Source organism: Callithrix jacchus, chromosome 7 (genome assembly GCF_049354715.1).
Source record: "Callithrix jacchus isolate 240 chromosome 7, calJac240_pri, whole genome shotgun sequence".
NCBI lineage: Eukaryota > Metazoa > Chordata > Mammalia > Primates > Cebidae > Callithrix > Callithrix jacchus.
Genome location: NC_133508.1, coordinates 42,437,165 through 42,725,522, shown reverse-complemented (window position 1 = coordinate 42,725,522; position 288,358 = coordinate 42,437,165). Strand labels below are relative to the sequence as shown.

The window sequence follows — 288,358 nt, the reverse complement described above, 5'->3', positions numbered from 1 at the left end:
CCACTGCAAAGGCTGGGTTAATCACACCAGTGTAAACAAAAGCCAAAGAAAGCCTATATAGCAGCCAGGCTGGGCCCTATGCAACTGAGCAGTGCCTCAGCAGGCAAACAAGGGACAGACTACATCCTCAGGCAGCTCCTTGACCCCTGGAAAACCAAAAAGATGCCTCATACAAGAGAGTTCAGGCTATACCAGATGGGTACCCTTCTGGGATGAAGCTACCAGAGGAAAGATCAGACAACAATCCTCGCTGCTCTGCAACCCCCATGGGTGACTCACAGGCAACCAAGGCCTGGAATAGACCTCCAGGAGTCCTACAGCAGAAGGGCCTGTTAGAAGGAAAAGTAAAAAACAAAAAGAAATAGCCTCAACATCAACAGAAAGTACATCCACTCAGAGACCCCATCTGAAATCACCAACCTCAAAGATCAAAGGTAGACAAATCCATGAAGATGAGAAGAAACCAGCACGAAAAGGATGAAATCATCAAAGACCAGAACTCCTCTCCTCCTCCAAGGGATCACAACTCCTCACCAATAAGGAAACAAAATAGGATGGGGAATGAGTTTGATGAGTTGAGAGAAGCAGGCTTCAGAATATGGGTAATAACTAACTTATCTGAGCTAAAGGAACATGTTCTAACACAGTGCAAAGAAACTAAAAACCTTCAAAAAAGGTTAGATGAGATACTAAATAGAATAACCAGCTTAGAGAAGAACATAAACAACTTGATGGGGCTGAAAAACACAGCACCAGAACTTCACAAAGCATATACAAGTTTCAATAGCCAAACCAATCAAGCAGAAGAAAGGATATCAGAGATAGAAGATCAACTCAATGAAATTAAATGAGAAGGCAAGATTAGAGAAAAAAGAGTGAAAATAAATGAACAAAGCCTCCAAGAAATATGGGATAATGTGAAAAGACCCAATCTATGCTTAATCAGTGTACCTGAATGTGATGAGGAGAGTGAATCCAAGCTGCAAAACATGCTCCAAGATACTATCCAGGAGAACTCCCCCAACCTAGCAGGCTGGCCAACATTCAAATCCAAGAAATACAGAAAATACTACAATGATACTCCTCAAGACATATAATCGTCAGATTTACCAGGGTTGAAATGAAGGAAAAAAGACTAAGGGCAGCCAGAAAGAAAGGTCAGGTCACCAACAAAGGGAAGGTTATTATATTCACAGCAGATCTTTCAGCAGAAACCCTACAGGCCAGAAGAGAGTGGGGGCCAATATTCAACATCCTTAAAGAAAAGAAATTTCAACTCAGAATTTCACATCCAACCAAACTAAGCTTCATAAGTGAAGGAGAAATAAAATCCTTTATGGACAAGCAATTGCTGAGAGATTTTGTCACCACAAGACCAGCCTTACAAGTGCTCCTGAAGGAAGTACTAAATATGGAAAGGAACAACCAGTATTAGACACTGCAAAATCATACCAAATGGTAAAGACCAATGATTCAGTGAAGAAACACCATCAACTAATGGGCAAAACAACCAGCCAGTAACAAAATGGCAGGATCAAATTCACATATAACAAAATTAACGTTAAATGTTAATGGCCTAAATGCCCCAATCAAAGACAAAGACTAGCAAATTGGATAAAAAGTCATGACCCAATGGTGTGCTCTATCCAGGAGACCCATCTCACGTGCAAAGACACACATAGACTCAAAATAAAGGAATGGAAGAAGATATACCAAGCAAATGGAGAGGAAAAAAAAGCAGGGGTTGCAATCCTAATCTCTAATAAAATGGACTTTAAACCAAGAAAGATAAAAAGAGACAAAGAAGGGCATTACATAATAGTAAAAGGATCAATGCAACAAGAAGAGCTAACTATCCTAAATATATATGGACCCAATACAGGAGCACCAAGATACATAGAGCAAATTCTTAACAACCTACAAAGAGACTTAGACTCCTGCACAGTAATAGTGGGAACCTTTAATACTCCACTGTCAATGCTAGACATATCAACAAGACAGAAAATCAACAAGGATATCCAAGACTTGAATGCAGATCTGGACCAAGCAGACCTAATAGACATCTACAGAACTCCCCACCCCAAATCCACAGAATATACATTCTTCTGAGCACCACATCACACTTACTCTAAAATAGACCACATAATTGGAAGTAAATCACTCCTTAGCAAATGCAAAGGAATGGAAATCATAACAGTCTCTCAGACCATAGCACAATCAAATTAGAACTCAGGATTAAGAAACTCACTCAAAAATGCACAACTGCATGGAAATTAAACAACTTGCTCCTGAATGATGACTGGATAAACAATGAAATGAAGGCAGAAATAAAGATGTTCTTTGAAACCAATGATAATGAAGACACAACATACCAGAATATCTGGGACACATTTAAAGCAATGCCTAGAGGGAAATTTATAGCAAAAAATGCCTACATAAGAAACAAGGAAAGATCTAAAATCGACACCCTATTGTCAAAATTGAAAGAGCTAGAGAAGCAAAATCAAAAAACTCAAAAGCTAGCAGGAGACAAGAAATAACTAAGATCAGAGCAGAACTGAAGGAGACAGAGACACAAAATACCATTAAAAAAATCAATAAATCAAGGAATTGGTGTTTTGAAAAGATCAACAAAATAGACTGCTAGCCAGACTAATAAAAGTGAAAAGAGAGAAGCATCAAATAGATGCAATAAAAAACAATAAGGGGGACATCACCACCAATTCCACAGAAATACAAACTACCATCAGAGATTACTAAAAACAACTCAGTGCACATAAATCAGAAAATCTGGAAGAAATGGATAAATTCCTGAATACTTGCACCCTCCCAAGACTAAACCAGAAGGAAGCTGAAACCCTTGAGAGACCAATAACAAGGACCGAAGTTGAGGCAGCAATTAATAGCTTACCAACCATAAAAAGTCCGGGTCCAGACAGGTTCACAGCTGAATTCTAGCACATGTACAAAGAGGAACTTGTATCATTCCTTCTGAAACTATTCCAAACAATACAGTACAAAAAGGGGGAATCCTCCCTAACTCATTTTATGAGACCATCATGGCAGAGACACACTAAAAAAGAAAACTTTAGGCCAATATCCATGATGAACATCAATGCAAAAATCTTCAATAAAATACTGGCAAACTGAATGCAACAGGACATCAAAAAGCTTATCCATCATGATCAAGTAGGCTTCATCCTGGGGATGCAAGACTGGTTCAACATACACAAATCTATAAATGTAATCTATCACATAAACGGAATCAAAGACAAAAACCACATGATTGTCTCAATAGATGCAGAGGCCTTTGACAAAATTCAACAGCCCTTTACGCTAAAAACCCTCAATAAACTAGGTATTGATGGAACATATCTCAAAATAATAAAAGCTATTTATGACAAAACCACAGCCAATTTCATACTGAACAGGCAAAAACTAGAAATATTCCCTTTGAAATCTAGCACTAGACAAGGATGCCCTCTCTCACCACTCCTGTTCAATATAGTATTGGAAGTTCTAGCCAGAGCAATCAGGCAAGAAAAAGAAATAAAGGGTATTCAATTAGGAAAGGAGGAAGCCAAATTGTCTTTATTTGCAGACAACATGACTGTATATTTAGAAGACCCATTGTCTCAGCCCAAAATCTCTTTAAGCTGATAAGCAACTTCAGCAAAATCTGAGGTGCAAAATCCATGTGTAGAAATCACAAGCATTCCTATACACCAAACAGACAAACTGAGAGCCAAATCATGAGCAAACTCTCACTCACAATTGCTACAAAGAGAATAAAATACCTAGGAATACAACTAACAAAGGATGTAAAGAACCTCTTCAAGGAGAACTACAAACCACTGCTCAAGGAAATCAGAGAGGACATGAACAGATGGAAAAACATTCTATGCTCATGGTTAGGAAGAATAAACATTGAAAATGGCCATACTGCCCAAAGTAATAAATGGGACTTAATTAAACCCAAAGCTATCCCCATCAAGCTACCATTGACCTTCTTCACAGAACTGGAAAAAGAAAACTACTTTAAACTTCATATGGAACAAAAAGAGAGCCCATATAGATAGCCAAGGCAATCCTAAGCAAAAAGAACAAAGCTGGAGGCATCATGCTACCTGACTTCAAACTATACTGCAAGTCTACAGTAATCAAAACAGCATGGTACTGGTACCCAAAAAGAGATATAGACCAATGGAACAGAACAGAAGCCTCAGAAACAACACCACACATCTACAACCAACCAATCTTTGACAAACCTGACAAAAACAGGCAATGGGGAAAGGATTCCCTGTTCAATAAATGGTGTTGGAGAAACTGGCTAGCCATGTGCAGAAAGCAGAAACTGGACCCCTTCCTTACACCTTATGCTAAAATTAACTCCAAATGGATTAAAGATTTAAACATAAGACCTAACACCATAAAAACCCTAGAAGAAAAACTAGGCAATACCATTCAGGACATAGGTACAGGTAAGGACTTCATGACTAAAACACCAAAAGAGATGGCAACAAAAGCCAAATAGACAAATGGGACCTAATTAAACTTAAGAGCTTCCACACAGCAAAAGAAAAAATCATTAAAGTGAACCAGCAATCAACAGAATGGAAAAATTTTTTCAATCTACCCATCTGACAAAGGTCCGATATCCAGAATCTACAAAGAACTAAAGCAGATTTACAAGAATAAACCCAACAAACCCATTCAAAAGTGGGCGAAGGATATGAGCAGACACTTTTCCAAAAAAATACATTTATGAGGCCAACAAATGTGAAAAAATGTTTATCATCACTGGTCATTAGAAAAATGCACATCAAAACCACCTTGAGATACCATTTCACTCTAGTTAAAATGGTGATCATTAAAAAATCTGGAGACAATAGTTGCTGGAGAGGATGTGGAGAAATAGGAACACTCTTACACTGTTGGTGGGAGTGTAAATTAGTTCAACCATTGTGGAAGACAGTGTGATGATTCCTCAAGGACCTAGAAATAGAAATTCCATTTGACCCAGCAATCCCATTACTATGGGTATATATCCAAAGGACTATAAATCTTTCTACTATAAAGACACATGAACATGTTTGTTCATTGTGGCACCGTTTACAATAGCAAAGACCTGGAACCAACCCAAATGCCCATCAATGAAAGACTGGATAAAGAAGATGTGGCACATATACACCATGGAATACTACGCAGCCATAAAAAACAATGCATTTGTGTCCTTTGAAGGAACATGGATTAATCTGGAAACCATCATTCTCAGCAAAGTGACACAAGAACAGAAAACCAAACACTGCATGTTCTCACTGATAGGCGGGTGTTGAACAATAAGAACACATGGACCCAGGGAGGGGGACATCACACACAGGGGTATGGCAGGAGGCAGGAGGCCAGGGGAGGAAGAGCGCGGGTGCGGAGATTGGGGTGGGATAACACTGGGAGAAAAGGCTGATGGAGGTGATGGGGGAGGGAGACAGCAAGCACCATGGCATGTGTGTACCTATGCAACAATCTTGCAAGATCTGCACATGTACCCCAGAACTTATACTACAATTAAAAAAAAAAAAAAGAAAAGAATTGGATCTAGGACTACAAATAATTAATAAATAAATAAAGCACTTTGCTTTTGCATAGCAAGTGATTTCTACTTCAATTCCCAAGAAGTTTCCCATCACCATTGAGACCACCTCGTCCTGGACTTTGTCATTCATATCACGATCAGCATTTTGGTCAAAGCCCTTCAACAAGTCTTTAGGAAGCTTTCAACTCTCCCACATCTTCCTGTCTTCTGAGACCTCCAAGTCTCTAGGAAGTTCCAAACCTTCCCACGTCTTCCTGTCTTCTTCTGAGCCTTCCAAATGGTCCAACCTCTGCCTGTTTTTAACATTGCTTCCACATTTCTTCATATCTTTACAGCAGCATCCTACTACCTGGAACCAATTTATTGTATTAGTCTGTTCTCATGTTCCTAACAAAGACATAGCAGACACTGGGTAATTTATAAAGAAAAAGAGGTTTAACGGACTCACAGTTCCGTGAGGCTGGGAGGCCTTACAATCATGGCAGAAGTTGGAGGAGGAGCAAAGCTATGTTTTACATGGTGGGAGGCAAGAGAGCATGTGTAAGGGAACTCCCTTTATTAAACCATCAGATCTCATGAGACTTACTATCATGAGAACAGCATGGAAAAAACCCACCCCCATGATTCAATTACTTCCCACGGGGTCTCCCCCATGACATATGAAGATTATGGGAGCTACAATGCAAGATGAGATTTGGGTGGAGACACAGCCAAACCATATCATCCTTCTAGAGTCGTATGGCAGTTCAGTAATTCAGCCTGCAGAATGGTTCTCCAGGTGGCCATGGACTGACCCAGGTCTCCTCCTTTACTCACTTGTAGTTCTCAAGAAGAACCATAGAACCTGCTGATAATACAATATCTTGAGGTAAGGATGTACTGGCCAGAATAACCTGGGCTCCATTTTTGTCCCTCCTAGAACAGAATGTCCTACAAGTCATGTTTCACCTAGAATACAAAACAGAGGGTGGACTGTGTTCCAGAGTCCCTCAGCTATGGAGAAATTAAGGAGAAAAGGTCCATGCTCTCTGAACAGCTTACATGAGCCATAGGCTTCTGTTGTTTCTTGCTGTGAGTAGCATGCTTCGTGTGTCTTGTGTGCGAGCGTTCTGCCTCGCTGGACTCAGACATGTGATAGAAATTGTTCCAGCTCATGATGCAGTGGACAAGGTGTTGAGAGTTCTCCCCTGGGATTGACACCAGTGCAGCCTGAACCTGCTTCAAATAGCCACGCAGGGTGGAGCAGCATCGGTGCATGCATGAGCTAGCCCATGAATTGTTGCAAGAGTGGTAAGGACATATTTACGGCTGACTGATATTTGGTGACACATCCACGGTACACTCAACAATTTAAAGAGTTGATGGAAAATCTTCCTCCAAATTATTTTTCCATATTTAACTTCTCAGCACTCCTACTATCCTCTCAAACCTAGTAAGAATTCTCACATTCACTTTCTGTGATGGGTGCTTCTATGTGTCAACATGGCTAAGCTGCTGTAGCTGACTCAACCAGACGTTAACCTACATGCTTCAGTAAAGGTATTTGGCAGATGTGGTTGGCATCTACAGGCAGTTGGCTTTCAGAGAGGGAGATTATCCTTAATCGCCTGGGTGGGCCTTATGCAATCAGTTAAAAGCCTTAAGAGCAAAACTGAGGTTTCCCCAAGGAAGAAGAAACTCTGCCTAGGGATTGCAGTGTCAGCTCCTGCAGGAGTTTCCTGCCTGCCCTCCTGCTTTCCCACTGGACAGCTTCCCCAATCACGTAAGCCAATTCCTTATAGTAGATCTCTTAAATGTGTGTCTCTATATATCTATGTCTCTATATCCACATGTCCCTATGTCTATATTCATATCCATCATTCTATATATAGTTATATAGATACAGAGATAGAGATCTATCTATAAATACCTCTGTGTAGATAGATTTACATAAATATATATGGTTATAGAGATAGATTAGCGACTCCTCTATTCTATTTCCCTGTATGGAGAGAGCTTAGCGATCTCTCTCTTTCTCTTTATCCTGCTCCCTTTTCACACACACACACACACACAAACACACACACACTTCCTTAGTCTGTTTTGTGCTGCTATAACACAATACCATAGACTGAGTAATTTATAATGAATTGAAATGCATTTGGCTCATAATTCTGGAGACTGGGAAGTTCAAGACTGAGCAGCCACATCAGGTGAGGGCCTTCTCACTGCCTCATCCCGTGGTGGAAGGCAGAAAGAGAAAAGAGCTCATGTGAGACACAGCAAGAGATCAAGCTGGCAACCTCAAATCCTTTTTTAATCAGCATTTATCTGTTCATGAGAACAAAGCCCTCATAGCCTAATCACCTCTCAAATGTCCCACCTGTCAACACTGTCTCATTGGGGATTAAATTCCCAGCACAGGCTTTCTGCGGGGCACATGAAAATTGTAGCATGTATAGATACAGATATAAAGATAAATGCATATAGAGATATACACATGTAAATATAGGTTTCTGTCTACACAGGGAAATAGACATAGAGATGATGTATAGATGGCGATGTGTCTATATCCATATCAATATATCTATCATGGATATAGAGATATATTTATCTATGTGTCTATTAAGTTTGGTGCAGAAGTAATTGTGGTTTTTCCATTACTTTCAATGAAAAAAACCAAAAGCAGTTTTACAGCAACCTAATATATCCATATTCATATCTCTACATCTGTATCATATAAATATCGACATACAGGTGAGATACAGTCACAGATGTAGATGTAGAGCTGTAGACATAGAAGCAGAAGTAGATATATGTCTCCTAGTTGTTCCTTTTCTCTGGTAGAACCCTAAGAGATACATTTCTTAAATGAGCAAACATTGCCAATAAGCGTTCCCAATGCAGAAAGTTAAGAGGGAAGAGAGACCCCTTCAGATCCTCAAGATTCTTCAGTATCGTGCTGCAGATACCTTTCTCTTGCTGATGGTGAAAAAGTGTCCTGGATAAAACTCTTAGACTTCTGTGACTCAGCAGCCAAGCATTGCACACCCAGGCAGTACTCAAAATTGAGGCCTGTGTTTGTCTCAGTCTTGCCATTGCTGATCAGGCAGCCCCCACCACAGACCCCCGGCGCCTGAGAAGAGAGGCGAGCCTTCTCTCAGATGCCTGGCTTTGATACTCCGTCCGGGCCTTGCATCAGAACCACGCTCTGTCTCCTGCGTTGTACCGCGGGGTGGCAGGCACTTCACACATGTTTATAAACACATTAATCAGGGGCAGAGGGATTCCTAACTGTCATCACTCTCTATAAAACCCCATGATAAGCACAGTCTCCCCGTATAATATTTTACATTTGAAAGGCCTTGTTAAGGCTCCGTGTTTCTCAGTAACATACACAGCCAGGAAGAATAAAAACGCACGGCAGTTGCTATGAACGCTAATCTCTCATTGCATTGTCCTGCAAAATATGTAATAACAAGAAGACAGGTGAGTGCCTCCAGATACCTAGGTGGTGAATGAATTATCATCAAGGATGATAATGCCTGCTTGATTAACAATTACAGAATTTACTCCAATGCAGCAGCATGGTACTGAAGCTCTTCATCAGCACTTTCTGCGTGTACCATTGCTCCGATGAGGCGTCTGGCTGGATGTGGGCTGTGGCTTCCTTAGACTCCTCAGGGAGGTGTTTGCTCCCATAATGTTTTATGTGGCTGGTTTAATGAGCTGTGAATTTATGCCACTGTTGCATAACTCCGTCAACTGGCTCACCAGGAAACAAATACACACTCAGAGCCTGCTTCTAAAGCATGGGTATGTTCAGTATATTTTCAAAATGTTGGAGTGAGGTTCTGGGACTTTTTAATGAAAAAAAATTAAAAATTGGAAGACAACAGCTCTGTGGTTCTGTGTCATTCTTAATAGAAGAATGAATGAATGAAAAATCAAATGGACAAATCAAGATTATTCCTAATTTAAGTTTAGAGCAGTGATGAAATCCTGCATATTAAAAATGTACCAGGGCCTGTCGTTCACAGAACACTTGTATGCACCGCCTCATTCAGTCCTGACATCAATTCAGTGAGGCACGGATTATTTTCCTCTTTCTTAGACAAGGAAACTGAGGTTCAGGGATGTCATGAGACTTCCCTCCAAGAAGTCCTGGTTTTCAGGAGAAGAGCCTGTGCCCACATTCCCAGCCCCATCTCCTTCCTTCCGTCCTGACTTCCCCACTGAGCCAGTCACAGAACCAGAGGAATCCTTAATAGTCCACAGAAGCCACTTCAGTCAAAGCAGGGGGCTGGCTGTCAGCTTCCCACTGGGGAAATGGTTTCCCCTTCTAGTGCCCTCATTTTGAATTGCTGTGGTGGCTCTCATTCACAATAGATGGAGGCCTGCTTCCCAACAATGGGAGCAGGCTCAGTAAAAGCCAAGTGCTATTGAGGCTCTTGAGCTTGAAGAGTTTGGAGCATAAAGCTGTGTTTGTAGCTCGGTAATGCAGTGGTGAGAGTGCCCTTCAAGCACCCCTGGACAGTTCTCACACATGGATGAGTCTGCATCTTCATCGAGCATGAGTGCCAGGGGAAGCAAAGTAACCAAGCCGCTGAGATCAGCAGAATTCCAGGGCGGAGGGAGCTGGTGCTCACTGCAGCACGCACAGCTCCAGCGCAGCTGAGGAGCAGAAGGAGAGGTGAGACCACTCCCATGTCATAACACGTCTCACCCACATTATAACATGGGTTTGTCTCCCCTGGGGATTACGTAAATTTAGTGTGAAGGTCTGTGCTTTCTCTTCTCTGCCTGGGTGGTCTGCTTAGGCACAGAATCTCAGATCATTGCCCAAGCAATCAGATGAGATCATTCCTCTGGTTCTGTGACTGGCTCAGTGGGCAAGGGTATGATGATGGCAGCTAACCTTCACTGGGCTGTTGCAGTGTGCCCTCCGCAGTGCCAAAGCTCAAAGAGGGTTGCTAAGTTCCTCCAGGTTGCAGGGCTGGGCGCAAACCAGGAAATTACTTAGAGCTTGAACTCTTGACTACTGCACTGTGGGGTGTACTGCCCAGGTCAGTTGAACTAGTAAAGACAGGATTCTGGGGTCCACAGAAAAGATTGTCATGTGCTTCCTGCTCATCTTAATTGAAAGACTGTGGGGCTTGAGATGCCTCATCCCGCTGTCACCATGATGAGAGAGTTAGAGCTCCCTGGCTAGAGTGTATGGAGGGAAAGCAGAGCTTGGCAATGAAAATCCTGAGAGCTTTGTTTGCATCTTGGTTTTAATTCTGCCTTTAGCTGACTACATCCCAAGATTTTTGCTTGCATAAGCCAATAAATTCCCATTTTTGCTCTAGACAGTTTGTGTCAAGTTTTATCACTTTCAATAAAAAGAATCACAACTGATTCAATATTCTCTCATTTTTCACAACTTAAATAGAATGTGAAATCTAAAGTTGGCATTTCTTTTTTTTATCACGACAGAAGCTGAAAACAAAGAAAAGCTATGTTCAGCATCTCAAGGCTACCTCTACAACTACGGAGTCAGATTGTGCTGTCCTGACTCCAACTCTTGGATTTGTGCTATGCCTTTGCCTCTGTTGTTAGCTTTGGGCCACCCCAACTTACAATATGCAGGAAGAAGGTTGCTATTCCACATGCTCTCATCCCCAGTTCCTATGGCTTCCTTTATCACTGCACAATCAAATTTGGAGGAAAATGTACTTTGGTAAGTTTTAAACTTTCAGACATAGATGTCAGCAGGAGCCTGAAATGAGAAAGGAGGTGGGATGAGTGGAAAATAGGCAGCAAAAGTAAGTGTCAAGCTGTGTTCCTTACAGACAGTGGGTACTTTGCTTGAAGGCTATGCTTTTCAACTGTTTAAGTGAGATAAAATGAGATGATAGTGATGAGGAATTTCTACTGGCAGGAGACCAAAAAGGCCAAGTGCTGCTTGTTCTTCAACCATCACTGCTTGTTTATGCTCTTAACAGCGTGGTACTGTCTCCGAGCTGTTTCATCCACAGCTGATTAATGTGTTTCAAAATTTTCCCCTATCAACATGGGTGAGTTGATTAGCACATTAAAATTTTTTTCCCTCTCTTCCCAGCAACCACTAAATTACATTTGTCTTAATTCAGTGATTTAAATTATAGCTGGTTGCCCTCCAACAAGTCTCAATTTCACAGGGAAAAATAATTTAAAAAGTTATTTATCTTAATGTCAATTAAGACTAGCTAATTAGACATAACTTCGGTGGTTTGGACTTACTGAACTATAGTCACTTGAGTCCTGTGACGATGTTCATGAGTCTGGAAGAACTTCGGGGAATAAGAAAAAATAACAGATAGGAAATTTGGGTCCAAGGAGACCCTGCTTCCCACCCAGGTTCATCCGTTTATGAGGATATCACTTTCCTCCTCTCCTCCTGCTACTGAAGTTGTGACATTCTTACCACGGGGTAGTATTAGCAGTGGTTACAATAATAACAGTGCTAATCAGAATAAACAGTCACCATAAACTGTCATGTTATACTAGGCAAGATTCTGAGCACTTTCTATGTAGCATCACATTTAATCCTTACAACAAACCTCTCCTTCTTATCGTGGAGGAAACCGAGGCACAAGAAGATGCAATCACTCAGCACAAATCCCACCATGAAGCCAGCCTCCAAACTTGTATTTGTTTTCTCACATCAGCGCTTCTCCCCTACTTGGAAGGGTTGGCACACAAAGTCACAAATGTGGAATCTGATTCTGCTACCACTCGGCAAGTCACTTAAACTTGAGTGCCTATGACTGTCTATAAGTCAAGGGCAATGACGTCTAGCTCAAAAAGCCATTAGAAACACAGGGGAACCAATATGTTTGGAAGAATCTGGTGTAGGGAAAGCACACAAGCTTTGTGAATATGAACAGCAATGAGATGGGGGATTGCTCTATAATTAGGTCACATTAGGTGGCAAAGGTGAAGGAATGTGCAGTGCAATTAAGGTCTCTAGTCACTCAGCTTTAGATAATCAAAAGGGAGGTTATTCTGGGTGAGTCTGGGAGATAGATAAATGGACAGTGGATGGATAGATGGACAGACGGATGGACAGACAGATGGAGACAGAGAGAGAGAGAGATGAATAGATATAGTGTTGAGGCTCAGAATATGATACACCAAAATATGGTGTTTTGACATGCTGGGCGAAAGAAGCAGTCTCAATGTCTCTCTAACCTTCTCCCCACCTTCCTGTATCTCAATCCTCTTTCTTTCCCAAAGCACAGGAGGAAGCTGTTTGCTAAAGTTCCCTTATCTGCCTAGAGGCCCGACCTGCCGAAAAAAACACAATCACCTCTGGTTTCTTCCTTGAGTTTTCATTAACTTAACTCCTATCAAAGAAGAAAGATGGAAGTCTGTCAGCACGCCTGCACAGACTTTTGTCCCAGTCATTGTCCTCTATTTTGGTCCCATTCAGAGTTCCAAAGAGAACTGTTTACCAGCCACTGCCTGCTCTGTGGACCTAGCAGATTTCATCCCAGGCCAATGCCTGTTCCCCTCGTGCATTCATTTCCCCCTCAAAACCACTTACTATCCTCAAATTGCCACATTTCTCCCATGTCCCCTCTCCCTGTGAAGAATATGTAAATGCCTGCATCCCACTGGGTGACTGGCCGATCGATCGTTTTCATGCTAAGTGCATTAAAATAAATGTTGTATGCCTTTTATCCTATTAGTCTGCCTTGTTTTCTGTCTTTTCGCAGCAGACCTTCTGAAAGCAAAGAGAAACATTTTCTTTGGCCCCTGTGGTCATGGTTCTATCAGCAGGATAACAAAACCACTGTGCTCTTCTGAAAGCCACAGTCAAGGAGGAAGAAATTCTTACCAGAGTCCTGGTCTCTCTCTTTGGAATCCAGTCAAGCAGAGGGCAAAAATCACTCTCTTTTTCCCATCGAAACTTAAGATTAATAGGAGAAAAGTATTTGTATCAGTAGGACTTCGGTTTAGAGACCCTGATATATTTTTTTTCGGTATAAATTAATACTCATATCACATGATTCCTTCTTTCCCCAGAAATGGTCTGGGTTTCTTTTGCTTCATCTTTCTGTGCTGTTTGACCCTGGTGCCTTGTTTTATGACCATAAGATCTTGATCTGTGACCAAGAGGGAGCACTGTCTCTTGGTCTCCACCATCCAGAGGGTGTGATCATCAGGCAATATCTGGTGGCCAGACTGAAAGGACTGGGACCCCCAAGACACATACAATATTAAGCAGCACTGTGTTCCGAGTGTGCTGAGTTCTCAGTGGAGTTTGTCTTATTAAGGAGTCCAGCTGTAAGGAACTTTTCTTGACACAGCTCTTGTTACCTGGTTAATTTTGGACAAGTCCAATTTCAGGAGGGCCTGCCTGGTGTCACCGACTGATGAGCCTGGGTCTAGCAACCCCCACAAATCTGTGGGATGCTGGAGGCACCACCTGTACCCACCTGTGGCAACAAAGTCCTTTTGCTTTCTCTACTCCTGAGAATGAAGTTTTGGGGAAGATCATGGGGTCTTGCATCTTCTGCAGCCATTTAAAAGGTGCCATGTACGTCCATGGTGTTCTAAACCTGGAAAGTTGCCTCTGGGACTACCCATGAGAAAGCCTTGTTGGCTTGAGTCATACATGGAATAAATAAATTCTCAATATTTAAAATAAAACTTTTTATACAACTGTTGCCTTAAATGGCTATCTTACTGGTACCTATGAGAAGACACAAAAGAAACACAGCCTTGCAAACTCCACTGGCAAGATTTTTTTAAAGGCAGAAATCAGCTTTTATTTTCTTCTTTTTTTTCTTTATATATATATATATCGTCACTCATATCTGGCATTTCTCCCCATGTTATCCCTCCCCAACCTCCCTACCCCACTGTCCCTCCCCTAGTCCCCCCCAACAGACCCCAGTGTGTGATGCTCCCCTCCCTGTGTCCATGTGTTCTCATTGTTCAACATCCGCCTATGAGTGAGAACATGTGATGTTGAAATCAGCTTTAAAGCAAAGTTAAAATCCTTTGTACGTGCAAACTGCCTGCTTTGGATTCCCTGCAGAATTTACAAAAGGCCACCCCAACCAGTGGTCTAATGGCTAGGATTTCACGTTTCATCATCCTGGCCCTGGAGTGATTTCTGATCAGGGGATCTGTCCCTTGGACATGTAAACCCTTTAACTCATGAGAAAAATGGAACATGTATAAGAACCGGTTAGGATCCTTATTTGTTTTGAATTCATGTTTGTGTGACTCTTGACTTTCTGGAGTACCTATTTGTCATTGCTGCTTGTCTCTCCGTGAACAGCTTTGCTTTCCTGGTTGTTTCTAAGTCTCGTTTTCTTCTTCCCGCTGTCTTTGGGGATGGCTTTGCATCCTGTGAGGACCGTTTCTTTGAACTTCTACGGCCACATGTTGTGTGTACGTAGTTCATTGATAAAAGGTGCGCTTTGGTTTAGTTCTGAGTCACTGGTAGATACATTTTTCTTTCAGCTTTGTTGTTGTTTGTTTTGTTTTGTTTGTTTTTTTAAAACCAGGAATATTTTCTGTTTGTCCTGGCTGAACTATAATAAGAAGAAATTTAAAAGGATTTTTTTAAGAGCTCTATGGTCGAAAGTCAGCTTAGTTAGAAGCTGATATTCAGACTATTTTTTAAACCTCTCAGTTTTTGGGTTGGTTTTTTTTTTTTAGATGAAGTCTCGCTTTTGTTGCCAAGGCTGAAGTGCAATGGTGCGATCTCGGCTCATTGCAACCTCCACCTCCTGGGTTCAAGCAATTTTCCTGCCTCAGCCTCCTGAGTAGCTGGGACTACAGGTGCATGCCACCATGCCCAGATAATTTTTGTATTTCTAGTAGAGATGGGGTTTCACCATGTCAGTCAGACTGGTCTGGTACTCCTGATCTTGTGATCTGTCCACCTCGGCCTCCCAAAATGCTGGGATTACAGGCGTGGGCCGCCACACCCAACCAAAGCTCTCTGTTCTTTTTTAGATTCTATTTCTCCCATGGGAACTTCTTAGTTGACTAGACCTACTTTTTCTCGAACTCCTGCTAACTGAAACTTCATTGGTCTTTCCAGGAAGCTTAAAATCTCCCCAAACTGGCTCTTCTAAAACATGTTCTTCCACATACTTCCACCTCCCTTTCCTTTTGCTACCTACAATACCACATGAAAGAATGTAGAAGGGGCTTCTGGCAGCCCTGAAACTTCCTGAGAAGCACAAAAAAGGCACCACCCCAATAAGGGATTGGGGTTTCCGTCTTTCTCACCGAGCCCCAAGGGTCTTTGGCTGGTTCCTCTCGGGTGAAAGTTCTGGTGTCTTTTACATTAAGCTCCCTTTTATTTTTCACTTTGGGATACTCACATGTGTGCTATATGTCATGTCTACATGTATGTATATGCCTGCACATGCATTTGTATATAATCTACATGGTACCAAGTTGACTTATAAATAAATGAGTACTCATAAATTAAACAAATTAGCCCAAATGCTCTTCTTTTTCTTACCTTTTCTTTTCTTTTTTTTTCTTTTTTTTGACAGAGGCTTGCTCTGTTGCCCAGGCTGGAGTGCAGAGACATGATCTTGGCTCACTGCAACCTCTGCTTCCCAGGTTCAAGCGACTCTCCTGCCTCAGCCTCCCAAGCAGCTGAGATTACAGGTGCCCACCACTGCACCCTGCTAATTTTTGTATTTTTAGTAGAGACAGGGTTTTACCATGTTGGCCAGGTTGGTCTCAAACTCCTGACCTCAGGGAATTCGCCTGCTTGAATCAGTTGTGCACTCTCTATCAAAGAGTAAAAGTTTTGCTCTTTGATTATTTGAATTACCATTTGAATGACTATCATTTTGCAGTAACCTGTGACCCTATTTTAATCAAGTGTTTTAAACCTTTGACATATTTGACAGGCTTCCCAGAATCAAAATTTTAAATCTCAAATTAATCTCTCAAATCTCAAACTAACTCAGGGATGTTCCAAAGGGCCCCTGAAGCATCCAAAAGACTGAGGCTAAACAACCTGATCTCCGATGTTAAATTATACAGAAAACATTGTCAAATAAGAAATAATGTGTAATCTCTTTCTGAGTTATTATCATATTGTTATTTACGTATTTGTATGAATATTTATGAATATGTATGTCCAAATCGTATGAGATGTTAAAACATCTGTTAAGTTTCGGTATATGTTGGCTGTCATAATTATGTTCGATTGTCGTAGGCCACAAGCAAATGACCGAATTTCTTTGTCAGTTGTGCCTTTCACCATGGCCATTTTAACTCTTGTTGTTCACAGTTAATTGCTTGTTGCTAATTCTTTTTTCCTCAAAGATTTTCAAATTATGAAATGCTGTGCCTTCAAGGAGGTTTACAAAGAAACGACTACAACAAGTTCTCTGAAATGCAGGTGTCCGACAGCTTTGAGATCAGAAAATTGAACTGGATATGAATTTTGTAAACTTCTATTAAAAAAGAAATAGACTCATGAAATTACTAATGTTACATCAAGTAGAATAAGAATTAATTACATGGTACTGAACTGATGAAGGACTGAAATAATTTTTATGACTTTTTTTATTTAAAATATTGCTGATTCTTTTTATGTTTTATTTTCTAGAGTTGAGAAAATTCTTCTAAGGCAATTTAGAGCTTTACAACAATTTGGTAAACTATACTTAGGTAAGCAAAATTGAAGCATTTTCCTTTCTCTCCACCTGATCCCTCCAAAATCTGAAAACTATTCATTAGTATTCTTATTTGATGATAACATAGTAATTTGCATAAATTTGATGAATATCTGTTTCCTTTTGTAATAGGACACAATTGGAGACACTGGTTATTTTATCAAGCCTCTGGATAGAATGTCATATTTTCATATATAAACAGACAGCTTTGAGGAACTGAAGTTGAGATTACAAAACCAACAGAAATCCTTGGAAAACCTGGCCAGATATGTCAAATAATGGTTCACGTGGATGCTTGTGGAGTGAAGAATGCCGCTTTCTGACAGATCCAGGAATTTCAAGATATTTGGGGAACTTGAAAAGAGAGGAATTCACCCAATTTGTATGAGTATTACAGACAAAATCACAGGGCAAGTCACATTTTTTGGCTTGGCTTCCTGGCTTCTGGAGACTTTTAAAGTCCAGTAAGACCAGGCGTGGTGGCTCATGCCTATAATCCCAGCACTTTGGGAGGCCGAGGCAGGTGGATCACAAGGTCAAGAGATCGAGACCATCCTGGTCAACATGGTGAAACCCTGTCTCTACTAAAAATACAAAAATTAGCTGGGCATGGTGGTGCATGCCTGTAATCCCAGCTACTCAGGAGGCTGAGGCAGGAGAATTGCCTGAACCCAGGAGGCGGAGGTTGCGGTTAGCAAGATTGCACCATTGCACTCCAGCCTGGTTAACAAGAGCGAAACTCCGTCTCAAAAAAAAAAAAAAGTCCAGTAAAAGATTCCTTATGAAAAGTTCAAGTAAAGCCAACTTACAAGAGATTATATGATAAATATATTCTTGCTCAACTTTATGCAAGTAATCAGGCCAAGTTAATGAAACAAAATTTATTTTACAAACAAATCAGTTTTGTCATAAATATCTTTGGTAACAATGGATCACCAAAGAGGTAGAAAAACCTTTCTCAGAAATAAAAGCAGCAATAACATACTGGTTATTAGATTCTGGGCCTGCCCACTGTTTCTGAGGTTTCTCTTTTTTTAATTATCTGGGCTGATTTTCAGTTTCCTCCAATATATGTCTGTGACTCTCTAGAAAAGCATTTTTAATTTTTCTCTCACCCTTCTGACTTGAAATCACTAAAAATTAAAAACGCCCCTTTCCTAAGGCCCTAGAAGCTGTAGCTCATCAACTTGGCTTTGAAGAAAAATCACTGAAGCAGTTTCGACAAACTTCACACACAAACTACAATCCAGGAAAACCCATCAGAGAGCCACTGGGCTTCTCAGCTCACTGCCCTTCAGACTCCAGAAGAAACTAGTTTATAGACTATTCTAGACATTACCCATTGTTTTTCTTCTGTTTCCATAGAGATGCCTTTTGCTAGAAATCTGTTTGCCTGCATCATATATAGAGGCCTAGCTTTACAGCCCATCTACCACGCCATCTCCTGAAATGCAGTGCAGTTTCTTTAGTTGGACTGGCCTATTCCCAGAAATGACAGACTGTTTCAACGGGAGCCTTGCCACCCTTCCACTAACTTGATTTTTCTCTCCGCAGTCACCAACTCAGCTTTTAACATGTGAGGTTTCTAGGGAAGTTTCAGACAGGGGAATACTGGGGCTCAGAAATGAGTACCCCAGAATATGGTGCTTTGACATGTGGCACTAAAGAAGCAGGTTGGAGGTCTCTCAGGCCTTCCCTTCCTTCTGTCCCTTGGTCCTCTTTTTTCTTCCCAACGCACAGGGCGAAGCTGTTCTCTCAAGTTCCCTTATTCGCCTAAAGTCCAGATCTGCCGAAGAACATAATGTTCCCTGACTTTTTGTGAACTTGACTCATATCGCAGGAAGAAAGACTGAGGTCTGTTGACATACCTGGACAAATTTTCGTAGCAAACCATTGTCTTCTATTTTGATCTCACTCAGAATTTCAAAGAGAATCACTTATAAGCCATTGTCTGCTCTGTGGGCCCAACAGACTGTCCCAGGCCATTGTAAGTTCTCCAAGTCAGTTCCTTTCCCCCTAAACATCATTTACTGTCCCTCAAATTGCCACACTTTCCCATCTTCCCTTTGCCTGTAAAGAAGAGGAGATAAACACCTGTGCCCCACTGGGTTAGTGAATAATCATGCTCGTGCTATTCCCCTGTGCATGTTAAAATACACTTTGTATGCATTTTCTCCTATTACTCTGCCTTTTGTCAGCTGCCTTTGAGTGAAGCATTAAAGCATTAAGGGAAGTTTTCCTTTGGCCCCTGCAATAGATAGGTTGATTATGCCGGGGCAGATTGTTTTTTTGAGATAAAGTCTTGCTCTGTCACCCAGGTTGGAGTACAGTGGCATGATCTCAGCTCACAGTAACCTCCACCTCCTGGGTTTGAGTGATTCTCCTGCATCAGCTTCCTGTGTAGCTGCAATTACAGGGACATGCTACCACATCAGGCTAAGTTTTGTATTTTTAGTAGAGACAGGGTTTCACCATGTTGGCCAAGCTGGCCTCAAACTCCTGACCTCAGGGGATTTGCCTGCTTGAATCAGTTTTGCACTCTCTATCAAAGAGTGAAAGTTTTGCTTTTTGAATATTTGAATTATCATTTGAATGACTATTATTTTGCAGTAAGCTGTGACCCTATTTTAATCAAGTGTTTTAAACCTGTAACATATTTGACAGGCTTCCCAGAATCAAAATTTTAAATCTCTCTTCATGTCTTTTTTAAGGGTTCACCAGATGACATTGAGAGCAAACTCCCTTTGATAAACTCAAGATCAACCAGTTTGGACCTCAACTACCTCTACAAAGTTCCCTGACTTTTGCCATATGCTGTTGTCTAACCACAACAGTGACATCTCATCATATTCATAAATTTTGTCACACTCAAGGGGCAGAGATGCACAGGCCATGTACACCAGCAATTGTGGAGGTCATCTTAGAATTCTTCCCACCACCCATTAGGAAAAATTCCACCTCACTTCTACACTCTTGATTATTTCCATCTCTAGTTGTTTCTGATATGGTTTCGCTGTGTCCCCACCCAAATCTCATCTGAACTGTAACTCCCACAATTCCCAAGTGTTGCTGGAAGGATACAGTGAGGGAGAATTGAATCATGGGGGCGGTTCCCCTACACTGTTCTCATGAGAGTGAATATGTCTTATGAGATCTGATGGTTTTATGAGGGATTTCCCCTTTTTACTTGGCTCGAATTCTCTCTTATCTGCTGTCATGTGAGACGTGCCCTTCACCTTCTGCCATGATTGTGAGGCCTCTCCAGTCACATGGAACTGTGAGTCCATTAAACCTGTTTTTCTTTGTAACTTGCCCAGGCTCAGGTGTGTCTTTATCAACAGCATGAAAATGGGCTAATACTGTAAATTGGTACTGGAAGAGTGGGTGCTGCTATAAAGATACCCGAAAATGTGGAAGCAACATTGAAACTGGGTAACAGGCAGAGGTTGGAACAGTTTGGAGGGCTCACAAGAAGATGGGACAACGTGGGAAAGTTTGGAACTTCCTAGAGACTTGCTGAATAGCTTTGACCAAAATACTGATAATGATATGGACAATGAAATCCAGGCTGAGGTGGTCTCAGATGGAGATGAGGAACTTGTTGGAAACTGGAGTAAAGGTGACTCTTGCTATGTTTTAGCAAAGAACTGGTGGCATTTGGCTGCTGCCCTAGAGATTTGTGGAACTTTGAACTTGAGGGAGATGATTTAGGGTAGCTGGCAAAAGAAGTTTCTAAGCAGGAAAGTATTTAAGAGGTGACTTGGGTGCCGTTAAAGCATTCGGTTTTAAAAGGGAAACAGAGCATAAAAGTTTAACTGATTTCCAGCCTGACTATGCAATAGAAAAAAAAATACATTTTTTTAAGAAGGAATTCAAGCTAACTGCAGAAATTTGCATAAGTAACAAGCAGCCAAATGTTAATCCCCAAGACAATGGGGAAAATGTCACTAGGGCATGACAGAGATATTTATGGTAGCCCCTCCCATTACAGGCCCATTGGCCAAGGAGAAAAAGTTGGTTTGTGGCTGGGCCCAGGGCCTCTCTGCGGTGTGCAGCCTAGGGACTTTGTGCCCTGCATCCCAGTCACTCCAGCCATGGCTAAAACGGTCCAAGGTACAGCTTGGACTGTGGCTTCAGAGAGTACAAGCACTGAGTTTTGGCAGTTTCCATGTTGTGTTGAGCCTGCAGGTACACAGAAGTCAAGAATTGAGGTTAGGGAACCTCCACCTAAATTTCAGAAGATGTATGGAAATGCCTGGATGTCCAGGCAGAAGTTTGCTGCAGGGGAAGGGCCCTCATAGAGAACCTTTGCTAGGGCAGTGCAGAAGGGAAACAGGATTTCCCACACAGAGTTCCCCACTGAGGCACTGCCTAGTGGATCTATGAGAAGAGGGCCACTATCCTTCAGACTCCAGAATAGTAGATCAATCAACAGCTCACAACATGTGCCTAGAAAAGACACAGACACTCAACACCAGCCCTTAAAAGCAGCTGGGAGGGAGGATATACCCTGCAAAGCCACGGGGGTGAAGCGTCCTCTTGCATCAGCATGACCTAGATGTGAGACATGGAGTCAAAGAATATCATTTTGGAGCTTTAATATTTGACTGCCCCATTGGATTTTGGACTTGCATGGGGCCTGTAGCCCCTTTGTTTTGGCCATTTTCTCTCATTTAGAATGGCTGTATTTACCCAATGCCTGTACCTCCATTGTATCTAGAAAGAACTAACTTGTTTTTGATTTTACAGGCTCATAGGTGAAAGGGACATGCCTTGTCTCAGAGGAGATGTTGGACTGTGGACATTTGAGTTAATACTGAAATGAATTAAGACTTTGGTGGACTGTTGGGAAGGCATGATTGGTTTTGAAATGTGAGGACATAAGATTTATGAGGAGCCAGGGTTGGAATGATGTGGTTTGGCTGTGCCCCCCCATAAATCTCATCTTGAATTATAGTTCCCATAATTTCTGTGTGTTGTGGGAGGGACCCAGTGGAAGGTAATCAAATCATGGGGGCAGTTTCCCTCATGTCATACTCATGGTAGTGAATAAGTCTCCTGAAACCTGGTGATTTTATAAGGGATTTCCCTTTTAGCTCGGCTCACATTCTTTTTTGTCATGATGTGAGGCATGTGTTTTACCTTCTGCCGTGATTGTGAGGCCTCCCCAGCCACTTGGAACCATGAGTTCATTGAACCTCTTTTTCTTTGTAAATTATCCAGTCTCAGGTATGTCTTTATCAGCAGCATGAAAATGGACTGATATTATTTGGTTAAGAATTTGAAATTATCATGCTCATCTTTTAAAAGGGAATGAATATCTGCCCTTCCTGCACAGTTCATTTGGGGGTGCTTTGCATTACGGGGAACAAAAACCCCATCTCTGGTAGTATAACAATAAGAATAATCTGAAAGTAAATGGTTTTTACTTATGGGTTGGTCGAGGGACCAGCTCTACTTCTCTGTGACTCTGTTTTGTGATTGTCCCCTCTCCATACAAAGGCTGGCTTCTCTTATGGTGGGCAAGTAACTGCAGGGGTGTGTGCACATCAGCTGTCCTCAGTGCAGGCAGATGCTCCTCCTTCTCGAAACATGAAGCCACAGGATACCCCATCACTCCGGGAGACTCCCTGCGTAGATTAGCCTCTGGCTGGGTTTTTGCCTGTCCCTGAGCTCATCTCCGTGGCAAAGTGAGCAGGATCAGAGCCAACTCCCGACCCTGAATCGGAATCAACTCCACCCAAACTGAAGTTGCTACAAATTAGGGAGAGTGCACTGGCTGCTTGGAAGGTTCCCCTCCCGCCTCTCCTCCAGGTCCCTATGATGCCTACCACAATGTTGCTGAAATATAAACTCATCCAGTCTTAAGGTACTTACCAAGCTTCCAGACACGAGACTGGGTGCAGGGTTGGAAAGGGCAGACACGGCCCCACCCACCTCCTGCACACAGTACCCTGGGCAGAAAAGCCCAGCTGAAAAATGCTAACAGGAAAGCATGAGCTTGTGCAGACATCCACCACAGGAAGCCTGTCTCGGAACTGTCACACACTACACGGATGTGGAGATAGTGGGTGGGTGGCACCACAGAGGAATGTGGGTGTGTGGTGCACACCTCGCCCACCCTCCCTGCTGAGCCAGCCATGCACTCACTCACTCCTGTTTAAAGCACATGTTGGCTGGCCAGGTATGGTGGCTCATGCCTGTAATCCCAGGCAGATAGCTTGAGCCCAGGGGTCCAAGACCAGCCTGGCTAACATGGTGGATAAAACCACATCTCTACAAAAAATATAAAAAATTAGCAGGACGTGGTAATGCATGTGGGTAGTCCCAGCTACTGGGAGGCTGAAGTGGGAAAGATTGCTTGAGCCCTGGAGTCCAAGGCTGCAGTGAGCTGTGATTGCATTACTGCACTCCAGTCTGGGAAACAAAAAAGACCCTCTCAAAAAAAAAAAAGTACACATTGGCTATCTGTGGGACATAACAAATGGCCACATCCCAGCACAGGCTCAACACACCGTCTGTTTATCTCCCTGGTTCCCTAGGTCAGGGGTCTGGGTGTGGCTTTGACTGCATTCTCCCCTTGGGGTCTCACAAGGCTGCAGTCAAGGCATTGGCCTTGCCTCATTCCTTTCTGGAGCCTGGGATCCTCTTCCAAGTTCATGTCATTGTGGACACACTTCAGCTCCTTGCAGTGTGGGCCTGAGGTTCTGGCTTCCTTGACGGCTGGCAGCTGGGGCACTCTCAGCTCCTAGGGGCATCTGCTGTTCCTTGCCACTGTGGTGCTCACAACAGTGCAGTTTGTTTTGCTGAGGCCAGCAGGAGGGGGTCTCTGCAACTTTGGATCTCTCAGCCTTTTTCTGTTTCTATTCCCTAGAATCTCTTTTCAAAGGGCTCACCTGATAAGGCCTGGCCCACCTGCACTTGGGATATACAGGGCATGCAGGCCAGGGGCTGGGAATCTCAAAGGCCATCTTCCAATTCTGCCTGTCACAAAGTTCCACCCCTCCTCCCCCATGCAAAGAAAAGTTTCTTGAGTGAATGGAGGCTTACAATTAACTGTTTCTCTTTAAACGTGCTACATTTCCGAAGGTCACTGGGTAGGTAGTGAAAGTGGCTGACATTTGGAGCCAGAATTATTGCCGGAGGGCATAGTTCTACCACCACAGTGGCCTCAGCTGTGACTGCAGCATTGGACAGCTTTTGCGGTTCTCTAGGATAGATGTGCAAGGTCAGCTCTGTGCACACTCCACACCCCCAAGCTTTACTCCTGCAAAATTCACAAAGAACTTTTTTTTTTAATTTTTTATTGCATTTTAGGTTTTGGGGTACATGAGCAGAGCATGCAAGACAGTTGCGTAGGTACACACATGGCAGTGTGTTTTGCTTCCTTTCTCCCCTTCACCCACATTTGGCATTTCTCCCCAGGTTATCCCTCCCCACCTCCCCCTCCCACTGGCCCTCCCCTTTTCCCCCCAATAGACCCCAGTGTTTAGTACTCCCCTCCCTGTGTCCATGTGTTCTCATTTTTCATCACCCGCCTATGAGTGGGAATATGCGGTGTTTCATTTTCTGTTCTTGTGTCAGTTTGCTGAGGATGATGTTCTCCAGATTCATCCATGTCCCTACAAACGACACAAACTCATCATTTCTGATTGCTGCATAATATTCCATGGTGTATATGTGCCACATTTTTCCAATCCAGTCTATTATCAATGGGCATTTGGGTTGATTCCAGGTCTTTGCCATTGTAAACAGTGCTGCAATGAACATTCGTGTACATGTGTCCTTATAGTAGAACGATTTTTAGTCTTTTGGATATATACCCAGTAATGGAATTGTTACACCAGAAAGTGCCTGGGGTCCACCTGCCATTTTCCCACCCCATGTTCCTTGGGGGAGGCTCAGCTTGTCCTGCAGTTTTGCTGCCTATATAAAGGGACAGAGCCTGGTGATGGAGTAGCTCAGCAGACCCTCAATGCTTCCTGAAAATCCTGCTGAGGTCAGGAGCTGCTGCCGCCTGTGGAATCAATGTCCAACCTGCTGCTGTCCCACAGAGGCTTAAGTTCAGGAGACAATCAGCTGACAAATTTGGAAAGACTAATTAGCCCCACTCAAGCCTTCCTGGCTAACGTATTTTTTCTCCTCTGCAGCTTGCAGAGAGGATTCCTAACTTGCGGGAGGGAGAGGGAGTGTGGAGAGGGGATTAAAGGCATCCTTTTCCTCCCTTCATTAAAAATGACACCTCTCATTTATTTTGAAGAAAATGGGAGCTGTCTTGAGGTTTCCTGTCCTGCCACCTCGAGGTTTTTCTGTTAAGAACTTGCAAAATATGCAAATGTCCTGCACAGAATAAGGCACCCATATTTTAAAATTGATTCGTTCTGATGAAGACTGACGTTGGTCAAAATTCGCTTGTTTTCTTGAGCTCTGGGTCTGTTATCATTCTTCTGCCTTAAGTGAGATTCCGCCAGGCTTTTAACCTCTGCTTAGGGAGATCACAGGTGAGAAAGACGTGGTGCAACAAATCACCTTGGCACCAGCTCTTGTGAGGGTGTATCTGTCCTCATGATCACATGGCATTCTGTGTGCATGCCTGCATGCACGCCTCTGTGTCCAAATTTCCCCTTCTAGGGAGTTAAGATGTTTATATACCTTTGGCGGATATAATTCAACCTATGACATCTCCCACCTCCAAAGCTCTCCACTGGTATGAGCCATACCTTGCCCTCATTATTGGAATAAAAAGATAAAAACAACATCAGTCCTGATGCTTGGAGCCTAAGGAAACACATATGTAACCAAATATTTATCTGTGATCTGTGAGAATCCCAATCTTTGATCTGTGACTGATGTGCTTTGGCTGTGTCCCCACCCAAATCTCACCTTGAATAGTAATAATCTGCACGTGTCAAGAGTGGGGCCAGGTGGAGATCACTGAATCATGGGAGCTGGTTTTTCCTGTGCTGTTCTCATGGTTGTGGATAAGTGTCATGAGATCTGATGGTTTTATAAAGGGCAGTTCCCCTGCACAAGCCCTTCTTGTCTACTGCCGTGTAAGGCGTGCCTTTGCATGTAAGCCGTCACCTTCCACCACTGTGAGCCCCCACCCCCAGCCACATGGAGCTGTGAGTCAATTAAACGTCTTTCTTTTATAAACTACCCATTCTCAGGCATGTCTATGTTAGCAGCATGAGAACAGACTAACACAGTGACCTGCTGAGGCGGAGAGCAGATTCTTTGGTAAGGGTGCATCCCTTGGTCAGAGATGTTGGACAAGAAGCCTGGGGCTGCACAGCTGCTGTAGCCTGAAGTCTGTGTCCCCTCACAGTTTCTGTGTGGAAATTCTGACCCTCAAGGTGATGGTATTAGGAGGCAGGATCTTTGGGAGGTGACCACGCTATGAGGGTGGAGCCCTCAAAAGCAGGATTAGTGCCATTATAAAAAGGTCCCATGGCCAGGTGTGGTGGCTCATGCCTATAACCCCAGCACTTTGGGAGGCCAAGACCGGCAGATCATCTAAGGTCAGGAGTTTGAGACCAGCGTGGCCAACATGGTAAAACCCTCTCTCTACTACAAATATAAAAATTAGCCAGGCATGTTGGTGCACGCCTATAATCCCAGCTACTTGGGAGGGTGAGACAGGAGAATCACTTGAACCCAGGAGGCGGAGGTTGCAGTGAGCTGAGATTGCACCACTGTATTCTAGCCTGGGCCACAGAGTGAGATTCCATCTCAAAAAATATAATATAATATAATATAATATAATATAATATAATATAATATAATATAATAAGAGGCCCCAGAGAGTACCCTCACCATGCGAGGACACTGTGACAGGACTGCCACATGTGAACCCAGCAGTGGGCCCTCACCGGACACCGAGTCTGCTGGGTTTTTGATCTTGGACTTTCCAGTCTTAGAACTCTGAGGAATGATTCTCTGTTATTTATAACCCCCAGTCCGTGGTCTTCTGTTCTAGCAGCCCACATGGCCTGAGGTGCAACTTTGGGCCTGGGGAGATATCACTGAAATGTTTCCTGATTCTTTAAGATTCCTGAAAAACAATATACCCAGCTTGCATGCAGACATACATCCCTGTGGGGACAAAGGGCTGTGTCATCACTCAGCGCTTCCTAGGCTGGGTCACAGGGCAGCCTTATGCAGAACTGAAGAACACTCTGCATGTCTCCAGGCATCCAGCTGGAGGCAACTTCTTTCTTGGTTCACCTACTCACAGCACTCAAATAAACACTGATTGAGTACTTATCAGGCACTGTTCTAGGTGCTGGGAAAATATTTCAGTACTTCCCCATTAAAAGTCATGAAAAAACCACACTTACTTCTGCACCAACCTAGTAGCAGTGAACACAACAGATATACGTTCCTGTTCTCATGAGCTTAACAAGGAGTGAGACATGGGGTATGTTCTGGAGTACTTGGCTATGGCCCGGGGTCCTGCGAATTCGAGTGATTTGAGGGAAGGCGTGGATTCACTTTGTGTAGAAGGTTAGCAACTCCACCAGCACCAGCACCCTCATCTTCAGGGTGCACCCCTGGCAGACATTAACAGACAATTGCAGCATGACAGACATTAGCAGATGACGGCAGCACTCTCTCAATTTCATGATTGCTGACATGGGAACAACTCAGGAAGCCCTTCCTTCTGTTTACTTTTCACCCTAAAGCCACCCTAGAGTTACAGCCACTATAGAGCAGAGCCATCACTCTGGATGTAAAGATTGCTAATATGCCAGGCACAGCTTTGAAAGCACTGCTTTGCCAACTCATCCAATCCTCTCTACGGCCTCATGAGGCATAATTTTCTCTGTTCTCCAGGTGGGGAAATTGAGGCCACCTGAGTCACAAACGGCTAATAAGCAGCAAGAATGGGATGTGCAGCCTGGATCTAAAGACTGTGCTGTGAACAGCCAAGGCAGATCCAGGCCCTGGGTCCAGCTGGATGAGGGGGTGCTTGCCACTCATCTTCCATAGCACAGCTTGGGAGAGCCATGTCCGGTTCTGCAGAGAATCCGACTCCTTAAGTCTCAGGAGAGAAGGGTTTTGGAGACACGTCCCCTCAGGAAATCTCTCAGTTTTCCAGGTCCTTACATTTCCTTACCTGTAAACTATGGATAAAAATACCTACCCTTTGGGATTCTTAAGAGAGTAAGAATAAAATCAAACCTAGAGAGGCTTGTCATGAGCAGGGCGGGTGACAAGTGACAGGCACACCCTTTTCCCTGGTGATGGCTTCACAGATAAGTGACCTACACGTGGTCTTAGGGCCCTGTGCCTAGAAAGGCTTATGCTACCTTTAATATCTTGCTGTGGCCGTTTTGAAATTCTTAATAATTTATGGATAGAGAGAACCGACATTTTCCTTTGCTTTGGACCCTGAAAATGATGCAGTCAGCCCCGCTTCCCCACCGGAAAGCAGGCTTCTTCCCGGGGAGGAGTGTCTTCTTGCACTTGTGCTGGTCATCATCACTGGTGTCTTCTAATTTCTTTTCCTGTGCAAGGTGGGCTGTGGGGTTGGGAGGAAGGAAGCACCCACGTACCCAAAGGATGCCCTGGCCCCATGGGTTGCCCTTTGCTGGCGTGGAGTAAGGGAGGCTGCTGGCAACGCAGTGGGAGAAGGGGGTACTCTTTCTTGCAGAGGGTGCAGGAGAGCTTGTGCTGACCACTGGCCGGGCTGCAGTCTGTGCCTGGCTTTGCTTCAGGAGCTTTCTCTCCCGACCACATTTACTCCTCAGGACAGCCCCACGGGTTGGTGTTATGCTCCCCAAGTTATAAACGAAGAAACCCAAACCCAGCAATTACTCCCCAGCCCCCAAGGTCGAGCAGCTGGCAGCTGGATTGCAGCAGCCTCCTTTTTTCTCGGGGCCAAGATGCCAATTTTCTTGAGACCTTAGCGAGCTGTTAATAAAGCATTCATGAGAAAGAGCCCCAGCTTCCCATCATGTGGAACGGAGGTGCTCTTAGAAGTCACTTAGCAGGATATTTTCAAGTCAATAAAATAATGGAAAAAATTAGGAGAAGGAATGGAAGATTCCAGAATTTTGCACGGTGGTAAGAGAGGGGACTAGAGAAACAATCCCGCCCAGCTTTCACACTTGCGTGCTTCCTCTCAGCCAGATTTCCAGAGAGAGATATTTACATACAGTGTGGTCTGTCTGTTCAGACTCATAAAATGTTTGATACCAGCTGGGAGCGGTGGCTCAAGCCTGTAATCCCAGCACCCTGGGGGCCGAGGCAGGCAGATCACCTGAGGTCGGGAGTTTGAGACCAGTCTGACCAACATGGAGAAACCCCATCTCTACTAAAAATACAAAAATTAGCCGGGCATGGTGGCGCATGCCTGTAATCCCAGCTATTCCAGAGGCTGAGGCAAGAGAATCACTTGAACCCGGGAGGTGGAGGTTGTGGTGAGCTGAGATTGCACCATTGCACTCCAGCCTGGGCAACAACAGTGAAACTCCATGTTAAAAAAAAGAACAAGTTTGAGAGCATCTCATGGAATTTTTACAGGCAGAATTAATTAAATTGGTGGGGATCAGAACACTGTCACAAGAATGGAAGGCTCTATCATTGCTTGCAAATACAAGGTCATCATGAACAGCAAGGGGAGAGCACTGGAAGACTCTGGGGTCTGTGGAAGTCCTGTATTTTAATTAACCTCCCTGTCAGTAATTAAAATAAGGAAATGTGGTTATCTGGGACAGGGGGCCGTCGTGGATGTGCTTGGAAACACAAGTATTGCCTAAACCTGAGCAGCAGTTACAGTGGTGATAATGTTAATACTAACGCCGCCTTGGTGGCCTCACCGTGATATCAACCAAGGAGTCCTGGCTGGCAAAGCAGGAAGGGGCACACTCAGACATAGCCATGACTGTGGCATGTTAGCGTGTTATGTCTTTGAACCGGGCTCCAAAAGAGTGGACTCCAGGCCATGACTGGTAAGAAGGTCTGGTCTAGTCTTGTCCCACCTACTTCCATGTTTACTTCCACGACTAAAATACAAGTGTCGTGAAAGCAAAGACTTCACCAGCCTCTCATCTCTGCTGTGCCCACGAACAATACAGGAATGGTGAGGGAGTTTGCCAAAGGAAAGACCCCAACAGCCAACCCCTTGGTGTCAAGGTCATCTTCAGGGTTGATCTGTGGTCATTGGAAAAGTCTCTGCAAAGGCTGAGCTCCACCTTTCTCCCCAAACACGCCAATATCAGTGACAGCTCGGTTCCCTAGAACATGGCAGAATTCACCTTCTAAAATGTTCTGTGGTCTGATCTTCATGACAGCCAAAGAAGGTACACAGAGCTGACATTCTTACTGCCTTGTTTTACTTGCCAGGAGACAGAGACAGAAGAAGGGTGCAGACTCACCTAGGACTTAGGAGTGGGGACAAGGTGGGGCTCCAGCCTACATCTCCTGACCCAAAATCACACTCATCCCCGTCATCGCCTCTGAGAGCCCACGTCGCCAGGAGATCAAGCCCCGAACGATCTCGACCACTTCTCCAATATTTTCTGACTCTTCTAATTCTCCTTTACTTAAATAATCATAGTTCCATGACGGTTGCATTGCACCATGTTTTCATAAAATCCACAGATGATATTGTAACTGCGAGTGTTAAACCACATCTTTTTCCAGGCCAATGTGACAATCCTGAAGAATGTTTATCCCCCAGATGAATGCATGCATCCCCTTCTGTTTCTGCTCTGGGGAAGGTGGGAGGAGCTCGCTGTCCGCAGTCCATGGCCTCCAGCTTTTCCCTCTTAGGTGTACCCTGCTTTGTGTATCTGAGGGAGGTATTGCAGCATCCCCTTAAGTGCTAAAGTTTTGGGGAGACAGGGTTTACTTCCAGACGCTTCTCAGTCTAAGAATTTGCAGGCGAAGGTTGTATTCTATTTGTCACATGAGTTCTCCCAAACTCTCACGGGTTTCCAGTATGTTCCATGCCCAAGAATCACATGCACGTGAATCACCTCTTTCATGTTCAGGCCTCTGTGCGGGGCTCATCCCCTTCTGAATGACAGCTTCTTTGAGACCTTTGGAAACAACAGGCACGGGTGGGGAGTTACCAGGTTCTCATCTGCCCTTTTCCCTTTATCCTGGCTCTACACTTGGACCAGGAAGTATTAATAGGGACGCATGTTCAATGCCCGCTTTCTATCCCGTAGTGTGTCATGAAAAGTTGATGCTCTCAAGCCAAGGCCCAGATTTCTGAATGCTCCACCCACCAGGCAGGTGGGCACCAGAAGAGAGGCCTTCCCTGAGCAGAGCTGTCTTTCTCTCTCCCTGCGGGCAAAGCAGTTGGCTCTTGTCTCTTGGAGTTTACTAAAATCAACAGGAAGCGGCCTACCCATTCTCTGACTCTTTCCACCCAGTTCTTCCCCAGCTTGTGGCTGGCTGTGGCTGGTGTTCCAGGAATCCTAAGACTGGGTGGAGGATGATCTGAAGCACACCAGCTTCCAGCCTGCCAGGCCCGGGTCCTCACTGCCTGCTGCCTCACAGACAAGTCCTGCTTCTTCTTAGTTTATGTGTGGCAGCTCCATTTCTGGTACCCATTGCTGTATTAACGAGAGAGCAGTCTGCATAGGACCCAGACGAACAGCAGTGGAGCTTCTCTCCCACCGTGCAGCTCAGATGGAAGCAGACATGGCCAGAAGGGACGCTGTGACTGCTCAGCTCACAACTTCCTCCTAGGGTCACTGGAATGCACCAGCTCTGGGTATCGCCCAGCCCAAGGAGGAGGAAAAAGGACCAGGGAGGGCACAGCTGCACCCTGAAGGGAAGATGCACATGTCATTTTCACCTGTGCCCATGACCTGGACTGAGGTCACATGACTTCAACAGGCACGAGGATGTATAGAAAACGCAGGCTTCATATGGACAGCCACAGCCACCTGCCCAGCTGGCATGGAAGATGCCAGCACTGACAGAAGCGAAGACTGGACCAGAAGTTTTTCCCAAGTGGCCCAGGGGGAGTTCTGTCACCTGTGCCTCAGTGAGGAAAACAGCGGCACTGCTTGTGTTGTCGTGCAGAGTGAAGGAGACCATCCTCACGGAACACGCATACGATCCCTGCGCACGCCAGCACGCACAAATGACTGCTGTCCTCACCCCACCAGCACCATTTGCTAGTAACATCGGTTTGGGGAAGATGCTGCTGAAGGCTGTCAGCACCTGAATCCAAGGACCAGAGCTCAGAGGAGGGCAGTGTGCTCTCACAGAGCCCCGGCTATGGTCCCCACAGCACGATGTCCCAGAGAAGGTAGATGAGGGGGTTTCTTCTACCTCCCTGCAGACTTTTCCCTGTGGAATGGTAGAGCTTTGCTTTCCTGCATGTCTGAGAGTGGGCAAGGGTGTGTGTGTGTGTGTGTGTGCACACGCGTGTTAGTCGAGACTCACTGTTCCCTCTCTAGGTGAGAATACGAAGCTTCCCACTGGTCTGCAGGTGAAGGCATCCACACTGCCCAGCCCTTTGATCCTGCTTCAAGTCTCGCTTCTGGCAGGAAGAGGCTCCTACCCTCTCCGGCTGGGAGAGAGTTCAAGTTTAAGAAGGAGCCTTCACGTGGAAATGAAGAGACACCCTCCCAACATCCCACACTGGAGCGGTGACAACCCCACACACCGCCCGTGAGCACCCCTGCCAGGTGAACACAAACCCTCACAGGGCCACCCCTGCACATTCACACCCTTAGTGATGGAGACACCAACATTCCGTGGCCCTAGTAACATGCTCCTGACACGTGGCCACCGGCGGTAGTCACAGCCACACTCCCCACACGTAGATCCGCACACACTCCTGTACTTCCATGTCAGTGGCACTGGGGTGCATGTACCCACCCTGTGTACACACCTCATCCACACACACCAAATGCAAACGCTTGGCAGCATGCCCTGCCAGCTCGGGGTAGGTGGGATATGCTTCTGCAACATCCCCATGCATTCCTCCAGAAACCACACTCCAGACGAAAACTTGGTCATCCTCAATCCATGGGAAGCAATCTCAGCCCATCAACCTGTCTGTGCACTGACATTTATTGCCAGTAGGTGTCAGGCAGATATTATCTGCTCCTGCCTGGCAAGCCGCCCCTTCGGAGTCGAGTCTCCTATAGGAGAAAGATGTAATCACCGAAGGAACAGAAATGGGGAAAAGGCGAGGGCCTTAGGGCTCTCAGCTCCAAGGTGAGGGCAGGGCCTGTGTGGACCTGGGCATTTCAGGCCCCTGAGTTAATACTGAGTGCACCTGTGGTAAAGTGTCAGGGACTGGGCCTGGGTGGGATGGGGAGTTGTGTGTTGCTGGAAGTGCAAAGTGAACGGGATGGGTGTGGCGGGGAGACGGCATTCCGGTGAACCTACAAAGCCCTGTTGAGTTTGTCTGTCAAAGGGTCTGAACTGGGGTTCAGCCTGGGAGGCCATGTGGGTTCTTCCTTTCCCACGCAAGAGCCAGCCAACACTGTTCACTTTTCAGCAGAGCAAAGTGAAAGCAAGTTTCTCAAGAAAGTAAAGGAATAAAAGTTGCCAGAGCAGCTGCGAGGGCTGCAGGGCGGCTGTTTTTATGGTTATTTCTTGATCGTAGGCTAAATAAGGGGTGGATTATTCATGAGTTTTCTGGGACAAGGGTGGAGAATTCTCAGAATTGAGGGCTTCTCCCCTCTTTAGACCATGCAGGGTAGCTTCCTAACAGTGCCCTGGCATCTGTAAACTGTCCTGGCCCTGGTAGGTGTGTCTTTTAGCTTGCTAATATATTACAATTAGCATGTAATAAGCAAGGAGGATGACCAGAGACCGCTTTTGCAGCCATCTTTGTTTTGGTGTGTTTTGGCAGTTTCTGGCTGGCTTCTTTACCACATTGTTTTATCAGTAGGGTCTTTGTGACCTGCGCCTTGCAAACCAGGCCTGAGGATTTCTATCTCACCTGTTCCAGACAGAATCGCTGTGCTGCAAAGGCCTCTGACATCCGTGTGTGTGGGCGTAGGTAATTGTACAACAGCTTGCAGGGTGCCCGTGTGCAGAACCTGGCCAGCAAGGCCGCAGTTTCCTGTGGCCCCAGAGGTCAGAGCATGTGGCAAGCAGCCTGCAGGTGGGCTGGGGTGAGGGCAAGGAGAGGGCTCACTCAGGCATGGCATGGTGTTGTGCTTCCCACACAGGGAAGACGTGCAGCCAGCCTTGGGTCTGAATCAAAGGCAGTGGAGGCCCCAAAGCAGGGGCCAGAGGCTGCTTAGGAAAGACGCTGCTCGTCTACGGCCATACCACCCGGAACGCGCCCGATCTCATCAGGAAGACGCTGTTCGTCTACGGCCATACCACCCTGAAGGCCCGATCTCGTCAGGACAGACGCTGCTATGTCCTGCTGGGCCCTGCAACCTGTGGCTTCTGCATTCTGCTTTCCGCTTCTCAAAATGATATGTTGACTGCCACTTAAAATATCCCAGACGTTCCTCCCTGCTTTAATAACAATCGTTAGACTCAGACAATGGCTGCTGAGGAGGGACTGTTGTTGTTTGAGGTTTCTTACTCTTTAGCCGGCTTTTATAATAAGCCAGCTGTCCTCTAGCCCCCAGGAATTATGGCCAGCCTCCTTCCTGGCGGAAACCAAACCTAAAATTCCAAGCCCCGCAACCGACTGAACAGACACCCCTTCTTGGCCAAGAGGATCCCACAGAAACCTGAAAACTCAGCTCAGGCTGTGACCAGAAGGGAGCAGGGCACACCTCCTTACATCCCCTCCCTTTGAAGTTCAGGCACAACTGGCCAAAACTAATAATCCCTATTTTAATAGAGATCATAGACCGACAAAACAGACTTCGTGGCAATAAGATTCCAAATTCCAACCCGACTCTGGTACAGGATCACTTGACAGAGAGCAGACCCTGGAGAAAATCAAAGTATTTTACCCAAAAATATATTTCTTTGACATATTTTGAAATGGCCCTGCAAAGCTCTCTCTTGTGGGGAACATTTACATTCAATAGAGATTTCTTTTTCCTTTTCTAGGATTTTTCCTGATCCAGGAGAGATTTAACCACAGTCTAACACCTTTTAAGTTCCCCAAGGAGACATTTACCATCCCTTCTCTCTGAAGCCTGCTACTTAGACGCTTCATCTACATAACTAGTACCTTGGCTTCCACAGCCCCCTTTATCTTAACTCCAGCATTTCTTTCTGCTGACTTCTGCTCTTAAGGCAAAGCTTAACTCTTTCAACCAACTGGCAATCAGAAGATCTTTGAATCCACCCATGACCTAAAGCCTTCCTCACCTCCTACCCTTGACCCAGATCAAGATGTCCTACCTTTCCAGGCTGAATGAATGTATACCTTACATATACTGGTTATGTCTTTGCCTGTAACTTCTGTATCCTTAAAATGTATTGGCTGGACGTGGTAGCTCATGCCTGTTATCCCAACACTTTGGGAGGCCAAGGCAGGTGGATCACTTGAGGTCAGGAGTTCGAAACCAGCCTGACATGGAGAAACCTCACCTCTACTAAAAGTACAAAAATTACCTGGGTGTGGTGGCAGGCACCTATAATCCCAGCTACTCGGGAGGCTGAGGCAGGAGACTCACTTGAGCCCGGGAGGTAGAGGTTGCAGTGAGTAGAGATTGCGTCATTGCACTCCAGCCTGGCAACAAGAGTGAAACTCTGTCTCAGAAAACAAAACAACAACAACAATAACAAAAATGAACAAAAATTAGCCAGGCGTGGTGGCACGTGCCTGCAATCCCAACTACTCAGGAGGCAGAGGCCAGAGAACGTATTGAACCTGAGGCAGAGGTTGCAGTCAGCTGCAATCGCACCATTGCACCACAGCCTAGACAACAAGAGCAAAACTCTATCTCAAAAATAAAAAATCATAGTAATTATATGTGTGTAATTACACAGTAATTATATGTAAGCTGTAACCTGACATTCTCAGGCTCATGTACACAGCATCTCTTGGGACTGTGTCCAGGCCATGGTCACTCATATTGGACTCAGAATAAACCTCTTTAAATACCGTTAAAAGAAAAACATCAGACATATTAAATTTAACAGAGTTCAGGTGAGCAAAGAAAAAAAAAAAAAGAACACCTCATCAACTGGGTAGCCTCCAGAATCACAGTAGGTTAGGAGAGACTCCAGGGATGCCTCTTGGTCAGAGTGAATTTGTAGACAAAGAAAGGAAAGTGACGTACAGAAAAAGGAAGTGAGGTTCAGAAGCAGCCAGATTGGTTACAACTTGGCATTTGCCTTATTTGAACACAGTTTGAATAGTCTAGACTGGTGGAAGTCTGGCTGCTGGGATTGGCCGACACTCAGCTATTGCCACAGAGGCATCCTCCTAAATCAGGTTTCCAGTCTTGTCTGCTCACTTAGTTAGATTACCGTTCATCCACAGGACCCAAGCATAGAAGTATGGAGGCTTTCTCAGCCCCTATTTAGTTCTATTTAACAACATTTTACAGACTTTGGCGTTTTTCATCAACACTGGCCTGAAGACTGTGAACATGTTATGCCCCAGTCTCTGCTCAGGGGAGCCCTCGGAGGCTTCTAATTGCAAACCCCAAGTTGTGATTTTTTTTCCTGCTGTGTACTTCAAATAGTGCCCAGCTCCCAGTGAGCACCAAGAAAAGGTCAGCTGTTACGTGTATCATTGTTAGGAGTGGTGAATCCGCACAGGTCTGCAGCAACCTCAATACTTGCCTCCTCGGAAGAAAGAATTCAGCTGAGAGGCATAAGGCAGACAGATAACTGAAACAAGTTTTAGAACATTTATGACAAAGTTTAAGAGCAGGAATGAAAGGAAGTAAAGTACACTTGGAAGAAAGCCAAGACTTGAGAGATTCAAGTGCATAGCTTGAACTTGGACTTGAGGTTTATATGTCGGCATACTTCCGGGATCTTGTGTGCCTTCTCTCCTGATTCTTCCCTTGGGGTGGGCTGTCTGCAGGTGCTGTGGCCTGCCAGCACTTGCAGGGGAGGGGGCACCACACGTGCAGTGTGTTTACTGGAGTCGTGCACATCCTCACTGGAAGCACTCTTCCCTTACCATGAGGAAGGAGACCCTTAATCACCCTTAAGCACCTAAGACCGCCTCCCCCTTGACTTCCATGTTGCATTTCAACAGGAGAAGTAAAGCCTGGCAGACTTGGCACCACCTTTAATCCACTCCTGTAGGTCGCAGGCGTGGTATGGAGGAATCTTCCCAGAAGGCACTGTTTTTCTTTAAAGAAGATCACACCCCCACCTAAGTCACGTACCCCAGGCCTACTTCATGGACCAAGACCCATTCACATGTAATTTCTGGAGCTGTAAGGCTTTACAAGGGCAGGGAGGAATAAATCACCACTTCCTTCCCATTTCGGTGTTTGAGAGGTTTGATTTGCGGCCTTTCCTGCTTCAACTGGATGTCACTGGGAGGGGTCAGAGACTAGTTGAATTTCACTATTTTGCCTCTTGGTGTGCATTTTGCCTCTGGAACCCACGTGCCCGGCTCCTGAGATCTTACCGGGAAGCTGCTGATCACCAGTTTCAGGTGTTTCTACCTGTTGGGAAACTGAGTCTCCCAGACACTGGCTGTGACCAATTATTATTTTGGAGAGCCATTTTAACCACTGCTTGGCCAGCACGACTGTCGCCTGATATTTCTGGCTGGGGTTGGCGGGGGACTTCTCCAGCCCTGCTCATGTCTGACTGACTACCTTCTGTCACATTATTATTAATGAATTACAGAAAAGAATCCCTCTCTCAATATCTCCTTCTCTTTCTCACCAACCCCCATCAAATGACGGGGTGCCTTGTCACACAGTCATCAGGGCTAAAGTCAGGGGGAGAGTCTGGCTTCCCTCATGGTATTAGTCTGGATCTCAGATGGGTTGGTAGGGTGGAGGGGGCCTGTGCATCCCCTCAAAGGGTGCAGTTTTGGGCTCACGTCACCTCTGCAGAGGGATCCATGACTTTTCTCAAATAAGCAAAAGGTATAAAACTCCCCAAGAGTGGCCAATTCCTGCTCTACTGGCCTTCCCTGGGGCGTGAGTTTCCCCTATTAAGGCACTGAAGTTCCTATTATTATGCAAATATGTTAATAGAATAACATTTCTACCCATCAGGAATCATTAACATGAGTTAATCTACAAATTTAGAATAAGAAATGAAGAGGACAGGAATCCTAGGGGAACAGCCTGACTTCAATGTGAGAAGCACGTTGAAGGGCTTCCTCCTAGCCTTGACATTAACTCTCTCTTGACCAAGAGGAGGCCACGGCACGTGTGTCTCTGGGCCTCCAGGTTTCACATCCACAGAAGGAGAGGGCCAGTACAGAAGACCCTCTTGTGGTTACATCTTCAGTTTAGTGTCGTTTTTATGAAAAAGCCTCTGGTGTCCACTATAAATCCTTTGCTCTCTCTCCCTGGGAGGGGCTCTGGAGCATGAACTCCCTGCGGCTTTGATTCTAGCTGCAAGGGAAATCCAGGAAGTGTGCTTGGGAGAGCTATGGGACCTGGCCAGGGGACCACAGGGAGGAGGGGCTGTTCTCTGGGAGCTGCTTTTCAGGGTCTCTTATGGGCTCTGCACTTCCCTGGTTGGCTGTCTGCCTTTGGAATCATTGGTGTCCCTGGCATTGTGCAGTGCGCACCCCACGCCACTGTGCACTGGTGGCCTTGTGTGTCCAAAGCTTTCAGTGACCACCCCTGTTTTGCTGACCTTGTTGAAATTTTAAAGTCACGAAATATAATATGTATAGTGTAGCAAAAAATGACTTCACTCTACCCTTCTAGGTTCCTTGGCTGGGCTACAAATTAAATTGGCATAAGACAGATTAGCAGGAGAAAAATTATATTTCATTGTGTATTCCTGTATGCACAGGAATCTCACAAAACATTAGACTTCTAAAAGGGTCAGATGACTGAAACTTATACAGCTACTGAGCTACAAAAAAAAAAAGTAAAATAACCGAAATAGGAGCTTGGCATTCTGGAGGGTGGTGGGAACCACAGGGTATGGCAAGGCCAGAGGAGAAGATGCATGGCAAAGAAAGGTGGTCTCGGGCCGAGTGCGGTGGCTCACGCCTGTAATCCCAGCACTTTGGGAGGCCAAGGCGGGTGGATCATGAGGTCAAGAGATCGAGACCATCCTGGTCAACATGGTGAAACCCCATCTCTACTAAAAAAAATACAAAAAAAATTAGCTGGGCATGGTGGCATGTGCCTGTAATCCCAGCTACTCAGGAGGCTGAGGCAGGAGAATTGCCTGAACCCAGGAGGCAGAGGTTGCAGTGAGCCGAGATCGCACCATTGCACTCCAGCCTAGGTAATAAGAGCGAAACTCCGTCTCAAAAAAAAAAAAAAAAGAGAAAAAGGCAGTCTCGTGCAGAAAAGGGTCCCTCAGGTAGTGATAGTCTGGGCATGGTATCAACTTCCCTTTTACTCCCTTGTGATCAGAGTTAATCTTCTCTGGTTGATAAAATTTCTGGAGAAATGATTCATTACAAGGGAGCTCCTTTTTGGAGAATCCAGTCTTCAGGCAGATCAAGGAAGCTCAGAGAAAGCCGCTGCTGTATTTGCTGCTTCCCAAGTGCCTTCAGTTTGAAGTAATCAGCACACAGAGCAGCATGTTTGGGTAGTGTTTTCTGAATACCTTCATTTGTGTAAAGAACAGTGCATGAAACATCACCACTCAAACTAACACATAGTTCTAAAGTACACGACCACGTAACCATCATTTGAATCAAGGCATGGAATATTACTAGCACCCCAGAAAGACCTTAGGCTTCCTGCAATAGGGGTGGCCAATGTAAGAGGAAATAAAATTTCAGGACTCCTTAAATTTATTATGCCAAGGCAGATGCTAATTCCTGGAGACTGAATCAGTGGCATGTCTCCAATCATGCTTCTTAGATTATAGTGTAACTGTCTTCCTCATTGCTCTTATTCTGTAGATGATTAGGAGACATAGAGGCTAGCTCTCCCCTCTTTCAATCACTGATCTTTGTTACAGATTAACTGCCTCTTGTTGTCCTGTATCTCATTCAGACCAGATGGTCACCGAGACCCCATGATTGTTACATCTTCAATTTGGAAGGTTAATACACCTTTCCCATAAGAAACAGAGCACCTTGACAAATCAGATCATTGTAACTATCCCTTAAGCCTTACACAGAAAGATGTTGACGTTCTGTTAAGCTTCCCCAAACTTTGTCTGAATACACCATCCCAAGGATCTGCACTTCAGAAGACTGAATGGAAGCCAATGGAAGACAACGGAAGACTGACTTTCAACTCTGTCATCTGTGCTTTCCTGAGCAGCCTGTCTTCAAACTTTGGGGTTGAATAAACCCTCTTTAAACTAGACTCTTACCCTTTTGATAATTTTAGGTTGACACCATCATCTTGACTTTTTTTTTTGAGACAGAGTCTCACTTTGTTGCCAGGCACCAGGCTGGAATGCAGTGGCACAATCTCAGCTCACTGCAACCTCTACCCCCCGGGTTCAAGTAATTCTCCTGCCTCAGCTTCCTGAGTAGCTGGGACTACAGGCGCACGCCACCACACCCAGCTAATTTTTGTATTTTTAGTAGGATTTCATCATATTGACCAGGATGGTCTCAATCTCTTGACCTCATGATCTGCCCGCCCTGGCCTCCCCAAGTGCTGGGATTACAGGCTTGAGCTACCGCACCCGGCCCATCTTGACTTTGACGCTGACGGTTTTCTTGCTTTTCTTGTTGTTGCAATAGTCATGCTACCTAAGTGTGTATCCCTAAATATCAGACATCAACTTTGCCTGTTGTGGAACTGAATAGAACTTGAATTATACCACATGTCTTCTTTTGCATCTGACTTCTTTCATTCAAAATTACTTTTGCGAGACTCAGCCGTGCTTGTAGATGTAGTTCCTTCATTTTACTGCTGCTTAAGTATTTTATCATAAGCATATACCATGATTCATGTATCTGTTCTACCAGTGATGGATATCTGGCTTGTTTCAGTGTGGGCTGTAAAACTAATTCAAACACAAAGCTGTTGAAACTTTAAATTACTTTGAGCCTTGAGAGGAAAGTGGCTATGTGGACTGAGTCACATAGCATGCAGCCTCAACTCCTGCTTTTTCCTGTAAATGATTAGGAAAGGCTTTGTGGCATCAGAAATAAGACCCCACAGATCATCACCCCTCTTCATGTAGTGTTAAAGTGATCTTCCTTGGAATAAAGTGAGGTGTAACCAACCAAATCACTATGACGTGTGTACTGACCTTATGTGGAAAATGTTGCAACTCTGTCAATAGCCTATATAAGGGAAACCTTAACCTCCCCACTTGGGAATGCTGATCTATTCTTTAGGAGTCTGCATTTTCGGGGAGGCTGTTCTCAAGCTTCGAGCTCAAATAAACTCTATGCTTCCTCATATTTCCTGCATCTCATTATTTCAGGTTAACAGGGCTATTGTAATCAGTGTTGCTACGGACAATCTGGTATATATATCCAGGGGCATTTAGGTGCCAGGGCATATACTTGGGAGTAAAATCAGCACGTCATAGGAAATGTGTATATTTGACTTTGGTAGATAACGCTCCACTGCGTTGTAAAACGGCTGTAACAGTCAGTACACGTTTCTGTTGCTCTGTATCCCCACCCAGCATTTGATGATTTCAGACTGTAACTTCTGCCAATCACATGGTACAAAGTGATATATTCTAGTGGATTTCATTTGCAATCCCCTAATCATTTTCTATGTGTTTTTTTGGCCATAGGTTGATACTGAGAAAGATGCTTTCCTTGACCAAACTTGAGTCAGGCTCCTGAACCTTCTCCTTGGCCCATCTGTGCACTTCCTTGCAAAATTATGCTTTAGCAAAGAATCCTGCAAAGTAGAACACTCCATGCTGATCACCCTCAGTGATATCTGATCAGTTTCCTCATCCTCCACCTTCCCCCAAGTGAGTTCTGATCATCCTGGCCTGCCTTCAGCAAGTATCCTGTGAGGTGATTCTGTTAGCAGAATGCCCCCCACCCCTGTTATTTCTTTCCTCTTACTCATTTTCCATGCACTGACTCCTCCCTGTTATTTGGCTACAAATGTCCACTGCCTGTGTTGTATCTGGAGCCAAGCCCAATCTCTCTCTTCTACCTCGAGACCTCTTTGCAGTGGTCCCTATGCCCATCCCGGTGGTCCTGAACAGAGACTTCTTTTCTGTGCTTTAACAAATGTCATTGAATAAGTTTTCTTTAACAAGACTTCTGAGGTTTCCACTCAAGGCGTTTGGCCCTTTTTAATGGGGCTATTTCACCTTAATTTTTTTTATTTGTACATTTGCTTGTTTAACGGTGTATTAGTCAGGACTCTCTAGAGGTACAGGACTAATAGGATATAGGAAACGTAACTTATTAAGGAGAGTTAATTCACATGATCACAAGGTGAAGTCCCATTATAAGCTGTCTGCAAGCTGAGGAGCAAGGAAGCCAGTCCAAGTCCCAAAACCTCCGCTGTAGGGAAGCTGACAGCGCAGCCTTCAGTCTGTGGTCAAAAGCCTGAGAGCCCCTGGCAAACCACTGGTGTAAGTCTAAGAGTCTAAAAGCTGAGGAACTCGGGGTCCAATGTTCCAGAACAGGAAGCATCCAGCATGGGAGAAAGATGGAGGCCAGACGACTCACTCTATTTCTTCCAACGCTGGCAGCTATTCAGATGGTGCCCACCTAGGTTGAGGGTGGGTCTGCGTCTCCCAGTCCACTGACTCAAATATTAATCTCCTTTGCCAACACCCTCACAGACATACCCAGGAATAATGCCTTTCATCCTTCAGTCCAATCAAGTGGACACTCAGGATTAACCATCACAAATGGCTTGTCTGACCCTCACCCCTTGAGCAAATCAACTTCCAAATCCATTCACTTTTCCATCTCTAAGTGTTTTTCCTCAGCTGTGCTCATTTTCCCCTGCTTCCTACATGTCTAACTTCATCTCTAAGTCTCCCATCTGACCTCTTGCAACTGCCCAAGAGGTTCACCTTGCCCACTACCTAGACAGAGCCCATTCACCAAGACAGGGAATTGCAAAAGAGAAAGAGTAATTCATGCAGAGCCAGCTGTGTGGGAGACCGGAGTTTTATTATTACTCAGGGAGTTTTATTAGTACTCCAATCAGTCTCCCTGAAGCATCTGGGGAGCAGAATTTTTAAGGACAACTTGGTGGGTGGGCGGAAGCCAGTGAGCCAGGAGTGCTGACTGGTCAGAAAGAAGTCGCAGGGAGTCAAAGCTGTCCTCTTAAAGCTGAGTCAGTTCCTGGGTGGGGGGGGCGGGGCACAAGATCAGATGAGCCAGTTAATCAATCTGGGTGGTGCAGTGGATCCATCAAGGGCAGAGTCTGCAAATATCTCAAACACTGAACTTAGGAGCAGTTTAGGGAGAGTCAGAATCTTGTGGCCTCCAGCTGCATGACTCCTAACCCAAAATTTCTAATCTTGTGGTTTTCAGTCCTACAAAGGCAGTCTAGTCCGCAGGCAAGAAGGAGGTCTGCCTTGGGAAAGGATTGTTATTGCCTTTGTTTTAAACTATAAAAATTTCTCCTAAAGTTAGTTCAGCCTATGCCCATAAATTAATAAGGACAGCTTGGAGGTTTAGAAGCAGGATGGAGTTGATTAAGTCAGATCTCTTTCACTGTCTCAGTCACAATTTTGCAACGGCAGTTTTAATCTTATGACTTATTATCCACACGAGTGCCAGATGTGAGTACGGAAAACAAATCTCAGTACATTAGTCCCCTGACTGAAACCCTTCACTAGTCAACATACAGGAGACATATCTAATTCTTAGTCCACTGCTTGAGGGTCATAGGTCGTGGCCTCGCTCCCCACATCAGCAGCTCTGCTGGGTCTCCCTTTTCATGTTGTAGAATCGTAATCGTAATGCTGGATGGGTTGCAGGCGTCCCTGCAGGCTTCTGTGTTGCTGCATCTAGTTCTCCATGCTTGCTTCTGAAATACCCTTTGTACTTAAAAAAAAAAAAAAAAAAAATCAGCTTTAGGCAGGGTATAGTGGCTCACACGTGTAATGTCAGCACTTTGGGAGGCCAAGGCAGGAGGATGGATGACTCGAGCCCAGCAGTTCAAGTCCAGCCTGGGCAACATAGCAAGACCCTGCCTCTAAAAAAAGAAAATTAGCCAAGAGTAGCAGCACATGCCTGCAGTCCCAGCTACCTAGGAGGTTAATTGCTTGAGCCCCAGAATTCAAGGCTGCAGGGAATTGTGATTGTACCATTGCACTCAGCTTGGGTGACAGAGCGAGACCCTGTGTCAGAAAAAAAAAAAAAAACAAGAACTTTACAGATGTGTAGGCTAAAAACCATAAAAATTATTCATTTTAAGTGTAGACTTTTGATGCATTTCGGTAAATGTGTAGTCATGACTGCCAAATATAAACTATTTTTACCACTCCCAAAAGTTGCCTGATGTTACTCAGCAAACAACCTCCTCACCCCCGACCCTTGCCCCCAGGCAAACTCTGATAGGCTTTGTGCCATCAAAGGCAAGTTTCATCTGTTTTAGAATTTCATGTAAGTAAAACCACACAGTGTGTTTTATTTGCCTTGTTTCACTCCTCATACTGTCACGTCTACCCATGTTCTGATCTCTTGTGTTGCTGACTTGTATTTCTCTGTGTGCATCCATCTTCTTATCTTTTCACCTGTAGATGGACATCTGGCTCTTTCCCATTTTGTGCTATTATAAAGAAAGCGGCATTGAGCATCTGTGAGCATGTCTCTGTGGACATGCATTTTCATTTCTCTAAGGCAGATGACCAGCAGTGCATTGCTAGGTTGCATGCTGTGTGTATGTTTAACGTATAAGAAGTTATCAACACCATTTTCCCCAGTGGTTGCTCATGACCAGCAAGGCACATGTATTCCAGGTGATGTACCACCTTGGAACATTTGGTATTCTCACCTAGATTTTAGGCATTTCAGAAGTACAAAGGGGTATCTCTCTCTTTTTTTTTTAACCGACGTATTTGGGTGCAGGCTTGCATTTATTTATTTTCTTATCTATCTGTATAATTTTTGAGAGGAAGGCTTGCATTTATTTACTTAGATGCAGGCTTGCATTCATTTATTTATTTATCTATTTATTTCCTTAGAGGCAGGCAGATGGGCTTGCATTTATTTATTTACTTATTCATTTTCTTATTATTTTTTAAGTGCCTTGGATGATCTTTTTTTTTTGCATTTTAGGTTTGGGGTATATGTGAAGAACATGCAAGATTGTTGCATAAGTACACACATGGCACTGTGATTTGCTGCCTTCCTCCCCATCACCTATATCTGGCATTTCTCCCCATGCTATCTCTCCACAACTCCCCACCCTCCACTGTCCCTCCCCTATTTCCCCCCGACAGACCCCAGTGTGTGATACTCCCCTCCCTGTGTCCAGGTGTTCTCATTGGGTATCTCTTTTTACACACTTGAAGTTGTGTGCTCTGATGACTAAGGACGCTGAGTGGCTTTTCATGTTTATTCATCACTCGTCTTTGTGATGCGTCCAATCGCTCTGCACATTTAAAAAATTGAGTTGTCTTGTTTCATTGGGTTCCTTAAATATTCTGAATACATGTTCTTTGTCAGGAATGTATATGTGGATATTTTCCCCTAGTCAATGACTTGGCTTTATTTTCTTATTTATATGGTTTTTTTTTTTTTTGAAAAGTCAAAGTTTCTAACATTGAATGAAGTCCAATTTATAATTTTTTTTCTTTTATGCTTTCATCTTTTCATATCACCTAAAAGCTTTGCTTACCTCAAGGTCATGAGGCTGTCTCCTGTATTTTATTCTGAAGGCTTATAGTTTTCGCTTTACCTTTAAATCTAAGATCTATTTCAAGTTAATTTTTACATATGGTGTAAGATAAAAATCAAAGTTCTTTTTTTTCTTTGTACATGGGTGTTCATTGCCTCCAGACCATTTTTGAAAGGACTATCATTTCCCCATTAAATTACCTTGACACCTTTATTGAGCATTAATTGACCATTGAAGTGTGAACTTACTTCTTAGATCTCTCTGCTGTTCCATTGACTTTTATGTCTGCTGGGGATACTCTGAACCCCTCTGTGGTGACCGAGCAACCCCACTCTTTTGGAAGAATTGGCAAAACCAAAGCTATCTGAAATAACAAGAAGAAATTGTTGTTGATTTTTAACCTGTAAATTGTCTTAGAATTCGGTTTCTCCAAAATGAGTTATTTGCTTTGTGATGCTTGTTACTTACTGTATCGATTATGTCTGAGAAAATGAAGGAAAATGTGAAATGATGAGGTGCGACTTGTAACTTTGTCTCCACTGAACTGTTCTGATAGAAATAGAAACTCTGTGAAAGGGACTAACCACACAGCTTGACTGCCGGAGAGAGATGACAGCGCGAAATGGGCTTCTCATTGCAGAGAACCTATTCACAGACAGACGTGTAATGGAGAGGCTCATTACCCAGTTTCTTTCCAGGAAAGGCATAGTGATTAAGGCCCTGGAAAGGGAAGGCAACCCTTATGGAGAGCCTATAAACGGATGCATGAGGGGTGTGTGTCTCTGTGGTTGAGATAAGGATGTAAAAGTCTTTCTTCTCCCACCACTCCTCCAGGCCTGCATGGAGGCCCCTCCTCCTGCAGTTTTTGTGGTGAGGCTGGTTGTTCTGTGTCAGATCCTGCTCCCCCTGCAGCTGTGAGCCCAATATGTTCTTGCTGATAATCTTAAGTTCATGTTTAACCTCTGTTCTTGCTGAATTGTATGATTTCTGTGCTGACACACAGAAAGTTATCTTTACATGTTCTGCTTTTATAATACCACGTTGTGATTTTTGTGCACCAGTTTTTGCAAATGTATTCTTTTTGTGTAATTATCACTGAAACTTTGCGTAACCTTGCTCCCCCTCCTCTATTGAAAGAGCATAATCAAAAACTGAGGTTTTCAGGGAAATGTCAGACATCCACGGAGCAGCATTATGTGGTGTCTCCCCTGGGATCAGCTTTAAGGAAAACTTTTTATTGGTCTCTCTTTCTTTTTTACTGACCACTCCATCACTTTGAGAGATCTTAAACCTACTTTGATGTATTGGGGGCTGGTCTCACCAATATATGTCTGTCTTTACGCCCATACCTCACTGTCCTGATTACTGTGGTTTTATACATGTTGAAATCCAGAAGCAGCATGTCTCCTATGTTGCTATACTTTTTTTAAAAAATTACTTTGTTTATTCTATGTTTCTTTGCATTTCCAGGTAAATTTTAGAATCAATTTGCTATTTTTTTAAAAAGTGTGCTTGGATTTTGAATGGAGTTATGTCAAATTTTTTTTTTTATCAATTTGGGAGGAATTAACGTCTTGAGTCCCTCAATTTTTGAACAACATATTTCTCTCCATGTATGTAGATCTTTAGTTTCTTTTATCAATGTTCAGTAATTTTTAGTATACACTTATTATACATATCTATGTGCACATATATCACCAAATATTTACATATTTTATTTATTTGATATAATATGTTATACATTGTATAATTACACAACTATATTGAATATATATACTTACATATTTCACTTTTTGATGCTATTGTAAATGATGCTGCTTATGTCTCATTGTTCATGCCTCATTGCCATTATATACAGATAAATTTGATTTTTACATTTGACTGTGTTTATAGAGAACTTATTGAATTTGGTTGTCTATTCTAGTAATGTTTTTAAACACTCCTCCGCATTTTCCACATTCGTGATCATGTCATGTGTGAATAAAGAAAATGCTACTGCTTCCTGTTCAATTCATATGCCTTTCATACATTTTCCTTGTATTAGCTTCCTGTTCAATTCGTATGCCTTTCATACATTTTCCTTGTAGTATGACACTGTGTAGGACCTCCAGTAACATAGCGAATAGAAATAACGAGAATAAACATCTTGTTATGTCTGTATAAATGGTCAGGTTTTCACCATTCAGCGTGATTTTAGTGACACGCTTTTGTTTATGCTTTGAATTCCCTTTGTCAATTGATAATGTTTCATCTGACTTCTACCTTGATAAGAGTTTTCAACATTATATGTGTGAATTTTGCCAAATGCCTCTTCTTGATTGAAATGACCTCATGGGTTTTTTTTCTGTTAATGTGATGAAATATATTTATAGATTGAATATTAGGCCTACCTAATTCCTGAATAAGCCCTAGTTGATATGCCCTTTTTATGTTTACCTGGATTTGGTATGTTTTTTTTTCTTTTCTTTCTTTTTTTTTTTAATTATCCTTAAGTTCTGGGGTACAGGTTCAGAATGTGCAGGTTTGTTACATAGGTATACACATGCCATGGCGATTAGCTGCCTCCATCATCCCATCATCTACCTTAGGTATGTCTCCTAATGCTATCCCTCCCCTAGCCACCCACCCCCTACAGGCCCCAGTATGTGATACTCCCCTCCCTGTGTCCATGTGTTCTTATTGTTCAGCTCCTGCTTATGAGTGAGAACATGTAATGTTTGGTTTTCTGTTCTTGTGTCAGTTTGCTGACACTGATGGTTTCCAGCTTCATACATGTCCCTGCAAAGGACATGAACTCGTTCTTTTTTATGGCTGCATAGTATTCCGTAGTGTATATGTGCCACATTTACTTTATCCAGTCTATCATTGATGGGCATTTGGGTTGGTTCCAAGTCTTTGCTATTGTGAACAGTGCCACAGTAAACATATATGTGCATGTGTCTTTGTAACAGAATGATTTAAAATCCTTTGGGCATACACCCACTAATGGGATTGCTGGGTCAAATGGTATTTCTATGTCTAGATCCTTGAGGAATCACCACACTGTCTTCCACAATGGTTGAACTAATTTACACTCCCACCAACAGTGTAAAAGCATTCCTATATCTCCATATCCTCTCCAGCATCTGCTATCTCCTGACTTTTTAATGATCGTAATTCTAACTGGCGTGAGATGGTATCTCAATGGTTTTGATTTGCATTTCTCTAATGACCAGTGATGATTAGCTTTTTTTCATACGTTTGTTGGCTATATTAAAGATTTTTGCATCTATGTTAATGAGGGATATTGGTCTGCTGTGTGTGTGTATGTGTATGTGTGTATGTGTATCTGTGTGTATATATGTGTACGTTATGTGTATGTGTGTATGTGTATGTGTGTGTATGTGTGTATGCATATGTTTGTATGTGTATGTGTATGCATATCTGTGTATGTGTATGTGTGTATGTATGTGTATTGTGTGTATGTGTGTATGTGCATGTGTTTGTATGTGTATATATGTGTGTATATATGTGCATGTGTGTGTATGTGTATGTGTAACTGTGTGTATGAGTGTGTATATCTGTGTATGTGTGTATGTGTATATGTGTGTATATATGTGTATGTGTGTGTATGTGTATGCATATGTGTGTGTGTATGTGTAACTGTGTGTATGAGTGTGTATGTATGTGTATATCTGTGTATGTGTGTATGTGTATATATGTGTGTGTATGTGTGTATGTGTATGCATATATGTGTATGCATATGTATGTGTATCTGTGTATGTGTATGTGTGTGTATGTGTATATGTGTGTGTGTGTGTTCCTTAGTAAACTGTTGTTTGGCTCCAACTCATAGAAAAGGAGGTGAGAATATATTCTTTTGTTTTGTGAAAAGGTTACGTGGAATCGGTATTATTTTTTCCGGTCTGGCATTATTATTATTTACCAGTGTGAAACCATCTGGATTTGACCTCATCACCGTAGAAAGTTTTTAGCTTTGAATTGACTTAACAGGTATAGAGCTATCCAATTTTTCTTATTGTGTGAAGTTTGGTAACTTGTATCTATTGATGAATTTGTTCGTTTCATCTACATTGTGGATCTTCTTGGCCTAAGGATGTCCCTAACACCCCCTTATTACCTTTTTCATGTTTGGAGGGTCTGTGTCCCTTCTTTATTCTGATGTTGTCTTATCTGTTCTTATTCATAATTTGTTTAGCTAGAGTTGCTGGTTTCTATAAATATTTTCAAAGAACTCATTTTTGTCTCATTGATTTCTATTGGTTATTATAATTTATCTTCTTGATTTTCAGTCTTATTTTTATTACTTTTTATACTACGTTTGAGTTAATTTCTTGTTTTTTCTAGATTCCTTTTTTCTTTTATTGGGTGGAGTCTCACTCTGTTACCCTGGCTGGAGCGCAGTGGCATGATCCCGGCTCACTGAAACCTCTGCCTCCTGAGTAGCAGTTCTCCTGCCTCAGCCTCCTGAGTAGCTGAGATTACAGGCGCATGCCACCATGCCTGGCTAATTTCTGCATGTTTTTAGTAAAGACAGGGTTTCACCGTGTTGGTCAGGTTGTTCTCAAACTATTGACCTCGTGATCCACCCACTTTGGCCTCTCAAAGTGCTGGAATTACAGACATGAACCCCCTTACCTGGCCATTTTTTCTAGATTCTTAAAGTGAAAAATTAGATCATTGTTCTCAGAACTTGATTATTTTCTAATATAAATACTCAAAATTATAAATTTTCCTCTAAGCACTATTTTAGTTGCATCACTCAGATTTTCATATGTTGCATTTTTATCTTCATTCAGCTCCAGACGTGTTCTAATTCTCCTTGTAACTTTCTCTTTATATTTTCGTTGCAGTCTACTTAAAATATTTTCTAACGTCTCTTCTAATTTTTGAGAGTATTAATTTCTAAATGTTTAGATGTAATCAAAACATGTTATTGTTTTTCATTTTGAATAAAACTTTATTGTGATCAGAGTTCATATTCTGTATGACTTAAAATATTTTAAATTTATTGAAACTTGTGTTATGGCCCAATACATGGCTTATATTAGTGAATGCTGCATGTGCACTTGATAGGTACACACATTATTTTGTTGTTTGATATACTTTTCAAAAAACGTCAAAAAGGTCAAAGTTATGGATAGTCTTGTTTAAATGTTTTTATCCTCCCTGATTGCCTGTCAAATTGTCCTATCGATACTAAGGAGTGTATCAATATAATTCTGAATCTATCTATCAGTTTGTCGGTTTTTCCTTAGTGACCTTTGAAGTTCTGTCATTAGTTGCATAACTGTTTAGAACTATAATGTCTTCTAGGTAAGTAGATCCCTTTGTTAGTGTAAAATACCCTTTTTACCAAAATTTGACATGTCAGAAATGAATGTAACTACTCGTTACATTATGATGATTGTTAGTAACACGGTACATCTTTTATCATTTTTATAGTTGTAACATATCAGTGTCTTTATATTGATGATGGGTTTCCTGTAAACAGTGTATAGATGGGTTTGTAACCAGTGATGTGCTGGGGCCATCACATACTGGCTCACAAGAGCTAATTGTTACATCTTCAGGAATTTTGCAAGCTGTTAGATGTCACCTTGTACATTTACATTGACCATAGTGAAAGTCTATACCACAAACCCACAATTGATACAAATTAGTACATTTATTCCTCTGGGGAGCTGGTTGTTAAACATTTACCAGCAGACCACTGGTTTTGTTTTTTTTTCTCAGTTCTATGATCTCTGCCTTTAAATAGAATATCACAACTATTTACATTCAATATAATTATCAACATGGTGAAGTTTAAGTCTATTATCCTTCTGTTTGTTTTCCATATGTTTCATCTTTTCTTTTTTAAAGAGACTTTATTTTTAGAGCACTTTTGGGTTCACAGAAAAACTGAGCAGTAAGTGCAAAGATTTCCCAAATAGCCCCTGCCCCCTACACATGTGTAGCCTCCACCATTATCAATATCATCCACCAGAATGGTACATTTGTTAGAACTGATGAACCTACATTGAAACATTGTTATCACACAAAGTCTATAGTTTACATGGGGTTGATTTTTGGTAGGGTACATTATACAAATTTGGATAAACTTACAATGATGGGTATCCACCATTGCAGTATATATAGAATAGTTTCACTGCCCCCTAAATCCTCTGCCTATCTCTCCCTTTCTCCCCTCAACCCCTGGAAATCACTGATGATTGTACTGTCTCCACAGACATGTCTTTTGGAATGTCACATAGTTGGAATTATATAGCATGTATGTAACATTTTCATATTGGCTTCTTTCACTTAGTAATATGCATTTAAAATTCATCCATGTCTTTTTGTGGCTTGATAGTTCATTTATTTCTAGTGCTAATAATACTCCATTGTCTGAATGTGCTACAGAATGGTTACACATTAGCCTACTAGAAGATTATCTTGGTTGTTTCCAAGTTATGGCAATTATGAATACAGCTGCTATAAATGTCTGTTTGCAGGTTTTTGTGAAAACATAAGCTTTCAACTTCTTTGGGTAAATACTGAGGAGCACAATTGCTGACTCTATGTTAGGAATGTGTTCAGCATGAAACCACGGAACTGTCCTCCAAAGTTACTGTGCTATTTTACATTCTTACCACAGTCAATGAGAGTCTCTGTTGCTTCACCTCCTCATCAGCATTTGGTGCTGTCAGTGTTCTGAATTTCGGACATCCTAATAGATGTGTAATGGTGTCTCACTGTTTTAGTTTGCACTCCCTGATACTTATGATGCGGAGAATATTTTCATATTCTATTTGCCATCTATGTATCTTCTCTTGGGAGATGTTTGCTAAAGTCTTTGGCCCATTTTTCAAGTGAGTTGTTTATTTTCTTATTGTCAAGTTTCAAGAGTTCTTCGTATATTTTAAATAACCGTCCTTTATCAGATGTGTCTTTTGCAAATATTTTCATCCAGCTTGTGGCTTATCTTTTTATTCTCTTTACAGTATCTTTCGCATAGCAGGAATTTTTAATTTCGGTGGAGATTCAGGTTATGAGTTCTTTCATTCATGTATCATGCCTGTGGTATTGTATCTAAAAAGTCATTTCCGAACTCTAGGCAATATAAATTTCCTTCTATGTTGTTTTCCAGCAGTTTTATAGTTTTGCATCCTATATGTTGAGTGATTCTTTGTAAAAGTGTGAGGTCTGTGTCTAGATTTGTCTTTTTTTTTTTTTTTTTTTTTTTGCCTGTGAATGTCTAGTTGTTCCAACATCATTTGTTAAAAAGGCATTTTTTTCTTCACTGTATTTTTTTTGTGCCTCTGACAAAGATCACCTGACTATATTTATGTGGGTCAACATCTGGGCTCTCTATGTGTTCCATGGATCTTTTTGTCAGTTCTTCCACCAATGCCACATTGTCTTGATTATTGTAGTTTTACAGTAAGTCTTGAAGTTGGGTGGTATCATACTTTCAATTTTGTTCTTCAATAATGTAGAGGCTCTTTGTGGCCTTTTTCCTTTCCATATAGACTTTGGAATCGATTTGTCAATGCACTCAAAAAAACTTCCTGGAATTTTGATCAGAGTTGCATTGAATCTGTAGATCAAGTTGGGGAGAACTGACACTTGACAACATTGAGCTTTTCTATCCATGAACATGGACTTGTTCTCCATTATTTAGGTTTTTAACTTCTTTCATCAGAGTTCTGTAGTTTTCTTCATACAGATTTTGTATATATTTTGTTAGGTTTCTATCTAAGTATTTTATTTTGGGGGGTGCTAATGCAAGATATTGTATTTTTAATTTCAAATTGCAGTTGTTCATTGCTGGTATATAGAAAAATGATTAAATTTTGTATGTTAATCTTACATTCTATAACCCTGCTATAATCACTTATTATGTTAGCAGTGTTTGTGTGTGTGTGTGTGTGTGTGTGTGTGATTCTTTTGGATTTTCTACATAAACACATTATCTGTGAACAAAGACAATTTTATTTTCTCCTTCCCAATATGTGTCTTTTCTTTTCTTGCCTTATTGCATTAGCTAGAACTTTCTGTCCAGGTGCTGAAATTCACAAAAGTCTGGGAGGGCCCAATGAAAACCTCAGATTTAAAAAAAAAAAATCTTTCAGACTTGTCGACTCTAAGGCCTTAGCTGGTGATCAATGGCTCTGCCTTGGCCCTGGCTTCTGCAGAGTTTTGTGCTCTCTCGTGTTGTGATTTTCTGTCTCTAGCATCTGTCTCTCCAATATTGGGAGCAATGGTTTGCTTGTGATGTCACTTCTTTTATGGATCTAACAAGAGTTGCTGATTTTTTCCATTGTTCAGTTTTTCACTTGTTAATAGGCTAAACTGGAAACAGCTTTTATAATTTTTATTTTCCATCTTTTTCTGCCATACTTTGGATTAACTGAGTAGCTTTTAGTATTCCATTTTATTCCCATCTCTGCTATACCTCTTTATTTTAATTTTTTCATTATTTACGTAGGGCTTACCAAACACGTTTCAACTATTCCTTGTCTGAATTCAATTATTATACCATTTCATGTGTAACATGAAAACGTGACAAAAACAAACTTCTATTTCTCCCTACCATTCTTTATGTTAATATTCTCATATATTTTACTTCTATATTTGTTCAGTCTCTGCAAAAACTATATTTTTTGCTTTAAATAGTAAATTATCTTTTAAAATTTCACAATAAAAATGTTTTATATTTACTCATTGTACTAGTCTGTTCTCACAGTGCTGTAAGGAAATACCTGAGACTGGGGCTGGGCATGGTGGCTCGAGCCTGTAATCCCAGCACTTTGGGAGGCCAAGATGGGTGGATCATGATGTCAAGAGATTGAGGCCATTCTGTTCAACATGATGAAACCCCATCTCTACTAAAAATACAAAAAATTAGCTGGGCATGGTGATGTGTGCCTGTAATCCCAGCTACACAGGAGGCTGAGGCAGGATAATTGCCTGAACCCAGGAGGCAGAGGTTGCAGTGAGCCGAGATCATGCCATTGCACTCCAGCCTGGGTAACAAGAGTGAAACTCTGTCTCAAAAAAAAAAAAAAGAAATACCTGAGACTGGGTAATTTACAAAAAGAAAGAGGTTTAATTGGCCCACAGTTCTGCAGGCTATACAGGAAGCATGGTTGGCTTCTGGGGTGGCCTCAGGAAACTCACAATCACTACAGAAAGCAAAGGGAAAGCAGGCCCATTTTACATGGGTAGAGCAGCAGTGAGGGTCCAGAGGTACCACATACTTTTAAACATCCAGAGCTTGTGAGAACCTACTCAAGATATAGTATCAAGGAGAGATGGTGCTAAACCATTCATGAGAATTCTGTCCCCTGATCCAGTCACCTCCCACTAGGCTCACCTCTAACACTGGCGATTACAGATTACAACTGAACATGACATTGGGGCAGGGACACAGACCCAAACCACATCACTCACGTATTTACCGTTTCTAAGTTTTGTTTTTTTGTGTGAATTTTGAGCAACCCCAAAGCACATAATCATTAGATTCACCAGGGTTGAAATGAAGGAGAAAATACTAAGGGCAGCCAGAAAGAAAGGTCGGGTCACCCACAAAGGGAAGCCCATGAGACTTACAGCAGATCTCTCAGCAGAAACCCTACAAGCCAGAAGAGAGTGGGCACCAATATTCAACATCCTTAAAGAAAAGAACTTTCAACCCAGAATTTCACAGCCAGCCAAACTAAGCTTCACAACTGAAGGAAAAATAAAATCTTTAATGAACAAGCAAGTACTCAGAGATTTTATTACCACCAGGCCTGCTTTGCAAGAGCTTCTGAAAGAAGCATTACACATAGAAAGAAACAACCAGTATTAGCCTTTCTAAAAATATACCGAAAAGTAAAGAGCATCAACATAAAGAAGAATTTACATCAATGAATGGACAAAACAGCCAGTTAACATCAAATGGCAGTAATCCTAAATTTAAATCGACTAAATCCACCAATCAAAAGATACAGCCAAAACCCAAAGGTATGCTACATCTAGACCCATTTCACATGCAAGGATACACAAAGACTCAAAACAAAAGGAAGGAGAAAGACTTACCAACCAAATGGAGAGCAAAAATAAATAAATAAATAAAAAGCAGGAGTTGCAATTCTCACATCTGATAAAATAGATTTTTTTTTTTGAGACAGAGTTTCACTCTTGTTACCCAGTTTGGAGTGCAATGGCGCGATCTCGGCTCACCACAACCTCCGCCTCCTGGGTTCAGGCAATTCTCCTGCCTCAGCCTCCTGAGTAGCTGGGATTACAGGCACATGCCACCGAGCCCAGCTAATTTTTTGTATTTTTAGTAGAGACGGGGTTTCACCATGTTGACAAGGATGGTCTCGATCTCTTGACCTTGTGATCCACCCGCCTCAGCCTCCCAAAGTGCTGGGATTACAGACTTGAGCCACCACGCCCGGCAAAATAGACTTTAAAGCAACAAAGATATAGTGGTAAAAGGATCAATGCAACAAGAAGAGCTAACGATCCTAACACCCAGATACATAAGACCTATAAAGAGACTTAGACTTCCTAGACTCCCACACAATAATAGTGGGAGACTTCAACATCAATATTAGATAGATCAATGAGACAGAAAATTAATAAGGATATCCAGAACTTGAACTCAGATTCGAAACAAGTAAACTTGATAGGCATTTATAGAGCTCTCCACTTTAAATACACAAAATATACATTCTTGTCAGTACCACATCGCACCTACTCATAGGTTTAAATGAAATATTGATTGGCCATTATTAAGCATAATTATTGGCATAAAAGAGGTTTTCAATACTCATTTTTAGAATAAAGCAACATTCCTGTTCTGTCTCCCTCTTTTTCATCCTCTCCTTCACTCCTTTTTTTCTTTCTTTCCTTCTCTCCTTTCTTAAAAAAAAAAAAAAAAAAAAAAAAAGAAGTACTGTGACTCACCCCTGTAAAGTTAAAAAAAAAAAAAAGAATTTGAGTTTCCTTTGGTGTCATTTTCTTTTAGCCGCAAAAGTTTGAATATGTCTTCATGCAGGTCTGCAGATCGTGAATTTTTTCAGCTTCTGTTGTCTCTAAAAGTTTTTATTGCCCCTTTCTTTTGAATGTTTTTTCTGAGTACAGAATTTCTGTTAATGTTTTCTTTTATTTAAATTCAGAACTTCAGAGATATCATTTCCTTGTCTTCTGTCTTGAATTGTTTTCAATGAGATGTCTGTAATAAGTATTATCTTTGTTGCCCTATATGAAAGATGTCTTCTTACCCTGAATATTTTAAAGATTTTCTCTTTATCTGTGTTTTTTTAAGCATTTTGGTGATGATATGTCTTTGTGTGGTTTTCTTTATGTTAATCCTGATGGATCTATGTGTCTTCTCAGATCTTTGGGTTTTATTTTCAACAAATTGAAAAAAATTTTCACTCATTATTCATTCAAATAGTTATCTGACCCCTTTGCATCCTTTCTTTCTGGGCTTTCAATTACACATATGTGACACTGCTTGACTTTGCCCTACAGATCACTAAGGCTTTGTTCTTTTTTTTTTTTTATCTTTTTTCTTTCTGTGTCTCAAATGGGTAATTTATAGTTTTGTATCTTCAAGTTCACTAATCTTTTCTTTTTACTCATAATCTGCTGTTAAGTTAATCTAGGGAATTTTTCATTTCAGATACTTTATATTTTAAGGTCTGGAAATTCCACTGGGTGATTTTAAATATCTTCTATTTTTCTCACTATTTTCATATTTGTCTTTAAATCCTTGAGCATGTTTATAGTTACTGCTGTTTTGTTTTTTTTTTTTTTGAGATGGAGTTTCACTCTTCTTGCCCAGGCTGGAGTGCAATGGCATGATCTTGGCTCACTGCCACTTCTGCCTCCCAGGTTCAAGTAATTCTCCTGCCTCAGCCTCCCGAGTAGCTGAGATTACAGGCATGTGCCACCACACCTGGCTAATTTTTGTATTTTTTTTAGTAGAGACGGGGTTTCTCCATGCTGATGAGGCTGGTCTCAAACTCCCGACCTCAGTGGTCCACCCACTTTGGCCTCCCAAAGTGTTGGGATTACAGGCATGAGCCACCGTGCCTGGCCTTATAGTTACTGTTTTAAAGACCATGTCGGTTAATTCCATCATTTTTGTGATTTCTGGGTATGCTTCTGTTAAATTAGTTTTTTTTTTTTTTTTGCATAACTGGTCACATTATCTTTCTTCTTCTCATGTCTACTAATTTTTTATTTAATGGTAGGCATTTTGATTATTATGTTTTTAAGTGTCTGTATTTTTTTAATCCTTCAGATACATTGAGTTTTGCTCTGGCCAGAGTTAGGTCACTTGTGGATCCTTCTGACATCTGTGTTTTTGTTTTGTTTTCCTTTTTGAGAGTGTCTTTCTCTGTGGCACATGTTGGAGAGCAGTGGCATCAGCACAACTCACTGCAGCCTCAACCTCCTGGGCTCAAGTGATTCTTCCACTTCAGCCTCCCAAGTAACTGAGGCTATAAGCGTACGTTATCACACTCAGCTAATTTTTGTATTTTTTGTAAAGACAGGGCTCCACTAAGTTGCCCAGGCTGGTCTTGAACTCCTGAGCTCAAGTGACCAACTCCCCTTGGCCTCGCAAAGTGCTGGAATTACAGGCATGAGCCACTGTGCCCAGCCTCTGAGATCTATTTTTAATATCTTTTAAGACAAGTCCATAGCAGTCTTTAATCTGCAGTCCTATTAATAAGGCATAACTCTGTGGTGTCCTCTGACTGGCACAAGTGTTAAATAAAATGTCTCTATTCTGGCTGATCAGAACTCAGGATTCCAGGAACTGTCCATCCTGAAGCTCCTCGGTATTCTTTACAAAGTCTTCTGGAGTTGTACATTTGCGGTCTAGCATTCTGCAGTAGAGTCCTGAGAATCTCCATGCAGATTTCCAAAGATCTTTATTTCAACATGATCCTCTTTGCTCCAGTGTCCGACCCCAGATCTTCCAGTCTCAGTTTTCCCAAACTCCAAGCTCTCTTTCCCTCAGTGACACTGTTGTTGTCCACTTGGGTTCCCCTTCTCTATGCCACACTATGAAAACTGTGACCAGGCAGAAAGGATTTGCCTCACTTGTTTCCCTTTTCTTAGGGATGACAGTATTACGCCGCCAGTTGTCCAGTGTTTCATTTTGTTAAAAATCCGGATTTCTAGTTGTTTATAATGGGAGTACAAGTCTGATTTTATCTGGCATGTTGGAAACACAGCTTTATATTCCCACTGACTCGAGTCAGTAAATACAGACTGGTCTGTCACTCAGTGTCTGGCTTCTCATTTGTAATTCCTTAGAGGACATTTCCTGCCCTGCCATTATCTCTGAGTCACCATGTTCTAAAGTGAATTCCTTCTCTTTCATTTCTCATCAGCTCTTCTTTCCAGCTCCCCTGTGTCTGTCAAGCTCAAAATCTTGGTCATCTTTAAACATTAACTTAATTGCCCAGCTCCTATTTTTAATCAATTCCAGTTTCAAGGCATGCCAATTCTTCTTTGCAGATCTTTTAAATCTACTATCTTCTCTCCATTTCCATTGCAACCCCCTTACTAGGACAAGCCCCATCAATGCAATAATAAATTTCTAAATGGAAACTATAGGGGGAGGCTGGATGAAAGCATATATACCAAAGGCACAAGAACACCTCTCAATAATCAATAGGGTGCTTCAAACATGCCCTGCCCACCTCACATCCTGTGTCCTGAGCACATAAAGTACAATACTCATCCCCTTCACCATGATCTCTTATCTCTGAATCTTTCCATATAACATTCCCTCTTCTAGGTTCATTCTTTTTCCAACACCTCCTCCTCACTCCCGACCACAATTTGTCTCCAAAGGTCTACTTATTCTTCAGTTCTGAAATTAATACAGTTGGCCCTTGAACAATGTCAGAGTTAGGGGTGCCCCTCCACACACACACAGTTGAAAATCTGCATAACTTATGACTCTCCAAGAACTTAACTGCTAGGAACCTACTCTTGACTGGAAGTCTTACTGAAAACATAACCAGATGATTAACACATACTTTGCATGTTATATATATTACGAACAGTATTTACAATAATGTAAGCTAGAAAAAGAAAAATGTTATTAGAAAAATCATAAGGAAGAAACATATATTTACTCTTCATTAGGTGCAAGTTGATTATCTTAACAGTCTTTATCCTTGTCATCTTCACGTCGAGTAGGCTAAGGAGGAGGAAGAGAAGAGGTTGCTCATGCTATCTCAGAGGTGACAGAAATGGAAGAAAATTCACGTATAAATGCACCTGCACAGTTCAAACCCAAGTCATTTAAGGATCAACTGTAGACCAGGCGCGGTGGCTCAGGCCTATAATCCCAGCACTTTGGGAAGCCAAGGCGGGTGGATCACGAGGCCAAGAGATCGAGTCCATCCTGGTCAACACGGTGAAACCCCGTCTCTACTAAAAATACAAAAATTAGCTGGGCATTGTGGCGCGCGCCTGTAGTCCCAGCTACTCAGGAGGCTGAGGCAGGAGAATTGCCTGAACCCAGGAGGCGGAGGTTGCAGTGAGCTGAGATGGCGCCATTGCACTCCAGTCTGGGTAACAACAGCGAAACTCCATCTCAAAGCAAAAAAAAAAAAAAGATCAACTGTATACCTTCTTTTAGAAATACTTCCCTTTTCACAGTTGGGATTGGGTAGGCCCTGGGTTTCTTTCCCAGTGGACCATTTCTCTCACTGCACAGTTTTGAAATTGAATCCTCCACTAGATTTTAGGATGAGGTTCCTGCAGTCGGTATATTCATGGTGTTGCTACAATCACTACCCTATCAGCAGTGAACCTGCTGTATTACTACCCTGCCACACAGAACCTGGCACAGGATGGATCATCACAAGATGATCAAGAAATAGTTTTTGAATAAATGAATACCTGGATGAAGAAACAGAGTGATGTTTACAGTGTATGTTCTCGATTCCATCAGTGCATTTAGAACAGACTCAGAGACTTAGGGGAAGTCAGAGTTAGAAAAATACCTACAGGTAACTTAGGCTAATCGTCCATTCAGAGTGGACACCCCCTTTGCCGCTCCCTAAGCAATGGTCAGCCAGACTGTGTTGAATCCACTCAGTAACCGGGAACTTGTTTCTGGTCATGGCAGCCTGTTCCATCTCGGAGCTGTTTTATTGTTAGAGATTGCACCAGAATCTTCCATATAAGCTCTATCCACTGGTCTCCGTCTTCCCTGAACCACTGTAGACAAGCGTTGTTCTTTATGTCCACGGTGGCTCTTCAGTATCGGAAAACGTTCTGTATCATCCAAGTTTTCTTGACAATGATAACAATTGTCATTGTATCAGCTGATATTTTCAAGTGTTTACTTGCTCACTTGAATTTTACAGCAATCTGCTGAGATACTTTATATTTTCATTAATATTTTAGAGATGAGCAAACTTAAGCTCACAAGGGACCACAGGGAGATAGAGAGACATGCCAGAGGAGCTCCCACTGTTTGAATCTCCCCAACCCAAGCTCTACACATGAGTGTGGGAGTGGCCAGAGGATTCCAGCCTGAGCCACCGTCCACTGCAACCACAGGAGAGACACTGAGAGAGAACCAGCTAGCTGAAGCCAGTCACGCTGGACGTGAAACTAAAATGACTTGTTTTTGTTTTAAGCAACAAAGTTTTGAGTGGCTTATCCCACAGCAACAGATAACCAGACCGCTAACCTCACTTGTGCTGCCCCTTCAGACTCTGCACTAGGTAAGCACAGGGTAAATGCTCAGTAGATGGTACTGTTGTTGCTGCTCCACTGTCGCCGATTCTGCTGTGACAGCAATGGGCACTGTATGACCGGCACAGCCAAATATTGTGGGAGGATAGGGCAGGGGTTGAGTGAACCCAAGTTACAGTTAGGAGTGTTCTGGAAGAAGGAAAAGTGCCAGTTGAGTTGTATCTTAGAGAGTATGAAATGCTTTGGGAGTAAAAAAGCATTTTTTTACTCCCGAAAGCAAGAGTAAAAGATAAATAAATAAATCCCCTTTTAGTGGTGGGTTTCACTCTGGTAAGCTCCTCAAAGACACCCAGAGGATGGCTTTGGGATGGAACCACTGTCTGACCGTAACTGAAGTGGACCTAGAAAGCCTGGATGAAACAAAAGTGGGAATCCCTCACAAATTTCCTGGGAGGAAAATCTATGCTGAGCCAACAGCTCAAGCATGGGCCCTGAAGAGTAAGTTATATTGGGGGACAATGGCTTTAGTCCCTGGATTGAAGTGTAGGATGTGTGGGGAAGGGGGCCAAAAAGACTGGAAAGGTGGGGAGAAAGCCGTCTAATCTGACGGCTTTTGAGAAAAGAAAGCAGCTTCTCATTGGCAGAAAAGAGCCAGGCTCTGGAGTCTCCTTATTTTTGGCTCTTCTCTGATGTCCCAGACTGTGTGAGTTATCTTACTTGGGTGTCGAAAGCAAGAGTAATGGCCCTCCCACTTTATCTCAGGAGTGAACAGAGGATTTATTAGATGCTAACAGAAGGGCTACATCCATAAAAGATATCATCCAGATTTGGCCACTGCTCCACCATAGTTTTAGAAGTTGAGATTGGAAGGTCTTCCTGGTCAATCTCTTTCTTGTGTGCTCAGCTCAGCATCCCCAGCTGCAGGCAGGAACCCCCAGCTCAGGCAAGATGCTGTGGAATGCTTGCCAGTGCTTCCAGAACGCAGCAGGAAAGGGCAGAGCAGAAGGCAGACAGGCTGCCCCTCCCGGGTGTCCAGCAAAGGGCCCACAATGCCTCCGTGGACTGATGTGTATGCTTTCTGTGATGTTTGATATTCTGGTACCCATCACCAGCCAGAGCCAAACCATAATAAAAGATAAATAAGGAAATCCCCTTTTAGTGGTGGGTTTCACTCTGGTAAGTTCCTCAAAGACACCCAGAGGATGGCTTTGGGATGGAACCACTGTCTGACCATAACTGAAGAGGGCCTAAAAAGCCTGGATGAAACAAAAGTGGGAATCCCTCACAAATGGGAAGATGGAAATCCTCCTGAAATAATTGGCTTTATCACTGATTGAATAAAATACCCTCCCATCCCCACCAGTTGTCAGTTTCCAATGGATTGTTTTTCTGTTTTGTTTTGTTTTGTGGTTTTTTTTTTTTTTTTTTGGCAAAAAGTGATTTCAACAGTGTCTATTTCCTGGGTGAGTGGATGAAATGAACCGCAGCCCTTCCTCAGGACTGTCACAAAGAAAGAAGATGAATGGGTTTAGAGCTCTGTTAAGGCATTTGGACCAATAGGGAGCCATGGGAAGTTTTGTGCAGAGAATATTATAGGTCATATTTGAGATGGCAGTCTGAAGAAGAGATGAGGAGGTGAGCACCCCAATAAGGCCATGGTGTAGATGGACCAGGTACAGGTTAGTGAGACTTGATCAGAACAGCATGTGAGTTCGTCCATTTGTGCTGTTAACAAGCAAATATCACAGGCTATGTATTTTACAAAATCCAGAACATTTATTTCTCATGGTTCTGGAGGCTGGGAAGTCCAAGATCAAAGTGCCAGCATCTGGTACCTGGTTAAGCCTCCTTGCTGTGTCCTCACACAGTCAGTGGGAGGGAAATTGGGGATGAACATTGTGCCCTCACATAGCAGAAGAGCAAAAAGAGAGAATTCCCACCCACCCTGCAAGCTGTTGTTAGAGAACCGTAAATCTGTTCATGAGGGAAGATCCTCATGGCCCAAACCCTCCCAAGAGGCTGTATCTCCTAACAGCGTTGCACTGGGGATTCAGTTTCAGCAAAACTTTTTGCAGAGGACAAAGGCATTCAAACCATAGCAATGTGGGAGAGATGGAGACAGTGGAGGGTTCAGAGCCATTTCTGATGGGGGATCCCTGACCTGTGTGGAGTGCTGGCCTCCTCAGTGCTGATGTCTTCATGCCTGGGTGGTCCCCCTTGCCTTCTATAGGACTGGGAAGCTCCCACGCTCTGTTCCGACTCCTGTCTTCACTCACCGGCACGTGCGTCTCTTCCTGTCTGGTTGCCTTCTTGCCAGCTTGAGGCAGAGATGACTGCTGTGTTGAGTCCAGTGGATGGTGGGCAAGAGGTGAGCCACCCTGGAGGAGAGTGTGGGGTAATGGGATTGTCTTGACCTGGCCAGGATCCAGGTGTCTGTTTCCTCCCGAGATCACACCATAAGACCTTCTGTGCCTGCCCGGCCCCACTGTCTTTGGGACTTGTATACACACCGCCAGGCCCTGGCTTGGGTTCCGAGCAGCCGTGTGTGGACATTTTCCAGCACAGACATCTGGCTTCCTGGTGAATACCCCGGCTGGCTGTGGAAACAGCCATGTGTTTTGCTCCTCCCACATGTCCTCCCCCTTGGCCACGGGTCTTCCTCAAGTGGCCTGTTGGTCTGGCTGCCTGTTCTCAAGGTTCCTCTCCGGACTGCTGGCTCTGGTCTAGCATCACACTCAACCCACTGCCTGCATCTCTTTCTTCAAATTCAGCCCCGTACACAGTACTGCCTTGCTTAAAAGCACAAAGGGCCCCTCTACTCCTGAAGATGTGATTTTGCCCAAGTGAGTCACATGTGGGCCATCTGGGACACCCTCTAACATGAGAACCATCTAATCTGAAGCAAGCCTCTCATCCAGTTGACCCGACTGTATCATACCCTGACCTTGCAGCTAGCCACATGCGTAAGGGCCAAGCAGGTCTTAGGGCATCTCACACAGCCTAGGTGACAAGGAGGGTGGAAGATGGGAGGTGGGGGTATCGAATGAAGCCTCGTCTACAGAATGTACCCGCTGGTCTACAGAATGAAGTTGAAGTGTCCGAGCTCAACATCAAGACCTTCCATTCACAGCCTTGACCCATCCCAGTAGCCTCTTAGAAACAGACTTCTGTGGCAGACTGGTCTCCTTCCAGTTTCCTAACATCACGACCCTCCACGATGTCCCTGGATACCTTCCCGTCCTAGTGTGAATATGAGGCCCTGCAGGACTTACATGTTGATGCTTTATTGCGGGGAGTGTAACTCTAGGAGTGAACCCATTTGGAGGAAAGGGAGTAGGGGTGGAGGAAAACAGATGCAAGGCAGTGGTTAGTTGTGCTGGCCACAGCCTCCCTGTGACCTTGGCTTGGTCAGGCTAGAATTCTCCAGAGAAACCACCTAGCAATGCCTCTTTGGAGAAATCCATTAGGGAGAGGAAAGGAGAATAATTTATCCACAGCTCCTTCTTTCTTCCCTTCTCTCAAAGTTTGCCCCTCAGTTTCAATGACCTGGCATAGTGTGGCACCCTCTGGGGAAGCTGAGCCCTGTGCTTCCAGAGGGAGCTTCCAGACACAACGTGCAGGGTGAGCCACAGGCCCGGGCCATTCACTGTCTGCTCACAGCCGGCGACTGTATCACACCCTGACCTTGCAGCCAGCCATGTGTGTAAGGGCCAAGCAGGTCTTGGGGCATCTCACACAGCCTAGGTGACAAGGAGGGTGGAAGATGGGAGGTGGGGGTATCGAATGAAGCCTCGTCCAGATGCAGTGGGTAGACACAGTGGCTTGAGCCGCCCAGTAAACAGCTTGTTCAGGGGCCTGACCTCCACCACGGGGGCTGTGATGAAGCTCACAGAGGATTTCTCCACCAGAGCCCAGCCTCTTCTCTGGTCTTTAGGGACAAGTCTGGTGCCTGGGGACCTTCCTGGAGGGGCATCAACTGTTCCAGTCAATCGTCTGCATGGCGTGTCCTACAAAGGCAAATACAGAAGGGAAGGTGCAGCATCCTCCCCTCCCATGGGGCCCCTGGTCACTTGGCCTATAGGTTCCATCCCCTTGGGGCTCCCAGGCTCTCTCCTCTGTAACTTTTATGTGCATGAGTCACATGCTGTATTGTATTGTTTACGTATGTGACTCTGTTTCCCTCCTTCTCCCGATGATACTCTTCCCAGAACTTGCAAGTTCTCAAAGAATGCTGGTGGAAGATGACCCCTCTTCTAGAGGACTAGGCCAGAAGCCACCCAGCCACCACGGCACCTGTCATTTTAGGGTGGGCCTTTGGCTTGGAGTTAGCAGAGAGGGGATGCGTGTGGGCGCTGAGGAGGCCAGGCTGTGTGACCCAGGGCAGTTCCTCAACCTCTCTCTGACTCAGGTTCTTTGTTTGTAGAGCTGGATGATAGTAATGCCTGCTTCACAGCATGGTGAATAAATGAGGCAATGCAAGCCATCCACTTGGTGCTGGGTCTGTGGTCTGGAAGGGCTTGCACCCTTGTGATGCCACCATGGAGGAGGAGGAGGAAACTCACATCTCCCTACAAAGCTGCAGGCTCTCTGGCTTCAAGGTGTTCACTCTTCCCCTCCTCACCTCCAGCAGCTCGCCCAGCAGGTACACTGTGTTTTCCTAGCAAAGCCCAGAGGGGAAGCAGAAAGGTTCCATTCAAGGAGGCGTTGGGGCTTCCCTTTTTTTTTTTTTTTGAGACTGAGTTTCGCTCTCGTTACCCAGACTGGGGTGCAATGGAGTGATCTCGGCTCACCGCAACCTCCGCCTCCTGGGATCAGGCATTTCTCCTGCCTCAGCCTCCTGAGTAGCTGGGATTACAGGCACACACCACCATACCCGGCTAATTTTTTGTATTTTTAGTAGAGACAGGGTTTCACCATGTTGACCAGGATGGTCTTGATCTCTTGACCTCGTGATCCACCCGCCTCGGCCTCCCAAAGTGCTGGGATTACAGGCACGAGCCACTGCACCCAGCCAGGGCTTCCCTTTTTAAGCTCTAAAAGGCAGGCCCCATTCAAACCAGGGAAGGTAAGATTCCAGTAGGTGGGGGAGAGGGAGAAGGGAGGAGCGAACGTAGAGAAAAGGTGGCATGTGGAAAGAGGGTGAGGAAAAGAGGAGACATACCAGCCCCCGGGTTTTGGATACAAATGCATCATGGAGGACATCAGCCCTTATCTTCCTCCTGCTCCTCCCAGTGGCCCTGCACTGGTAGAAAACCAGGTCCCTCCCATGACACATGGGGATTATAATTCCAGGCGAGATTTGGGTGAGCACCCAGAGCCAAACCATATCAAACTGAAAGGCCATCATCTTTTACCTCCTTTTTAGTAGCACTAGTGAAGATTCTGATTTGAACAGTGGAGGTTCTGCCACCTGGGACTGGACAGGCAGGAAGAGGAGGGGAAGGAGTGATTCACACCGTGTGGTCTGGGCCCCACCCGGGGAAGGGGGCATTGAGTTGGGCTGGTGTCTCCCACATTTCCCTGGGTGTCTCACCCTTGCTCCTCCACCTCTGGCCTATATCCACCACACACTGACCACAGAAGACGAGTCTAATGCCCATGAACACTAGAGAAAAAGCCTTAGGTGTCACCCCTCCCCACCGAGACCTGAGGGTCTCCCTCCTCCGTGTGTCCCTCCAGCCTGCATTGAACTGGAGCTTAAAAACAGAAGAACCCAGCCTTGCTTCCTGTCTCCCCCAGTACCAGATCCTCCGGAGACAGTTTCCTGTGTCTTGATTCCAGAATGAGATGTTCATTTGCTTTTGAAAATAACATTCAGAACCATTCAAATGAGCCTCCTCGGTTCTGATAGATCACAGAGGATGGGACGGGAGCTCAGGGTTGTATTTCATTTAGAGGAGCCTTGCTCTCCTGGAGAGTACCTACCATTTCCCAGTTGAAATACAGCTTCCTCCTTAATTTCATTCCACAAGCCCCCTGCCCACTGTCAGTTTGATTTAGGTGGCAATTCAGTCCCAAAGTGAGCAACATCTTTCAACAGTTCTCATTATTTTCCTGCATAATGTTATATATGAGATCTTGGGCTGAGAGACACTCACTCCCCAGCCATGACTCAGCCACAGGGCACAGCGTCCAAGCCAGCAAGGGTCTGGTCCAGGAAATCAGGTGTCTGCCTCATCTTTGGGGCGATTGTGGTATGGCTTCCTTTCTCAAAGGAAGAAGGAAGCTCAGCCAGATGCCCAAAATACGGCTTTATTATTGTTTTTCCTCCCTGATCCAAAGCAACCCAGCATAATGTGGGGTCCCCTGCCGACTTGGGGAGGATATGAGGTAACCCGGGTCTCAGGCGGAACCGGCTCAATGCACAGCTTTAACGAAATCAACACCACGTGTTCTCAAGCCTGAGGACGCTTGCCCCACTCAGCTGCCTTTGGTGATGACACGAGACCCATGGATATTAATGGGATCCATCAATGGGAGGTAGTTTGTGGTCCCAGGAAGGTCTAGTCTGTGTCCACGGCTCATTCAGTGTCATTATCAAAAGCTCATTATTTTGTAGCTTTGCAGAAGCGATGGTTTGCTCAGAGTTGCTCTCAACGACCACACTCTGGGTGATTGTCTATAAAACTATCAGCAGGAGGTCCACACATTCCAAAGAGCTCCAAAGAGAACAAGTGAACTGAGCCTGCTGTCTCCAGCAGCAAGGACACTCTGGGGACCTACAGGCTTCTGGACCTGACTGTGGGCGGAGGTGCCAGCACCAGAGCAGGACAACCAGACTCTGCCCCCCGCTGCTGAGGCTGACTCCTCTCCATCCCACCCTGCCTCCCGCATTAGTGCCTACAGCCTCACTCCTAGGAATGCTGCCAGTCTAGAGAACCACAGCCTTGGGGCGGTGGGGGAGGGGCACAGCCTTGGGGGTGGGGGAGGGGCGCAGCCTTGGGGCGGTGGGGGAGGGGGCAGAGATTTTGCTGCATCACTTCTGCCAAGTTCAAGGCTGAAGAGTTAGAAAACATGGGGAGAACTTTGGAGAAGAGGGCACAGAGAGTACGAAGTCTGGGTAGATAAGAGGCTTCCTCTGCAAACCCAGACTCTTTTGCTAAAGATGAGCAGGTGAAGGAATGCTCTTAGCCCACTGGGTCACAGGCAAGGGGCCAAGTGTCTCTCCAGCGGTGCGGCCTCCTTCCCTCTGACAGTGCGGCAGATCCTGACTGGGGGGGCAGTCCTCATGCTGCCAGATGAAGTGCGCCAGAGCCAGATTGGAAGCTCAGAAATTCAGGGAAGAAGTGAAACAGAAATAAGAAATCACAGATGCAAATAAAGAAGAAAAAAAAGAGGCAAAGCTCTGCATTTGCAGCTGTTCTCTATGCAAAGAGTTATGTCTTCTGCTTCCCTTTTTTCTAAGTTTTATGACGGCATATGACCGCGGCAGCCGCTTCACCTTTATCTGGCAACCTGAAACCAAAATGCAAACACTGTTCTGGGGACAGTCACTTTAGGAAGAAGCTGCTTCGCCTTTTGAAGAGCAGCTGCCTTGGTTTTAAAGGATGAGGCCACCACCATCCCCAGTTTCCTGGACAAGCCCCCCTAGCTTCAGTCTGGGGAGGAGAAGGAATATGAACCTCCTTTCTGAGCACTCTGCACCCCTCGCTGCCTGAGGTCCTTCACATTTTCTCAGGATAGATGCAGAACAAAGAAAAGTGGGGCAGGTTTCAATACAAGTGATGGGATCTCTGATTCCCCAGTGTCGTGGGTTGAATTGTGTCAACCCCCCCCGCCCCGCCACTGCCAAACCAAATGCACATGCTGCAGTCCTCACCCCCAGCAGCTCTGAATGTGACCTTATTTAGAAATAGGGACATTGCAGGTGCCGTTCGTTAAGATGGAGAGAACTTTGGAGAAGAGGACACACAGAGAACAGTCTGGACAGTCTGAACACATAAGATGAGGTCCTGCCGGAGAAAGCTGGGCCCCAGTCCCGTATGACTGGTGTCCTTATTAAAAGGGGAAATGTGGACAGAGACACACACACTGGGAAAGTGTCATGTGGAGGTTGGAGTGAGGCTGCCACATGCCAAGTAACCACCGAAAGCAGGAGAGAGGCCTGGAGCAGACCTTTCCCCAGTGCCTTCAGAGGGTGCCTGGCTCTGTCCCTCTGGGTCTCCGCCTGCTGGCTGACAGAACTGTGAACGGTGATGCAACAAATTCCCACGGTTTTGTCATCAGCTTGTGCTGTTTTGTTACAGGAGCCATAGAAAACCAGTACACCCAGGCTTAAAACCAAACCAAACAAAACGAAACCAAAACCTGGGGAAGGAGAGCTCACACTTTGCCTCCTGAGATAACCCTCTGAGCCCTAAGGAAGCTGCTGGCCTGGGGAAGACCCGATGAGCGGTGCTGATTCCCAATGGCCCTCTGCATGAAGCAGGTCAACTTCAGTGTCTCCGAGAACGCTGTTCTCAACGTCAGCACCGTTGACATTTGTGGCGGGATTGTTTTTGTGGTGGGACTGTCCTGTGAAAAACAGGGTGTGTGATGACATCCCTGGCTTCTAAATTCTAGATGTCAGTGCCCTTCTTACTACTTAGTTATGACAATCCAAATGTCTCCAGACGGCGCTCAATCTCTCTGGGCAGGAAGTCCTCCCCTGAGAACCGCTGCCCCGAAGGAACCTGTCCTCACACCTTAGAACTCCATTTCTCAGCTCCGAAGTTAACGCCCATGAATAAAGCACAGGAGATGTGTCAGTTTGAACAAGCACTTATTACCCGTCATGACGAACGCAGACGGGTAATAAGTCTGCAGACTAACAGGATCCAGAGTCCCAGGGTCCCTTCCAGCTTGGCACCAGCCTGGGTCATTGTTTCCAGTTGGTTTTTGGACAAGACCCAATGTGTAACTTTGACTCTTAGCCTATTGAATGGTCTTCTCTTGAGGGATGTGGGGAGCCCCTAGCTCCCCAGAATCATATTTCTTGCCTTCTGTGCCTCACCTACAGTTGGTAGGGACAGTTGCTGGGGAGAACCTGTAGTTGGCTTCACCATGCTGGAGGGAAGTCTCCACAGCCTCGTTCCGTGCACGGGTTTCTGTTCTGCGTGTGTGTTCTGAAGCCCACCGCACGCAGCTCTGCCAAACTTAGTCACACTGGGACCCTGTATTTATTGTATTGGCTTCAGTTCAAAGGCAAGCACTCTAAGCACCAGCAAATGGATACTAGAATTCCAATTTCCCCTCTCACTGGTGAGTAAATTGAGTTTATTTTAATGGTAACCATGCTGTTGATTTGTCTAAATCAGTTAAATGACCAAAGTGGTATTGTTTGTTTCTGCTTGTTAGAGACAGTTATGTATCCCATTCTTCAGTGTGGCTGAGGACATTAGGGCCCTCACTGACTCAGGAGGGGGTGTGCCCTGGGGAGCCAGCGGTCACCTCAGCCCTCTGCCAGCCCTTGGCCTCACGGACAAGCAGAAGCTCCCAGGATGGGGATCCGGAGGATGACAAAGGCACCGCAGGATGCCCAGGAGGTTGGAACGAAGTGCTCTTGTCACCAGTGCCCTGCGCCTGGTGCTGGATGAGGCACTGGGTACACTGTCCATCAATTCTGTGGCAGGTGAAGGATGGGGGCTGGGGAGGAGCGTCGCCTGCTCTCTGGAGCTAATTAAGGGGAAATGCTGCTTTTTCCAGGCTTGTAAGGAAGGCGCTTCACTCTGGGTTCAGGCCTCGGCACTTCTGTGTCTCGGAGGCGGCCGAGGCTGCGCATCTCCAGCTCTGCCAGCCTTCGGGGTGCCTGGTCTCCTACCTGCAGATCAGCTCTTGGTGTTGACCAAAACCATGACAGTGGCTTTGACTCACCTCTCCCCCTCATCTTTCTGCGACTAGTCCTTGCCGTTGACAATGGCTTTAAAAAAGAAGAGGGGCCAGACCAGATGTGGTGGCTCATGCCTGAAACCCAGTGCTTTGAGAGGCTGAGGGAGGAGGATTGCTTCAGGTCTGGCATTCAAGACTAGCCCGGGCAACAGAATGAGAACTTGTTCCTATAAAAAAGTTTAAAAATTAGATGGGTGTGGTGCCTACACCTGTATTTCCAGCTATTCAGGAGGCTGAGGAAGGAGGATTGCTTGAGCCCTTGAGGAGTTTGAGGCTGTGGTGAGCTATGATTGTGCCACTGCACTCCAGCCTGGGTGGTACAGCAGGACCTTGTCTCAAAAGAAAAGAAAAGAAAGGAAAAGAAAAGAGAATAAAGAGGAGAGAGAGAGACAGAAAGAGAAAGAGAGAGAAAAGAAAGAGAAAGAAGAAAGAGAAAGAAAGAAGAAAGAAGAAAAAGAAAGAATGAAGAAAGAAGAAAGAAAGAAAAAGAAAAGAGAGAGAGGAGTTAAGCATGTGCTGGGGATGTCTCTGGAGGTGTGTGAGGCTGTGGCTGCAGCCAAGGTGGGTTAGGTGAGGTCTGGGTCCCCTGGGACCCCCTTCCTGGCCTAGGGACCCTTAACCAGCCATGACCCTGTGTTGCTTGGTCTGCCCTTTTTGGCAAATGAGGCAAAGTCACACATGGATTATGCATATGACCTTGGTGATATGTTCAGGTAATTTCAAATATGTGACAAGACATTGACAGGCTAAAAGGTGCTTAGCAGGTGTAGAGTAGACCTGGGGCCAAGAGCAGGGTTCACTAGAACACAAGGCTACCCTGCAGCCTTGCTCTCATATCCTGAGGTTTAGCTCCAGCTGGCTCAGAGACAGCTGGTGTGAAGGCTCCACCTTTACATCCACATCAGGGCAAAAGACATCCTACTTCCACGAGGGGCAAAGCCAAGTGCAACATCCCACCCCGTCTAAGGGGAGAGTTTCTCAACCTCAGCCTCTGGGGCTGCATGGCTGTGTTTGGGTGCTGTTGTGTGCTGTGTGGGGTGCTTAGCAGCATGATAGCCTCTTCACACTGATGCCAGTAGCATCCCTGTCCCCACTGTGACAACCAGAAATGTCTCCAGGCATCGCCGAATGCTGGGGGGCAGTGAGGATCACCCCACATGAACAACTGCTGGCCTAGAAGCAGGAGCCTTGCTCCCGCTTCCTCTGCCTGATCTCAGCCTGTCTGAAGTGGACAGAGCTCTCTTTTGCACTCTGCAAATATTGTGAGTGTGTGAGGAGTCTCCTGGCTCCAATCCTGGAGGCCCTTTGGAATGTCCTGCCTTGGCACCAGCACACAATTGCAAACCTTGGGCCCACCTTTGCCCCAGGGCACTGCTTCCTCTGCAGGAAATCTTTGCAAGACATTTGCTGGAACCCCCCAGCCCTGAGCTTCTGGGCCTGAGTGGTCTCAGATCCAATGTGGTAGACCTTGCCTGGTTAACTCCGACTCTGTTAAAACCAACCCCAGGGCCCAGACACTGAGACCCCAAAGTGTTTTTGGAGTTGTTTAACTGGGCAAAGCACTGGTGTGGAAGTCATGAAGATTCAGGGAGGAAATCTTGGACTCTGAACCACAGGCATGGAAACAATGCCCATGTTCTAAGAGGGGGTCTCAGGTAATACTGTTGAAAAAATAAATAACATAAAAATAAGTCCTTATGAGGTCATGGCCTGCACTCATGGTCATTGTTTTTTCTCTTCTTTTTTTTTATATTATGTTTTTTTAATAGCAACATCAGAGTAGTAAATATACACAGAAAGTTAATATAGGTGTTTCATTCACAACGTTTCCCAGATACATAGCTTTGAAATACAGAAACAACTTAAAAAAATCTGGAATAAAAGTTCACCTGTACGGAAATCACACCCAGCCACCTGCCCCGCCCCCCACCCACATATATTGTGTCATTTTTTTGTTTATTAACATGATTATGATATGCATCTAAAGAAAAGAACCACAACATTAAGCTACAGGAGGTCAGCCCTCTCAGGAAGATGATACATACACGTGTCTATACAGACGGTGTGGTGGAGATACACGGAGAACATGGAAACGGAGAGGCTTTTGCTTTCCTTTTGAAAAATAACAAGTGCTCCTTGTAAAAGTATAAATAAACAGTTAACAGTTTATTGTATCAGAAAATAATTTAGGAAAATGGAAATAAACCCAGTTTTGGTTTACATGAGTGAGGGGCTGCAGGGACAAGGTTCTAAAGCCTGTGAAGAAACAGGCCGTGTGGCCGTTGCTGTTCAATTTCTTGTCTTGTGGTCCAGCTTCCGGTTCATGAATTTCTAGTTCCATAGGCGAGCTGAGAAGGAGGAGGAGGAGGGGACAATGGGCTCCATCTTTAAATAAACGCAATGAGACCCAATAAACGCAATGAGTGAATTCAAGAGTTATTTGAACACACTAGGAGCATCAACTTGTACCTGGGTCCGTCTGTTTCTCAGATCTGTCACTCTTAGATAGATGCCCCGTGGGAAAACCCCAGTCAATAATTTGGATGTTTCTCTGAGTATCCTGTGTATTCCACATCAAGGCCCAGATGTGCCCAATGGCCAAGGCTTGTTGTTGAGAGAAGTGAAACATCCAAATGGTTGACCGCCTTTCCCACGGAACACGGACACTCTAAAGATCAATGGGAAGTTCATGCATGACAAGTTCAGCTGGCAAAGATGCAGTTGAAAGCTAATCAGACTTCATGGAACACACATTGGAGCCAGACTTGTCCCTGGTGCTAAGCATGGTGAGATCTCTGTGACTTGTCCCCATGCATTCGGTCTTTGGTCAATTTCCACAGAATTAAACAGTTGGAAGGTTTCAGACATTTCCCTTCTGTTTGGTTATTGGCATTTTGTAAATGGTTTGCAGTAAATGTGGCTCTTTTGAAAAAATAATGTAAAAGACTCTAAAAGTTTTATCAATGCATGGCCTCACGCTTCCTTCAACGCCCAGTGCAATTGGGTCTAACGCACATTCCCAGAACTCCTGCTCTGCAAATGCGTGCAGCAACCTGACCCTGGCTTTTAGTCCCACTCGTCTCTGATCAATCCAGGTACCAATGGTAAGTCAGTAAAGGTCATCGATAAGGCCATTAAAGTTCACGTGGGGCTTTGCTGTCATTCTCCTTACCGTTTAAATCATTTTAGCTGGAGGGTGGCCCTGCTTTGGGCTCCAGCACCTGCCATCTTGTTTTTCCAGGAAAGAAAGAGAGGGAATGATCCAAATGGGGCTGCCAGAAGGGGAAATTTTTTTAAAAATGAAAGAAAAAAAAACTCTGAGAAGACCATTATTTGGTGCTGCAAACTAGGCACATGTTTCTGCCAGCTCCCAATGTTTCCTATCAACACGCTGTTTGAAGAAGCAGAAACTGACATGGACTTTGTTCTTCCGTCTTCACACCAACAACATGACATATGACAGATCCTGAGACATTCGCAGAGCCTCTGTGTGTCACCTAAGGCTAGGAATTCACCTTTAAGGACCACAGTTATCATCAGTTGACTGATAACTAACTTTGCCAGGGCCTTTCACCCTCTGGCTTCAGAGGGAGCAACGCAACCACAAGCAAAAGACAAGAAATGGAATGAAAAACGTCTGCAGACAGATTGTGGCAGTTAAATTAAAGGAGGATGTGACCAGACACCCTGTCTGGCACGCCCACGGGCTTTTCAAAACCAGTTGCCCCCGCTGTCTTCCAGTCCCTTAACTGGGAGAATTGTGCTTGTATGTGGAAGTGACACCATATCTAAGAGCACCTTAGAGAATCCTGCTCCCCACAGCTTCCAGGGTCAAGTTCATGTTGACGTGCTGCACACTCAGGAAAGAGACTCCCATATTGCTTCATAGACCGTAAGTGGTCTAGGCAGTCACAGAACTTGGTATTAGAAATCCACAAGTATGCGAGAGAAACAATAGAGAATGGCGTTTCCACCCCAGAATAGACTGTGGAGGCAAAAGGAGAGGGTTCCTCTGGGAGCAGCAGCTGCTGTTCCCCCGAAGACCTTGTCAAGAGCCATGCCGGGGCTTGCTCCTATACATAGTTCTCAGCAGCCTGAGACTTCAACAAAGCCCTTTCTCCCTCATGCCCCAGGTGAGCCCTCCAAAGGCTGGAAATTAGGGTTGGGGTGTCACAGTGGGTTTCAAATTTTCCCTTTTGGCTTGGGACAACTGAAGAGTGAAGAGGAATGGGATCATTCTATCAGGAAATGAAACACTGGCCCCTGGATTTGTTCAGTGGGGTTTGTCCCTGCAGTTCCCTGTATGATGATTTCAAACGATTATGCTGGGGGTCCTCAAAGTGTCTCCTATGCTGCATTAGTAGTGGCTGTGAGTCTTCACGGTACTCAATGATGCCAAAAAGAAAAAAATAGCGCTTAGGACTGCATAGTGTTCTTGTTCCTCCCATGGCCAAACCTATCCCTAATTTTCTGGGTACAAGAACTTGCCAAGTTCAGTAAGACTAGAGTGAACTGCCAGTTTGCCAACCCAGAAGCTATCAACATCAACACTAAGAAATTCTGTTGCAGAAATGATGAACTCTGACCAAAGCTAACCAGTGTGAGCTGCTTGTACCCATGCAAGACTGAAGTCTCTGGGGAGCTGTTGTTTCATGTCGCAAATATTTGGGTGTGGAATTACAACCTGAAAACCTGGGTCTCCGGGGGATTCCGTTTGAAGAGAGAGCCACCAGAGACAACACTAATTATCCTGTATAAAGGAGTTTCCTACAGTCCAGTGCTCCCTGCATCCTCTCCTGCCAAACATAACTCAACAGATGTTTTACTGTGGAATCCAAGATATCGACAAGAATTAATCCAGTCCCATGCACATGTCTTAAGAACTCTCTTGGCTTAGCACATTAACCCATTTAATCGACTGTTTTCTATGGCATACGTAGGTTCTGGTTCCAGCCTACATGAGAAGACATGTAGATCATTTATATGGCCATTAATACAGACAGTCACTGTTCCCTTCCCCCACTCGTGACTAGTGTTTAAACTCTATAAACATGTGTGTCCCGGATGGGGAAGCTTGGCCCAATTTATGTTATGCCCCTTACATTTGACTTAGATTTATGGCTCATTCAAAATGGCTCTCTTGATTCTATGTATAGTAACTCTTAGAACATTTAGCAGGGAATCCATTAAGAAGAAAAGGCTATGGAGCTACAGGGAGGACTCATTTCATGCTTTTAGCTCCAAGACAGGCCCGTCACCACGGAGTTGACCATTCTCTTCAGTCACCTTTACAACGGGGCATCGGCTATGCGTTTACAGGTGTGGGGTGGGGACTCATGGCTGGTGTGTTTGGGAATCGATGGAGAGAACCGCCCTCCTCACACTCTACTGCCTTAGGGACCCCAAGACTAACATTACCTGTCTTGCTCCTGGATATTCTGGGGGCCACAGTCAGCTGTGGCCTATGTATTTAACCCCCTACGACCAAAGTGAAGATGGAAGATGGGACGTTTGAGGGCTTCTGCACGAGGCTGGAAGTTCTGGGGGAAGGTGGGTGGGGCCACTCCTCAGACAAAGCGCAAGTGTTCCCACGGTCCTGCGGGTCCTTCAGTATAAAGGGAGGTAGTGCAAAGAGTTAAGTTTCCTAGCTAGGGATGGCTTGGCCACATGGCAACCAACATGAACTCTGGAGACTGGCTATCGTGCTCACTAGCTGAGACCTTTCTAGAATGATTTGAGTCAGAAGAAGCTCATTCTTTCTGTTTGACTGATGGCTGGGTGATTTAAAAGACAGAGGTTCTCTGCCTAGACCTGTTTTAGTCACACCTTACATCCAAATACAAGCTCTAAACCCAGGAACACAAAAACGCAGCTCTATGCTTCATGCTTTTTGGAAGGAAGGGTTGGTGGCATGTTTCGAAACCCCAAACAATCATTTAAGACCTTTCTGGAACCCTTAGATAAGGCTGAGTATAACTAACACAGAGAACTCAGCTCAGAGTGAGCAAAGAAGAGGGAGTTTATCTTCCTAGCAGGCAGCACGTCGATGTGAAATAAGTGGGGAAGAATAATCAAAGATCCTCAGATGATGAGTTTGGCTCATTTATGTGGGCTGTGCTATTTACACTGGAAAACAAACAAACAATCAAAAAACAGTATGGCAGAGCAAATTGACAAACTGCACCAAAGTAACCACTCAAAAATTACATGAATCACGGCGTGTGTAGGAATCGCTGCTTACTTAAAAGCAGATGCTCAGTGCTGGGGGAGCTTCTGGAGAGGCAGCTGCCTTCTGGCATCAAGAGGAATGGCACCCCCAAGGTGCCCGTGCCCTGAGGGCCAAGGCTCTGTCCTCAAACCCCCTTATCCTCCTTGAGATTTGGCTGACTTAAGACCTGGTTGGCTTGGTGAGCCGACAGATGAGACCAGTAAGGGGAGGGGCTGGTGCAGAGCCAGCCAGTGCCCAGGAATGGACAAGCTCATCACCAGGGCAGCAGCCCTCATCCTGCCCCTGCCCCTCTGCTTCCACTGTTGCTGGAATGGCTGAGGAATTTGGTGCAGAACCAGGCATTGTAACAACTGCAATGTCTTATCCTCAGCACTGCACTGCGTGTTCATCCAAGAGCTAAGACTAAGGCCTTCTTGCTCCATCCCACACCAGACCATCCTCAGGCAGCAAGTGGTAATTCCCCAGTAGGTGATGTGTGGCAGGAGGAGGAGATGCAGACAACCCTTCCTCTCTTTCTTCCCCCTCAGTCCCCCCACTCTCTCCCCATTCCCCTCCCTCCTTCTCTGCCCCGACCCCGTCGCTTTGCTGTTTTTCTCCCTACTGCTTTTTCTCTCTGGGAATTATTTTTGTTTGCTTTCACATTAACCATCTGCTTCCTCCCACTGTAGAACGTGAAACCCACAAGGGCATAACTGTGCCCACCTTGCCTCTGACTGTATTGCCAGTGTGGTAGAAGTTGCACAAATAATTTTGTTGAATTAGAGGATGACTGACTGATCCGTGCATTACGGTGATCCAGAACAGGCTGTTTCTCTCCAATGGCGTATGTGAGTCGTGTCTTAAAGAACTCACATACTGAAACAAGAATGGCACGTCTTGGCATCTTTTCCTACTGTGACTTAAGAAGTGGCTCTGTGGCAGGGGCAGGTGTAGGGGAGAAGACAGCCCAGTGAAGCATCCAATTTCACGTACGCCCTGACAAAAGAGACCACCTTGATGAAAGAGGGTGACAGTGTCAACAGATGAACAAAAGAACGTGTGTTCTGGTGCCATCTTGAAATAAGTATGTGAGGGCCCAGCCTGACCGTGAAAAGGCTGAGTGAGAGTCCCGGCCTCACCCCTGGTTCCTGGTCTTGTCTTTCAAGATATGGGATCAGCCCAGCTTCCTGAGCTACAGACAATCCTGGACCACCTGGGCAAGAGAGCAGAAGGGTAAGATACCTCTCCATGGGCAACAGGGTCAAAATGGAGACCATCCAAGGTGGCAGGGTCGGTCCTTTAGTGCATTCACCTTCTAATATGGCCTACAGGCTGAGCATCACACACACAATTCTGAAGACAGAACCCTGTAAGCATGGCTTTCCTGGTGCTAAAATATGGCTGTGAAAGTGTCACGTATTTTTTAAAGAAAGGACTGATTTAAGATGGTAAGATCACATCAGTAATGAGGGGTTTCCCAGTGTCCCGATTCAAAGAGTGGCTGGGGTTGCTGATGAGTCTGGGTTTCTAATTTCATGACGCTCCAGGAAGGACTGGAGTGAATATGTGGGAGCTGAATGTGATATGAGAAGTCCGCTCAAACTCAAGACTGGGAAGGACTAGAAATATTACAGAGAAGAGAAGGTCCCCAGGTGGCCTCTCCCTTCGGTATATAGGGAGGGCAGTAACTAGGAACACTGACAGCCCCCTCCACACTCCCCAGGCTGTCACTACGCTTCTACGTTGCATGAGAAGGCTTGGCTTTGTCTCGGTGGTGGCCGGAATCTGAGCCCAGTGGGAAACAGCGAGGAAGCCCCGACCCTGCCCAGAGAACCCTGCATTTCTCACGCCAAACTCGGAAGCCAGAGCAATTACACGCATCTTCCAATCAGACAAAAGTGATGTCAAGTGCATGAAGATTCAGAGCGACTTTGTCTAGAAATGGACTTGACCGTATGACAAGGAGCGGATTCCCAGCTGTTTCTAAAGCTTCAAAGGCAAATGCCAGGTACTAGGAGGCTGCCAGAGGGGTTTGCGATTGTGGGATCTCTGAGACTCCATGAGTAGTAAGATGGAAGTGGACAAATTTTACTGGGGAACTTTAACAAACCAGGTCACCCTTCCTTGGAGGTCTTTCCTTGAGGGATGAAAGCTCGAGCAGAGGTAAGGACCAGGCCTTGGGTGAGGGAAGGGAAGTGTCTGCTATTAGACTTTGAATTCCAGGGGTCAAGTAGAGAAAAGAGGACACCAACCAGCTTGAAGCACTACCCCAAGGCTGCAGAAGGACTGATGGGGTCAACTCAGCAGCCACCCACACACCACGTGCATGGGCATGACATACACATGTGGCCTGAAGCAGGGAAGCCCTGTGCTCCGGCGCAGACTTCACTGTGGTTGGTGCTGTGTCTCCTGGGTCCACTTACTTTCAGTCATTACCTCCTCTTATCTAGATGATGATCCCAGTTGAAGGGTCTGGGAGAGCAGATAACCATTTTAAAAAGTAGAGAACACATCTTTACATACATCCGGGCAGAGCAGGCTTTGCCCGCATGGATTTATTTTGATGGATGTCATGTTGGTGCAGAAGCAGACTTTCGGGTGTGGAATGTGCATGCATCTGCTTGTCTGGTGGTTGTGCCTGTGTGGGTCTCACAGCCCTGCCTTGACTCCGCGGCCCTGATGCGGGACAAGGGGGTTGCTGCTTTACATTTCCTTCCAAGGCCCCATGTCTTATGGACCCAGGAAAGAGTTGAGGGCATCCAGGGTGGAGCCCGTGGTCGGGGAAGAGGCCTGAGCTGCAGGGAGATGACAGAGCAGATACCAGGAGTCCCTCGGGAATCCTGGGTTCTCATGGTCAGTGAACCAACGGGGCCCCCCTGCCATCACCTCCTCTTCAGTTGGGCTCACACCTGAGCTCAGAATGTCAAAGACCAGAGCAGCAGCCCCCACTGCCTGCCAGACAAAGCGGACAGCCCTCACCGCGCACTCAAACCCTCTGTACTCACCTGGAGTCAGGAGGAGGGAGTGGGTGGAGGAGAATGGGGTGGACGAGGTGGGATGATGCACGCACGGAGAGGGCTGCAGGCTGGAGCACCATGCAGGTGAATGCCAGGAGCCTGGAGACGGCCAAACGCCAGTGGCCGATGTTTGCACTGTCTCGGTACATGCCAAAGCTTGGGGGAAAATGACAGAACAGAAACTAAAGAACAACTTTTCCTAATTCATGAGCAATACCATGGATACAGACCTCACAAAAACAATGCTTTCCCCTTCAGAGGCATTCCTCTAGGCTCGCATGTTTCAGGAGTTATAAAAATGAACAGTTCAAGCACATTTCAAGGTGTTTTAGAGGGAGACTGAGTTGAGCCCAAGGGAAGAATCAGAAGGTCATCAGCCCGGCAAGTGAGGAGAGAGAGGTCAGCTGTCTGCGTGGTCTTTCACATTTTCACCTGGCCTATGACATTTCACATGCGCTCCGCTCTACCACTGAAATCAAAGTTGCACAGGGGCTGTGTGTGAGAAATAGTCTTTGGAGACAGGGATCCACACCACTTTAGGCATCTTCCACAGACGGGAAACGTCCTCTAAGGAGGCACAGTGCGGCCATGAGATGCCTGCCTACATCCCTACAGCACCCCGTTGACCCCACGTCTGGGAAACCAGTGAGCCCGTTTCAGACGAGGCTTGGGAGGGAGGCCCTGAGGCATGGCAGTATTTTTTATAAAGTGTGTGTGGTTGGGATTCTCTGTACTGAGGCTCAGGTCTGGCCTGTTTCCACTGGGAAGCTCTACAGTAGGACTCTCAATGACAAAAGAGAAACATCCGTCGGCCACTGGAAGCTGATGGGAGAACAGCCTCTTTGCTAAGGCTTCCCCCAAGATTCCAAGTCACCCATGGGCCCTAGAAAAAGCGAGCAACATCTGCCCACCTGCACCAAGGAAGGCAACGCAGCGCCGGCTGGGGCGCTGCCCAGGTGGGGCAGCCTGCGTGGTCTGCACACAGAATGACTATTTTTCATTTTCACACCAACTGGGGCCCTTCACGTATATCTAAGTTCTGCCCTGACATCACACACACACGTTGTAAGGATATACTCCTTTAATTTTTGGAACTGGAAAGGTCTTTAATCCAGTCTATGCTTGTATGACACACACATCCAAGAATCCACCACCCACCCAACCCGAGCCTCAGGCCTGTCTGTAAGCAACCAGCTACGTCAGTGTGCACGTGGCTGTTAGGCAGCATCTTCCAACATTTAAATGAAAAAAAAAATCATATTTATGCATATGTGTGTATATATATATATATATATATATATATATATATATACACACACACAAACATATATATATACATATATAAAACCATGGCATTCCTTATTCTAGCCCAAGATCGTAAGTCACACATTTGATGCCACTCACCGAATGTCTAGCAAATGCAGGAGGTGTGATTTAAGCACCTCCTCATCTGGGTCAACGTTGTCCCCTCCCTGGGTGAACGGTGATGGAACACCAGGTCACCAGAAAGAATATGCTCACCTGTGGAACTGCATTTCCAATAGATGCAAATATATGCATGTGTGTGTACTGTGTGTGTGCGCACGTGTGTGTACTGTGTGTGTGCACACGTGTGTGTACTGTGTGTGTGCGCACATGTGTGTAACGTGTGTGACGTGAGCTGTCAAGGTAAAAAACACTGGTTTATTCTGTTCATACTAAGCATGTTAAATAAATCAGATTTTGTGACCTATAACACAATTTTTTTTAAAAAGAACATTTAAGATCTTCAAAAATTGCTACAGTACAAAAAAAGTGTGTGTTGTGTGTCTGTATTTATATATTTATATATGTATATTAACCAGAAATAGCGACTCTATCGGAAGAGATTCCCACCCCTGTTTTCTGTAAGATTTCTCCGCGTGATTCGCTAGGCCCCGGCTCTGCGGCCGAGGCTTTCGGGTCAGTACATGGCACATAATGGTATTATTGGCACAGGTTCAGAATCGTAGGACGAATCCTAGGTTTCAGACGCTTCCTCCGGCCCTTTCGCTGGGTGTCCTCGTCTCTCTGCCTCCGGTTCCTTTCCTGCATTGCTTCTTTCTGTTCTCCAAAGAAAACTCTGGGAGAAGGCAGTCACCCATAGGCATGAGCACTTTTACAAAAATAGATTTGGCCTAGAGCGTCCTGCTCTGTGAGTTTCCCACCGGCAAACAGAAGTGGCAGGTGCGGGGACCCTCCGCCTTAGAAAGCTCAGTTTTAGGTTTTGTCTTTTTTTTGTTTTGTTTTGTTTGTTTTGTTTTTACAGGTTCACCAACGGAATCCTGTGTGGAGAGAAAACAAGAGGAGATTAAATGGCAGCGGCCCAGGGTCGCACGGGGCCCCCACACACAGTACCCCTGTGTGCAGAGCCCGATCGCCGCCCTCATGGGTTCACTGACATGGAGAGTCCTTGGAAGAGAGTACAAGGCCTCACTAGAACTGGTCAGCAGGAACTGGAAGAAACCCTGGGAGTCCTGCGGCATGAAGTGGGGGCCTGAAGCTTGTGTGAATTCTGATCCAGATGACCAGAGCTCTGAACCTGCTACCAGGGGCTGGGACCACTCCCTGCACTAACTCATGGTAGGGCGCTGGGGTGGGGCATCGGGTCCCAGGTGTGCACATCAGGGCCTGAGTGTGGCAGCCCAGCGTTTCCTCCCTGTCCGTGGGTGGTGGCGTGGGGCCAGCTCCACTCCTGTGCTGCAGGAAGATGGGGCACCTGTTTCCAATCACTGCTCAGCTGCAGGCTCCCTGTGGCCAGGACTCAGGAGAGATGAACGGACTATAATCAGAAAACCCACTTCCTGCATCTCCCTGGAGGTGAGCTTGCTGAAGAGAGAGAAGGCGTGTCCCACCTGTGAACAGGTCAGGTGGGCTGACTGCAATTGCTGCCTTCAGCAGGTGGACTGAGAAGGGGCATAGCCCACCCATCCCCAGCCGAAGCCTCAGAAAATGGGAAAGGCAGTGTCCCCGGCTCAGTGAGAACCCCCAGTAGGTCACCATCCCTCAGGGAGTCATCCTGGGCATGGCCAGGTGAGCTGGAACATGTCATGGCCCCACCCAGGGACCCTCTGCTCAAAGCTGTGTCCCTGTCATGGGAATGGGGTGCTGTCTGGGTCCCTCCACTGTCACTCAGAGTTCCTTTCAACTACAGGCAACTAGGACTCTTAATAATAGAAAGGAAATGCCACCACGTCCTCATCTGTGCAGATGACATGTATTAGAAAGCGGCAGGAGGGGGCAGGTGTTTGTGCTGATCCCAAAATGAAGTTGGAAAAGCACTCAGTGGCAGCTCTATAGTTTTTCCAGCAGCTTCAGACATGGCATGCTGCCAGACTGGCTCCATCGTTGGAGCCTTTCAGAAAGGCAGATTCCCAGGCCCACCTCTGGAGACCTGGAATCAGGTTCTCAGGGTAGTGCCTGTGAACAAGGGATTTTCAGAGCTCCTCAGGTGAGTTCTGTGACTGCCAGTCCTGGGTCCATTCCCCGGTTCTTCTCAAAGACGAGGGTGTGGCTTTCTCCCTCCTGAATCAACTGAGCCGGTCGCTGTGATTCTGGTTGGGACGGGGGAAGAGGGGCCCCAGGTGGGACACGCCTGCTGTCTGTCTGCAGGACACATCCCGGGAGTGGCCGGGGAGGCTGGCAGGCTGCGGGACAGCTCCTCCTGTGCCGCACCGTGTCCCTGATTGTCTCCAGGAGCCTCAGTGCACCAGATTCTACTCATCTGAAGGTGGGGGTGTGGGGCTGGTTCTTTCCCTGGACCCCTCTGTGTCGGCACAAGAGGCTGGACCCTGAGTGTCACCTTCCTGCCTGCTGCCTTCAAATGACACCAGCGTGGAAAACTCCATGAAGCTAAGTGGAGTGTCTGCTAGGCTCTGTGGGAAGACAAGCTGCTGTGGACACAGGGGTCACTGCATGTAAAGAAGAGGGCGTCCTGGCCAACACGGTGAAACCCTGTCTCTACTAAAAATACAAAAATTAGCCAGGCGTGGTGGCGCATGCCTGTAGTCCCAGCTACTCTGGAGGCTGAGGCATGAGAATTGCTTGAACCCAGGAGGCGGAGGTTGCAGTGAGCCGAGATGGCACCACTGCACTCTAGCCTGGGCAACAGATTAAGGCTCTGCCTCAAAAAAAAGAGGAGAACATGCTTTTGGTTCAGCGCCGGGTCACTCCTGGAAACCTGACTGCAGCTGTGCCCCACCCCCACCCACGTCTTCCACATTCCCAGGATTTGGGGAAGAGAGGCCTAAAAAATGAATTAATTATTACAACACAGAGGGAAATATCCCTCTTATAGGTCCATCTTGCTATTGCCATTGAAAGTTAAACAATGTGGAGACAAATGCCATATGATTCTACTTATGCTAAGTACAAGAGTCACCGAATCCACAGACACAGAGAAGAATGGGGGACCAGGGCTGGGGTACACGGTGGGTGAGTGTTCACTGGGTATGGAGATTTAATATGGGGTGGTGGGAAGAGGTGAAGAGCTGGCTTGTGAAGACGCCTGCACAGCACGGTGAAGGCACTCAGGCCACTGAACTAGTGCATACATGGTGAAATGGTCAATTGTATGGTATGTGTATTTGCCACCATTAAAACTTTTCTCAAAAGGGAGATAAAAATATTGGGGTCACTAGAGGCTGGGCTTGGAGACCCTGCACTGGGTCCTGGTGACCCAGGATGGTCACCGGTGTAAGCTGCTGTCCCTGCATTCCCTGATCACTGATTATTCACAAGGCCACAACTTTCTCTCTTGAATGTATTCGGGGTTGGACGGTAAGTGACATGGCTGCCACCTTAATTAGAATGGTTTTCTGCAGGAACCATGGTCCGGCTGCTTTCCAATCCTTGATCCTGATCTTAAACAGGAGAGTAAAGGTGGGAGGAGCAGCTTCCACGCCTTTTGTGTGTCCGGCCATGCACTAGAGGTGTTCCCAGGTAGACATTATCCTGCCACTTTCCCACGTGAAAGTCTCCCATGTGAAGTCAGAGGTGGAGGTTACAGTGAGCCAATATGGAGCCACTGCACTCCAGCCTGGGTGACACAGCGAGACTCTGTCTCAAAAAAAAGGTCTCCCGTGCTTCCTACGCTGGCTCATGAGCTCCTTCTGCCCTGGGTCCTGGCTGCCTCTCCACCTTGTTTTTCTTCTTCTTCCTCTCTATGTTCCAGGTTCCCTGATTTCAAGTTGCAAATCTCAAGCCTCAAATCCTTCAGGTTTTGGCTGGAGAGATCACCTCCCTGGGGAGGCCTTTCTGGATTATCTGTTCCTTCCTGCATGCTCCATTCCTTCCTGCAAACATCCTCTATTTTACTTCTGTGTCCTGGAGCACTGGCTCGGTGATATCTCAGGCCTGGGACAATCTGCATCGAGCTTTATTTGGGCAGGTGGGCGAAGCACCCCCTGCTGGCAAGATAGCACCCTGAGAATGGGGTCTCCTGCCCGTTCACCAGGGGTCCATGCAGGTTCCAGCTCTGCCTGCCCCGGAGCAGGGAATCAATGCTGGAGGAGGCCCAGGGGTGTGAAGCAGCTTTGTCTTCAGTCCCTGAGACTCACCCTTAATGGCTGGAAACAACTTCCGGGGATGCAGATAGATGCTGATGCAGGGAGCCAGAGACACGATGTGCAGAATCAATTTGTGGGTGGCAGCCTGTGCCCTGAGCACCAGGCATCCCCAGCCACACAGGGAAGGAGCCTCTCCAAGACTACAGGCATCTCTCTATTCTGTGTCTCAGGATGGAAAATAGAGAAAAGGGAGAGGGGGGAGAGACAGAGAGAAAGAGAGAGAGAGAGATGGCGCCAATTCTGCACCTCGAATGGCCATTTCCAGAGCCACACTGGCTTTGCAGAGGGCGGAGAGGCTTCCTGCAAGACCAAGATGGCATCATAGCCCTGGCCGAGGAGGAGGGTCTGAGGTTGCCCATGCTCCACCAAAGTCCTGCTGCTCAAACTTCAGCTACTTGGGTTTTCTGTGCCACACTAAGTACATGGGCCTCTCATTTGGCACTAAGCCCAGAGAGGGACTGAGGGTTCCAGGCCAGCCCGGAAAGATGGAGAAGGTGATCCCTGGAGTCCATTGTTGGAGAATAACGTGGCTGAAGGTGGACATCCACCAGGGTTCCCTGGCCCGAAAGGGAAACTGTGTGTGTCTGGCAAAGCCATCTTCCAGATCAGGGTCTGGGGTAAATTCTGCCCTCTGCTGCCTGGAAGGAGACTCTGGGCCGGCCTGGCCCCACTGGGTGTAACGACCAATGTCTGCTTTTACCAGAAAGACAAGAAGAGCAAACAGGCTGGCAGGTGCCCCTGAGGCAGGGCAGAACTTCTCTGCAATCTGAACTGGCTACTTTCCCCCAAGGTGTTCATGGTGCTGTTCTCAGCTCAGAGAGCACAGCTTCCAGAGGGTCCGGATGCCACTTTGAAAAATAGGCTCCTTTGAATAACAAGAGTTTGATATTCTATTAACGTATATTTTTGAAGAACAAAGCGGGAAGGCGCAGGTGCACTTCGTATTTTTTGATTAGTGGTGTCTTCCATGTGTTTTTGCAAATAACCATAATGCACGATTTATTTCTCCCTGGCTTCAGATTCCAGAGCTTTTATGACTTTGCAGGCTCCGTTCAGAATGAAGCGGCCTTGGCAAAGGGAAAGAGGCCGACATACCTGCTGTGTGGAAGATGGCAGAGAGTTAGTGCGAGAGCCAGTGCAGGCCTGCTTTCGAGGGCCCTTCCTTGGAGCATAAGGGCCGGCTTCATTCTGTCTCTATGCGGGGCAATCTGGCCCCACCATGAAGGTGTTCTGAGGCAAGAATGTGTTGGAATCTCTCATGAAGGCCGAATCTAGGGTGCACATCTGCCCCGGAGCCACTGGCATCCCGGACAACCACTTGCAGGAAAACCAACATGGCTGCTGCGTGGCCTCAAATGTGCTCACGAATTGGAGGGTGGAGACAGCAGTGTGGTAAGAAACGGGCTTGTCTTCACTAAAGACACGTTTGGAGAGGCTTCCCAGTGACGCACAAGAAACAGCTCCGCTGGCTCTTAAACCTTAATTAAATGTTTTAGTATTAATTGCTATTTATTCAGGGACAATAAGTGCCCCAGCAACTCTGACACATCTCTCTGGCCATTCTGCACCCGACGCTCACATCCAGGCATTAACTGTGAGATTCAGTAGATACCTAGGATCCCAGCGCTTTCATGCTAGCAAGTGATAAACGGTCTTCCTGCAAGCGGCGACGGAATCTTTCAGTGTTTATCAAGGACTACTGAGGCTGTGTGTGTGGCCCTCCTGGTCTGCGGCTACTGAGAAGGAGGCCACCAGGAGTGAGCCGAGGCTTCGTGTCGCAGATTTGGAGGCTGAGCGCAGCTGGCTTGCAGTAAGTCTCACAGGCTCTTTGGAACTCTGCAGACGACACACCTGAGAGCCACGGGGAGAGGGTGAGCTCTTTAGATGCAGAGATGTTCCTTGCATAAATGCAGGTGGTCCTGAAACAACAGCTCCTTGGGCACAGTTGGTAAGTGGGGTCCACCTGGGGCCCACCTAGGGGAACCCATATCTCTTGCCTTTGCTGGGGCTGCAGCTCAGGGCTGGCCCACCAATAGTGTTTCTGTGGGGCCTTTAGTGCCCCGTGCTGCTGGAAGGGGAGGACCAGGCTGATGAGACACAAAGGTTTTATGGGGAAGATGAGTAAATAAAAACACTTTTTTTTTGGCCCTATTTCATCTTGTTTTAGGAAAGTCATTGCTGCAGCTTCCGGTTCTAATGGAAAGAACGGATCCCTGGGCTCAGTCAGGACTTTGGAATCGGCAGGGGAAGTCTGGGAGCCAGGCAGCCATCGGGCGATCCAGCCCCACCACTTACAACCTGACTGACCTCAGCCAAGTCATTTAACTGCCCACTGCCTCAGTTTCCCCACTTGGAAAAGGGATTGCTGGGAGGACCAAACAAGCAAAACGTGCTTCACAAGCTGCTGTGCAAACATTAGGAAGCTGCCCCCTTTCTTCTAGGGAGCTGGCCTCAGCCAAGTCATTTAACCACCCACTGCCTCAGTTTCCCCACTTGTAAAGGGGATTGCTGGGAGCACTGAGCAAACAAAAAGTGCCCCACAAGCTGCTGTGTGAACATTAGGAAGCTGTCCCCTTTCCCCTAGGGAACTGGCCTTGGCTAAGTCATTTAATCTTCCACTGCCTCAGTTTCCCCACTTGGAAAAGGGATTGCTGGGAGCACTGAGCACATAAAAAGTGCTCCAGGGAGCTTCCCCTGGAGTTGACTTCTCCAGTTCTGTGGGCCTGTGGCTCTTGGCAGGAAGAAGTGAGGGTCTTTGATCTTAAGGCCCAGCATCTCCCAGGTCAATAAATTATGCATCAACGAATTTAAAAAATCATAACGGAGATGCTGGCCACCACCAGAACCCAGTCTCTACAAAAGAACTGGGGGCTAGAGGACTGCACTGTTAGCAAGCCAGCTCCCTGTGGCTAGCTTGGCTGGCACTCCAAAAGGGGCTCCCTTCACCAGGGGAATGGCGGTGAGGTGGACATGGGCACTGGCTTCTGACGGAGGCTCCAGGCCACATATCCCACATTGAATGGTGGGGACAAGCTGCCTCTTACCTGCCGCAGCAAAGGCCCTTGCAGGGCGGCTCAGCTCCCGTTCTAATCTAATTATGTTTCTTTGCCAGTTGGCAGAACATGTTGGCTTCGGGATAGGGAGTGAGGGCTGGAGATTTGATTTGGAGCGAACATGGGGTTCATTAATGCCAGGATGAGGAACTGACCGATTCACTCCCCTCTCTGACTGCAGCCGGCTTCCCGCCCCAAGCTAGGTGGAGCCCGCTGAGTCCTCAAGACCTTCCCTGTCCCCGGGCCCTGAGGACACAGTCCCTTCAGTCCCCCATAGCAGAAGGTGGACAAAATGTGAGAAAGAAATATTTTCAAATATTGGTAGTGCATCCTAGAAATAGGGCTCCCTGCTCACGAAAGGGATCCGAGGTCACCTTTGGAAGGAGGCACGGTGAGGATGCTTACTTAGCCCAGCATCGAAAAGAACCATGAAAACAATAGGAAACCCTCCTGCTGCACCGCTGGGCTGTGCTTATACAACGCATGGGATGTGCAGTCAGGAGGGCGAAATGCTCCTTCCCCTCAGCAGCCCGAGTGCTCAGAGACTCTGCACAGAAGGAGGCAATTTAACGTCAGTGGTAAAGTTAATATCACTGAAAGCAAACCAAATGTTCCCATCCAGCAGAGCATGGAAAACTCATCCTGTCCGGGTGCCGGTTCCCGGCTTCAAATTAGGAGATGTCTCAACTCTTCCCTTTCTTTCTTTATCATTTTCTTTCTTATCTCTTATTTTTATATTTCAAAATTGTATTTTAATTCTGCCTCATGCCCTCCCCGATGTAAAGACACGTGACGGAGAAGGCACGACTTCTGCCTCCCTGGCCGCTGCCCTACTCTTCCTGTTTCGGAAAATGAGAGCTGTAATTGTCACTTGATTCAGGGGATGACTTTCCCTGCCATGTAGGCCACATGTGTGGTGGCCTTCCTGCCGGAAGGAGTGGCACCGATAAGAATAGTCAGGACGTGTCATCAGGGTGCATGAGTGTCTGTCCCTCTCCTCCCCAGGACGAGGAGGGCACTTCTAACAAACCCAACGTTAAGATCAAAAGCCCAGCTCCCTGGCTCGAGTTCAGAGGAGTGGTGCCATTGGAAATCCACCTACCACATCTAGGAGGACTTTCGATTATCCCAAAGTGCAGGGAAGGTTGGGAGGGGAGGAAAGGGAAAGAAAACAGGATGTCTGAAGAGAAGTACCTACCATGAAACAGTCACATGGCGTCTGCCCTGCCCCCAGGAGGTAAAAAAGACTTCGGCCAGTCAGCAGGAGATTTCAAACCATTTCTCAGACACGAAGGCCACAGGAATAAGATGCCGATCAGAAGAGGAGGGTCTGCGGTAGACGGAAAAATGGGCTTTTGCATGCTGGCACAGAACACAGGACAGGGAAGCCGGGGTAGGCCTGCAGTGCAGACTGGCTTCCTGAGAGAGGAGGCGCTCGATGTGGACCCTAGCTTTTCCAGGAAGGGACGTCCCCCATTCCCTGTGGCTGGGGAGAAGTCCTCACGCACTAATGCTTTCTACCCTGGGAGGCTTTGGAGGACACAGACTGAGGGATCTGGGCACAGGAGCACTTTGCTGTGCAGGCCGGAAGGCTGTGCCATCTCCAGACTGTCGTTTTTGAATATGCAGGATTAGCCCAGAGCCTGGGGTCTCTGCCTCTGATGGCAGATTTGACCCACTTTATTGCACATGACAGAAAGGACAGAATATGGCTCCCAAAATGTCTCTCCCTCATATTTTGTCACCTTTGAGACCAAGCTACCATTTTCCAAGGCCAGTGAAACCCAAAGAGCATTACCTTGGGCCAAAGGGCAAGAACTCGCTTCATCTGATGCTGCCGTGCCAGGGCCTGAGAGCAGCAGCTGTGCCAACCCTGCACTTGGACAACCCCCACCCCACCTCCCCGCACAACACAAGCACAGAGGTGGGAAAAGAGAAGCAACAGAGGCCAACCCACAGCCCTCTGCCCTCTACCCACCACACAAGGCCCAAGCACTGGCTGGCCCAGATTCATACCCAAGCCAACATCCATATACTCAGTGAAATGGTTTGGAAATCTGTTAGCCAGTTATTTGTGAACTCAGCCTTCTGGAAGTCTGGAACGGCACCCATGAGCTGCCCAAATGTCTGAGTGTGAAACCATTGAGGTTTAGAACAACAGCTCTGAGGTTCTGAGTGCCACCATCCTCCCTTGGAAGGGACGGGAATGTCTACAACAGAATTCGGCAGATTGCAGAATGCAACATGGACATCCAAGAAGAGGCGCAGCCAGAAGTTGTTTCAGGAACATCTGCTCATTCCAGTCAGCAGGACAAAGACATGTTAACTATGGACACTATGGCCCCAGCAGCCCTCACTCACCAGGGCCCCTGAAAAAATCAGCAAACAGAACGAAAGGGAGCCTGCAGCCAGCCCCTTCTAAAACGACTCACGTCCAGTCGCCAGGCCCTGAGTTCCAGGGGGGCCCTTTCAGGAGGCCTGGGGCAGTGTCCCCTGGCTGCTAATTCCATTGTGGCCCCTTCAAGGCAGGCTCACAGCCTCCTCCTTTCTTCTTCAAGTTCTTGGAGACTGTTTATTTAATTTACAAAATGATGCATACATTTGTATGCTCACTTAAAAAAAAGCTTATTGATATTTCAATTTAATGTTGGACAACCCTTCGGAAGCTGACTCAAGGGCTTCTTAAATATTCCCAGGGATCGGTGTGGGGTTCATTTTCTTGGAGGGATTACACATGAATAATAAAACAGGAGGAGCTTTAGTAACGAATGTCTGGCCTGAGAGTCTGGTGGGTATCTGATATTTTTGTGAAATCTGCTGCTAATATTTTATTGACGGGGCTTGGAGACGCTGGCTCTGGTGGGGGCAGTTGTGATCTGTTGATATTTAGGAGGCGGATAACCACGGGGCTGGCCTTTGCACTCTCCGGGGTGAAGGATGGCAGCTCAGAGCGAGGGCCAGGAGAATATCCATTTCCCGACACTGCCAAGTCTAGGGGTCTGGAAGGAAATTCCAGCCACTGTGTGCTCTGAGAGCAGATAAATGCCTTTGCTATCAACCCTGCCTCTCTCTTTTTGCCAAATCAGCTGTCCGCCTTGGCCGGGCCCCCCAAAGTGGTCTTGGGTAAGACCTAAACCAACCAGCAGCTCCCCGCTGGGCCACACCAACCCTTGAGGTCGGGACTGCCAAGAGCTTCGTGGCTGCAAGGTCTAGCAGAGCCAAGCTTACCGGTTTCCATTAAATGTGGATTTGTACTCCCCCGTCGTCGAGTGCAGTGTCTCGTCAGTGTAGACGGGCACGGACGCCCGGACGCACTCGTGTGAACACTGCAGGGTCTCGTTATAGGCTGTGAATATGTCCAGGCTGCTGGGCACCCGGGCCGAGGTGAAGTCTGTCAGGTTCTGGCAGCTCTCTTCCTGCTGGTTGGTCTTCCGCTGGTGGCTGTTCCTACGAGTGTTCCCGCTTTGGGCACAGCTGGAAGAGAAAGAGGTTGTGGTGGGGAGACGGACAGAGGTCTAAGACCCAGCAACACAGCTCCAGAGCTTCCACTGTGGGCCTTTCACTTGCAGGCCTGAGCTACGCATCATTCCATATTAAAAGGTAATTCCTAGCCTCTTCAGAAAGATCAACTACAATCAAGCAATCAACTCTTTTAAAAAAAAAAAAAAATGAAATTTAAGCTTTAAACGTGGCTATTGCAGTGGGGAAGATGAGGGGTAAGTGGTGAGCTGTGTGATCTCCGAGCTAGGGACTGCTTGACTAAGGAGCATCATCCAGATCATGGTGCTGACTCAGTTTCCCCATGAACTCCTCCACGGCTAAGAACCTTGATGGGTCCTTTCTTCGAGAGGGGCCTGATGCATGTGGAAGCCTTTGGGTACAGGTTGGGGTGGTCCGTTCCTTCATCTCAGAATGGACTATGGACCTGTCTTTGGGGAAAGCTGATGAGTGAGAAAGCCCCTGTCCTCAGCCCCCCTCCCCCTGCAAGGGCACATGCACAAGCTGGAAATGACAAGTGGCTTGTCGCCCTGGATCAAGTCTGCAGAGGGAAGTGTCCTGCATGCCTTGCCCGCTATGGTCTAGAACCTCTGAACCACAGGGGCTTCCAGAAGCTGCTTAGAATGACCAGGGGACTCCCACCCCAGCCAGTCCAGAGATTTGACAAAGCAAGAATCAGGGGCCCTCGGATGCCGCTTCTATGATGAGAACACAGGAAGGACAAGAGGAGCGGCTGGGAGGACTCTTCGCTGCTGCATGGGGAGCCGAGGACGTCTCCCCTCATTGGGGCCATTTCCCTTTCCCGCCCCTTCCCCTTCACGTTCAGGGCCTGTGTGGAAGAAGGGGCTGCTGGAGGGCCAGGGCCGGGGATGCTCCATCTCCTTCTAAGTCTCGGTCATTCCCTGCTGTGGTTTCCCAATGGGAGGAATCTCGATTCCCGGAGCAGAAACCCCTTCTATCATAAACCAAGGTCAGAAGGTGAATGCCAAACCCTGAGGCAGCCCCAGCCCCGAAGTCTTCCTCAGAGGGAGGTCAGGTTCACAGGCCTTGCTATCCACCCTCCCGGGCTGCTCTCCCAAAGTGCTCTTTGAAGGTCCGCTCTAAGCTCGAGTGTAGGGAAAGCAAGATGAAGGCTTGGCATCAACCTGTCACCGAACAGGCTACAAAGTCCCCTGTCTCTGGGGAGACATTGTCGAGGTGGCCAGTGGGATTTGTCCTTCCACCATCCACACGGAATGGGGGTCCGAGGCCCCTTCTCTGGCCAGCCCCTGCCTAAGAAGCCCCACTGTGAGCTACATGTGTTGTTCTCATCACCTCCAGAAAATGCCCGGGGTTCCAGTTCGCTCCCTGTCAGGAGGTAGCTCTGAGGCCTCGCTAGCCGAGTGAAAGGTCTGTTGGGGGGCTGCGCTATCCCCCACCCTCCCGTGGCCTGCCAAGCGGTCCCACCTCCTCTGATCCCAGACCTGGTCTTTCCTCTCTCACTCTCCCATGTTTCCCTGTGAATCTGAGGCCCCGATGAGGGTTCCACCATCAGCCTGTCTGATTCGTATGTATGACTGTGTACAGGCAGCAAGGGGACCATTTGGGTCTGTTACTCTATGACAGAGTTTTAAGCCTGGATGCCAGGAGGAGGCGCAGTTGCTGGAGGAGTGGCTGCAGGCAGGTGAGGTCCCCAAGGCGCTTCTGAGCAGCAGGGTCTCCCAGCAGTCCCCCGATTTCGCGGGGGCTTATCAGGTGTGTCCACCCAGCAAGGCCAGCCTCAAAGTAGGCCAATTTCCAGGAGAAGTAGGCAAAGGCAGGCTGCCTGGAGGAAGGCGGTAACCTAGTTCAGCACAGACTGGCTTTGAGAGAACGGAGAAAACAAACAGAGCTGGTTTAGCAACCAGCTGCCGAGCCCCAGTGAGGGACGTGCGATCCCACTGGCAGAAGGGCCCGCCCCCACCTTTTCAGGGAAGGTAGAGGAGACAAGACACAGGGACTGCTCTGGGAGGACAGCATCCCCAGGAACACCTGGGTCCCGAGAAAGAATCTGGAACCCGGGACCATGCATACCCCAAGAAACTCTGTCCGAAGGCTGGGCTCACTGGTCTCCAGCAGGGAAACCGGGAGAGGGGTGGGCAGGCTGTGGCAGGTGAGCTGCCTGGGGCAGAAGCCAGCAGAGCAGGCTGGCTTTGAAAGTGGGGGCCTTTCTGTGTTCACCACCCAGGGTCCCCTAAAGTCCCCATTTCTGGGCCAGAAGGGCCCTAGGAGCCTTACCAATTTTTTAAGACAAGAGTTGTGATGAGAGCAGCTATGACCATGATGAGGGAGACGGTGATGGTGATGATCTGATGGACAGCCAGACCTGGAAAGAAGGAAAGAGGGAAGAGGGAGCCCGTGAAACCAGGTTCAGGAGAGGGGCGCTGGGAGGGGTGGAGGCGTGTCCCCCCAACCCCGCTGTGGATGCCAGGTTCCATCCACGGCAGGGAACTTGGGGCAGCGTGACAGATGCTCAGTTCGCTCCTCCCCCACTGCAGCCCGTGGGCACGAGGCTGTTTTCACCTGAGTTCTAGGAAGAGGGAGCTCAGCTCTGGGCTCTGCTTCCACCACCCTGTTAGCCTCCAAACTGTGACCTGGATCATAGACGGCTGTGTTCTTTCTCACACCGACCAGGCCCTTTACTTGCCTCCTCTACCCGGCAGCAGATCAGCTCTGGCTGAGATATTCCCCATGGCCCCTTTCTCCCTTCTCACCCTTCCCCAGTTCTGCTCTTCTATTCTGGAACTGCGAGCGCCAAGGCTGCTGGCCTGTGAGTGGGAGCAGGGTTTGGCCTGACCCAGGAGGCGCCAGGATAGGCCAGGATGTACTGGGGAGATAGGAAGAGGAGCACGTGGGGTGACGCCCTTCCAGACCCAGGGCACTCGGATCATAGGGAGGCATCTTCCTCCTTCCAGAATCCTCGCTAAGAAGTTGGTGTTTCATGAGGTTCCAGGAACGAAGTTTCAGGCCAGCGGTGAAGCCTCCCACAGCCCCAGAAGAGAAGGCATGGTCTACCTTGTTGCCCTGGCTCCAATCCCTGAATGGGGAGGTGGGGGCACTGGAATCGGCAGGACAGGGACAGAAGGACCAGCCACTTCAGAAGTGGGGCAGGTAGAGCTCCCGCCAACAGCTGCCTGCTGACACCCACACGCACGACGGCAGAAGGCAGGGACTCTCTCCCATCCCCTCCCTCTGTCCCAAAACCGTCTGCGGCATTTGCTTCTAACCATAGACAGGGGACTGGGGAGAGAGGAGGGCAGGCCTGCAACAGCTCCTGCCTCTGGTCCCCGCCCCACACCACCTTCTTTCCTGACTACACGTCTGTCATATCCCACAGATGCTGGGGACATCCCCTGGCTGACATTACCAGACAACCAGGTCTACCCGGAAGGTCCCCGTCAGCACCTGAGAAGCTGGAAGATCAAGGCAGTCCGCCAAGCCCACAGGTGGCAGCACCCACTTCTACTTGTCTCCCCCAAGTCCTTCTGCCTGAGATGCAACCAACTGTCCTGTCTCGCCTGGGGTTCCATCTTGGTGTCCGCTTTGCAGAGGCCTGCCTCTCATACGTGAGCAAGCTCTTGGGCTGCTGGCGTGAGAATACTGCATGTGCGTGTTTCAGCACGGCAGGTTTCAGTGTCACATTTTTTCTGGCGGCCTCCCAAGGACAGTCTCTTACACAGATGTTAGCTCTCTGCTGGATATGATCCTCATGGGGGAAATTGTTCATAAATGATTAAATATTGGCACAGCCAGAAAACAAACTTTGTCTTCCTGTTTCCCCCTCTCTGGGGGTGACTGCTGTTTGTCACAAGGGATTCCCTCCAGGACCCACAGAATAGCAGCACCAGGCAAACAGTGGCGCAAACACATGTGTGGTAGATCTCCCCCATCCATTGATTCAGGAGCTGTTTGTTGTGCACCTACTGTGTGCCTGCAGTGCTAACACTGCTCACCCACAGGGAACAGCTGCTCTGGTGCCCCTGTACAAACATGCTGCATTCACTGCAGTTCTGGCCAATGACCTCTCATAAACCTGTGCCCAATCTGTGCCATCTGCTGTAGACCTCTGGGCAAGTCCCTTCTCTGGGACTGCCAAGTTGGTCTGCTAATGAGTTGAAAGGTAAGTTATGTCATAGGGACCACCCCTAATCCCACCCACAATGGAGTGACTACCAGCCCTAGTAATCTCCATCTACCTGCCAAGTTTCCCGAGACCAAACTCAGACCTCGTGTGCAGAGGAAGGACTGAAAAGGATGGACAGCTGTGGAGGGTGGGGTGCCTGTTGAGTCTTCTCTTGCTCTCTACCCACACACTCCCCCCTGACCCAGTCAAGAGAAAGTCATGCTGTCACAAAGTGTATGTGTTCATCCTATGTCTGTGCTTCTTGTGAGGAGAAGGAGGCTGCTGATGGTGACAGTGATGGTTATAATAATGGTGATGGTGGTGAGGACGGTAACGATAATAGTGATGGTGATAATGATGATAGTGATAGTGATGGTGACGGTGATGATGATAATAATGGTGATGGTGGTGAGGACAGTAATGATAATGATGATGATGGTGGTGATGGTGATGATGATGGTGATAATGATGATAGGGATAGTGATGGTGACGGTGATGATGGTGATGATAATGATGGTAATGGTGATGGTGGTGATGCTGTTGATGATAGTGGTGACGGTGATATGATGATAATGGCAATGGTGGTGATGATGGTGATGATGATGGTGATGGTGGTGATGATGGTGATGGTGAAGATGGTGATGGTAGTAATGACAGTGATAGTGATGGTGATGGCGATGATGGTGATGGAGATGGTGAAGATGGTGGTGGTAATAGTGATGATGGTGGTGATGGTGATGATGGTGATGCTGATGATAATGGTAATCTTAGCTGCATGATATAATATTAAACTTATAACTGAGAGGTGAAAAATCAGAAACCGAGGTAACAGAAGGAAGAGTGATGATCTACTTCTGATGCTGGCCTTCCCCTGGAGCCCCTTCTCCTGCCTTCTGTATAAATTTTCTTCCTAGACTTCCCACATTAAAATGCGACGGGTGCACTGTGGGCTAATCATCAGCTAAGAGGGTCTGGGCAGACACATACTAACAATACAACAGCTATGCTTTCTACAGGACCCCTCAATGCAGGCACCAGCCAAGCCTTCACCCCTGGGATTGATTTAACCATCTTCACCCTGCATTTCTTTTTATCTGTCTGACCAACTGGGTGCCTGAGACTAAAGAAGGAAAATGACTTTTCCTTAGTCAGCCAGCAGAGCCTGGACAAAGGCAATTCTCTGCTCTAGAGTCCCCAGGAAAGCCAGACATCTAAATCCAAATTCCACACACCTGTGGCCACATTATGTTGTTGAAGAAGTTCCAGATCAACAGTTGACCGGCCCTGCACAGGCTTTTCTTGCAACGTAAATAGCCCTGTGCTTCAAAACCTGGAGCGTGGGTTTTGATGGGTTCCTGGGCTCCTGCATAGGAAGTTACAGCTATGAGAGTAAACTACAGACCCTCATGATGGTTGGACAAGGACTGGGCCTTCTGACGTGTGGTCTCAATAATATTGTAGGAAGCAGGCTGAAATAGGAAAAATTCCCAAGGGTTCTTCACTGCTTCCTGTCTTTGGAAGGCTGCTCACTTAGAAGAAAGCAAAAGAACATGAGAGAATCTGTGTGGTGTTTACAGCATCTGTCCCATCATTTATTCTCCCCAAGAGCCAGGAGTAGCTTCCTCCCTGTGGACCCCAGGTAGACAAACCTTTTCTTAAAGGACCAGATAGCAAATATTTTAGGCTTAACAGGCAGTATGGCCTCAGTCCCAACTACTCAACTCTTCCATAGTAGCAAAAAAAGCAGCCACAAGCAATATGCAGAGGGACAAATGGGGCGGTTTTCCAATAAAACTTTATGTAAAAAACAGGCAGTGGCCATGTCTGGCCCACGGACCACGGTTTACAGATTCGTGATGTAGGTGAGTAGCTCAAGGTGGCTCTGCTTGTAGATTAAATAAAAGCATGTCCCTATTTTGGATGATGGGTTAATGCTTGGACTCAAACTGCAATCTTTTAGTTTGAAGGACTAGAACCTTCCCGCTCCGCCATCAAAGCTTTGCTGTGTGCCAAGCTCTTCACTGGTCACTGCCAAGTTGGTTTCAGAGAGACCCACAGACTCTAATTTATGGCTGGGTCTTAGCAGCCAGAAGCGGTGGCCTTATCTTGCTGGGTTTATCCATATGAAGCCACTTGATAGTAGATTACTTTACATGGAGTTTCCCTTGAGAAGTCAATTACACAGGATTTTTGATTTTTGGAAATTCCTTCGATGCCCCTTAGAAATATTTCAGCCACGTCCATCTCAACTTTTCCACGTTAAAAAGAAACAGCATCTTGCCAAAGACAAGAATGTTCAGATTATGGAATCACTGCGTGGAGAGAGACCATATGTTATTGGTCTCTAGAAAGGACTTTTCCCACACTATGCAAATGGCACCATTCTCAGAAGGCCTCAACTTTTTTCTTTTCTCCTTCTTCATTCAATACTCTCACCTTAAATAACATTCCCTCTGGTCAAGTCTCTGGTGGCTATTAGTTACCTCGGGCAGGAACACCTGTCTCATAAAGCCTGCAGCCCCTGAGCAGTCCTGGAACGGCTTCCACGTCAGCTGTCCAGGGGCTATGACTGGACTGACAATGATGTCACCTACAGGCAGAACACACTCTATGCCCTCAAGAAACAAGCAAACTTTTCCCTCTCCACTTCCAAGGTCAACACTGCATCCCATCTTCAAACTCTTTGCAATTCAGACCTGGTCCCGGAGCGTGGAAGCACGCTGTGTGGGAATTCTTACTTCTCCTTCCTGACAGGTGTTCTTGTTCCTGCTAATTTGGGGGCTTTTTCTGCTTCTGGTAATTGCCACTGTATACTAATGCTCGAGGAATCAGCTGCCATCCAGATAATGAAAAATTATCCCCAGAATAATGGATGGGGACAGATGGATTACCGAGCCCTGCATCAATCAATAGGGCTTTCATGGTTATATTTGTGGTGGTTTATAATAAGACCAGGCCCTGAAGATTGATGTGGAAGTTTCTAATCCATCTCTGGGTCTGAACAAGGTCTTATTAAAGGAAGCTGAATCAAACACGGGCCACTGTCCATGGCAAAAACAAACCCACCAGGGGCTTTCTTTCTAGGATGTGGGGCACATGTGACTGGCACACTTGGATGAGGACAGGAGTGATGGTCCTGGAATTGGCCAAGGAAAACAGATGACATTGCTGTGCATGTCATAGCTGATTTTACAACGCAGCAGTCCAGAGTGTCTGAATTATGTGAACAAAGAACCGTGGTCACTGGACACAAAGAGGTCTGTTGTGCAAGGGTACATTTGACAGATGACAGGTGACACTGGGACCCAAAGTGCCAATTCCATCCCCAAAAACAGCCATTCCTTCCCCACTGAGACCTGCAAAATGTCAGCTTCGCTGCAGCCCTTGAAAAAGCATCTCGGGACACGCTGGCCTGACTATGGAGAAACTCACAGTGCCTCACAGTGGACAGATGAGAGGCAGCTTGACTTGCTGGAGCTGGAGGAACCCCAGCGTTTAGGCTCCATCTGAGTCCGTTGCTGACCTCCTGGGAACCGACTGCTAAGAAAAAGCATGCGTCTTCTAAAACTGGGAAGCTCACAGAAGAACAAGGCCACCAGCTTTGATGGCAGGGGCAGAAAGGAAAGCGCTGAGTCCTGAGTGAACTCGCAGAGTCTTCCAAGGGGCGGTTGTATTTGTCAGCGTTCTCTAGAGAAACGAAACGCATAAAATATGGAGAGATTATGAGAAGAGGTTTGTGATGCGATTGGCTCATGTGATTATGAAGGCCAAGAAATCCCACGATCTTCTGCCGGCAAGCTGGAGAACCAGGAAACTTGGTGGTGTCATTCAGTCCAAGGCCAAAGGCAGGAGGAGACAGACGTGCCAGCTCCAGTTAGATATCCCAACCCCAGAGGCCGTTCAGGTCAGTAGGCAGCGACATTGGTGTGAGTACCACAGTCTAGAGGCCCAAGAACTGGGGGCTCGGAAGTCCAAGTCCAAGGGCATCATCTGAGATGTCCCAACTCAGATTGATCTCTCTCTCTCTGAGAATAAACTGCAGACCCTATGGTCATGAGAGTTGGACAAAGACTGGGCCTTTTGACATGTGGTCCCAATAACATTTGTAGGAAGCAGGCTGAAATATGGAAAACCCACAAGGGTTCCTTATTATTCCATCTTTTTGGAAGGTGTGGGGAGAAGGAGAGGGAGAAAGCGGGAGAGAGGGAGGTGGAAGGAGGGGAACAGGGAGAGAAGAAGGAGAGGGAAAGGGAGGTGGGGGAGAGGAAGAAAGTAGGAGGGGGGAGGGAAGGGGAGAAAGGGCAAGTGGGGAGGAAGAGGGAGAAAGGCAGGGAGAGACATGGGGAGAGAGGGAGGAAGAGGGATAGAGAGGGAGAGGGAGAGGAGGGATAGAGAGGGAAAGGGAGAGGGAGAGGAGGGATAGAGAGGGAGAGGGAGAGGAGGGATAGAGAGGGAGAGGAGGGAAGGAGAGAGAGAGGGAGAGGAGGCATAGAGAGAGAGGGAGAGGAGGGATAGAGAGGAAGTGGGAGAGGAGGGAAGGAGAGGGAGAAGGAGAGGAGGGAAGGAGAGGGAGAGGGAGAGGAGGGATAGAGAGGGAGAGGGAGGGGAGGGATAGAGAGAGAGAGGAGGGATAGAGAGGGAGAGGGAGAGGGAGAGGAGGGATAGAGAGGGAGAGGGAGAGGAGGGATAGAGAGGGAGAGGGAGAGGAGGGATAGAGAGGGAGAGGGAGAGGAGGGATAGAGAGGGAGAGGAGAAATAGAGAAGGAGAGGGAGAGGAGGGATAGAGAGGGAGAGGGAGAGGGAGAGGAGGGAAGGAGAGGGAGAGGGAGAGGAGGGAAGGAGAGGGAGAGGGAGAGGAGGGAAGGAGAGGGAGAGGGAGAGGAGGGAAGGAGAGGGAGAGGAGAGAATTTGCCTCTTGTCTTTTTGGTTCTATCTGGGCCCTCAACAGATTGGATGCTGCCCATCCACATGGCTGAATGGGGATCTTCTGTACGCAGTCCACTAATTCACGTGCCGATCTCTTTCAGAAACACCTTCACAGACACACCCAGAAGCCATTTACCAGCTATCTGGGCATTCCTCAGCTCAGTCAAGCTGATGCATAAAATTCACTATCACAGGGGTGACGGCCAGGCTCAGGGAAGTGCTTCAGGCCAACACTACATGGAGAGAAAGTCTCCTGTCATCCGAAGTCCTTCCAGCTTGGGACAGGATCACATGCTACAGAAACGGAACTCCCCCTACGGAAATGCTGTGCTGGCATCTCACACACTCAGCTTGGTCACAGCCTCACAGTGAAGGGCAGGCCCCAGGGAATCACCCTGAAGGGTCTAGGCAGGCAGAGCAGTGATCCTCAACTGGGGACATCTGGAATGTCTGCAGACACCTTTGGTTGTCACAACTGTGGGAGAAGAGACTAGATGTCACAACCTACATCTAGTGGGCAGGGGTCCGAGATGCTGGTAGATGTCCTCCGAGGCACAAGGCCAGCCCAAGGACAGATGTCACTGCAGCTGAAGCCTCGGGTTGAAGGGTCACCCCCAGTGTGCCTCACAGGGTGAAATGTAAGCCCAGCCCTGGCTGTTTCCTCTGAACACCCTTCTCCCTCCAGAGCTTTCTTCAATAAACCTGGGCGGGGAGAGAGGTCGGGACTGATGTCTAGGAGTCACTGCAGAGTCAATCAATTACACGGAGTCACCCCAAGTTTCTTGGTAGAGCGTGCCAAGTGTCATGCCAAGTGACTTAGTGCATTCACAGCTCGTGACAGCACCACGAGGTGGGCATAGATACGTTCCCAAGTCCAGAAGGAGGTTAATGGATTTTCCCAAGGTTGTGCAGTGCCATTGGGGTCCCCACAATCCCCCTCAGGCTTTGTAATTCACCAGGGAGACTCACAGAGCTCAGAAAGCCATTACATTCTCGGTTATAGTTTATCACACGGAAGGAGGAGCACCGGGAAGAGAGGCAGAGCACAGAGGTCAGGGGAGACCAGGAACGAGCTTCCAGATGTCCCCTTGCAGTGGAGAAATGTGGACAGCACTGTCTCATCCCAGCAATGCTGTGTGACAATACGCATGAAAATCGCCAAACAGGGAGGCTCTCTCGGGCCTTGATGCCCAGAACTCATGCTGGGCTCTACCACATAGCTCGGGCTGCCCCTCGGCATGGCTGACCGCGGTCTCCAGCCCCTCTGAAGGTCAAGCTAACTAATGCCACAATACCCCACGGCTCAAGGTTCCCACCATAAGTCATACTGTTGTACTCTCTGGCCAGGCCCAAAGCCCCCAGACAAAGAAAGACACTCTTGGACACTAACATTCCACCGGCTTAGGAGTTGAGGGTATTTCTCTAGGCAAAGTTAACCCTATGGGGCACACACAGCTGAGACATGGCAGGCATGGGATTCAATAGGCGTGCTCCAAGCTTCAGCCCTCACTGCTGTACTGCACAGCCTTTCGGAGGGTTGTATAAAGGACAGCTGCATTCTGTTAGGTGACCTTGCTATTGTCTTTCTTTTTTGTTGTACTTTAGGTTCTGGGGTACATGTGCAGATCACGCAGGGTTGCTACATATGTGGCAAAGTGGTTTGCTGCCTCCATCTCCCCATCATCTATATCTGGCCTTTCGCCCCACATTATCCCTCCCCACCCTCCTCACCCCCTCCTGTCCCTCCCCCAACCCCCTCACAAAACTGACCCCAGTGTGTGATGCTCCCCTCCCTGTGTCCACGTGTTCTCATTGTTCAACACCCACCTATGAGTGAGAACATTCAGTGTTTGATTTTCTGTTCTTGTGTCAGTTTGCTGAGAATGATGGTTTCCAGATTCATCCATGTCCCTACAAAGGACATGAACTCATCATTTTTTATGGCTGTGTAGTATTCCATGGTGTATATGTGCCACATTTTCTTTGTCCTGTCTACCCAATAAACTACGTATCTATGGAACATACCACAAAATAACAAAAGTGATTTATGACAAAACTATGATCAATATCATACCGAATGGGCAAAAACTGGAGGCATTCCCTTTGAAATCTGGCACTAGACAAGGATGCCCTCTCTCACCACTCCTATTCAATATAGTATTGGAAGTTCTAGCCAGAGTGATCAGGCAAGAAAAAGAAATAAAAGACCTTGTTATTGTCTGTATTTGAAGATTATGTATAATTTCGGGAGATGTGTATGTGTCCAAGTTGACAAGGGGTGGACTTGTGATGGTTAATACTGTCAACTCGATGGGATTGAAGGGTGTGCAGTGTCGTTCTGATGTCTGTGGGTGCCACCAAAGGAGATGAGCATTTGCTTGAGTGGACTGGGAGAGGCAGACCCACCCTCAATCTGGGTGGGCACAGTCTACTCAGCTGCCAGCACAGCTGGAATCGAAGCAGGCAGAAGAATGTGAGAAGACTGGACTGGTTTAGTCTTCTGGTCTCTTTCTCCCTAGCTGGATGCTTCATACCCTCAAACTTCAGACTCCAAGTTCTTCAGCCTTGAGACTCAGACTGGCTTCCTTGCTCCTCAGCTTGCAGATGGCCTCTTGTAGGAATGGTGGGACCTCATCTTGTGATCGTGTGAGTCAATTATCCTTAATAAACTCTCCTTTAAATATATATCAATCCTATTAGTTCTGCCCTCTAGAGAACCCTGATTCATACAGATTTGGGTGTTCTCTGCACTGGCATGGCCGATGGCCGTGGCATCACGGTCTAGAGAGACTTGGAGATCTCCATAAAAATCTGTCTGGCTGTGGTCTCCAGGAGGGACCTGAAGTTGTACTCACGACCCCTGAACCCAGGACTGGCTACCAGTGTCACCCATGGGTTTCTCTGTATTTGCAGACTGCTCTGAACTTGGGAACACAGAGTGCTACAGAGAGGAGTCAGAGAGAGCCCAGGGGACAAGTCTTGGCTAGAAAGGCCCCTGCCGCCTGGCTGCAAACCTAACAAGGCACGAATCCATCTTCCATTCTCAGGGCCATCTTTTTGGCCAAATCTCAGCACCGCCCCTTTCGAACCTGGGATTCTCAGCAGAGGCACTGGGACTGTGGTGAGGACGAGGTGGGTGGAGAGCCTGGGAAATGAATTCACTGGCAGCGAGATTCACCTTCTGAGTTGAAAGGCTTTCCAAAGGCTTGGGCACCCTGGGGGCTCCGTTAGGGTCAAGAGGGCACAGATCCCTCACCTTATGTTTGCAAGATCATGAACCACCCAACAGTAGACTTCAGAGCCATGATTTCAATGCACGTTTCACACGGACACTTCAAGACCTGTAAACCTAAAATACGTACATCTTGCCCTTTAGGAAAGGTCTGTGGCTCCTAGCCTACCGTACCCCAAGAATCCCAGAGTGGGCACTTTGTGTGTGGCATGACTGGTGGGGGCACAGATGGGCAACATCTGCTCACTGGCCCCTTTCATGGTGTTACCACACACCTTGGTGAAGACCAAGCCTGCACATTCACTCCTGTGGCAAAGAGAAATGCTATGATACACACTGCTGAACTGAATGTAATGATTACGAAATGGGTTACAGGTGGAAGGCAGGCCCCGTCCACCTGCTCCATCTGACCTGCATTCAGAGAACACGGCCCCGCAGACAGGAAGGGACCAGAATGCTGCATTGTGGCGGGGAAACGTGGCTCCCTAGCCGTGGACCCTGGGCCACTCCAGGGTGGGGGAAACCAGATCTGCTCTGTGGTAGGCAGCATCTTCTTTGGAGCAGAAAGTCCAGCCCTGGGAAAAGTGAACACCCCTCAGAAAGAGGATTCGGGGATTCCAGGGCAGCTTCCAAAGCATGAGCGCACATATGCATGAGCACACTCACATGTACACACACACATGCACACATTCTCTCTCACACACACACACGGTCACACATATATACAATCATGCACACATATACATTCACACTCACACATGCACACACACTCCCACACTCATACACACTAACATGCACACACACATATGCTCATATACACATGCACACACATGCATACTCAGACCACACAGTCACACATTCTCATACATACACACATGCACATATTCATACACATGCACACACATGCACACATGTTCATACACATGACACACACTCCCACTCATACACACTCACATGCTCACATACACATGCACACACATGCATACTCACACATACACAGACCACACAGACATGCACACACACACTCATACACACATGCACCCATACATGCTCACACATGCACACACATATGCATGCTCACTTTCACACATGCTCACACTCATGCACACACGTGAACACACGCACACAACACACACATGTTCACACATACATGCACACATGTACACATCATACATACACACAGGCTCACACTCATATTTACACAAACATGCTTATACACACATAAACACGCACATGAACACACACTCAGAGACACACACACAGCCTGAAATTTTGGCTTGTGTATGAACAGAAGCCATCAATACTCAGCTTTGAGCTCAGTGGCGGATACAGAAATGACTCATTTCTTTCACTGAAGTTCCACTATCATTTGAGATGTTCCACAGAGGATGGCAGCTCTGGAGGCCAGTGCCCAGGGAAGGAAGTCGGCTTCGCTGAGTGTTAAGGAGAGTTTCAGGGTTCGAGGAAGAGATACCCTATGGCCAGGTAGGCTTTGGACCAGCTGAGGGGCCTGCTGTTGCCAAGATGCTCCATCCACAGCCAGCCCTGGTGGGAGGACTTTGCATGTTAGCTGCAAAGTCCCTTCTGACCACTCCCAGCACCGCCAGCACCCCCGCACACACTGTCTTGACAGAGCCTACGATCAGCCTATAAGATGTCAGTGCATCGAACCTCTAAGAGGCTCTCTCTCCACAAAGCCCGCCTGATCCTCAGCCTTGGAGGCATGCTGTGGCCTCACCATTTCCCATCAGCAGACATGCTTCTGGTGTAGGTGGGAGAGGCCACAGGAGGAAGGCACCCAGTTCTGGGGCCCCCACACAGGAGGTCCTCACAGAACAGTGGCCTCTCACCCTGGTTAGGGTCACTGCAGAGTCTATGCAGAGGCTTGAGCCAGCTCCCTGGAGCAGAAGAGACAGGGTTGGGCACACCCAGTGCAGTGCGTGGTCCAGACCAGACATTGTGCAAATTGGAACTAACATTAGCCCATCCAGCATCCAGCCCCAGAGGTTAGATTCCTCCAGTCTTTTTATTTTGAAGTGTCTTACAAAACACGCTCCCTGTCTCCCAGACACCTAGCAAATGAAACTAATGGAAACTCAGACATTTGCCTCCCTGTGTTTTAAGCTCTCATCACAGCCTTATTTTCAATGATGTTTCAGTGCGGACCCTGGTTCAGGACTGACGTTCCTGTCCAGAGCCCTATTCAAGAGAAGCAGGTCCATGCACACCTTTTAGAGTCAACACACAAGAAGGAGGAGCAAGGGATTCTCCGACACCAGCCAGAGGGTATGCCAGGCAGGCCAGCAAGAAGGCTCCTTACCTTCAGTGGTCGCAGACAGAAAGAGCCACGGGGCCATGACCAAGGGACTTGACTAAGTTTGGAGCTGGTTTGACTTGCCTCCTCACCTGAGCTCTGGTGTAGCCCATCTTCAGAAGTACTCTGGAGTTTGCAGAGTACACAGAAAGCCTGTAACCCAGCATCCAGATCTGGGCAGGTGAGTGATCTGCTCTGTCCTGGGATCTCGGGTAGAGGGAAGAGCAGTGTCTGGGACTCAGAGCCAAGAAGCTGCCTTCAGCTCTTCTGCACCCTGGCTGTCCTGGGAGCTGTGCTGTCAATCGAGCAGCAGCCTGACATGTGCACCATGCACTCCAGCATGTAGTGGGGTGGGTTCGTGTCTCCATGCTGTGCCCATAGGACCTCCGGAGATGGTAAGGCATTGTGTCCCCACACAAATCTCATCAGGAGTTGTCATCCCCATAATCCCCACGTGTCAAGGGAGAGACCAGGTAGAGGTAACTGAATCATGGGGGTGGTTTCCACCATGCTCTTCTCGTGACAGTGAGTTCTCACGGGATCTGATGGTTTTATGAGGGGCTCTTCCCCACTTCGCACTGCACTTCTCCTTCCTGCCACCCTGTGAAGCAGGTGCCTTGCTTCCTCTTCACCTTCTGCCATGCCTGTAAGTTTCCTGAGGCCACCCCAGCCATGCAGAACTGTGAGTTGATGAAACCTCTTTTCTTTATAAATTACCCAGTTTTGGGTATTTCTTTATAGCAGTGTGAGAAATGACTAATATAATTCCTATGTTGATGTTTCTTTCTCATGCTCATATAGGGCCTGACAGTCTCCCAAGCAGACATGATTGAAGAGTGACACACTATGTTAGTTCATTCTCTCACTGCTAATAAAGACATAACTGAGACTGAGTAATTTATCAAGGAAAGATGTCTAATTGACTGACAGTTACTCATGGCTGGGGAGGCCTCAGGAAACTTACAATTATGGTGGAAGGGGAAGCAAACACGTCCTTCTTCACATAGCGACAGGAAAGACAAGTGCAGACAGAGCCAAAGCGAGAAAAGCTCCTTATAAAACCATCAGACCTCGTAAGAATGAGAACTCACCCATTATGAAAACAGCATGAGGGTGAGCACCCCCATGATTAAATTCTACCTCCCACCAGGTCCCTCCCACAACACAGGTATTATGGGAACTACAGTTCAAGAGGAGATTTGGGTGGGGACACCGCCAAAGCATATCATACACCTTGCCTCCATATATCATAGAAAAGTGCTCTTCACTCATTCAACAGCTGCTTACTCAGGACCTACTATGTGCAGGCGCGGGGCTAGATCCAAAGGCTGCAGCAGCAGAACAAAAGCAGGCAGTGTCCCTATTTGGAATAGGCTACAATCCAAGGGTGATGAGGACACCAACCAACCAATCACAAACACACATGCAGGTGCACCTGTGACAAGAGCCTCCACATAGGAGGTACCATGAGTGCCTGTAACAGACCCACTCCCCCGGTACCTGTGATGCATTTCCACGGGGATCCCAAATCTTCACCCCCTCCAGCCACACTCAAGGCCAGGATGCCCTGCAGCTGTCTCCAGGCTGGGCCAGCTTTGGGAGCAAGGCAGTGCACGAGGCTGGCCATTTTGCCCATTTGCCATCATGGTGAGAACATGCCCAGCCCAGCCCATGGGAGGCTGAGAGACCCAAGGGCCACAACTGTCAGTCCTGGTCCCCAACCGAGGCCAGCCCAGATCAGCCACCAGCTGGCCACCCCGGAGCATGTGAGTGAACCCCAGCAACACACTGGTAACACAGCCTGCCCCGAGGTCTGGTGCTGTTTGTGGTATTTCGAGGCATAGCTCACCGACAGGGTGGGTGAAAAGGGGAGGGGTCTGTGCTGAAGGCAAAGGGAAGGGCCTGCTGAGAGAAAGACCAGAGGTGGGGCAGTTTCCACTGACACAGAGAATCAGATGTCTCCAGGAGCCACATGAGATCTGCCCAGCCTTGCCTTGTCTCCCTCATCACCTCCCCAGTGACTCATGAGTGAGCCTCTGTGTCAGCCTTTCATCTCACTCCAGGGAACCCCAGGCTCTGCCACAGGCATGGAGGAAAAGGGTCAGGGGGCAGGGGGGCAGGCAGGTGTGGCTTCATAACAGAGATGGGGGGTGAGGGCTGGGGGCAGCCTGAGGTTCCACACTTGGAGAGGGGGTTGCAGGCTCCCTACCCTCCCCTAAAGACCCTTCTCAGCATTCTGGAAAAAAACCCACAAGCCTTCTCTGCTCAAATCAGTGTGGGAATTCTGTGCATGAAGCTTAGCTCCCTCCTGGAGATTCAGGAAGCTCAGGTTTGAGAGGCCTCCAGAAAACAAGCCTGTTTCATAAGGTTTGCTCAACCCAGCATCTCACAAACAATTTGGCATCTGTACTCTTCCTGCACAGAACCTAAGCGTCTGAACTCAAGCCAAACAAATCCTCCATGAATCCATCAGGACGTAGGCTCAGTGAGAGGAGCGAGCCTCCCTGTTCCACTCTCGGCAGGCCTTCCAAATCCAGCCATAGTTGTTCCTCCCTAGACCCTCTAAACATTGTGAGATTCAGAGAAAGAGCTCAGCCTGGGACACATTGACCCAGGAGGTCATGACTTGCTGCTGAATCTTAGTACAGACAAGCCCCTGCTGTGGAGTTCGGGTCAGAAAAGGGCAGGCCACGCCCTGAGACTGCCACACACCGGGCCCAGGGCATCCTGTGCTATGGTCCTGGGCTCCCAGCTGGGGACCCCATGACACAGAGGCCTCATTCACTCCTGCAGCCCTCCCTGAGCTGCTTTCAGCAGGGCCGAGCCCCTTACCTCCATGGGCTGCTTCTGGTTTGGGGTCCATGGTGTGAAAAGGGGCCCACACTTCCATTTCCGGGCTGACAGGTGCCCACAGACGCAGCTGCCAAACTCCATCAAACTCAGCGACAAAGATCCTCTGCCTGGAGAGGCTCTCTTTAGGGGTCTCCTTTTCCTAGCCTCCTCTGGGCACTTCCTTCTGAAGTCTATGTTTAGCAAAGAACCCTGCTAGGTGAGTTTAGCCAAAACTCCCACCCTCCATTTCTGATCACCCTGGATTCTGCTCTGATTGCCATCCTTCACCCTTTCCCAGGTGACGTCTCATCACCCTGGTCTGCCTTCAGCAAGAACCAAGAACCCTGTTAGGTGGGTTTAGCCAGAATTTCCCTCACTCCTGATGTTTCCTCCTAGTCATTTTCCATCCACGAACCCCTGGCCCTGCCCCTTGGCTGATAATTCCCGTTTGCCCAGGCTGTGTTCGAATTTGAGCCCAATCTCTCTCCCCCATCACCAGATCCTATTGTGTGGACCATGTACTTGCTGCGATGGCCCCAAGGAAGGTCTTCCTTACTGTGCTCTAAGAAGTGTCCTTGAATAATTCTTCCTTTAGTATCCACATCAGGCCTTCCAGCGAGGTCTGAGTCAAACCCCCAGGGTTAGACTGAGTCCATGGGCAGGCAGGAGGTGCCAGCTTCACCTCCCTGGAGCAAGGCCAGAAGCTTGCAAGCAGAGCCCTGTGACCAGGCAGGGTGCTCTGCCTTCAACACCTACTGGCAGTGTCAACAGAGCCAGCAGGAGGGAGACACTTAGCCCTTGTTTCATTAAAACCTCTATGCAGCCAGAGAGTGGGGAAATTGCAATGCAATTTTAAGTGTGGGGTGGCATGAGAGAGGAGGGGGACACGTGAGAGCCCCCTGTACCCTCTTCCCACAGGGATTCTCTGAGTGCTTTCTAAGGCTTTCTGCTACAGAATATTGTTACATTCAATAACAGAGGCTGTCTTTATGACACCAACAGCCATTTTATTAAAAGCAATAAACAGATAAATAGATGCCCCAGTAACCCCCATACCCTCCCTGTTGCTCTTGGACAGCACCTGGTGCCCGTACTCCCGCCAGCACAGGAGTGGGCAGTGCCATCCAATCATGGCTCCATGGGCTGCAGGGAGGTCACATGCTGAGAATCTCTGTGCTTGTATCACCCAATCCCAGGCAGAGACGCCTGGTGGACTGGCTGGGGCTTCCTGCCCAGGCATGGCTGGTCTCCCTGCATCCTGCCCACGTGGGCTGTTGCAAGTTGGGACATGAAAGACCCAGGCAGTGGCGGCTCTGAGCACTGTCCCCACCATATCCCAGAATGGGATGAGAGGAGAGCGGAAAGGAGGGCCCAAGGGAGTGGGAAGTGCAAGAGCAGGCCGCTCGCTTGGAATAAGGAAGCCACCGAAAAACGGCCACACCTCACTTTGCTCTGGAATCCCAGTCACATCCTCTTTTTTTTTTTTTTTTTTTTGAGACAGAGTCTTGCTCTGTCACCCAGGAGTTCAGTGGCACAATCTGGGCTCACTGCAACCTCCTCCTCCCAGGTTCAAGTGACTCTCCTGCCTCAGCCTCCTGAGTAGCTGGGGTACCCACCACCATGCTCAGCTAATTTTTGCATTTTTAGTAGAGATGGGGTTTCACCATTTTGGCCAGGATGGTCTTGATCTCTTACTTCATGTTTCGCCTGCCTCAGCCTTCCAAAGTGCTGTGATTACAGGCATAAGCCACCACGCCTGGCCCCAGTCACATCTTAATCCATGTTTCCAGGGCCTTTCAAAGCACAAGACTGAGGCCTCATCACAAAAAACAAACAAATAGACAAACGTTCAGGTTCAATTTGATAAATCGGAAGCTGGGAATTCCCTGTGAGTTTAGAAGATGTGAGAGAGATTGTCTTCTCATCCCCAGAGTGGCAGCTGCTTGAGGCAGCCATAGGCTGAGAAGCTTGGAACAGAGGTTGGATCTGTCAAGAATGAGCTGCTTGGTAGGCTGGAAACTCACTTTCTCACTAGCCAGAAGGGAAAGTCAGTCCTTGCTACAGACAAAACTGCCTTGAGAGCAAGAATTGGCAAACTTTCCTGCCAAAGGCCAGCGGGTCAATAGCTGAGGTTTTACAGACCATACAGCTTTGGCAGTAACCACACACCTCTGCCTGTGTAGCTCAGAAGTAGTCACAAACAAATGCAAACAAACGAGCATGCTGTGTGCCAAGAAGATTTTAATCATGGACACGGGAATTTGAATTTCAAATAACTTTCATGTGTGACAAACTGTTATCCTTTTGATTTCTTTCATCCTTCTAAACATGTGAAAACCATTCTTATCTCCCAGGATGTACACACAAAGGAACCAGGCAGGACTGGCCCATGGACTACGGTTTGCCAATTCTGATGTAGAGCCATGAACCATTTCTATAGCTTTTCATGCACAATGTCTAGCATTCAACACAAGATTACCAGGCACACCAGGGGACAGAAGCAACTGAACAAAAACCAAAGAGAAAAAATACAAAACACATAGTCTTATGAAATAACTAAGTACTGGAGTTATCAGACACCAACTTTAAAACAGTGATCAGGCTGGGCATGGTGGCTCACACCTGTAATCCCAGCACTTTGGGAAGCCGAGGCTGGTGGATCACCTGAGGTTGGGAGTTTGAGACCAGCCTGACCAACATGGAGAAATCCTGTCTCTATTAAAAATACAAAATTAGCTGGGTGTGGTGGCACATGCCTGTTATCCCAGCTACTTGGGAGACTGAGGGAGGAGAATCACTTGAACCTGGAAAGTGGAGGTTGTGGTGAGCCAAGATTGCACCATTGCACTGCAGCCTGGCAACAAGAGCAAAACTCCATCTAAAACAAAAAACCCAGCAATTAATATATTAATGAAAATAGATTACAAGATGGAGAATTTCAAGAGAGAACTGGGACACATATAAATACTACCTTATATATAAATACTGTATATGAATAATTTACATATTGATATATGAATAATTCATGGGAATATTTTTGAAGGAAATGGAGTTGATTCCTGCTAATTCCGGTGCAATCAGCCTTGGGAAATGTTCACTTCCTTTTCGGGTGTTGGTTTTCCCATCTGTGTAACGGGAAACTGGGCCTAGATCAGCCTCAAATTGTTCTCTTGGGCTTTAATGGTGTGGCTTCCTGGGGCTGGAGAAGAAGCAAAGAGGAAGCCCCAGGGCACCCACTCACTCTCCATATACTGCTGTCTCCCCTCAACCTATTTTCCATGTTGGGGATGCAAGATTTAGCTGAAAGGAACTGAAAATCTCAGGGCTGATTAGTGCACAGGGCCCTTCCAGCAGCAATGATGTAAGATGCTGTAGAAGAAGGAGAAGATTCATCTTTAGAGGCGGGGATGGTACTGATGGAGAGAAGATCATAGAAGGGGACCCAATGGACAGTCCAGAACAAAACCATGTGGCCCAGGGGCGCCAGGACCCCAGGGAGGGTTGGCAGGAAGTTTGGAGAAAAGGTGAGGAGTTGGCAAAACAGGGTGTGTCTCTGGGGGTTCTGCAAGGCCTCCTTTTCCCTAGAGGACCCAGTCTTTGTCTCATGCCTTGAATTTTTCCACTTGGATCCTGGTTCTGTAGTTGTCTTTCAAGAAGCAAAGTCTCCTTGGAAGAACAAATTATTCAAATGGCAGTGTAACTGGAGCGTGGGGGTGGGCTTAGGAGTCTGGGGTTACTTCCTTGTGGCAGAAGAGATGCAGGGGAGCAAGAAGGCCCTGGTCCCTGAAGCAGATAGTGGCACCAAAGTGAGGGAAGGAAGGAGGGAGGCCGACCTTCATCAGAGCTGATGCCGGAAGCTGCGCTGTGCTCCCTCCCGCTGATTTAATTTAAACTCCGTGACATGACACTACTACTTGTTCAGAGCCTGCTATAAGCCAGGTGGACCACTCAGTCCCCACAGCTCGTAAGGCAGAATGGGGCTCACAGAGAAGGCATGGGCATTCTTCCTGGGCAATCCCATCAACTCTGGGCACTGCCATTATCATCTCTAGAGCAATCACCGATCCTGACATCCTCTCCTGCCCAGATCCCTCACCTTCTGCATTCTCTTGTCTACTGGACATCTTTCCTGGAGAAATTCCAAGTTCCTCAACCACACAAACAATTCCTTCCTAGTTCCTTCATCTCAGTGAAACAAGTCACCAGTGTCTTCCCATCCCCCTTTCTATCCTCCTCATCTTTCTCATTCCTCTTCTTTCACTTTTCCTCTTCTCCCTCCTCCCTCATCCTCCCTCCTCTCCTCCTCTGCTCCCTCCTCCTCCTCCCCTTCTCCCTTCTCTTCCTTTCCCTCCTCCTTCCTCTCCTCCCTTCTCCCTCCTCCTCCTCTCCCTTTTCCCTCCTCTTCTCTCCTCCTTCCTCCTCTCCCTTCTCCCTCCTCCCTCCCCCTCCTCTCCCTCCTCCTCCTCCCCTTCCCCCTCCTCCTACTCTCCCTTCTCTCCTCCTTCCTCCTCCTTTCCCTCCTCACCTCCTCTCTCCCCCTCCTCCCTCTCTCTCCTTCCTTCCTCCTCCTCCTCTCCCTCCTCCTCCTCCCCTTCTCCCTCCTCCTCCTCTCCCTCCTCCCTCCTCTTCTTCCTCTGTTCCTCCTTTAACAGCATGCTGTGACTTTACTGCTTCCCTTTCTCATGTTGGAGCTTCCTCCATCCACCTGAGCCTTATACTTTGCAGTCACTTGTCCAGCTAACTCACTCCTGAGGGCACCACTGTTACCAGCCAGCCAGACGCCAGGTGCCTGGCATAAGAAGAGGTCTGGTTGCATTAGGCTGTGGGGGGTGGACAGGGACTCAGTGTCCCCTGTTCGACTCCTCAGCTGCTGTGTCCAGAGTCATGTGTAAACTCAGCCTCTGCTCCGGCCCTGCCTTTGTGTTGGCCGCTCCTGTGCCCGTGACCCAATCTTACCATACACAAAGTGGAAATGCACCTTGGAGAGAGCGTGAATGCTTCCTCCCTTGGCTTGTGTTTCAACCGCACTGTGTACTCCTGGGCAAAATACCACCATTGGCGTGGCCACTAGGCCTCTCTGCTCTTCCAATGCCCTGGCTGGGTCTTGGGTAAAGTAAGTTGTGGACACGACAACTCTCAGACAGAATGTGCACAGCCAGGAGGATTAGCTGCTAGACTGTGGGCTCTATGCAGAGGCTGTGCCCCCAGAGTGGCAGCCGCATCATAAATACTTGGCAAATGAATGACGTATTGAACAAGTGAGTGAAGACGGCATCTGACTCGGTTCCAGGCGCCTCCCTTTCTTTTCAGTACTCCTTGCTGGGGCACACCTGGCTGTGGGCTGGGCCCTCTCTGCTAGCTCCTACGCCCTGCCAAGTCAGGAAGCATCAGCTACTTTCTGGAATTGGAACATTTGCCAGTGGCCACCTCCACCAGGGCACAGGCTGTTCTGGATGAAGGTGTCCAGTGGCCAATGCTAGATCCTTCCCAGGTCACAAAAGGCTCTGGCGGGTTCAGGCATGGTGCCATCATCTCCAGACAAAACTGAGGGGGAGAAATGGGTGTCTGCATAGGTTGCAAAGGCAGCCATGAGAGTGGGAAGCACTGGGAGCTGTGCAGGAGGCAGTCTTGGGGCCACCAGATGGTTCCAGTCATGGGCTGGTCACTATCAGGTGGTGACCTGCCAAAGAGACCATCTGACCACTCAGAGTCTTGGATTCTAAGCTGGGGATTGGGAGAAGGTGACCTTTCCACTGGCTCTTCCAGCCCAGGTCAGGGGTCTGGGTGTGTTTTCCCTGCTTCCTGGCAGTTCCATCTAGTATGCCACCGGCTCCCTGAGACAATTAACGGTGTTGCTGGAGATGAGAATAACCTCCTCCCTCCTCCTTCTCTGAAGGTCAGATGCCTTCGTCTCTAATCCAATCAGACCAAACTGGACCCCCGGTCTTCTTCCCAAGCTGACAGCAGCATCCTTTAACAGTGGTGGAGGACGAGGGTGTGGCAATGAAGATTCCTGAGGCTCGCCGTGCCCATCCCAGCACACCCCTGCTCTGGCCCTGCTCCCAGGGAACCCACTCACCCAGCCTGGTGGAGGGGTCTGCTGTGTCTGCAAAGGCTGTGGCTGCCACATTCACTCTTCACTTCAGGCTCACAAGCCATTTTCAGAACAGCTGAGGATGACAAGGTGGTCTGGCAGGGCTCTGTGTCACCCCTCGACTCCTATTTTTAGCACGCAGGTCTCCAGAGCAGTGAACAGCCAGGCTCTTCCGGCACTGACAGTGAGAAGTGTGTTCACACCTCATCACCCCCCAGTGCATGTGCTGTGCACACACACTGTCCTGCACATGAACACACACACAAATACACACACACGGGCATCCACACAGAGACGCGCATATACACAAACACGTGGCCAGAGACAGATGCACACACACGCCTACACACACATGCACACACACTGTCCTGCACATGAACACACACAAATACACACACTGGCATCCACACAGAGACACAAATACACACACACTGGCATCCACACAGAGACACAAATACACACACACACACGGGCATCCACAGAGACACACATACACACAAACACGTGGCCAGAGACAAATGCACACACACACCTATACACACATGCACACACAAACATGTACGCACTAGCATATACTGACCCAAACACAGCCACACACACCGGCATATATATAGAAACACACACACACCCACTCACATGCAAACACGTATGCACCAGCACATACTGACCCAAACACAACCTCACACTCTGGCATATATAGACACAAACACACACATGAACATGTGCACGCATGGACATACAAACACAAGGACGTGAACACACACGCATGCCCACTAACACACATACAGACACATGAAAAGACACATGTGTACACAAAAACACTAGCATATATGAACACAATATCACACACACACACACTAACAAACGGACACACAAACACAAATGCATGGGCATGAACAAACCCACCCACAGGCTCACACAGGTGGAGGTGCACACACAGAATTGCATGCATGTGCACACACAGCACACCTTAAAGGCACAAGCACTGGCACATGCTCACTCATACCCCTTTGTTGGAACGCCTGCCTGGATGCAAAGTCTCTGGCACACAGGACCACTGCCACTAAGGAGCTGGAGTCACTGTGTCCCTCTGTGCACAGCTCCAAGATGAGGGAGATGCGCCACGTACACTGGTTGGTTTTCTCCTGGTCCTCCCCATTCTTGCCTCCCCTGGCCTCCACAGTGTGCCTCCCCATGTCCCTGGAGTGCTGGGTTGCCCATCCCCTGAGAGCTGGCAATGGAGAAGATGGAAGTTATAAAACACACAAGCACGTGGAAGAAGCTGCAGCCATGCGGGGATCCCACACATCTGGGATCACAGAGTCTCGTGTCTTGCTCTTTATAGAAACCCCATGGGTGACAGGGTGAGTGGGACACGTCTTGACTTTGCAGATGTAAAGCCTGAGGTTCCAGGAACAATGTGGCTTCTGCAAGGGCAGGTATTCAGCTTCGAGCAGAGCAAGACTTAGAGGCGGTGCCTGGCTCCACGTCTGTGGAAAGTGTGCCCACTGACATGGTTTTGTCCTGAGAGCATCTGCAGGTCCCAAGGGATCTGCGTGGGACACACCCTGCCCACTGTGTGAGCTCACAGAAGGCCCTTTCCCACCCAGAAGAGAATACGGTGTTTAAAACACTGGAACGAGGTGGGCACTGCAGCTGGACTGCAGGCTCCTGGCCTTCGGGGGACACTTGCTGGATGAACCGTGCCCACCAGAAATGAGAGGCTGAAGTCCAGGCTCAGTCCACTCCTGCGGTTCTCACACCTTAGATTGGGTGACTTATAAACACAGACTTATTTCTCTCAGTTATAGAGGCTGGAAGATCCGAAATGAAGGTGCCAGCAGGTTCCTGGTCTGTCGAGGGCTGCTCTCTGCTTCCAAGATGGTGCCTTCTGCTGTATCCTCACATGGCAGAAGGGCAAAAACACTCCAGGGTGCCCTGCCATCTTCTTTTGTAATAGCCTTGTTACATTCTTTTTTTATTTTTGAGATGGAGTCTCACTCTATCACCCAGGCTGGGGTGCAGTGGTGTGATCTCAGCTCACTGCAACCTCTGCCTCCCGGGTTCAAGCGCTTCTCTTGTCTCAACCTCCTGAGTAGCTGGGATTACAGGTGCCTGCCACCACGCCCAGCTAATTTTTGTACTTTTAGTAGAGATGGTATTTCTATGTTGGTCAGCCTGGTCTTGAACTCCTGACCTCAGGTGATCTGCCCGCCTCAGCCTCCCAAAGTGCTGGGATTACAGGCGTGAGCCACTGCGCCAGGACAGAGCCCTGTTCCAATCTTGAGGACAATGCTGAGACCAGCAGTCACAGAAGCCGACTCTTATGCAATGCCTCCCTCTTGCAGGTGCTGACCAGAGACGCACACACAACTCAGCTCACCCTGGCAGCTTGAATAACAGGCAATCATGCCTGTAACACACGGGATCACACACGTCACGCACCCCACACAGCAGAGGCGCCGAGATGGGACAGAGGCCGTGGGAGGGTCTTCTAGGGTTAGGGTCAATGGGAGGGAGTGGCTGATGGATGGGGAGGGGAGGATGCAGGGGCAAGGAAGAGGCCAGAGGCAGAGGCTCTTAAGGTCAGGTGAGGGGTGACCAGGGAGTCACTGTGTAGGGCTGTACCCATCAGCAAAATCTGGGTGCTGGGACACAGTGGGCGGGACCTGGGGTAGAGAACAAGGAAGAAAGTATTTTTGCTGTTTGTTTTTTGAGATGGAGCTGGCTCTGTCGCCCAGGCTGGAGTGCAGTGGTATGATCTCGGCTCACTGCAACCTTGGCCTCCCGGGTTCAAGTGATTCTCATCCCTCAGCCTCCAGAGTGGCTGGGATTACAGGTGTGCCTCACCACGCCTGGCTAATTTTCGTATTTTTAGTAGAGATGGGGTTTCACCATGTTGACTCGACTGATCTCAAACTCCTGACCTCAGGTGATCTGTCTGCCTCAGCCTCCCAAAGTGCTGGGATTACAGGTGTGAGCCACCGCACCCGGCCAAGGAAGGACATTTTCTTCTGAGGTCAGCAATCACGGACTCAGCCTGAGTGTGAGCTATCCGCTCCTTCCATGCAAATGTGTGGCTCGCAGGCAGCTGCTTGCACTCAAGGCAGAGGTTCTGCACATCAGGTAGAATGGAGCCCAGCAGGGTCAAGCCAGAGGATGGTTCAGTGCCTAGGAGGGGAGGGGGTGGCACCCTAGACCTCACATGTGCTGGAGGGTGGGGGTTTCGAAAGAAGCCTAAAGACCTGAAAGCCCCAGGAGGAGGAGGTCCGGCTGACCGGGGCCTGCAGGAGGCCAGTAAGAGACAGAACAATGCCAAATGAGGGCTCCTAAGACAGGCAACAGAGGCGGGGCGAGGTGGAGAAGGGGCAGGGCATTTGGAGGAGTGGGGGCCAGCTCAGGAGCAGCCACGGGTGTCTTGGGGTGTGGGTGGGTAGAGAGGGCCGAGTGCAGGCCAAATCAGGGTGTGCTGGAGCCCTCCTGGAGGGAGTGAGCCCAAGGACGCCACAGCAAGCCTGAAAGGACAGACCCCTCTGTGGGACATCTTCCGCTCCTTTTCTCCCCTGGATGCCACGCCCGTCTCCCTTGGCTCTGGCTGACACCTGGTTTTGTGTCTGCATGGAGGTCGAGATGGTAGTGTCCTCCCACAGCTGACCCCACGTGAACGCAGCCTTGATCTGCCTGGGCTACAGAGTGAATGAATCTCTTCTTTGCAGACTAATCTGGTTCTTTTACCTCGACCCACCTATGGAGACCCACTGTCCCTGCAGCGCGGGGTCCCAAGGCAGCTGGTGAACACCCAGGAAATGTCGTTCCACTGGCTGCCTGGTCAACCAAATTCCCCACGATGGGGAAGCAGTTTCTTAGGCTCGGGAGCATACAGGCCAATCTAGGACGCGCAAATGGGCGGGCAAACCATGAAGCCTGGTGTTCACTCCGTGCCCTCTGTCACCCCGAGGCTGCCTACTGAGCTGCAAGGAACAGAATTCCACAGCAGCCATTTCTACTAAGTAGGACACGTTTTCATTCTAAGCCCTAAAACGTATTTCCGGTCATGGTGTGACATCAGCCTCAGAAGGCACTTGGAGTGGTCAATTGCTGGATGGTTGTGATAGCTGCATAGATGCTGGTACGGGGTTAGCATTTGTAGGGGCCCTGCTCATGCTACAGTCACCATCTCGCAAGCTGGGCGATGTGGGATGAACAGTGCTCCCTTCCCCAAAAGGTAAGGCCACGTCCTGGCATGGGTACCTGTGCACAGGACTTTACTTGGAGAGAGGGTCTCTGCAGATGTGATTAGCTATGGATCCCAATTGCCCTGGACTCAGGGTAGACCCTAAATCCAATGACAAGCGTCCTTATAAGAAAAGACAAGGGAGATTTGAGACACAGATATAGAGGAGGGGGCCACGTGATGAAGGAGGCAGAGATTGGGGTCATGCAGCCACACTCCAAAGAACACCGGTAGCCCCCAGAAGCCAGAAGCAGCGAGGAAGTCTCCTGCCCTGGCACCTCCAGAGGGAGCATGGTCCTAGGACACCTGCCTTTCAGGCTTCCGGCCCCCAGAATTATGGAAGAACAAATTGCTGTTGTGTTAAACCACCCATTTGCGGAACTTGGTTACAGCAGCCATGGGAACCCAATGCAGCCTCACCATTTTCATTTTGCAAACAGCAGAGGGAGGCTGGGAGAGGCTGAGACATGAGTCCAGTTTACCTGCAGTCTGGTCAGTGGTGGAGCCTGATTCCAGAACCCATGCTCCCGCCATGCGTCCTCAGGTCCCAGCCAGACACTGAAAGCCGTCAACTTGCCCCAACACCAGAGAGTCATCAGGACGCTGGCCTCGGAGAGGAAGCGCTGCCCAGGAGCCAGCAGCCTCCTTTGCTCAGATGCCACCCACTGTCCCCATGTGACCCGCTGACTGAGACTCAAAGCCAAATGCACAAGGTGTTTCATACCTCTCAGAGGAGGCCTTTCATCTCCCATCCTCTGTGCTCTGGGAGCCCCAAGACCTGCATAATCCATTCCTAAGCACCAGCCAGTCTGAGAAGGGCACTGTGAACAGCGGAGGAGGGTAAAGTGGTCTGCATGGAAGGAGGGGAGAACACAGAGGCTGGCTTTAAACCTCAGGCCTCTCCTTACATGGGGCTGAACTTTATCCCTTCCTCATCGGAGCCCGGCACAGCCCTGCCTGCCGTCCAGGCTGGAGGGCAGGGCAACATTCCTCCCAAAGGTGTGGACGGAAACTGAGGCTGCTAACGAGGGAGGAAAGCAGAGCCCTGGAGACCCGTCCCCGCCCTCTGAGGATGGAACCCAGTGCACCTGGGCATACATGCCCACGACAGCCTTCTCGGTGCCGGGGGAGGTGGGAGGGCCCCAAAACAACTCATTTGGGAAACTGTCTTCCTAGACTCTCCAACAAACTCCAGGCCTTCGACGGTATCTCTGATGTCCATTTATCATTGCACACTGGTATTTAGCATGATCGCATGTGATTATTTTGATTATTTCAATTCTAGCTGTGGAGGGGAAGAGCAGCTGCAGGTTCTGCTGGGATGGGCTCATTCACTCCTTCCAAGGACGCTGTCTGAGGGCTTCCTTCCTGGGTGCAGTGGCCTAACCACTGGCTCCAGGACAGGGAAGTGCAGGAGGTGGGTGGCCCCTGGGGCTCCTCTGGCACGCCCAGCCCCGAATCCGGCCCCATTAGATCTGCCCCTCTCCTGAAGCCCCTGACCCAAGTGGATGTGTGTCCTCTGCTTGTCTGCCACACTTCACAGTGACACCAGCAGGGGCAAGGCATGTCTTGTCTGATATTTGTCTTTGCGTGTACATGGTATGTGTGCCCACACCTGTGGGCATGCAAGCATGTGCCTGTGTTTTGTGTCGCATGTGGGCATGTGTGCCAGGGGGTATGTGCCTGTGTGTTATGTGCACACGGCATGGGGGGCATGCTTGGGCATGCATGTGTGTATGTATGTGTTCTTTGCATGCATGCATGCGTGTGTGCATATGTTCTCTGCATGCATGTGTGTGCACATGTTCTATATGCATGTGTGTTCTCTGCATGTGTGTTCTCTGTGTGCACGTGTGTGTTCTCTGCATGCATGTAGACATGTGCAAGGGTGTGTGTGCCTGTGCGTGTGTTTTGTACACACAGCTGGGTGTGAGGATATGTGCACCGCTGCTCCCCTGCGTGTGTACACGTGAGCAGGTCTGCATCTGGATCCTGCCCTGTCTTTCCCAGTGGGGCCCAGCCAGTCCTCCATCCCTCCCTGGGGCCTCTCCCCATGGCACTCAGCAACATGCTCTCTAATACAGTTTAATAATTGCTCTGCTGATTGATTCATTGACCTTGGACAAATCACTTACATTCTCAGCCCACTCATCTGCCAGAGGAAAAAATACATGAGAGTCCTTTAAAAATCACAGAGTATTATACAAATGGAGGGTTCTGTGTGAGGCTTCCGAGCAGCAGGAACGGCTGCACGCCAGACAAGATGCACCCGGCATCCACACGCCGTGGTGGCCAAGGCTCCTTCTGGGTCAACCCACACACGCATGGCTGCACCAGCTCAGGCCTGGCTCTGCTGTCCTTGACAAAATGACTCAGGCCCTCAAAGGCCAGTTTGATCTACACACTCGAACGTCCCTGGAGGTGATGTCCCACTCTCTTATGACCTCTTTATCCCCTCTGGCTCTGTTCATATAGCTCCCAGCTCTCTCCCAGATAAAAACACTTCATCAGTCCACCTCCCCATCCCAACCTGCCATCTGAGCCTGGAGAGCTCTCACGGTGATGGTCCCGGGCGCTGCAGCCCCGCCTTCTCCCGTAATTATATCATCAAGACTGAATCAGCATGCGAGCATCACTGAAGTCAGGAGGCCAATTATTCCCCAATCGATTCTGACCAGGTAAGTCAAGGATTGTTCTTGGCGAGACCTCCCATAGATGAGGTTGATCCATCCTGACCTTGATTTTGCAAATCTGTCCCAGCTGCACAGAGTATTTAAGGGTTCAGGTCAGAAGGTAAAAGATAAATTCACTGAAGGGTGCAGAGGGGAAGAAATTAGAAAATCACTCTGGCCAACTGACTCCAAGCTCCTGGCAATGTCTCTGCATTTGTTTGCTGGCCTGCTGTCGGATGGATGGATGGATGGATGGATGGATGGATGGATGGATGGACGGATTGGTGAATGAATGAATGAATGAGCACAGATACACACACATTAACACACGTTTGGATGAATGAGTATGCAGGGAGCAGGTGCAGGTGGCTGCTGCACTTCCTGTAAAGTGAGTTCCATGTTTCTCCACCCATTCCGAACCTCTTCTTTGTTTTCCATAACTAGGTACACTGTCTCGAGTCCTTTCCTGCCCTCCTTCCCCGGCCCCGCCCTCCCCACCACACACTGATCCTCCAGCTTAGATCTGTGCTCTGTGCTCAGGTCTTCGCTTTTGCAGCCTCTGTCCCCTATTTCCTCCTTAGGACCTGATGAAATTCCTATAATGTGACAAGAAAGAGCCAAAACGACTCTGCGGGTCCCCAGCAGAGAACATGTGCCCATTTCAACAAGAGCCTTTAAGGGTAGCAGTTGGGAGGTGGATGGCCCTGCAGCCACCATGGGGCAACATGGGGGGCGCAGGACAAGTTTCCAGATCCCAAGTCATTCTCCAGGGAGCTGTGGAATCTGTATAGGATCTGACAGGGACACGGGACCTGAGGGGTATTTCCAGAACATGCTAGCACACTTGCGTCTACCTCGTCAGGCAACTTGACATTGAAATCTGACCCAGTGGGTCGGTCAGTGTCAACATCACCATCATTCACACATTCTCCCCACCAGAAGCAATCACCCTAAGGAAACAGCATGAAAAGCATTCATGGTGCAGCAACTTCTGAGTCAACATCTGGGCTTTTGGGGAAAGGTACAAGTATTACCCCTAAACTCTTTTCTAACTGGTCTGGGGTGGGGAAAGGGTTGTGCTTTGTGAAGCCAACGCACATTTTTCTTCCTGTATAGGTGCCTGGCATTCTGGGGAGCAACTTGGAGAGGCACTGAAAAGGCAATCAGCTTTTACACTGCATCATTTAGTTTATTTCACATTGCAGTTTAAAAAAAGAATCTCAAACTTCAAGAAAACAGGAAAGACAGGGACAAAGACACCCTCAGACCTTCGCCAGAGCCCCCCGACCCTGATTCCCCAGTGGCCCCAAGCATGCAAAGAGATCCAACCCAGGCTCCCAAGTTGCATATGGGCGTCTCTCGTCTTTCACTTGGGAACAATTTCCCAGCCCTTCCTTGACTTGCATGACCTTGGCATTTTGAAGATTACAGACAGGTCATTTTGTGGAATGTCCCTCAGTTTTGATTTGTCTGACATTTCCTCATGAGCAGATCAGGTTATGAATTTGGGGAAAGAAAATCACGAAGCTGTGCTGTGTTCTCAGTGACTCTGAACAGGCCGTGCAGGAAGTCGGTTTGTCCCTTTGCTGGAAAAGAGAGTAACTCAGACCACTAGGGGCAGAGGTGCCTGCAGAGGACCTTCAGGGCAAAGCCACTCCCTGGCTTTGTGTAACCAGCATTTCGTAGGAGATAACTGGAGGTGAACATCCCATTCTTCATCCAGAGTTCACCCACTCTTTAAAACCCACTGCAGTCTCTCACCTGAATTAATCATTAATTACTAGGATGCCTTCAATGATTCTAATTCCATCATTCCTTCCACATGTATCCCTTGGCATTCTACCATAAAGAATTTTCCTTTCCCATGTCTTATTCACTCAGGGATTCCACTTTATTCTGTAAGTCAAACCATCATTTTAATATTTTCTACCCGAAATTGTCTCTGATTTGGCCAGCGGGAGCCCCTTTAGGCCAGCCTCTGGGTCTTTTAGACAGGTGACCATAGTTCCGTGGGCACTCCCTTACTTTCTGGAACAAGGTATTCCAGTATTGAGGTGGGCTCTGCCTGACCTGGAATCAACTGTTTACCCAATGAGCCCCGGTTCCAAGAAATTCTGCAAACTGAGGCCCGGGTGCTGGGGACACCTGTCTCTGTTGGAGCCTCACTTCTGAGTGCCTCTTAATCGGAGAACCAGGAAATGTATGTACCAGCACTTGCACTTGAAACCCCGAGTTTGTACTGACACCTCTGTTGGAAAGAAAAATGTGTCCCCAAGTTCATGTCTACCCAGAACCTCAGAATGAGGCGGTTTTTGGAAGAGGGACTTTAGGAATGAATTAAGATGACCCAACCCTGGACCCCACCCTGCAGGAAACTCTCTCTGACAGATCCTTTTTCTTTTTAAAGATGTTAAATTGCGACAAAATACACGTAACATAAAACTGAGCATCTTAGCCACTCTTTACATGGATAGCTCAGCAGCATGAAGCATGTTTACACTGTTGGGAGACCATTGCCACCGTCCGACTCCAGAACTGCTTCACTTTCCCAAACTGACACTCTGTCCCCATCACTCACTCACTCCCCAGTCCATTCAACTTCCTGTGTCTACGCATCTGGTGACTCTAGGGACCTCATATGAGTAGAATCTCAAGAGCATTTGTCCTTTTGTGACCGGTTTATTTCACTCAGCACATCTTCCAGGTTCAGCCACACTATAGCATATGCTGGAATTTCCTTTCGTTTTAAGGCCGAGGGGTATTTCACTGTGTGGATGGACCACACTTCATGGGCTCATCCTTAGATGGATGCCTGGGTGGCGTGTCTTTGAATATTGTGAATAACGCTGCCGTGAACAGGGGTAGGCACACATCTCTCTGAGATTTCACTTTAAATCCTTTTAGATACGCCCCCACCCCTCAGGTTCTTTCTCTTTCCAAGATGAGAGGTTTCGTGAGCTGGACAGGGAGTGGCCGCTGTGGTGGGGAGCCATCCCAGGGACCCTCTCAGGAGATGATGGGAGAGGCCTGGGTGGGCTCTGCCCCTCATCAGACGCTCTAATGCCAAGGGCACAAGATGGAACCTCAGACTTCAGGAGGGACGCAGAAGAAGCAAACGCAACTCAATGCCAGGTGAGGGCCGCCACAACCACGTGAGGAACAGAAGTCACAAGTACAAAAGAAAACAGAAAAAAACAACAACCAAAAACAGAAGCTGCTGCCTCCTCCCCCTCTTCAGATGGCTTTCTTCTTTTAAAAATATGCTCTAAGGGTCATTTCTGTGCAGTGAGAGAACATGAAAAATACCAACAACTCGTGTGAAATACCAGCCAAGATGACTAAGTAAGAAAAGATGGAATGCAAATTGATCTCTGCCTCTTGGGAACGGACTTAAGAATCTGTTCAAAATCAAATTAACTTTTGACTTATTTCCCCAGAAAGCTCAGAAGGTAGCGAGGAGACCTGGAGTTAGCAAGAAGGTAGGGGGGGTTGCATTCCAAATGCTCTTCCAACACAGGCTCCCGGACCCATCGCATGGCCATGGCTGCCAGCAGGTGGGAGATGCCCGTGCTTGGACAGACCCACTCCCAAGCTGGCCGGCCCCGAAGCCCGCAGACCCCAAAGCCCGCAGATACTTGCACTGGGCAAAGTGGGAGTGATTCCGCATGTCTGCAGTGCTGCGAGCAGAGTGGGATGCTGTGTGTGAGATCGCCCTTTCCCTGCCTGCAGTTTACTGTGGGGTTGTGGACGGGCACCCCTGGGGCGGGAAGGCTCGCCCTCCTGTGTTTGAGTGGGACCCCCACCAGTTTTCTCTGTCCTTTAGCTCCAGGTACCAGAAGTCTGACCAAGAATTCCAGTGCCTGTGGGAAATGCAATCTCCTGGGAGAAAGGAGAAGCAGGGGCCCTGCCTCCCCAACATCAGTTCCCAGCATGAACATGGTGTGCAAACCCCCAAATGTGTCCCCCGCCCTTCCCACCTCCTTCTCTACCTGGGTAAGTGGTCAACTGGCCCTGTTGCCGGCACCCCAGGACTTGCAGCGGTTCTCCCTTCTCCTGCTCCGACAGGGCCTCTCTTCATGGAAGAGCGAAGTCAAGTGGCGACCCCCACCCACATTTCGTCCACACACGTCCTAGGCACTTTTATTTCCCCCTGGAGTGGGATCCCTCCCATGGCTCCCTACCTCCCACAACCTCTCCCTACCTAAATCTGGCAACCCGGGGAACCCTTCCAGAGCAAAACTCAGATCTTGCTGCTTCCCAGCTCAAGCCCTCCAGCAGCTTCTCCCAGTCTCTGCACACCCCTGAGGTGCTGCTATGGCCTGGGGGGCCCGCCCTGGCCCCCACCCCCTCTCCTTTCTCTTCCTTTCTGCTCTGTGTTAATCCTGCCCACCACATGTGCCTGCCAGCAGCTATCACCAACAGCAGCACTCCTGCCCTAGGGCTGGCTTCCCTCCCCTCTAGGGTGCCTGCTCTTAACTCTAGACCAGCTACCCCCTCATCACCCTCCCTTTCTTCAGAGAGCCCCCTCATGCACACTAACTCCCCAGCCAACCCACATTCCTCTTGCATAAACTCTTATGCTATCCTGTGTATTGAGAATTGACTCAGTTTGCTCACCATGGTTGACAATTGCACATTGATTTGAGTGAATTTCCAGATAATCACCCTTGTTGGCCTGCCAGCCCCATGAGAGCAGGGCCCCGCACTGTGTTGATCATGCCTGATCATGAATGTCCATGGCCTGCCATGTGGCTGGCGCCTGCATGCTCAAAAGATGCTTGGGCTTTGGGTTCCATTACCTTGGGTTCCAAGAGAAGAAGCATAACATTTAGAATGAGTGAAATTTGTGCTCAGTACCAGGGAAAATCAAGGCTGGGAAGCTGTTTCCTCCAGGCAGATGCTTTGCACATCTTAGGAGTTTAATCAGCTCTTGTGAAACTGAGTTCTAGGCTTCTTCAAAATCCACATGGAACCATGAGTATATTATACCCCTGGGGGCGTGACCCAGCATGTGTGGCCTCTTTTGACCCCTGGGAACATGCACGCAGCCGCTTTTGGTTTTTGTTTTTCTGAGACAGGGTCTCGCTGTGTCACCCAGGCTGGAGCGCAGTGGTGCAATCATGGCTCACTGCAGCCTCGACCTTCTGGGATCAAGCCATCATCGCCTCAGCCTCCAGAGTAGCTGGGACCACAGGCGCATGCGCCGCTCCATCCAGCTAATGTTTTAAATAATTGCTTTTGTAGAAAATGGGGTCTCGCTCTGTTGCCTAGGCTAGTCTTGAATTCCTGGGTAAAGTGATTCTCCCACCTCTGCCTCCTAAAGTGCTGGATTATGGCTGTGATCAACTGCGCTTGGCCTAGAATTTCTTTAAAACCCACAACAATGGCCTCAGGATCCTAGGACCTTGGCACCCCGGCCATGCCTAGACACAGCCCTAAGGAAAGGATGAGCTCACAGATCTCGGGGGGCCTCCCTCCCTGCTCGCACTTGCACCGCGTCCTGTTGCTACACCATGAAACCAACATGACCCCCAGTGAAAAACAAAAGCCCACCCCACACCTCCCCACCCCTGCCGGGTAATCAGTACTGTGGCATTTCCCTGAGAGAGGTGAGGGGCGGAGGGGTGGGTGGTCATGGGGGCTTGCCCAGGGACTCGGCATAGCCAAGGGGCAGGCTGAGGTCAGCCTTCAGGGCCTCACTTACCCCCAACCCTCTGCTCTGCCCCAGCCTCCTCCCAGGCTGGCTTTGGTGAGAGCCTTCCCGTCCTGGGGGTGCCCGTCCACAACCCCACAGTAAGCTACAGGCAGGGAAAGGACAATCTCACACACAGCATCCCACTTTACTCGCAATGCTGCAAACAGGCGCAATCATTCCCACTTTGCCCAATGCCAGTGTGCCAGCCCTGGTCCATTCAGAGAGTTGCTCTAATTCATTCAACCCGTTTTTTTTGAGTCAGAGTCTCCCACTGTAGCCAGGGCTTGAATGCAGTGGCGCGATCTTGGCTCCCTGTAATCTCTGCCTCCTGGGTTTAAGCGATTCTTGAACCTCAGGAGCCTCAGCCTCACGAGTAGCTGGGATGACAGGTGTCTACTGCCACACCTGGCTAATTTTTATTTTTAGTAGAGATGGGGTTTCACTATGTTTGCCAGGCAGGTCTCTAACTCCTGACCTCGTGATATGCCTGCCTTGGCCTCCCAAAGTGCTGGGGTTACAGGTATGAGCCACTGTACCCGGCCAAATCAACTCTTTCTCAGATGATGGCTGGATGAAGCAAGGCTCTTGCTTGACCAGGGCATGAAAATAAACCCTCGCAGGGAGACTTCTCACACCTCGTTCCGCAGCCAGTGTCCAGCCTGGGAGACCCATGTCTGAGTGCTAGGGCTGCAGGCCCAGGTAGAAGCCCTCTTTCCAGACAGCCCGTCCAAGCTGAGACTCCAAGTTTGCCAGCGGCCCCTGCAGGTTCTCCCCAGATACCCTGGGATAACTGGGAGTCTGAGCTATAAGCCCTCATCTTCATGTTTTAATTTTCATTTGCTTATTCAATAAATACATATTGAACTCCCTACATGCGCAAATTGCTCTGCAGTGTGCTATACGGGGGATCAGAAGAATCAAAGGGCACATCAAGGCCCTGGCCTGGAGCTTACAGGCTTGCTAGGGAGTCAGGGCCTCACTTTTCATCTTATTTTGCAGCTATTTATACATATAAGCACAACCAGGAGGGCAGCATGAACATTTGAGGGAGGAAGAGATTACTCCTGGCCACGGAGGATTAGAGGAAGATGTGTTGGAGGGGTAGTACTTGTGGCTGGTATCTTTGGAGCAGAGTGAGCTGGGAGGGGGTAAGGTGGGACCAGCAGAGGTAAGGCTGTGGGAAAGGGAGGGCTGTCTACAGAGCCGCAGGCAAGGGGAGTAGGCAGTGGGGAGCCATTGACAATTCTTGAGCAGGGGAGGAGCAACATCAGCGCTGTGCTTTGGCGGAACTGATGTGGCAGCTGTGTGAAAACGAATTTTTGTAAACTCTCAGGGACACCTCTGTAGCTCTTAACATGTCCCAATACACATCCCGAACCAGTTACAAACATTAACTTTTTGCCCTGACAACTGTGGGAAGTTGGGATTTTTCTTACCCCTGTTTTACAGATGACAAAGGTAAGGCAGTTTGTCACTGTGGCGAGTACACAGCTTATCTGGGGCCTGAAGGAAGGTGAGCGCCAACCCTCTTCCTCTAAGCTCTGCTCCCCTCAATCTGACCAGCAGTGGCCAGAGCTGAAGATGACTGTGGGGACCCTCAGGAGGCGGGCCCAGGGATGAGCTGCAGTAATATAGGGAAGAGGGGCCAGTTCCAAGGCCAGAGGCAGGGGTGACAGAGGCTGTGCCCCATTCCCAGGAAGAGGGGACCCCAGAGGAGCTGGCAGCTAGTGGAGGGGCTTACTGAGTCTCAGGTGCCAGCTGCGTTGTGTGAGTCAAGCCAGGGCAGGGCCTCAGGGAGCAGAGGAGCAGGGAGGAGCTCACACATCACACACCAGGCAGAGGTGCCCGCTGCACAGCAGGCAGCGTGGGAGGAGAGGCCTCTCTGTGCAGCCTCCTGAATGTGTGCGGTTATTCAGCGGGCTGTCTTATCTTTCTCAACCTTGCTGAGCTCCCAGGCCAGGGCTACAGGCAGAATAAAGCTGCCTGCCCAGGACAGTGGGTGCTGAGTCTATGCACCAGGCGCCCTGGATGGGTGACTCCTCTCTTGCAGGACTGGATGGGTGACAGATTCAACCAGGAGAGGCTCAAAGCTGGGGCCCACACTGGTCCCTTCTCCTCATAGGCATTCTCGCCCCACCGGTGCACACTGCACCCTCTCTCCCACATGCTCCAGGTTGGAATTCCAGGAACTTCTCTCCCCATCTCCCCTATGGGAGTGACATGTTAGAAAAGACCTGGCTTTTGAAGTGACTTGAGCCCAGCATGCTTTCCTTGCCTTCTTCTAGCAGCCAGGAGGCCTGGTCCCCCATGCATTGCATGCTGGGGAAGGCTTTTACAAGGATGTGCTCCTGCCACTGGGGTGCAGCTCACCTAGGCAAAGAAGAGAAGCCCCCTCACCCGTCCAGCTGTCACCCCCAAGAGTCACCAAGCACGCAGAGCTCCCTACGTGTAAGCGAAGCAGTATGGCTCCCAGGGAAGCTGAGGTGAAGACGACTGCCACGGGCTGAGCTCCATCACGCGGCTCAGCTTGCAGGCGAGGGACGGAGGAGTGGAGAAGCAACAGTGCCATCTGTGCTGGTGGACAGAAAGCCAGATGGAGGCCGAGTGCTAGGGGAAGAGGAAACTCCACTGTCTTGGGCCTCGGAAGCAGAAGATGCTTCCTGGGTCTTAGAAACTCTGCCCAGAGGACGGTGAGGGTGCTGGCCCTGCCACCATCACCCACCCCTCTTAGGTGCTGCTCTTCTCCTTCCTTCCAAGACCACCCAAAAGACAGCTCATGCATTGTATTCAGCATCGCCCACAGGTGGCCACTCCAGCCACCTCCAGCACAGTCCAAGCTCGTGCAGTGACAAGGCCTGACATTCATTCATGGGCAGGCCCTGGACAGACTCCTCAATCCCTGTCTCCACGTCCTACTTTGTAAAATGCCATATACCCAAACGATGGTGGAGAACATTGAAGGAGATGCGGTCAGATGAGCGCAGAGCATCAAAACACCATCCCTGGAGCCAGGGTTTGAATCCTGACTCCACCCCCGTCAGGCTGTGTGACCTCAGGCAAGCCACTTAACCTCTCAGGGCCTCTGCTTCAGCCTCTGCTGATTTCAGATCAGAGGAAAGTCTCCTTCCCAGGACCTGTGTCCTCCAGGCCTTACGAGATTTCATTCAACTCAGCTCTGAGGACCTGGCTCCTGGTGGACACAGCGCTGTTCAGGGAGGCAGGAGTCGCGGCAGGACAGGGCTCAGCTGACGCACTGCTTTCATCTAAGGAGGAGCCACATCTGAGAGGGTGCCGCCTCTTTTTCTCCACGCAGAACAAGTGCACGGGTCCAGGGCCCTTGCAGGTCTGTATTTGGATTTTAATTGTCATGATTGAAGAGGCCTTTTGCAAATCGCTCTCTTTTTCCTGGGCTGAGCCAAGTCAATACTCGGTACGTGATCGCTTACAAAAGCCATTAATTGGAGCTCCGGCAGGGGCCCTGCTCGCCATGCACACACCTCGCCTGAACTGCTCCATTCAGCTCCCCCCACCCCCTGCCTCCTTTGATCCACATCTCATAAGGGCATCTTGCCCTAGAATTATGAGCACAGAAATCAGAACAAGAATCTTCTGCGTTCTATTTCTAGCTCTGACACAGACGACGGCGTGTGGGCAGATCACAACGCCAGAATTTTCTCTGGTCTCTGGGAAATAGCACAAGTCACAGTGGCCTTCTACCATCCCTGTTCCCAAGGAGAATGAGGGGAGGGGTGGCCCATCCTGGACCAGGTCAGAGATGGGTCAGGACACACTGAATCCTCCAAGGCCGGCCCGCTGGGGTTTCCTGCGCCCAGAGCAGGGTCTGTGTTCCACATCCCATTCTTCCAGGACAAGGATGGCAGGCCTCTGAGGGCAGGAAGACAGCTGTGCGGTTGGCTTTGGTCCCCACCGGACTGCACGCTGCGTGAGGACAGGGGCTGAGTTGATTTTGCTGCCCTCGAAGGGTCCCACTCCCAGCATGGCACTGGGCATGCAAGATACTGTGGTCAGCTGAATAAATGAACGGCCGAACCACGGAACAAGCAGATGGGATTAGGTTAGGCAGCTCCTCGAGACCCTGTGACCTGCTTCTGTTGGGTTCTAAACCAAGGCTTTGGAAATGACGACTCTTGGGGCCATCCAGCCTTGGGGAAGCACAGACCCACGTTTCCCCTGTGACACTGACATCTTGGGTGAGCAGATAATCTGAAGGCAGCATTGTGTTTATGCGAAGGGGCCAGGTGCACTGGCTCACACCTGTAATCCCAGCACTTCAGGAGGCTGAGGCCGGCCGATCACGAGGTCAGAAGTTTGAGAGGAGTCTGGGCAACACAGTGAAACCACGTCTCTAACAAAAATACAAAAAAGTTAGCCAGGCATGGTGGTGTGCACCTGCAGTCCCAGCTACTCGAGAGGCTGAGGCAGGAGAATTGCGTGAACCTGGGAGGTAGAGGCTGCAGCGAGCTGCGATTGCGACATTGCACTCCCGCCCAGGAGACAGTGAGAGACTCTGTCTCAGAAAAAAAAAAACAACTCATGTGATAACCCTGAGCCAAGCCCTAGGGTGTTCTGCTACCTCCCCAGCCCCAGTAGAAAGGGGTCGGGGGGTGGCCACATTGTTGGGTGGGGACAGAAAATCCCACAAAGATTCTTGAGGCAGAAATAAGCATTTTTACAGTTTCTTAATTTTCCTCAATGCAAACAGATTCTGAAATGCCCTGCTGGGCAGAGAAGAGTCCAGAAATCCTATTTTCATTCATCTGTGGGGAGTTTGGACCACACGAGGCCATAGCCAGAAGTCCAGGCTGGGATGTCTATTTGGAGACGCAGCTCCTCCAGGGATCTCCCGAGAACGTCAGGGGAAAGGGACAAAACCGCTCCAATTTTTGAAGCTGGCTGCAACTTACTGAGCCTTCTCTCACCTCCCTGGTCTGGAGAGCTGAGCGGGGCCCCGTGTGGAAGACCATCTCCATTGTACCAAGGAGCCCACTGAGGCTCGGGGCTCTGCGGCTCACCCCAGGTCTCACAGAAAGGCCGTGGATTCACCCTCACTCCCTCACTCCCGGGCTCCTGCAAAGTGGCTCTCACCTGCCTGCTCGGGAACAGTGGGGCCTGGAACGGGGGACACTCTTCTTGACAGTAACTTACAGCACTGAGAGGCTGTCGGTAGGCAGAGTGCAATTCTAGGGTCCCCTTAGGAGCCCAAGCTGAGCCTCTGGGGCTCAGGGGACTGAGGGACAGCCAGCAGACCATGTGAGGGGAGGGGCCCAAGGTGGGAGGGCAGAGCCACAGGGCGGGGCAGCTTTGGGGTGAGCTCTCCAGCATCCACGTACAATTTCTCCCTTTCCCTTCCCCATAGGTGCGGCCTTGCCTAGGTGGGCCCATGTGACACCCCAGCCATGCCAGGTCTTAGGAGAATGGTGGCATTAGGGATGTGAAACCTGCCTGGCCTCCTCACTACAGCAGGCTGGAGGGAGGGTCCTAGCAACAGCCGCTCCCTTCTCAGTCTCTTCTGGGGAAGGAAGAGGAGAAAGCGGCCGTGCCCTATCCCCACATCTGGGGCTCTTTGGGCAGGAGGGGCTGGCTGAAAGGCGTTCCCTGTAGGAATGTTCAGAGCCCTAAGGCAATGTGTCCCTGTACCTCCAATGCAGCCTCTCCCCAGAGCACATCCTGCTGGCACTCAGAAAGGGGGCTCCCAGGGTGTGGGGCACAGGCTTCCGTCTCCCCAGTCTGTCCCTAAGGCTGCAGACTTTATCAGAAGGATAGGCTTCCGGGCCACCCAGGGGTCTCCAAGGGAAGGGCAGCATGGTAAAGAGGGCTGCAGGTGACGGCCCGGCCCCTCTCCATGAGTGTGGTGTGGGCTCCCAGCCTCCCAGGACCCACCTGAGCTGCAGGGCGGGGATGGAAGGGCAGGAGCGATTCTTCTAGGCACTGAGCTTGGCTTGAACTTTTCTCCAAAAATGGCTGGGAAACAGCGGTGGCCCTGTGTGCTTCTCCAGCCTCGATCCTAGGCAGGCTGGAGCCCGGAGCCCAGGCCTGTCCACACCTCTGCGTACAGCATCCTGCGTTGGAATGAACCAGCTCTGCTGGGGACCCTGTGTGTTACCAGCTCAGACTTCAGGTCACAGGCCCTAAAACCACCTGCTTCTCCCTCCTTCTCAAGCTGTCCCCGTAACTCCTGCAGGCCGAGGAAGCCCCAAAGTCCTTGGCCTTCTTACCTGTCAGACACAACGTTCACAACTTTCTGAAGTCTCTGGGGGCCATTAGAAAAGTGAAGAGCTGGGGATCTGCCTGCAGCTGCCCGGCAGTGACATCTTGAAGGAGACCGAGCAAATGTCAGCTCTTCAGTTACTTTAAAAAACACAATCAGGCTGGGCGTGGTAGCTCACACCTATAATCCCAGCACTTTGTGAGGCTGAGGCAGGTGGATCACTTGAAGTCAAGAGTTAGAGACCAGTCTGGTCGACATGGTGAAACCCCGTCTCTACTAAAAATACAAAATTAGCCAGGCATGGTGGCGGGTGCCTGTGATCCCAGCTACTCAGGAGGCTGAGGCAGGAGAATTGCTTGAACTTGGGAGGCGGAGGTTGCAATAAGCAGAGATCGTGCCACTGCACTCCAGCCTGGGTGACAGAGCAAGACTCCTCAAAAATAAATAAATAAATAAATAAACAATAGAAACAAAAACCAAATGTTCTCACGGTGAAAGCATTTTCAATCTCCTTTTAAGTTGAGAAGTTGAGCCTATAAGTGAGATTAAGAGGACATACCCAAAAGGGGCAGGGACATATTTTTGTGATTAGAGGAAAGAAGGGCTGCAGGCAAAGTTTGATCCAGCCAAACAGGGGATGAGAACACTGGAGCACTGACTGCGGGAAAGGCCAGGCCTGAGCATTGCTTGAGATGTCTGTTCAGTGCCCCTCTGGGTATCCAACTCCATGCTGCACTCACAGGAGCTTGAGAAATGCAGGTCCAGACAGGGCCTTGGTGTGGCACAACGCGAAAGGACAGACATGGCTGGTGTTTTCCTCCTGGGGAACACGGGTCCTATCCCCAGGCTTCTGGCTTTTAAAAGGCGGCCTGGGGTGGACAATGCCTTTGCTAGGGCGGAGGTGCAGCCCCGCAGAGGTTCCTGATATCCGGGCTAGCAGTAGACCCCTTGAGCCTTCCAGGAATGAATCCCACCAGCACCAGCTTCAGCAGAGGCAATGGCTTGTGTTGTTCCTTTTCCTGAAAATTTGTAAAAATGAGAGGGATCGCGAGGAAGGCAGGCGCTCCCCCAGCAGCCACTTCTCTGGGCTCCAGGCTGGATGAGCTGCAGATTCAGCCCGGCTCTGGAACAGCTGTGCCGAGCCGCTCTGCCTGGAATTCTGTTTCCGTGTCTGTGTGCTATTTTTTTCCCCAGGAGCCAAAGTTAACAATAAAATCTAAGTTTACAACACACCTTGGCTACAAACGCAGCAGCAAGCTTGTTTGCTCCCTGTCTCCTCCTCTAATAGGATGTTAAATAAACCACCAGCAGTCAAAGAAATCTTCCGGAAACTTCCATTCTCGTAGGTGTGGAATCTGCCGGGTGCACAGGCAGTGCCTATATATCTGGCAGAGCTCCCTGCAGACCTCTTCCAGAATGCCATGTTTCTTTTTTTTTTTTTTTTGAGACAGAGTCTCGCTCTGTTGCCAGGCGCCAGGCTGGAGTGCAGTGGCACAATCTCAGCTCACTGCAACCTCCGCCACCCGGGTTCAAGCAATTCTCCTGCCTCAGCCTCCCGAGTAGCTGGGACTACAGACGCACACCACCACGCCCACCTAATTTTTATAGTTTTAGTAGAGACAGGGTTTCACCATACTGGCCAGGATGGTCTCGATCTCTTGACCTTGTGATCCGCCTGCCTCGGCCTCCCAAAGTGCTGGGATTACAGGCTTGAGCCACCGCGCCCAGCCAATGCCATGTTTCTTTAAGGTGTCCTTCTTCTGGGGTTGCATGCGGGTCCTTGCGTGGGGGTTTTGCTTAACAATAGGGACTAGAAGGAAGAGAGGGTACTTTTGGGGCTGAAGTTTTTCCCTCCAAAAGATGCTGGAGTCCTGAGGCACAGGCTTGTGAATGATCTTGTTTGGAAGATGATCTTAGCAAGTGTGGTTCAGGAGCTCCTCCTGGGTGATCAGGATGGCCCCTAAATCCAAGGACAAGTACTATGGGTTGAATTATGCACCCCCATAAATTATGTACCCCCCAATGCGCTGAAGTCCTAACCTCCACTACCCGTGAAATGTGACCTTATTTGGAGATAAGGCCTTGAAAGAAACAATCAGGTTAAAATAAGGCAGTTGGGGCTGGGCATAGTGGCTCACGTCTGTAATCCCAGCACTTCGGGAGGCAAAGGAGGGGGTGGATCACCTGAGCTTGGGAGTTCGAGACCAGCCTGACCAACACAGAGAAACCCTGTCTCTACTAAACACACAAAATTAACTGGGCATGGTGGTGGGCGCCTGTAATCCAGCTACTCGGGAGGCTGAAGCAGAATTGCCTGAACCTGGCAGGCAGAGGTTGCAGTGAGCTGAGATTGTGAAATTGCACTCCAGCTTGGGCAACAAGAGTGAGACTCTGTCTCAAAAAAAAAAAAAAAATGAGGCAATTAGGGTGGTCCCTCACCCAATACGACTTCTGTCCTTATAAAAGGGGGAGCTTTGGACAGACACGCACGAAGGAAAGCTGATGGGAAGACTCAGGGTGGAGAGTGTCTCTACGTCAAGGAAGCCATCAGGGCACCAGAGCTGGAGACAGGACAGATTCCCAAGCCCCAGAAGGAGCCAGCCCTGCCTCCACCCTGGTCTCGCCCTGGTTTCCTCCAGACTGGAAGGCTGGCGCACTTCGACGATCAACTGTCAGCAGAGTCTCACCCCGTGTAGCCTGAGGTCACCCTGTAGGCACAGCTCAGAGCCCAGGAGCCAAAAACCTAGCCCACCAGGAAGGGCCAGGGCACAGAAGCATGTGGGGCAGCAGTTCCAGGCCTCACAGGGCAGCTCTGCACCAGCCAGCCGACCCCAGGCCCCAGGTCTGCACTTGCAAGAGGAGTGGCACCCACGGGGCTCGGGCCCTGCCCAGTGCCTCCTTCACTCTGACCTGCACCCTTCCCGCAAGAAAGGGAGGTACATCATCTGCATCCTGGGCTGTAAGGCTGTGCCTGCTTATTCATTCACTGTGGATGCTGGGTAGGCTGTGGGAAGTTGAGACGGCTGAGTTTATTAATTAATAATCTGTCTCTTGGTGTTGATGTATAATTCATTTCAATGATTTTTTTTCCAGGATGTATCAGAAGACTGACTGGGCTCTGAGCTCGCCAGGGCTGGAATGAGTAGGAGGGCAGTGGGCAGCGTCGTCAGGGTCTGCAGGCCCCACTGGGTCTCAGGGGTTCACGCAGACATGGACATGCAGTCTGGTGGCTGGCCCAGGGCGGGTGGAGCCCGTGAGTGCACACGTGCAGGGCAACAGGAGGCTGGTTTCAGTAGGGAGCAGTGACAGAGAGCTCATCAATAGGGGGCCAGGCTGAGCGAGCCCCAGGCCCAAGGTAGAGGAAAACTCGACTAACCAAAAAAGCCAATGTCGTATCCTCTGAGGAGCTGGGGCCCAGCTATCAGCGGCCCAAGACAGAAATTTCTGGCAAGTTGCAAAATGACCTTTTGCTGCAGAGGGACCCCTGGGCTGTGCAGTTGTGTCTGAGGGTCTGTCCTGCTCTTTCTGTCTTTCCACGGAGTGCAGGGTTATTCAGGAGCTGCCTCCACGTACACAGCCCACCCTGGAGCAGGCCAGGCCCCGTGGTGACAGCAAGAGCAGACTGTGACAGCTGCTCATGTGCCTATAAGGCGTTAGTCACTCAGATGCCAACCCCAACCCCGAGGCTGGGTGGGAGCGCACAGGTGCACTTGGCTGTGGCTGGGTGGGAATGCACAGGTGCACTGGGCTGTGGCTGGGTGGGAACGCACAGGTGCACTTGCCTGTGGCTGGGTGGGAACGCACAGGAGGACTTGGCTGTGGCTGGGTGGGAACGCACAGGTGCACTTGCCTGTGGCTGGGTGGGAACGCACAGGTGCACTTGGCTGTGGCAGTGGGAGCGCATTCCTCATGCCTGGACTCCAGGGACAAAGGGAGTTTGGATTAACCCCCCCCCCCCCCAGTATGCCATCAGAAGGGGCCTGTGCTCAGCCAGGGTCTGCTGGTGCCCAGGCTCCTCTCCCAGCTGCCACAGGCCGTGCCCCCTCAGCTTCTACACTCCGCCCCACTGCCTGTGACCTCGCCCCACTGCCTGTGACCTCGGTTTCCCTGTGCATCCACCCATTCCCTCACAAACCCTCCCTGGCTCCAGGCTCTACTAATTGTCTTTGCCAAGTAGCAAACGACCACAAACTCAGTGGCTGAGACAACCCCTGTTAGTGATCTCTGGTTCTGTGGGCAGGAGTCTGACTACGGCTTCACTGGGCCCTCTGCTCAAGGTCCCACAGGGAATGGAAGGGACCCAGGGCCCCGCTGTTCAGAGGCTGCGTGTATCCCCTACAGTTGGGCTGTGCTGTCACCTGGAAGCTCAGCTAGAGAAGTTTCCACTCCACGCTTATTCCGGGCGTTGGCAGGATTCATTTCCTTGTGGCTGAAGGACTGAGGGCTAGGCCTCCTGATGGTTGTGGGTGGAGCCGCCCTCACTTCCTGGACACCCACTAGGCCCTGCCACATGGGCCCCTCCAGGCCAGCAGTATGGAGCCTTAAATGACTAAGCATGGGAGAGTCTCATCACCTCTGCTGCAGCCATGGGATACGGGCCCCACCCACACTCCAGGGCAGGGGATTCTACAGAGATGAAAATGCCAGCAGGTGGGCACCCCAGGGCCACCTCAGAGTCTTCCAGGCACCCGGGTCCTGTGTCAGGGCCGTGGTCCTCAGCAGCATGGTCCCTCTCTGCTGCCCAGGGCTGAGAATATGGTTGTAGAGACAGACCTGCAGGTCAAGGACATCAGTGACCAAGTCCTGGAGGCACAGACAGGGTCAGGCAGCACAACCAGAGGGGCCCGGACACACGTGGTTCGACAGTAAATGCCATTTAGGAGAGACATTAGCTTTCTCTGCACCGTTCCCTGAAGGAGAGGACGGGAGGTAAGCACCATGGACTGGGGCCCCTGAAATACAGTTGGGGGAGGGCCGGGAGCCCTCCATACTCCTGGGGCTCCAGAGAGGGATAGAGGCCACGCTGCTCTGAAGTTCCGAGGCTCCCCTGCTCCCTGCTCCCGGTGGGGCCGGGAGCCCTCCACACTCCCGGGGCTCCAGAGGGGGCCAGAGGCTACGCCGCTCTGAGGTTCTGAGGCTCCTTCCGGCCTCCCCTGCTGCCCACTGGGCTGCAAAGGTGCAGCCTGCATCTCCTGCAGTTCACCTGTCCGAGCTTGGTACCTGGCACACTGACAGCGTGTGTGCCCCAGCTCTGAGCCCATGACTCACGGCAGAACAGATGTAACTCAAACTGCGAAGCAATGGCAACACGCTGCCACGGGTGGCACGCTGTCGGCGGGGCGGGGCGGGGGGGGCTCGCTCCTGGGGCTCTCACACAGGGATCTGCATCCCCCAGAAGCCACAGTGAGAACACTGAGAGGAAAAAAGCCTGGCCCTCAGCTTCCCCCAGGCCCACGCCTCTGCCTCTCGGACACTCTTCCCTGCCTGTTTTCTGTCCTGTTTCACCAGACACGAAGGCAGCCCCATCCCCCAGGGACCCAGGAGACCAGGCCAGGTTCAGCATCTGGCCATGCAGCGCAGGCCTCCGGCTCTCGGCAGCTGTTCCTCTGCCTCCCAGACCCACGTGCTGAAGACAGGGCCTCTGAAGGCAGCTTCCTGGACCCCTTCTGCCTGAATCAGGGTTTCTGGACAGTGGGGACCAGAAATGTACTTTTAAAACCAATTTGCCAGGTGACTGTCACCTCACTAAGGTCACACAGTGGGTGCTGAGGCTTCAAAACTCACCTTCTCTGGGGGGACAGAACCTGACCTCTTCCTCCTGCCCAGATACCCCTTCCAGATCTCCTCCAAGCTCCCAGATTTGCTGCCATCCCAGGAGAACCTGTGTCCCCAAGAAACCTCCCATTCCCCACAACTCCTGGAAGCAGACACCGCTCACCCCACTGGACTCTTGGGGTCAGTTCTTCCCTAAATTGTGCCATTAGTCAAGCATTGTCCCCCTAAATAGCGGATGAGGTTGGAATGCCACATGCACAGACCCCGGCCACTGTGAGTTTGCAATACGGCCTCCCAGGTGGCACCCTCCACAACACCCTGTTACAAGCATGGCAGCCTGAAGGGATTCAGGGCCCGCCCCTTTGCCCAGCTGTCTCCATTCCTACGGGCAGGTGGGGGGATGGTGATGGAGCTCCATTTCCTCTCCCACCCCGAGAGGACTCCAGGTCTCCTGGGACCCTCTGCTTCATCCCAGGCGATGCAGTCTCCCAGTGCGCACGGCCCTTGGAGGTGGGGAGGTGTTATGGGTTGAGCTGTGGCCTCCAAAACTGTGTGTGTTGAAGCTCTACCCCCTAGTGTGACTGCATTTGGAGATAGAGCCTTTAAAGAAGTAATTAAAGTTAAATGAGGTCATTAGGGTGGACTCTAATCCTTGCTGACTGGTGTCCTTACAGAGGAGGAGATGAGGACACAGACACGCAGAGGGACGACCATGTGAGGACAAGGCAGGAGAGGGGCTGCGGGAGGAGCCAGGCAGCTGACACCTTGACCTCAGGCTCTGGCCTCCAGGGTGGTGGAGGACACATTTGGACTGGAGTGCTTTGCTATGGCAGCACAGGACACCGGCACAGGAAGCCCCAGTTCCACTGGCTGAGCAAACCCCGCCACCTGAGGAATGAGCTGGTGGCCTCTAGGGTGACATATGGACATTCTGAGTCCTTTCCTGGCCTCAGGCCCCTTTTGAAGGGGAGGCAGGTGTGAACAGGGAGTCCACGTACCTAGTCAACACGTACTTTGATCATCTGTCACAAGCAAACCCTGGCCAGGCACCAGGGGGACCGTGACCACAGCTCTGTCCGTGAGCTCCACGGGGCATCCATGGGGCATGGGAGGACGAGGGATTCTTAGCCGAGTATCCCAGACGGCCCACCCCCGCCATGTCCCTCCCCACTACACCAGAGTCAGTGCCACTGGAGCAGCCACTTAACCTGATGCACATCTGCCTCTTCCAGGGACCCTGAAACTCTCTTTCCTGCCTGCTGGGCAGGAGGTCGCTTTGCTACTCCTCTGCCTGGGTCAGAGGGTCTTGCTGCAGGCCGCTGTCTGCATCCAACGCCCAGGGACCAGCAAGCCTTGGAGGAGCTGACGCCCCTGGCACTCCCAGCTCCCTGGACCCTGAGGGCTGGCAGGCAGCTTCACTGCTTACTCTAGGCACAAGCGTGGGCAGTCCAGAGCCAGCCAGTGTGTCCCAGCCAGGCCCACCCGTGTCAGGCCAGCATTTGCAGCCCAGCTTTGTGTCTGGAGCAGGAGGGGAGGGTGCTCGTGGAGAACTGTACCCCCCTCACTGTGGGCATCAGTGACTTTTAAAAGCACAGCACATTGTCGCCCTGGCTCTTCTTTTCATTTCTTCTTTCTCTTTCAGCAAAGATTGCAAGGTCTGCGTGGCTTTCAGCACTTAGGAACCCACTGCCTGCAGCAGTCGCGAAGCCCAGAAGTTGCATTTTAAAACACTGTTCGGACAATGGCTATGGAGCTGGCAGTGGGTCAGGGAGGGTTCTGGGACCAGGGGCACAGCAGGCATAGGACCTGAGGCCGGGAGGTTTTGTGGCTGCCCCTCGAGGAGTCCCGGGCTGGTGACGGCCTGTGGAAAGCACCGTGCAGGCAGATGACACTGGCGGTTATTGATGTTGGCAAGGGGCTGGGGAGGGGCAGGCAGGCCCACCTCTGGGCAAGTGAAGGTGACCGGTACATGAGGGACACCATGGCAAATGCCAGTCGATGAAGACAGACCATGCAGGGAGGTCCCAGGGGCTTCAGAGAAAAGAGAGCTGAACATGGGAGTACAGGGTGGTGACCTCTTCTGTGACATGGTGAGGATCTCCAGCCCACGACCAGGTGAGGGGCCATAGGTGGGAGCAGGTATGCCACCAAGGCCAGAGGGGACAGAAATGGGCACAGAACCTTGCACATCTGGGGACACACGTCCTCCCACAGTTCACGTTTGAAGGTAGGGAGCGCCTGACTCCTCTGCCGGGGCAGGCTCCCAACCTCATTCCCTGCCCCTGGCCCACTGGCCTCCCTGTGTTACTCCCACACCCACCTCATCCTCCCAGGAGTCCTCATACTTGTACGGGCAGCCCCAGGAGGTCCCGGCCCCACCTCCTCCCCTGGCCACCTCCTCCTTTCCAGTCAGACATCGCTCAAATGGCCCCCTCCATGAGCCTTCCTTGGCCTGGCTGCCATCAGCACCCCCGCCCGTGGTTCCGCCTGGCCTCCGCAGGTGCCACGGTCACCACATGTGACTTCTGTGTGTACCTGCTCCTGTCCACCGGCCCTGGGAGGCTGCCCAGCAAGGGTGGGGGCCATGTCGGTTTAGCTCTCATGAAATTTCAGTCCTCCAATTATCACTGATTCTCATAAGGGAAAAGGAGGAAAGGTTGACCTTCAGGTGAAACACAGAACTTAGAAACCAGCCTTCTCTGGAGCGCCTCTTGAGGGCTCTACAGCAAGCTTGGCTCGTCGTCACGACCCGTGCACAGACACCAGCCTCCCACAACACACATCAGGCTGGTTCTCATCCCTGAAAGGCTTGGCTTCTGCACTGTCCCCGCCACATCGTCCGTTTCCATTCTCTACTGGGTCATTCGCATCGGCAGACAGACATGCCCGAATATTCCCATGATACAAAATCAAAACGAAACGGAACACTCGAAGTCCTCATCCAACTCTGTCATCCTCCAGCTACAGCTTCCCTCTTCCCAAACCCCTGCAGAGCAAAACTCCTCAAAATACTCAGTTCCACCAGCTGCACCTGCGCCTTGCCCCCATCGCCCTTGCAGGACTCTCCCCTTGCCAAGTCTCCAGTGGCCTCTACCTCACAGAACTGGCCTCTCTCTGCCTCCGGGAGCTCTGCCATGAGGGCCCCTCCCTGCCCTGCGGACAGCTTCCTCCTGCAGCCTCCTCCTGGTTGGCTCTTCCTCCTCACCCCCAACCGAGCCCTCATTTCCCCTCTTGCAGTCCCTGCTTAGTCCAAGTGGTCCCCACCGTCCTCACGGCCTTCCTGACCCTCCGCACACCGAGGCTCCCCTGAGCTTCTACTCCAGGCTGCGCCAGCCTTCAAGTGGCAGACACAGGAATCCAAGGAGTGCCCACTGGCGCTCCACCAGATGGCTGCCAAGGCAGCTCATGTGACATGGGTGAAGGTCCCACCACAAGGGCTTCTTCCAATCCAAGGGGGCTGCTCCCCAGCTTCTGCCTCTCAATTAAATGCACCCCTTTCAGCCAAAGAGCATTGCTGAGACCAAAACCTCAGGGACCCTGTAGATGGTTCTCGCCCTCACTCCACAGCCAATGATCTTGTGGGGCTTGCGTCTCACCTCTCCACAAGCCATCATGCCCCATCTGGCCCCATCGCCTCCTGTCTTCCCCCTAGAATGCCCTCAGAGAGAAGCCAGTACCTCCTGACCAGATCACACCTCTCTTCAGTGTATCCCGTGACCCCCAGCATACTCAGAAGGAACCCCAAATCCTCACAGCAGCCCCCAGGCCTCCTGGAACCTTGCCCCAGCCCAACTCTCTGGCCTGCCCAACCCAACTCGCCATGACTTGCCTTTCCCAGCACACTGGGCCTGGGCGTAACCATTCTGGGTGATATAGGCGGGCCCTAAATCCAATGACAAGTGTCCTTAGAAGACAGACACGTGGCAACAGCCATGTGGAGATGCTGCTAGAGACTGAGTGATGAGATCACAAGCCAAGCAAGGAGCACCTGGAGCTGCCAGGAGCTGAAAGAGGCCCTGGAGGTGACGCGTTACAGCATATGTTACAGCAGACCCTGGAAGCACAGACTCAGATGAAGGCTGGGCCTTCCGCATACAAGAGGCATGTGGACACGTAGGACGAGGCTCGTGCTGAGTGAAAGGCTGCCTTCAGATGGTCTAGGATGAGACCAGGCGTTCCTCACATTCACAGAATGAGGCAGGATGGACGCGGCAGGTCCTGCTGTGCACAGGACAGGTGTGCAGCCCGCAGGGGCTCTGCTCTGTGAACTCCCACCCAGCCCAATGCTCAGTCCTGCTAACCAACACGCTTGGAGCCCATAGGGCCTCCTCCGCCCGGCATAGGAACCTGGGGTTCTGGGGTACCTGGCTGGAATACACACTGATGTTCCCAAGCATGGAACCACCGAGTAGATCCACAGAAAACCGTGTGCAATATATTTGTCCCAAACATCTCTGGGGGTTGTTCATCATTTTGGAGAGTCACCTGCCCTCAACATGACACAACTGTTCCAGCTGGTGTGGCAGACGCCTTTCCAGTGGCCCTATGCAGAGGCCAGCCTCTGACCGCCTCAGCACATGTGCAGATAAAATGCTGTATATGTGCCCATCAGCACCGGGCCCCTAGAGTGGAGAGGGGCTGGGTGCTTACATGCACATATACAGCATTCTACCCCACATCACTCTCCTTTCCATGTCCTCCTCAGCACAGTTAGGACACCAGGCCAAGCTTTTAAAACACAGATTGTGTGTTCTACGTGAGGTGCGTTGACAGTGTGTAAAGGGAGTGTCACAAAATCCATCACACACTGGGGCACCGGCTCTGCAAGGGTTAGGAGAGTCTGATGTTGCTTCATTCTCCCTTTAGCCATCGTCACCCAACCCAAGATTCCCCCGCTGCCCCATCACGCAGCCTCTCCTCTTCCTCCCTGCCACAGACAGCACCAATTTTCTCCTTGGAGAGGTGGGAATAAGTGACAAGGACCCAAGGGAGGTCTCAGGAGTTGGCCTTGGTCTCAGGACACATCCTCTTGGATCCAGACCCCAAACTCAGGGCACCCTGATGCTTCGGGCAGCAGAAATGTGTGGTGGGAGGGTCCCCAAGCCCCAAAGAGCCCCCATAGAATCACGGAAAGTGCCACGGTCCTGCAGTCGGGAGAGCTGGGTCCTGCCCCACTCCCCACTCACAGTGCCGGGGCCTCTTAGCTCAGACCCCTCCTTCCCCTGCCCAGGGTGCTTTGGAGAACAAGGAGTCCAGCACCTGCTGGGCAAACTGTAAAGTGCTTTCCCAGCTACGTAAAGGGAGGAGTGTGTGCAACTGTAAAGTGCTCTCCCAGGTATGCAAAGGGAGGAGCGTGTGCAACTGTAAAGTGCTCTCCCAGGTATGCAAAGGGAGGAGCGTGTGCAACTGTAAAGTGCTCTCCCAGGTATGCAAAGGGAGGAGCGTGTGCAACTGTAAAGTGCTCCCCCAGGTATGCAAAGGGAGGAGCGTGTGCAACTGTAAAGTGCTCTCCCAGGTATGCAAAGGGAGGAGCGTGTGCAACTGTAAAGTGCTCTCCCAGGTATGCAAAGGGAGGAGCGTGTGCAACTGTAAAGTGCTCTCCCAGGTATGCAAAGGGAGGAGCGTGTGCAACTGTAAAGTGCTCTCCCAGGTATGCAAAGGGAGGAGCGTTTGCAACTGTAAAGTGCTCTCCCAGGTATGCAAAGGGAGGAGCGTGTGCAACTGTAAAGTGCTCTCCCAGGTATGCAAAGGGAGGAGCGTGTGCAACTGTAAAGTGCTCTCCCAGGTATGCAAAGGGAGGAGCGTGTGCAACTGTAAAGTGCTCTCCCAGGTATGCAAAGGGAGGAGCGTGTGCAACTGTAAAGTGCTCTCCCAGGTATGCAAAGGGAGGAGCGTGTGCAACTGTAAAGTGCTCTCCCAGGTATGTAAAGGGAGGAGGGTGTGCAACTGTAAAGTGCTCTCCCAGGTATGCAAAGGGAGGAGCGTGTGCAACTGTAAAGTGCTCTCCCAGGTATGCAAAGGGAGGAGCGTGTGCAACTGTAAAGTGCTCTCCCAGGTATGTAAAGGGAGGAGGGTGTGCAACTGTAAAGTGCTCTCCCAGGTATGCAAAGGGAGGAGCGTGTGCAACTGTAAAGTGCTCTCCCAGGTATGCAAAGGGAGGAGCGTGTGCAACTGTAAAGTGCTCTCCCAGGTATGCAAAGGGAGGAGCGTGTGCAACTGTAAAGTGCTCTCCCAGGTATGCAAAGGGAGGAGCGTGTGCAACTGTAAAGTGCTCTCCCAGGTATGCAAAGGGAGGAGCGTGTGCAACTGTAAAGTGCTCTCCCAGGTATGCAAAGGGAGGAGCGTGTGCAACTGTAAAGTGCTCTCCCAGGTATGTAAAGGGAGGAGGGTGTGCAACTGTAAAGTGCTCTCCCAGGTATGCAAAGGGAGGAGCGTGTGCAACTGTAAAGTGCTCTCCCAGGTATGCAAAGGGAGGAGCGTGTGCAACTGTAAAGTGCTCTCCCAGGTATGCAAAGGGAGGAGCGTGTGCAACTGTAAAGTGCTCTCCCAGGTATGCAAAGGGAGGAGCGTGTGCAACTGTAAAGTGCTCTCCCAGGTATGCAAAGGGAAGAGCGTGTGCAACTGTAAAGTGCTCTCCCAGGTATGCAAAGGGAGGAGCGTGTGCAACTGTAAAGTGCTCTCCCAGGTATGTAAAGGGAAGAGCATGTGCAACTGTAAAGTGCTCTCCCAGGTATGTAGAGCAGAGTCCGGAGAGAGGCAAGCCCGATCCCTTGCAAAGGCAATGGTGCTGGCTCTAGCCCCCATCTCTGTGCCCCCCATCCCCTCCTTGGGGCTCACACAAACCATGCCTCAGGGTGTTGACCTGGCACATTGAAGCGGCCAGGCTGAGGGCTTCCTGGGGTAGGTCTGACCCTCATGGTGAGAACTGTGGCCTTCCAGGGCAGAGAAAGATCATGATCTGGACAGAATCGCACTGAGCAGGCAGCCACACAACCTGACTGACTGCAGAAGACGATATGGAAGGCCACAGGAAGCAAATGACATGTTTCCCACCACAAACACCATTCGATTACCCTGGCACAGCTACCAGTGAGGTGGGCTTTGTGCGTATTTTAAGACGTGACTCAACCTGACTCAACTGGAGGGGCCGGCATGCTCACTATGGCGTTCGGCTTCCCACATGGGCTGGGATGGTCCAGTCTCACAGCGACCTTGTCAGAAATTGCTTCCCCATTTTGCAGGCAAAGATTCAGAGGACCATGGGGTCACAAGGTGGAGGCAAGGACAGCTGCAGCCACAGCCTAGGTCCACCTTGGCCAAGGAGGGCACTCTCTCTGCTGGCACCAGCTTCAAACCTAACGTGTCCCATCCATTGGTCACCTCTGGGGGGAGATTTTCAGCTCCTCTGTTCCTTTAACAAACTTGGCTTCCCTCGTGCTGAAAGAACCTTCTGGAAAGGGAAGCTTTTTCCCTTCTATTTTGCATCGATCACACCCTTACAACAGACTGCAAGGTGGACAGAGGCGAGATTCACTGCATGACATTGAACCATGTAGAGAGCAGGGACCCGAAGCCTGTCTTCACGTCTAACCACGCGGCACATTGGTCTATCCCGTGTTTGCCTGCCTCTGAATTTGTCTGAGTCTCCGGGACTGAGTGTCAGCGACCACCTGGGGAGCCCTCAAGCGTCGCTTGGAACTCATCTGCTGCAAAGGTGAGGCTGATGCTTTTTCTACAGGCAGGATTCACATGGCACCCTTTCAAGCTAGACATCCATGGCGCGGGCCACTCCTGGGCAGAGGTCGGGCAGAGGGTTCCGCCTCTGGAGAAGGATGACTTGTCATCCCAAAGTGGAAGCTTCAAATGGAGCCCACAGTCATAGGTCCCACCTGGCCCGCAGCCTGCCTGTGTACATAGACCACTGAGCTCACTGCTGGGTCCCCAAGGGCAGCTGGCTGTGGACGCTGGCAGGGAGGGAAGGGGCGTGCTCTCCAGTGTTCTTCTTTCACTGATGGCAAGTCGGAAAAGAGGGTCCTCTAAAACCATCGTTCCACCTCCTTGCAGAAGGAATTCCAGGACTTGCCCATTCTTAGGACAATGCAGAGCTAGGGGAGGAAGCTGAGGGGTCATCTTACTCAGCCTCTGTTCCAGAGGCCAAGAAACTCAGCTGCGGGGGATGGCGGGGGAGGTGGAGGCCGGGCCTGGCTCCCTCCACAGTCCAGGCTTGCAGAAGCTCTGCCTTCTCCATCTCAGCCCCCCACACCTCCCCAAGGTGGGCTCTTCCTGTGCCTCCCCTCCTCACCCCAGGGCTCGGCTCCAGAAAACCTGTTACGGCTCCATCTCCTTCCAATCTCTATCGCCAGAGTAACAACCAGGCGACTGATGAAGCTGTGGCTTGGTGAGACTTCCTCCACCGTCCTTACCTGTCATTTCTCTCTTGTGCAAGGATATATCTTTATCTGTCATGCTTTCCCAACTGGTTATCTTAAACTCCTTGAAAAGAGGAGGCGGGGCCATGGTTTGCATCTCCTCGCTCCTCTCCTACCCTGAGGGGCGGCATTTACTGTCAACAAAGTACAGAGTTGATGGTTCACTGAGTAACTGATCAAGAAGCCAGACATTCTAAAACTGGTCCTTGTAACACAGTAAAACAAAAAGTCTGGAAATGGCATTCTGTCTAACATTTAATCTCAATACTCAGAATCATTCCCGAGAGCGGATGGAAATCATGAATTCAATCCACTATATATCAAACAGATTTGCTATCAATCCAGGGCTTAGTGACATTCATGATGTAAGGAAAGGCATATCCTGTAAGGGTGTGTTTCGCTCAGCTGCCGGCTACCCGAGTTGTCAGTGACCCATTCCCTTAAAGGAGACTGGTTTCCAGGTAGAGAGGCTGTTCATTAAAGCCTTCCTCTTCTTGCTGGAAACTCCTGAACAAGCCAACAAGTCCAGGCAGCTCTCCAGGGCCTGGTGAAGGAAGATAGTGTTGAGCCCAGCAGCTCTCCCGTAGAAAGTGCCTTAGGATGGACCAGGAGTGGTGGTTCACGCTTGTAATCCCAGCACTTTGGGAGGCCAAAGTGGACGAATCAGGAGGTCAGGAGTTCAAGACTAGCCTAGCCAACATAGTGAAACGCTGTCTCTATTAAAAATACAAAAAAAAAAAAATATTAGCCAGCTGTGGTGGTGTGTGCCTATAATCCAGCTACTCAGGAGGTTGAGGCAGGAGAATCACTTGGACCCGGGAGGCAGTGGTTGGAGTCAGCAGAGATCATGCCACTGCACTCCACCCTGGGCCACAGTGCAAGTCTCTGCCTAAACAAAAAAAAAAAAAAAGAAAAAAGAAAGAAAAGAAAACGTCTTAGGATGGGCATGACAAACCTTCCCATCCCTAGCATGCTCATAGAGGGAGAAGGAGGCCCTAGGGAATGAAGAGGCTTAAGAAGGGCTAAATGCAGTAAGTTGAGGCCAGGGTCACTGGGGAGAGAAATGTACAGAGGCCTGCAACACAGTCATGTCCAGAAGTATTGCAGGCTGGACTTCCATAAGTTGGAGCACATGTATCCATCTGGCATGAGCACAGGTTTGCTTAGCAAAAGCAGAGAGAATGCTCTAAGAGGCTGACTGGGTCCAGTGAGCCGTCAGCCAGCACAGGACCTCGAGCATAGGCCACCCCCGAGAACCACAGCATGCAGGGTTTGCCATGCTGCATCCATTTGGAAGATTCCAGTCAAGACCCTAAAGCCCAGCCTCGCTGTCTACAGAGTTTAGGATCTTTTGTAGCGCTCCAAGCACTCATTTGCTCTTTGATTCTCTTACCCCAATTAAGCCACTCAGAACTTTTGAAGTTCATGAGTCATTTGCTTCAGATATCTTTAAATTAAGAACAGATTCACTTCCCTGGTAACAAACACCCAGCAACTTAATTAAAAGGGGCTCAGCATTTAAACCACCACCGAGGCTTTACAACAAAGGGGAAGAGAACGTCTCTCACTGTGACATCTGCTCATTTTCTTCCAGTCCAATCCTGGCATTTAGAAAATATTTCACTGTTGTGAGGCTTGCTCCCGAGGTTGGCTGGCCCGCCTTGATGCTTAGGTCAGCTGACTGCTGGGGTGTGGAGGAAATGACACCAGCATGTCACCCATGCTTACAGAGGGACACACCTAAAGGACGCAGAAGCCCCCCCCACCTCCACTCCCACTTGGTGACAAGGTGAAGGCAAACTTGGAAATCATCCTTGGAAATGCGTGAGTGAATTCCAAGGTAAAACTTGCTAGGCCAGACTTGGATGACATCTAAGCCATCTCACCCTTGAGCTGCTGGAAGTCACGAATACATGGCTGATTGAACAGAGGCAAACCCCGAATGATGATAGGAACCTAGAGGATTTCAGGGCCCCTCCTGGGTGGCGAGCTGTCTGAGAGACAGAACATGAGCTGGGGAAAGCGGCAGAATGGTCTGAGCAGGTGGGAAAGTCTTGGGGCCAGGTGCAGGAATGCAGGGTATAAGAAGGTAAGCTTCAGGAAGCCTCCCCTGAGCACTAGCTGCATAGCAGGCACTCCTGCCCCAGGCATTCCCACAGTGGTCGTATTCAGAAACCCAAAACAGTTGGCTTAAACTTCCCACAAGTTTGCTTTACATGTTTTAAGACAAAAGCTCAAAGAATGACTTTTTGTTTTTCTCCCAGGAGACTCTGTGATCCCAGATTCGAAATGTGACCAGCAAGAAATCTGTCACAGGGGATGGGGCCTCACTGTGGGGAGCCTCCCCCCAACCCTGGCCTCAAGTGAACTTCTGACTCATCTGACAGTCACACTCTGCCAGTGCTCACATGAGGCCGGAGCTCAATGCCTCCATGAACCTGCACCAGGTGACGTTCCACCCCAAGAGGATCCTGGCTACTGGCATCTACACCTCAGCACAGAGTGCCAAGGCCAGGGACATGGCTGCAGGAACTCATCAAATGAGCCCTCAATAGAGCAACAAAGCTGGTGGCAGCAAATCAGCATAATGGTAACCATCATCATCATCACCACAATTATCATCATCATTGTTGCTACCATCAGCATCATCATCACCATCTCCATCATCATCATCTCTCTATCATCATCATCACCATTTCCACAATTACCATCATTATCACCATCATCATCAATACCAACATCATCACCATCATCATCATCTCCATCATCAGCATCTCCATCACCATCATCTCCATCATCATCTATCATCATCATCACCATTTCGACCATTACCATCATTATCACCATCGTTATCAATACCAACATCATCTCTATCACCATCAGCTCCATCATCATCTCACTATCATCATCATCACCATTGCGACCATTACCATCATTATCACCATCATCAACAATACCAACATCATCACCATCATCATCAATACCAACATCATCACCATCATCATCATCTCCATCATCATCATCTCCATCACCATAATCTCCATCACCATCATCTCCATCATCATCTATCATCATCATCACCATTTCGACCATTACCATTATTATCACCATCATCATCAATACCAACATCATCACCATCATCATCATCTCCATCATCATCTATCATCATCATCACCATTTCAACCATTACCATTATTATCACCATCGTTATCAATACCAACATCATTTCTATCACCATCAGCTCCATCATCATCTCACTATCATCATCATCACCATTTCGACCATTACCGTGATTATCACCATCGTCATCAATATCAACATCATCACCATCATCCCCATCATCAGCATCTCCATCACCATCATCTCCATCATCATCTATCATCATCATCACCATTTCGACCATTACCATCATTATCACCATTGTCATCAATACCAACATCATCTCTATCATCATCAGCTCCATCATCATCTCTCTATCATCACCATCACCATTTCGACCATTACCATCATTATCACCAACATCATCAATACCAACATCATCACCATCATCTCCATCATCATCATCTCCATCATCTCACTATCATCAGCATCATCACCATTTCGACCATTACCATCATCACCATCATCAATACCAACATCATCACCATCATCATCATCTCCATGTCCATCATCATCCTCATCATCACTGTCACCACCATCGTTGCCATCAACATCACCATCATCATCACCATGACCATCCTTATATATACACATCCTTATATATACAGCAGCAGGCACATACTGAGCACTGCTATGTGCCAGGCACTGAGTACTTGGCATGCTCTGTCTCACTGAATCTTTACAACATTATGATATGGTTAACTCTATCCCTCCCACTGGCACAGAGAGGATAAGCAAGTTGCCCAGATTTACACAGTGATCATGAGCTGAAGCCAGGAATCTGAAGGCAGGCAGTGGGACTCTTAACCATTACCCTGAAACTCAAAGAGATTTCCCAATTGCTTTATATGCAGGGTGAATCTTGAAAGGGACCCCTTTAATCAAAAATTCCATCAGCTATGTCAAGTAATGACACTTCCTGAGAAATTTCAGAGTGCCCCAAATCACTAGCCACCTGTCTTCTCTGTGCCTAGCAATACTTGTGCTATAGACAGATAGAAAAATAGGACATGTCCCTTCTAAATATTTCTCTGCAGAGCAAAAATAAAATTTACACATTCCCAAATGTGATACCAAGGTTCCCTTTTTGGACAGGTAAAACTCACTTAATGGAGGTTTCATGCACCTCCTACTACTCCAGTTTCAAATTTTGGGGTGCTCCATGGCAAAGCAGGCTGTGTCTGAGATGATAAGACTCCCAAGTCCCTGGCAAACTGTTCTGCCTCTGAGATGGGCAACCCTGTCATCCTCAGGCCACTCTTGCTGGGTATAAAAACAATGGATGAGTATGGAGAATTGTTCGGTGCCAGGTGTTGCTCCTCTAAACTCTCACAGCAATCGCTTAGGAAAAATATTTCTAAGCCTCAATTCTGCTGGTGAAGGAAAGGAAATCAGAAGAGAAGAGACCTTTTCCAGGGGCAACACGGTGACATGCAACAGAGCCCAGATTCTCGCCCAGATCTTCAGTCTTGAGGCACCTGCTAACTAAGTACAGCAATGCATGGCCTCCCAGGTTGCAGCTCTGGAATCCCCGAGATCACTCCTGCTGTCTTAGGTGTCTGAGGAGTGTGAGTAGTGTCTACGCTCCACCAACTCTTGGGGGCCCAGGTCTACATCTGAAGACTGCCAAGGCAAGGGGGTGCCAGGGAGTTCAGCCCTCTGTCCCACCACTCCTTCCATCCAGGGAAGCTTAAACAGTTGTTTTATTCCCCCCCTTCCCAAATCCCCTTTACCTGGGGCTCCAGAAAAGGAGATGATGCAGCCTGTTCTCAGTAGCCTAAGCAAAGAGCTCACCTCCTGCATCACCAGACGGTTCTTCCTAGTGTCTAACCTAAATTGCTCCTGCTCTAGTCTAATTCATTTACATGGTACCCGCTGAGCTATGAGGAACCCAGTTAGGGGAATCATCCCCACATTTCCTCTTGTCCCTTTGCCCAGGCCTGGAATCTCACGACCGCGGCCCAGCCGTGACGAGCGCTACTGTAAACCACCTGCTCCCTTCCCCGCAGCCAGTGTCTCTTTCCAGAACTCACATTTCTCTGCATTAGAAGCAAACACACATATTTTCCTCTTTTTAGATTTGTTTTGCTAAACAAATTAATCTAGCACCAGATTATATTATGAAGAACCATAAATCGTTTCCAAGATAAGCATCTGTCGAGAAGGATTAGCAACCTCCGATGTACTATGAATTAATTTGCTAAGCCTATAACGCTGTCCCGGGTGTTTAACTTTAGTAATAACAAACGTAATTTGGAATAAATGGGAACTTGTCTCCTCATCCACGTCTATATAGTAAGTGACGTACACAGAGGAGGTGACACTAAGGGAGCGTAGCATGAAATCCTATTATAATGATGGCTGCTGAGTTTACGGAGCTAAAAACCAACGCTTTGTAAACTGCTCGCAGGCACCTAACGGTGCGAGATGAACCGCAGGCCCTGCATGTCCATGGATTCCCAAAGAGGCTGCGTGGGAGGTAGCAGGTGCAGGGCCTCCGGAGCCTCTTCTTCCAGAGCCTCTCCCAAGCCCACAGCCTCCACCTCCAGGCACAGCCTCCGGCATCCGCAGGGAGCTTGGGCTGTGCTTCCATAGAAACACTGCTCTCTAGGGAAGAGGAGCTCAGAATAAAAAGCGCAGGTTCTGTTGTCCAGGTGAAGGAAGAAAGTAGGTCACCGGCTGAAGGACAAAAGCCGCCCACCCCAGGAAAACCTGTCCAACGACTGCCTGGTGCCTGCCTGCCTGCCTGAGATGAGGAGGAACCCAGGCCAGGACGCAGCCTAGCGAGGACGCAGAGGGCCTGGCTGCCTGCCGTGCTGGCCGCCTACAGGTGAACTCCAAAGAGCAGTTTTCTTCCCTCCCCTGGATTCTGCAGAGGCCTGGGTGGGTCCCACGGAGCCCACAAGCCCAAGGGTGTGAAAAGTGACAGGTGAGGAGGCCACAGGGTGTCCTGTGCCTTTTGCACTGACACCCTGAAACCTGCATCGGATTTTACAGTTAGCAAATGCTGCTGTTTGTCTAGAATGTGCATGCACAGATCTGAGTTGTGAACTTCTGAGCCAGCCTGGCACATTGGGCTGTGCCAGTTAACAAGGCAGAGAAAACTGGAGGGAGGTGAGGGTGACAGGGGGCCCGGGGTGCTGAGCTCTCCCCCACAGGCCTGACTTGAAGCCTGATGACATCAGTGCAGGCTGCCAGTTCAGGGACAAGGCTTCCTTTCCAAGGGTGACTCCTTTCAAAGCAAATGCACAGGACCATGTACAGGAGGAAAATAAATAACAACAGAACTGCACAGAAGGAGATATCCAAAGCCAGCGACCCGTGTGCTTCCACAGGCAGCCAGGGCAACAGCAGCAGGGAGCCAGAGCCCTTTCCAAAGCCTGCGTTCTCATCTCCAGCCTCCCAACACCCTCCTCACACATCCCCAGGGAGCAGAACGCTGCCACCTGAATCACTGTCTGAGAAGCTTCTGTTAACACCGCTGGAAGTTCTTCCTTTTACCTGGCCTTGGTCTTGCTTGCTATTTAAGGCCGTTCCTGATCCTCAGCTGAGGTCAAGTTGGCAGGCACCCTGCCCCCACCCACGGGTCCCACACCCTTGAAGGCTTTTGGAGACTCCCGGAGTGGGGAATCCTTTACTCTGTCATGAGACAAGCAAGCTTCTTTACTCCCTGGGCCGGCCCCAGAGACTAAATTCTACGATTCTGGAAGGAAGATATGGCAATGTGTGGTGGATTCTGCCGGTCCATACCAGAGGCACGAGGGGAGCAGCACCTGGCAGACCTGGCTGGTCCCTGACAGAGGTACGAGGGGTGCAGCGCCCACCTCTAGGTGCATACTAAGGAGGGAAACTCTCCCTTCTCACAGCCCGATTCCTCTAGGGCACGGCCTGTATCTAACTGTCTACACGTGCGTGCAAGCTTGTGGCTACATCATGCTTATATCTCTCAGAGCCTCCGCATGTGACATCACCCCCGGGACATGCAAGCCTCTCTCCTGAGTCACACCCCCAGCCCTCAACCCCAAGCAAACCCAAACCAGAAGAGAGACGGCCATACCTGAGGCCTCCCCCAGAATCCTTGGGGGCTGGGTGGCTTCCCCACTGTTGCTGGGACTGGTGGCAGGCTCTGTTGTGCTAAGCCCACCTGGGATCCTTCTCCGGGGATCCAGGGACTCAGTGAACCCCTTAGTCTGCAGCGTCATGGGGGTGGCTGTGGTGGTGGCAGTGGTGGCGGCCACCGTTGTCTTCCGTGTCTGTAGGATGGAGACCGTGGTGGGGCCGTAGATGGCTGGAAGTGTGTTGGACTCCAGGCCCTCCTCGTCCCCCGTGGGCCCCCAGGCGATGAACTCAGTCTCTGTGGTGGGCCGACTGCCTCTGGAGTCGAAGCTGGTAAGGCCGTCCCCCTGCAGGTGCCTCTTCCCCCGCCTCAGGAGGGCCTGCTGCTCTGGGGCCCCCCCGGCCACCGCGGAGGACGAGGACGAGGACGAGGACGACGAGGCGATGGAAGGGCTGGATTTGGCCACAGCTGGGGGCTTGGCCAGTCCTGCCTTGGGCACAAGGGCGGCCACCTGGTCCCGGGGCTTGTGAGCCCGTCTGGCTCGGGACACCTGCATCTGTCCATGGGTCCGCTCCACGCGGGGCGGCCGGGGGCTCCACACGGGGGTCGGGACCCGCGCTGGCTGTCCACTCCTAAAACTCCACAGTCGGGGTGGCCGGGGCGGCGACCGAGGCAGGAGCCAGAACTCGGAGCCCGGGCCCAGGGCCTCGCAGGTGGGCAGGTCCACGGCGAGCTGAAACATGGCTATCAGTATCCAGGCATGGCTTCCGAGGGGGCGGCCCGGCCAGCGGATGGACATGGAGCTGTGTGGGGGGAAGGAAAGAAGACCAGTCAGTGGACGCTGAGCGGGGGGACTGGGCCCCGGGGCCCTCTCTCTCCAGCCCTCACTGTGCCAAGGTCGCTCTTCTCTTGCAGAAAGAGCTCCTCCTAACTTCAAAAGGAAAGCCGAACCCCTTCCTTCCTTTACTTCAAAGGCTGACTCACGTGCGGTTTGTTCATCAGACCTGAAAAGCACAGTGCAGGCTCGAGGGTGCGGGGAGCTCTTCCCGGTACTGCGGGGCTGGGCCCTGCCAGACACAGCTTGGCTGCTCACCGGATAGTCCACTTCACGGGAGGGTAAACTGAGCCTCAGAAACCCCCAGCCTTCCAGATCAGCCTTGACAAGATCTGAAAAGACCTGGAGTCCCTCCTTCATTTTGCCCATCACATGACGTAAGTGAGAGGGTGGCAGAACAGAACGCCGGCCTCTGCCTGGGACCCCAGGGCCAAGTGCTTTCCTCTAGGTAGCCCAGGCCACCTCCCACCCACTGGAGAAGCCCCTCTCCCCAGGTCCGGGGGGGCAGAGGTCTCAGGCTCCCAGCTTGAGCGGCAGATGCTTCCTGGCACCTACGCCTGCCAGGCCCTCCCCCTGCCCCTCACCCAGAGCCCAGCATGGGTATTGTATGTAAACAGGCATTGCTTGAAATGCAGTACATGGAAAAGCTTCTTGCTTCGAGCCTCCCTGGATGGTACTCAGGGAAATGAGATCTGCTCTGGATAAGCTGGGAGTTTATTGACCCGAAGTGTTTGTTCTGTTGACATTTCCGCTCCCCCTGTTTATCTGCAGCACCGGTGCCCTTTGAAACCCTGTTATCCACCTCCTCAGCTCCCAGGAGGGCTGGAGAAAGGGCAAACCTGGGCGACTCGAAGCAGGGCAGGGCTGCCTCTCCAAGCTGCAGGGTTGCAGGGGAGAGGCCTGGATGGGCAGGGCAGAGCCTTGGTCTGCCAAGCCGTCCCTCCCCAGTTCACACGGAGCAGCTCTGTCACCAGGCCTGGAGTCGCTTCCGGACCAGTGGACGCTCCAGTGTCACGTGAAAACCAGGGCGAGGCACAGAGCCACGTGGAAGGGCTCAGAGGAGCCAGGCCCACGCTCCCTCTTCCACCAGCACAGATAATTGAGGACTGATTATAGGTGTCATTCAAAGTCAGCTCTCATCACCAGCCTCACGTCTGAAAGTTAAAATGAATCCCAAAACTGTAATGACTGCCTTGGGTGGGGTGCAGGTGGAGGGTGTGAGGGTGTTCAGGTGCCAAGTGCCAGCCTGAGGAGCTGCTCAGAGCCAGGCGGGGAAAGTGAGTTGGGCAGAGTTTTTCTGTATAAGGCAGTGAGTGACTTCAGGAAAGAAGGCAGCTGTGTGTGTCCTTGCGATGTGTGCATGGAAGTGTGTGAGTGTGTGCGTGTAGGCATGCACACATATGTGAGTGTGTGTGACTGGATATGAGTGTGTGCACGTGAGTCCAGCTGAGTGTGCCAGTGTGAGATTGAGCCAGCATCCATGAATGTAAACACGCATCTGGGGTGTGTCCACGAGTGTGAGAGACTGTGTGGGTGAGGGCCAGGGCGTCTGTGTGTATTTGGTGTGTGTGTGTGTGAGTGTACTGCTATGTGACTATGTCCGTGTGTGTGAGTGCATCTGTGCGTCAGTGTATATGAGTGTGCAAGTGTGTCTCTGTGTAAGTATCTGTGTATTTGTGTGTGGTGGTATCTGTGTGCAACTGTATCTGTGTGTCCCTATGTGAGTGTGCAGGCCTGTGTGAAAGTACCTGTGTATTTGTGTGTGGTGGTGTATGTGTGCAAGTGTATCTGTGCATCCCTGTGTGAGTGTGTGTCTGTGTGAGAATATTGGTGTATTTATGGGTATTGGGGTGTGTGTGTACAGCTATCTTTGTGTCCCTGTGTGAGTGTGCAAGTGTGTCTGAGTGTCCATATGGGAGGCTCTATGTGTGTGTCTGAGTGGGACAGTGCAGCTGTAGCTGCGTGTGAATGTGTCTCTGTGGGCACACCCTCCATTCAGTACTGAAACCCTCGTGCCCAGGGCAGACTCTCCCTGATATCTGGGGAACAGATGGCCCTCTGGTCATCAGGAGGGTGAGAGAGAAACTCTTGCTACTGAGTGCTAATTGAAGAAAGGACTAATCCCCAAACAATAAGACTTGTTTTTTTTTTCTTTTTGTTTGGCTTCCTTTTTTTTTTTTTTTTTCAGTTTTTTAATGAGAACGGAGGTACTTTGCTGCAGACAGGAGAAGCTCCTCATTGTGCTAACCCTCCCCGTGTTTCTGCCGGTGTGCAGTTTCTCTGCAGTAGCAGCCAGTAGCAGCCACGCTCCGGCAGGGACCAGGACCGCCACCACCACACGGAAGGATTTGGGACAGGCTTAAATTCCCCCATATGCACACTAAGGTAACTCCTCCGTGGCTGCAGGTGACCCAGTGAGGATGGGAGCTGGGTTAGAATCTCTAGTTCTTCCATGACCTGCAGAGCTGCATGTGAGTCTAGCCCCCAGGAAGATGAGATGCTGCTCTGAGCAGTTGTAAGACCTCACCAGACTCCACCATGGTCTACCAGGCCTCATCAGACCCCACCACACTCCACCAAGCTCCACCAGCCTCACCAGGCCCCACCAAGCCTCACCAGACCCCATCAAGCTTCACCAGGCCTCGCCAGACTCCACCATGGTCTACCAGGCCTCACCAGGCCTCACCAGGCCCCACCACACTCCACCAAGGCCCCAGCAGCCCCACCTGGCAGGCTGAATCAAAAGCTGTAACAAGCAAACCTGCCTGCCATCAGCACTTAAGAGAAATATTGCCCCAGGAAATTAAACCCATAGCACCCAAGCCTGTGCTCGCCTCCCTGGCATAACTTCACACACAGGATATTTCTGTGATTTTTCACCAATCATGGCTGTAATTGGTTACTATAGAAACCCCCTCGTCTTCAAGCCACCCAGCTGTTATGCAGAAAAACCAACGATTTGCAACAGTGGCCAGGAGAGGTCGATCTGCTTTTCCTCTTCAAGTCCGGCTTCTTCCTTTTTAAGTGATTGATTTGTTCAGAGAGGAAGAAAAAAGAGGTAAGGTGGACAACCAAGAGAGAGGCGCCAGCAGCCAAGAAATGTGGGGAGGCAGGGGGAGCCCCTCCCACAGGGAGATCTGTAGGGGTCTCCACTCATCTCTGTGCAAGGCCAAGGGTGTCCCAGGCTCTGCGTTGCCACCACCTGCCTGAGCTCCATGTGCTGCCTAGACCTGGTCCTGGGACTCCTGCGGATGCCTCAGTGAGAGGCTGCAGCCGGAGGAGGATCTGGCTCTATCTCCAGGGACCGGGGAGCAGAACAAACAATCTCTGTCCTCATCGCTCAGGTGGCTCTGAGACGAGGCAGAGGCTGGACCACTCTTCTTGCTTATCCTTCTCAGCCTGGGGCTGGGCGCTGAGCGGCTCTCACTCTGTGATGAACAGGCTCTGGGAGGGCCTCACCACAGGAAGGCGTCAGACCTTCACTAAGATGGCAGGCACCCCCATGCCTCGTCGGGAGGGAGTCCCTGCAGCACAGCTGCTCACCACGCCACCAACCACCAGGAGGCCAGGCTTCAGGGTGGGCAGAAGTGGTACCGGGTCCCCCAAACTCAAGCATCTATAGGCCCCTTAAAAACACATCACCCATGTCACACCCAGAGAGAGCTACGAACAGAAAGACAGACAACACAAAGTGTTGGTGAAGACACAGGAGATGGGAGAGCTAGTACTCTGCAGGTGGGAATGAAACCCACAATGCCCCTGGGCAAAACAGTTTGGCAATTCCTTAGAACCCTAAAAATGGAGTTACAGCAACCCGGATGCCCCCTCTTAGGCATGGACATCTGTCCACATGAAAACCTGCACATGGAGGCCCGGGGCCACACTCCTCCCAACAGCCAAAGCTCACACAGCCCACGTGTCCATCAGCTGAGGAATGGATACAGGGAATCTGGCCTGATGATACAATGGAGTGTTGCTCAGCCTTTAAAACTGTAGAAGGATTACTTGATCTTATGCTTCGATGTGGCTGTACCTTGAAAACCCTGAGAAACGAAAGAAGCCAGGCACTCAAGGCTACGAGGCACACAGTTCCATTTCAGGAAATGAAGAGTGGGCAGATCCATAGAGACAGAAAGATGAGCCGTTGCCCCAGGCTCGGGAGAAGGGTTCTAGGGTGAAGGGTTTCTTTTTGGGGTGACAAAATGTCCTGGAATTGTGTGTGGGGGTACTGAACAACTCCATGCATATATGAAACCCACTAAACTGTACCCTTATGTAAAAGTGGGTGAGTTTTTTGCAATGTAAATTATATCCCAACACAAATCAAAAGGAATGTGTGCAAGGGTTGGGGGACCATGTGTGGTATGTGGCATGGCACCCCAATCCTGGCCCTGGCGGATGGGTGGAAGGCAGGGCAGCCCCGGAGCTGCAGGCATGTGGGCAGGAAGAAGCCATGGAGACTCTGGCTTCATCCACCCCGTCCTTGCTGGGACACCCTGAATGTGCGACAGGGCCCTGCCTGAACACCTGAGAACAACATCCACACCCTTCAGGAAGGGGTGGGAGCAGCTCCCTCTCAACAGCTTCCAGCCCATGATTTTCAAATGGAGAACAACACTCTTTGGCCAGCCACCACCCAGCTGCTTCCAAACGGGGAGCGATGGCTCCGTCTCACTTTATTTTCTAGTTTGTGGCTTTCTTGCTTCTCTTCCTTTGAAATTTTTATTGAAATCTTTTTTCCCCAAGAACAGTTTAATAACGTTTGCTGAATTGAGATTCAATTCACTACCTTCTGTGTATTTTCTTCACAGAAGAAAATCACTGTCAATTAAGGGGACAAAGACATCTCTTCCACTTACAGCTGCGCCTTTCCTTGAGCCGTGAGCCTGCAGCATCAGCCTCCTGGGAGCAGCTGGTGTCTGCCTGGCGGGAGCACAGGCACAGTGAGATGCAGGCCAGGCCCTGGAATTGTTCCACAGGGGAACAGCCCAGAACCTTCAGGGTGGGACGGGACCTGTGCCTGTGGTCAGCCCACCCCAGGTCTTCCACGAAGACACCCACTTCCCGTGACTCCTCCAGGCCCTGTCATTCTCTGGCTGTGGGGCCTGGGGGAAGGATGTGTGTTTGATAAAGTTAGCCAGGCCTGGGCTTGTGGCTTCCCACTCTGCAATCCCATTTTTCTGTCGTTCTTACCAGTGAGTTGGGGCAGGTGGGCTCTGAGGCCTCCTCCTCCCCGGTGAAGAAGACCCACGCTTCCGCGATCAATATAATTCACAGGGCACCGCTACAAACCATCCCCAGAAAGCAGAAGGAATAGACACAGACATATGTGTTCTACGACACAGCAGTGTCATTGGCTTTCTGTGAGTCCATGCTCTTCTGTGGAAGGCTCCACCCTGGAGGTGGACCTCCCTTCCCCGGGGGGCCCAGGGTCTACCCCTCAGTCCCCAGTGACCCGTGTCCAGAGGCTTCCTGACTCCCACCCTATCTCTATTGGTTTGCTTCGAAAAAGCTTTTCATTTTAGAATAGTTGAAGATATTCCAAAAACTTCCCAAAGAGCCCAGAGAGTTGCTGGCAACTCATCTCCAGTTTCCCTTCAAGACACACCTTAGGCCACCATGGCACAGCGCCATGCTGCGTGACCAGGAATGACACACATGGCTTGAACTTCCCTGGATTTCACTTAGCGTCATTTTCAGTCCCAGAAACCCATCCAGAATCCACGTGGCAGAGGGTCTCTGTGGGCTCCTCTGGGCTGTGATGGTTTCTCAGGCTTTCTCTGTGGCTGATGACCTTGACAGTTCCATGGAGGACTGGTCAGGGACTGCATAGAAAGCTCCTCTTCATCGACTGATTGGTCTGAAGATGTGACCAGCCTTCTGTGTTCTGGGGGAAGCCCATAGGGGAAGCGTCCTCTTCTTACAGGACGCCCAGGGTACCTGCTCTCAACAGGACCCCTCCCTGCCGAAGATGACCTTGAATAGTGTTTGCCAGGGCCATTTGCCAGGTGCTGTCACTGGGAAGGCAGTCCTGCTCTTCAGAATCTTTGGAAGCAGGTCACCAAGCACAGGGCACACTCTTGGAGAGGGAGGGGTACTCACTTAAAAAAAAGAAAAACTCTTCAAAACTTCCCTGTCCAGCAGCTGCAGAAGGCAGGCGGGAACAGGACCGCCTAGCATAAGGGGTAATTATCACGCACACAGTGAAGGGGGAACAGGGAACTATGTTTCCTTTCCTTAACACCTGCCTACCTTCAATGTTCCAGATGTTTCTGGGCTTTGGAAACATACAGGGCATTGTGGGGAGAAGCAGGGTGGAGGGTCCAAGGCTGCCCGGGCTCCTTCTGGAGGGCGGAGAGCCTGCGCTGTCAGGGATTCCTAGCCCAGGGAGCTTGGGGAGGCAGGAGGGAGCCTTCTTGGAGATTTGTTCTCAGAGACGTTTGCATGCATCTTCTCCTGGAATATGGCAGTGTCTTCTGCTCTTTGCAAGGATGAGAAATCCAGGGATGCAGGCTGGGGGTCCCACAGAGCTGGTGGCAAGCCTTCTGTGACTGAGGGGGCTGTGTTGGCCATACCCAAGGGCCTCTTTCACACCATCCTAACCTCCCTCGGGCTGATAAGATGTGAGTCCACCAGGAAGAAAGCTTTGATGTTACATGGGATGCAAGATTTCGGCTCACATGTGAAAATGGCCTCATCCCTAAATTCTCCTCTGATTCCAAGTTCCCTGGTGGTTCTGCCCTTGAGAGAAAGGGAAAGTGTCTCCCAAAGCAGAGACTTCCATCCCTTCCCCCTCATACAAGAACCTCTGACTCCCTACTTAGGAGCAGGCTTGCCTCTTGTCCCCCAAATCACCACCTGGTTGGTGCAGATGGTTTCCCACTGAATTTCAGAGCAGAGACCAACCCCTCTACTCAGGAGACACAGTCTCAGTCCCCAGCCCTGGCACAGAAAGGGAATACCCTTTCATCTGCAGTCCCTGGTTCAATTTCCCTAATGAAAACACATTAAGCCATGATTCACTTTCACGGCATTCCCAGCCTGATGTCATTGTAATGTCCTGTCAGAGCTACTCCAAGCTCTACCTCTTGGTTTAATATGATTAAAAACATCCCTCCCTTTTGGAAGGGAGCTCCAGGTTGCCTAGAAGGCTTTCATCATCAGAGTCCCATACACGTCCTGTGCACACGCGATATTTGACTCATGGAGAAGCAGTAGCATGGGGATAACTCACTTGGGTTGGACAGAAACCTCCAGAATGACAAAAGGCCTTTCTGAATCCCATCATGGAGTCTCTGGCTACTCTCCTTCTCCAGAGCTTGGAAACCAGCCATGGGGGTCTGGAGTCCTCCCAATGCCCCACCCTGAGGACAGCAGGTCTAACTCCTGCTCTGAGGTCAAGGTCAAGGAAACTTCCCCAGGTGGCTCTGGGAGGCAGCCCAGAGCCTGGGGTGGTACCAGGACAGTAGAGAGGACAGCACCCAGCAGAGGCTCCTACCATGAGCCCAACACCTCCTCCCGGCCCCAGCACAGCCAAGTGCCACACTCACAGGGAGGGGCACACCCTGAAACTTACAGGCTGCCCTCACCGAGAGCCCCGGATGGGAGGGATCATGACAGTGGCCTGGTCCAGCCCACTCCAAGGCATTTTCCTTAGGCTGTCCATGCCTGGGACCCCAGGAGGGGTTGTGAGCCTTCCTGGAGGGTCCCACGGTCCCGCCCCTGGGAAAAGCAGTGAGCTAAGCGAAGCCAAGCTCTTCAACTGACCTCTTTTCCACAGAACCTCCTAGAACTGGCGGATGGTACTGTGCAGGCCACACATTACAAAGTGCTCATCTTAATCCAAACCTGGAAATGCCGCTGTCAGACCCAAAAATGGAGTGGCCTGACTCAGGTCACAGTGAGCTGGTCTTGGATCTGAGCCCAGAGTCTAAGCCTCAGGGAGCTTGAGATCTCTGATCAGGAATGAGAGCCCTGTAGGAGCAGGGACACGTTAGAACTCTGGGGACACGTTAGAACTCTGGAGACATGTTAGAATGCTGAGGACATGTTAGAACTCTGGCAACATGGGCCGGGCGCGCCATGGCTCACGCCTGTAATCCCAGCACTTTGGGAGGCCGAGGCGGGTGGATCACAAGGTCAACAGATCAAGACCATCCTGGTTAACATGGTGAAACCCCGTCTCTACTAAAAACACAAAAAATTAGCTGGGCAGGATGGTACGTGCCTGTAATCCCAGCTACTTGGGAGGCTGAGGCAGGAGAATTGCCTGAACCTAGGAGGCAGAGGTTGCGGTGAGCCAAGATTGCACCATTGTACTCCAGCCTGGGTAACAAGAGCGAAACTCCATCTCAAAAAAAAAAAAAAAAAGAACTCTGGAGACATGTTAGAATGCTGGGGACATGTTAGAACTCTGGAGACACATTAGAATGCTAGGGACACATTAGAATGCTAGGGACTGGGGACACGTTAGAACACTGGGAACACGTTAGAAGTCTGGGGACACATGAGAACACTGGGGACATGTTAGGATGCTGGTGACATGTTAGAACTCTGGGGACACGTTAGAATGCTGGGGACACATTAGAACCCTAACTCTGGGGACACGTTAGAACACTGGGGACACATTGGAACTCTGGGGACATGTCAGAATGCTGGGGATATATCAGAACACTGGGGACATGTTAGAATGCTGGGGATACATTAGAACTCTGGGGACATGTTAGAACTCTGGGGATATGTTGGAATCCTGGGGACATGTTAGAACTCTGGGACATAACTAGAAAACTAGGGAAACTCTAGGGACATACTAGAAAACTACATAAAAATCAGTAACTCCTGTGACCCTTAACTTCGGGGACTACTTCCCCTGGGCAATGTGTGAATGGCTGTGCAGGACAGGGCATGGGGGGGAGGAAAGGGAAGGAAGGTGAAGTTGGCTGTGCCCCGTGTGGAGGGACCTGGGGCCAGCCCTGCGCCTGGCAGGTGCCACCGGCATCCACACAGCATCGCAGCCCAGCAGCACAGCAGCCTCAGTGAGCCACTTGGCCCCTTTCTGCAGATCATACCAACAGCATCCTGTGGCACTGTGGACCACTTAGACATGTCATCGGTTCTCATCTAAGGGTGATTTTGCCCCTCGGGGCATTTGGCAGTGTCTGGAGACATACTTGGTTGTCACTATTCAGGTTTGCTACCAGTATTTAGTGACAGAAGCCAGGGACGCTTCCACACATCCTGCAGTGTAGACACCCCACCACAAAGACCACAGGGCTGGGGCGGGGAAAGCTGGTGGCAGGGGCAGCGCCTGCTCCTCCCAGGCCCAGTAAGGGAGGAATGATGAGAGGCTTGCACCATGCCGCTCTCCATGACTGACCTACACCTGTTCCCAAAACAGCATGGCGTGGGAGTGACACGAGACAGCTTTGATTCTTGGCACCGCAACCTGCCAGCTGCATAAGTGTGACTAATCCATGTAACCACCCTGGGCTTCGGTTTTCCCACCTGTACACCTGGGCAAACAGGCACCCGGAGCAGCAGGGATGTTCGGGAGACTAGACGGCGCATGTCTGAAGCCTGGTTCTCTGTGAGTGCTCACGGGAGCACCCCGCCCTCCTCCACTCCCGTCCCCTTTCCCCAGGAGCTCTGGAGCACCGAGTCTGCAGCAACTTTGGGGCACGGGGGATGTTGCTCGGCAGCCTTCGCAGGTGCTTGGAGGAGACTGAAGGATAGCAGCAGCGCTGGCGTTCCGGTTGCCTGGGCAACGTGCCCACGAGCATTCCGGAGGAGTGAAGTGGTGACAAGCAGTGGGTGGGCAGGACGGTGGGTGGCAGTGTTCTCAGTCCCCGGGAGGGGAAACCTGGCTCCGTGTCTTAGCTGAGCCCCTGCTGCTGAGCCCGACTCCCCTGTCCCCTCGCAGGACAATTTCACAAGAGGGCAGAGGGGTGGTCATTCCAGACCAGCTGCCCCACCAAGGGCCCCACAGGTCCCCCTGATTCAGCCTGCTCCTCCCTCACCCCAAATCACGTTTGTGCTCTCTGGACAGCACTCAGTATGTGAGCAGCTGCAGCCTCAGCAGCTGGGCAGCCTGGCCAGGTACCCCAGGCTGTGCTTCCCCTGCCTGCCTGGACAGAGTTCCCAGACTGGGCCCTCATCATGAGATATCCCAGCCCAGCGTCAAGCCCTATCTCTCCTCCATCTCCCTGTGAGCAAAGGGACAGACTGGCAAGAGACATGAATGGGGCAGGAACAGATCTCACTGTCTGGGAACCTCATCCCCGGGGTGTCAGCTCAAAGTGAGGAGGCACAGAATAGCTCTGGGAAGGCGAGGTCTATTGTGCGAAGCCCAGGGAGAGGTTCTCAGCTTGGGCTCCACAGAGGATCCTCTGGGGTGGGGGAGGAGGGAGTTAGGAACACGCTGAGGACCAAGCCTCAGGCAGATCCACTCATTGGGCACCTGTGGGGCGAGGCCCAGCATCGAGGTGCATTGTGTAAACCCCTGGGGTACATCCCGGGGTGAGAGCTGAGGAGTGCCCCCGGGGCCTCCCTCAAACCTGGTTCAATCCTACCTTATGTCTATTTCAACAGGAGATACAGGATGTGAGCGGTGGGCAAGAAGGGAGCCACAGGCCGGCCGGTGATGAGGGCCCCTCAACAGCAAAGGAGGTGGAACAGGAGCACACAGCTGTCCCCGCACCACGTGACATGGCCCCTTCCGGAGCCTGGGGCCCCTCAGCCCAAGCTGCCAGGCCAGGAAGACGCTTGGGGGAGAGCTCTATGCATTTGCGCAAAGACACAAGCGCCATCGCATAGAGGCATCTTTAACTAGAGAAAGCCAAACTGAAGAGGACGGTGCGCAGAGAGAAAAGACAGCGTAGGATGCTAAAATAATACCCCACATGGATTCAGCACCAGCTACATGCCAGGCACTGAGCTAAGCATCTTACAGGAATTGTCTCATGCCGTTCTCACAGTAACCCTAGGGGAAGAGCTGGCATTGGCGCTCCACTTGCAGAAGAAGGAAAAACACAGAAATAGTAGCTGTGTCTTTCTCTGGAATGAAGTCTCTTAAAAATACAACTGAAAGAAGGTGGGGCTCGGGAGGGAGACATTCAGCTGCAGGGAGACGCTGGTTCTAGGAAGGGTGCGTCCCTCCAAGATTTCTGATTTTGAAGACTGCTCCATAGCCTCCCTACACTGGGAAAACCCATTCATCACAGACAGCATTCTGTGGGTCACCGACACTGCTTCCCGGTGACAGTGCTATCGCTCATTCTTGACGGTCTTGTCCCTGAAAAGGGAACTGAGAGGGAGAAATGTCAGGTTATCACCAGCTTCCAAAACACTCACTGCAGCCCCTCTGTCTTCATAGGAAATGTCTGTTTTGGTTTTGTTGCAATTGCTGCGTTGGTATTCACGAAACTTGGTATGTGTGCCAGGCGCATTTTAAGCCAACCGGGAAGGATGGGAAGAGGACAGCAAAGGCTCTGCCTCTGGAAACAAGCATGTGGCTGTTCCGTGGGTTTCTGGAATTTGAAGACAGGAAAGGAATGGCATTGGTGGAGGTGGGCAGGGTGCAGTGTTGGGCCAGGAGAGCAAGATGGTCAAGAAGAAGCTTGGGGTCAGGAGGGTTGGGCAGAGTATCAGCTTCTCAGTGAACCCACTCACCGTGCACCCTGGGGCGAGCCCCTTCACCTCGGGGTGAGTGTGACAATGACCAGATGCTACTGTTGTTAGGAGTGAGAAGGAGGTTCTGGACACTCGCCATAGGAGGCCACATCCCAGGGCAGCTGTGTGACCTGTGATGGCGGGGCACACAGCCACAGGTGCACCGGGGAGCCAGGAGCAAGGCGGAGGCCAGGGCTTGCTACCCCTTTGCTGTCTGCCACCCCACTCAAGCCACTCCAACCCGCAGAAACACCCCGGACCATCCTTAGTACAAGCTGGAGCCAAGGGCTTCTGTGCCAGGGCACCACTGAGAGAGGCTCGGTGTGGCTAAGGCACCTGGGGTTCTGGCACATCAGAGGGCACACAATGAGGACAGAATCAGGAGTTTCGGAACTCAGAGCCATGGCCAGGGGTGGCCTTGTAAAAGAGCTGAAATTACAGAAGGAGCTGGAGCAGCTCAGAGTTAACCTGGGAGGCACCCACGTGCGTGACCATCACACAGAGGAAGGACAACTACTCATGAGGCTGCCAGGGGAGGAGGCCCTGCGGTTGACTGAGTGTGGGAGAGGGCCAATGACCTCGAAGGTTCTTCTGAGTGTGTGATCACTGGATTTCAGGGGGAGGAAAGGCAGACCTGGCCTCACACAGCTGAATGGAGGAGCAACAGCCCACCAAAGTGATCTGGAGACCTCAGAAGTCCTCAAATAGCTTCTCTCTACCCTGCAGTGAGCATCACCATCCCCAGTCCTTCACACTTGAGTGTGAATGATGCCTCTGCAGGGGACCAAGGTCTATGAAATGAAGACGCATTTGGTGGCCTCCAGGGAGCATGTGGCTCCTGAGAATCAGCACAGCCCAGAGGCTCTCAGGGGGCAGGGGCATGGGGGCCTCCAGCCTCAGGTCCCTTAGCAGCCCATCTGGTATCCCACAGCCATGTTGATGAACAAAGAAAATAGTGATGGGGAAACGCCCCGGAATGGCCAGAGAACGAGATCATCCATGCAAATCGCTCAATGGAGGCCATGGTTCTGCCTCACCTTCACCAACAGAAAGTTCCCATTTTCTCATCAGAAGAGGAAATTCAAAAGAAGCGAGGCTCTGCCGCCTCACAGGAGATGCTGCGATGACGGAACAGCTGACTCCCGGCTGCCTGCCACGGCACCTCGCTGGAACAGAGTGAAGCTGGCCGGCGGGAAAGAGCACAGAAAGCACTTTTCCAGGGCAGGAAAAGCGGCCCCCTTGGCTCTTGCTTCTCCTCTGGACACCGGAAGGCTGCCCTGAGGACAGGCCCAGGATGAGGCAGGTTCAGACCCAGCCCATGAGTGGCCACTGTGAGTCATGCCCCTGAGTCAGACGCACACCATGGCTCAACTCCTGTCCAAGTGTTCCTGGGACCATCCTGTTAGATGTGTGCACACCCTCAGGGACAGAGGCATTTTAGAGACGGCGGCACACCTGCTCAAGGTCACCAGCTACTAGGTGCCATCACATGGGGACCTGGCACCAGCCTGTGGGACTCAGGTGCCCACCTTGAAGCCACACAGAGGAAGGGGAGCAAGTCCAGCCAGGGTAACCCAGAAGTGGAAGAGGCCTGGGAGTGTGTCCTGAGGTGACAGCACGACACTAGCAGCATTTTCCCAGCCTCTGTTTGAACACAAACCGTGACAGGGAACTCATTACCCACAGAGGCCACTGAATGAATGCTGGACAGGGCCTCTGTTGGGGAAGCATTCCTGTGTGAAGCTGACGGATTCCGTTGATTTCTCCCTTCCCATTGCCAGCTCTGTGCCATGGACACACAGGACTAATTTCTTCCCGTGCTGCATGTCCACACACAGGCCACATGTGCTGCAATGCACACACACAGACACACACAGACACAGGTGCACACATTCAGCCACATACAAACTAATGCACAGTCAGCCATGCACACACAGAATACAGACACACATGCACAAACTAACATATACATACACATATAGAACACAGGTACACACACAAACACCATGTGTGCATACAGAGAACACACACGTGCACATGCAGAGACATATGCACATAGAACATGCATGTATGCACATGCAGTCATATGCACACACAGGACACAAGTGTACAAACATACCATGTGTGCATACAAAACACATATACACATGTGCACACGCAGAGACACACATACACACAACATGCATCCATGCACAGTCACATGCACACATGGAACACAGATGCACATACACAAACACAGACACACCATGCGTGCACAGCCAGTAGGCAGATGCACCTGCACACACACCAGTCACTAGCTACACCTTTCCAAGTCCTTGCAAGGTCCCCTCTGCAGCCCAGCTCTGAAATCCCACTACCCTGGCCATCCCCCGGGCATGAGCTATCTCCCCAGGTTCCCAAGTGTGGAGTGTCTACAGCAGACACAGCCTGGCAAAAAGCTGCCTTGACGGCTGCCTGTCAGCACAGGAACAAAACGCTCTGGGTTGGGTAATTCCCTCCCAAAGGGACACAGCAGAGAGAGCCAGGCCAGCCAGGCAGCCCAGGGACAGGGCTCCCCTGGGGCTGGAACTTCAAACTCCCCCTAATGAGGTGACACCGTCTCAGGAGCAACTTCTGGAAGCTGCTCCTGAGATGGTGTCAGGAGGACTCTTGCTAAAATGTCTGGGGTGCATGGCAGCCTTTCCAGGAAGCCCTGGCGCTTCTGGGCAGTGGCTTGATGGGGGAAGAGACAGTTTCCTGGGAAAGCCTATGTTTCTGAATGAACAGGACCCAGCACTGTCTGGGCCAGGGACCCTCACCCCAAAACCCCTGTGTCTCAAATTCTGGTGGGCTTCTCACAGGAGCCACTCCCTGACCACCTGCTGGCTGCTTCCAAGGTGAGATGGGTTTCAGACACACAAAATTCTCCACTCAGGATCGGGCTTACTGTGATCTTCTAGAAAGTTCTCCCCCCCAGGCACAAAAGGCCATGGAGTTATTGATGAACGCCCCAGAATGAGGGAACTGAGACTAGGCGCAGCAATGTCATCCTGCAGGGTCGCCCTCCTGTCTCCCTGCAGCTCTGCTGGGGGCAGCTTGTCTCTCCTCAAGTTCGTATGTGGGAGCTCTAAACCCCGAGGTGACTGCGTTTGGGGACTGGGCCTAAGTGAACAGGAGGGTATTAGGGTGGGCCCTAATCCAATAGGGTCTTAAAAGAAATGAGAACAGACACACAGAGCCAAGACCAGGTGAAGACATGGGAAAGAGCGTCTACACGCCCAGGAGAGGCCGCAGCAGGAATCGGCCCTGCAGACGCCTCGATCCTGCACTTCCACCTTCCAAACTACGAGGAAACACAGTTCTCCTCTTTAAACCGCCCAGTCTTCGGCCCCTTCTCACAGCAGCCAGGCCAGACGGAGCCAGGCTCCCTCCTCCTCGCCTCCTGCCCGGAGGACTTCTGGGTGCACTCTCCATCTCCACCCTCCCGCGGGGCCTCGTGGCTCTGGGCACTATGTTTGCAGGGGACACTCACAAGCACGAACCCACCTTGTCTCACCTCACCTGGCCAGCCACGGCCTGCTGACCCTCATGGCCAGCTCACAGTGGAAATGGCACAGACCCCTTGACCACTGCAACACAGTGTGCCCACCACGGTCCCCAAATGCCACCACTGCTCACCACGGAACACAGCAGGAAACCCACAGCCTCCTGGTCCCCAAAATACTTGCTCATAGAACCTGCCCATCCTCCTGCAGGTGTCTCAGGCCACGCACGGCCTCTCCCTGGAGCACCCTTCCCTAATCTGTGACAACCAAAAATGTTCCTGACATGGCCACAGGTCCCCTGGGGGCCAAAGTACCCCCTGCGTAGAAGCTTGGGTCCATCCACTCCTCTTCACCACCTTCTACAAGCCACGGTCCCACCTGGCTCCTGGCCACTCCAGCCCTCCTCCAGCTTCCATCCTGGGTCCCCGAAATCCATTTTCCACTCGGTTGCCAAAGCCACGCTCAGGTCAACTCAACCATGACCTTCCTTCCCGCACAGCCTCCTCTGTCCGCTTCCACTGTGCTCACAACCTGAAGCTCCCAGGGCAGCCCCTTCCCATGCTCAGCTCCTACACACTTCCCCACTGCACACCTGCTCCCGGGGGCTGTATGGGGCACTGGCACTTCTCATCCTTCACCCCAGCTGAGTGTCATCTCCCCACCTCCATCCTCACCTAGGGGAGGCTCCTCTCCTTGTCGGTCTGGTCATTTCGTTTCTGACTCTTACCGTTTGTAATCTTCCATCTGCTGTGGGCCTGGACCACTCCAGGAGAACAAGGATGGTGTCTGTCCCCCTGATCAGGGTGTCCCAAGGAGCAGAAGAGGCTCAGGGAAGAGGAGGCTCCCAAACATGTTTGTTGAGAGACTGAATGAATGAATGGGGAGGTGACATGGCCAGGCTGAGTCTCACTTTCCTTCATGTGTCAGACAGAAAATAATACTCACTGTGCAGGCTCAGTAGCCAAGAGCCGGCTTCAGACGGATTACAAGCACTCACTCTGCTCAATTACAAGCCCGCCACCATGTTTGGGGGCTGTGATTATGACAGCATTTGATTGTTTAGGGACCATCCCCACCCTGGCAGAGGAGCTGAGGGCATGAAGCAGGTGCAGGCTGGCTGTGCCCCTGAGCTGGGCTGGTCATAATGGACTATGGGAGGGTCACCCCACCCCTCCCACTCTACAGGGCCCAGTGGCCACAAGAAGCGTCCCTGGGGAGCACTAGGCAGGTGGAGGGGTGGCCCCAACACCGGTCTACCCTCCTTCACCCACCCCACCCCACCTTGTGAAGAAGGCTCTGCTTTGCCCGGCGCTGCTGCTGGCTGGCGTGTCCCTGGAAGCTTCTGCATTGAAAATGGAATCCCAGTGCCACAGCACCCAGTGGGGCAGGAAGAGGTGATGAGGTCCTGGAGGTGCTGCCCCCTTGAATGGGTGAACGCCATTACCTCCCCCCAGTGGGTTCCTGATGAAAGAACACGTTTGGCCCCTTCCTCCCCGCTTGTGCTCTCTTGCCCTCTGCCTTCCACTGTGGGATCACACAGCAAGAAGGCCCAGCGGGCCCTTGACTTTGGATGCCCCAGCCTCCAGAACTGTGAGAAATAAATCTCTGCTTTTTATAAAATACCCAGTCTCATGTATACTGTTAGAGCCACACAAAACAGGCTAAGACAGGCACTAGTCATGTCTGACATGAGCTGGGCAACTCTTCCTCCCCTCCCACTCCCAGTGCCTGATGGCCAGCGCACAGGCTGTCAGCCCCACATGGGAAGGAAGGGCCATTCTGCAGCCAGTTGGGCTGGGGCTCTAGTGCCTCCAAAGAAGGCTTGGATGCTCAGTCTTAGTCCAGAAGCCCTACCTGCTCCCCCTTGGGCCTCATCTAATCCCTCCCCTGCCAACCCCCCACCACCTCCAGGAAGCCCTCCGTGACTCCAAGTGTCCCATGGGGTTTTTCTCTCCAAAACCCAGGGCCCCGCACCTTCAGCACCTGCCCCGATGACCCTGAGCACGGGGTTTTTCTCTCCAAAGCCCAGGTCCCCTCTCCTTCAGCACCTGCCCCTGACGCCCCTGAGCACCTGGCCCTGACGCCCCTGGGCATGGGCTCCCTCTCACCTCAGTTGAGTGGACTGTTCTCTAACGTTCTCATGGGCACTTCCCCACTGGGGTTGACAGCATGGGGCTTTCATAGGGGCTTCTCCAAGGTTTCCTCAGTTTCTCCCCCAAAACTGGGAGAAAACCCAGCCCTGTCAACCTCCCTGGGCCGTGGTGAGGGAAGGGCGGCTTCCAAGAAACTGTGAGGCACAGCCAGTTGGACATTTACGAAGCTCAATTCTTAGTGTTAATTACACTGTAACAGAAATACTAACTTTGCTTCTTTTTGTTTTACACAATTATTGGAGAGCCACCTAAGGAAGCACTGCAGTGATGAGTGCTGGGGTCTGGAATGGGGCACACCTCATCCCTTCCCTCCCTACTCACAGCACAGAGCACAGGGCTGGGCTTGGAAGCCCGTCTGTGGGCAGGGAGTTCACAGCCCACCGAGGGTACAGGCACTTCAGCTTACAGGACCTGGAGGGCGGACAGCAGCCTGCCAGGGTGGCTTCACCTCTGCTTGGCCAAGCCTGGAGCGCTGCTTGGAGGAAGTGATGGGTCTCCAATGCCAAGTAGGAGTTGAGCCGTGAGAGGAGGCAGGGAGAGAAGAAAGGAGGCTTGATTTGTGAGGCCCACTAGGGAAGGCCCCGAAGTGGTCAGAAGGGCTGCTGAGCAAGGCGGGAAGTGGAGAGCTCCCAGCATCAGCCTCGGGGCAGAAGGGGCCACCTGGGCAAGGTCCCAGCACCCACTCGCCACCTCTGCTCAGGGCATTAGGAAACCTGTGTCCAAGCTCACTGATGCTTCCCTGAGGTAGGAACAGGGTTGGGGTCTCATGTTCATTAGGTCGGTCGGTCCACCTGGCAAGCCAAGGCTGAAAAGACACCTGATCTCCTTATGCCTCAGTCTCCCCATCTGTGAAACGGGGACAGGCTCCCTTCTGAGCTCATGCAGAAAGTGGGGAGTGGGGAAGAGCCCCCCGATTTTGCCTGATGTAGGGTGAAGAGATCCACTTGGCAAAACGATTCCTGGAGGAAGCTTCTGGAGCAGCGATGCTGAAGGCCCCTGTGGCTCTGAGCCCTGGGACCCCAGTATTCGCACACAGGTGTGTCTCTGGGGCCCCGGAGCCTTTCAGGAGCCACCGGGCACCAGGAGCAGGAAGCAAGGCAAAGCCTGACTCACACCTGCCCCCTGGACCCTGCACCAGGATGTGATGGGTCTCCAGTGCCAAGTAGAGTTGACCCAGGAGAGGAGGCAGGGAGAGAAGGAATGAGGAGGCTTGACTTGCGGGGTCTGCTAGGGAAGGCCCGGCGTGGTCAGAAGGCCCGCGGAGGCCAGCCTGGGGCTGAGCTGTTTTTCTGCTTTTCCAGGAAGCTCCTCCCGGCTGCCTGGGGTGGCGGATTTGGGGGCAGGTGTTTCCTTGGGACCCAGCCAGCAAAGCAATTACAAATCCTTCTGATGATGACTCCCAAGGAGGCTGTGTCCCTCTGTTGACCCTCAAACCCACCCCCAGCCTCTGCTGCAGGCTGAGAGGCCAGAAGCAAAAGGGCTGCATGAGGGGCCCAGAGACGGAGAGAGGAGAGCAGCCCTGGGTGCAGGGAGGGGAGCCTGGGGACCCCGACAGCCCTGTCCTGCTAGGGGAGGCAGGACCGGAAGCCTTCCTGGAGCAGCAGGTGTCTCTCTCTGTGCCTAAGTGTCCTCACCTATAAAGCATGGCAGACCCCTAACTCTTGAGAAGGCAGCAATGACGCAGACATAACACACCCACGCAGGGCTGGTCGCCACGCCGCCTGCCATTCCCGGGAGGAGCACAGGGGTGAGTGGCAAAGAAGCCCCAGGGCCAGGCCAGCCTCAGGGACACCTGGCCCAGGGCAAAGGCTGTTCCTGGCTCCCTCCAACTCCACCCCACCCCCCATCCCACACACGCCCTCGTCTGAGCCCCAGAGCCCCTTGCCCCTCCACGGGTCCCCGACACTCCGGAGTCAGTAATAGGAAGGAACAGGCTTTCCCACAGGCTCCAGAGGGAGGGGCAGGGCTCCCTGCAGGGCAGTCCTGGGTCTGCACCTCAGAGGCCCCTCTGAGCACTTGCCCCCCAAACTTGTTTTCACCACCATTCTCAAAGCACTTGGCCACACCCTTCTCTCTGCTGCTTGTGCCTGCCCGTCTCCTCTCTTCGGTCCCATCCCTCCTTTCCTAGTCCCCCTGACTCCTGGAATCAGCTGATGGGTCGCTTTTGCCATCCAATGGCAAGCGCCGGTGTCTGCCTGGGTGTCCCCTGAGCCGGGAGTTCGCTCCGACTGTCCTCCAGCACCAGGGCTTTTGATCAGAGCACACAGGACCTGGCACCCCAAGCCCCTCTCTGGAGCCGCTCCCAGGCCCAGCACAATTCCCAGGCTCCACAGTGCACCCAGCCCAGAGGGCCAGCAGGCGGCAGAGACACCTGTCAGCTGTTGACCACAGAAGCACAGGGCACCTTGTCTACAGCCTCCAAAACTGTACGGCCTGGACAGGACAAAGGGGGCAGTCAGTGTGCCCCTCCTGACCCTGGCTGCCCAGCTCCAGCCAGCCTGGGAGAAGCCGCCTGGCCCCACGAAGCCAGGAGGGAGGGAGGGAAGAGCATCCGAGGGTGGCTGGACAATCTGTCCCAGGAGCCTGATGGGGACTCAGGGCTCCTGGCTTCTGGTCCCAGCTTAGTCACGATGGTAAACACAGTGCGTTCACGGCCATGAGTCACCCACAGCACATCCGCCTGTGTTTCTGACCCTGGGGTTGGAATCTCACCCACTGGCCCCCCTCACCCCAGGCCTCAGCCTTGCTCCCCTGGCTTCAGGCTCATCTGGTCCGCACACTGACCAGGCAGACAGGCCCACCCTTGTGTGAGGCAGAGTCAAACACAAGATGGGCATCAGGCCCAGGAGAATGACCCAGCACACCTGACCCCCAAGGTCCCTGCTCCCTGGGTAAGAAGTCAGTGGATTCAGGGAAGGACGCCTCTATTCAGGCACCAGCGGCTGAGCGGAGGCTTCCCTCCTGCCAGAAAAGGTCCCAGGACCTGAGTGTGGGGAGAACTCAGGGAAGTTCTCTCTCTCTCTATGGACCACATGGCCTGGGGCAGCTGTTTAAGCTCTGGGTCCCCATCTGTAAAATGGGCACTAAGACGCCTGTCTCCGGGATCCACGGAGAGGGTCAGAGGAAATCATGTCTGCCTCATCCAGGACTCAGGCACAGCGACGCCAAATATGTGTGGGGGACGCTGTGTTTCTCCCAGACAGGTGGTGCTCTCCAACCGCCAGCCAAGAGGTACAGAAAGCAGCTGACATGTCCCCTCTCCCACACTGCAGCCACCTCCACGCGCCCCGGCGACAGCTCCATGACGAAGAGAGGGCGTCACTGTGGGGCTGCCAGCGGCCACTCCATGCACTCCCATCCCTGAAATAAGAGGTCACAGAAGTGGCTGAAGGTGGGGAAGGGCTGGACGTGCAGACACAGCTCAGCATCTGGACCTCTCAGTGGCGGGAGGGCGGGCAGCAACCCTGCCTCAGAAACAGGCCGTGGTGACAGCGAAGGGGCCAGAGGGGCTGACTTCAGCGCTCACGAACCTCCTGCAGGGTCTGGATGGGTGCAGCCCCTCCTCAGGCCTCCTGGGGAGTAAGGGGCATTTCCTTGCCCTGGGCAGTGGTGTTGCCCACGCTAAACGCAGCTCCTCCAGGGCAGGCACTGTCTCTTTGTCAGAGAGTGGGCAATGTATCCATCCTTGGCCAGGTGTACACCAGGTTCCTACAGAACCAGGAGGTAGGGGGTTGGGGGTCACAACTGGGGACAGTGGTGAAATCTGGATGCTGCCCCAGGCCAGGCAGCCTGACTGAGGGATTGTCACCCCTTCGTTGGAAGGAATGCAAGAGAACCAAACTGTCCCCCGACCTGTCTGCTCCAGGCTCTCGCACCTCTGCTGCTGTGCACCCATGAGAGGGGGTGGCCATGGCAGGGCTATTTCCCAGCAGCCAGGATTTCTCTGCCTCTCCCGAATGTTTTCCCAGGCTTAGCTGTGCCTGGAGTTTTACTGCTTGAAAGCGGGTTCACGCTCGTTCTCATGACTCCTGGGGAGCAACAGTCAACCCCAAAAGCTGTGTTTCACTGTGGAGGAAATGGACACTCCACACCCAGTGTTCTGTATTGAGGATTCTCACCGGAGGAGCTAAAACCAAGCCCAGGGCTTCCAGGTGCCCCCAGCCTGCACCTTGTCCGGCCTTCACCTGCCACCACTTCCAGCCAGGGCCCCTGGGACCACTGCCTCCGAAGCTCCAGGTCCCTCTGCTGCATGCACGATCCTGCCAGCAACACCTCCCGCCCCCGCCTTCCTGGGCCTTGCGTTCCTGCCCTCCGCCTGCTCCTGGGTGGGCTGTGCGAGGCTCCACTCTCCTTGCCAATAAATCAGAAAATAGGTATTTTAGGTGCAACAAATTGCTTGTTCAGTTGTTAATCGGGCAACCCTTTGGCAAGGGAAAAACAATTTAACCGCCTTAATCAGCTGAATTCATACCAGGCGCGTCGTTCTGATTGATCGGTAATTGTCTCTGAAGCCTCTTTTGGGGCGAGGATGTCGGCATCTCTCTCTCTCCCTACCCTCTGTCAGGGGCTGTTCTGGACGCCCATTCCCCCTACATGACCTCTGGAAGGCTCAGTGGAAAGTGAAGACCAGAGCCACAGGTCATGGTCCGCTAGGAGCCCTTGCCCCCCTACAGGTGAGTGACGGGGGCAGATGGGGGGGGTCTCAGACTCTTGGCTTGAGCACGTATGTGAAAGACTTTCTTCCCACCGGCAGGTGCTGGAGGGGCAACTGTTCTGAGTGAGCAGGGCTGGGTGGCTCACCAGATGCCTCCCTGCCTCAGTTTCCCCACCTGTAGAAGGGAGGCAATGGGCTCAGGGTCCTCCTGTGAACCTCCCTAGTTGATACAACTCGAGTACGGGGTCATCAACATGGCCAGGAAAACAAGAAGAACATCAGGATCCTTTCTTTTCTTTTCTTTTCTTTTTTTTTGAGACAGAGTCCCACTCTTGCCCAGGCTGGAGTGCAGTGGATCGATCTCAACTCACTGCAACCTCCACCTCCCAGGTTCCAGCAATTCTCTTGTCTCAGCCTCTGAATAGCTGGAACTACAGCTGCATGCCACCACGCGCAGTGAATTTTATATTTTTAGCAGAGACGGGTTTCACCATATTCGTCAGGCTGGTCTCAAACTCCTGACCCTGGTGATCTGCCTGCCTCCGCCTCCCAAAGTGCTGGGATTACAGGTGTGAGCCATTGCACCCAGCCCCATCAGGACCCTTTCTTTTTCAGAAGTCTATTTTCAGGTTAATCACTTGTTTGTTTTCAAGTGAGAAGCTACACCTTGAATGTTTTCACTACATAAGACCATGTTTGAATGTCAACCAGAATGGTTACGTTTCTCACAGGCTGCATTTCACCTGAGGACTTCAGTTTCTCTCTCTCTCTCTTTCACTGTCTCTCTTGGGCAGCATTCATCCTGCGTGTGGTCACGGTGAGGACACCTCCCTGTTCCCCAAGCATGCCAATGCCCTGGGCCACCTGCCACCAACCTCCTAAGTGTCACTTCTCTCCCGAGACTACTGGGAGCTCTGAGGGACCCCAGCCTCATGGAGGCCACCTCCCCATCCTCATCCAGCAGAGCCCAGCTTCAGCTGCCCGCTTCCCCATCCTGGCTGTCCACTGCTGTGTCCTCCCCTGAAGGCCCTCCAGCTCACCGGGACAGGTGGGACCCCAGGGAAAGGTTCTCTGGGCACTGCTCTTTACCTGTGGCCACTCCAAGCTGCAGCCCCTTCCTCAGCTGTGCAGGGTTTGCTCACCACTGGCATCCTGCATGGCCTGGGGTCTCAGTTCACCTCTGTGTCCCCACCCCCCACACAGAAGCCTAGTGGATGAATGAATGAATGAGTAAATGGATGGATGAATGGATGGGTGGGTGGATGGATGGATGGATGGATGGGTGGGTGGGTGGACTGGTGGATGGGTGGGTAGATGGATGGGTGTGGATGGATGGATGAATGGGTGGATGGATAGATGTGGATGGATAAATGGGTGGGTATATGGATGGGTGTGGATGGATGGATGGGTGGGTGAATGGATGGGTGTGGATGGATGGATGGGAGGATGGATGGATGGGTGGATGGATGGATGGATGGGTGGATGGATGGATGGATGGGTGTGTGGGTGGATGGATGGATGGATGGATGGATGGATGAATGGGTGGATGGATGGGTATGGATGGATGGATGGGTGGGTGGATGGGAGGGTGGATGGATGGATGGATGGATGGGTGGGTAGATGGATGGGTGTGGATAGATGGATGGGCAGGTGGATGGATGGGTGGATGGATGGATGGGTGGGTGGATGGATGGATGGGTGGGTGGGTGAGTGGATGGATGGATGGGTGGGTGGATGGATGGGTGAGGATGAATGGATGAGTGGGTGGATGGGAGGGTGGATGGATGGATGGATGGGTGGGTAGATGGATGGGTGTGGATGGATGAATGGGTGGGTGGATGGATGGGTGTGGATGGATGGGTGGGTGGATGGATGGGTGGATGGATGGGTGGATAGATGGGTAGGTGGATGGATGGGTGGATGGATGGGAGGGTGGATGGATGGATGGGTGGATGGGTGGGTGGATGGGTGGGTAGATGGATGGGTGGGTGGGTGGATGGATGGGTGGGTGGAACTAGTGCCCATGCCCTTCCTTGACACCTCCTGGGCTGGGCATTCTGCCTGGGCTGACTCCCCTAGCACGGAGCTCTCCTTCTTTTCAGAGTGACAGGTACGTTTGCTCTGTGATTCCGTTGGGCATTGAAGGGCTGTGGCTTGAGTCATCACCATCCAGGTGACAATGTCCTATTTTCCTGAAGCAGCCATAGCTACCAGCGTGCAGAAGCTCCTGTTGTCCTCCCCTCAAGCTCCTTGCTCCTTCTCTACTTTCTCTGGTCATGTTTGACCTTTGCCCTCCCCATGGGACCCCAGGGGTCTTGGTCCCAGCCCAGAGGCTGCCCAGACCAAGGCTTGACTCAGGCTGGGCACAACCTAAATCAGTCTTTGAGGCTGATGGAGGGAGGGCATGCAGCATTTCTACACATTTTTACGCTTAAGGGAAGGTTATCTCCAAATAGTTGAGGCACCAGTTGTGGGAGATGCAGAAAGCTATCCACAGCTTCCCAAACCAACTCTTCCAGGTTCCACTGCACGGTGAGTGCCCGTGGTGGCTTGTGAGAGGCGTTTGAATCCTCAAGCATGCGTTCTGACTGTGATCATAATTTCTAAAACTAAATCATCGTCCACGTCTATGGAATGGAGTCTGGAAAGAGGAGAGGAGAGGAAAAGGCAAAACTTCGTAGGGGAAAAGTCCTGAAAAGAGGCTGGATGGAGGGATGGGGCTCAGATTCCCATCCCCATCCCTGCTGTTGAGGACGTGGCCTTGCAGGGGGGAGGCTGTCCTCTGCGGATGACAGACACAGCACTGGTCAGCCTGGGCAGGAAGCGGGCAGCCCGACCCATGGGGCGCTCCATCGACTCTGACCCCTGTGCAGAAGAGGAGATTCCCTTTGCTTGGAGGCTGACATCCTAAACTACGGGTAATAAAAGCCAGTGCATCAGAGAACGGAGGCCACACTGAGAGACTGGAGGGCATGTGGCTTTTGCAGGCTGAAGGGGACACAGGAGCGACGGGGCTCACCTTGCTCCAGAGCCACAGACCAGGGCCACACTGGCCTCCTGATCTCAGCTGGGAAGAGCAAGTCTTTCTAGAAGAGCTCCGTCTACATGAGCATCTGAGTGACTCTTCCTTCTTATTTCAGGGCGTTGAGACCGGGACAGTAACAGTGAGAAATCAACTCCCAATGAAGGCCTCCTGCGACGCAGAGCCCTGTGGAAGGAAGGCTGGTGTGGGCTCCTGCACTCCTGCAGAACTGGTGTGCTAGCCACGAAGACTGTGGTTTGTCCTTTTATTTACTTATTGAAGCCAAATAACTAGGCATGGGGTGCTCCTTTTGAGACGGGGTTATTCTGGGAGCCCAAAGAATTTAATGGACTCACCCACACGCTCAGGGAAGAGAACTGCAACCCAGCTGCAGCCAGGCAGAAGGAAGGTGGGGAAAGCAAGGGCAGGGACTTGGACCTTGAACCCAGCTCATCCCAGCTTGATTTTGGACTTCTGGCTGCCAGATTGTGAGACAACAAATGTCTGCTGTTCTAAGCCACTCAATTCGTGGTAACTTGTGATGACCACGCCAGGAATAAACACAGCTCTGGTCATTTGACAAGGAGTTTCTCAGTGAAGGAGGCACTACTGGCTTCGAGGAAGGAGTGAGGATGTGGTCACACCATTTCATCAGCAACTATTGACCACCAGCTGCCTCATGCCTGCCACGTGCCAGATGCCCGGGCAGAACCTCTGAGGAGGAGTAGCGGCTCTGCCCTCAAGCCTGCAGTTTGGATGTTCCGGAGGGATCCCTAAAGGAAGGAGTCCTTTCAAATTCGGGGTGCCTTTGATGGCCACTCAGGTCCCTCTGGCTTCTGACCCTTCCTGCCATCCCCAATCCTGACAAAGGGCTGCAGTGACCTTGCACAGAGCCCAGCTCTGCTGCCTCTAGATGGCCAGATGGCACCTGCCCCCACCAAGGAGGCAGAAAGGAGGCCTCCACGGCATGCCCTAACATGGCACCAACAAGCATTCTTAGCGGAGCTTGCTTCTACTTTGCCTGGGGTGGGGTCTTGGTCTTGGGTCCCGGCAAAGAGCTCCTCCAGCAGCAGCTCGAAGACAAGACACGGCGCTGGGTGCTCTGTCGACAGCACTGGAGAGGATCATGGCTGCCGGCAGACTCCAATAAATTGTGAAATACAAATTATTAGCAGCTTGCAAAACATTTGCAAGTAAACCATCACACCCAGGCATTAAAAGACCCCCTAAATAAGCATCCTCGGGAAGGTAGTGACATGGAAGCTTGTTTATATCCTTTCTGTTTGACACTTGTTCCATCAAAGGGAGGCTGTGCTCAGCGCCGTGGAGAGGCTATGCAGGTGGCATTTAAAATGCAAAGATCTGCTGATTTTTCATAGGGAATTATACAAATGGAACCGCTCTTCCATTTTATGATTGAATTAGGTAATGTATTGATGGTGCAGAAAGAACCAAGGTTATGTCCTTGTTTTCCATGATTTATGGACTTGGAGCATTTCACAGCTCCTGGTTCTGGACACAGCCATGTGACATGACTGAGTTTCTGGTGCCGAGAAGGCTGGCTGTCACACGGATGCTGGACGCCGGGCAGATCAGAGAAGCTTCGAGGTCAATACTGCATCCTCCAGAGAAGCACTGCTTTGAGAAGAAACTCCAGCAGCTTTGCTGTTGGGTCTTTTTTCCCTCCGGCCACAATGACTTATGACAAAAGTCAGAAGACAGTGGCTTGGGATCAGATCTGACTCCATTCTCTGAGGCTGCCAGTGGGCCTGGCTTTCGAGGGAAAGACATCTATTGGCTCCTTGAGGCCCCTTTGACAGCTCTGGTGGAGGAGGCTGGCACAGCCAAGGGGCTGGGGGAGGTGAGACGAGTTGAATAGAGTCAATGGCAACCCCACTGCATGGAGAGGGGGCTTTACACCTGCTCTGCATTTACCAGTGGCCCCTGGACAGTGATGCCTTTGAGCCTCAGCGTTCCCACCTGTGAAATGGGGAGATGTCTGTCTGTCCTGAATGATTAAGTTGTAGGTCTATTTGGAGGCATGTGAGAAGCTGGAAGTGCTTGCGAAATCCTCCTCCTCCCAGGATTCCACCCAGGAAAGGCCATGGCTTGAGAATGTCTAAGAAGTGGTGAGAAAAAGCTCCTGAAAAGAAGGTCCCCCTGGGAATGTGCTCAAGGTACTCCCTCCCCCAGGTAGCCAGGTTGGCCACAAGGCTGCCCTAGACCTTGCTCCCTGATCTCTCCTTCCTGCAGCCCTTTACATGATGACTCAGAAAGCAGGTGCTCAGAACACGCATAAAGGCGGATGTGCAGCTCCCTGGACACAGGCGGGAGGGGAGCCTCATGGCCTCCTCCTCCTCCTGCCAGCCCTGTAAACTCTTAAACCTGGAGATGTGCTGAGCCAGGAGCGAATGGAATGAAAATGGTTTCCACCGAGGAAAATTATCAGCGTGTTAACAGCTGCCCCCCAAACAGCCGGGGATGCATTCCACACATGCAGACAGCAGCAACATTTGCTCGGCCTGGAGGCTTCAGAGACAGGCATGAAGCTCAATCTTCCCAACTCCATTGAGGTGAGCCCAGATGCACCAGCCCCGAGGATCCAAGGGCCTGGCCTTTTCCAGGCCATTCCGGGGCCCTCTGCTCACCCGGCTCCTTCCTGCATCTCCTTCCTCCCCATTCTTCTCACCTCCCTCTCACCCTGCTTGTTCTGTCTGTCTCTGATGAATGCTTACACATTCAATGCTCCCTGGGAAGCCCCTCACCATGCACATTCCTCCTCAGTGCCCCCCCTCCCCGAGCACCAGGGTTTCTTGACCTTCTCATGCTGCACTGTGCCAGTCCTCCCTGGACTCACTGGGGACAGTGGTGTTCTTTCCTTGCCCCCTGAGCCCCATTCCCACTCGAGAGCCGGCACGCAGGAAATGCCCTCAAATGGCTGTGGGACAGGTGACAGGAAGTGGTGCGACAGCTTGTTTTCAGCCAGGTGAATCCCATGGAGGTTTGAGTCAGGAATATTTGCAAGAGTCCCTGGGGGGAAGACTGTGGGTACCCGGTACAGGACAAAACATTTTCCTAAAACCCACAGAAATGTCCTGCCTACATTTCTTTGCTTTCCTGAATATCTGGGGTCACATTTGCCTTTCCCACACATTAATGTCCCAGTGGACTCACTGAAATGGATGGACAGCCTCCAGGGTCCTTAGAGTTGGGTCCCCAGGCCAGTGGCACCAGCGTCACCTGGCACTAGTAAGAAATACTTATGGTCAGACCACTGAATTGGAAACACTGAGGGTGGGCTGAGGAAGCTGTATTTTAACAAGGCTACCAAGGGTGCTGATTCTGAGCTCTGCAGGTCAAGTGAGACTATCAGCTGATATTCCCTGGGCTCTATGGTCAGGCCCGGTGCCAGGCACACTGTGGCATGAATCCATTTAATCTTCCCATGCCCCTGAAGGACAGTTGCTGCTATTAACCTCATTCTATAGATGAGAGAGTGAGGCACAGAGAGGGGGCGTACTACAACCGAGATTACACAGCAGGTAAGAGCCCAAATTTGAACCCCTGGCATCTGACCCTTGCCATTATAAGTGCTGGATCTCTGGTGAGCAGGGCAATTGGAGCCTATACATGATATGGTTGGACTCCAAGGGGCCAAGGACCCACCGGGCCTGTACTGACACAGCTGGAAAATGGTACAGCCTTACTCCTTTTGGAATAATCACAATCATCCTCATCACCATCACCATTGTTATCATCACCATCACCACCATCATCACAATCACCATCATTATCATCACCATCACCATCATTATCACCAACATCACCATCATCATCACCACCATCATCATCATCATTGCTACTATCCTCATCAACATCATCATCATCATCACCACCATCATCATCACCAATCACCAACATCACCACCATCACCACTATCACCACTATCATCATCACCATTACCACTATCCTCACTACCAACATCATCATCATAACCATCACCACCATCACCATCACCACCATCATGATCACCATCATTATCACCAACATCACCATCATCATCACCACCATCATGACCACTATCCTCATCACCACCATCACCATCACATCACCACCATCATCATCATTACTACTATCCTCATCAACATCATCATCACCATCACCACCATCATCATCACCAATCACCAACATCAACACCATCACCACCATCACCACTATCATCATCACCATTACCACTATGCTCACTACCAACATCATCATAACCATCACCACCATCACCGTCACCACCATCATCATCCCCATCATTATCACCAACATCACCGTCATCATCACCATTATCACATCCATCATCACCATCACCACCATCATCATCATCACCACCATCATCATCACCATCACCACCATCATCATCATTATCATCTTCACCATCATTATCACCATCATCATCAACACCATCATCACCACTGTCATCATCATCATCATCATGACCACTATCCTCATCACCACCATCACCATCACCATCACCACCATCGTCATTACTACTGTCCTCATCAACATCATCATCACCATCACCACCATCATCACCGTCATCACCATCACCAGCATCATCATCAATCATCACCATAACCATCACCACCATCATCACCATCACCACCATCACCATAACCATCACTACCATCATCATCACCATCATTATCATCACCATCACCACCATCATCACCATAACCATCACTACCATCATCATCACCATCATCACTATCATCACCATCATCACCACCATCACCACCATCGTCACCATCATCATCACCATCATCACCATCATCATCACTATCATCACCACTATCAATTCATCATTACCACTATCCTCATCACCAACACCATCACCATCACCACCATCATTACTACTATCCTCATCAACATAATCACCATCACCACCATCATCACCAATCACCATCATTACCATCACCACCATCATCATCACCATCATCACCATCACCAGCATCATCACCATCATCATCATTCACCATCATTACCATCACCACCATCATTATCATCACCATCATCACCATCACCATCACCACCATCACCACCATCATCACCATCATCACTAATATCATCACCACTATCAATTCATCATTACCACTATCCTCATCACCACCATCACCATCGTTATCACCACTATTGTCATTATCATCATTACCACTATCCTCGTCACCAACATCATCATCATCATTACCACCACCATCATCACCATTGTTATCACCAGTCATCATCAACATTACCACTATCCTCATCACCACCATCATCATCACCATCACCATCATTACCATTGTTATCACCATATCATGTTATCATCATCACCAACATCATCACCATCATCACATTCATGTCTGAGACCCTACGAAGGGCTCAGCATGGCTCTGGTGGCCATTAGAGGTTGGAGAGAGGATATAGGAACCACACAATGCAGTCTTGGGTTGAGATCACCACTCATGAAAGAGCACAAATCAGGCAGACTCCATGCAGGAGGCACAGAGAGCAGATGGGGCCATGAAAACTCAGGGTTGATGCTGGAGACTTCAGCCAGGAAGGGCTGATAGGGCCTCATGGCTAGGCTAGGAGAAAAGTCTTACATGTGGAAGTAGGGCCCAAGCATGGTTGTGGGGAGGGAGATGCATAAGGGAAGGTGGCCAAGCTCCACTTGGGAATGGACAAAGAATCTCTGAGGCGTAAGATCAGGGAGCTGCTATTTTAACAACTATGACAGCACTGATCAGGCACCATCTGAAGACCATCAATGAGCAGCACAGCCTCCCACGTCCACACCTCAATATTTCATGGGTTCTAAGACGCGTGCAGCCTGCATATTTACCAGCTCTGAAGTTGGGTAGTTGGATGTGTGGCCAATGCAAGACCTCTCAGCATCATCAGTGGACCATGGTATCATTAGTGGACTCTGCGTCAGACTCTCTAGTGATCCCAGCCCAGGAATTTTCTGCATGTGTGCCCTTCTGTGTTCCTCGCCCTCTCTGTACCTCAGTTTCCTCATCTGTAAAATGAGGATCATTACAGGATTGCTGTGAGGATTGATCAGAACCCAGAGCAGCACCTGGAACTAACAGGCTCCAGAGAAGCTTTCCCAACGGGTTCTGTCATCCCCTTCATCTTGCAGGTGGGGAGACTGAGGCAGAGATCATGAGTGAATCACCCAAGTCCATAGAGATCACCACTGTGCCCCATCAGGTCTCTCTGAACCCAAATATGCAGCCTTCCTCCACATGAGCTGCCTCTCCTTTAGAGCAGACAGAAGGAAACAAATCCTGGATGAATTATTCTGGAGAGACCTCACTTTGTCCAGTGCTTCTGATGGGAGTGAGACTTGGTGGGAATGAGAAGGAAAAGTATTCTGCCCCCAGGCATGGCCTCTGCCTAAGCCTGTGCTCTCTGTCCCAGTTGTACCTCTCTGAACAAGGTAAGCAGAAATGCCTGGCATATGGCCAGAGCCTAGCCCTTCTGCAGGCCAGAAGCCCAGAGCCCCAAGAAAGGCACAAAAATTACTGCCTATGGGCCCTTTCCTAGAGCCCTGGCTGCCTCATAGGTCCTCCCAGAGGCCTGCGCCTGGGGTGGGTGTGGCTGGTGGCCCCTGCCTCACTCTGGCAGGCACCCAGCCTCCTTTCCTTGGCCTGGGGCTGGTGAAGGGGGACGCCGACAGTGTGGCCCAGTTGACATTCCTCTCCCTTGCAGTCTGTGGCAATTTTGCACACTGTCCGTGCTGCTGAAAACACGGGCTTCCAAAGGGCTTTACCAAACACTGCGGGCATTTAGTGGGCTGCGGGTTAACAGTGGGGCATTTCATCAAACTGTCTGAAATAACACTTGATGTTTGTCCAGTCTAGACAAAGGGATTTTGTATGAGTTTGGCTGTTTAATCTAAAAACTGCACCTGTCTCTTTGATTTATTTAACTCTTCCCCCCAGGATTTTAAACCAATAACGGGTGCTAGAGAACACTCCATTTCAAACAGAACTTGCTCAGAAGTTTATCTTTGCTATATTTCCAAATCCACCTGAATTCGAATGCCAAGGCCCTATTATTTAGCTCACATATTGTACAGGTTATAAGACACTAAAATGTAATCCTACACAGAAACAGTCCATTTCGACTCTACTTCAGCCAAAAGTCCATATAAAAAACACCACTAGAAAGATGTTTGTGATGGAATCAAAGACCCTAAGCAGCAATGCTACACTGAACTTCACCATTCTTAATGGAATGAAAACAAATTTTATACATAAACGTTTATATATAAAAATCCCAGTGCACCTGAAAACATAGCTTTAATTCCCTTTTTCTGGGAAGTCATTTGTGCCCAGCATTTGTGCCAGACTCAAGGGTGGCTTTATATGAGAGAGAAGTGGACATCAGTAGCCTGGATGGTGGCCCGCTTTGTAATGGTCATTCATTCACAAACATCTATGGGGAAGGCTCTGGGCACTACAGGATAGAAAAGGAAGAAAGCCAGCTGACCCACAACCCAACTCCTCCCCAGCCTCCATCTCCCATAGGAGGGTACAAAAAAAAAAGCCAGGCACGGTGGCTCACGCCTATAATCCCAGCACTTTGGGAAGCCGAGGCTGGTGGATCACGAGGTCAAGAGATCGAGACCATCCTGGTCAACAAGGTGAAACCGCGTCTCTAATAAAAATACAAAAATTGGCTGGGCATGGTGGCGCGTGCCTGTAGTCCCAGCTACTCGGGAGGCTGAGGCAGAAGAACTGCTTGAACCCAGGAGGCGGAGGTTGCAGTAAGCCGAGATTGTGCCATTGCACTCTAGCCTGGGTAACAAGAGCGAAACTCCGTCTCAAAAAAAAAAAAAAAAATCAAACTTGGGGGAAAAAAAAAACTTGGGGAATACTGTCCCCTCCCCAAGTTCACGTCTACTTTGAACCTCAGACTGTGACATCTGTGATGTATTTAAGATGAGGTCATACTGAATCACCAGGGACCCTACATCCAATGACAGATGAGAGGGTTAATTTTACTTGTCAACTTGACTGGGCTACAGGGTGCTCAGATGTGTGGTCGAACATGACTCTGGGTGTATGGGTGAGCATGTTCCTGGATAAGATGAACATTTGAATCAGTGGACTGAGTAAAGCTGATTGCTCTTTGTAATGTGGGTGGGCCTCATCCAATGAGATGAAGGCCTGGATAGAAAAGACTGACAGAGGAAACTCTCTCTGCCTGACTGCTTTGAGCTGGGACATTGGTCTTTTCCTGCCTTCAGACTCTATGAAACATCAGCTCTTCTTGAGTCTCAAGCTTTCCAGCTTTTGAACTGGAACTACACCATTAGCTCTTCTGGTTCTCAGTTCTACAGACTCAAATGAGAGCTTACACCATCAGCTCTCCTGGGTCTCCAGCTGGCTGGCTGCAGATATGGGGGCTTCTCAGCCTCCATGATCATGTCAGCCAATTCCTTGTAAGTCTCTCTCTCTCTCTCTCTACACACGCGCACACGCGTGCACGCACACACACACACACACACAATTGGTTCTGTTTCTCACAGAACCCTAATACAACTCATGTCTTTATAAGCAGAGGCAAAGACACACACACACGGACACACATGGATGGAAGAAGGCCATGTGAAGTGGAGGCAGAGATCTGAGTGATGTATCTAGAAGCCAAGAAACACTAAGGACTGCCAGCAACCACCAGAAGCTGGAAGAGGCAAGGAAGGAATCTATCCTACAGATTTCAGAGGGAGTACGGCCAACACCTTGATTTTGGACATCTAGTCTCCGGAACTACAAGGGAATATATGTCTATCATTTTAAGCCACCCAGTGTGTAGTACTTTATGGTGGCCACATGAATCTAATGCAGACAGTCTGAGGTCCTAAGGTCACTTATGATCTGAGGTCCATCATAAAGATTCCAGAATATAAATAGCATTCATTCATTCATCACTCAGATATTTCTTGTATGCCTGCCGTTTGTGGGTCTTTGCTCTAGTAGTTGGGGACAAGGGACAAAACCCACTGCCCTCCTGGAGTTCAGGCCCCAGGAGAGGATACAAGCAGGAGAGAAGTGATGTGTAAAGTGCACAGTGGACCCCACGGTGATGAGTACTGTCGGGAGACATTACTACATCAGGCAGCAGGCTGCCAGGTGTTCGGCTGCTGTTTGAACTAGGATGGTTCTCTTCAAAACTTGAGGAAGCTGACAGACAATGCATGGCATTGAGCTGTCTCCCAGGGTCCAGGTCTTGGTCAGCAGCTTGCCTTTAGCCTTCCAGGATAAAACAGTTAAGGGCAGGTGCACCTGATTGTGTGGTTCAAATGCGTGCTGTGTGGCCTTGGGCAAGTTACTGAACCTCTCTGTGAATCGGCTTTCTGAGCTGTGCAATGGTGATTAGGATAGACGTTTGCCCACTGGGCTGTTATGAAGATTACATGAGATGTTTCCATGACATGCATCTGGCTCATGGTCCTGTTGAGTCAATAAATGTTGGTGATCACTTGGAACTACCTAGGTAGAGCAATTGACCACAGTGGTGGACAGGCTCTAAGGAGGCATGCAGGGTCCCCACCTCCCGGTCTTCAGTCTGAGATGGCGCGTTCTCTCAAGTGTGGGTGGGACCTATGACTCACTGCTAGCCAACAGGATACAGCAAAGCTGATGATGTCACTTTCGTGATAGCCGTACATGAGACTGTAACATCCATCTTGCTAGGGGACTCTCCCATGCTGGCTTCTTGTGAGCTATCATTTGGAGAGGGCTGCACAGTGAGGTCCTGACCCCCAGCAGAAAACGGAAGCCCTCTGTCAGGCAGTCTTCGAGGAAATGCATGCCGCTAACAACTACAAAAGCCTGGCAGTAAGTCCATCCCCAGTTGAGCCTCTGATGAGATCACAGACCCAGCCAACATCTTGGTTTCAGCCTTGCACGGGGCCCAGCTAAGCCGTGTGCACTCCTGACCCAGGGAACCTGTGAGATAATATGTATGAGTTGTGTTCATCTGAAAATGAGCAGCAGGTAACCGACAGACAGCAGTGCATACTCCTGGACCAGATTCACTCATATCTATGACATGATTTCAGATGCTTGCTTCTACCCAACGTGGTCCTAAGTGCTTCACACATATTCATTCTTCCTCAACTGCGCCTAAAGGAACGTTATGAATTTCAGGCCACAGGGAAGATTCATAAGGGAGCTGGTAATTCAGCATGGCCCCCAGCACTGGAGAAAGGGACACCCTGCTCCAATCTTGCTGGCACAGCTTTCTCTGCTGTGTGTGGCAGATGCATCAACCCACCCCATGGGGGGCAGCTGTACCCACCATCTGACTGCACCCAGGGCTGATCTACACCCTCCACAAGCCGCCAAGAAATGTGCTACTCATGGACATAACAAGTGCTCCTCTCCACCTGATACTTACGTGTATTGGTATTCCAAAAGGAAGCAGTGGTTGGCTCCACAATGGACAGAGAAAGGAGCTGTGTCATTTTCTTTTTTTTGAGATGGAGTCTCGCTCTTTCGCCCAGGCTGGAGTGCAGTGGCACGATCTCAGCTCACTGCAATCTCTGCCTCCCAGGTTCAAGTGATTCTCCCGCATCAGCCTCCCAAGTAGCTAGGACTACAGGCACATGCCACCACACCCAGCTAATTTTTTGTGTTTTTAGTAGAGACAGGGTTTCACCATGTTAGCCAGGATGGTTTTGATCTCCCGACCTCATGATCCACCCACCTCGTTCTCCCAAATTGCTGGCGTGAGCCGCCATGCCTGGCCCTGAATTGTAAGATATATTTAGCTATTGGCTTCTAATGACCTCAATACGCATGCCCATAATGCAATTTTTTTTAAATGCCACGTCATTTTCATTCAGAGCATTACCTGGAATATCTTTTACCCCATATGAATACCCACTGGCTGACTGTTTCAAAGAATTTCTCCAGCACACTCTGGCTTTATGCCCACTGAATGACAAGCCTTGGTTTCAGATGTTAATTTTTTTAAATCCTTCCTTCCCTCCTTAATCCCTTCTCTGAATCTGCTTGGTGTCACAGAGTGGGCCAAGAGAGGGGTGGAATCCCCTCTGGAGAGAGGAGAGAAAAGCTGCTGGCCAGCTCCCGTGGAAGCACTCCTGCATTTGAAGAGTTTATTTACTACAAATAAAAGCAATTAATCAGCCGGGCAGCTGCACACACAGGGCAGTTTCTCTCTTCATAGAATCAGGGATGCGTGAGGTCAGAATCCTCAACCTTTAGGAACCCTAAAAGGCACGAGCTTGCAAGCAATTGCAGCCCATCCTGTCTGCTGGCATGTCCCCTCTGCAGCAGCATCCCAGCCACGTGTCACTTACCCAGACTTAGCAACCTCTGAGCATGTGAAGTTCACAGCATCACATTACTGAGGCATTTTGGTTAGTTGCTTTTCTTTTCTTTTTTCTTTTTACTTTTCGAGATGGAGTCTTACTCTTGTTGCCCAGGCTGAAGTGCAGTGGCTCGATCTTGGCTCACCGCAACCTCCACCTCCCAGGTTCAAGCAATTCTCCTGCCTCAGCCTCCAGAGTAGCTGGGATTACAGACACATGCCACAACACCTAGATAATTTTTGTATTTTCAGTAGAGATAGGGTTTCACCATGTTGACCAGGCTGCTCTCAAACTTCTGGCCTGGAGTGATCCACCTGCCTCGGCCCCCCAAAGTGCTGGGATCACAGGCATGAGCCACCCTACCCAGCCATTTTATTTTCCTTTTGAAACTCTGTAGCCAACAGCATTGCACGTGTTCTTCACACTCTTGGCAAATTCGAGAATGCAATACCCCTTCTGGCATCTGGAGGCTAAAAATTTCAAGTGGCAATTCTGTGCTGCCTGACCCCCTTAGTGCAAATACTGAGAGCAAGGCTCTGTGTGAGAGCATGTTGTCCCCAAAGCTGGATGACAGTGAAGCTGGGCACCCAACAGTCCTGTCTCCCTCAGGCCCATCCCCCACCACCACCTGATTACTTTGTGGGCTGGATTTCCCAAGGAATGACCCTTCTCTCTCAGTCTCACAGGATTTCAGGGCTGGCTTCCCAGAGTCCCTGAGGCAGCGTTGGTCTCAATGTTTTGGAGAAGGAGCAGCGCAGGTGGCTTCAGACCCCCAGGAGGACAAGAGCCAGGGTCAGAGTCTAACCAAGCCAGCTGGACCGGAAGCTTCACGTTCTGTGACGCCACCAGATGCGTTTCAGAAGCGGGTGGCCTCTTCTGGATTTCTTTGCCAAAGTTTGGATTCTACTGATTTGTCGTAAATAAACTCAATTTTCACTCCCTTCACACAAATCATCTTTTTATGGAACTGGTTAAAAAAAAATAAAGAATGCGCAAGTGCATGGAAGATGAGGAAATCGGAGGAGCGTGACTAAGACACTAGCACCAAAAATGACACGAGGCGGCAAGGCCGGTCTGGTGCACACTGGCCTCCGCAGCCACAGGCATCACAAACTCGCCGGGAGCCTCTCCCAAATACAGGAGCGCCCAGGAGCCAGGAAAGAGGAGGGGATGCAGGAACGAGCAGCCAGCAGCCTCAAGGGAGTCCATCCCTGCACGAGGCCACAGAGCCAGCAGCCCACGAAATGGGCTTCCTCCCACACATGGGCGCCCAGCCCCTGCAGGAAGGGGGCACACTCCATGCAGCTTCTTTGCAGCAGCTCCACCATACGCTCCAGAATGTCTTCCTCAGGGCAGAGAAACCACTCACCATCCTCTCTCCTGAAATTTCCGCACACACCGTCTTCGGGGCAGAGTTCAACTAGCCTGGGCTACACCATTATCAACTGTAGAATCACGTGAGGCACCTGGCCGCTGGTGTAAACCAGACTGTTCAGTAAAGAACTTTGCCCAAGAGAGGCCAGACCTTTACCCAGGGCACCTGGAAGGCGTCTCTAGCCCCCTGGAATGCCCTGCTTATAAGAATTTTGCTGTTTGCCTGGGGGCCTTGGCCCCCAGATGGGCTAGCAAAATGATTTAGGGTGGAGGTTTTGGGTAAGGCAGTATCTGCTCCGCCTCCCAAGGGGCAGGGCACTGAGGTAGGCCATGTGGTCATTCCACCAGGTTGAGGTGAAAAGGCCTCAATAATATGCACTCAGGACACCAAGGTCAGGGGCTTCCCTGGCTGACAATGCTCCCTGGGCAGTCACTCACTGTTCCCAAGAAAGCAATGTATCCTGACCTTGAGGGGAGAGGGTGCCTGGAAGCTCCACGCGTGGATCCCTCCCGGCCTCTGCCCACATGTGTCTTTCCTTGGCTGGCTTTAATCTGTGCCTTTTCCTGTTAATAAGCCATTACTGTGAGTATGACAGCTTTCTGTGAATTCTTCAACTCCTTCTAGTGAATTACTGTAGCTGAAAGTGGTCCTGGGGACCCTCAAACACTGCAGTTGGTGTCAGAAGTGGGAGTGGTCCTGGGACCCCAAATGCTGTAGCCGGCCTCAGACATGGTGGTGGTCCTCAAGACTACTCCCTCTATCTTCACACAAGCCCACTCCAGTTACTGGCCCTGGGAGGAGAGGAAGACATGGGTTTTGCTCATTTCCCCCCCACCTCCCTCCAGCCCTGATGGCTCTGACTGCTACCCCCGGCACCCTAGGCTTCATGGCAAAGGGGCAGCATTCTCAAGCCTGCAGGGCAATGGTGCAGCCAGCGCCTGAGACGATTCCTCCATGGCCACATGGCAACGTGACTCACGCCCTGTGCAGAATCTCTGTTTGAAAACGCTGAATGTCAAAAAGGAAGAGCAGAGGCAGGCAACAAGACAGAAATAGGCGCGTGCAGATGAAGCAAGGCTTTCGTTTGCATGGAACTTTCTGCCAGAGATCCAAAACACGAGACAAGGAGGCAGAGCAGAACGCTGCCTGCTCACTCTGCCATGCTGGGCCCTGACCAATACATCTGAGAGCTGGAGCTCTGAGAGCCTCCCACTGAACCAGAGCCCGGGAGAGGGAGGCCCCAAGACCAGCGACTGAGAGCTGCAGCACCAGCCATGCCTGAAGGCCTGGCCGGCCCCTCCTGGTGCCCACCCGGCTGCTGGGGCTCAGGGACCTCCTAATGTGAAAGCCCCCCCACATCTGACTTTATCTTTCACTCCACCCCCTCTACTTCTGCTTCTGCACTGACCTCTGAACCTAAAGCAGGGGTCATTGACCTTTGTCTGAAAAGGCCCAGACAGAAAATGCTTTAGGGTTTGCAGGCTGTTTTCTGTCACAGCCACTCAACTCTGTCCTTATGAAAATGAATGGGCATGCCCCTGTGCCACTAAAACTTTATTTGCAAAGTCAGACAGCCAAGGGCCATGGTGCCAATAAAACTTTGTTGACAAAGTCCGGCAGTCAAGGGCCACAGTGCCAATAAAACTTTATTTACAAAGTCTGGCAGCACAGTCACAGACTGTGGTGGGCCAAGCCCTGACCTAGAGAACAGCTACTAAAGCTTGACTAGAGCTCACTGAGGCCTCCTCTCCAGGGCCATCTCCTGCCCACGGGCCTGCCTTCTTGGCTGATTTGCAGTATCTGGGAACCAGGTGGCTAGATTTAACAAATAAAAATACAGAATGCTCAGTAACATTTGTATTTGAGAGAAACAATCATTATTGTTCCCCCCCTTTTTTTGCTGGGGGGATAAGACTATCTCATGCAAAACTTGGAATAAACTTATACTAAAATACTTTCTCTGAAATGAAAACAGAATCAAGCCATCCTGTTTTATTTTATCTTGAGTAATGAGGTTCAACTCATTTAATGGAGACACTGAATTCTCACTCCTGACTCAGGAGTAAAGCCTTTCCAGAGCCCATGAGCGTTGGTCAGAGGACAAGAAGAGTCACATGTGAAATTCTGATGATGAATTCATTTATTCATTGACCGAGCCAGAGCCAGGACTCACCCCTATCTGGCCAATTCCAGAGACTCAAAGCCAGGACATGCCCTGGGATGGGTGCCTGGCAGTGTCTGTGTCCACAGCCCCGGTACACAAGCAGTCTCATGACCCCTGCCTCCTCCACACCTCCAGATACAAAGTGCAAGAAGGATTGAGTGGAAGCTATCGTGCTGGAGCTGAGTGGGGGGGAGCCCCCGCTGGGTCAGGTGACCCACAGAGTTTTAGTGGCACTGGGTGGAAGGCCTGTCCACACGTCACCTGTTCACAATTGTCCCAGCACTAGTTCTGGAAACAAGCATGAGCTCTTGTTAGAAGAAAGACAGAAAGAGAGCAGAGAAAGAGCGATGAAGGGCAAGGGAGGGGACGGGAAGGGGAGAGGAAATGAGAAAGCGTGAGAACACAGGTCCTTCAGGGGCACCTCATTCATGCATCCTGTGTACTTATGTAACTACCTACTGAATTAGTTAGCTATTGCCATGTAACCAACTGCCACAAACACTGCTGTTTAAACATCTCCAGCTCCATCTATGGGCTCACACTTCCACTGGTGAGCAGCCCACTGGATTCTCTGCTCAGGGTCATCGCACTAGGCTGACATCAAGGCATTGGGGGGGCTGTGTCTCCTTCTGGAGATCTTGGGGAAGAATCTGTTTCCAACCTCATCCAGGTTGTCAGCAGAATCCAGTCGCTGGTGGCTGCAAGACAGAGGTCTCACCTCCTTGACCAGAGGCCCTCCTTCATCTTCAAGCCAGTGAGAGGCCATGTCGGTCCTTCTTCCGTTTCAGGTCTCTTGGGCCTTGGGCCACTGCCTCACCCTGCTAGCCACACCTCTATCTCCTCTTCTACCTCTGCACCCAAGGACTCCTGGGATGACACTGTGCCACTAAAACTTTATTTGCAAAGTCAGGCAGCCAAGGGCCATGGTGCCAATAAAACTTTGTTGATAAAATCCGGCAGCCATGGGCTGTGATGCCAATAAAACCTTATTTATAAAGTCAGGCAGACACAGACTGTGGTCCCACTGAGAATAACTAAGGATGATCTCCCTATGGTAGGGTCAATGGAGTCCAAATCTTCACTATCTCTGCCAAGTCCCTTTTGCTGCGTGGGGTTATGTATTAAGGAGTATGGTCTCACATCCTGCTCACAGCTCTGGGGACAGGGGTGGAATCTATCTGGGATTCCACCTTCTCACTCACAAAGCATGGACACACTGGGAGGGTGGTGGAACACCAGGCGGACACAGCCCCATCCCTTGCAAGTAACTTTGCAGACAGCTCAGGTGTGCAATGGACAGCTTCTACCTGGGGTTCCGGTCCACAGGAAACAGCTGCCTGGGGCCTCCTGAGGATGTTATGCCAGACAGCATGGTCCTGGGATCCCCAGGCTGAGAACTTTCCCATCTATCTAGAAGCAAAACACAGGGTCTTAAAAAGAAATAGGAAATATCCCTATGTCATGCGGGCAAAGCGTATGCAAAACAGTCTTCCATCACTGTAATGCACCCAGGGTTAAAGCACCTGGCTGTGTCTGGCTTTGTACTCATGACCGCGGCCCTGCAGGGCTCCCAGTGGCATGGGGGTTTCATTTCTGTCTGATATGCTTGGAGCTCCTTCATAATGCAGTGATTTGGGGTCCAATAACTTCAGTGACATTTGGTGGCAATAAAGTCCAGCTCTACAGGGCCCAAGTGACTCCCAACCACTCCTTCCTCCCAGTCCAACCTTGAGCACTTCACAACAATCGCAGATAACAACACAAACCCCGGGGAGGCGCCAGGCTCCTCACTTTACACTTGCGCAGTATGACATGATTCACAAGCAGCTCTGTGAGTCTCAAGAGCGACTGCACCCAGGCTGCCAAGAGCCCCAGGATGGTGGGTGAGGGTCTGCAGGGCCCCATGAGATGAGGAGAACAGCGGGCCTCACAGCTCTTCTTTTTGAAAATCTGTTCCTACTGCAGCACCTGAGAGCAGCGGGGCACCTGCATGCCAGGTCCCTGGCTAACCACGACAATAAAGGCAGGTTCTGACCAGCTTCCTCGTGAAGTGCCTTATTGCCATTAATTACATTTTCTGGTTACCCAGGGTTTCAATTTAGCTCAGTCTCTGGATCTACAAAAGCAGGAAAAATAACGGGCTGGTACCTTTCAGATTAGAAGGAGGGCTAATGAGGTTTCCAGTCACCATGCCCACATCGTTTGATGAATGGGGATATGGCAGTCATAGTACCGCAAGAGGCATGTGGGGAAGAATTACCACAGCTGGTACAATATTTCCTCCTGGCAGTGCATTTCCTCTTCGCGGTGTATTTCCTCCTGGTGCTGCATTTCCTCCAGGAGGTACATTTCCTCCCAGAGGTGCATTTCCTCCTGGTGCTGCACTTCCTCCTCGAGGTGCATTTCCTCCTGGCAATGTATTTCCTCCTGGAGGTGTGTCTCCTCCTCTGATGCGTTTCCTCCTGGCGGTGTGTTTCCTCCTGGTGATGCATTTCCTCCTGGCGGTGTGTTTCCTCCTGGCGATGCGTTTCCTCCTGGTGATGTATTTCCTCCTGGTCAGTGCATTTCCTCCTGGAGGTGCGTTTCCTCCTGGTGCTGTGTTTCCTCCTGGTGTTGCATTTCCTCCTGGTGGGTGCATTTCCTCCTGGTGATGTATTTACTCCTGGTAAGTGCATATACTCCTGGTCAGTGCATTTCCTCCTGGTGCTGCATTTCCTCCTGGTGCTGCATTTCCTCCTGCTGGGTGCATTTCCTCCTGGCGATGCATTTACTCCTGGTAAGTGCATTTACTCCTGGTCAGTGCATCAGTGCACTTCCTCCTGGAGGTGCATTTCCTCCTAGTGCTGCATTTCCTCCTGGTGCTGTATTTCCTCCTGGTGGGTACATTTCCTCCTGGCAGTGCATTTCCTCCTGGTGATGCATTTACTCCTGGTACGTGCATTTACTCCCAGTCAGTGCATTTCCTCCTGGAGGTGCATTTCCTCCTGGTGCTGCATTTCTTCCTGGTGGTGCTCAGGAAAACCGAGTCATCCAGGGCCTGTGGCTGTAGACCTTTGAGATGGGAAGACCACGTGCCCTGGACTCCAGGTGAGCTGGGGACTAAGGGAGGTGATGGATGCAGTGCACACGTCATGGCATCATGTCCTCCTGACAACCAGCTGTCATTCTTATTGTTACAAAAACTGTCATCAGAATGTCAATACTATGACCATATTTACACTTTTATAGTACTTTGGACATCAGTTTCTTCTATAAAATAAAAAAATCTAACTTGACCCATTGTTGTAAAAGACAATGGAGACAAACACGACCAAAAGTGTGATGCAGACTTTTTTTTTTTTTTGATATGGAACCTTACTGTGTCGCCCAGGCTGAAGTGCAGTGGCACAATCCCAGCTCATTGCAACCTCTGCCTCCCAGGTTGAAACAACTATCCTGCCTCAGCCTCCCTAGTAGCTGAGATTGCAAGCACCCGCCACCATGCCAGGCTAATTTTTGCATTTTTAGTAGAGATGGGGTTTCACCATGTTGGCCAGGCTGGTCTAGAACTCCTGGCCTCAGGTGATCTGCTCACCTTAGCTTCCCAAAGTGCTGGGACTACAGGCATGAGCCACCACGCCTGCTCTGTGATGCAGACTCTAAAAGACCAACATGTGTGCCTGTTACCAACACCTTTGTGGAGAAATGAGACACAGGATATCAGCTCAAATGCCTGGCATGGTAGTACATCCCTTAGAAGGACCTTGAAGGGCTGTAGTCATGAACATGGAGCCCAGACACAGCCAGGTGCTGTCATCTTGGGTACATTACAGTGATGGAAGACTTTGGTTTTGTACACTTCCAAAACAGAAATGTCTGTTGTCATTTGCTCTGTTCCCTCTCCTCTAGAAGGGAAAGGGAAGAACATTCTGGAACACTCTGGAAAACTGTGTTGCACTTAATTTGCTTACTTTCACACACTTTCCTGAATAGGATGCCCGGTGGGTTCTTGGGATAGGAAACTGGAGAAGACCACTGAGTCTGGGCGATGACACCTGCACTTGTCATGGCTGGACAACCTGGGCACTGGAGCAGGGGAACCAGGCTGTTTCCAAGGAGCCAGCAGCAGCCTGGGCAGCATGCTTCCGTGCCAGCAAGAATGCTGCTTCAATGAAGAGTGACAGGCTCAGAAGCCAGGTCATCACCAGGGAAGCGCCCAGTTCACCGTACACAGGTGGGTCACAAGTTCCTCGTTACCGTGGGTCAGGGCTGGTGTCATTCTAAAAGGATCAACATCGGCTTAGGTATTTTTCAGCAGATCACATGGCTCAGCTCTGAAGTCCAGGAAGAAGGGAAAGGAAAAGGCACCAAGAATAAGATTCGTCCCAGGGGCAATTGCTTTAATCCACTCCCAAAATGGCTCATAATCCCTCTTTAGTGCAGAGCTGATAAAAAGTGCTGCTTCTCATCCGAGCCTCCTCCCTGGGGCTGTGTGAGGAGTAAAGTCAGACCAGCTGCTTCAGGCCCAGTGCTGTGACCAAGGTGCACGGGCATAGTGAGGCCTGTCTGAAATCCAGGATGAGGCAGGGAAGGGGCCTGCATTGGCTCTGTCACTGAGCAGCCACCCATGGTGGTAGGCAGTCACCATCCTCCCAGCCCTGTGCAGGCTCCGTGATAGCCCCATCCTTTCGATGTGAAAACTGAGGCTCAGAAAAACCACAGGAACTTCCCAAGATCACACAAGTGCTGCTACAGTGCCCTAACCAGGCAACTGTAGATAGAGCCCATGTTCAAGAAGTGATGGCGCCTAGGTATGTTTCCCAAAGGATCAAAAACAGGGACTGAAGCAGATACCTGTGCTTGTATGTTCACGGCAGCAATGTAAGGCAGAAGTAACCCAAATGTCCATCAGTGGATGAATGGGCAGACAACACACAGCATATCCATACTGTGACACAGAAGTCATCACAGAAAGAAGGGAGGTACTGACGCAAGCCACAATGTGGGTGAACTCGAAAACACCATGCTAAGGGAAAGAAGCCAGACACCTATGGTTACATGTTGTATGATGTGGCTTGGCTGTGTCCCCACCCAAATCTCACCTTGAACTGTCATCATCCCCACATGTCAAGGGTGGGACCAGATGGAGGTAATGGGATCACGGGAGCAGTTTCCCCCATGCTGCTCTTGTGATGAGCAAGTCTCATGAGATCTGATGGTTTTATAAGCGTCTGGCATTTCCTCTGCCTGCACACACTCCATCCTGCTGTTCAGTGAAGGAGGTGCTCACTTCTCCTTTGCCTTCTGCCATGGCTGTGAGTTTCCTGAGGCCTCCCAAGCCATATGGAACTGTGAGTCAATTAAACCTCTTTCCCTTAAAAATTACCCAGTCTCAGGCATTTCTTCGTAGCAGTATGAGAATGGACTAATACACCGTATGATCTTGTTTAAGTAAAAGGTCCAAAATATGCCAAGCCACAGAGACAGGAAGTAGGTAAGTGGTTGCCAGGGGGATGGAGAGTGACGGCTGAAAGACATCCTTTTAGGGTGATAAAAAGGTCTTCGAACTCAGGAATGGTGATGGTTGCACAGCATTGTGAATACAAGAAATGTCACTGAAGTTTGCATTTTAAAATAGCTAATTTTATGCTATGTAAATTTCACTTCAATTTTAAAAGCAAGCTAAAAAATATTGGCTGAGTCTAGGTCCCTCTCATTGACTGACTCTGACTACATCCTGTAAAATTCAAATACGCCCTGAGTCAACTGATGTAAATTCTACCTACTTGTGACTCACTGGAAACACTAGAATTCCTGCCTAAGGAGTTGTCAAGGACTTCAGTCTCTCACTGAAAATAAGGGAGGGAAAATAAAAGGCAGGCAGAGTCCAACAAGAAAGCCTAGCCAGTGAAGGTTCCACACCGTGGACATTAGCCCTGGATGTGCCCCATCTCCCAGGCAGGGAACCCCGGCTCCAGGACATGCACAACCTGTGGAACCAGAGATGGATGAGCCCCCATACTCCCCAGGAAGCCCCATCCCAGGACTGAGCCACCAGAGCCTCAGTTAGGGGCATGCTCTTCTTGGAGTCCTTAGGCACCACTTTGCTGACTTTGTATGATCTTAGAAAAATTGCTTACTCCTGTGCAATGACTCAGTTTACCCTTCTGTGAAATAAGGTTAATAATATTTCCTGACCTTGAAGGTCTGTTGAAAGATTTTGTTAATTATATTTTTTAACAGCTTGTCAGCTGATGAAGGAAAAGGGCACACATATATTACTTACTTGGCCATTTTCAAGTTCACTGATGCCTCATGCCTACACCCCCACGACATACAGACACACACCACATACACACACACACACCACACACGCACACGCACGCACGCGCGCACACACACACACACGGCACTGCTCTCTAAGCTACTTTAAGAAGGGCGTTTTTAGTTTTCAACTACACAGGATTGAAAATTGCCACCCTAATGGCATTTTTTTTTTCTTTTTGAGATGGAGTCTTACTCTGTTGCCCAGGCTTCAGTGCAGTGGCGTGATCTCAGCTCACTACCACCTCTGCCTCAGTCTCAGACTACCTGGGATTACAGGTGCACGCCACCACACCCAGCTAATTTTTGTATTTTTAATAGAGATGGGTTTTCACCAGGTTGGCCAGGCTGGTCTCAAACTCCTGACCTCAGGGGATCCACCTGCCTCTGCCTCCAAAAGTGGTGGGATTACAGGTATGAGCCACTGCACCTGGCCTTACCCTAATGGCATTCTTTGGGGAGGAATCCAACTTCCCCAAATGTCTTCCCCTTCCCACTTGACACCTCTGTGTTCACTCAGTGCTGTGGGCTCATGGCCTTGTGTCTCAGGGACTCTTCCCAAAATTCAGACCCACAGGATGGGTCGGACGATGACTCCACCCAGAGCAGCACCTGACTGGGGGCCTGGTTCTCTAAGGAAGGGGTCCCCAACTCCTGGGCCATGGACCAGTACCAGTATCTGTTATCTGGGCTGCACAGTAAAAGGTGGGCTGTGGGTGAGCCAGCATTACGGCCTGATCTCTGCCTCCTGTCGTCAGCAGTGGAATCAGATTCTTACAGGAGCACCAACCCTGTTGCCCAGGGATCTCAGCTGTGCACTCCTGAGAATCTAATGCCTGATGATCTGAGGTGGAACAGTTTCATCCAGAGACCATCTACCCACTCCGTCCCTGGAAAACTGTCTTCCATGCAGCTGGCCCCTGGTGCCAAAAAGATTGGGGACTGCTGTTGTAAGGTGGGGAGGTCCCCATGGAGGGGCAGGTGGCAGAGTGGGGCTCAAAGGGTGGAGAAGTAGCAAGAGACTCAGGAAAGGAAATCTGAGGTCAGGGCCCACTGCACCTTTGTGCCCACGTGGTCTTGCCTGGCATTTTTCCTCAGAGTAATTCTGAGTAAAAGCAGATTCAGGGAATCACAGCAACTGACTGCAGTCCTGTTTCCCTGGGCCAGGCCAGGCTGTCTTCCCCCGCCTGGGGAGTCCTCTGGGACTCCCCTAAGACCACAGCACCAGAGGGCTGCCTCTTGCTCCCTCCACCCACCCCATGGCTCTCCTTCCACAAAACTGAGCTGCCCCACCAGGACACAGAGGCTCCATCCTGTGCAGCTCCCATGGTTCACTGGCCCCTCTCTGCACCCCTCCCGTGATTTACAGGCCCCTCTCTGCACCCCTCCCGTGATTTACAGGCCCCTCTCTCACCCCCCTGTGATTCACAGGCCCCTCTCTGCACCTCTCCCATGATTCACAGGTCCCACTACACACCCCTCACTCCCCAGGGTCTGTCATTCTCTCTCCACTTGAACACATACCGGCAGAGAGCGTGATACTTCCCCTGGGACCCTGGATGGCTCCCAGCCTCCAGGGTGGAAGTGCGAGTCCTGGAGCCCACTGGCCTTAGTCTCCTCCCTTCAGCACTGCCCCCACCCACACCCTGCCCCACACGCTTCCCTCTCCAGCTTCACTGAGCGGACTCCAGGGGCTGACCCAAATACACCTGCCCCGCCCTCCTCCTGGGTGGGCCGGAGGAGCCTCAGTGGGTTATTTCACTGCAGCGTGCCTCCACATCCCCATCTGCGCAGCACACCCACCACCAGTGCTCAGCGGATGGCAGCCACCCCGTTCCTCTGCCTGGCTGTCCCTTTCTCCTCAGGCCCAATGAGCTTCCTGCCTCTTGTCCTCTGAGAATGGGGTCAAACGCTGCTCCCTCCAGGAAGCCTTCCCCATCTGCTTCTTCCTCTTGGCTCCCGAAATTCCATTTGCTCCTGAAATTCCATTTGCTCCTGCTCTCTCCCCCACCTGGAGTTCCTGTAGGACCAGGAGTGGGGTCTTTTCATCCCTGTGCCCAGCACAGCACCCAGCGTGTGGCGGGCACTCCTCCGTATCTGCTGCAGGAATGTGCCTGGATGTCAGGCCCACAAACAGCCTGTCCCAGGACAAAACTTGGTGGCTGTCCCAGCTGTCATGCTGCCTGACTCTCACCCGGGGCCAGCGGACCCTTGGAGGATGGCCTACATGGCTGGTGCCACAAAACCCCAGCCCTGAGCTCCCCAGGGGCCATCGGGGTAAGAACCTGAGACACAGACGCTGGTGGAGTGAGTATGGCGGCTCAGGTCTTCCCAGAGCATCAGGCTTCTGTGCAGAGCATCAAATTAGCCCGAAAAATGCTGAAGGAAGGAGGAACCTGGAGCTGTGAGTGCTCAAAGAGACCCTCCAGGGTAGTAATGGGCAGTAAATTAGCCCAGTGCCGGGGCTTAATCAAGAGTCCCCAAAATGCCCCCGGAAGCCTGCGCGGTGCAATGCCACCGCATCCAGGAGACCCGGTGCCTAATGGGGCCATTCCATCAACATTTTCTGGGATTTTGAAATGCAGTGTCATAAAAATAAACATGCTTACTCTTGTCTCGCATAATTGGCTCCCTAAAGAATCCTTGCCTACTGAAAGCCACCGTGTCCCTCAGCAGGAAGCACAGCTTTTCTCAGCATCTGGGTACAGTCTTGAATTTTCTCTCGACAAAAAAGAGGGGGGTGGGGGCGTCGACTGAAAACTGGCTCTCGCTGGGGCACTTTCGTCCTTTTACCACACTCCTTCCTAAGCCACAGAGCAGAGTCCGCAGCTGGTCCTGGGGCGGAGGCGTCTGCCATAAAGGCTGGCATCACGGTTTGGAAAGGTTCCTGGCTAACACACAAAATACGATGACCCGCCTCGTAACTGAATCTTTTCAAATATATATAGTAGCTGCATGCCTAGCAAGTCTACCAGCGGCCATCCGTGGGTGATTTCTCTACCCTTGCCTAAGATGGCTCTTTGCAACAATTCGGGAAATTGAATCCACAGCGGGATGCTGACTTCTGATCAGGGCTGCAGTCAGCCTGGGAGGGTGGCTACGGGACTCTGTCATCGAGTCATTCAGACGTTCCGGGTAGAGGCACTGAGTTACTCAGATGCTCCAAGTAGAGGCAAATCAAAGCCAAGCAGATGCTGCCAAAGGGCAGCCCAGGAAACGGAAGCAAGGGTGACCCAGACCTGCCCCGTCTTCAAAACCGCCAGCTCTCTCCCGGGCCACTCCTTCTTCACCCGTGGAAAGATGATGCTCTGGACGTACCCCCAGCAGAAGGGCATGATGAGGGGACCCCAGCCAATGGTTGGGGACCAGCTGGTGGGAAGTGGTCACTGCTGCAGCCCGAGCAGCTCCAACTCTTGGGCCTGACCTCCTGGACAGGCTGCGGCCGTCACAGGGGATCTGCGCCACCACTGTCCTCTCTACCAGGCTCAGAACCTGACGCTTCAGACGCGCCCTTTTCACCTCTGCCCTGTGGACACTGTGTGTATTCTGTGTGGTGCCAGGCGGCAAGGAAATTGTCCCTGGATGCTGGGCTCAAATCCATACTTGGCTGCCTGCCCCAGTCTGGTGGATGCTGTCTTCCTTAAATACACCCGATCCAATGTGCTCTTCTAGACTAGGGAGAACAGGCTGTAACGGTTCAGAGGCCAGATGCTGGAGCTGAGCGCCCGGGCTTCAGGGCAGGCTCTGCTGTTTACCTGCTGTGTGGCCTGGGGAAAGTCATACAGGGTCTCTGTGCCTTCTCTGAAAAAAGGAGAGCCTTATGGTGCTTCTATCACAGGAATGCAGGAATGAGGTAAGACACCGCACGGGCACACAGCAGTGCCTGGTACGCAGGAAGGGCCACACAACTGCTGGCTGATGATTTGTATACATAGGCCTTGGCGCGGGCATTCAGCCTGTGACCGTGAACACGCCCTGCTCTAGGGCCTCCTGCAAAGGGCAGGCCTGCAGCACTAGGGTCACCACTCTTCCGTCCCATGCCCCATGCAGGCGTGGCACTTTTCTCTCTCTAAATCCCCGGAAGAACTCAGAATCCTTCTCCACACAGAGCTCGAGGAAGCAACTACCGAAGAGTCCACACTGGTTACCGGGGCTGAGACCGTTTCACCACCCCTGCCTCTGGGGAGTCTCTGCTGCTGACACACAACTTGGCAGCTGACCACAACGACCCTCTGGAGCCAGCTGGGCTGACAGCCTCATCCACACTCACAGGGCTGGCCCAAGAGAGACGCCAGGAACTCCTCCAGGGGCCCACCCTCCTCCCACCTGCAGCCTGAAATTGGGTGCCTGGGCACCATGGCTTTGTCATCATTTACCCCAGGGTGGTAAATGTTCTCTGCATTTCTCCCTTTTATGCAATCAAGTTCTTCCAAGTCCACGGCTGGTGTTGAACAATCCCCGTCATGGAATTGCTGGAATCTACGAGGCCTGCCTGAGGACAGCTGCACGTTCTGTGAGCGGCAGCATCTAACACCCACCGAGACCTGTGCTCTGTCCTATGCCCATGACCCTGGCACTGCCTTGTCCATCAAAAACAATGCTTGGCTGGGTGCAGAGGCCATGCCTGTCATGCCAGCACTCTGGGAGGCTGAGGCGAGATGACTGCTTTAGTTCAGGCATTCAAGACCAGCCTGGGCAACATAGCAAGACCCAATCTATTCAAGGCATAATAATGAATTTAAATAAATAAAATGATGCCCTTCAGCCCTCACTAGACGATGCTCCATGAGAACGGTTTGCCCAAATTGCCCCCACTGTGCTTCCCGGGAAGGAAGCACAGCTGCCTCCCTTACACTCCCTGGAAGCCCCCTGAAACCCATACTCTCCATGTGCAGGGGAGTAGGCAAAGTTTGGGTCCTTTAGGAGACCACTGACCCTCGCCCCTCCACCTCCAGGCATCTGAGCACATAGGAGTCCTTCTGATGAGTCAGAATACTCCCCCTTATACCAAGGCAGAAAGGAAAAGGCTGTTCTCCCCTTTACCTCACCAAAACACATCCCATAGCAGAATGCACTCAACACACAATAAATGTTTGTTGAATGACACATGTTCAGATCAGCAACGGCTTATGTGTAGGGAGTTCTCTTTAGAACAAAAGGGAGCCAATCCCACTCCAGAGCTGGACTGTGGACGCCTGGCCCAGCCCATTTTCCATTCATCTAAAGACACGTAAGGGGCTTCTTGCAGCCCCGCGAGCATTTACGTCCATGGTTATAAAGTGGAGGCAAGAGAAATGAAAACGTCCGCATGGAGACCCACATGCAAAGTTCACGGCAGCGCTGTCCCCCAACCCCAAGACACAGACAGCCCAACGGCACATCCACAGATGAATGGGCAAGCAAATGGTGTGATGTCCACAAACCAGGACCTCTACTGAGGAACGAGAAAGGAATGAAGTGGCAAGCCACTGCGTAGACACAGCTCCGGGACACGGCGCTGAGAACAGACACACAGGACCACACTCCGCATGAGTCACTTTACAGGAGCAGCGCGGATAGGCTCATCTATCAAGGCCGAATCAGAGGAGTGGTCGTCAGAGGCTGGAGGTAGGAATGGGGGCTGCTACAAACAGCAAAAGGGACCTTATCAGGGGTGGGGCCACCACGCTCAACCTGGACCACCGCAATAATTGTGTAACTCAGCCAATTTCCTAAGAATCAACTAACCACGTACCTTAAATGCTTACATTTCATTGCATGTAAGTTGTAATGCGAGTACACACACACACAAATACATATACATAAAGGGCAATTCCTTTTACCCAGACTTCTTATGCTAAACCAACTTTCTCAATGTGATCATTCACTGATTTTCACAGTTTTTAATTTTAAGAAAGCTCTTAATCGAGGCCTCCTTGGATTTGGTGACATATTTATTTTTAATTATTAAAGAGACTGAATAGCAGTATCCGTGTCACAGATAGGTTTTCATCTCCCCATGATGTTTCATTAATTCTTTGCTGCAAAATAATTTGTCATTTGACCGTAAACCTTTTACTTAAAATCATGGGTGCCAGAGAGACTTGTGATTTCGGAGTCAGCTGCACACGAGGCTAAATCCATGAAGTGCTGACTCGGCGCCACAGCAGCTGGCGCCTTCTTATTTCACTTGTTGTTGTTGTTGTTTTAAAATTTTGTTTTGTGTTTCCCAAAAGGGAAATCTGTAACTTAATATACGGAGTAAGAAGTAGATTTTGAATCAGACAGGAAAGCCACAGGGGTCAGCATAAGGAGCATGAATGGACCTCAAGTCCTAGAAGCCTGGGTTCAAATCCCACCTCTCCCATAAGCTAGCTGTGTGACCTTGAGTAAACTACCTGACCTCTCTGTGCTCCAGTTTCCACCTGCGTGAAATGTGGGAGCAGTAATACCTGCCTTGCAGAGCCACCATGAGGATCATGAGGGTGGACTGAGATGGTGCAGAATGGCTGGATGTTTTAGCACAGCGGGACTGCTTAGCACGAAGCCTGGGTTAGGAAAAGGCCTAGCAGTACGATAGTGTGAGTTCCAGCACCTATCAGGTGTGGGTCATGAGGCCTCAGAAGTTTGCAGCCAAATCCAAGAAACAGCTTCCTAGTGTATCCCCCAGTTTCATTCACCAAGCCCTGACGGAGCACCCCCGTCACCCCAGTTCTTCTCTCATAAAGCCCCAAATGAGGTGAGAGCAGCAGAGCCACAAACCAATGTCTGCCTTCTCAAGCCTCCTGTGCATGTTTTCCTGCTCTAGAAACAGGAGTCCACCTGTTCCTGTGTTTGACTTAAAACCCTCAGAGCACGGTCCTGAAGCCTGTAAGCCAGGGTAGGAAAGTGGGGCTGACCCCAAAAAGCTGCTCTATTTTCAGAGCTGACCTGATTTACGTAAAGATCTGGACAGATCTTCTTATCCAATAATTATGCACAAAGTCATTTATTACCGTCACCGATGATGGATCTCATAACATTAGCAGCACCACACGCTCATATGCTGCTGAATTTTTTGTTAAAATATGTGGCAGAGACACGACGGAGCAAGTTTTGTAAAGCAGTTTTTTTACCCCTTTTCCCATTTCCACATCACCTTTGACTGCTGTTAAATATATGACCCCTAAAAAAGCTAAATACTCACAAACACACACCTGCGCATATGCTTCCCAGTCAGACCAGTTAGGCACTAATTTCTGACAGATTAGTGGAGAATGTTTAGTTTCTTTCTCTTAATTAAACCTTTTATTTTAACTGTGAAATCACAGGCTTTGTAAGACATAATACATAGACATCCTGTGTACCCCTCACCCAGGTTCCCCCAATTTGGGGGTAACAGTTGCAAAATGACAGTGCAATAATGTCACAGGATATTGACAGAGATATTGTCAAGATAGAGAACATTTCCATCACAACAAGGACGCCTGATGTTGTCCTTTCGTAAACACGTCCTTGTCCCTTCTGCTCTTTACCCCTTCTTTGACCCCTACTACTAACCTAGAGTATTAGTGTGAGTACCATGCACAGGTATAATGTTGTCATTTTGATACCAGGCAGGCAAGCCCCAAAGTGGGGCTTAGACCATGAGGGCTCTTGGCTTTGCCCAGAAAAGAATTCAAGGGCAAGCCAGTGGTGGAAGAAATCAGCTTTACTGAGGAGGTGTTACAGCTCTTGTGGTGTTACTGGTCCAGCAATGTGACAGCTCGGTGACTGCCCCTGCAGAGCAGGGGTACCCCACAGGCAGTGCGCTGAGAGCAGCAGGTCAGGGCAGTTTTGCAGTCGTATTTACACCTACTTTTAATTCCATGCAGATTAAGGGGTGGTTTATGAAGACATTTCTAGGGAATGGGTAGTAAGTCTGGATCATCGCCATGGAAAGGACAGTAACTCCCGGGTGCTGCCCAGGCAATGGTAAACTGACATGGCACCCTGGTGGGCATGTCTTACAGAAAGGTGTTGCCACCCTGTCCCCATTTTTGCTAGTCCTCAATTTGGTCCAGAGTCTGAGCCCTACCTCCAGAGTCGAGTCCCACCTCCTGCATCAATTTCAATGCTATGAATTCATCATATAGTAAGTTACCTTGTGGGATTGACCCAGGAGCAGCTAGTCTCCCACTCTCCTCCTGGTGCCTGATCTTATCCCAGCTGCCAGGTGGATGTACTTCGGGACACCCCTGAGGGCCCCTGGAGGTCTGGCATGTACACCATCCAGCAACTCTCTATTCAAGGCAGATTAACTGAGAGTTAATCTGAATTATGTAACCACCACCGCTCCCCACGCCGAGGCCTCATGACTCACCAGCCCCTTTGAATTCCTAGACGGGGTCTCAGAGGAAGAAAGAATGGAGTCGCCCCACCATGTTTGCTGCTCTAGCCCCAGAAAGCCCCTGCTCCTGTCTCCTTGTGTCTGACTGGCATCAGGCAGGAGAAACCCTCTCAAGCCAGACTTCAAACGTAAAATCTAGATCAAGGATATATTTGGCTTTCCAAGCTAATCTTTACTTCAATTTGGTCTCTACTGACTTGTAACCCTTTGAAGAAAACTTGGCAACTACGTATTTAAAACAGATGACTCTTACATAACCCCAGAGAGGAGCCCCTGGGCTCTGGAAGGCTCGGCTGTTTGCAGTCCTGTCAGGGTTCTGTGTTTACCTACCTCATTGTAACCCAGGGTCATGCTCCGGGTACCTTGTGGCTTTCCCACAAAAAGCTCAGGAAAGTGCAGAACCCAGGAGCACGCAGGGCCCCAGCTACCAAACACCGTCTTTGTGTGTGAGTCGGAGGGACTGGGGCTGGGGAACGGAAAGCTGGGTTAGAGTCCAGAAGCTCCTCCAGCGACCCCCACTAGGAAGATGCAGGTGCATGCCTTGGGGCAGCGGGCTGCTCTGCCTCCGGGGACCCACAGACAGCTGTCTCGGCAGGCACGGGCTGTCTCCATGCCTGAGCTGTATTGCCCTACTGCTCTCTCTGATGCACGACAGAAAAGAAAGCAGGTGATCAAAGTAAACAAAACAGGGACAGACCGTGAGGAGTCTGCCACCAGCTCGGACAGTGGATCCCCAAGGTGGGGGTAAGCGTGAAGGGGGATATGTACCGACATTGCCCAAGGGTTTGAACTGCCTCCTGAATTTGCAATTTAGTCAAGCATTATGGTCCATGAGGGGTCACAGCCACTGACACTAGATGGATTCCAGTTGCAATCAATTGAGTAGCAGCAGCTGGAAATCAGCGCGAGCCAGGTTTCACCGGGAGCACAATGTTTGTGGATGGAGCGTTTGACTTCATCCGCTAAGGCTGGGCTGCATGGCCCCAGCTGCTGGGGGACTCTACCGTGAGGATGGTGACAGCCAAGCCAATGGATCCCTGCCATGAGGCCCAGACATGGCACAGCGTGCACCGATAGGGCTTGGGGAACTGTGAATTATGTCATCACACATAGCCAGGGCCTCCCAAACAAAAGGGGCCACGGAACCTCAGAGCGGGAGAACAGATGAAACGGCCGCAGGGCCGTGGGCTGAGAATGAGCTCGTGGCACTCTACCAGGAATCACAGTCCTGAGCACAACCCAGTAAACATCTTGGGTGGGCGCTAGGAGCCCCCGAGGAAGCGACAGTATCTGAGGTCTGCATCCTCAGAAGCGACTCACAACCGGGAAGCCAACTCCAAACTCTGGGCTGCTGGCTGAGTGCGTACCCCCACATGGGTGAGCTCTGCGCTGCTGGCTGAATGCGTACCCCCTCCACGGGCGAGCACTGGCAGGGTTTGTCAAACCACTGGGTCTTCGTCCACGGCTCCCTTTCTCTGAGCTGATGCAAAGTATCTTTGGAGCTTTGCTACAACTATGAAATACCACCGCAAAAGACAAAAGCAGCTCAGTAAGTCTCAATCTGCTTCTTCCTCTTGGGGGAAAATAAAGCTCCACAAACAGCTCAGTTCCAACGCAGAAGTAAATAACGAAGCCCAGACTTCGTCTCCAGGGCCAGAGCTAAGAAAGTCCACACCCCACTCCCCCGCCTCCCCGCACCTACCCCCCCCCCCCCCCCCCAGCTAGAGTTCCACTGCACCTCTCCTATGGTGGAGCAAGCCAGGCCTTCTGCCATCCCTCCAGCTCGGAGTCTACCTGTTCTAACAGGCTCCAAGCTTGGTATCAGGACACCCAGTGATCACCTGGGGAGCTGTGGAGTGGCTTGCAAGCAAAGGTGGAGGGCTGTCTTGAAAGAAAAATTCACATTTCCAGACCTGGACCCTTTGGCTCCAAGTCCCCAGGTGCCCATTGTGATGCAAAACCGCCCAGACCCTCTGGGCACAGGCCTCCTTCTCAGGCCAGGAGGCAGCAGTAGCAGTAAGGAGACCCAGCTCTCCCATCAAGATCCCAAATAGGTGATAGCTGGTCCTTAAAGGCACACTTACAGAAAATCTCCTGTGGTAATATCCAGGGGGGAAAACAAAGGTCAGACTTCAAAAACACCGACAGGACTATTTCCTAGAGGAAAATCCCAAGACCGGGCTTGAGGATGCTTTAAAGGAACTGTTTAATAAATTTTAAACCAAAAGAGAGGTTTCTTTCAAGATATTTGCTCTCCTCTCCATTTATCAAAATGTACTCATCTTTTATTCTAGCAACTTAGCAATTAAAAAAATGTTCAAATAAGTTGCGATCAGGAATGAACTGGCAGATGGCAGCTCAAGAAGCAGGTCGGAGCTAAAGACCTGCCGCTGGCCAAGGGGGGGACCCGTCTGGTCCTTCACAAGGCCGTGGAGGTCTTGCTGAGACCTGGGACAGTCCGGGGCAGAGCAGGGACGGCAGGCCTGCAGGGCACCTGGATCAGGGTCACTCCGGCAAAGCTGTCCTCCTCGCTCCATTTCGCCGACATCCCTGAACGGTCCAAGCCTAAACCTTACCTAGCTCAAGCACATTTATGGATTCAGGCCTGGCCGGTATCCAACACCCCACACAATCGGCTCCATGATGAATCTTTGAAGTCCACAGTAAGATCGGCCACCGCGAGAAGGGATGCTAATAATATCTGACCACGTTCGCTAGATGTTTTACACCGTATTCACCTCTGACTCATAAATCAAGGGTCACTAGAAAACACTTGGCGTCCCCGTCCCCTTCCAATTTCTTAAAATCAGGACACGCACTAGATCCTCCCTCCCTTCGCCTCACTCCCCCCGCAGCTTTATCCCAGGGTGGGGGCGGCTCCAGCAGCCGCTCCAACAACTGCTGGCCTTTTCGTCCCCAACGCGGGAGCGCAGTGCATCCCAGCGGACAAACTCGAGAACCGCACGCTGCTCTCCGCCTCCATCTACGTCCTCCCCGCTCTCGGTTCCAACCCGGGACCCAAATGCACGAGCTCCGTGGATGCCCCGGCAGGAGGGCGAGGGCTCAGAGGCAGCCTGCCCAGCAAAAAAGGACAGCCGCGCTCCGGTGGGCCCCGGGCCGCCCCAGGCAGAACCTGGAGAAGCCCGAGAACCCCCGCGTGCTGGCAAAGTTTGCCGAGAAGGGTCTTTTTGGACACCCCCACCACGGGCTCTAGGCTCGAACCCCCTGTTCCATCTGGCCCTGGAGTCCCAGACATAGACAAGTCCCGGGCGCGCCGGCGGGCGTGTGTGCTTGTGTGTTTGGAGAACGGTGGCCGCCCGCACGCCCGAAGAGCCCCAGCTGCCCCCGTGCTGTGGGCGCCCGTCGGGCCCGGGGGTCACCTGCAAACAGCTGGGTGGGCAGCTGGGAGCCTGGGAGGCCCCTGCTCAGTCTCGGGGCCCTGAGAAAGGAGAAGGGCGGGCGGAGTGGCTGTTGGGCTCTGGTTTCCTTCAACTCCGCTCGCGAAGCTCTCGCAGGGAGTCTGGGGCTTTAGCTTTCCCGGCAGCCCCGGCCCCCCGCCCCCGCGCCCGCCGCGCCTCGCACCGGGTCCCCGGGAGGAGGCGCGCCGGGGCAGCCGGCCAGGACACTGCGCTGCTGGCGCCTGGAGCTGCGGGCGCGCCCGGCCGGCCCCACTGCCCGGGTTGCTGGGGTGGTCACAGCTGCCCGGACCCCGGACGCGCGGAGCCCTGGAGACCCGGCCGCTCCCCTAGGGGCCGCGGCGCCCCAGGCTCCGGGCTCCTGGTTGGCGCCCCTATCTGGCTCCCGGTGCACCCAGTTGCCCGCTTTCGGGGAGCCTAGAGGGGTCCCTTGATTTGCAACGCAGAGCCAAGCGCCGCTTCCGCCTAGCCCGGCACCCACGCGCCCGCACACACCGCGCTGGCCGGGCCGCTCACCTGAGTCCTAAAAGCTGTTGAATCCACATGGTCACGTTTCGGGGAGCGGGGCCTCAGACCTGGCTCGTCCGGGCCATCTGCGCGGCGCCCGCGCCCGCTCGCTTCCGTCCCGCGGCGCGGGTCTCCCGCTCTCTGTCCGCCGCCTCCCGCCGCCCGCCGGCCGCGGGGCGCACAGCTAGTCAGAGCGCGGCCGCGCGGGGCTCCATGCCGGCCGGCGCGCCGCCGCCGTTGGGGCGCATGGCTCAGGCTGGGCGGCCCGCGGGGGCGCACATCCTCCGGACCGGGCGCGGGGCTCGGGGCCCCCTCCGCGGGCGACACAGCGAAGGCGGCGGCGAGGCAGGGCGCGTTCCGGCGCTGTCACCGCGCAGCTGGGGGCCGGGGAGCCGCGGCTTCGCCCTCCGGGGCGGCGAGGAGAGAGGCTGGCGGCGTTGCCGTGCACGGTGCGTGTCTCCCGGCGCGCGGCTCTTGCCTCCAGCCGGAGCTCCGCGCCGATGGGGCGGCGCTGCTTAGCGTTTGGGGTGACGCGGGCCGGGCGGACGCGGGTCCCCTCCGCGCGCCGCCGGGTCGGGGGGCTCTGCAGCGGATCGGCGCCACTCAAGTTGCCCGGGGGCTCCGTCTGGGCGCTCGCTCTGCAGACGGCCGCGGCCCGGAGGCTAGCAGGAGGCGGGCACGGGAGGCGCGCGAGGCGAGGGCGCCGTGGAGCGCGGGGCGTGGGGACGCGCGGCGGCGGCGCCGCGCGGAGGAGGCGGGCGGGGATCCCGGGGCCCCGCCGCCCGCGCCCACCGCGCCCGCCGCAGAGCCGCCCGCGCTGCTTGGCCGCCTCCCTCCTAGCGTCTGCTTCTCCGAGCGCTCGCCCCCGCCTCCCGGAGCTGGTCCCAACTCCGCCCGCCCGGCCCGGCTCACGTCACCACCCGCCTTCCCCGCCCCTCGAACGGGAGCCCGAGCCCCCGGCCCGGCCCCAGCTCCTGCTCGCCGCCCCCACCTCCCGGTGGCCGGGTCGCCGATGGGGGAGGAGGGGGCTGTCCCCGGCGGGAGCGATTGCGCAGGCGGGGGCTCCTTCCGCCCCTTTCCCCATCCCCGGTCGCGTCCCGGTCCCCACCTCGCGAAAGGCTCCAGAGAGGCCGCAGGCTCCGATTGGACCGCCGAGCGCCGCCGGATGGCGTTGCCAGGGTAACCGTATGGCATGCGAGGCAGTCCGAGGTTCCGACCCGGTTACGGGAGCGCCCAGTGGACCGGGAGAGCTACTTTGGGGAGGGGGCGTCCCCGAGGATGAACTGGGTGTGACGCAAGGAACGGGGGCTGCGCGAAAAGTTTCCCAGGGCGGAGCTGCGCCACGCGGGCCGCGCGGGAGCGTCTGTCCGAGGGTCCCCTACGAGGGACTCTGCTCGCTGCGCGGGCTCCTGCGTGGATGAAGTCACCGCGTTCCCAGTCATAGCTTCAGCGCTTCTGCCACTAACTCAGCCGGGTCCTACACTCGTATTACCCCACGGTCCCTCCTCGCCCCGCGCAGCTGCCTGGCCAGGCCCTGGCTCCAAATCACTGGAAAGTTCCAGGGAACCTGGGCCTCCCAGACTCTCCACCGGCGTTTCCCTGCTTCCTCCCAGGCCAGGACTCCTCTGTGCCTACCTGGTTAGGCTGTATTTCCAAAAAATCAAAAGTCGGGGGGTGGGGCACTTTAAGGAGGACAGACACTGGGTGGGGGCCTTTGACCGAGAAGTGGCATTGGGCGGAATCCTCCGCAGACCCCTGACGCCTTGAGAAGCCACAACAGAGCCCTGTTTTTTAATCCTCTGAAGGCTGAGGACAGTGCAGAAAAGGGGCCTTGGAAAGGATGCTGGTGCCACCCTTCACGGGGGAAAGAAGGTGCAAGGGGCGGGCCAGGGGACACTAAGCCGAACCTCTGCTCTGCACTCTGTGCAGGGGCTTGACCCAGGTCAGCTCTGGAATCATCCCAGGCCATGGGAAAGCTGTAGGGGTGCAGGGGGGCGGGGGGGGGAGCACTCACAGGTGAGGCCTCCCTGGGAGGGGCAGCCAGTGAGGAGGTGGAGGGGCAGAGCCAGGCGGACCCTGGCTGGGGTGCAGCCTCCCAAGTGGACTATGGCTGGGGCGCAGTCTCCCAGGAAGACCATGGCTGGGGCTCAGTCTCCCAGGAGGACCATGGCTGGGGCGCAATGTCCCAGAAGGACTATGGCTTGGGGCTCAGTCTCCCAGAAGGACCATGGCTTGGAACGCAGTGTCCCAGGAAGAACGTGGCTTGGGGCTCAGCCTCCGAGGAGGATCGTGGCTTGGGGCTCAGTCTCCCAGGCAGCCCTTTCACCCCCCCAGACCTCCAGGACCTTTGCCAACATCCTTGAGGAGCCAGGCACAGGACTGGCCTCTGCCTAGGCAAGAGGTTGGCAGTGGCTCCCCACCAAGACTCCCGGGAGAGGGCCGGAGGCAGGGCAGTGTGGTGGCAGGACGGCCAGCCTTGACGTGGGTAGACCAGGGGCCAGAGCTTGCTAACTCAGGGTCCTGGCCGAGTTGGTTGTCTGGCCTCTCTGACCCTCGGTCTCTTCTTCTGTAAGATGGGTCCCACTGCCCCTCCCCGGGGGGAGGTGTTTGCAGAGCTCCATGAGAAGGCCTCACACACGGTGTGGCTATGGTGATCTGTGAGCCGGTCCGCGGACCAGAGAGGCAGCAGGGTGAGTCAGCACTTTCCCTGCCGGGCCGCTCGGGGGTCATCGTCCCCTAGAGCGTCTCCCTGAGGGGTGTGAGGGAGCGGGTCCCATTAAGAGGCCAAGGAGACTGGGAGGTCCTGGAGCCGGCGGGGCATAGGGCGGCCGGTAGGGAAGGAGGCGCTCGCAGTGCTGCCACCTAGCGGGACGACGTGGCGGTGCTGCACCCGGGAGGCCCTTCCTGCAACCCGAGGGGCCTGGAGGAGGCGGCTTCGCAGACGAGGAGCCAGGGCAGGGAGGGGCTCCGGACCGGACCTCGTCGGCGCCAGGAACCCCCTGGGCGGCTTGTGGACACCTGCTGACCTCTCTCAGAATGCCTTCTAAGTGCACAGATGAAAAAGCCCGGGATTATTAGGAAACCAATCCCATGCAAATGCATGATCAAAAGAATAAAAACACATTTCTGATGTAGCCTGATGTATTTTTCATTAATACACTTAGCAAGCAACAACTGACAGATTCTAAATCGCCTTGCTTTCAATGCCCAGATACGCAGCAATAATAACATTCTGAGGTGCCTGCAGCCGCCGCAATGTGATACGAAAATGCCCGCACTTTCTCTGACGGTCACAGGCACCGTGTTCTGCCACCTTCGTTTATAATGAAAAGAAACACCAAGTTTCAGTTGGGGTTAAATAAAGATGCCAGCTTTCCCCATCCAAGTTGAAAGGTCCGTTGAATTCTGTCCAAGTACCCTGGGACTCCCTGGGCCAAGAAAATAGTAGAAGGAAGTGTTTTCTGCAAACTGAGATGGGAGCAGGCCCGGCAGAAGACTCCAGAGGATGCCAGAGCCTGAAGACCACAGCCGATGCCCCCGGTGGGTGAGGGCCTCTCCAGCCCGTGGGGAGGGAGGATGCCCTCTGCCCCATCCAGGCTCAAAACTGTGATTCAGAACCGAGGCGCACTGATTCCCTTTATCTCTAGAGTAACTCACGTTGACCTCTCTCCGGAAAGAGCAGCCCACCTGTTATTATTTAAATGACAAAATCATTGAACATACTGTGAAACAAAACATTAACTTGTGTTTCACCATTTACAGCACTGGTTTCTTACACTTTGATGGCGCTTATATTTCTGATGGGTTCATTTTTCTTCCCTTGGGGACAGGAAAGTTGTGTGTGTGTCACTCCCACCCAACACACACACACACACACACACCTCCCAGCTTCAGCAGATACAAAAGGGAGCTGTTCAGGTGTCCATGCTGTGGTCATCCCTTCCGGTCACCCTGCTAACTCTGGCCCCTCCTCCCCACGGGGAAGTCCACACCCTGGAACCCTGTGGTCTCCTCACCTAGTCCCCTCCCCTATTTTTCCAACAAAGGAGTCAGCAGACCCCCGCAGGACGTCCTCTTTGAAGCTCTCTGAGGCCATTTATCTAATGGCCTTCACAGACTTGACTATTTTTAAAACCCATCCGAAGCCAAATTGAGCTGCCATTGTTCATTTTTCTCCCAAGGAGGTAAATGTGTCTTAACCATGACATTTGATTAAGTAGCTACGTTTGTGATTTTAAATGGAAGGGAAAATGCTGATTACAATTATTATAAGTTTCTTGAAAGCATTCACAGGAGTCTCTTCCCTGGCTCCCCTCACACAATAAAACCTGCATGAAGATGCTCACAGTTGTCAGGTAAGGGGGAGTGATGCAAAGTCACTTTTCCTTCTCAGGAAGGTTATGTGCTGCAGATTTAGGGTTTCCTGCCCGTGGCACTTGAGTTGCTTCCTGGGCGAGGCTGCACACAGCTGCACTGTATGACCCAGCTGAGTGCAAGGCAGAGATCAAGCCTCCAGGCGGAGGTGGGCTCCAAGAGGCTGCACTCCTACCAACAAAATGACGCACAAGACAGTCGTCCTGCAGCCCAGGACCTGCCAGCAAGAGAAAACGCCAGGTCTGAACTGCCTGTTAAAGTAACTCCTGCATCAGAGAGAGGAAGTGGGGATTCCTGGGCTTGCTCTGAGAAGTGATAGCCTCCTAGTGCAGATGGAAAGAGGCTGCCAAAGAACTTGATCTGCCCCAGGGTGGAGAAAAACTCTCATCTCAAGGCTCTTCTGGATGCTCTGTGTTGATAGGTTTGCCTCTTCTATTTAGATGGAGAGGGACTAAGAGAAAGAAGATTGATTTGCATTGCAAAGTAAAGTGACAGGATTTGAAAGCAGTCTTCATCCTGTGACCCAACCTGAAGGAGCCACTCTTACCTGGGACATCCCAGTAGCATGGCACAGGGCAAGGAGTCACGGCAGAACCATGCTGTATCCCTTGCGACTTCTGCTAGGAAGGGGCGTGTGTCACATCCACTCACATTTCATTGGCGAAGCAAGTCACACAGCCAGGCTGATGTTGGGTAGAGAGTGAGAAAGTACAGACCCCACACAGGAGGACAGGGAACACTGCACAGTCATACAGTCTTCTATACTCACAGGCACACACAACTCAAGAAGATAATTTATATCTTGTTTTCCTCCAGGGCCCTGAAGTTGATAATGTCAGAATTTGTGAGAAAGGAGAAAACATGTTTTCCACGCAGCATGCTGAGTTTGCATCCCTTATGCCTCCAAATCTCAACGTAGATCCTGGATAGTCATACAGTCTTCTACACTCACAGGCACACACAACTCAAGAAGATAATTTATATCTTGTTTTCCTCCAGGCCCCTGAAGTTGATAATGTCAGAATTTGTGAGAAAGGAGAAAACATGTTTTCCACGCAGCATGCTGAGTTTGCATCCCTTATGCCTCCAAATCTCAACGTAGATCCTGGATCCATGAGGAGAACCCAGAGGCAGGGGATTGTAAATGACATCAGGCTGCGGTAGTGATGGGTTCACCTCTCATTCCAAGATGGTGAGATAACGCATCTTTCAGGGTTGTGCTTCTGTCTAGAGGGGAGAGCTGTGATCGCTCAGTAAAAGTCCTCGAGAGGTTGGTTAAAAGGCATGATTAGAAGGAATGAGTTCTAGAGTTTGATAGTAAAATAGGGTGACTATAGTCAACTGTAATTTATTGTGCATTTTTAAATAGCCAGAAGAAAAGCACTGGAAAATTTCCAACATGAAGAAAAGATAAAGGTCAAGGGAATTGATATCCCAGTTACCCTGATTTGATCATTATACATTGTATACATGAATCAAAATATCACACATACCTTCAAAATATGTACAATTATTATGTACCAATAAGAAATCATCACAATCACTGCCATCTCCATCATCACCATCCTCTTCCTCATCATCACCACCACCACCACTGCCAGCACCACCACCACCAGTGCCACCAGCATCATCACCACCACCACCATCACCACCATCACCATCACCATCACCACCACCATCACCACCACCACCATCACCACCACCACCATCACCACCACCACCACCATCACCACCACCACCATCACCACCATCATCATCACCATCACCACCACCACCATCACCACCATCACCACCACCACCACCATCACCACCACCATCATCACCACCACCACCACCATCACCACCACCACCATCACCACCACCACCACCATCACCACCACCACCATCACCACCACCACCACCATCACCACCACCACCATCACCACCATCACCATCACCACCACCACCACCATCACCACCATCACCACCACCACCACCATCACCACCACCATCATCACCACCACCACCACCATCACCACCACCATCATCACCACCACCACCACCATCAACACCACCACCACCAACACCATTACTACTACCGTGACCATCACCACCATCACCACCACCATTATCACCACCTCCATGGCCATGATCATCTTACATTACTGCAACCATGACCATCACCACCACCATCACCACCATCAACACCACCACCACCAACACCATTACTATTACCATGACCATCACCACCATCACCACCACCATTATCACCACCTCCATGGCCATGATCATCTTACATTACTGCAACCATGACCATCACCACCACCATCAACACCACCACCATCACCACCATCAACACCACCACCATCACCACCACCACCATCACCACCATTACTACTACCATGACCATCACCACCACCATCACCATCACAAGCATCATCACCATCACAGCCACCATCCTTATCCCCACAACTATCACCATTACGCCATCAGCATTATCATTTTTTAGAGTTTTGTTGGAATTCAGTATCTGCCAAGACACCCATTTTTAGAACATGAAAAAGCAGGTGACCCTCCTGTGGCCCCCCTTTTTGCCAGTCATTGCAGGGCCCCATCATCCCCCAGCAGCAGCTTCAGTGACATACAGGTCACTCATCACCAGGGTAGGGTAACTGAGCAGAAAAGCCACTTCCTCTAGCAGTGCCCTATCTGAACTGCTGTCCTTGGGCTTGAAGAGGCTTCTGGAACATGGAACATGCTCGGCAGAGAGGAAAACATGTCACTTATTCAGTGGCAGATGCAGAACAGACACTGGAGTTCCGCCTAAAACTCCCCCCTGTCTATAAGCATCAGCCTCAGCAGCATGCATTTCACATTCATGATCTCATTTAACCTCCACAAAGACCCAAAAGGGTTGGTAACATTACTGTACCCAGGCATGGTAACAGTACCATGCCTACTACTTTAAAAATTTAACACCCATGCAGCCCAGGCACGAAAGTGGAGGCTGGCCACAGACAGAGCCAGGCACTCACTGGCTTTTCTTTAGATTGAGAGATGGTTCCTGGGTGAGGAAGCTCCAGGCTGGGGTCCAGGCAATGACCCAACTGGTATTCAGGTATTCCATTTTGCAATGTCCAGCGTGGCTGCCTGGTCACATGTGCATGTCAGAGGAGCCTTCAGCTGGAAGGGCTGACAAGTGACCCGGACCTGGCCTGCCCAATGCCAAGGCCTCCTTTGGTGCACCCCATGGAGGACACTTGAGACACAGTCGCATCTCAGCCCATTTATGTCCCACGCTCTGACTATGCTGTACAGCGGAACCCCTGGCAGGCAGCATGTGTTCAGGGCAGCGGTATCCAAATGCTATGAACTGCTTTCCTGATGGTTATTTTCCTACATGCAAAGAGCTGGCCCCTCAATGCTGGTTCTAAATTTCACCTTTGATATCATGCTGATGTGCAATGTTCGCTTTGTTCTCTTTGATGGAACATGGCTAATTGCTAAGAATGTGACATGCTGCCAGCTGACCACCCCATGTTTATTCTTCTCTTCCTCCTTCCTAACGAAACTGCAATAGTGGTGAGGGGTGGGAGGGAGTGTAACCAATTCGTAAAGCTGAGTTTTATATTTACAAGCCCCGCTTATACCTAGGGTGGATCGTGACACAGCTCTGGGCAATGACGTGTGAGCAGAAGTTGTTTGATGTGACTTCTGGCAAAGCCCTTAAGGAGATGACTGACCCATTAACACATATCTTTTGCCTTTCCTTATCCTTACTCCTGGCTAGGACGCAGATGGGATGCAGGAGGGGGAGCAGCCATGTTGTTACCATGCGGTAACAGATGTGAGGTTGACGCTGCATTCTTACAATGCCAGGGAAAAAGAATTCAAGTAGTCTAAGCCCCTGAGACATCATGGATGTCCATTTGAACTCCAAATTACCAGTCTCTAAATTTGCTCTCAGGCAGGGAAAGGAAATGTTCCATTAGTTTAAGCTGCAGTTTATTCCAGTTTTCTATAACTTTTGGTCAGATGTAATCCTAAATTGACAGAGGGGGCAAGTGCTTACCTGAAAAGCTGTTAAAACTCAAACACAGGCTTTCATTTCAAGGTTCTAAATTTTCTAGGGAGGAATCTTACCTACTCCTACTAAAAGTCATAATTGGCCAGGCATGGTGGCTCATGTCTGTAATCCCAGTACTTTGGAAGGCCCAGGCAGGTGGATCACCTGAGGCCAGGAGTTCAAGACTAGCCTGGACAAGGTGAGGAAACCCTGTCTCTACCAAAAATATAAAAATTAGCCAGGCATATTGGTAGATGCCTGTAGTTCCAGCTACCCGGGAGGCTGAGGCAGGAGAATAGCTTGACCCAGAAGGTGGAGGTTGCAGTGAGCCAAGATGATACCACTGCACTCCAGCTTGGGCAACAGAGTGAGACTCTGCCTAAATAACCCCTCATAATCAAAGAGGAAGGCTGAGACACATGTAGAATCAAATGGTTAAATAGAAACAGAACTCATGGGTGTTAAGCTAAACCTTCACATTATCCCTTGTAATTTGTTTTTTTTTTTTTTTTTTTTTTTTTGAGATGGTGTCTTGTTGTGAACTGAACGCAAGCCCGGGAATCTCGTCCAGCGAGAGGGTCCCAAACCTGGAAGAGAGCGCGCGCCAGAAAAAAAGGAGATAGAAAAGGCGAGGTCTGGAGGGCAACATGCGCTATGCTCATGCAGCAATTTTATTTTTGCAATGTGTTTCATTATATACTTTTCTGAAGTTAAAGTTGTTTACACCAGATTAACGTACTTAAGTTACAGTAAGCAAGTTACACCCAGTAAGTAAGTTAAGCGCAGTAAGTAGGCTACGCCCAGTAAGTAGGTTATGCCCAATAGGTCAAGGTAAGTAGATTACAGTCACGCCCTGTAAGCCATGGTAAGTAAGTTACAGTTACGCCCTGTAAGTTACGGTAAGTAAGTAACACAGGTCTAAAATGAACACAATCAAGCAATAAACCATAACAAGCTGAAAGTAGACACAATGCCTCCCAAGTCTTCATATCCATAAAGTAATGTCTGTTAATTATTTAGAATAACATAGTCCCTCTCTTGGTTCCAACTTTCCCTCAGCTCGACTCCCCCAACCGGGGATCTGTGTCTGGGCTCAAGCTCACCGTATGGCGAGGCCCATTTCCCAGGGGCCTCACGGGGGAGCGATCTTCACAGATTCCCTCATTGTCTCACTCTGTCACCTAGGCCAGAGTACAGTGGCATGGTCTCAGCTTACTGCAACCTCCACTTCCTGAGTTCCAGCCATTCTCTACCACAGCCTCCTGAGTAGCTGGGATTACATGAGCCTGCCTTCACGCCCAGCTACTTTTTTTTGGATTTTTAGTAGAGACGGGGTTTCACCATCCTGGCCAGGCTGGTCTTGAACTCCTGACCTCGTGATCCGCCTGCTTCAGGCACCCAAAGTGCTGGGATTACAGGCATGAGCCACTGTGCCCGGCTTTCTTATACATTTTTATTTATACCTATTTCACCAAAGCCCCAAGTCACGTTACTGGCTGAGATTTGCACTGGGATAGGGTCATGAAGCTAAGCAATTCACTGTCCCTTTGTCCCAGTGCTGCTGGACTTCTCAGCTAGTGAGGAGGTAAATGCGGAGTCTCCAGGAGGCTGACTCCTCCTGGCTCTGGGTCTGCATTCTGGTGAAGGTTCTTTATTGTCGGCACCAACAGAAGGCTCCTGAGAGGGCAACATGGATCCCTGTGTCTCAGCAGATGTTTAAACGCTGAATCAGGCCCAAAGCTTCCTAAATGAACTCCAGAAGTTCCTTTATCCCCAGCTATAGAAAGTGGCGATAGCAAGCCAGGGTCTGCACTGGGGAGAAGCGCTGCCAGGACACGTACCTCCCTGCCATCCCACCCCCACTCCCCAGGACACACAGGTCCATGGAATCAACATAGACACTTGTATCAAGCAAGAGGAAGCATGTGTTACTCAGAAGAAACACAATTTCGTTTCTGGGTTTTGGGTTTGGAGGGTTTTTTAGGAATTAAACAAATAATTTCAAGTTCTACCTCTATCACCTACCAGCTGAATGATCTTAGACCAGTGATGTCACCTCCCTGACCGTGATTTTCACCTCCAGAGAATGGGAGGGGAAGAAGCATGCCTCGGGGACCAGGCTGAGGACGAACGACAAACCTGCTCTGTTGGACACTCTCAGTCACCACTGTTAGTATGAGGTCCACTGTCAGTGAAATTGATTGAAAGTGATGTACCCCTGAGGACAGCCAGCAAGTGTCCATTAACTTCGTTTATGCAGCAAGTGTTTACTGCCAAGGATGCCAAGGTGCCAAGGATGCTTTGGTAAATTAAACACCCTTGGTCCCTGCGCTCACCAGGCTTTCACACTACAGATACATAAGATATAAATGCACAATTGTTCATTGAAAATCTCTGAAGGTCGCTGGCTATTTTCTGTGGTTCTCAGCACCATCACCACCCCTGCAAATTCTCTCCTGTTCTTATGGGCTAGAAACCTGCAAACTACATTTCCTAGATTTCCTTGCCTATAGGAGCAAAATGATCCCATGTATTCCTGTGGAATGTTAGTGTCTGGGTCCCAGAAGAGGGTTGGAAAATGTAGGAAAGCCTGTGCTACAGCCACACATGTTCATGAGAATCGTAGCTTATTCAGCAGGAATTTAGTGAATACTGACTGTACATAATGTACTTGCTAAATGCTGTGTGTGACACACAGATGCTTGTGCCTCTAAGAAACTTGGTAGAAAAATAATAACCCACACATATTTTGGTTAACTTCTCTTTGAATAGTCAGCAGTTTAGATTCAGTCATTCTTCAATTCATTTGTTCATTCATGTAGCCAAAATTTATTCTGAGATGGCTGAATCTAAATCTGACCGATGAGGTCTCTACTCTCATATTATTTTCTATTTTGTTCCAGTGAGTTTCAGAAAACATAGGCCAGACAAACATCCTTTGAAACCTGGACTTGGGAGAAGGGCCTGCTGAGACTGGGTTTTCTCCATTCCCAGACGCCTCTGATCAAATCCCAAGTCCCAAAGATGCAAGTGAGAATGTTTTTAAGTGCTCTGTGATTGGGACATCGGAGATGCTAATTAACCCTTCCTTGAGACGGGAAAAAGGGGCAGGTAGCTTTCTTTACATAGTGTTTAGGAAGGTGATTGCCAATCTAGGAGAAGTGAGTTTCCCAGAGGAAGGCGGGGCTCTTGGCCAGCAGGGTGTCCCATATGTTCCAATCTGCCTGGAGCTGTGGTCCTTGGGTTCACGGCGCCCCCTTGCACTAACGCACCCTAGCTTGGACGATGAATGCTACAGTCCTTTCTGCAGCTACCAGTTTTGTTTCCTGGGGCTGCCATAACAGAAGATCACAGACCAGGGGGTTAAACAACAGAAATGCATCTTCTCCCAGTTCTGGAGGCTGCAAATGCAAATCAAGGTGCAAATGCAAATCAGGGTTGGATTCTCCTTGGACCTCTCTCCTTGGCTTGTAGGCGGCTGTCTTCTGGCCAAGTCCTTGTGTGTCCCCAACTTCCTCCTGTGTGTGTGTGTGGATCCCTTACGTCTCTTCCTCTGCTCATAAGGAACCAGCCCTATAGGGTTAGGACTCCACTGTTATGACATCATTTAACTTTAATTACCTCTGTCAGGGCCCTGTCTCTAAATACGGTCAGTGGAGGTTTGAGGCTTCAGCATATGGGTCTTCGGAGGCCACAGTCTGTCCAGAACACACTGACCTTATCCATCAGGTACCGCCACACCAATGGCTTTCAGCCTTAGACAGAGCCCACCTGAGGCTGTAAACCGCCCAGGGTGTTAGGCAGGGAGAATGGAAGTCCACACATGTTAACAGCAGCATTATTCACAACAGCCAAACCGTGGACACACCCAAATGCCCATCAGTGGATGATGGAAACATGCGGTGTGATTTCTGCAGACAGTGGCATCCTATTATGTGGCTGGAAGCGAGAGGGGAGCACTGACACTTGCTACAACACGTGCGGCCTGTGAGAACAAGGCACTGAGTGTACAGATGACCTTTGAAAACTTGGCGCTGAAGAGCTGCAGTCACGCAATCGGTTAGCTCACCGTACTTATATGACAGTGCGAGAGGAAAACTTGGTACTGAGTGTACGAACCAAACTCGAAAGGCCCCGTGTTGTCCATGGATAGGAAATGTCCAGAACAGGACACTCTAAAGAGGCTGAGAATGGAAAAGTGGGGTGGGGGAAGGAGGACCGAAGAGTGGTAGCTAAAGGTCACAGTTTCTTTTTGGGGTGATGAAATGTTCCAGAACTGACTTTGGTGATGTTTGTACACCCTGCAGATACACCAAAATCCACCGAGTTAAATTGAAATGCACACTTGACACTGTTGAATTATATACTTGAAATGGCTGAATTGTATAGCGTACGAATTACATCTCGATAAAGCTGTTTAAAGAAATCATGCATGGGTGAAAGGTCCACTCAAAGTAAGATAAACCAACAGACTGTAATGGAATCGAGTGAAAAGGCATGGGTATGGAATTTCACTTACAGCCAGTCATTCATCACCCGCCCCTTATCAAAGAAACCCCAGCTGTCAAACTTCAGCGGGTGTCAAACAAGATCCCCCGTGCCACCCGAGGAGGCTGGTAAGGCTCATGTCTTTTCTAACTACCTGTAGGTACGACGCCAGGTTCTTTTCCTATTCTTCAACCAAAACAACATATTGCAACAGACTGAATGAAAAAACAGATAGAAGAATCCAGCTGCCTCATGTAATTTCTTTTAATGTGGAATGTTATTTTTAATCAAAATGTTATTTACATTAGCAACAAGATTTAAAAAAAAAAATGAGGCTTGAGACAGAGACTCAGTGGCTGAGTGTACGGGGCTCAGTTATAAAATAAGCAGTGTTATTCCCGAGCTGACATAGCTGCTCATTCATTCTTTCAAAGAGAATCTTTGACGCCCACTCTGTGCTGAGGTGATGATGGTGATGTGATCAATACTAGCTAATATCATAAACCAGCTACTATGTGTCAAATGCTTTCCCAATCTGAGCCATTTCACCCCCACAGCAGCCCCGGAAAGTAAGAATCGTTGCCTGCTCCAGGAGGCGGCCGCAGGGACAGGTCTGCGGTGTGTGTTCCAGAGTTGGAGCTCTGGCCAAGGTGTGCCCTGGCCCTTTGCTCACTGGAGGACCTGCACAAGAGGCAGGCAGGTAAGCTGTCTGCTGCTGCAGCTAACACACAGCCTCTCCTCGTGTGGCTTGGGGAGGTGGATAAATGACTGCTCCTAACATTCTTAGTGTGACTGAAGTACTGGTCACTCAGTCATTCATTTGTCCATTCATTCATTCATTCATTCACTCATTCAGTGTTATATGTCAAGTGACCACCATAAGCCAGAGTGAGAAGCTCTCCTGCAATCCCAGGATTTCTTAAACAAAATACACAAAGCACTTACACAAAGGATTGATATTTTATGATATGTATATGTAATCATTAGTATTAATTACATGTATATGTATGCATATAATGTGTATGTATCTGTATGTGTGCGTATATATATTTACATGTTTTAAACCAGACATCATTAATGCAAAGATAAATGCACCAATGAGAGAGTGAACAAAAATATACAAATAGACATTTCACAAAAGAGAAAAGATAAACATTGGAAAAAAAAAACCCAACTTAATTGGTAATTAGGTTGAGTGAAAAAAACCAAGTACTGGAGACTCCATAGAGCATGATATTCTTTATCAAAATGATGGCGAGAAAATCAGACAAATAATACAGTAGGCATCCATGTAGATGTAACACGACTATTTTCAGAGAAGGAATGAGAGGCTTCAGTCCTGCAGAGGTCTGCAGGAACGCGCTAGTTATCTTGCCAGTTCCCGGCTTGCATGGTGGATTCATGCGAATGCCTTGTGTTGTTAAAAATAAAGAAATGAGGCCTCATTTAATGGCTCATGCATGTAATCCCAACATTTTGGGAGGCTGAGGCAGGAGGATTGTTTGAATCCAGCAGGTCAAGACCAACCTGGACAACATGGTGAAACCTGTCTCTACAAAAATACGAAAATTAACTGGGTGTGGTGGTGCACACCTGTGGTTCCAGCTACTTGGGAGGCTGAGTTGGGAGGAACACTGGAGCGCAGGAGCTCAAGGCTGCAATGAGCCAAGATCACCCCACTGTACTCCAGTCTGGGTGACAGAGTGAAACCCTATCTCAAAAATAAATAAATAAAAATTAAAAACTAAATATATCAGCAATGGCAATAATAATAGACTAGGTGCAGTGGCTCACACCTGCAATCCCAGCACTTTGGGAGACCAAGGCAGGCAGATCACTTGAGGTCAGGAGTTCAAGATCAGCCTGGCCAACATGGTGAAACCTCATCTCTACTAAAAGTGCAAAATTGGGCCAGGCACGGTGGCTCATGCCTGTAATCCCTGCACTTTGGGAGGCTGAGGCAGGTGGATCACCTGAGGTTAGGAGTTCGAGACCAGCCTGGTTAACATGATGAAACCCCATCTCTACTATAAAAACGTACAAAAAATTAGCTGGACATGGTGGTAAGCACCTATAATTCCAGTTACACAGGAGGCAGAGGCAGGAGAATCGTTTGAACCTGGGAGGCGGAAGTTGCAGTGAGCCGAAATCGTGATACTGCAGTCCAGCCTGGGCAACAAGAGCAAAACTCCACCTCAAAAACAAAGAAATACAAAATTAGCCGGGCATGGTGGTGTGCATCTGTAATCCCAGCTACTCAAGACGCCAAGGCAGGGGAATCACTTGAACCCAGGAGGCGGAGGCTGCAGTGAACCAACATGGCACCACTGCATTCTAGCCTGGGTGACAGAGAGACCATCTCAAATAATAATAATAATAGCAAAAGAGGTCCACGCATGCCTGGGGAGTCACAAACACAGGCATAGTGTTCATCAAAGTATGCACACCTCAAGTCTGCGGATGGAAACAAACAAGCCATCCCGGGGTTCTCTCCTCTCTTCCCTGCACTCTGCCTGTATCCTGAACAGCAGCAGTGTGGACCCCGTGAGCCTCGGCTGGCAGGTAAGGGCCACCTTCTCTTCCCTGCACTGAGGTTCCCCATGGAGTCCAGGAGGAGAGGTGTTTCTTAAGGGTTTTCTGTGAGGCCAGGAATCAAGATGGAATCATTGCCTCATCCTCTGTTAACCAGAAAATTCTCTAGGCCAAACCCTCCCACAGCCTGTGGTCCCTTTACTCAGCCAAGAGTGCCCTTGTGTTTAGAGAGCAAGGTGGGTTCTGTGTCGTCCCACCAGGGTGGAGAAGTCAGAGAACACAGCTTCCCCCCGTCTGCCCCTGACAGTGCCCCATTACAAGAGTTGCCCAACTTCCTTAAATATTCTGTCACTTCCTCCTCATTTCAGTGGCTCTGTCACAGGAGCACCTGGGAAACCTCAGGTCATTGGCTCTAGGGCCTATGGGAGGGTCCCCACCCCGACCCTGAACAGGACAGGGGAAGGGAGAACACCCAGGGAACTGAATCGTGAAACGTGGGAAGTAAACACGGTCCTGCCATGTTTGCAAGGCGATTTCCCACAGTGAGCATGCAAAAAGAAGGGTCATAGCTGGAGAGTGCACGGCAGCTCCAAGGGCTCTGTTCCTTGTACTTTCTCTGGCGATTACTCTTATTTTTCTGCAGCTCAACAAGGACAGTCCGCTGATGTGAGCGTCTTGTGACTTCTCCCCCAGCGCAGCCTGCCTGGCAGCTTCCTGTGCTCCCAGCACGAAGCAGAAGATGACCTTCAGCCAGAGGAGAGAGTGCAGTGCGGATGAGAAGGACATGGCACAGGGACGGGCCTGGTTGTTGGGGCGGGGACAGAAATCCATTTCCCTCTTTTCCTCCAACCCAGTGTGGGCGACTTCCTGAGTCTCCACAGTCTGAGGCTCTCACTGACCTGCTCCAAGGTAAGGGATTCCCCGTATTTGGGGTGGAGGAGACATCCCCACCCCGCAAGGCTGCAGTGCAGGACAGACACGTGGTGGGCCCGGAGATGCTGCAGAGTGTTTGTCCTGGATTTTAACATATTTGCATCCCTGGTGGTCCCAGCGGCCGCTGCCAGGGACTAAAACATCTTTGCCAGATTTTCAAAAGGCCCAGGGAAGTGAGGGGAGAGCCCAAGGAGAGAGCACTGCTTTACCAGAGGCCCGATTTCCACACGAGGAGCTTTTCTCAGCCTGATCGCATCCTTGCTTCTAGGAAGGGCCCAGCTCAGGCTTTCAGCCTGAAGCCAGAGAGCACGAATGAGCCCTCCCCTGACTTCAAAAATAAAATCCCGGTACAGTGTGATGACCATGATTATTGTTACCATTATTACCAGCACTGCAATCATTTGTGCTCTGCCCTTTCATCCCAGAATTTCAAAGCAGAATGCTTCATAAGGAGATGGCTATTCATTTGTTCAGTGAGAGGCATCCTTTGAAAACGGAGCTTCCAGACACTTGACAAAAAAACAAACAAACAAAAAAAAAACTCCTCTGATTTGTACTCAGCGTGATTAACCAGACAGGGGCTTTCCTGAGCACAGATGTGTCTGTTGAGGGGGGTCCAGACTCAGGTCAGAGGCGAGCTCCCCAAACACTCCAGGAAGCAGCAGCTCAGGGGTCTACACTTCTGAGACTCTCTGCAGCCCCCTCCCACATTTACCCTCTTCCAAGGAGCTGCAGGATCAAAGGTCAGTCACAGGCACACCGGACCTGCTTTGCAGCAGAGCAGCATGGCTGAGGCTTAGGCTCTATCAGGTGGCTTTGCTTTGGAAATTCCAGCTGCGTGTCCTCAGGAAAGTTACTGAACTGCTCTGTGCTTCAATTTCCCCTTCTGTAGAATGGGGTTAATGATAGTTTCCGCCTCTTGGTGGTTCTGCTAGCTGAGTCATCACAGGCTGTGCCCTGGGAGTAGCATTGGGTACGGAATAAGCTCCCGGTGAGTTACAGCGATGCAGACTCCCGCCCTGGGGATGCCCCTCCCTGGCTTGAAATGCAGCAAGGGCTGCCTGTTGCTCTGACAGGCACAGCTCCTCTGCACAGCACAGCCTGGAGGCTCTCCAGGGCCGGGCCCCCTTTCCCTCCATGCCTGCCTCTTGGCACTCAGCACTGCACCTCCTGCTCCTCCCTCAGTGCTGCAATTGATGTGTGTGCAGGTCCGGGAGTCTTCCTGCTCGTCCCCAAAGCCCTCTGTCCACCTCACTCACCCCTAGGCCTCCACATCAGCCTGAGCTTCCTCTTGGAAAGCTCCTCTTTGCCCTCATGTCCCTTGGCCAACTGACCCTAGTCCTTCAGGACCTCTGTGAGTGTTACCTCTCCTGAGGAGCTTCCTGGACTCCCCCGTTTGGATTAGCTGGATCCCCCTCCAGTGCCACAGTCCACGGCAGGGTCTCCTCCTCCCCCTCCACTGTCATCTTTCTTTTTCTCCTGGTTTTTCCCCCTGGACCCTCGTTCCTGGCAGGGCAGGCCTTGCCTCTGGCCATCCCAGTGCCTACTCTCTGCAGGCACCCAGAGGCTGCCTGGAAAGCCTCTCCCAGCTCCACGAGGGGAGCTGCAGCCTCAGCCTTTATGTTGGTGTTTGAGAACAAGGTGACGTCCACACTTGTCAAGGAAGCTCCTTCCCTTGTATTGGGTTTTTCTTGGGTCAGAAAAGAGATGCCCACAGGGGGGCCACATGCTGCCTGGCTCACCAAAGGTGCCACGTCCCTGGCTACAGGGAGGATGGATGGGTGTGTGAGAAGGTGAGTGGATGGTGCCTGCACAGGTGGGTGGCACAGTTCATTCTGGCTGAGGCTGAAGCCCCTCTTTGTCCTGCAGCTGAGGCCCCCAGGTCACCTGGTAAACTCATTCCCCTGTGTCATCATAAAACCCTTGGACAAATTAGTGGAAAACAGAGAGTGACTTCTAGGGAGACTCCCAATGAGCAGACAGCTCCTTTCATTGTAGTTAAATACTGTAAATAGCAAGTTCATTCTGGAAACATTATATACAAGAATTTTGGCCAGCACAGTGGTTCACACTTGTAATCCCAGCACTTTGGGAGGCCAAAGCCAGTGGATCACTTGAGGTCAGGCGTTCGAGACCAGCCTGGCCAACATGGTGAAACCCTGTCTCTACTAAACGTGCAAAATTTAGCTGGGTATGGTGGTGCACACTTGTAATTCCAGTTACTCGGGAGGCCAAGGTAGGAGAATCACTTGAACCTGGGACGTGGAGCTTGCAGTGAGCTGAGATCACACCACTGCACTTCAGCCTGGGCAACAGAGTGAGACTCTGTCTCCAAAAAAAAATGAGAATTTTACTCGACAGTAGGCCCCTGACTGCGTTTGAGTGACGTGGCTGAGAACAGGAAGGTGGTTAAACCAAGGGACCATGCTGGATAAGGACCCTGCACTGGAGTCAGTCACAAAGGTCAGGAAGCAGCAGGGTATCCTTGTTCTTCATATTATCCATTTATTAGCTGACATATCGATCCATTTATTTTGTAAAAACTATTGCGCTTCCGCTCTACTGGGGGGGGGGGTCACCCAGTAATATGAAACCATGAACTATGTAAGAGAAAAGACATAGACATAACGAAAAGCTGTAAAAGAATTATGGTTGGCCAGGCTCAGTGGCTCACGCCTGTAATCCCAGCACTTTGGAAGGCTGGGGGCGGGTGGAACACCTGAGATTGGGAGTTTGAGACCAGCCTGGCCAACATGGTGAAACCCCGTCTCTACTAAAAATACAAAAAAATAGCCAGGTTTGGTGATGCATGCCTGTAATCCCAGCTACTTGGGAGGCTGAGACAAGAGAATCACTTGAACCTGGGAGGTGGAAGTCACGGTGAGCCAAGATCACTTGTGACATTGTACTCTAGCCCAAGTGACAAGAGCAAAACTCCATCTCAAAAAAAAAAACAACATGGTTTGGGGTTGCACAGGTCCTCTGGAGACTGCCTAGCCCTACTGCTGTTTTTAGTTAGTGAAGACTAGGTTGTAGCCTGAGGGCACAGAGAAGCCTAGACACTAGCCTGAGGTCACACCACATCTGCACGTGATCGCTGCGCTGTGCTGCAAGCCAGTCCTGCAAACTGGTTTCCCCAATGAGCAAACCTCAGGCGCTCACCAGGCCGGGAAGACGGTCCGCAATATGCCAACTGTCAGCTCACGGGCCCTCCTGGCAACCGGTCTGGTGCAAATGGCCAGTTAACCCCAATAAAGTGTGTCCAGCTCCTCCCCGTACAGAAGCCCCAGTGTGCCATCTGGAATTTAAGAGCAAGAGGATACATTCCACTTCTGGAGGAAGGGCTTCCCTTCATCTTGGGTGCTGGAGATTCACGGCAGTGGTTCTGTTGTAGGTCCCGACAGGGAGGAGTGGTCCAGGCTTGCAGACAGGATCTCTCGAGGTTCAGCCTTTCTGAAGTCAGCACTGTAGAGACAGGCAGGTTTCCATAAATTGCCTGTATGTACCTGAAGAAGATTGTACTATTTTGGGCTCTGGAGACTTTTAAAAACAAATTAGAGGCAAAGCACAATAGCTCAGGATGTCTGACTCATTCAGAAGAAAAGCAGGCCCCACCTTCCATGCAAGAAGAGACCCAGGATGCAGAGAGACGGGCTTCCCAGTGGGAGGACTCGGCCGCAGGAAGTAGGTGGCAAAGTTGTTTATTCGGAGCTAACAGGAGCCTATCCACTGATGTCCACGGTTCCTCCCTGCATAGGTCACGCCAGTGAGGAATGAGCAATGAAGCTGTACCTTCTGGAAGCTGAGAGGAGGCTGGTGGGATTGGAGGCAGTAGCACCCCAAACCCCTGATGCTGCCTGAATGTAGTGGCACTTGACCCTGCTGTAAGGAAGCAGTGAGGGGCTGGGCATCCCCCAGGGCCCCGGGTCCCCATGGCTTGCGTCGGGAGTTACTGGTGGTGTTCGTCATGGTTCACAGGCTCCTGGCTGGGACAGTGTCATGTGGGAGGAGAGCTGGGGAGAAGGCAGAGCTCTGGGGGACAGAAGAGGGGAACCAGCTCCAGGGCTGCATGGCCAGCTTTCTGCAGCCTCCTGCTCCGAGTAGGACTTTGACATGACAAAGATCCCTCACAAACCTGGGGCAGGCTCCTGACCCCGCCTCCAGCAAGGCCCATGCAGGCGCTTCCCTATGACATCCAGTTTTGGCAAGCACCCTGCTAAGGCATTTTGGCCTGAACCCCCATCCCCAGTATCTGATCGGGCTCCTCATCCCCCACCCTCCCCAGGGGATGTGTGGCCGCCCTGGCCTGCCTCCAGCAAGGACCCTGTTAGGTGGCTTGAGCCCGACGCCCCCGACCCCTGATGTTTCCTCCTAGTCACTTTCCATCTGTGGACCCCGCCCTGCTCCTTGGCCGCGAACCCCCACTGCCTGTCGGCGTTTGGAGCTGGGCCCAGTTCTATACTGAGGCCTTTCCATTATAATTGTTCCTGAATAACATCTATTTTTATCGCTTCACCTACAGTCTACCACGGGTTTCTTCGGCAGATGGGACCCCTTGGCCTGTGCTACTCAGCACTGAGGTCGCGTGTGCAGCCTCCTGTGTGGAAGCTTCTGTAGTGCCTGCTGCTCTGGGCACCCGGGGCCCAAGCCTGCCTGCCCCCTGAAGCCTTCACCAGGTCAGGCAGGTGGCACGCACCCTGTGAGCTCCCTCAGCCGGATGAATCAGCCGCTTCACCCCACGCACCAGGACGGACACCCTGCTTTGAGTGTGTTATGTGAGTTGTGTTCTGTGGTCTGTGGGTTGTGTGCTGTGTGCTATGTGGTGTGTGCTGTGTGCTGTGGGCATGGGGCCATGGGCTGTGGGCTGTGTGCTGTGTGCTGTGTGCTATGGGTGTGGGACCGTGGGCTGTGGGCTGTGGGCTGTGGGCTGTGGCCTGTGGGCTATGGGGTTGTGTGCTGTGGGTGTGGGGCCGTGGACCATGGGCCGTGGGCTGTGGGCTGTGGGGCTATGTGCTGTGTGCTGTGGGTGTGGGGCGTGGGCTATGGGCCGTGGGCTATGGGCTCCATGCCAGGCACTTAGGAACCGAGGCACAGCATGAGTGAATCCCTGCCTTCAGGAAACATCTAGTCTGGTGTGAGAACAGGTGCACACACCATCAGTCACAGTGCAGACACCATGGGGATCTGGCACAGTCTGGGCCATACAGAGATCATCTCCTGTGGCAGTGTGAACAATGTCTCCCAGAGATGGCCACGTGCTCCTCCCAGAGCCTCACATGGCAAAGGGCCTTTTTGGATGAGATAAATATAAGGTTTTCGAGGAGGGGAGATTATTTATCCTGGAGTAGTCAGGATTTCGGGAGTGATGATCGCATCACAGAGGTCTTTTTAAGAGGCAGATGGTGGGTCAGAGTCAGAGGGGGAGAGGGGAGGAGGAAGCAGAGGTGAGAGAGAGATCAAAAGACACAGCACTGCTGGCTTTGAAGATGGAGGAGGGGCCATGGGCCAAGGAATGCAGGCAGCTTCTGGAAGCTGGAAAAGGTAAAGAGAAGGAGGTTCCCGTGGAGCCTCAAGGAGCAGGCACTGCTGACATTTAGATTCTGGGACTTCTGGGCTCTGGAACTGTAAGATAACATATCTGTGCTGTGTTGAGTCTCTACGTTTATGGAAACTTCAATTTTGGTACAGCAGTCATAGGATGTAAACACCTCACCCCCAGCCCCCACCAAAAGTCTGTGGATGAAAGAAAACAGGTCCTGGGCTGGAAGGCATGCAGAAGTGGAGGCTGCGCGTGGGCACTTCCAAATCCTTCCTGGGCTGGACAGATGATCTCTCAGCAGAGGCTTGATGGGTGAGGAGGGGCCGGCCCAGGGCCGCAGAGGTCTGAAAAGTCAGCGAGAGCCAAGGCTGGTGCTCAGCCAGCAGCACATTCTGAGGCTGTGCCCAGAGTGACTGGCTCTAGCCACTGTCCTGGTTCAGGTGCTTTTGTTTTTCCCATGGTCCAGCACCAGATGTGATCTCATGACCCCCAGCCCAGAGAGGGCCCCTGACTGAGCAAAGCTCTTTCTTGGATTGTCCCAGGCCCCTCCTAGCCTGGTGGTGAGAGAGAGCTCCCAGGGTATGGTCTGGCCTCGGGAATGGGGTTCCAGTGGAGCCCCCACCCCATGCAGTAAAGACTGTGGCCTTGCCTACAGAGAGGTCTGCCCTTATCCTCAGCTTCTGGGAGGGACTCTGTTGAGAGTGTGGCTGCCACACCAGATCTTCAGGTGGGGTTGACCATGCCAGAAACACCGACCCTGTGGCTCAATCTGTCAGTCAATTGTGCACAGGGAATGGAGCTCTAGACACTGGGGGTTCAGGGGAGCTCATCCACCTGCGTGGTGGTGTTTCATGCCTCTTGTCACACCTTGATGCCAAGAACATGACACGCCCCGACTCCACAGGGAGAGGACGCCTGCAGCCTCAGGTCTGGAGTCCCCAGGCCTGGTCCCAACTCCTCCTTGGGTTGACTTTATCTGTGTCCTTCCCTGTGATAAACCATGGCTACGAGCAGAACAGCTCTTAGTGGGTGCTGAGTCTTTCTAGCAAGTTGCCAAACCTCAGGATGTTTGGGGAAATCCCCTAAACTTGCAGTCCATGTCAGAAGTGCAGGTAGTCTTCATCTGCATGAGACCGGGTCCCCTAACCTTTGCAGTTGGCCCAGCACTGGACCCTTCCATTCTGGAGGGGTAACCCTGGGGCCCCGCAGACCCCATGCTCTGACCTCCCTGCCTGGGTCTGACTGTGCTGGCTTCCTCGGCGCTCCCACCCCAAGAAGGGCTCAAGAACCGGGGGTAGCTGAACAACCGCTTTCCAGTTCTGGGTCCTTTGCTGTTCATTGTTGACTTTGAGGCTTTGAGTTTTCTATCAAACGTGAGTTAGAAAGTCAGCTGCACTGGTTGACCACCTCAAAAATGCAAATTGGTATAATTTCAATCAATACATGCAGCACTGAGCATTAAAAATGCAAATTTCCTGCCATGCAGAGAGCACGAAGGAACAGCACCTTGAACAAAACTGGGATGGCAGGAGAACCTTCCCATTTCCCCACGTGCACACGGGGCCCTTCTCTGGAACAGAGCATGGGGGCGTGGCCACAGGTCCAGGGAACAGACCTCAGGGGCACCTCATGGCCCAGCTTGGTCCACAGTGTTATCAAAAAACAAACAAATTCGGGCACAGTGGCCAGCCAAGCCGGAAAGCCGGGCCTGCAGCCCCTTTAAATCAACAGAAAGGTGGTCCCTTCCCCCCTAACTTGCTGTCCTCATCCTCTTCCACTTCCTTTCCTTTTCATCTGAGCCCACAGTGAGAACCACTGTGCTGGGTGGGGCCTCCAACTCCCACATGGAAGCAGCAGTGAGAGGAGGCCTGTGGGAAGGTTTGGGAAGCCACACCACAAGGTGCACCTGGTCCAGGAGCGGGGAGACCTCGGAAGCCCAGGCAGACCTGTCCGCCCCGGGTTATGCTGAGGGTGGGTGTCTGTCAGCGCCTTCTGCGTCAGCACACCAAACCTAGGGCCTGAGATTGGATGTGTGTGGGTTACAGAGCTCATGAGCACCCAGAGGTGACATTGATGTTTCCCAACCAGGTCTTCTTTCTGGAAAGGTGCCCTCCACTCTCCTGCCTTTGTTCATCTTTAAAATGAGACACAGTATCCCCTCTGGGAGGCAAGATGATTCCGGATAAGTAGCATGAATGCATAGCCCAGCCGGGACCTTACTCCGCCTGAGGTGCACAAATGCTGCTTGTCCTTCCTGGCCTCCCCAGATGCAGGAAACAAGCAGACAGTCCTGCAGGGCGGCCACCCAGGGCCAGGTGCGGGATAGCGATGGGGGGTGTCCACCCCCACCCCCACCCGCCACCAGGTGCTCTCCCTGCACCAAAAGCCTGCGTTTTTCAGCATCGCCCAGCTGACCCATGTCAGCGTGTGAATGTCTGACCTCGTCCACCTGAGTCTCAGCTCCCTCGGGTGGATGCCAGCTCTGCTTTTGCTTAATATTTGCCTTGCACAAAATGTTTTGCAATGAATGAATGAATGAATGAGTCATACCCATCTCTTAATCTGTTCAGAAACTCAGAATAATGAGACCTAGAATCCAAGGTCTAGTCTGACCTTTTACCTAGACGGAAGTCCCTGCCCGGTGCACCTGTGGAATGCATGCCAAGCTCCTGCCGGAACAGGACACTGGGTGTCTGAGCCTACTCTCTGTGGTGGGAAACAAATCACTACAGATTTAGAGGCTTAAGCCATATCCATTTATTACCTCACAGTTGCTGGGGGTCAGGAGCCAGGCTGGGTCCTTCGAGTGGGTCTCACAGAGCCTGTCAAGGTGTCAGCAGGGGCTGAGGGCTCCTCTGAGCTCAGGGTCCTCTTCCAAGCTCCCAGGGTTGCTGGCAGAATCGAGTTCCTTGCAGCTGTGGAGCTCATGGTGGCTTTCTTCCTCGAGACCAGTAGAAGAAAATCTGGGACTCTGGATCGGGAGGGCCCTCACCCGATTAGGGCAGGCCCACCCAGGGGAGCAGCCTTTTGAAGGAACTCAGCATGAACTGATCAGGGACTTTCACGATGCTTACAAAAGTCCTACCGCTTTGCCATAGGTGATTGGCTTGGAGCAAATCACAGGTCCAAGTGTATGTGAGGGGAGGCATGCCCACGGGACCATCGAGAACTCTGCTGGCCGCAGCCTCCACAAGGCAGCCCCTCCCTGGCCTTCTCTGACTTGAGGTTTTCCTTCCCATGTGGTGAATCCCACGTCATCCCCACCCCCAACACTAGCTGCCCAGGACTCCCCTGCACAGTCCTCTGCTCTCAGCTCTGTGCAGCTCCTCCACGGCACCCACCCAGCCTGGGCTGCCTTCCTCCCGATCTGCCTGGAAGGCCCCTCCCCCAGGACCTTGCTTTCCTCACTGCCTCCCCATGTCACATCTGAAAGCAAAGGCATCCCAAGCATAGCTCTGCTCCTCCACTCCATCCTGGCCACCACCAGACTCAGACTTCAGACTCTTCCCTGACCCGGCCTTTGTTTCAGGACCTGTGTTTTTGCTGCGTGGCTCCTATCTAGCCCTCTCCCTTCCTTCCAAAGCAGCATCCTGCCCAGCCTGCCCCCTCGGCCTTAGCAAACGGACACCCCCCATTGCTATCCTGCACCTGACCCTGGGCAGCCACCTTGCAGGACTATCTGCTTGTTTCTTGTGTATCTGGGGAGGCCAGGAAGGACACGCGACACTTACATACCTCAAGAGGAGGAAGGTCCGCGCTGGGCTGTGCACTCACACTACGTATCCGGAATCGTCTTGCCTCCCGGGGAAGATATTGTGTCTCAGTTTAGGGATGAACAAACTCAGGCTTTGAGAAGTGAAGACCTGCCTGGGTCTCAGAGCAGCAGGATAAAATATAGGGTGCCCAGCGTCATTTAAATTTTGGGTAAATGTATGATACCCATCTCCTAAACTGTCCAGAAACTCAGAATAATGGGTTCTAGATTTGAAGGTCTAGTTTGCGCTTTTACCTAGACAGGAGGTCTAGAACCCATCTAGAACCCACCATCCCAGCCCGGGCTAGGTGGGTGACCTGGGGGAGCTGCATGGAACTGAGAGCAGAGGACTATGTGGGGGGGTCCCAGGCTGGGAGTGCCTGTGTGGCGGAGGGGAATGAACACAAACGTAAGCTTACGTATGGCTCACATGTAGCGTCGGCGACACTAGCATATGCTCTCATTTATCTGTTACGTATGGCTCACATGTAGCATGGGTGACACTAGCACATGCTTGTTTATCTGCTTATGTATGGCTCACATGTAGCGTGGGCGACACACTAGCACGTGCTCGTTTATCTGCTTATGTATGGCTCACATGTAGCGCGGGCGACACTAGCACGTGCTCTCATTTATCTGTTACGTATGGCTCACATGTAGCATGGGTGACACTAGCACGTGCTCGTTTATCTGCTTACGTATGGCTCACATGTAGCATGGGTGACACTAGCACGTGCTCGTTTATCTGCTTACGTATGGCTCACATGTAGCGTGGGCGACACAGTAGCACGTGCTCGTTTATCTGTTATGTATGGCTCACATGTAGTGTGGGCGACACAGTAGCACATGCTCGTTTATCTGTTACATATGGCTCACATGTAGCATGGGTGATACACTAGCACATGTTCATTTATCTGCTTATGTATGGCTCACGTGGAGCATGGGTGACACTTACACTAGCACATGCTCATTTATCTGTGACTCAGGTGGAACTGGGCATCTGTATATTTATCTGCTCTACCTGGATCACACAGATAGTAACTAACACAGAAGGAGGAAGTGGAGTCCACGTCTGACGCCGGACATCAGGCTCTCGTCCTCTGGTTTGCTGTCTGCCCGGGGACAGGGACTTGTCACCACCTCTCATTCTGCTTCGCTCCACTGGTGAGCAGGGCCTCCAGCAGCAGCCCTGGGCAGCCTGGTGGCGAACTCCGAATGCTTGTGCGTGAGTCGGACAAGGTCCTTGCCATTGTGGGGATGGCTTTCCTGCCAATGTTGTCCACAGTGGCTCTCGCTCTGCAGTGCAGGCTCAGCTCCCTGCACCAGCTGCCCCAGCTGGTCCATTTTGGAAGACCTCACCCCCATACTTGCAGCCCTTGTTCTCTGCCTTTGCTGCTTATCAATGCAGAGCAGGCTTGGTAGGTGAAACCCTCAAATGAAAAGCTATGCAGAGTAAGCATTCTAGGGTCCATCTGTGCTGAAAGTGGGGGCGATGCTCCCTCCTTTGCACACCACTGCCCATCTTAAAGTGTCAAATATAAGTGGTTACGCTGATGGACAGTTTTATTCCCTCCAGCAGCTGACAATTCCACAAAATGGAGAGATTTTAATTTAAAGGGGCACAATAAAGAAACCCTTCTGGATGCTCAGAGTCTCAGGAAGGAGGCTGAGGATTCCCCAGAAGCCTGTTGCTCAGTAGTTAAGGAAGCCGTGCCCTTGGCTGGGGGCCCGTTCTGGCCATGGGTAACTTGTTTCTGGAGAGCCTAAACTGAGAGTCTCTTGGCTTGGAGCAAGTGGCTACTCCCCTGCAGCGGAACAGGACCCACTCTGTACTTAGGGGTTGAAGATACAGAGCTGCTCCGTTTGTCTGTTTTTGTTTTGTTTTGTTTTTTTGTCGGTTTGGGACTGTTTTGATGTCCTTGTGGGTGGTGAGACGCTCTGGCCTCTACATTTGCAGTTGGGATGCCTGTCAGAGCTCACCTGTACCCCCAGCACAGCCTTGAAGTCCTGGACTCCTCTGTGAGGTCACTCACCCCCTGTCCCCATAGAGGAAGCTCCAGATGGCAGGCACCCCAACTTGCCCACGCCAAGGAGCTGCCTGCTGTGCTCATGTCTGTTTTGTCTCTTCTGGACACTTCCTTCCAGAGGCCAGGGCAGGGCTTACACCTGCTCCATCGTCCTTGCATCATCTACAGGGCCAGGTTCTTTCCACTCAGCAAATGTTGGGTCTTGGTGACACATGCTGGTTGGTCTCACCATCCCCAGGCCCTGGGGCTCACCTCACCCACCTCCCCCCTTTCACCTCCCACCTCCCACCTCCCCCTCTGCGCCCCAGCAGCACAGAACCTGTGGTTTCCACTTGCCCGCGCTCAGGCACCCAGTCCTCCGCCTGACCCCAGCACCCAGCCACCTCCAGGAAGCCCTCCCTGGCCAGCCACCTCTTGGCCAGGTTAAGGACCCCAGCCCTGCACAATCTCAGCATGTTCTCTGCACTTCACGCTACAACTATCTGTTTTGTTCCCTCTGTATGAGTGGCAAGTCTGAGGTCTCATTCAGACTTCAAAACATGCACCAAGAAGCACAGTGCCTAGAACACGGTGCCCAGTGAATCTTGGCCGAACGAAACAATGGCATCTGCCCAGGCTGCCAGCATGGCTTCCAGGGAGCAGGAGTGCCTCGGTGGAAAACCCTTCCTGATCCCAGCAACTTGGGGTCAGGCCCCACCTTCCACTCCCTCTTGGATCCACTGGGGCAGGCCCAGGAGACACTGACTGCATGCTCAGCTCCACGGGCCATGGTAAGTGCTCTTTAAAAGCATAACTGGGGGATGAAGGCGGGTGGCTCCCAGAACACAGTGCTCTCATTAGCTCATTACAGACCCAGTACCATCGAGGGGAGGGAGGTGCAGGTTTGCTCCGGGCTTGTGCCGCCTCCTGCCAGAGAACCTTTGGAATTAAGGCATCGGCATTAATTGCAGTAGAAGCTCTGAAAAGCCTTCCTGTTTATGATTGCCCAGCGTCCTCTCTCGCTGCATGTCTGTGTGACATGCCTCAGGGAGATACTGATTTATTTTTGGTTGTAAGTGAGAGTTAACACCGCATTGGCAGCTGCTCCCTGTAGATGTGGGGATGTGGCCTTTTCCCGGAGGCAGCAGAGATAGTTCAAGCACAGTGTCTTTCTCTCTAGGGGGACTCAGAAGCAGGAAGGAGCCTGGATCGAGCTGCAGCCTGGTCTTGTCTGTCACTCCTCGGGAAGCATGAGACAGAGGAGATGCCACTCACTGTGGAGAACCGAGGGTTGCAGGGAGCTTTAAAGATGCCCCAGGCCCCAGTCTCTGCTGCCCAGCCCAGGTCTGGAGCCACCTCAGAGTGAGCCACGCACGTGAGGGCAAAAGCAGGTGGAGTCTAGTGGCCACCTGGACATGGGTCAGACATGTGGGAAGTAGAAAAGCTCCTGTTTAAAGTTTCCTTTCTTGTTAAAGAACAAGTGTGCTAGTAACTGTGAAGCTCTGTCCTACGTAGCTGTTAGACCTGCCATGCTTACAGGCACGTAGTACATTCTATGTCCTTGTACTTTAACCAAGATACCTGGGCTGGACATGCTCACAGGCATGTCCCAGCTCTCCATGGCTTTTACCTGTTTAGAAGTTTTAAGTTGTTGACCAATCGGGTTTTAGTTTACATTGTGAGGTCTGGCTCCAACCAGCGGAGACCAGACACAGCAGTAAGGATGACCCCAAATGCATAAGGCACAAATTTGTGGGTTTTCTTTTGTTCTTTTTACTCTCATTGCAAGATGGCTAGTGAGGGTGCCCTTTCTGCAGCCCAGGAAGTAAAAATTGTGTTGCTGAACGATCCTTTGTCTCAGTGCTGATTCTTCTTTGCGGCACTGAACATCTGTTTCCAACAAGACACATTCAGGTTCCAACCTCCACTCAGAACATGGTAACTTGTGACCTGGCCTGAGTCAGGAAGGGTCTCTGGGTTTCAATTTGCAAGAAATGGCATGGGAGTCAGGGGGTAGAGGTGGGGGCATGTTACCTGCCCAGCGAAGTATGGTGTTCAGACAGCATCCCTCTATACAAGAGCCATGGCCTCCCCCTCTGTGGATTCTTGCAAGAGTGTCGGTTAGCTGCCCATTTCACCCTGGCAGCGGCCAGGTGGCTCACCGGGCAGACTCCCCAATTTCTCACTTGTAGTTCTTTCTTGTAGAATGTGCCGAAAAGCGGCACCCTGAGATATGGAGGAATGGGCTGCAACAGCCAGGTGCTATTCCTGCCCCACGCCCCCCTGAGAAACAGATGTCTTCTAGCTCAGGGGGCCCCGTGGACCTGAAGTATGAAACTCAAGGTGGGCTACTTTGCAGGGTCCTTCAGCTGTGGTGCAGGTGGGGCCCTAGCAACAAGAACCCTGCCATGCTGTGCAGCTTTCCTGAGCCTTGGGGAACAAGCTTGCCATGATCCCTCAGCTCTGCTGCCTCTTGCTGCCCATCTATGAGGTGTAGAACTGCTCCATGTAACCTGTGGGCGAGTGTTCTAACTCACCAGGTCAGACAAGTCAGTAACCAGTGCACCGGGAGCCCGCTTCACAGCCGCCCCTCCCCTGTAGCAGGGAGGAGATGCCACCAAGGCAGGGCCTGTCTGGCTGTGATACAGCCTGGAGATGAGAGCTGTGGGGGTGCCTCCATAGGTTCAGTGGTGTCTTCCCATTTCTCCTGATTTCCTGGTACCCCTTCCCATAACCCATAGTCATGCGTCTGCCAGCAGCTGGACACTGGGCAGAAGCAATGGCCTCCACCTCCGGGCCTGGCCAATCAAACCCTCCCAGAGGACACCCCCATGGGCTTTCCTGTTTTGGTGACAGGGATGGAGATGGCCTTCTGGGTGAGCTCTGGAAGAGTCACACGTGGAAGGGGTGTGGAACCATGGAACAGGGTCCCGGAAAACCCTGGAACTGTGACTCCCAGACAGGGCCAGACACAAGCAGAAAGTAAAATCTATTCTGCCAACTCCCTGGGACTTATGGAACTGAGGAGAGCTGGGAAGAGACAGCAATCCCGGCCCGCCCATGGCCACCTCGACAGCCCACGCACAGGCTGAGAAGAGGGAAGATCCCACAGAAAGAAGGTGAGCAAGAGGGAGCAAACCCAGGCACTCTGGCAGGTGGACTTTATCTGTCCTATTAGGGAGATTGGCTTAGTTTTCTGCCTGGTGGGTGCCCCTTGTCGCAGGCATGTGGTGAGGATTTGCTGCAATGGTGGAGGTGACACTCAGCACGTGAGTAATTGGTTCTCATGGACATTCACTCCCTTTTGCTGTCTCTTCCCACTGGCCTAAAGGAGCAGCATTTGTGCAAGGGAGAGTGACAAAAGGGTGCTTCACGCATGGCATCCGGCCCAGCTCCCTGGGAAAAGCCACCATGGGAGGATTTCTGCCAGGACCGGGCTGAAAGGCTCTCCTGCAGGCTGCCTGGGCCAGGGCCACTCACAGAACCTGGGGGGGGGGGGCAGGGACAGCTGTGGTCTCTGTAGAAATAAGTGGAGTGGGGTCAAAGGCGGGGACAGGAGGTGGGAAGGAAAGCAAAGCAGGTGCTGGCGGGAAGGAGAGTCTGCTTGGGAGTCTGGAAGCACTGGTTTGCTGCTCACCTGCACGGGACTCACCTGGGAATCTCATTGGAATGCATAGTCATGAGTTCCTGCCATGAGAAATTCTAATTCAGTGGGTCTGGTAAGGGCTCGGACAGGTCTGTTGAGGCCCAGGCTGAAGAGCAGTTGTAAGAGTAGTTGTGGTGGCTCCCAGGCGGTGCTGGGTCTGCTACCCTTTCCAGAGTGGCTGGATGAGGGGAGGGTCAGCTCTGTGTTCCAGGGGCTCATGAAGATGGGACGCCCCTAGGCAGTGTTGCTCGGTCATCCCTGTAGGGTGACCATCATCTGGTGACCTGTTGCCCTGGCACCTGGTCTGTTTGGCATGTGTGCCAGATTTTACATTTTCTAAACAAGTTTATTGTGAACATTCATATTAAAATAAGCAGGACATGGCCTGGTAGACTCCACTGCGACCCCTGCTTTCGGCAATGACCTGGTCCCCTAGTGAACGAGACATGTGCAGTGAGCAGTTTTAATTTAACACGTGGATCCAGACCACTGGCAATGACCCGTTCAGCTTGTCTTCAGCTCTTCCCAGACCCAACAGCCACCACTCCCTAGCCAGGACTGCACTCAGACGCTGCTGAGGAAGCTGCTTGGACATAAACCCAGGGACAACGACCTCCTTCTGGCCTCAAGCAAGAAGGGAGAAATGTCCCACATTACTCCCCCTCCACCTCGTGGCCAACACTTGGTGGACCACCAGCTGTGCTATGGCCTGTGCCACACCTGAAAGATGTTAAAGCCACCAGAGACCAGTCACGTGATGTGTGGGATGTCACAGGGCGAGCATGTGAAATGCGATGAAGAGACAGAGGCTGGGAGACCCTAAACACAGACAGAGAGCTGCCCACACCCTGGCTACAGGTGACATTGCTGTTTTGTGGGATAAATACACAATGAGTTATTTGTTTTCTTGCTTGCTAATGCTTTTAAAGTGTTGTGAGAAACCCGTTTGGTAGCAATGAGCTAAAATAATGAAAGTACGTGTTTAATGAAAAAGCACTGGCCGGACGCAGTGGCTCACGCCTGTAATCCCAGCTCTCTGGGAGGCCAAGGCGGGTGGATCACACCTGAGGTCAGGAGTTCAAGACCAGCCTGGCCAACATGGTGAAACCCTGTTTTTACTAAAAAATGCAAAAAAAAAAAAAAAAAATAGCTCGGTGTGGTGGCAGGCACCTGTAATCCCAGCTACTTGGGAGGCTGAGGCAGGAGAGTTGTTTGAACCCCAGAGGCAGAGGTTGCAGTGAGCTGAGATCGCACCATTATGCTCCAGTCTGGGTGACAGGGCAAGGCTCCATCTAAAAAAAAAAATAAAACACACAGAGTTTCCATCGGCTGTTAATATTGACGATGAAGCTGCAACTTGTACAAAGTATGTATTGGCATTGTTTTGACCTTGGATAAGCTGAAGGATCGTCATCTGCTGAAGAACCAGCCGCATCTACTTCCAAAGGCGGTGGTCGAAGGCTTTGTGGAAGACAAGGGCTTGCAGCATGTGGCTCCAGAAGGTCAGAGCATGGCTTTTCATCGCGATCAGATGCCGCTCTTCGAAACTCAGCTCACACTTGGCAGCTAAGCTTCCCTGTGCCAATTGTAAAGTAAAGCGGTTAACTGTTCATGTGCCAGCACCACTTGCAGAAGAAAAACTCAGCAAATGATCACTGAAGCCAGTTTCAAATGGTAACATCTGATCGTTCACACAGGAAGTCAAAGTCATTGAATTCTAGGAATGAGCCCATGTTTTTCAATCCCATTTGTGAACTAAAAAAGCAGCTCATAGAATTTCTTCCTGGTCTGTAATCCCAGCATTTTGGGAGGTCAAGGAGGGCAGATCATCTGAGGTCAGGAGTTCAAGACCAGCCTGGCCAACATGGTGAAACCCTGTCTCTACTAAAAATACAAACATTAGCTGGGTGTGGTGGTACACGCCCACAGCCACAGCTACTCGGGAGGCTGAGGCATGAGAATCTCTTGAACTGGGTTTGGGGGGCAGAGGTTACAGTGAGCCAGGATCATACCACTGCACTCCGGCCTAGGTGACAGAGTGAGACTCTGTCTCAAAAAAAAAAAAAAAAAAAAAAAATTCATTGTCTCAGGGGAGACATTTGAGACTCCGGTGAGGATTGTTGCAAATTTAGTTAAAAGGTTCCACACTGAACATGAGATTCCTTGTTTCATTGTGGTGGTCACATCCTGACATACGAGTTAACAGGGTCCGGGTAGAAATGATATTCTTATTATATAAATGTACCCACGAAGCAAATTGAACCACGAGTGGGTTGTAGGACACCTTCATTCAAAGTTGCGTCCAACAGGTTGGAAAAATCCAATGATCAAATAATATAAGCTGTAGTTGCCCAAACTTACAAATATTTATATGCATACATCTGGAGTAGCTGAATTATAACACTTCGTGACAAAGCTGATTTTGTCTTTTCTTTTTTTGAGATGGAGTTTTACTCCTGTCATCTAGACTGGAGTACAGTGGTGCCATCTTGACTCACTGTAACCTCCGCCTCCCTGGTTCAAGTGATTCTCGTGCCTCGGCCTCCTGAGTAGCTGGGATTACAGGCATGTGCCACCACACCCAGCTAATTTTTGTATTTTTAGTAGAGACAAGGTTTTACCATGTTGGCCAGGCTTGTCTCGAACTCCCGACCTTAGGTGATCCACGCACCTCAGCCTCCCAAAGTGCTGGTATTACAAGCGTGAGCCACTGTGCCTGGTCACAAAGCTGATTTTGAATTGTCGAAATATTTCAGTGTGCAGCTCTGCCCTGTCCCTGTGCCCATCACGAGGGAGATTCCACAAACTGAGCCCATGGAAAGCTGCCTTGTAAGTCCGTCTGAGGATCCTACAGCAGTAGTGAACCCTTTTGTAAACAAATCCTCTAAATTTTGGTTACATCAAATGATTGAATTCAATAAATAGAGCAATGACAACAACAAACTTCGGTTTTTAAATTTTTATTTATTTATTAATTTTGAGACTGTTTCCCTGTCACCCAGATTGAAATACAGTGGCAAAATCACAGCTCACTGCAGCCTCGACCTCCTTGGTCCAATCACACCTTCCATTTCAGCCTCTTAAGTAGCTGTAACTAAGATGTGTTGCAGCTGATTTTTGTATCTTTTGTAGAGATGGAGTCCCACTCTGTTGCCCAGGCTGATCTTGAACTCTTGGGCTCAAGTGATCCTCCCGCTTCAGCCTCCCAAAGTGCTAGGAGTACAGGCATGAGCCACCTTGCCTGGCCTCAAACTTCAGCTTTTAAAGCTTTGAGCAAATTGCAGTTGTTGAAGACTAAGCTTGCAAACAGGAAGACATTAAATGTACCTCTTACAAGCAAGGGAGGGGTGAGATAAATTAAACAGTGAGTGTCCTGATGGCACATACGGTTTAATTTTGAAATGACATAATTTTGCTTCAGAATATCTCAGCGTGTGGAAGACATCTTTTAATGAAGCCCTATTTTTAATTAAACACATTTATATACTGCACCAAAATGGAACCAAATTAAAAGATGTACAAGTTTGCTGTATCTAAAATTTGAGAAACATTCGAGAGAAACTTATGGAGAAACAGCTTCAAAATAGACAACTTATTTAATGAATTTTCTCTTGTGAAGGTGTGTAAATGGAGCCAAAACACCAGCATCTGTAAATGCGTTTGGGTGAAATATTTTTACTTTTCAGTTTGAAAAAAAAAAAAAAAAGCAGTGAGCAGAATTCACTTTGAGCTCACCAGGTACCTCTGCACCCGCAGAGGGAAAATTGTCTGAATTAAAACGGTTATGGTCTAGCAGAGAGGAGTCAGTTTAAGGTGTCAATTTCTAGTGTGGTAACCAAAAAAGAAAAAAAAAGCAGCTTGGACGAAGGGCGTAACGATTTTATGGAAATATTTTTTTAAATGTTAGAACTCTATTGAAAAAAAAACTCATTTAGAAAAATTCCAATGGATTCACCAACATATTAAAATCAATGTACCAGTCTCTCTACATATTTATATATAATATGTTATATGTGAATTAAATGTATAATATGTGTAATTAAATAATAACTACATTACATTTGTACAAGAGTAATATGGCAGGCTGGGTGTGGTGGTTCATGTCTTTAACCCCAGCACTTTGGGAGCCCAAGGTGGGTGGATCACCTACGAGCACCTGGGAAATGTTATTTCACAAAGTGAATGTCAGACACCCTTCCTGGTAAGCCTCACTCTGCCCACTGAACAGGTGATGTAGCTGCAGGTTAGGCCACCTGTGCCTGTGAGAAAATGTTGGGTCCGGACTTTGAGGCTGGCTCCCCTTCCTGTGACACCCTGCCTCCCCACTGGAGGGGTGGGAGTGCCCATCCCGCCTGCACCCCCCCACACCATCCACTGGACCACAAAGCTACCTGGGCCGGGTTCCAGAGGCCCCCGTGCAGCAGGCCTGGCCTGTCAGGAAGTTCCCAGGAGACTCTGACACCATAGCTACAGAGGCCCCCGGCCAGTGGGGACAGTGCTCTCCACAGCCCTGCACCCCCAGGGTGCACCCCCAGGGTTGACACTGTTACCCTGAAGGAAGCGGAATCTAGGTTCACAGTTCCTGGCCCAGGAGGGGGGCCCTGTCTGAGACGTTCCCCTGGACCTGGCAGCACCACTCCTGCCCCTGCCCCTGTCCACGGGGAGAGGTGAGGAGCCCACTGTGTCTCCCCAGAAATCAGCCCAGCATCTGCGCTCTGCACGGCCAGCGCTGCAGGGATTATTTTTACCTGCGATCGCTTGTTGAACGTGTCTGATAATGTATTTATAACGGCCTGAGTAACTCAGCTAAGAGCAACCGCCCTGAGTGACAAGGAAAATGGTTAGAAATTGTTCCCTGTAAAATAATGAGCCCTGCTGAAATGAGCCAATCAAAACAGCCTCTGAGTGGCTCCCGCACGGCCAGGTGTGGGGTGTGAAGGGGGAGGTGCCAGCTGGCAGGGCCGCCTGGTCTGCTCTTGGCACGATTTCTGGGTCAGGATCTGGGTGGCTAGGGGAGGGTCCGTGTGCATTCCTCAGGCCCTGCCGGCAGTCTGTCCCCAGGCACCACCGCACTGGGGGAAGCTCAGATGAGGTAGCCCAGGATGGTGCAGACTTTGCACTTTCCCCTGAGGAATGACCCAAGCCCATGTCTACACAGCTGCAGGAGCCAGGGTCCTGAGGCCAGCCCACGTGAGGGTACCCCTGCCGCCTGTTCACTGGTCCAGAGCTCTCAGTTCCCTCTGACCCATGCAGTATGACCTGTCCCCTTCAGCCCTCATCCACCACTCTGGAATGTTCCCCCTCCTGCCCTTCCCATTGCTTTCTCTGCCAGGAACATTCCAGCACCTCCTCCCCCCAGCTCACCTTGTCTTCTCCCCAGATTCATTTCAAAGGGCAGCTCCCACCACAGGAGCCCTCACTGCCTGGCTGGGAGCAGGCCCTTGCTCTGAGTCCTGCAGAGCCTCAGGAGGGTGCGGCCCGGACTCAGGGCTGGGCTGGGTCTCCGCACACCCGGTCTGCTTGCTTGTCTGTTTGCTCTGCTAGAATGGGGACCTCCTGGGGCCCAAGGCCACGTCTTCTTTTCCCTGGTAACTGAATTGTGTGAGGTTGAGAACAGGAGCCCAAACCTGAGCATCCAAGGAATGAACAGCAGAGGAGCTGGAATTTGCACAGTTAGAACCCAGGGGACGCCGCATTCCAGATCACAGATGGCCTGCTCTACAGCACAGATCCTTATCTGCCTCATCCTGGCTCCTCCTCACCCTGATTCTCAGCGGCCAGCTCTGCAGATTTGCCTCTAACTATACCTTTGCCTCTCCCTCATCCCCACTTCCAGCCCCTTGGCCTCGACTCAGGGCTCATCAGCTCTTTCATTAGCCCAGTCTGTGGGCGGCCAACTGGTCCCCCTGCCTCCCACCTGCCTCTTGAAAGCTCTTTTCCTTGGGGTCCAGTCTGTGCCGCTGTCCCTGTCTCGCTCCTCTGTGGCTCCCCAGTGCCTGGACAGTGGGGGCCAAGCTCAGTCCCCATGGCCACGCTGCCTGTCCCCTGAAGCCCGAGAAGTCCTCACTCCCAGCTGCAGACCTGGCACACTCCTACAATGAGTCACTCAGTTTCTCACTCCGGAGACTTAACTCTCATTGTCCCTTCCCGCCCCCTCTCCGTGCCTGCCCTCCCCGGCTGCCCTTAGGGCCCTCCGTACTGCCCAGGGCCTGCTCACTCCTGGAGATCCACCTCTGGGGCCCTTCTCCCCGCCTCTCCTCAGGAGCTGCCCCTCTGCTGCCCCAGAGTCAGACACTCTCATCGCATGCCGGGCAGGGTGTGCGTTTTAAAGGCAGGAATGCACGCATTGTTTTACAGGGAACAATTTCTAACCATTTTCCTTGTCACTCAGGGCGGTTGCTCTTAGCTGTCACTCAGGGCGGTGTTGCTCCTGGATCAGATCCTCTCTTCATGGGGTGGCTTGCCTGTGAGCTTATGGAGTGAGGCAGAGGACCATGTCCCCTCACATCTGAACCCACTCTGACAGGGGCCCTGCATTCCACAGGCCGGGGTGGAGCTCCCATAGGAGGTAAAAGCTGGTCCTGCGAAGTCAGAGTCAGAGCAGCAAGGTCTGGCTTAAGCCTTGTACAGTGATTGCGGGTACCTGCCCCTGTGTGCACACGGCCTGACCTATCCCCGGGACGGCTCTGTGGGCTGTGGTGGTTATTCTGGCTTTGCGGACAGGGAGCATGGTGGGGACAGCGTCAGGCTCAGGTGCAACCGGGCATGGATATTTCCAGACTGCACCGTGACCCTGCTGCACCCACATGCCGCTGTGAAAGTCCTAGAGCAGACCTGTTGCCAAAAGGGAATGGGGCAGGTGGTCTAGAAACCCAGCCCCTCCTGAAAGCTGCATGGATGTGCTGTTGCAAAGCCTGCCAATGAGATTTTCAACTGGGGGATTTTCTCCTGGGTCCAGATAATTTGGTGTCTGTGTTGGGGGCCAATCAGTTTAAAGGAAACACATGATATATGAACAAGGAAAGACTAATTCAAAGCAAGACTCATGATAACAGGGGGCAGGACCAAGCCGGGCTCAGCCTGAGGACAGAGTCCCTGGGCAGAGAGGTCTTCTGAGGTGCAGACTCTTCCCAGAAGATCCAACAGGCCCAGTGCCAAGGGCTGTGCGTGAGTTCTGAGAGTCCCAGGCTGACTTCAGAATCTAACTCTCCTACTGTTTAAGTGGATCTCAAACTTAGTGGAATAAAAGCTTTTCTCTGCCGCTGCCAAATGGTGAGTGTGAAAGTGATGGTGTCTGTGTCAGCACTTGGTTCAAACCGAGTCGTGCATGAGGCAAATTGGACCATTACTCATTTTATCGGTTACTTATTTTTAGAGCAATTTAACAATTACATGTAAAGTGCAAAGCACAGACCCGATTTACAGCGGAACTGCTAATTTACTGCCTCCACTTGGGCACCTGACAATTTGCGTGTTTCCATTTAGCATCTTCTCCCCTTCCATCGGTGCCTGGGCTTAACATTATCTATCAATTTACAGGAGAATCCTTCGGGAGGATGAGGGTGTAATGAAGTAGGAATGAAAGCCGCTATCACGTGGACTGGCCCATGTTCTAGAGTCCTGAGGATAACCGGGGGGCAGGTGGGGCAGGAGGCAGAGGGAGAGACCCTCCTAGGAGACACCCCAACCCCATCCCTGGACTCTGTGGGCTTCTCTGATGGTGATGATGTGTCTGGGGGATGGGATCCTCATACCATGCTTTGAACCCTTGAAAAAGAAAGAGACATCAGCCAAGAACCCTTGCATCCTCAGAGGCAGCTTTCCTGGTGTGGGCTTCTGAATGGGGGTGTGCTCCTGACTGTCCTTCTGCAAAGTATACCCACCCTGGCAGCTCAGGAACGCCCAGGAACGCCAGGCTCTGCCGAGACAAGATTCTGACCTTGGTTGTCAAGGCGGCTGTCATGGTGTGCCGATCCTACAGACAGATTAACAGAAAAGGGGAGAGGAGGCGGGGTGGCGAGGATGGGAGGGAGAGAAGGCAGGAGAGGCACAGGAAGGGCAGCCTCCTACCTGAGCTCAGGCCGCAGGCCGCCTGGACTCCATGGCTGTCTTATCATGGACCCAGTCAGGTCTCTGTCCAGGTGACCCTGGGGACGGTCTCTGGTTTCTCACTCACTGTGTCCTTGCTGGAGACTCAGTGTAGCTGGCTGCAGGGAGCCAGGACACATCTGTGTGGAGGAGTAGGGGGGATTCCCCACCTCCCACCATCGCTGCTTTCCCTTCTAATAGAATGCTGGGGAATGACCGCATTGCCTCCAGTTCCATTTGTTGGAGAAACGGAGTGCCACAGATTGTGATCAGGAACAAAGCTGAGGAGATAAAAGGAGACCCACCTCCGGCCTGCAGGAAGACAAAACCAGGTCCCTGATTAGACGCTGCGGGCAAGGCCGGGAGGGGCGGTGGGTGGGATGTGGAGTGTCGTTTGATTGTCTCTGCTGGCAGCGCTCCCCAGAATTGCCATTTAAATTATTCAGCGCGTTTAAGCACCATTGGATCTGGGGTATTGTCAGCTGCAGCAGCGAGGCCAGGTGTGGGGCTGCCTCAGCCCTGGCAGCTGGGTGATCTGAGTTCTATCGTGGTGTTTCTGACAGTGACTTTCTCTTGCTCTGGGGCGAGCACCATCCTCTCTCCTTCCTTTAGGGAAAAGGCACCCACATCTCCTTTGGGAACTCTTCATTCTTTCTTGGGGAGCCTGGGGGCCTTCCTGGTTTCAGCCGACCAGCAATTCCCGTGGTCCTAGCCCCAGGAATCCATGCACAGGTGAGCCTGTGGACTAAGCTGGCCCCATTTGAGGGGCCTCCCACCACCTTCTGGGAGGATGGGACAGACCAGAGTTCAGTCTCTCCCATAGGATGGGCCGGGGAAGAGAACACTCCTGGCCCAGGGGATTGGCCATCATTAACACTGGTAAAGGAGAATCAGCCTCAGAGTGAGACCCAAAAGCAGGAAGAGGCAATCAAGCGCATTTGGGCCTTGGAGTGGGACGTGGGTCAAATTGCAGGGCCCAAAATCAGTGCCCACTGGAACCTAGAATGTGAGGCCTTTGCAGAGGTCATTCGTTAAGATGAGGTCAGCCAGGGGCAGTGGCTCACACCTGTAATCCCAGCACTTTGGGAGGCCAAGGCAAAAGAATTTCTTGAGCCCAGGAGTTTCAGACCACCTTGGGCAACATAGTGAGACCTCATGTCTACAAACAATAATAATAACAAAAAATAGCTATGGTGGCACACACCTGTGGTCCTAGCTACATGGGAGGCTGAGGTGGGAGGATTGCTTGAGCCCAGGAAGTCGAGGCTGCAGTGAGCCAAGACCTTGCCACTGCACTCCAGCTTGGGTAACATAGCAAGACCCTGTCTCCAAAAAAAAAAAAAAAGTTCTACTGGAATAAGGTGGGTTATACATGCAATATGACGGAAGTCCTTATGAGAAGAAAACAAGCCTTACAGAGACGCGCTGTAAACACAGCCACATGAAGAATGAAGCAGAGATGGGAGCAATATAGCCACAAGTCAAGGAACAAGAAGGCTTGCCAGGAGCCACAAGAAGTTACGAGTGAGACGCAGAGTGGGCCATCCCCAGGGCCTTTGGAGGAAGGAGCGGCCTGCCCACAGTTTGACTTCAGATCTCAGGCTTCCAGAACTGTGAGACAATACCTGTTGCATTATGTTTTCCTAGCAAGGAAAATGGAGCAAGCTTCATTTTGTCCAACCAATTGAGTTATGTTGTTACTGCATTTAGGTAACACATCAAAAAAGTATAACTAGGCTGTGGATGTTGAGGCTTTCCCACCCCTGGACCAGAGAGTGGGGTTAGCTGGACCTTCCTTACTTCAGCTGGTTTAAAGTGGGTCTTGGTGATTTGTGACCAACAGTTCCTTGCTTCAGCTGGTTTAAAGTGGGTCATGGTGATTTGTGACCAGCGGGTTCCTAATGGACACAGCCTCCACAACAAGCAAGGGAGCACATCTGGCTGGGCAGGAGCAGGGAATGTGCATGTCAGAGCAGAAAAATCTGTGCCTCAGCCACTCAGTGAGCACATCCCACACCCCTCCTCAGGCTCCGTCACAGCTCAAATAAAATATTTCATCCCCTTTTGAAGAGCCCACTGTGCTGCTGGAAAAGGAGAGATATAAGCTATGTAACTATAATGCAGCTTGCTACAGAAAAGTCACTATAGGAATTCACGGATGGCTTGATCCTGCCTGGCCAGTTTGATCACCAAAGGCTGCATTTAGAGGCCAACATCTAAAATTAGACATTTCAGTGCCTCATCTAAATGGATTGGGGAATATAAATTATTTCTGACTAACATTTTAATGTACTACATATTCCTTCAACCTAAATTACTAAAGCTTATAAACACTAAGTTCCTTTTGATGAAAAAGGAAATGTTTAGCTCTTTACTGCTAAAAGCATGAGATCACTTTTCAAAGGGTGAAGCTGAACTTGACCTACTCACTTCTGCTGTTAGTTCTTGGTTCCAGTCAAGGAAAGAGGAGAGAGCACTGTTTTTGAGTGCTTAAGTGCCAGGGTTTGGATTATGCATTTTCAGGTGTCTTTTCCAAATTTTCATAACTACCCAGTGAGGAACACGGTATCTGTCTATTTCAGCTTGGGAACTAGGTTTAGAGTAGTTAAAAGAAACCTTCCCAAGATCACACAACTGGGTAGTGGTTCAATGTGATTCTGTCTTGTTCTAAAACTCAAGCTTTTTCATTTCCTTTTTTAAGATTTTTATTTATTTTTTTTTTTATTTATTATACGTTAAGTTCTGGGGTACATGTGCAGATTGTGCAGGATTGTTACACAGCTATGCACATGCCATGGTGGTTTGCTGCATTGATCCCCCCGTCATCTACATTAGGTATTTCTACCAGACGATTCTTCATCACAACAGGTTTAAAAGAAAAAGAGGCACAAAGTGGTTACAGCCTGACCAAGGCCCCAAAGAGGGTTAGGGGCAGAACTGAAGACTTGCCTGTTTGGTTCTCAGCTCACGCTCTGCATATTCCTTGCTCTTCCCCGTGTGCAATAAAATGTTACATAAGACTCTTAATACTCAGAAGTAATCCTCAGAAAACTCATTTGCATTTTGTTTTCCTAACAAGGAAAATGGAGAAGCTTCACTTTGTCCATCTTTCAGGGGACAAATATTCCAGAAGGAAGGCGGGTTTGGATTGTAGAGGTCTGGTCCTTCTTACCCCTGGGTGGGGCAAACTGACGTCTCTAATCTGGGCTTTTTCCCTATGGACAGCTCGTTCATATGCCAGATGGACCAGGAGGGAGGTTGGGAAGAGGGAAAGTGGTGCTCTGGGCACTGAGATTTGGCTACCTGAGCCTCCTGCTGACAACGTGTGTCCAGGAAAAGCAGAGGGAGCAGCGAGGGGGCTGGCCTGGGGAGGCCTGAGGCAGGGGCAGCTGTCACCTGTGTCTTCCCCCAGGCACCCACAGACTAACTGTGAGCTCAGTGAGGATTTGGAGAGCTTGTGTGCTGGTGGGGTGTGACAGGCAGGTCGGTTCACCCAACTCTGGAGGACACTGCTTATTTCTCTCTGGGGCTTCATGCCGCCTGGTTCCCATCCCACTGCTGGGCTCCCACGGTCCTCTCCGTCATGCTCTTTTTTTTTTTTTTTTTTTTTTGGTGGATCCTGATCTCACCCTCATCTGAGAAGTCTCACCACCCAGCAGCAGCGCCTCTATAGTACAACCACTCCCTCCCCTCCCCACACACAGAGGGCCGCTCTGTGCTGCTCCTGCTCTGAAAGACAGAAGCATTATTTTCCCACCAACGCCAAGGTCTTATATTTTCATATTGAGAATATTCCTGTGACAAGCAGAAAAGCCACCTCAAATGTCATGCTGCTATTATGGGCGGTTTTGGCCAGCCTGTGAGACAGGCAGAGGCTCTTCCCTTGATCTACACGGGAGATGGCACCTGTTTATTTAAGAAATGCATAAAACAGTGTGGTGGGCTGACAGGTGGTCCCAGAGAGAGAGACTGTGTCCTAATCCCCAGAACATGGAAATGCCACCTTATGTGACAGAGGAGAGAATGTTCCCTTTTATGGCAAAAATGTGATTAGGCCAAGGATCTTGAAAAGAAGAGCTTATCCTAGATTATCTGGCAGGCCCCACTTGCAATCATGTGTACCTTTATAAGAGAGAGACAGAGGGAGTTTTGGGATGAACCCATAAAGAGGACAAGGCTGAAGATGTGAAGACAGAGACCGAGATTGGACTGACGCAGAGTGATGTGTCCACTGGAGTGGTGCGTTCATCTGCGAGGAGCGTTGGGGGTCCCTAGAACTCTAGAGGAAGCAGGGAAGGACCCTCTCCGAGAACCTTCAGAGGGACTATGGTTCTGCTGGTACCTTGACTTTGGATTCTTACCTCCAGGACTGTGGGAGAATAACTTCTGCTGTTTAAAGCCATCAAGTAGGTGGCAATTTGTGACAGCAGACAGAGGAGACTCATTCACAGAGGAAACCTCTGTAGGATCTGGTCAGGAGAGAATGCAGGCAGCATGATTCCGTTTCTGGATCTGCTCCCGCTGGTGCTCCTGGGGTCCAGCGCTTCTAGGCCCTCACCCAGTTCTCCTGCTTCCAGGCTCTGCCAGGGGCTTCTCACCCTCCTGGCTCCCTGAGGCAGCAGCCCCTTTTCCACGTCCAGGACTAGGAGCTGCCATGGCTGGGTAGGTGGCCTCGTCAGAGTTTCACCCACGTCTGTTCTGCACAGGGGGTGGCCAGGGATTTTTCTACTCTGGCTCAGAGTTTGAGAAGCAGTAATGCCCACTCCTGTAGGAGGAAACAGAGGGGGAGAAAGTGACGAGCTTTTGGTTCAGAATGGCCCACGTTTGGGCATCTCCGAGACGTCTGGCCCTTGAGGCCTCCCCATCCTTTCCATGGGACTAATAATAACCAGAACAGTTCCTCCTGCTGTTCCTTCTCTCCACTGAAAGCCCTTCTCCTCCAGAACCTTCCCAAGTATGTATAGAAGACCTCACCGCAGCCTCCATGGTGTGGATGGTGAGGACTCAGCAGGGAACAAGTGGAAAAGCCTCATAAAATGTCCATCCAAGCTGGGGACAGTGGCTGGTGCCTGTAATTCCAGCACTTTGGGAGGCCAAGGTGAGTGGATCACCTGAGGTCAAGAATTTGAGACCAGCCAGCCTGACCAACGTGGTGAAACCCCATCTCTACTAAAAATACAGTTTTTAGCTGGGTGTGGTGGCACGTGCCTGTAACCCCAGCTATTTGGAAGCTGGGGCAGGAGAATCGCTTGAACCTGGGAGGTGGAGGTTGCAGTGAGCTGAGATCGCATCATTGCACTCCAGCCTGGGTGACAAGAGAGAAACTCTATCTATCTATCTATCTATCTATCTATCTATCTATCTATCTATCTATCTATCTGTCCTGGGCAAGGGAAGAGTCAGACAGCCACACAAAAAAAAGATGAAAAAAATAAAAAGAATAAAAAGAGAGGGAAGTCATTCCAAAATGTGATTACTTGAGAGAAAGAAGCAGAGAGGTGAGATGTGGAGGGTCCGGTTGGGACAATGTGGCCGGGACTGTGTCTCTCCAAATGCACCCGTTGGAATCCTTGCCCCCAGGAGCTCAGCAAGTGGTATGTTTGCAGACAGGGCCTGTAAAGAAGTCATTAAATGGGCCGGGCGCGGTGGCTTACGCCTGTAATCCCAGCACTTTGGGAGGCTGAGGCGGGTGGATCACGAGGTCAAGAGATCGAGACCATCTTGGTCAACAAGGTGAGACCCCGTCTCTACTAAAAATACAAAAAATTAGCTGGGCATGGTGGCGCATGCCTGTAATCCCAGCTACTCAGGAGGCTGAGGCAGGAGAATTGCCTGAACCCAGGAGGCGGAGGTTGCGGTGAGCCGAGATCACGTCATTGCACTCCAGCCTGGGTAACAACTGCGAAACTCCGTCTCAAAAATAAATAAATAAATAAATAAAAAGTCATTAAGTTAAAATAAGGTCCTCAGGGTGGGTCCTGATCCAATACTACAGGCGTGTCACAGAAAGAGGCAACGAGGACAGAGACACACAGAGGGACAGCCATGTGAGGACACAGAAAGGTGATGGCATCTATGAGCCAAGAAAAGAGGAGCCAGCCTGCCAACCTTGGTCTCAGGTTCCAGCTTCCAGGGCGGGGGGAACAAGTCCTGTCACTGAAGGCCCTCAGGCTAAAGAGCTTTCCTGTTGCATCCTGAGGAAACGAATGAGCAGGCGCAGGGCAAAGCGTGGCTTTAGAGGGGTGGGTGGAAGGGGTGTCTTGGGAGCCTGTTTCTGAGGCACTGCTGTGCTACGGGTGGGGAAGAACCCACCTGGCAGAGGACAGGACAAGGAAAACGCCCGAGCAGGGACCAGTCCACGTGGGGTCTCATGGGCATGCTGAGGGGCTCTGAGGACTCAGGAAATCATGGGAAGATTTTAGGGAGGAAAGGGATGGATTTGGTTTACATTAAAAACAGAAGCCACTCTGGGTGCTTGCGGAGAGCAGGCTCTGAGGCCTGAAATGCTGTGGGCAGATGGGTGGGAGCTACTGCAGGAATCCAGGACAATGGCTGACAGGCCCATGATGGGGATGGTGTGGCAGATACAGCAGGTTCAGGGATCTCGAGCCCTGCAATGACCCAGCCAAACAGACACAGAGCTGGGCAAGGAGCCGAGTGTGGGAGGAGGAGAAAGCACAGTTTCTAGAACACCTTCTGAGTTTTGGGTGGTCAGATTCACTAAAAGTGGAAGACCAGTGAGGGGCAATGCAGGGGCGGGCAGGAGACCAGGCTGCCCTGGGACACGTTGAGCTCAAGATGTGTGGTGTATTTTCTTTTTCTTTCTTTGCTTTTTCTTTTTTTTTTGAGATGGAGTTTCACTCTTGCCCAGGCTGGAGTGCAGTGGCACGATCTTGGCTCACCACAACTTCTGCCTCCCGTGTTCAAGGTATTCTCCTGACTCAGCCTCCCAAGTAGCTGTGGTTACAGGCAAGTGCCACCATGCCTGGTTAATTTTGTATTTTTAGTAGAGACGGAATTTCTCCATGTTGGTCAGGCTGGTCTTGAACTCCCAACCTCAGGTGATCCACTCGCTCGGCTTCCCAAAGTCCTGGGATTACAGGTGTGAGCCACCGTGCCTGGCCAGTGGTGTATTTTCAAGTAGAGAAGTTAAGTGAACAGTTGAATGTGTGAGACTAGAGCGCCGGGAAGATAGACATTTGTGACTCATCAGCCCACGGGGTTATTTAAAGCCGTGGGGTTGGATGATGAAGTTAGAATGAGATGAATGGAGAGAGAGACAAGGAGTCAGCAGGAAGATGGGGAGCTCCGATCTCTAAAGATGGAGCCAAGGAACAGGAGACAGCAGAGTAGTTTGGGCAGGAGCTGCCAGTGTGGTCAGAGGTGGCCCAGGAAAGGGGGCGAGAGAGAGGAGGACCCACAGAGACGTCCCTTAGATTCAGCCCCGTGGAAGCCCTTGGTGACCTTGAGAAGGTTGGGTCTTAGTGATGAGGATGGAATCGACCATGTGCCAGGCAGGTTGCTGCTGGGGAGAATCAGAAACAATTCCTGGAATCCACTTAACCCACTGCTGGGCATAGCGTTTGTCATTTCAGCCCCCATTTCTAAGAGCATGTTATTACCAGGTCACGCTCAGGATTCCTCCAGCCTTCAGGTCTGTCGTAAGTACCGGTATGGGCAATGCACACAGGAGCCTTGTTCTCCAAGGCACGCGCCCTCAGTTTTCCCAGGCAGTTGCTGGGTACTGGCTCAGGAAATTTTCTGGGCAGCGTGGGAGCTACATAATCAGCATTCCTGCTTCCTCCTTTCTAGTGGTCTGACCAGCCTCTGGGACCAGGGCACAGGCTCCTGAAGAAAGGCCCCTCCCCAGAGGGGCCGCTTTCCCAATCATGGAACCTCACCTACAGGGAAGAGAACATCACACACTGAGGCCTTTTGGCAGTGGGGGGCTAGGGGAGGGATAACAGGGGTGGCGGGTTAGGAGAGGGATAGCATTAGGAGAAATACCTAGTGTAGATGATGGAGTGATGGATGCAGCAAACCACCATGGCACATGTATACCTGTGTAACAAACCTGCACACTCTGCACATATACCCCAGAACTTAGAGTATAATAATAATAATACATGAGTTTAGAAAAGCCAGCCTAACGTTGCAATGGCTGGAGTTACCCCTTATGCTCCCAATAGCTGTGTTACAGGCTAGAGAGCATGTCTGCAGGCTGCAGGCCAGAAGCAGGAGCCCAGAGTTCCAAAGGCCCCTTTGGACGCTCCTGAGGGTTATTCACTAAGGTTAGAAGGTAAACCAGCAGGCTCAAAGGTTTCTCCACCCTTTGCATCAGCATACATATTAAATATTCTATTTTTGTATGATGTGACTGTAGTTATAGATGTGTAAATTCAGAGACTCCAAATTATGTTCCTGTGCTTTTGTTAACTTTGAAACCAAAGCTGCCCACTGTTCTCCTATGTGATCCCCTAAAATTGAAAATCTTTGCAAACACCTTTTAGGGAGATACCCCAAACTACAGCTGGACTTGGACAATGAATTCTGCCATTTTTCTTTCTACAGATCATGATTAAACTTTGAAAATCATGAAAGCAAATTCCTCAAGGGGGCAGTACTGACACCACCCCGAATGGATGCCAGGAATGTGGGGAGCTGTCCCTGGCGGGGCCCAGAACGGTCCCCTGAACAGTCCCTGTCTACAGCCAACTATAAAGTTCCCCTGGAATGCCCCAGGTCCCATGGATGCACCTGATACCGAGCAAGACTGAGAACTGTTCCCCAGACAAGAACCCTCATTGCACAGTTAGAAGCCCACCCCCCGACCTCCTGTCCATAAAAGAGACTCCCATAACCTTGCCAATAGGGTCATAGGTGGAACACGGTTCATGAGACCCTCCAGGTTGTGAGACGCACCCACCTCACATGGCACTTCCAATCCTCCTCCTTGCCAGTGCTCTAGGCATAGAGAATCAGGCATGGAGGTGTCATCGGAGGTCATGGCCAAAAACTTCTGCTGAAGACAAGTCTGACTCTGACACCAGAAATGCTGCTGACTGTTATTTTGGCCTTTTTCTGGTAGAAAATGTTTCTCTAGGCCAGGTGTGGTGGCTCACGCCTGTAATCCCAGCACTTTGGGAGGCCAAAGTGAGCAGATCACAAGGTCAAGAGATCAGTTGAGACCATCCAGGCCAACATGGTGAAACCCTGCCTCTACTAAAAATACAAAAATTAGTTGGGTGTGGTGGCATGCGCCTGTAGTCCCAGCTGCTTGGGAGGCTGAGGCAGGAGAATCACTCGAAGCCAGGAGGCGGAGGTTGCAGTGAGCCAAGATCGCACCACTGCACTTCAGCCTGGCAACAGAGCAAAACTTTGTCAAGACAGACGAAAGAAAGGAAAGAAAGAAAGAAAGAAAGAGAGAAAGAGAGAAAGAGAGAAAGAGAGAAAGAGAGAGAGAAAGAGAGAGAGAGAGAGAGGGAGGGAGGGAGGGAGGGAGGGAGGGAGGGAGGGAGGGAGGGAGGAGGAGGAAGGAAGGAAGGAAGGAAGGAAGGAAGGAAGGAAGGAAGGAAGGAAGGAAGGAAGGAAGGAAAGAAAGAAAGAAAGAAAATGTTTTGCAAGCCACCAGCTGGATTGGGGGTTCCAGTATCAGAGCAGTTAGCAATCCTGCCCTAATGGAAAATGAAGGGGAGCTAAACATGTTGTCACAGTGCACCTTTCACGGGAAACGTCCATCACCTGGTGGACGGCCTAATGCCTAACTGTCACACTCATGACCAGAAATCCCTCCTGGGAAACTTGGTCCTACTGTAGATGCCCAAGTGGCTTTTTTCTGGGCCGTGTCCAGTTTACACCTGCCTGAGTGTTGCCCGGGTGCTGGGAACCTGTCTTGCGTTCTCCCTGGCATCTCAAAGCCTGGGCATCCTCTAGATCCTCCGATGGAAGGCGCAAATTCAACACACACCACAGTAGGAAAGAAGTCTGAAGACTTTTTACTTACAAATCCTGGGCAAGGAGGGAGCAGTGAGTTGGGGAGGGCAGTCCTCGTCTTCCCAGGCAGAGTCATAGTCAGGCAGAGACACAGTGCACGTGGCAACCGGCAGTGTATATAAGGAACAGGGTGTGAGTCACTTTAAGATCACAGGCAAAGGCCTGAATGATCTGCTTAAGGGAAGCTGCAGGGAAGTGCTGGGCAGGAGAGAAGCCTCCAGGTTCTTATCTCTGGGTGCTGGCTTGAGCCATTGGGTGTTGAGGAGATCTGGACACTGTGTCCCGGGTGACCGAGCCCTGCTTCAAGTTACACCTGTAGTTAACATTCTTACAAATGCACGTATGAATGGATGACAGAAGAATGCTAGACCTCTCACAGGCCACGCATGCCTGCGGTCCAGCCACTCTCCTTGAAGGCAGGGCTGCCGCCACCCACCCGGGTTGCCCAGTATGGAAGCAGCCATGTAAGAGGCCCTGGGCAGATCATCCTTAGATGACTCAATTACTTAAAATAAAATTTGCAAAACGAACTGATCTGGCCTGCTCAGCGCTCAGCTATTTGTCAGAACACAGATGCCATTGAAAACAAAGTGTTCTTTTTAAAGGTTTTCATGGAGGGTGTTTCCTTCCTTGAGTTTTAGGATTGGCTTCTCTGCCAAGGCCACCAGAAGGGCGGCTTCCATCACCCTTCATTCTCCCGTGCCCACGTCCACAAAAGCTATTTCACGCCATGCATCTCCCTGTCTGTGTGTACGTGCCTCTGTCTGTTAAGGTTCTACCATGAGCCATCTAGAAAATCATTCTCGGGTTTTAGAAGGAATTGTGTTTTGCCAGCAGATACGCGGGTTTTTATGACACTGTTGGGTGCAGTTCCTTTTCTTTCAAACAGAAGATCGCTAAAAACAATTGGAAACCTCCCAGGCTGACAAATGTGAAAACACATAAAGCAGAGAGACAGCCAGCGGCAGGACGCAGCGTCCACTGAGAATGCGCTCAGAGCCCCTGGCCCGGCCTTAGGTGCCACGCCCTGACTCCTGTCAGGGCCTCAACTCAGATATCCATCTAAGGGAAAGAAAATCATTCGTCCTCAGGAGAGTTCTTTCACGGAGGCCTGGACTTACCCAGGAGGGAGGCTGGTTACGGCAGAAAGGCTGGGGGAGGGTGCAGGGCACTGTGTGGCCCTTAGTTTGCTTTTGCTGTGAAAGGGGAGTGGTGAGGTGGGGGAGCGTGAGCTGGCAGCGGAGCCTGTCCCTTTGTAGCCAATCTCTATAGGCTCTTTGTCCTGCAGAAATTCTACTGTTTGAGTGGAATTAAGATACAGATGGAAATGCATTGCTGTTTCGGGGGTGAGTGTTTGGTTACCTGGGAGCTCTTGTTTTCAGAAGGGGAATGAGATGGCTCTGGGGATTCTAGAACTCACTAGGGGAGAACAGTGTGTGCCTGTCAAGGTCCTGGGAGCTTAGAGTGCACCTGCCTCAAGGTGAGACCAGGTCAGGCTGTGACACAGTGGCCCCTGCTCTCTCTCATTCAGGCGTGGGTGCATTACTGGGCCTGCCAGAACAAAGCAGCCCCAGATGGGAAGATAGTCTGACTGCAAATGGGCCAGGGAGGGGGTGTCACAGCCTCACACACACTTGCCGAGACCCCTGAATCACCAGGCTGGGTGGGAGTAGGGAGTGCCACTCCTTTCTGTTGCTCCGGGTGACATCCTAGAAAGAGCCGACCCCCAAGTCCCCTGATTCTCAGCTTCCTGGTGTGTGCTGACAGTTAACATCCACCACATGCTTCCATCAGCAGCCAGCGAACCCGGCAGGAATAGGATGGATGGAGATTGGACAGAAATCACTCCTTTAGCGCCGGGGAATTGGATCATCAGAAAGCAGCAGGGTGTGATTTTGTCCATTTGTTTAAAGTCAAAAAGGAGAAGGCAGGGAAGGGGGTGAGCTGATTTTCCAGGGCAGCTGAGTCCAGGAGAAGGTAGCACTGGGCTCCAGGAGGTATTTGTTTTCATTCATCACAGGGACAGGAAGAAGGCAGTGGGTGTCCTTCAACGCCTGCAGGGATGGCAGTGCCAGGGCTTGAATCCAGAGGGACATTGGCTCGGGAGGACACAGTCTCGCCACTCACGTGCCTGCATTCTCTTTGCATCTGTCCCCTCCCTTTTCATATTTCCAGTGACTTGACAGCCCCACAGCTGTCTCGTGGATGTATGAAAATTACGATTTGTGCAATGGCGAGGGTGCAGTGTTGTCCCTTTGCTTTTATTTACCTTTTCTCAACTTGGTTGGATCAGCAGAGGTGTGCCCCACTCTCACGTCTCAGCTCCTTCCGAGGAGGGCTGTGAGAGATCACAGACCCAGCATCCAAGTAGCCACAGACCCACCCACCCAGGATGGCCAGCACCCACATCAGGAAAATCGCAGACCCAGCGTCCAAGTAGCCATGGACTCACCCACTCAGGACAGCCAGCACCCACAGTCAGGAAAATCGCAGACCCAGAGTCCAAGTAGCCACGGACTCACCCATCCAGGACAGCCAGCAACCACATCAGGAAAATCACAGACCCAGCGTCCAAGTAGCCACGGACTCACCCACTGCACCTAGATGGCCAGCACCCATCCGGGAAAGATCACCAACCTAGCCTCAAAGTAACCATGGATTCACGCACCCAGGATGGCCAGCACCCAGCAGCATGTGACTGAATTGCTGGAAACAGGCTGCAGTCTGAGTATAGAGGGCGGAAGTGGGGAGACGGCAGGAGGGCAGCCTGGAAGAGACGGAACTGAAGAGAGGCGAGGGCCATGAAGCTGGTTTCGGAGAAAGCTTTCCCTGGGCCAGAGGGTCTGGGAGGGGCAGAGCTCCCATTCATCCATCCTGAGCAGAGCCTGGGGTGGGGAGCAAAGACTCAGTGGGCCCTGGAACCAGGAAGACCTGGGATGATGTGTGCCTGCTGTGCCACCCTGCACACATTCCTCAGCCTCTCTGAGTCCCAGTTTCCTTGTGGGCTTTGGGAGGGTTGATAGAGTCAGTGTGTAGGCAGGACCTCATGAGACTCTGCAATAAACACCTCATTGCTTTGCAGGCCCTGTGCAGGGCTCCAGGCTAAGGCTGGGGCTCCATGCCTGGGGCCTGTACCTCAGGCACTGGAGAAACTCCCTGGACATGGGCAGATCCTGGGAGCGGCTATACCCACTCCATCCAATCCTGTCCCCAAAGGGAGGAGGAAACCTGTTCTTTCCTCCGTGAAAGTTTATCTGACGAGACATCTTAATCATGCCTAAGCAAGAGCCACGCAGTCCTAGAAATCCTGACAAAATGCCCCCCAAGGCAGCGCCTCTTCCCAGCCAGGCCCTGTGACAGGTTCTACAACCCTGGGAGGGAGTGCCATGTGGCCGAACTTCAGAGCTGCCGCCAGCCTAGACCCCGGCCGGGCCCCTGACCCTCCCTCGGTGGATCTGCACACCTTGGCTTCATCATCTGCCCCTCTGAAGCTGGTCCCGGGACCATGGAAGCCCCTTCCAGGCTGGGCATTAGAACTGGGCTCTGTGGAGGTGCAGGGGATTCTGACAGAACACCATGGGTCTGGGGTGGGGCTGGCACCTGGCCTTGGGAAGGAGCTGGCAGGGGTTGGTGAGCTTGTTGGGCGGCGAGGCTGCACCAGGTGCTCAGGCATCGGGTTCGCCTCCAGCTTCCTCCGGGCTGGCTCCCTGCTTTCTTGACCCCTGCAGCCAGACCACACAACCTGTCTCCTCTGGGACACACTCTGCCCTCCTTTGGCACTCCTGGTCTCTCTTCAGTCCCAAAGTTGTCCATGGCAGCCCCTACTCTCTGCAGCATGACCTCTGCCTGCTCAGTGCTCAGCATAGCAGATCCACGGCAGACCGGAGTAGAAAACCCACAGGTGAATGACAGGTTACTGCAGGGACTGGAATTTTGTCAGGGCTTGGTTTTAGTTATGGACAGTAAGGTGGGCACAGAAAAGTGGACTCCATGCTGAGCAGAGCCTGGGGTGGGGAGCAAAGACTCATGGGCCCTGGAACCAGGCAGACCTGGGTTGGATGAGCCTGCTGTGCCATCCTGCACACACTTCTCACCTTCTCTGAGCCCAGTTTCCTTGTGGGCTTTTGCAAACATAGATAGAGTTAATGCATAGGAAGGACCTGGTGAATCTCCATTGTGTCGCTGTCACTGAGGAGCCTCCCCTGGCTTCTGATGTTCCACGAGCCATGAACTGCCTCTACACCAGAGCTTAAAGTAGAGGAGGGGGCCCATTGCACCGCCAAGCACCTACCTGTTTACAGCTTCTCCCATGTTGCCTGTGACCTGCAACTCACTAGGTGCTGAGTAATTTACTAGGGAAAAGGGAAGTAAATTCCTGCTAGGGGCTACACATCCAAAGACCTAGGATTTCTTTTTTTTTTAATTTTCTTTTTTAAATTTTACTTTACATGTACAGAATGTGCAGGTTTCTTACATACGTACACATGTGCCATGGTGGTTTGCTGCACCCATCAACCCGTCATCTAGGTTTTAAGGCCTGCATGCATTAGGTATCTGTCCTAATGCTCTCCCTCCCCTTTGCCCCCACCCCCTAACAGGCCCTGGTATGTGATGTTCCCTTCCCTGTGTTCCTGTGGTCTCATTTCTGCTCCCATTTATGAGTGAGAACATGTGGTGTTTGGTTTTCTGTTCTTCTGTTATTTTGCTGAGGATGATGGTTTCTGGCTTCATCCATGTTCCTGCAAAGGATATGAACTCATCCTTTTTTATGGCTGCATAGTATTCCATGTCATTTTATCCAGTCTATCATTGATGGGCATTTGGGTTGGTTCCAAGTCTTTGCTATTGTATAGTGCCGCAATAAATATGCATGCGCATGTGTCTTTATAGTAGAATGATTTATAATCCTTTGGGTATATACCCAGTAATGGGATTGCTGGGTCAAATAGTATTTCTGGTTCTAGATCCTTGAGGAATCACCACACTGTCTTCCACAATGGTTGCACTAATTTACACTCCCACCCACAGTGTAAATGAGTTCCTATTTCTCCACACCCTTTCCAGCATCTATTGTTTCCAGACTTTTTAATGGTCGCCATTCTAACTGGCCTGAGGAGGTCAAGTATCTAGTATTCTGTAAGTTTAAATTAAATACCTAGTATTTGTTAAGAAAGTTTAAATTAAACACCCAGTATTTAATAACTAAGTTTAAATACGAGGTATAGGTGGAATTGGAATAAGTAGGTTTTCAACTGCTAGGATTTGACAAGCAAGCCTAAAGACCTAGTGCTTCATAAGCAAGTTTAAATTTCAGGTAGAGCTAGTATTTAGGTAGCAGGTGCACAAATACCTAGTACTTGGTTAGTAAATATGTAGTGGTTTACAAGTTCTTGCCTAGAAAATCTGATGACATGGCTCTCCCCAATACCAGTCCCTGGGGAGGAATTGTGGGTGGACCTGTCCCCTCCCTCGGGCCGGTCCAGGAACACTCTGAAGGCAGGGCGCATGGTGATCCCTGTGTCCTGGTGCCAGTCCCAGAGCTGGAGATGTTTAAGTCATTTCTAAATCAATAAAGCGCCCCCTCTGACATTTCTTTAAATAATACGTCCCCTGGGGCAACTGAAGTATGATTTTATGAACAAACATTTTGATTTTACTAAGCAGTCCAAGAACTTGTCTACCTTGAGTGAGGTTCTCTGTGTTGGCACGAGATGATGAGAAGGCCACATGGGAACCTGCTGGGAGGGGCCTGGCCTTGCTGGGGCTCAGTCCCAGGAGCCTTCTCTGTCTTTGGATGTTCCACAAGCCAGGAGCCTCCTCTGCATCAGAGCTGACTTGTCTGGGGTGGGGTCTGTGCAGGCGGTTGCCACCACCTGGCTCTGATACCCTAAAGAAGAAGGGAATCCTCGGAGTACCTGGGACGCAGCACCACAGTCGGGGGACAAGCAATGCCAGGGCTGGCTGAGGGGGCTTCGGAGGAGGGGACTGCCTGCTTGCCGCTGTGGAAAAGGCAGGTTCTAAAGATCAAGACCCCAGGCCCAGCGACATGGATGTGCGATGATGCAGGCAGGGCTCCAGCCCTGTTCTCGGAGGAGGCGCTGATCACCGTGCCAGCTTTCCATGTCACAGACTCTCTAGGACCCCACTCTCAGTGGGCTCGTGCCGCTGGCAGCTTTTACCAAGCGTAGTGAGTCAGAGGCTTTTGACTAATTTTCCTTGCCGTGTAAATGTGGGCTGCTGTAAGGCATTTCTGTGCCGCGTCCCATGGACTCTTCCTTAGCCTGGGAGTCCTGGGAGTGCCCAGTGGCACAGCTCGACTGCAGTGGGTGGCTGGAACATTACAGTTGCGGGGTGCCTTGCTGGCCACACCTAGTCCTCATGTGCATTGAGATGGGTGGACGTCCAAGACCCCCGCTCCAGGTTGGGAGGGTGCTGAGGGATAAATGATGCATTAATCCTGCCCAGGACCTCACACCCAGCTGCAGTAGCCCCGGGCCCTCATGTTCACAAAGCCCCAGGAAAAGCCTTCAGTCCCCAGCGGTGAGGGCCCAGCGAGTCCCAGACAGGACAGCCGGCTTCCATGTGCCTCTGGAGCTTACTTTGTCCTCAGCCAGCTCCTCGGAGCAGAGGCCCTGCCCAGATAAGGGGCTCCAGAGGGGACTGCCTGTTCCCTATAAAAATGGTAGATTGTCAAGATCAGGACCCCAGGGACATGGAAGTGCGACGGTGCAAGCTGGCTCCAGCCCTGTTCTCGGAGGGCCCACTGCTCACAGCACCAGCTTCGAACTTCAAGATGCATGTCCCACATCGTCCCCAACATAACCGTAAACCTCACTCAAAGGAAGGCAGTCCCATTGGAACGCAAGCCCCTCTGGGTGGCTGAGTCAGCATTCTCTGTCCCCAGCCCCTAAAAGGCAGCTTGGCTCACAGCGGATCCTCCATAAATACCTGTGGAATGAATATTCTATGCATTTTCAGAGGTGTTGTATCACTCTGCTCCGTAGACAGCTATAGGCCCTCATGTAAGAAAATCACTGTAAGGAGCACTGACTTTCTTCACTGCCTCCAAAAGGAAGAACAGCAGCAGAGCCCAGAAACACTACAAGGACTAAAGTTCTGATCATGATTAACAATATACACAAATCCTCACATAAAATCTAAATGGGTTCTATTATATAGTACGTGTTAATGACCACTGAAAAATCATCAAATTAGTAAAAAAAATATATATTTTCCTATCATGTTATTCTAGGTGTTGTTTCCAACAAAAGAAACACCCCCAAACAACTTTTTTTTCCCTTTAACAATATCTGAATGTTTCAATAAAAGTTGAAGTGAAGTGGCAAAAAAAAAAAAAATACATATTCTGTGCACTCCGGAGAGGCCTGCACCATGCAGGTGGCCAGGGCTTATGGAAACCCTGGATTCTCCATCTGGAATCCCTGTCTTGGAGTCACCATCGCACACACCTGAGGACACGGAAGGGGCGAACTCAGCCACTGGTGCCAAGATGCATCGCTGCTCACTCGGTGCCGGAAACTAGAATCCTGTTCATCAGCAACCAGAATTTCTCCTTTGGCAAATACCAGCATGTTGGTGAGTGTAAGCTCCACGGTGCAGAAGGGAAATCTGAGGTCCAGAGATCAATGGGAAGAGGTGGGGTGGCTGACAAATGCTGGAGAACCCGGTAAACCATTCTGTAAACCACAGCCACATGCACACTGCAGGCCTCCCAGAGCGCACGGAGTATTCATCCCACAGATGCCGCTATGGAGGGCCTGCCGTGAACCAGGCCTCCTTCTGGGGGCTGGGGACAGAGCATGCTGACTCAGCCGCCGGAGGGCTTGTGTTTGGTGGGACTGCCGCTCCTTCGAGTGAGGTTTAGGGTTCTGTGGGGGATGACGGGGACATGCTTCTTGAAGTTCGGTTCTGGAAAACCACCTGTTAAATTCTCCGAATTCCAGAATACGCAGCTGACTGCATGTGTACCAGTGTGTTGAGCTTTATTTTAATTTTATTTTATTCTGAATGGACATCTTGCCACTACATGAGACTGTGTCCCCAAGGGTCGTCAGGTTTGCAACAGGGTCAAAACCAAGAAAGAGCCTGGTCCCGGCCATGTTGTGTTTCTGGGTGTGCTTGGGTCCCTGCTCCATGCAAGGAACATGTCACCCAGGGCTGGGATTCATTGGGGCACCAGTGCCCAGGGTGGGTTCTGGCATTTGGAAGGGACAGTGCAATGCCAGGGCTCTGTCTGCACAGAGTTGGGAAACAGTTGTGGGTCTCACTCCTCCCCACTGAGCCTGGGTGTGCAGGCGGAACCCAGGCGCAGGGCTCAGGGCGGCGGGGGGGCGGGCCTGGAGGAGCAGGCTGTGCAGACAACAGCAGGAGGGACCAGGTACCTGCAGAGGCCCCATGGCTGATGGCCGAAGTTTCCACTAGAGGGCTCAGGCTCGCGCGCAGGCGTCCCTGGCTCCCCAGGAGGGCAATGCTGCCTGGTTGGCACAGCTCTGCTTCCTGTCATGAGCTAAGCTAAGCTGAGCAAGGGTCCTGGCCGGGGGCTGCCTCAGGCACCTGCAGTGCCTGGGCCTGTTTGCAAAGGGATGGGGCCACTGGCACTTCCGTGCTCAGTGGATGCATCCAAACAGGGCTCCTTTTAATACTTCTCTGTCCTTTTTCTCCTTCTTCAAATATCAGGGGTTGCTTGTGACCTTTGGGCCTTCTCTGGCCCGGAGGTGGCCACAGAGAGCAGAAACATGTTCACTCCATCATCAGGCTTGAGGAGCAGCAGGCACTGCTCTGGGCGTGGGAGAAACAGAGAGCAAGAGTGATCCACACTCCACCCTCATGGAGCTCACATTCCAGGGGGAGCCAGAGGACAGACCAGCAAATGATACCCAAGTCAACACAAAGCATGTTTGATAGGGTAACATGGGCTGAGTGGAGAAGAGATCGCGGAGTAGGCACAATGAGGTGTGGACGACGGGGTGGCGCTGGGGGTAGCTGCTGTTTAAATAAGGCCACGGGGAGGCCTCACCGGAACAGAGACCAGAGGGAGCATCTCTGAGTGGCAGTTACGGAGAAATCTGGATGAGGCATCCAGGCAGAGGAGGCAGCTGGTGCTAAGGCCCTGTGGTGACAGATCCCTCAGTGACCATGACAGGGCACCTGGAGTCAGGTGGAGAGAAAACACTTCCTTGGTAACGTGCAGCCTGGGGCTCTGAAACTGCCCTTGTCAGGGCGAAACTGGGGGATTGGAGACACAAGCTTTCATTACAAGCAGGTGACCGGCTGGCTGTCCTTTCGGGACCTAACAGGCAGAGGGAGCGGTCAGGGCAGCTTTCAGAGAGCAGCCCTTGGCAGGGCTGTGTGGCACGCAGGACCCAATAGCCCGCATGAGACTCAGCGGCTTCCCAGTGCTGCAGAGGAGCAGGGCGGTGTCAACATAATCCCAACCCCAGGGATGGGTTCCAGTTTCAGGCTCATCGTCAAGGGTCAGCCCTGCCCCTTTTGCTCCCCTTTTTCAGAGGATTTACTCAAAGCTGCTCGGTGCCTGTGGATGCAGAACCACTGGTCATGTTAACCAAGACAGCCAGAGTGTTTCCAGATGCCTTATTCAGACAGGAGGGTGCCAGGCCTGCTTCTGGGGAGGGAAGTCCCTTTGGTCCAGTGGCAAACTCGACACCGTCCTGCTGAAACACTGGGGATGCTGTCGGGAACTGGGTGCCATCTACATGCTTGTTTCGTCCTGGTTGCAACCACGAATCACCTTTCGGGGGTGACTGAGAAGGAAAAGTTAAATATTAAATTTTCTTTCAATTAAGTTGAGTCCTGGAGCAGGTTGTGTGAGCCCCTCCAGGCATTCATCCAGTGCCCTTTTGGAGAAATCTCTATTTCAATCGATTCCTCTACTTTAGTTATTGAAAAACAATACACAATTGCAAAAACAGGTAGACCTTCTTGTGTTCCTCGAGCTCAGTCCCGCAGGGCCTCATGACTGGGCCTCAGTCCAAACAGCTTGTTACGAAAAGAGCTAGGGGCCCAGACGGCGCAGAAGCTTCCCGAGACCTCTCCGTGTCTGTGCACGGACGAGAGGCGGACTCTGGAGCCCAGGCTGCTGCTTCCCGATGTGGTGGTGAATCCTCCAGGCTCTGGTGAGTGTAAATATCTTTTCCCTTCTCCCCTTCCCATTGCAGTTTGCTTATTACATCAATCTGCTTATTACTATCTCATTCGCTTATTGTATCATTTGCTTATTAAATCTGCATTGCTATTTAAGTGGGATAAAGGTTGTTTATCCTTAAAGGTATTGTGTGTGTGTCATTTCTTCTCCCCTCGTGCATTTCTGGCACAGAATGTTTTTGGCGTCACGAACAGGATCTGAAAGTGAAAGCATGCCATCTTTCGGCCACAGGGACCAGGTTGGGAGCTCGGGGACTTCCCATATTCCAGGATGGGAACTCCCCCAGTGCTTCACTGGGGCCATTGAGTGGTCCAAGGGAAGGGGCCTTTGTGAAAAATGGGAATGTAAATTAGTGCATTTGGAATCGTTGGCTGTGCGTGAGGTGCTGCAGGGAATCCCAGTTGGATGGTACTTGCTTACTACTTACAAGTTTATGTGAAAAGATGGGAACTGGTTGCTCTAAGAGAAATGTAAGCTGGAAAAGGAAAATACTAATCTGACTTCCAGACTGTCCCTGGCCCAAGGCCGGGTCAATGCATTGACTGATCAGCCTCAAAGCTGTCAGCCTATTGCTGAAGAATCCGGCTGCCCACGTGGCACGGTCAGCGTGAAACTGAAGAACTAGTCAGTTGGGATGTGGAGCAGGCAAAAACCCAGCTCCTATCTCAAGGATAAGAAATGAACCCTAGTGACATTCAAGGACCAGCACAAACCATAAAATTCCTTGGCTTCCATGGAATACAGGAAAATAGTTTATTTTACCAAAGATTGAGGCTAAAATACTAGATTTGCAACCCCTACCACTAAAAAGAAAGCCCCAAAATTTATCGGCTTGTTTGGAGTCTGTAGACATCGTATTCCCCACTTGGGTAACACTTTACAACCTCTGCATGCAGGTGCTAGGAAACACTATGACTAGCAGGGCTCACCTGTAATCCCAGCACTTACGGAGGCCGAGGCGGGAGGATCACGAGGTCGGGAGTTTAAGACCAGACTGGCCAACATGGTGAAACCCCATCTCTACTAAAAATATAAAAATTAGCTGGATGTGGTGGCGGGCACCTGTAATCCCAGCTACTTAGGAGGCTGAGGCAGGAGAATCTCTTGAACCTGGGAGGTGAAGGTTGCAGTGAGCCGAGATCACCCCACTGCACTCCAGCTTGGGCAACAGAGTGAGACTTTGTCTCAAGAAAAAGATAAAAAACAGAAAAAAGAAAGGAAAATGCTGTGACTTTCACTGGGGAGAGAGAGCATGGCTTTTGAACCAGTTAAACAACCGGAGCAACTGGCCCTGGAGGTCTGGTCCATGCAGAATGGGCCAGTAGATCTGCAGGTGACTGTCAGAGGTCAACGTGCTTGTTGGAGCGAAACAAGATGGGAAGAGGGCAACCTTGGAGTTTTGGACCCGGAAGCTGCCAGAGGCTGGTGAAGCTTACACCCCCTTTGAAGATCAGCGGCTAGCTTGCTGTTGTGCTTCACTGGAAGCAGAGCACCTCTGCTTCAACCATGATGTCTTTATGATGACGGGTTGGGTCATGCGTTCCCCCGGAACTCCCGGCTGTGATGAAGGAAGCGCTGGGAGCAGCAGCTGGCTGGATTGGTAGCCATCCTCCAAGCTTCTCAGGAGGAGGCCAGACGGGTTTGTCACTTGTGTACTGACTCTTGCTCAGAAGCAAATAGATGCCTCTTACTACTTAGATGCCCCAATGGCAACGAAACAAATGGTTAATTGGGAATAAAGAGGTTTGGGGAAAGCAATACTGGGAAGATCCCTGAGTCCTGGCACACACTACTGTTGTGACTATTTTCCATGCCGATGCTCATGAGTCTCTGCTTTCTCTTAACAGACTATTTAATCAGCAGGCAGATCAGCAGGTCTAAATTTCCACCGTAACTGCAAAGCTGGATGCAGATGAATGAATTACGACACATTCAAGCCTTGCCAGGTGAGGGACTATAATGTATGGTGGCATAATTTTTTTTTTTTTGAGACAGAGTTTCACTCTTGTTACCCAGGCTGGAGTGCAATGGCGCGATCTTGGCTCATCACAACCTCCACCTCCTGGGATCAGGCAATTCTCCTGCCTCAGCCTCCCGAGTAGCTGGGATTACAGGCACGCACGACCATGCCCAGCTAATTTTTTGTATTTTTAGTACAGACGGGGTTTCACCGTGTTGACCAGGATGGTCTCGATCTCTTGAACTTGTGATCCACCTGCTTCGGCCTCCCAAAGTGCTGGGATTACAGGCTTGAGCCACCGTGCCCAGCCCGGTGGCATAATTATAGTGATTCCTGGAAAGAAGGAAAGGTCATTTTATACAATACACTCCAGATTCTTTTATAAAACCACAGATGCAGGTTGCCCAACTGTCAGTGGTACCAGGTCAGCAATTCACCCTGAGAAAGTTTCAGCCCCAATAGAAACAACACGCACAATGGGGGAATTTGGGTCTATCTGAGTGGCCAACTTAAATCCTGGAGCCAAAATATGGGTGCAGTGTCCGTCAGATCCCGCCCCTAAGGCTGGTGACCTTGTAGCTAAGGGAACAAAACAGGAAGGCGCAGTATAATTTCCCAAAGACGAAGAACAGTGTCATGTTCCCCTCTGTTTTTGTTATTATGGAGAATAAACTGTCTGCCAGACATCGGTACCTGGCTCATCATGTCTGAGGCTGAGAATGAGTTCATGGACTGGGTGGCCTCTGCTGCAAACAGAAAGCCAACTGCAGTCAGTGCCGGCTGGGCATTGAGCCGCCATGGGCCGCCGGGAATGGGCTGCCTGGGAATGGGCCGCCTGGGAAAATCATCCCCGCTAACATTTCTGAATGGATTTCTGATACCAAAGGGCGTGGGATAATAACACCTGAAATCCAACCTGGACTTCTTTTAACCAAACCAGTCTATTTTTGCCCAAGGCCAAACGAGACACACAACACCTTTGTTACTTACATGACACATTACAGCAATACAATTAGAGTAGAACTCTTTCTGTTCCCTGGGGGACCCTCTGGGTATGCGGATACTATGGGTGGTGGCACCTGCCCCCATATCGGCTGGGGAGATGCACTTAGAGGGGCCATTAATTCCATTCACCATCAGGATAATATCCCCTCCCCGGTAACCTAGATGCTCACAGACATTGCTGGTTGCGAAGGCACCCGCCCCCCAGGTGGTGGTACCCTATCACAGGATTCTCCCCCGCCGTCGCTACAGTCCTGCTTCAGCAACAAATTCAGACATTAAGCTTACATGTGGAAAAAGCTCTTAATGATTGTAGCGCTGGACTTAGGTTGTTAGCAGATGAATTTGCTCAGCTGTGTGCTGGTGTGTTGCAAAATTGAATGGCATTAGAGATGCTCACCGCAGCCCAAGGAGGGGTTTGCGCCTGGCTGTGGACTGAGTGTTATGTGTATGTCGCTGACAATTCTCACAATATTACTCTCCTTGGAAAGCCCTGGGGGGTGTGGTTTTTATTAATTGTGCTTTTAATTCTCCTGTGCTTACGCTGTATCTGTAAGCTGTATCAACTATGCCTACCCTGTTTATCTGTAAGGGTATTTTCCTACAACTGAGTATCAGATTGAGGCTGAATGTGTAGGAAAAGTTAAATATTAAATCTGAACTCAATTGAGCGTGGACACAATGATCAGCAAGTCCCTGAGCAGGTTGTGTGAGCCCCTCCAGGTGTTCATCCTGCCATTTAGGAGTAATCTCTATTTCAATCAATTTCTCTACATTAGTTATTGAAAAACAATACACAATTGCAAAAACAGGTAGACCTTCCTGTGTTCCTCGAGCTCAGTCCCGCAGGGCCTCATGACTGGGCCTCAGTCCAAACAGCTTGTTACGAAAAGAGCTAGGGGCCCAGATGGCGCCGAAACTTCCTGAAACCTCTCCGTGTCTGTGCACGGACGAGAGGCGGACTCTGGAGCCCAGGCTGCTGCTTCCCAATGTGGTGGTGAATCCTCCAGGCTCTGGTGAGTGTAAATATCTTTTCCCTTCTCCCCTTCCCATTGCAGTTTGCTTATTACATCAATCTGCTTATTACTATCTCATTAGCTTATTTTATCATTTTCTTATTGTATCTGCATTGCCATTGACATGGATAAAGGTTGTTTATCCTTAAAGGTATTGTGTGTGTGCCTTTTCTTCTTCCCATCACACCTGATTCACACCTCCCTCACAGAACGGTGACACTCCCTCGGAGTTTCAGGGCTTAAAGGGAAATGCATCTATTCTGGTCCTTAACGCACTTCCGGGTCCTGCAGCTTCATTCTGACCCTATTAGCTTAAGTCTGAAATTTGACAATGATACTCTTCCAGGCTCAGCTAAGGTGCCGAGGTTGGGTGGAAGGAGGTGATGCCCAGCACCGACCCTGCCATTTGGAAGTTTTCAAGAAAGTGAGTCAGAACTCACTCAGAAGCCACATCATTTTCACTGAGCTCATCTGGCTGCCTTTGTGGGATGCCGGAGAATAAGGGAAGGAAGGAAAAGAAAGGATATCCCGTTTCAAAACATCAGTACCTTTTAAGCTATAGGATCAAGAACTCACCTCTGGGATGGCACTACTCTGGTGGGTGTGGCCAGTGCCCTTGTGGGTGGAGTTGAGATCTGAGGATGAACACACACACCTGTCCATCCCCCAAAGTGCCGGCCACACACTGGAGACCACGTGGACACTTCTTACCTGGATGTGGATGTCGTGAGCTGGCTGAGAGAGAAGCAGTGCTGACAGTCAGGATCACCCTGAAGAGTCTCAAGCGTGCACGCAGCCTGGTTTGGTCTATCGGTGTGGCTTGGTGTCTAGATAAGGCAGTTGGCATGTATTCAAGGGAACAGGAGGAGTGTTTAAACAAGAAGTCTCGGCCAGTCGCGATGGCTCACACCTGTAATCCCAGCACTTTGGGAGGCCGAGCTGGGCGGATCATGAGGTCAAGAAATTGAGACCATCCTGGACATAGTGAAACCCCATGTCTACTAAAAAAATACAAAACTTAGCCAGGCATGGTGGCAAGTGCCTGTAGTCTGAGCTACTTGGGAGGCTGAGGCAGAAGAATCACTTGAACCCAGGAGGCAGAGGTTGCAGTGAGCCAAGATCGTGCCACCGCACTTCAGCCTGGCGACAGAGCAAGATTTGGTCTCAAAAAAAATAAAAAAAAGAAGTTTCTCCCAATCCAGCGGGGTGCAAACTGTGAGGGTAGCGGCCTGGCTGGGGCAGCAGGTCTCTCCAGCAGAGAATGGGGTGGGGCAGGGGCCTCGCCGCTGAGGCTGCGTTTCTCTCTTGGGAGGGCGGACGTGACTCTTCTCTTAGTCTCCCTGCTCTTTACTGAGCTCACACAGCTGAATTCCTCTAAGGGGAATGTAGGTCAGCCGGGCTTTACTGTATTAATGATGGATTCATAAATGAGTGAATGAATAAGCAACATTGGATGTGCCTTTCTGAGGACCCCAGGGTGCTGAGGGTGATCTCTGTTCAAGGCCTAGTGCTGGGAAGTCAGGAACCCACACGTGGACCTGCTGTTCCCAGGCTGGGTCCCGTTACTCAGCTCTCATCTCTGCCTCTCTGAACAGAAGTTCAACACAGTCTTCCAAATGGCCGCATTCTGGGAGTGGGCCTCTACCTTCGCTCTCCTGTCAAAACATCTTCGTCTGTCTTTGAAGGGTATTCACGATCTGCCTCCAAATTCCCTTGCCCCCTCACCTCCTGTGATTCCTCTGTGACCCTTCGGAATCACAGCAGCCAATGCACAGTCTTCTCTGAGCCTTTACAAGGAGTTCCTGATCCCCTCCGACTCCTCAGCCCCTCACTCCTGAAGCTCCCTTTCCTGCAAAGCCTCCCTCAGCCCCTCTCGCATGCCTGGTCAGTCCGCCTCTGCCTCCTCCGGCATATTTTTCATTTCCCTTTTGCTTTACAAATGACAACACAACACGCACCTATTTTCTTTGCAAAACCATGTTCTCCTTGAAGAGAGGGTCATTATTTATCCTCGCGCTCCTGAGTCCAAGGACCCTGCAGGTTTCATGGAATAGTGAGGCTTCCTGGAAGACACCCGAAGGGAGGGAGCAGTGGGAGGGAGCCCTGGTCCTGGCTCCGAGCAGGGAGCAAGGCTGCGGGTGTGGCTGTGGGTGTGGCAGCTGCCTCCTATTCTGGAACCAGGCTGTGTGGGATGACATCGGTGCCATGGGGCAGCAATGCCCTCCACATCATCATCTTGTACATTTAATTTTCTTATTTTGAGATGGAGTTTCACTCTTGTTGCCCAGGCTGGAGTGCAATGGCACAATCTTGGTTCACTGCAACCTCTGCCTCCCGGATTCAAGTGATTCTCCTGCCTCGGCCTCCTGAGTAGCTGGGATTACAGGCATGAGCCACCATATAATTTTGTATTTTTAGTAGAGACAGGGTTTCTCCATGTTGGTTAGGCTGGTCTTGAACTCATGACCTCAAGTGATCCACCCACCTCAGCTTCCCAAAGTGTTGGGATTATAGTTGTGAGCCACCCTACTTGGCTTAATTTTTTATTTTAAAAAAGTGATGTGACATTTCTGCAATAATGGGAAAACCTGGCTCAGTTTTTTATCCCCCCAGAAAAAGAGTTTTAATAATCTCACCTCTTTAAGTAGCTCACAGGACCAACCCTTGGCTTGGTCCAGTGTCTCAGAGGCGTTCAGCTAGACTGTCCCCCTCACCATTCCTGATCTGGCCAAGACCTTCCTCTGGAAAATCCTTTGGAAATTCCTTCCTTTGGAAATTTCCAGAGGAACCCGTGACTGCAGCGGGAGGAGATGGTGCCTCTGGCCTTTGTGGTAGGGCAGTTCACAGGCTGCCTCTGAGCTGCCCGGCAAAGGGAGGAGATGCAGCGGTAGCCGAGCCGTGCCACGAGGGGCAGGCACTGTGCGGCACTTCCCACAGACCGCGACCTGAAGCTCAGTGCAGCCATCCCTCCATGCGTCTCCAGACTCCCACTGCCTGTGGGGTAGACCCTTTAGGCATCTCCACCCAGACCCCAGCATACGCTTGTCAGAGCCTGGCTGCCCTCCTCCCCTGTGACCACGTCTCCTTGCCTCCTGGCTTCCACACACCCACAATGGAAGGAGGCAATGCCTTCTCGCCTAAGAGCTCCCCTAAGAATCCTAGAGAACCCCTTCTTCTCCCCAAAATGAATAGATACATCTGCAACTTGTATTTCTTCAAAAGTGGCAAATCACGTTTTAAATCCACTTCCAGCATCTGATCTCCACGTTGCTTTTCACAGATGTGTTTGGAGGGTGGGGAAGGTGCAGAGGAGATGTTTGTTTCCTGTTTCAGCCCAGATTGGAGAATGGGGGAAAGTAAAATATTTATGTTCTTTGTACCCAGCTTGTTCTTCCTGTTTTCCTTCAAAACAAGAGGTCAGAGCCCTTCTGAATGAACAGCTTGTTGACTTCTATGTCTGAAAACACCCAAAATATCTCCTATTAAGGCCCCCGTTCCACTTCCTTTGTTCTGCCTGGGCGGATGAAGCTGTCTGTGTTCCAGAAACAGAATTTCAAATTAGATTATTTGAATGAAATCAGCAGCTGTTGATTCAAAAGAAATGAAGGGTCGTCGTCGTCAGATCCTTGAGCAAGAAGAGACCTCAGGGAAACATCTCCCCCCGTCTCCTTCGAAAGCCAGTGGTGCCTAGGCTGGACTCCACCCAGCAGATGGTTTGTATTCTCTCACTGAAGGTCCCTGGGGACAAGATGCCACATCTCCCAGGCCACCCATTGCTGACTGGCAGTTTATAGAAACATTTGTTTGAGTTGAGCTACTGCTTGCAGAAGTGATGGCTTTCAGGGGATATTGTTTGGGTTGGGGAAGAGAGAGAGAAAGTTTCTACTCGATTCCTGGAAATGATGTGGGAGCCACAGAAAAGCCTTCATACAAGGGGTCCTAGGAGTGAGTCAAGGCACCTTCTGCCACCTCTCCAGATGTTCCCATCTAGGATTTCAGATGCAGCCTTGTGAAGGTTGACTTCATGTGTCAACTTGATTGGGCTGAGATGTTGTCCAAACATCATTCTCAATGTTTCTGCGAGGGTGTTTTTGGATGAGATTAGCATTTACATTAGTAGATTCAGATAAAGCAGATTAGTTCCATCATGCTGGTGGGTCTCATCCAGTTAGGTGAAGGTTTGAATAGAACAAGATTTCGCTTCTCCAAGCGAGAGGGAGTTCTGCCAGCAGAATCTTTGGACTTGAACTGCAAATCGGCTCTTCCTGGCTCACCAAGAGCCTGCCTTTTGACTCAAACTGCATCTCTTTGCTGAGTCTCTAGCCCACCAGACTGTTCCATCAGATTTTGGACTTGCCAAATCTCCACAACTGCATGAACCAATTCCTTAAAAAATATTTTTTTCCATGTATAAGCAAATCTGATCAGTTCTGTTTCACTGGAGAATCCTAACTAAAACCCCAAGAAGTGGCCCCCAAAAGAGCACAGAGTGGGACGGTTCCAAAATCACAGAAGAATAGTATTTCATATACTCTGGAAAGGAATCTTTTGAATGATGGTTTATTTTTCTGTTTCAGTCTCAGCATATTCCTGCTTTTCCAACATCTGAGGATGCATTATGCAGAATTATGCGCTCCACTCTGCCTTCCAGACGTCCTGCCAGCATCTGCACCCAGCCACCAACTAGGAGCTCCAGTGCCCATTTCCTGCCAGAACTGCTGCTTTGGGAGGTCTTCTCATTAGCTCCCCCCCCCCATTCTTTCTGCACGTGGCAATCAAAGTTTCTTTCTAAAATGAAAATCTAATCATGCCCGAGCTAGAACAGACCACCGGAGTCTGGTTTGAGGATGGAAGGACCCTGGCTTGGACTCTGTCTTGGTGGCTTTCACTCTGGTTTACTCCAAAGCCACTAAGAGGCCACAAAAATACCGTATGCCCCTCATTACTTCCCTGGTTTTATCTCAAAGACCTAGAACTCTACCTCCCAGCTCCATATCATGCCTCTGTCTACCTGGTTCACTGTGTTATACTCAGCTAGCTTTTCCCAGAACTTACTGAGTCTCCTCTTACCTTAGGGATGCAGATATATTCTGCCATCTATGTAGACCATTGCTCTTCCGTATTCAAACCACAAGCCCCTCCAGGAGCTGATGGTTATTTACCAAGAGTTGAGAGAGAGAGAGAGTGAGAGGTGGTGAGCCTAAGACAAGTTTAGATTTCTATTCCAGAGTCTTGTAACAACACATACTTTTTCTTCTTTGTTCTTATGATATTTTCAATTGTATGACTCCTTATACCACTTATATATGTTCCATGCCTTTCCCCATAGGGAGTAATCTCCTGGAAGCCTGTGACCATTTATAGATTATTTTTTTCTGGATTCCTGGGCTCAGCAGGATGCACACCATACAATTAATTTCCAGTTCATAAGGACTCTGGGTCTTGATGGACCTTGTCACCATCATGACCAAATACATCAGAATCTTTCTATGAAATCTTAATTTTTCTTTTTTAAAATCAAAATTTAGAAATGATTTCCATCAGCAAGAGAAGAAAACACAGTCTCAATTTTGTGGGGAAGTGGTAGACATTTGCCATTCTTTTTGACTGCCTTACCTTGCCTTTCCTACACTTGGAAAATTTTCTACCTTTGTGAATCTTAGCAGGAAGCAAAGTTACATCCCATTAGAAAAGCTGAGAATTCCAGATATTTGTGTCATCTAGGCTCTGCCAATCAGATGTTCTCATGTCTTTTAGAATCAAGAGCTAGTGATGCACAGAAAGGATGATGTGAGCATTCTCTGAGGCCATGGTGACCAGGGTAAATTTGAGTTCCTGGGGCAGTGAGATGGCTGCTGTTAGTGACAAACATCCAACACTAGTTATTTGATGGTGCCAACAGCAGCATCTAACTCTCAGCAATAACATCCTCACTGGAGCCAAGAACTGGAAAGGAGATATATTGGAGGAGGCTGCTGAATTCAGAGGACCTTGGGCCACTGAACCCCCATGAGTTTCCCTGACAGCCAGAAGCCCACCTTCTCTCTCTCTCACAGAGTGGGCTCCTATTCAGTAAATGGTGCTGGGAAACCCGGCTAGCCATATGCAGAAAACAGAAACTGGACCCCTTCCTTACACCTTGTAGAAAATTATCTCAAGACAGAGTAAAGACTTAAATGTAAAATCCAAAGCCATAAAAACCCTAGAAGAAAACCTAGGCAATGCCATTTAGGGCATAGGCATGGGTAAACACTCCATGACAAAAATACCAAAAACCATGGTGAAACCCCTGTCTACTAAAAATACAAAAAAATTAGCCAGGTGTGGTGGCACATGCCTATAGTCCCAGCTACTCAGGAGGCTGAGGCAGGAGAATTACTTGAACCCAGGAGGCGGAGATTACAGTGAACCGAGATTGTGCCACTGCACTACAGCCTGGGAAACATTGCAAGACTCTGTCTCAAAAAAAAAAAATGCCGAAAACAATTGCAACAAAAGCCAAAATTGACAAATGAGGTCTAAGTAAACTGAAGAGCTTCTGCACAGTGAAAGAAACTATCATCAGAGTAAATAGGCTTCCTGCAGGATGGCAGAAAATCTTTTGCAGGCTACCCATCTGACAAAAGTCTAATGATATCCAGAATTTACATGTAACTAAAAAAATTTACAAGAAAAAAGCAAAAAACCTCATCAAAAAGTGAGCAAATTATACGAACAGGCACTTCTCAAAAGAAGACATTTACATGTCTAACAAACATATTTGTAAAAAAGCTCAACATCACTGATCATTAAGGAAATGCAAATCTAAACCACAATGAGATACCATCTCAAGTCAGTCAGAATGGTGATTATTAAACAGTCAAGAAATAATAGCTGCCATCAAGGATGTGGAGAAACAGAAACCCTTTTACACTGTTGGTGGGAATGTAAAGCATTTAACCACTGTGGAAGACAGTGTGGCAATTCCTCAAGGATCTAGAACCAGAAGTACCATTTTACCCAGCGAGCCAATTACTGTTATATTCCCAAAGGAATATAAATCATTCTACTGTCAAGACACATGAACACATATGTTTATTGCAGCACTATTTACAATAGCAAAGTCACGAAACCAATCCAAATGCCCATCAGTGATTGATAGGCATAAAGAAAATGTGGTACATAAACACCGTGGAATACTGGGCAGCCATAAAAGGAATGGGATCATGTCCTTTGCAGGGACATGGATGAAGCGGGAAGCCATCATCCTCAGCAAACTAACACAGGAACAGAAAACCAAACACCATATGTTCTCACTCATAACTGATAGTTGAACAATGAGAACACACGGACACAGGGAGGGGAACATCACACACCAGGGCTTGTGGGGAGATGGGGAGTGGGTGGGGGGAACTTAGAGGATGGGTCACTAGGTGCAGCAAATAATCACGGCACACGTATACTTAGGTAACAAATCTACATATTCTGCTTAAATTTAAAAAACAAAGAAAAAATAATCATAGATGTCCTTACTCAAAGTGTGGTTATAATAAAAATGTGGCTTCATAAAAATGCTGCAAAAAAAAAGCCTGTTCAGTTTCTATAGGCCTAATGAATGAAGCTTAAAATGAGCCATAATGATTCAGCTGTTCACCAAACCCCCTGAACTAAGTCAGTCCACAGAGTCAGGATCTCTTGAATTAAGAGTTAGCTGCACGCCCTTGAGACTCGATCTGGGAATAACCTCACAAATGTGTATCATCCTCCCAGCTCTCCCCAGAAAGAACCAGCAGCTTTTGGGCAAGTCACCTCTGCACTGGGCAAAGGAAAACGCTCAGACTCAGGCTCAGGGATTGTTGGACATGGACCAAGCTCACAGTAATTCTGGGTTCCTGTTAGACTGGGGGACCATGAGTGTCACAGGACACATGGTATTCTACACTAATCCCCATTCTGAAGGTAGGTCCGGGGGCACCTGGAATGGACCTAGTTTCTGAGCGCATTTCTAATTGGAAGAAATACAGCAAAGTCCCCACAATGTCTTACTGATCCATGAAGTAAGACCTATTGTTGTAGAAAGGGCCAAGTAGAAAAAAGTAACCTTTCTTGAAGACATTTTGTGTTTCTTAAGCTACCAAAAAAAAAAAAAGAAGGAAAAGAAAGACTATGGCATTGGCTCAAATGATGGATCTTGACATCAAAGGGAAACGCTGATAAACAGTTGCGGGAAGGAGGGGTATGGAATTTAGGGGATCCCCTGGCGCCGACTAGTACTACTAACCCCAGTGGTAATGAAGTAACTAGAGCTGTTGTTTATGGGCAGTCCCCCCAAGACCTCAGATCCCTCAGGAATGAAGGGTTGAAATATGACCCCAAGTAAAGGATATGTCCAGCCAAAATGTTGGCCGAAGGCAGAGGGAACACGGGGAGTGGAAGAGGGGAGTCACAGACAGGAGCATTTGTCCCCACTGGTGATTCTACTGAGCCTACTCTTCTTAAAGTCACTGATCACCTCCAAGCTGCGAAGATAATGGCCCCTGCTTTGCTTCCATCTTACTTGAATTTTCACCATGTTTGACCAGCTTGGTATTACTTCCTCCTTGGAATACAGCTCCTCTCGACTCCTGGGACCCCACACGCACCGGAAGCTGTGGCTCAACCTCCTCACTCTTTGGCCTACAAATGTTGGAGGGTCCCAGAAATTAGTA

General features: G+C 50.2%; 1 protein-coding gene and 2 long non-coding RNA genes across 7 annotated transcripts; 2 read left to right on the top strand and 1 right to left on the bottom strand.

Moving 5' to 3' along the window:
* Positions 1-73,340: 73,340 nt before the first annotated feature.
* AJAP1 (adherens junctions associated protein 1) lies at positions 73,341-217,508 on the bottom strand. Of its 5 annotated transcripts, none has more exons than XM_054258734.2 (6): positions 217,221-217,508; positions 156,766-157,568; positions 95,233-95,320; positions 92,707-92,952; positions 90,677-90,808; positions 73,341-83,143 (listed from the first exon to the last, which is right to left on the bottom strand). In XM_054258734.2, exons 1-5 carry the CDS (start codon positions 217,304-217,306, stop codon positions 90,736-90,738), a joined length of 1,296 nt encoding a protein of 431 aa, XP_054114709.2. In that variant the 5' UTR covers positions 217,307-217,508; the 3' UTR covers positions 73,341-83,143; positions 90,677-90,735. The 5 variants fall into 5 exon arrangements, with proteins under 5 accessions (XP_054114709.2, XP_054114710.1, XP_054114711.1 ...); XM_054258735.2 differs by lacking the exon at positions 217,221-217,508 and adding an exon at positions 216,122-216,957; XM_054258736.2 differs by lacking the exon at positions 217,221-217,508 and adding an exon at positions 211,944-212,098.
* LOC144577138 (uncharacterized) lies at positions 157,763-164,746 on the top strand. Its single transcript, XR_013520438.1, has 2 exons — positions 157,763-157,977; positions 159,789-164,746. It is a non-coding gene; the product is annotated as an uncharacterized LOC144577138 (long non-coding RNA).
* A 25,303-nt stretch (positions 217,509-242,811) lies between the features above and the next one.
* On the top strand, positions 242,812-245,631 carry LOC118155330 (uncharacterized). Its single transcript, XR_013520437.1, has 2 exons — positions 242,812-244,574; positions 244,964-245,631. It is a non-coding gene; the product is annotated as an uncharacterized LOC118155330 (long non-coding RNA).
* Positions 245,632-288,358: the final 42,727 nt, after the last annotated feature.

Bases quoted from the DNA above. Each gene is read 5' to 3' on its own strand.
- AJAP1 (XM_054258734.2), bottom strand. From the start codon at position 217,306: ATGCCATACGGTTACCCTGGCAACGCCATCCGGCGGCGCTCGGCGGTC. The intron at 95,321-156,765 runs GTATGGCCGTCT...CCTTCTTTCCAG, and splicing joins GATTCTGGGGGAGGCCTCAG to GTCTGGCTGTCCATCAGATC. The intron at 92,953-95,232 runs GTAAGGCTCCTA...TTTCTCTTCCAG, and splicing joins ACTCTTGTCTTAAAAAATTG to CTGTGCCCAAAGCGGGAACA.